This window comes from Oncorhynchus masou, chromosome 9 (assembly GCF_036934945.1).
Source record: "Oncorhynchus masou masou isolate Uvic2021 chromosome 9, UVic_Omas_1.1, whole genome shotgun sequence".
NCBI lineage: Eukaryota > Metazoa > Chordata > Actinopteri > Salmoniformes > Salmonidae > Oncorhynchus > Oncorhynchus masou.
The window spans coordinates 52,538,194-52,798,712 of NC_088220.1; the positions used below are offsets into that span (position 1 = coordinate 52,538,194).

Sequence of the window (260,519 nt, forward strand, 5' to 3'; positions counted from 1 at the left end):
CTTTCCATGTGTCTTGGTCCTAGGTATTGAGAGTTCAATAGAAAGCCCCTTCGTAATAATCAGGTCCAGAGTATGGCTGCAGTTATGGGTGGGCCCAAAAACATGTTGGATAATGTCCCTAGAGCCCAAAAGATGCATACATTCTCTTTGTCAACCATGAAAATTTAAGTCACCCAACATAATGAATTGATTATAGTTCTCAAGGACACTAGACAATAGTTCAGAGAAATCAGTAAAAAGTGTGGCAGTGCTTTAGTGGCCTATACAGGGGTTATGGCGGGCACTGGTGTCTGCCATTTAAACAGTATAGAGGCATGCTCAAAAGACCCAAAGTCGCCAAACTAAATGTTCTTACAGCTGAGAGCATTAGTAAAAATGGAGACACCCCCCCCCCCACACACACACACACGCACACTTTGAAAATATGTAGTTTGACACTGTCTTCTGCTGAAAGCCAATCTGTTTCCAGAGGCTTTGGCGTAATCTTGGTTAAGTCTTTAGTACCCTACATATGGAGAAATACTGTGCCAAAGCCCCATCTCTGTTTCTACATAGTTAACTTTACCATAAACACTTCACTCTGGAATGGCAGCTGTTCCCAAAGGGCACTTGGTACATTCCCCCCAAGCCATACCTTTGGGCACTAATGTTGGCACGTGGGGAGAAGTGTGGCTCTGGAGAGGCTATCATCACAGAGCAGAGCCAGTGTAAAGCTGTGTGCCTGTTGGGTCAGGAGTCAGCTGAGGGCCAGGGCTCTGCTCCGCCACACAGCCCAGCTCAGAGCTCCACCAGTGGAAAGGGCTGTAATGGGATCTGGGGGCTCAAAGATATACCGAGTAGACCCACGGGTAGTTCTAACTGAGCATCTGCTTCCTGTAAACTATGATGATGCACAATCTGGGGTCATACTAGGGTCAGGATTGGTTGTGGTCTAGGTCTATTATAGTCAACTATTGTTGTTGGTTACATATTTAGTCCCTCGGAAGGGCTCCATCGAATAACTTCCCTTCAGTAAATGTTCCCAGATGAGTTTTGGAGATACTACTTCATCAAAGGGATCGTAAAAAAAGAATGTAGGTGTAGCTAGTTTATTTGCAAAAATTATTAATGCCAATTGTTGACAAGCATGCACCTGTTAAGCAGTGGTACAAAAAGTACCCAATTGTATAGATTAGAGGTCGACCGATTGTATGATAAAAAAAATAAAAAAAAACATTCAACGCCAATACCGATTTAATCGTCCGATTTAAAATATATATATATTTGTAATGACAATTACAACAATACTGAATGAACAGTCATTTCAACTTAATATAATACATCAATAAAAATCAATTTAGCCTCATAAATAATGAAACATGTTCAATTTGGTTTAAATAATGCAAAAACAAAGTGTTGGAGAAGAAAGTAAAAGTGCAATATGTGCCATGTAAAAAGGCTAACATTGAAGTTCCTTGCTCCGAATGTCACGAATAGTACCGATGTTGACTCGGTTCAGGTGGCGGTCGCCGTCGCCTGTCTACTAGCTGCCACCGATCCTTTGTTCTGTGTTCGTTTGTTTTTGTCTAATTGGTTTCACCTTTTTCCTTGTTTGGGTGGGGTTATTTAAGTTGGTTTAGCCCGCTTCTGTTTGTGCGGGCTTGTTCTACTGTATTGTGAGAGGTGTTAGTATTTTGTGTTGGGGTTTTACCATCAGGGTCCTCTTTGTTTTATAGTTTCGCCTGTGTTGGGTAAATACTTTTTGATCTTTTGATTACGGACATTAAAGCATGTATTTTCCCGCATCCTTTGCTCTCTGCGCCTGACTCCACACACACTCACTCATTGAGCGTTACACCGAACATGAGAACATAAGAAAGCTGGTTGTTCCTTTTAACATGAGACTTCAATATTCTAAGGTAAGAGGTTTTAGTTTGTAGTTAGTATTTATAGGACTATTTTTCTCTACCATTTTGTATTTCATATATCTTTGACTATTGGATGTTCTTATAGGCACTTTAGTATTGCCAGTGTAACAGTATAGCTTCCGTCCCTCTCCTCGCACCTTCCTTGGCTCGAACCAGGAACACATAGACAACAGCCACCCTCAAAGCATCGTTCCCCATCGCTCCACAAAATCCACAGCCCTTGCAGAGCAAGGGGAACAACTACTCCAAGTCTTAGAGCGAGTGACGTTTGAAACGCTATTAGCGCGCAACCCGCTAACTATCTAGCCATTTCACATCGGTTACACCAGCCTAATCTCGGGAGTTGATAGGCTTGAAGTCATAAACGGCGCAATGCTTGAAGCACAGGGAAGAGCTGCTGGCAAAACGCACAAAAGTGCTGTTTGAATGAATGCTTACGAGCCTGCTGCTGCCTACCATCGCTCGGTCAGACTGCTCAATCAAATATCAAATCATAGACTTAATTAAAACATAACACACAGAAATACGAGCCTTTGGTCATTAATATGGTCGAATCCGGAAACTATCATTTCAAAAACAAAACGTTTATTTCAGTGAAATATGGAACCGTTCCGTATTTTGTCTAACGGGTGGCATCCCTAAGTCTAAATATTGCTGTTACATTGTACAACCTTCAATGTTAAGTCATAATAAAATTTAGGTAAAATTCTGGCAAATTAGTTCGCAACGAGCCAGGCGGCACAAACTGTTGCATATACCCTGACTCTGTTGCAAGAGTAGTGACACAATTTACCTAGTTAAAATAAATTCATGTTAGCAGGCAATATTAACTAAATATGCAGGTTTAAAAATATATACTTGGGTATTGATTTTAAGAAAGGTGTTGATGTTTATGGTTATTGGAGCAATGACAGTCCTTTATCGCGAATGTGCTTGTTAAATCACTCCTCGTAGATTATATGCAACGCAGGACAAGCTAGATAAACTAGTAATATCATCAACCATGTGTAGTTAACTAGTGATTTATGATTTGTTTTTTATAAGATAAGTTTAATGCTAGCTAGCAACTTACCTTGGCTTCTTACTGCATTTGCGTAACAGGCAGGCACCTCGTGGAGTGCAATGAGAGGCAGGTGGTTAGAGCGTGGACTAGTTAATTGTAAGGTTGCAAGATTTAATCCCAGAGTTGACAAGGTAAAAATCTATCATTCTGCCTCTGAACAAGGCAGTTAACCCACCGTTCCTAGGCCGTCATTGAAAATAAGAATGTGTTCTTCACTGACTCACCTAAATAAAGGTGTAAAAAAAAAGGCCAAATCGGTAACCAAAAATACCGATTTCAAATTTGTTATGAACTTGAAATCGCGCCCTAATTAATCGGCCATTCTGATTTAATTGGTCAACCTCTAGTATAAATACATTTTTAAAGAAAGTTACTCAAATAAAAGTGAAAGTCAGCCAGTGAAATACTACTTGAGTAAAAGTCTCAAGTATTTGGTTTTAAATATACCTATGAATCAAAAGTAATTGTAATTGCTAAAATATACTTAAGTATCAAAATTAAAATGTATGAATCATTTAAAATTCCTTATCAAGCAAAGCAGATGGCATTATTTTCTTGTTTTTAAAATGTATGGATAGCCAGGTGCACACTCCAACACTCAGACATTATTTACAAAAGATGCATTTGTGAATAGTGAGTCTGCCAGAGGCAGTAGGAATGACCCAGGTGTTCTTTTGATAAGTGCTTGAATTTGACCATTTTCATGTCCTGCTAAGCATTCTAAAATGTATCGAGTACTTTTGGGTGTCAGGGAAAATGTATGGAGTAAAAAGTACATTATTTTTGGGGGGAATGTAGTGAAGTAAAGTTGTCAAATATAAATAGTAAAGTACAGATGCCCCAAAAAACTGCTTAAGTAGTACTTTATAGTATTTTACATAAGTCCTTTACACCACTGCTGTTAAGAAACTAACTGTGAGAAGTGTTTGAGGCCCCTGGATTAATGAACTGAAAAATTGTATGGTTCAAAGAAATTATGCAAAAGAGGGGGCAAACAAGTCGGGCTGATTGGTTGACATTACTGTAAATTGAGAAATGTTGTCACTTAACAAAAAGAGAAATTATAGTATGGCATAAACCAAAATGGAAAAATACTTTGGAGTACCTTAAATTAATTGGGTTTTCTGCCCATGATATCATCTCCATCGTTTGAGGTTGAAGGGTATAACAAAATGTTTCGATATTGCCAATCATTTCGATTACTATTTCACTAGTGAAGTGGAAAAACTCTAAGTGAAATGACAACATAGAACAGCAAACCAATATTTTTGTATAAAAGATCTAATAATGAAATAGAAGGTTTTTGAATTGAGTCAAGTTAGTGTGAGAGGAGTGGGAAAAACGATGGTTATCCATCAATAATAAACCACCAGGTATAGACAACCTTAATGGTAAACTATTGAGAATGCTAGCAGACTGTATTGCCACCCCTATTTGCTAGATCTTTAACCAAAGCCTGAAGGTGTGTGTGTGTGTGTGTGGTGTGTGTGTGTCCACAGGCATGGAAGGACGCCAAAGTAATGCCACTGCCTAAAAATAGTAAAGTACCCTTTGGTGGCTCTATCAGCTGCCCAATCAGTTTGCTGCCTGTTCTTACTAAACTGATGGAGAGGATTGTTTGACCAAATACAATACTATCTTTCAGAAAACACGACTTTCAGCATGCATATAGAGAAGGGCACTCAACTTGTACTGCACTAACTTGGATGACTGATGATTGGTTAACCTCTTACACTTATGGTGGCGCTATTTCATTTTTGGAAGAAAAACGTTCCCGTTTTAAACAAGATATTGTCACAAAAAGATGCTCGACTATGCATATAATTGCTACTGTTCGAAAGAAAACACTCTGACGTGTCCAGAAATACAAATATCTTCTCTGTGCGTGCCCTTTAACGTGAGCTTCAGGCAAAACCAAGAAGACTTGGCATCCAGGAAATGACAAGGATTTTTGAGGCTCTGTCTTTCATGATCTCCTTATATGGCTGTGAACGCAAGAGGAATGAGTCTGCCCTTTCTGTCGTTTCCCCAAGGTGTCTGCAGCATTGTGACGTATTTGTAGGCAGATCGTTGGAAGATTGACCATAAGAGACCACATTTACCAGGTGTCCGCCCGGTGTCCTGCGCCGAAATTGGTGCGCAAAAGTCACCTGCCAGTATTTTTCCATGGGGCACAGAGAGAAGCAAGCTTCCACGAACTGCATGTCAATGAAGAGATATGTGAAAAAACACCTTGAGGATTGATTCCAAACAACGTTTGCCATGTTTCGGTCGATATTATGTAGTTAATCCGGAAAAAGTTTCACGTTGTAGGTGACTGCATTTTCGGTTCGTTTCGGTAGCCAGGCGCAATGTAGAAAACGGAACGATTTCTCCTACACACAGACGCTTTCAGGAAACACTGCGCATTTGGTATGTGGCTGGGAGTCTCCTCATTGAAAACATCAGAAGCTCTTCAAAGGTAAATGATTTTATTTATTTGGTTATCTGGCTTTTGTGAAAATGTTGCGTGCTACATGCTACACAAAATGCTATGCTAGCTTTGCATACTCTTACACAAATTAGTCAATTTCTATGGTTCAAAAGCATATTTTGAAAATCTGAGATGACAGTGTTGTTAAGAAAAGGCTAAGCTTGAGAGCAAACGCATTATTTTAATTTTATTTGCGATTTTCAGAAATCGTTAACGTTGCGTTATGCTAATGAGCCTGAGGCTTAGTCACAATCCCGGATCCGGGATGGGGAGTTTCAAGAGGTTAAAAGAGATGGATAAAAATATGATAGTTGGAGTAATATTGTTATATTTCAGTGCAGCCTTTTTTGTTATTGTTCATAAATTGCTCTGATTGAAAAGTAACTTGCTGTGGCTTTACATTACCTGCCATTACATGTTTGGAGAGTTCTTTATCCAATTGAACCCAGACAGTGTTCGCCAATGGACGCTTCTCTAACATATGTACAGTGTGGTGTCCCTCAGGGCAGTTGCCTTGGGCTGCTTCTCTTCTCCATTTTTACAAATCATTTGCCACAGGTCTTCCACATACATAGTAATTCTAGCTTTATGTATGATTCCACACTCTACATGTCAGCACCAAAATCCGGTGAGCGCACTGAAATTCTAAAAAGGAATTCAGTCAGTATCAGAATGGGTGATTTTTAAATAATAAACTGGTCTTGCTGTTCAAGCTCTGGTCTTGTCCCATCTTGATTACCGTCTGGTAATATGGTCATGTACAACAAAGAAAGACCTAGCAATGCTGCAGCTGGCTCAACAGAGCAGCACGCCTTGCCCATACAGAATTAACATCAACACCCTGCATGTCAGTCTCTCCTGGTTGAGGGTTGACGAGCGATTAACTGCTTCTCTCCTAGTTTTTATCAGAAATATTACTGTGATGAAAATTCCAGAATTGTCTGCATAATCAAATAACATTCATCTCAGACACCCATGCATACCCCACAAGACATGCCACCAGGGGTCCCTTCACAGTCCCCAAGTCCAAAACGAATTCACAGCAACGCACAGTTTTACAAAGAGCCATGATCGCATAGAACTCCCTTCCATCTCCAATTACTCAACTAAACAGCAAATTGACCTATTAAAAACAACTAATGGAACGGAGGGGACTGTGAGAGAGGACACATGCAAACACACACTCTAACTTGTCTTACTTGTCATGTTCTGTGTTTTGTGTGGACCCCAGGAAGAGTAGCTGCTGCTTCTGCAAAAGCTAATGGGGATCCTGATAAACAAATAAGTATACAGAAGACAACATGACCGGAGGAGTCAGTCTGTCAGGGATAAACATTTGCCTGAAGGATAAACAGAGTTTAGATGGGACCAGATGGAAGGGCTGTTGAGTTGCCCTCATCCCTGGTCCCCTGTCTACAAACAGTCTACCATAGGGCCTCTCTGCTGTTGCTGAAAGTGCGTGTGGTGTGGCCCCTGGCTTAATCACATATGTCAATGGAAAACAAACGGCACAAGATCTCACTGGGAGGTGGAAGAAGGTAGATGGAGGCTTGAAAATGAAAGCTAAGGCAGAAGAAACGGTGCTTTTGTTTTCCAGTGCAGTGCCAGACTTGGCTTTTCTCCAAAGCAGCCACCTGTGAACCTGCTGGTGGAGTGTAAAGCTTGTTCTGGGAGAACAACACTAAGGTAAATGATGGTAAATGTGCTGGTAGAGTAGCTTTACCGGAGGGTGAAATCAAGGTTCAACAACAGCAAACAGGACAATTGTAAGGGAACATAAACAGTAGGAGTTGTGCCAGTTGGCTAGGATTAAACTGCCTTCATTGAACATCACTTGGCCAGTTTTTGAGATAAGGGCAAGTCAGGTCTCGTTTAAGTCCACAGGCACAGTAGCAGTTTCGCTTGAGCTCAGTTATGCTGCTTGTGCAATCCCTTCGAATGCACAGATGTTGTTACACTAAATAAACAATTTGCTCAGGATAAGACCTTAGTGTTTATAAGAGACTGCAGACGTCATGTGTACAAAAAGCCACAGCATTTGACCTCCCCTTATAAAATGAACTTGCTTCTAGTATCCTTAACTGTTTTCATACGTCTGGCCTGGCCATAGCCTTTGTCTCATTTCTGTCCCCTTGTGCCTCGGTCTCTATGTTTCTGTGTGTCTGACAGACTGACCCTCCTCTCCCTACCCTTCCATTGTCTTTGTCTCATTTCATCAACTTGTGTATGTTTGAACATCATGTCACACACAAGGTGCGCGTCTGCCCTCTATGTGACAGGTAGTGACCCTGTCGCCATGTTGTCTCCCTGCAGACCTATGGAAAGCTAGAAGGGTGTAATGTCGAGGTGAAGACCAGGGAAAGTCCACTGAATGTCAGAACTTAAGAGACACCAGGAGTAGCTTACCAGGCCTTGTGACCAAATCGCAGTCCACACACTTTAACTGGCGCTAACTTAATCACCATCCATGCAGAGCAAGTGGAAAGATGTGTGTGTGCGCGTGTCCGTCGTCTCTGTCTGCCTGCGTTCATCTGTCTGTGGCTGTTCTCTTATAACCCAACACTCATTGCCCTCTCTCCCCACGAGTAATCCTGCGGTTTCCTATTCTCAACTCAACTTCCAGCCTGTGTCTGCTGGGACCATTTTCTACTCTTTACTGTATGTTCTAAATACAAAATAACATTGTGCTCTTATTATGCAGTCTATAGAAGATTGAGTGAACCTGGCTACCCTCAATGCCCCGACCTAATTCAGTTTTCAGACCTGTTGTGAAGTTTCAGGATAGCATTGTTGGCCAGATATTGTGTAACACATAGAGATTTGAACACAGTCCCAGTCAAAGGATCCTCCTGTCCCAGTGCTGCTCATCCACCCATCTCTGGGCTGGGTCATGTTGCCTGAACTGGCCTCACCCAGACCTGGGTTCAAATACTATTTGAAGTCTTTCCAACACTTAGCGTTTGCTTTAGCCTGCCTGAAGTGCCAGATGGGTGGTTTTCACAGTTTTGCTACTGTTCTATTGGTTTCATTGCACCAGGCAAGCTCAATCAAAGGCGGCTAAATTAATTTAAAATATATCAAATTTGAATTGAACCCAGGTCTAGCCAAGCGTGGAATAAAAGGTATAAATACAAGCAGTAGCTTGGAAGAGATGACATCATGTGAAAGACACATGTATCTGGGCACCTCCGCCAACAAGACACAACTTATCACCGTCTCCCAAACTACAAGCACCTTCCCCCTTCTCTTTCCTCTGTGTTTGTCTTTCCCTCCGTTGTCTTCTCTCTTCTCTCATTTAACAACTAAGTAAATCAGTGTAGAATCCTAGCACCACCAGGCCTGCGTTCCAGAGCTAGGCATGTCTAGTTGCGCTCTATCCCCTCTGTGCTCTGTTTAAACATCCGATCCTTACTCACTGCTAGTTGTTCAGCAGGATCAACTCTGAGTGTTCTGTAGATGTGGGAGTCCTTTACGGCCTGGAGTACCAGATGGGGCGGGTTTCACAGTTTTGTGACTGTTCTATTGGTTCCTTTTGCACCATGCAAACTCAATCAAAGGCAGCTAAAGTCATTTTAAAATATATCAAATGATATTTGAACCCAGGTCTGACCTCACCAAGTGTGTAACGAAAGGTATAATTGCAAGCAGCAGCTTGGAAGAGATGATGTCATGTGAAAGACACATGCATGGACTTTTTTTCCCTCATGTTGAAACATTGTGTAAGTGGCTATGGTATGATTCATACGGCTTTCAACAGCTAAACATGACGTTTGATCATAAAAACAAGCGTCAGAGCATCGTTATGTTCTGTGGGCCAATGTGAGTAAGAGTATGAACTCTCAGCAGCAAGTTAGACCATAAGAGGCTTCAGTTTCTAAAGAGTTTTTTTTACCGAGAAGTGAATGTGTTTTGTGCGGCTCTGAGGCCAGGCTGAGGAGTTAAACTCTTAAGTACACCATGATTGGGGCGGCAGGGTAGCCTAGTGGTTAGAGCGTTGGACTAGTAACCAGAAGGTTGCAAGTTCAAATCCCTGACAAGGTACAAATCTGTCGTTCTGCCCCTGAACAGGCAGTTAACCCACTGTTCCTAGGCTGTCATTGAAAATAAGAATTTGTTCTTAACTGACGTGCCTAGTTAAATAAAGGTAAAATTTTTAAAAAAAATGATGGGAAGTGGAGATGGTGAAGACAAGCGTTTCGAAAGTTCCAAGTTGTTTTGACTCCTGAGACTTGAGATGCACATTTCATGTTGAGTAACAATATAACTGTTTACATGTTTGTTTACATGGAAACTGAAAGGGATACACCGTATGTGTCTTATGGGACAGTCCCCCGAGATTGAGTGGTAATATAACTCCTGTGGGGGGTAGATGTTGGAGTCCTCATTAGTGGGCTATATTCATCCAGGATCCAGTGACAAAGGAGAGGTGTCCAGACAGACACCAGGGAGGAAGAGGGGCAAGCAGAGGGGTCACATTATAAACATTATCCTTGTAACCAGATCTTTGGTGCATGTTGTTGGCTTGGTTTATGTCTGAAATAACCCCCTATTCCCTATGCTCTGAGAGCACAAAATATTAGGAACACCTGCTATTTCCATGACATAGACTGACCAGGTGAAAGCTATGATCCCTTATTGATGTCACTTGTTAAATCCACTTCAATAAGTGTAGATGAAGGGGGGGGGACAGGTTAAAGAATGATTTTTAAGCCTTGGGACATTTGAGGCATGGATTGTGCATGTTCGCCATTCAGAGGGTGAATGGGCAAGACAAAAGATTGAAGTGCCTATGAAAGTGGTATGGTAGTTGGTGCCGGTTTGAATGTGTCAAGAACTGCAACGGTGCTGGGTTTTTCACGCTCAACAGTTTCCCATGTGTATCAAGAATGGTCCACCACCCAAATGGTCCACCATCCAGCCAATTTGACACAACTGTGGGACGCATTGGAGTCAACATGGGCCAGCATCCCTGTGGAACACTTTTGACACCTTGTAGAGTCCATGCGATGCCGAATTGAGGCCGTTCGGAGGGTAAAACAGGTGCTAAACAGGTAAGTATAGAGATTAAATAAGTATAACACAAACATGATAAATAGCTCCTACAGCCCACTATTCCCTATATAATGCACTGGTCAAAAGGAGTTCACTGTGAATAGGGTGCCATTTGGGATGCACCCTACGTGCTCAGTCATCTCGCTGAGTCTGGCCTTGGCCTCCTGGGTACCTCTGTCATCTTATCTGTTTGAAGAAGCCATTCGTAGTAATTACCGTCTGACCATTTTCATCAGTGCAGCTTTGCTGAGTACTGATGTGAAGTCATGGTCCATGTAGGAGTAGATTCTCCAAGGGCTTGCCAGGAAATGTGGCCAGGTTTTTCCTCACTCCTCGGCACATTGCATCGTTTTTAAAGGAGAAAGTTGTCCGCTGAAAATGTATCTTTTAAAACTAGCTTCACCCGCACAAGCTTGAGTAATGGGGTTTAGTTTCAAAAAGGCATTTCCCTACATAGCCATACTATAATTTAAAGGCAGACATCAACAGGCAAATTACTATTTAAGATGAATTCATATTGAAGGATGATTTAAGCAACAAGGGACAGAAGTTGGAAGTCTGTGATGACATCATTAAGTTATCGTCCTTAAAATCGCTGGAACTGTTATTGAGACAGAGTTGAGGTTCAGTTTTATAACTGGTATATAGATAGATGGAATGGAAAACATTATTAAAACCCCTCCAAATTGATTTAATTTGTTCGAGGGCCAATGTGGGGGTCACATGTCAGGATCAGACCACCTCCCCTAAAGCATGATATGGGAAAGGTCAGGGGGGCAGATTCCCAGCCAGTAAAACACCCCAAGTGGAAATGTGTGTGCGTGTGTGTGTGTCCTCCTCTCCTCCTCAGCGGGTTACTGTCTATCCATCCCCCCTCTGGCTGTAGCGACAGGAAGTGAGGTCATGCAGACAGGGTTTTATCAGGCCTTCAGGGAGCAAGTAAATCTGTGTGTGTGTGTTTGCACATGTCTAGTCAGGGCATGCGGTGCATGACCCCAAAGGGTACATTAAGCTCTATGTAAGTACTTTGTGTGTGTGAGAGTGTGGGCCTCTCTTAGTAGCAGTGAATTATCTTGGCACCTCATCAAACGACACAACTTATCATCGTCACCCAAACTGTGTTTGTCTTTCCCTCCGTTGTCTTCTCTCTTCTTTCATTTTTTTATTTATTTTTTTACTTTTATTTAACTATTTTACTTTTATTTAACCTTGTCAGCTCGGGGGTTTGAACTTGCAACCTTCTGGTTACTAGTCCAACGCTCTAACCACCAGGCTACCCTGCCGCCCCATGAAGAGCTAACTAAATCCGTGTAGAATCCTAGCACCACTAGTCCTGCGTTCCAGAGCTAGGCATGTCCAGTTGTGCTCTACCCCCTCTGTGTTCTGTTTAAACATCCTATCATTACTCACTGCTTAATCCACTAAAAAGTAGCCACATTTTAACAGCTTGGTCTGTGAGCTGGGTGGGCTGGGTTTGTTTTCTTGCATCCCATTTTTTTCAGGGGGTTTAAAAACAACCCAATCTGGCAACACTGAGCTCTACCTCCAGGACCACCAGTGGTAGTGAGGGTCTGGGGGAGGGGATAGTAGAGAGGGGCCAGAGGTGGACATGGAGGGGAGGAAGCAGAGGTCGTTGTGGTTACTGGTGCTTCTTCATTTGAACAGAGGTGTGGTCTCCTTGGTGGCTTTCTCACACTCCTCTCTCTGGACTGTTGAAGCACATTAGGCCCTGATCTCTCCCCTGCCTTTCTTTTCACTCCTCTCAGACCAACAGCCCTTCACCTCTGTGTTGGTCTTCAGCTCAGACACACCGGTAGGATTGCCAAACGTTTGCCTGTCGACAGTACTTAGCACCTCTGAACAGAATGTAGGCAGTCAATCTCTTATGTGTCCACACAGCAAAGACCTTGGAAGTTGTCAGCCACTCAGCCTTGTTAAAATACTCCCAACCAGAAGGTGGCAGTAGCGTTGTTTAGAAATGCATATATGTACGTATTGCTTATTGTCTAGATTCCAAGCTATCTGCGCTTAATGTTGCTATTTTGTAGAAAGCCCTTGTTGATAGTAGCCAGATGGCCACAACTAGATGACTACCAAGCAAGATGACGAAGAAACAATATAATTCACTCTCCATAATCCCATATTGCCAGTACCAGTGCCAGCCCATAGCCAAATGTTTAGCTAGCTAGTTAATGTTAGCATATTCACTAGCTAGCACAACATAGCTAGATAGCTATGGGCACTGCACTGCACAACTCGGCAGCTAACACAGGCAGCTGTTTCATGGAAACTGGCTAATCCATTGTGATTTAATTATAATGTCAATACTAACTACAGTGGTTAGCAGGCTTGAAGGAAGTATTTAGTGTTGTGTGCATTGCATCTGTCCACTTAGCTAGCTGCCATCCCTTAGCCTACATTGGATATGAAGTGTGACAGCCTCATCCGTGGATGTACGCAGAAAATGCTCTCTTTTGAAAAATACCAAATTAATTGTTAGCTCCCCCACATGGGGGTTCATGCTCTCCCACATGGGGGTTCGTGCTCTCCCACATGGGGGTTCGTGCTCTCCCACATGGGGGTTCGTGCTCCCCCACATGGGGGTTCGTGCTCCCCACATGGGGGTTCGTGCTCTCCCACATGGGGGTTGTGCTCTCCCACATGGGGGTTTGTGCTCTCCCACATGGGGGTTTGTGCTCTCCCACATGGGGGGTTTGTGCTCTCCCACATGGGGGGTTTGTGCTCTCCCACATGGGGGGTTTGTGCTCTCCCACATGGGGGGTTTGTGCTCTCCCACATGGGGGGTTTGTGCTCTCCCACATGGGGGGTTTGTGCTCTCCCACATGGGGGGTTTGTGCTCTCCCACATGGGGGTTTGTGCTCTCCCACATGGGGGTTTGTGCTCTCCCACATGGGGGGTTTGTGCTCTCAAGTTGTTGGCCACTGACAAGCGTTGCTATTCTACAAGTAGAAGTTCGTCGCTACTGGGTTGGCACGAAGCAGGTACCGTTTTTGTTCTAGCAAGAGAAGGAACGGCCTCCTACTGTCATGGCCCAGTCTAAATGTCTTTGTAGAGAGGTGTGATGAATCACACTTGGTCCTCAATACCAACAAGACCAAAGAGATGTGCATAGACAGACTTCAGGAAGCAAACAACACCCACCTCTGCAACAGCTATCAGATTTCAGAACAATGTAGAGGAATACAAATGTTGTAGAGGAATACAAATATCTGAGTGTCCTCTTGTATGTACAGACCAGATCTACAAAAATAGTCAGCAGGGACTGTACTTTCTCAAAAAGCTGGGACCTTTTGATGTTGACTGTACTATACTGACTCTGTTTTACTCTGTTTTCATTGAGAGTATTAAAACTTTTTGCGTTGTTTGTTGGTTTGGAAATGCCACTGTCAGCCAGAACAATATGCTGAGAAGGATTATCACCACAGCAAACAAGGTGATTAGATCTTTAAAGTCAGAGCCCTCAGCAAGACTCACAAAATAATTTTAGACCAAAGCCACCCCCTGTACCTGAACTTTGAACTACTCCCCTCTGGGTGCAGGTAGGAAAGCAGATAGGAAAGCTGCCGTTAGGAAAGCTGCCGTTACCGTCAATATTACTTGCCAACATGCAATCATTGGACAATAAACTAGACGAGGTAAGATCACAAACATCCTACCAACGGGACATCAAAAACTGTAAAATCCTATGCTTCACGGAATCGTGGCTGAATGACGACATGGATATTCAGCTAGCAGGATACACTCTGCACAGGCAGGATAGAACAGCACATTCCGGTAAGACGAGGGGGGGTGGTCTGTGCATATTTGTAAACAACAGCTGGACTAAGATTGAATCATACTACACCGGCTCCGACGCTCATCGGATGTGGCAGGGCTTGCAAACTATTACAGACTACAAAGGGAAGCACAGCCGCGAGCTGCCCAGTGACACGAGCCTACCAGACGAGCTAAATCCCTTCTATGCTCGCTTCGAGGCAAGCAATACTGAGGCATGCATGAGAGCATCAGCTGTTCCAGACAACTGTGTGATCACGCTCTCCATAGCCGACGTGAGTAAGACCTTTAAGGTCAACATACACAAGGCTGCGGGGCCAGACGGATTACCAGGACGTATGCTCCGGGCATGTGCTGACCAACTGGCAGGTGTCTTCACTGACATTTTCAACATGTCCCTGATTGAGTCTGTAATACCAACATGCTTCAAGCAGACCACCATAGGACAGTGCCCAAGAACACAAAGGCAACCTGCCTAAATGACTACAGACCCGTAGCACTCACGTCCGTAGCCATTAAGTGCTTTGAAAGGCTGGTAATGGCTCACTAACTAAACACCTCCTTCTGCAACTGGATCCTGGACTTCCCGACAGGCCGCCCACAGATGGTGAGGGTAGGTAGCAACACATCTGCCACGCCGATCCTCAACACTGGAGCTCCCCAGGGGTGCGTGCTCAGTCCCCTTCTGTACTCCCTGTTCACCCACGACTGCATGGCCAGGCACGACTCCAAAACTATCATTAAGTTTGCTGACGACACAACAGTGGTAGGCCTGATCACCGACAACGACGAGACAGCCTATAGGGAGGAGGTCAGAGACCTGGCCGGGTGGTGCCAGAATAACAACCTATCCCTCAATGTAACCAAGACTAAAGAGATGATTGTGGACTACAGGAAAAGGAGCACCAAGCACGTCCCCATTCTCATCGATGGGGCTATAGTGGAGCAGGTTGAGAGCTTCAAATTCCTTGGTGTCCACATCAACAACAAACTAGATTGGTCCAAACACACCAAGACAGTCGTAAAGAGGGCACGACAAAGCCTATTCCCCTTCAGGAAACTAAAAAGATTTGTCATGTGTCCTGAGATCCTCAAAAGGTTCTACAGCTGCAACATCGAGAGCATCCTGACCGGTTGCATCACTGCCTGGTACGCAATTGCTCGGCCTCCGACCGTAAGGCACTTCAGAGGGTAGTGTGTACGGCCCAGTACATCACTGGGGCAAAGCTGCCTGCTACCCAGGACCTCTATACCAGGCGGTGTCAGAGGAAGGCCATAAAAATTGCCATAAAAATTGCCATAAAAATTGTAAAAAATCCCAGCCACCCCAGTCATAGACTGTTCTCTCTGCTACCGCATGGCAAGCGGTACCGGACTGCCAAATCTGGGTCAAAAAGGCTTCTCAACAGTTTTTACTCCCAAGCCATAAGACTCCTGAACAGGTAACCAAATGGTTACCGGACTATTTGCATTGTGTGCCCCCCCAACCCCTCTTTTATGCTGCTGCTACTCTCTGTTTATCTTATGTGCATAGTTACTAACTATACATTCATGTACATACTACCTAAATTGGCCCGACCAACCAGTGCTCCTGCACATTGGCTAACCGGGCTATCTGCATTGTGTCCCACCACCCGCCAACCCCTCTTTTACGCTTCTGCTACTCACTGTTCATCATACATGCACAGTCACTTTAACCATACCTACATGTACATACTACCTCTATAAGCCTGACTAACAGGTGTCTGTATATAGCCTTGCTACTGTTATTTTCAAATGTCTTTCTACTGTTGTTTTATTTCTTTACTTACCTACACACACACATACCTTTCTTTTTGGCACCATTGGTTAGAGTCTGTAAATAAGCATTTCACTGTAAGGTTTACACCTAAACTTTGATTTGATTTGAGGTATAGAACACTCCCTGGCAGGTAAAACAGAATTAGATAATCATTTCTGCCAGGTGTGATATCCCTCCTAAACAGTTCGGGCTAATATTTCTATTCACCAGTAACGCCAGCAGGCTAGTCTCTTTCATTGGTATATACTGTATGTAACATTATGAATTTTGTATTGTCAATGTTTTTGTCTTTAAAATGTACGATGGGCCCCCCGAGAGGCGCAGCGGTCTAAGGCACTGCATCGTGGTGCTTGAGGCGTCACTACAGACCCGGGTTCGATCCCAGGCTGTGCCGCGACCAGGAGACCCGTAAGGCGGCACACAATTGGCCCAGCGTCATCCGGGTTAGGGGAGGGTTTGGCCGGCCGGGATGTACTTGTCCCATCTCGCTTTAGCGACTCCTTGTGGCGGGCCGGGCACATGCATGCTGACTTCGGGCGCCAGTTGTACGCTGTTTCCTCAGACACATTGGTAGGTTTAGGGCAAACAGTGTTTCAAGAAGCAGTGCGGCTTGGCATGGTCGTGTTTCGGAGGACGCACATACGGGAGTTGCAGCGATGGGACAAAGCTGTAACTACCAATTTGGATATCACGAAAGGGGTAAAAAGTACCAAAAAATGTAATGATAGTGGGGACAATAAAGGCTGTGAGATTCTCAGTGTGTTTCATGCTTAACAGACCAACCATAGACACAGTTTCAACACCGCTGTCTGACCACTCAGCTTTATCTTTGTAGAAACATCTCATTCAGACCTAAGACATGGGCTGTGTTCATATACTCATACTAACCGTACTATTTGTGATGTAAATTGAGTATATAGTATGCTTATTGGTCATAGTATGTATATATTTAGTGTGCCAACAGTTCCCGGATGTCTTCCCACATTCTACTAAATATGAAGTAGACAAACAGATTACATTATTTTCGTGGTTTTAGGGCCCATCATGCAATTCTTCAGAAAATTGCCGTGGCTTCACATTTTCAGATTTGAAGAAAATGGCGGAAAATATGCAGCCGAAGTCCAACGAGAGCGGATACAAATTCATTGCTTTAACTAATTACGACAAATGTTAAGAAAATGTTGAGCAATGTAATAAAGTAATTACTTTTCAAATAACTTGCCTTACACATTATGCTGGCTGACAATCTGTAAGCTACGCTATCCTTACAAACCACATAGCATATCATTACAGCAGTTTGTACAGGTTTGTTAGCTAACTATCTAACATTAGTTGGCTACTAATACATCAAACTTGCGAGTATATTAGCTATATACTATCTAACTAACCCCCCAACGTTTATTGACTTGATTATTCCTGTCATTCTTAGCTAAGTGGTATAGTTGTTGTCCGTTCTCAATGGGCATTGTTTATTCTGGCTATCTACTCCGATTTCAGAGCACTCTGGTCTCGTCTGTCTGCCGGAGCGCAGAATAACTGATAAATTTACGCTCAAAACCAACAAAAAATCTGCGTAATTAAATTGTTGCGCACTCCAGATTGAAATTATGAACCCACCCAAAATCGTAAGATGTCTAGCTAGTCATTTGTTATGCTAACAAACAAGTGAGAGGTTGCATATAGCAACAGCATCAACTGTAGACAGGTGAAGCGCTAATACGCTCAACTGAAACGTTCATTTACAGTATACTAAAATGAACTAATAGTATGTAGATTGTGGTATATACTCATTAAGTATGTAGTATACAGTATGTTAGTATGGGTATTCGAACAAACACAGCTATGTAGAAAGCTCAGTGATGTGGCAGTAACCAGTAAAAACACATTCCTGTATTTCATTACAAACTGTAGTTTATTGTACATTTTCAGCAGGAGCTCTCACCTGTGCCACAGACATATGTCATATGTTCACCATACCCCCTCCCCCACCACACACACACAAGCACACAGGTAGGCTGAGGCACATCTGTCTTACAGTAATCAATCTCCTCCTCAGCAACACTCATTAGGACTTGGCAGAGGCAGTCTGCCTCATGTGCGAACACACACACACACACACACACACACACACACACACACACACACAAACCGCTGGATTCACAGCAAATCAAAAGCCTTTTTTGGGGGTGTGAGTGAGGAGGGATCTTTGGGTTCTTTGCCTCTCCTAGCAGCCTGTCATTCATCACTCAAGCTGTTTCCTGACTCTGCTTCATGCATTGCCAAAAGAAGTAGCTCTGTTTGTGCTCAGACAATCCTACATTACACACACACACACACACACACACACACACACACACACACACACACACACACACACACACACACACACACACACACACACCATTCACCTGCACTGCAAAGGCCCCAGAAGCACTGAGAATACTGAGCCTCAATGGGCTCTGAGTCACTGCAGCAAATAGCTAACGCCATAATGAAAGGTTTTTAATTTGAGTAGCTGTTTCCCCCTGATGTAGCTTTGTCAAACTGTGGAAGTTTATTTAGTGGTGAAAGTCACGCTCAATCATTTTAAGATTCAACTGCCTCGGTAACGAACCAGCTTCTCTACGGTGAAGGGGTGTTTTGTAATGACGCCATCCGTTATATGGTGTGCAAGGACTGAACGCACGTTGGTGCACTTCAGAAATGGACCGAGATAAAAAAGAGATTGTGGGTGTCTTTATGCCAACAAGGGTGTGATTCCAGAGTTTCTACAGGGGTAAGTAGCCTTAGATGCGTTCTTTTAAGGACCTATCTTGTGCATCCTTGCCACAGCGCTACTGTGTCCTCAAGCAACTCCGAGAGAGGGAGAAGCCAAAGGGGTTTTAAAGTGGACAACTTCAACAAAAAAACATTCTCCTTTTTTTCCCCTGTGAATGCTCCAGTAGACAGACCTTCATTGCCAGGACAAATAGTGATGTTGTTTCCAAACCTCACTTCAGGGTCTTTAAGTGAAAAAACGTTAGTCTTTGACAGGCGGACAACCTTTTATTGTCCTGCTCATCTTCTCTCTATGTCCGTGTGTGTGTGTGTGTGTGTGTGTGTGTGTGTGTGTGTGTGTGTGTGTGTGTGTGTGTATATGTGTGTGTTCTTAAGGGCCCTGTGGGCACAGAAAGGAGAGGGTGATGTCATGCTGAATCAGGGCCTGTCTGGCTGCCAGAGAGAGGCCTGGGAGAAGGTTGTGAGGTTTCGATATAGGAGAGATTGTGGGGAACAATTGATGGATATGACAGAGATGTGTTTTGGCTCGGCCTGGGAGTATGACATCAGCACTGCTCACTTCCTTGACAATCCATCATCACTGAAGTATCCGTTTTTGTTGAAGCTGCACACAGACTGATAGCGTTTCAGCATGTGTGTTCCTGTGTGTGTGTTCCCTTGTGTGTATCATGGTCTTTCACATGCACTCCAGCTCTCACAATTGCATCCAGCCTCTTGGAGACAGACACTGTGTGTTGATAGTAGGGTTTAGTCTGTCTCCCCTTGTGCAGGCCCAAGGAGGTGACATTCATGATTTTCCACTGAGCCTGTGTGTCTGGTCATTGTCTTTTCCTGTCTCTGAGGATGTCTTAAACGTATGTATTTGTATTTATTGTGCGTATGACAGAGCGACGTGTGTGTGTTTTTGTATGTATGTGTGTGTGTGTGTGTGTGTGTGTGTGTGTGTGTAATGGACGTTGCGCTGACTGCTTAGCGAGTACCACTTCCTCCTGATTCAGCTCACATCAAGGCTTGAACTCCCAGACCTCTGCCTTGCACTCCCGAAGCATTTTACCAGTCAGCCCCACCGAAAACGTAACAATTCAGCTGTGCAAGTGGCGACACTTCAAGCTGAGGAGTACGTTTTACACATCCCCATGCGCTACACGTGCATGTGTGCAATCTTGTGTTTTTGCTAGCATGTCAAATCAAATGAAATTTGTATTTGTCACCTGTACAATTATCCAGAGTCAGTGATCTCTCCTCCACACCTCCTCCACTTCTCATAGCATTTCTCTATGCTCAAGTTCTCCCAGACCACCGGTATCTCTCTGCTAGCATATAAGACAGTACTAGCCCACTTATCTTTATGTATGGCGGATATGTGACAATATTTTCTATTTTAGATTAAGTTAAACTCCCCTATAGGGATCTGATTCTATTTGTCACCTTCTCATGCATTGCATACGAGGATGTTCAGTGTAGAGGTGTTTTACAAGGTTGAAGTTATGCATCCCCTGCCGTATAATGGTAATCAGCCAACCTCTCAATCCACCTCATCACGGGATGTCTCTGCACCTAGCTCAGAAACCGTGCAATAAACATTCAACGCTGGTAACATGAAATACATTTTATTAGCATACTTCTCTCTCGCTCTTTCTCACTCTTTCTAGCTCTTTCTCTCTTCTCTACACTCTTAGAAAAAAGTGTTCCAAATGTTTGTTTTTTTGCTGTCCCCATAGGAGAACCCTTTTTGGTTCCAGGTAGAACTACATGGTACCTAAAAGAGTTCTACCTGGAACCAAAAAGGGTTATTCAAAGGGTTATCCTATGGGAACAGCAAAATAACCCTTTAAGGTTCTAGATAGCACCTTTTTCTGAGTGCATCTTTCTCTCTCTTTCTCTCTCTCGCTCTCTGTCTTGGCTCCATGTGCACTTAATTACATTTACTTTGATGTGACGATGACATCATCAGCTGCCTGTTATTCTTTTTGGGCTGCAGGGTTCCCATGGAAACTCTGATGTCATCACATCCATGTAGGCTTGTTTTCGGGGAAACCACAGCACAGCCGACACGGTAAAGAGAGAGGGCTTTTGTTTTGGAAGGATCAGCAGGATCAACGGGCCTTCTCTGTGGTCAAAATGCCAGCAGGTATTTTATCTTTTCCCAGGAGACAGGAGAGGCAGCCGGGACATTCCTTCAGTCTCTTCCTCCCTAACTAGTGAGATTGCCCTGTCCATCCCTCAGTCAGACGTCTGGGGCACATTCAGTAGGCAAACGTTATGGAACATTGCCGATTTAGAAATATCATGAATAGAGCTGACGTGATCCCTTACATATCAGAGAGGCATGTTTGTTCATATACAGTATTTCGGTCCGAACGTTCCACAATGTTGTGCCGTGCTGAGTGCATGCACCTCTGGGCCTGTATTCGCAAAGCATCTCAGAGTAGGAATGCTGATCTAGCATCTGTTTTGCTTTGTAAATCATAGTGAATAAAGGCTCTTGAGTGGCGCAGTGGTCTAAGGCACTGCATCTCAGTGCTAGAGGTCACTACAGACACCCTGGTTCAAATCCAGGCTCTATCACAACTGGCTGTGATTGGGAGTCCCATAGGGAGGCGCACAATTGGCAGGGGTGGGCCGTCATTGTAGATAAGAATTTGTTCTTAACTGACTTGCATAGTTAAATAAAGGTTACATTTATTTTTTTTAAATAAGAGGGGGGACCTGATTTTAGATCAGCACTCCTACCCTGAGACACTTTGTAAATACATGAAGACAAAGGGGTGCTTGCATGGCATTTTCTCTGGCTGAGGAGGGCTTGTCTAGTTCAGGGACTAGTGCTCGCCTCCATGTGGGCACTGGGAGTTTTAACGGGAAGTTGAGTGGAGGAAGAAAGAGAGAGAGTGGACAGACATGTTTGTGTACAGTTTTAATAGCGTAGTGACGCAGCCCTGCTCTGTGGGCAAGCTTCAGCGGTCCTCGTTAATGTTTACAGCTCAAAACCATCACTTAGAGGGGTGGGGGGGAGGAGAAGGGAGGAGAAGTTACAGGGGACATAGGAATGGGGTTTAGCCTGGCACCCTCTGAAGAGATTAATAATGTTGACACTACACGCCAATTACTATACTTACTAACCTCATCTTAATGGGCAGACTACGTAATCATAAATGGTGCTGTAGATCTATCTTTATACTATGGCCACTGATAGCTAACGAGCAGCAATAGTTCCGGTGCTTGGGTTTTTCTGTCACTGGTTATTTGATTTTGCTGGTGCTAGTAGCATCTTTCGAATTTCAGAAGGGGAGGGAACAGTCGGCCCATAGACTTTCCCGCAAAGAGGAGGGTGGAGATCCTCGTTCCGGTTCCACTCCTCGTTCTAGCATCTCTTCCTCTCTTCTTTGAACACGAATGGATCCAGAACTTAATTGATCAGCTGCCGAATCACCTGAGACTTTAGTTATGGGTTAACCCGAGGTTATTACTAACTTAATGAATCGACCACTGTGATAATATGTTGACTGATACATTGACGTGGTGATGTCAAGAATAGAATAAGCAAAGGTACTGTAGAAACTGACCTGCTTCCAGTACTCTGAGGTCAGAGATCATCATACTTTACACCTCACAACTCACAACCTCTTTCCTCTGTCCTCTCTCACTGATCCCCAGACTGACATGGAAATCGGAATCTTGACTGTTTCCGCTCATGCTACTGAATCCATGTTACGTTTAACTATTGTTTCCCTAATAGTGTGGACTCGGTTAGGATTCCAAGGCTAACTGAAACTCTGTATAAGACAGGGTGCAGCACAGACAGTATCTCTGGATCCCACCGTCTGGATAGCATCACCAGGAGTTGGTCATGAATGACACACGTTATACAGCAAGTGTCATCATGTCACATGGGGCCCAACACGATTCCCTGAAATGAAGCCAGTGCAGACTGTAGGAACAGGCGTGTGACTATGCATGCGTCACATTTTTTTTTTTTGTCTCTCTGACTTCCTGCTTTTGTCTCACTACTACTGGATTGCGCAATACCTACATTGGTTATCGCTATCGGGGATCTCGGTTTTACATCAAAGAGCCCTTTCTTCAGCAGCCCGGTGAGGTCCAGAGCTGAACCACAAACATCCGTGAGTTCATTTCGTCAAGCTCCATGCACCACTCGCAATGACTTCATTGGGCCCCTCTCTCTCTCCATACTACACTGATACGACTGAAAGCAAGCAGAAGCACAGCAGACTCGAGGGTTAGGGGGATTCAGGTACGATAACAAACACTTGTCGTGGATAAGCAGAGCACACAAACTCACCTGGTTCGTCCCACTAGTCCCGCCTGACATTTACGACCTGAGCAGAGCCGAGCGGCGCTGCAACAGGGCTGACGTCCCCCCCAGGAGCTCAGTCATATTTAGTCATTATGAAAACACCGTAAGAAACAGTTGCTCTTGGCCCAGCGACTCAGGGAATGAGACACATTGTTTGGAGAATGGCAAGTGGATTTTGCTCATTAAATCAAATCAAATGTTACTTGTCAAATGCGTCGAATACAACAGGTGTGTACCTTAAAGTGAAACGCTTACTTACAAGTCCTTAACCAGCAGTGCTTTAAGAAGTTAAGAAAAATAATAATAAGTGTTAAGTTAAAAATAGATTAGAAGAAAATAGAAAATAAAAGTAACAAATAATTCAACAGCAGCAGTAAAATAATAAGTGAGGCTATATACAGGGGGTACCGGTACACAGTCAATGTGGGGGGGGGGCACTGGTTAGTCGAGGTAATTGAGGTAATATGTACATGTAGGTAGAGTTAAAGTGACTGCATAAATTATAAACAGAGAGTAGCAGCAGTGTAAAAGAGGGGTCTGGGTAGCCCTTTGATTAGCTGTTCAGGGATCTTATGGCTTGGGGGAGGAAGCTGTTAAGAAGCCTTTTTCGACCTCGACTTGGCGCTCTGGTAACGCTTGCCGTGCAAAGCAGCCCACTAATTCATTTTAAAGGATTGGCGAAGTAAATGTATTTGCCATGATTTATCCAGATATTCAATTAACACACATTGACAGAACAGAAGTAGTTGGGAGTTCTCTTCTTTCTCACCCCTGCAGATCTAGCCTGGTTAAAGCACCCTGAATGCAGCACTCAAATGAAACAATGGTGAGCCCCGCATTCAGTCTGGCTTAACCAGGTTACAGTAGACTGTGGTCCCTGTGGTGGCTGGCTGTTGTGTCTCAGCCAAGCAGACTTACATACGACTTTGGGTATGAAGGAGGGAGGGAATTAGGGGTGGAGGGATGTCCAGGGTGGACAGTCAGTCTGCCATCGTAAATCACCCCCCTCCCAAGCCACCTCTCCAAACCCCCTGTGTTTACAGTAAACAGTGGGGTGGAATGTGAAGTTATTTGTGTCTGTTCGTCTGCTCTCTTTGTGATGGTGGTGCAGGGCAGTGTTCGTCCCAGCCACCCGTCCAGCCAGACCCCCACTCACTCACTCACTCACTCACTCACTCACTCACTCACTCACTCACTCACTCTCCAATCTGATATGGAATGTTTGCTCTGCTCGGGTCCTGTTACGTGGGGGGAGGGGAAGAGAAGAGGGGTGCAGCCCTTCACCCTTCACTCACCAGGCTCAAACCCAGTTACCCACTTTGACAATACAATTTTAGCGATAATTGTTCTACACCACAATACAACTATAGAATGGAATACTGACAGAGACAGGCATTTTCCACTACTTGGATGTTCTGTTTCACAGATTACCTGAAGCCAATCATTATCTTGCCCGTCAATCTCTCTCTCATTAAAGGTAATCTCACAAGTTTACTTGTCCTGTCTTATCTCTCTTATCTTGTCCACCCACCTATAATGATACAATTAGAGAGAGAGAGGGAGGGAAGACAGAGGCATGGGGGGGGGGGGAAGCATCAGTTTCCCCCCTGATGTATGACAGCACTGCTAAAAGGGGGAGACAGCCGGCGTGATTGACAAGACTTGGAACCGAAAGAAATTAGGACAGAGAAAAAGATTGAGAGGGAGAGAGAATGCTGCTTGAACGTCCTGCTGTTAAAAGTTCACTCGGTGAGAGAATGACACAAATACACTAGGAGGAGGAGGAGGAGGAGGAGGAGGAGAGGTGGGAAAGGCAACATCAACACAGATGATTCCTTCCAACAGTTCACCGAGTGCTGGGAGGGATAAAGAGGAAATCTAGCCCGCCTCCGTCTCCCTCCCTCCCTCCCTCCCTCCCTCTCACTTTCCCTCCCTCCTCTCTCCTCTGTGTGCCTGCTCCCTCCCCCTGACCAGTGGAGAAGAGGGAGATTAACCTGAGTGAGTGTGTGAGAGAGAGGAGTGTTTAAAGCCGGGCAGCGCAGAGCAGACACTCATAGTTGGCCAGCGCTGAGGGGGAATACTATATTGAAGCTTGAGAGGTGAACTTACGTATGGGTTACTACTATCTCTCTCTGTCTCTGTCTCTCTCTCTGTCTCTGTTTCTCTGTCTCTGTCTGTCTCTCTCTCTGTCTCTTTTTCTCTGTCTGTCTGTCTGCCTGTCTGCCATCTGTCTGTCTGCCTGTCTGCTATCTGTCCGTCTGTCTGCTATCTGTCTGTCTGCTATCTGTCTGTCTGTCTGTTTGTCTGATATCTGTCTGCTATCTGTCTGTCTGTCTACTATCTGTCTGTCTACTGTCTGTCTGTCTGTCTGTCTGTCTGCTATCTGTCTGTCTGCTATCTGTCTGTCTGTCTACTGTCTGTCTGTCTGTCTGTCTGTCTGTCTATCTGTCTGACATCTGTCTGTCTGTCTGCTATCTGTCTGTCTGCTATCTGTCTATCTGTCTGTCTGTCTGTCTGCCTGCCTGTCTGTCTGTTTGTCTGATATCTGTCTGATATCTGTCTGCTATCTGTCTGTCTGTCTGTCTATTATCTGTCTGTCTGTCTGCTATATGTCTGTCTGCTATCTGTCTGTCTGCTATCTGTCTGTCTGATGTCTGTCTGATATCTGTCTGCCTGTCTGTCTGTCTGCTATCTGCCTGTCTGTCTGTCTGCTATCTGTCTGTCTGTCTGTCTGTCTGATATCTGTCTGTCTGTCTGTCTGCTATCTGTCTGTCTGTCTGTTTGTCTGATATCTGTCTGCTATCTGTCTGTCTGTCTACTATCTGTCTGTCTACTGTCTGTCTGTCTGTCTGCTATCTGTCTGTCTGCTATCTGTCTGTCTGTCTACTGTCTGTCTGTCTGTCTGTCTGTCTGTCTGTCTATCTGTCTGACATCTGTCTGTCTGTCTACTATCTGTCTGTCTGCTATCTGTCTGTCTGCTATCTGTCTGTCTGTCTGTCTGTCTTTCTGCTATCTGTCTGTCTGTCTGTGTTTACTATCTGTGTCTACTATCTCTCTCTGTCTCTGTCTCTCTGTCTGTCTGTCTGTCTGTCTGTCTGTCTGTCTGTCTGTCTGTCTGTCTGTCTGTCTGTCTGTCTGTCTGTCTGTCTGTCTGCTATCTGTCTGTCTGCTATCTGTCTGTCTGTCTGTCTGTCTGTCTGTCTGTCTGTCTGTCTGTCTTTCTGCTATCTGTCTGTCTGTCTGTGTTTACTATCTGTGTCTACTATCTCTCTCTGTCTCTGTCTCTCTGTCTCTCTCTCTCTGTGTCTCTCGCTCTCAGACACACACACACACACACACACACACACACACACACACACACACACACACACACACACACACACACTGTACACTCACGGAAACTAAGTTACAATTACCTCACTGGTTTAATTCTCAACAGCCTTGTCACATGCCTGGCTTCAACACAGATTGTGTCTTTTTACTTTTCTACTGATTCACTTCACGTCTTTCAGAGTCTGTCATGTTTGAGTAGTGTTTGCTTTTCGAGAGACCTCCGTATGGTCATCCAGTGTGTCGGAGCAGGCTGATAAATGTGAGCTTTGACTCGGCAGGATAGAGGACACCCTGAGGGACCTCCTGGTGCGCATGGGACCTGACGGTTCAACTGCAGCTCACAAGACTTACTCCTCCCCAATCGCCATTCAAAGTGTGTGTGTCTGGGGCACTCAGACAGGAGGAGAGAGCAGCCCCAGTGAGAGCAGAGAAGACCCAGTGAGAGCAGAGAAGACCCAGTAAGGAACACAGTAACTGGAAGCAGTGGAGCAGAGATGGACGCAGGTCCTCTGACAGCCGAGGGAGACGGCTCCTCTCCGGAGGGCGAGACGGTGTGCTCCGCGCTCGCCCGCTACGAGGCCACACTGAGGGATGCCGTGCGTGAGATCCATGTGGACGTAAGCGCCTTCAAGCAGGGCGTGGAGCGCCGTCTGGTGGAGGCGACGGCCCACGCAAGCGAGGGCCCCCTAGGCCTGGCTGTGGCCCAGCTGCAGCAGGAGAACCGGCAGCTACGGAGCCAGCTGGAGGCCCTTAAACATCAGGTGGAGCTCCTCACTGGGATAGTGTGCGACAGAAGCGCCCTGATGACCAACAACAACAAGCACCAGCCAGCGTCCTTCCAGGCCCAGACACACAGCAGCAGCAGCCAGGAGAGGGTGAGCCCCCAGGCCCCCTCCACATCCCCCACCTGCCCTGCTGGTGGCCCCAGTATGGGAGCCCTGACTGGGTCAGCCTTGGGCTCGGCCTCCAGCCCCACTGCCACCCGCTTCTCCAGCCGAGCTACCTTCGCTGTGTCCAGCAAGACTAATGTGAGTTTTTTCAAATTATTTTTTATTTCACCTTTATTTAACCAGGTAGGCCAGTTGAGAACAAGTTCTCATTTACAACTGTGACCTGGCCAAGATAAAGCAAAGCAGTGTGACAAATACAACACAGTTGCACATGGGCTCAACAAATGTACAGTCAATAACACAATATAAAAATCTGTATACAGTGTGGGCAAATGAAGTAAGGAGGTAAAGCAATAAATAGGCCAATAATGGTGAAGTAATTACAATTTAGCAATTTACACTGGAGTGATATATGTGCAGATGAGGATGTGCAAGTAGAAATACTGGTGTGCAAAAGAGCAGAAAAACAAAAACAAATATGGGGATGAGGTTGGTAGTTGGTTGGATGGGCTATTTACAGATGGGCTGTGTACAGCTGCAGCGATCAGTAAGCTGATCTGACAGCTGACGCTTAAAGTTAGTTCCAGTTCTCTTTCCTTCCAGAGAACTGGAAGGAAAGGCGGCCAAAGAGGTGTTGGCTTTGGGGATGACCAGTGAAATATACCTGCTGGATCGCATGCTACGGGTGGGTGTTGCAATGGTGAACAGTGAGGCGGAGCTTTACCTAGCAAAGGCTTATAGATGACCTGGAGCCAGTGGGTTTGGCGATGAATATGTAGCGAGGACGAGCCAACAAGAGCATACAGGTCGCAGTGTTGGGTAGTATATGGGGTAGTATATGGCACTGTGATAGACTGTATCCAATTTGCTGAGTAGTGTTGGAGGGTATTTTGTAAATGACATCGCCGAAGTCAAGGATCGGTAGGATAGTCAGTTTATGAGTGTATGTTTGGTAGCATGAGTGAAGGAGGCTTTGCTGCGAAATAGGAAGCTGATTCTAGATTTAACTTTTGGATTGGAGATGTTTAATATGAGTCTGGAAGGTGAGTTTACAGTCTAGCCAGACAGCTAGGTACTTATAGTTGTCCATATATTCTAAGTCAGAACCGTCCAGTGTAGTGATGCTATTCGGGCGGGCGGGTGCGGGCAGCGATCGGTTGAAGACCGTGAATTTAGTTTTACTATCATTTAAGAGCAGTTGCAGGCAACGGAAGGAGTGTTGTATGTTGTTGAAGCTCGTTTGGAGGTTTGCTAACACAGTGTCCAAAGAAGGGCCAGAAGTATACAGAATGGTGTCGTCTGTGTAGAGGTGGATCAGAGACTTGCCAGCAGCAAGAGCGACATCATTGATATATACAGAGAAGAGAGTCGGCCCGAGAATTGAACCCTGTGGCACCCCCATAGAGACTGCCAGAGGTCCGGGAAACAACAGGCCCTCCGATTTGACACACTGAACTCTCTCTGAACAGTGGTCATTCAGCTTTATACACTGGGGAGACTGGGTTGGGGTTATGGCGAACATAGAGATACATTAGAGCAGTAGATTATTTGTGAACCTCCAGAAATCTAGCATGGGCTGATAATGGCAGCCATTTTGGCAGGGATAAATGAAAGGGTTGTATTTAATTATGTGGTGGTGACAGTATGTGGTTCTGAGAGACTGTCAAGATTGTGCAATGATTCATCCAGACTCCAGAGTGTGTTTATACTAAATCATGATATTGGGGGGTTGAACAGACTTTCTTGGCCACTTCACTGAGATGATGTCAGAGTGGGGAAACTCGGGTCATATTCAACTTAATATTTAAACACGCAAGCGGAGTAGATACCAGATGAAAGCAATCAGGATCATTTCCCATCGCTGAACATTTTTGGTAGAAGTAATTGCTTATTTTAATGTTCGTCCAGCCTCTGCAGTCTGAGAAAGAAGCTGTTCTTGTAGCGTTAGATCTTCTCTTTCCTGGGAGTGATAGATCATCGGAAGAATCTCTGTCTCCCTTTCCCTTTCTCTCTCTCTCTCTCTCTCTCTCTCTCTCTGTCTCTCTGTCTCTCTGTGTGATGAATGGTTATTTTGCGCTCATATACTGCTATCATGCTGCTGACAACATGTCACTCGAGAATCTTCTCCGGCTATTCTCTTTGTTGAGCTTGCGCAACCTTTTTGAATGGACTCCATCGTGTCCTTCAGCTTTACGAGCAACAATAAACACAGTACATTGTTTCTCACTTACACGTATCCAGACATTCATTGGGACATTTGAGGGATTGAAAGACAAAACACATGTACTTTGTTACAGTTGATGAAAAGCTAACGCTGTGGTAGTTGGTCAGTTCTAAGGTCCAGTACGGTTTGACACTTGTTGATGAGGTTTTGGTGGGAACTCAGTGATAAGTCTGGAAAAGTTACCATCTTAGTCCTTGGTGTATTGTAAACCACAGTAGTGTCTGTTTGAAAAGTCTGAGGTTTCTGTTGACTGTATCCCAACACAAGGCCTTAAGGCTATGCTGCTTTGGAAACTACAACGGTAACATTCACCCTTTTATAAGGTCAATATTCAGATTTTCTCTTTTATTTGATTCCAAATCTTTCCTCTTGGCTCAGAGGTTCTTTGTTGTGTCTTGGTTGTAAACTCACAGCTGCTTTCTTCAAACTAACCCTTGACTGTCTGGCACGGATGTTGACTGTTAACTGTGACTGCTCACCCACGCAACAAACACACACAAGTACACAGCATGTATGCAAATGACTGATGTCATGCACCTCATCTTAACAAAGCATGTTGTAAAGCATCAGAGGATTCTTATCTGATGTAAATATGTCGGTTAGTATGAAACAGAGGTTCTTTGTTTCTCATAACAGATTGTTGGAGATCGCCCTTTTTGTGGCCAAAACCTTTTTCTTCAAATTTCCCAACAACCAGACAGAGATTGGATCATAACACTGTAGAAAACTAATGTGAGTTCCTCATCTATTGATCCCAATTCATTCATTCTAGTGAATATTTACATGTACCCGGAACTCAGCGGGGAAACACTATCCTGTTCAGATTTCCCCTACAGCCCCATCAACACCTTTCAGCCTTAATGTCCATGTCTACACTTGACACTTACATGCGACTTCTGCTAACAGAGTACGAAGATTGCATTGAAAAGACAGATCTCGGCGGAGAAAAGTCGCATTAGGTCTCCCTAACCACCTCAGGAGATGGTCAGGGAAGCATTGTGTGCGGATTTCTCCTCGGTCTGGACGCAATCATGCTACTGAAAGCGCATACAGTGGGCGATGTCATCAGCTCTCCACCCACAAGTCTCCAGAAAAGAGAACACTTTTTCATTAAACGTTGGAGGAAATACATTCCTAGCATGTGAGGAACGTGTTTGCTGACCTCATAAATGCTAGGCAGAAAAAGACGATGTTTTGTTTGCCATCTCTTTAGCTTTGCTAGTTAGCATGCTGGCTAGCTTGAGGTTAGCTGGCAAGTTGGCTTCAGTAGTTGGCTACTGCCATCCCAGTTGTTGTTGTTGTTGTTGTGTCATCAGATTTACCCTGTTCCGCCGTTTGCAGAATGCAAACTGCATTTGAATATAGTGTGGGAAAAGGAGTCCGGACACAATGTGGACACAGTAAACACAATGTAGGTGTAGACGTGTTTGGAATTCCATGACCAGATCTCCATGATCAGAATACAAAAGCTGCATGAACTGTCAAGTCGAGACACAGCCAATGAGAGTAGAGAAAGGCTGTACAGTATGTTGACTTCATAAAGTCCGATGGGGCTGTTTCAGCAAGTCTGAGGGAGGGAGCCGATTGCGCTGGGGACCTCCGGGCACACCTGAAGATGGTTTTGCAGCCCTGGAGTTAAGCGTCGCCCCACTGAGAGAGCACAGCCAATTGGGATGTGTGCGGGCATGCACTTTCACTATAGGATTGGTTACAGTACATCTCCCCCTGTGCTTGACTGTGCCTTGGACACCTGACACTCTGATGCAGATAGATATGAGTCTCTCTCTCTCTCTCTCTCTCTCTCTCTCTTTCTGTGTTTTTATGCAGTCGTACGTGGCTGAACACAGTTCATCAGAAGTTCCCCTCAGTCCCTTTGAGCACACACCAGCTCCCCCAGAGTCTGAGGAGGACAGGCAGTGGGTTTCACTGGGATCATTTGATACTCCTCTCAATAGAGAAACTATGAGCCTCTACCACTGTGCTGGTCAAGGCTGCTGCTCTGACAATACTAGACAGGAATCCTCTTCCTCCCTCCTCCTGCTCATCCTCCACGGCCTCAATGCTGCCTGTCGCCAATTACTCCACCATAGCTGCTGTCTGAAAGGGCTATTGTGTCGACATTCTGCCTCATTTGAAGTACATTGACCGAGGAGGGGATTTAGAGGAGAGGGTCACCCAGGACCCAGCCACCCCCAGACTCCACACTCTAGGCTTCAGGAATGAGTCAGTGCCCCCTCCAACACTCCCCCATTCCCTCCTCCCTTCCTCCCCTTCTCTCACAGACCTCTTCACCTCTGCTCCACTTGCAGCATGCATCAGAATTCACTCAAGTACTCAGACACAGGCATGCTTTCACAGACAGACCACACCTGCACACCTCCAACCTCACATTCGCTACATTCCTCAGTGTACTCCCTTTGAGGAGAGAGCTCCTGTTCCCTAATAGAAGATCTGGATAAATTCCGCCCAGGTCACAATGTTATCTTTGACAGTTAACGTAACTACATAACACAGGACCACAGTGTGAAACCTTAGGTCCTCGCTGGGCTGGGATGGGCTGGGCGTGTGTGTGTGTGTGTGTGTGTGTGTGCCTGGTTGCATGCATGTGTGTGTCTTCTCTCAGACTGAGGCATCTTCAGGGCATGTGAACCGACGTGGGGGGGGTTGTGAGACTTTATCAGTGGAAACTCCGTCAGAGCACGCTCACACTGTCACCGTGAGCAAACACAGACACACACCGGGCACGTACTGTACAAACAACCCCCACAGCGTCCTGCCCTCAACACACCTCCAACGGTAGAATCCCATTGCATACACTAAACACACTCATACTATTATACAGCACACATGGCGAGGACTTCTAAAGAGGAGCAGAGCACAGGTTGTATTATCAAAATGCCTCAAATCAGCTGAAAGCCAATGCTCCCTGTCACTGCATTCATCCTGCTCCATACCAAATGACTGTTTATGATGGTTGGCTCACGATGTGCACCTATGCACACAGCAGTGAAGACTGCTGAGGGGAAGGAAGGCTCATAATAATGGAATGGCATCAAACACATGGTAACCATGTGTTTCATGTATTTGATACCATTCCTCTCCATCTCACACTCCTCACATCGATTTGGTGCTTGTTGTTCTCCTGATGAAGATCTGTGGACAATCGCAGGAGGTCGGTGGCACCTTAATTGGGGAGGACGGGCCCGTGGTAATGGCTGGAGTGGAATGGTATCAAACACATGGTTTCCATGGTTTCTATGTGTTTGATGCCATTCCATTCGCTCCATTCCAGCCATTATTATGAGCCGTCCTCCCCTCAGCTACACTTCAACTATGATAGACAAAATGAGAGAAAAGAATCCAGAAAATCACATTGTAGGATTTTTTATGAATTTATTTGCAAATTATGGTGGAAAATAAGTATTTGGTCACCTACAAACAAGCAAGATTTCTGGCTCTCACAGAGCTGTAACTTCTTTTTTAAGAGGCACCTATGTCCTCCACTCGTTACCTGTATTAATGGCACCTGTTTGAACTTGTTATCAGTATAAAAGACACCTGTCCACAACCTCAAACAGTCACACTCCAAACTCCATTATGGCCAAGACCAAAGAGCTGTCAAAGGACACCAGAAACAGAATTGTAGACCTGCACCAGGCTGGGAAGACTGAATCTGCAATAGGTAAGCAGCTTGGTTTGAAGAAATCAACTGTGGGAGCAATTATTAGGAAATGGAAGACATACAAGACCACTGATAATCTCCCTCGATCTGGGGCTCCACGCAAGATCTCACCCCGTGGGGTCAAAATGATCACAAGAATGGTGAGCAAAAATCCCAGAACCACACGGGGGGACCTAGTGAATGACCTGCAGAGAGCCGGGACCAAAGTAACAAGCCTACCATCAGTAACACACTACGCTGCCAGGGACTCAAATCCTGCAGTGGCAGACGTGTCCCCCTGCTTAAGCCAGTACATGTCCAGGCCAGTCTGAAGTTTGCTAGAGAGCATTTGGATGATCCAGAAGAAGATTGGGAGAATGTCATATGGCCAGATGAAACCAAAATAAAACTTTTTAGTAAAAACTCAACTCGTCGTGTATGGAGGACGAAGAATGCTGAGTTGCATCCAAAGAACACCATACCTACTGTGAAGCATGGGGGTGGAAACATCATGCTTGGGGGCTGTTTTTCTGCAAAGGGACCAGGACGACTGATCCGTGTAAAGGAAATAATGAATGGGGCCATGTATCGTGAGATTTTGAGTGAAAACCTCCTTCCATCAGCAAGGGCATTGAAGATGAAACTAGGCTGAGTCTTTCAGCATGACAATGATCCCAAACACACCGCCCGGGCAATGAAGGACTGGCTTCGTAAGAAGCATTTCAAGGTCCTGGAGTGGCCTAGCCAGTCTCCAGATCTCAACCTCATAGAAAATCTTTGGAGGGAGTTGAAAGTCCGTGTTGCCCAACAACAGCCCCAAAACTTCATTGCTCAAAAGGAGATCTGCATGGAGGAATGGGCCAAAATACCAGCAACAGTGTGTGAAAACCTTGTGAAGACTTACAGAAAACGTTTGACCTCTGTCATTGCCAACAAAGGGTATATAACAAAGTATTGAGAAACTTTTGTTATTGACCAAATACTATTTTCCACCATAATATGCAAATAAATTCACTAAAAATCTGTCAATGTGATTTTCAGGATTTTTTTTCCTCGTTTTGTCTGTCATAGTTGAAGTGTACCTATGATGAAAATTACAGGCCTCTCTCATCTTTTTAAGTGGGAGAACTAGCACAATTGGTGGCTGACTAAATACTTTTTTGCCCCACTGTATATAGCAACAAATTGGCGAGGGAACTAGAACAGTCTGCAGCACTCAAACTATTCATACCTCGGCCTAAACATCAGCACCACAGGTCACTTCCACAAAGCTGTGAACGATCTGAGAGACAAGGCAAGAAGGGCCTTCTATGCCATCAAAAGGAACATAAAATTTGACATAACAATTCAGATCTGGCAAAAAAATACTTGAATCAGTTATAGAACCTATTGCCCTTTATGGTTGTGAGGTCTGGGGTCCGCTCACTAAACAAGAATTCCCAAAATGGGACAAACACCAAATTGAGACTGCATGCAGAATTCTGCAAAAATATAAAACGTAAAACACCAAATAATGCATGCAGAGCAGAATTAGGCCGATACCCGTTAATGATCAAAATCCAGAAAAGAGACCTAAAATTCTACAACCACATAAAAGGAAGCGATTCCCAAACCTTCCATAACCAAACCATCACCTACAGAGAGATGAACCTGTAGAAGAGTCCCCTAAGCAAGCTGGTCCTGGGGCTCTGTTCACAAACAGACCCCACACATCAACACCATTCGACCCAACCAAATCATGAGAAAACAAAAAGATAATTACTTGACACAATGGAAAGAATTAATAAAAGAACTGAGCAAACTAGAATGCTATTTGGCTCTAAACAGAGAGTACACAGTGGCAGAATACCTGACCACTGTGACTGACCCAAACTTAAGGAAAGCTTTGACTATGTACAGACTGAGAGCATAGCCTTGCTATTGTGAAAGGCCGCCGTTGGCAGACCTGGCTCTCAAGAGACGGCAGGCTATGTGGGGCGGCAGGGTAGCCTAGTGGTTAGAGCGTTGGGCTAGTAACCGGAAGGTTGCGAGTTCAAACCCCCGAGCTGACAAGGTACAAATCTGTCGTTCTGCCCTGAACAGGCAGTTAACCCACTGTTCCCAGGCTGTCATTGAAAATAGAATTTGTTCTTAACTGACTTGCCTGGTTAAATAAAGGTAAAATTTAAAAAAAAAAATTGAATGTGTGCACTGCCCACAAAATGAGGTGGAAACTGAGCTGCAGTTCCTGACCTCTTGCCAAATGTATGACCATATTAGAGACACATATTCCCTCCGATTACACAGATACGCAAAGAATTCGAAAACAAATTTTGATCAACTCGCATATATATATATATATATATATATTGGGGGAGGGAGGAGGAGAGAGAGAGAGACACACACAGAGAGAGAGAGGGAGAGGGAAAGAGACACACAGAGAGAGAAAGAGACACACAGAGAGAGAAAGAGACACACAAAGAGACACAGAGACAGAGAGAGAGAGAGGTCAGGGGTGAAGGGGGCTTGAGAGAGGCATGCGAACAGGGCTGGGCTGGCTTGACTGGACGGCCGCTCCCCTCCCAGGCTGCCCCTGGCTCTCCTAATTACTTCCAGACAATGCCCTGTATTTCCCATCGCCGTGGTTACAGGTTCAACCGCCCTCTACATTCATTGTTGGCCGTGGGTCCCGTGGGGAGAGGGAGGGAGGACTCTGAGGGAGAAAGAGGAAGGACTCGGAGGGGAGGGAGCGAGCGAGGGAGGGGGAGAACTCGGGAAGAGAAAGGGAGAGAGAGGGAGGGAGAGAGGGAGTACTCAGAGGGAGGGAGGACTCGGGGAGGGAGGACTCGGAGGCATGGAGAGGGAGGGAGGACTCAGCGAGAGGGAGGGAGGGAAAGGGAGGACTCAGAAAGAAGGAGGGAGGGAGAATGAGGTAGGATTCGGAGAGAGAGGAGGGAGGGAGGGAGGACTCGGAGGGAGGGAGGACTCGGAGGGAGGGAGGACTCGGAGGGAGAGAGGGAGCGAGGGAGAGGGATGGAGGACTCGGAGGGAGGGAGATGGAGGGAGGACTCGGAGGGAGGGAGATGGAGGGAGGACTCGGAGGGAGGGAGCGAGAGGGAGGACTCGGGGGGGAGGGAGAGAGAGGGAGGACTCAGAGAGAGAGGGAGGACTCGAAGAGAGAAAGGGAGGTAGGGAGGGAGAGAGAGAGAGCGAAATTGTGTTTGTTTGTTATTAATATTTATTATATATATATATATTATATTTTTACATTTTCAAACAGACAGACAACAACAGCAAAAGTTTAGTGGGAATTAGTGTTTGTATTAGACTTGTTTGCACTGGTTTGACTCAACACTTTTCATGCAGCCATACTGTACGGACTAGAGGGTGTGCTGTTTTTCGGAGCACGTGTCCTCGCACCTCCTAACTTAGCTGATTGAATCATCAGACAGTCATGTCATATCACCAGGTTTTATCGATTAGTTTTGGTGTCGGGAGGCTGGGACACCGATGTCTTGCACAGCTGGTGCCTTGTAACCCGAGAGCGGACTACTAAACCTCTTGGATCTTGGGGATGTCGAAGTTATTGGGTGCCAACTGCTGTCCTGTGGAGTCAGTCCCATCTCCCTTCCCTCCCCTTATGCTCTCTCAATCTTACATGACCTTCCGCATCACACACACACACACACATCCTACATGTCTTTCTGCGGCACGCACAATCGTACATTGCCCGCATGCGTCACACTCTCAACGGTACATGGTCTTCCGGGACATCCAGCCCCTGACCGGAACATAAGGTTATCTTATCTGTACGCCAGTGACATTGGGGTATATCTATTCTAAACCTTTGACAGTGTTTTATGGACCCTGCCTTGTGACTGAAATCCTGGAAAATCCCAGTGAAAGAGGAGAGATCATGAAGCAGGTTAAAAAGGGGATTAGAGGTGGGAGGCTCGCTGAAGCCCTTGAGAAGGGTATGCGTGCCCAGTTAGTTTAATACAAGGGCCTGTGTGTGTGTGTGTGTGTGTGTGTGTGTGTGTGTGTGTGTGTGTGTGTGTGTGTGTGTGTGTGTGTGTGTGTGTGTGTGTGTGTGCTCGGCCTAACAGCCTCGCTCCCACTAACACCCATCAGATAAGGCAGGGGCCCCTGTAGTCAGGTGATGGAAAGAAAGTGTTCAAAGGGCCCTCCTCGTTTCTGTAGGACCAAGGCGCCGACCAGGGTCTCCCTGTTAAATTGCAGGCTTTGTGGGTCTTTTGAAAGAACAGGTGGTTTTGTGTGTCTCTCCCTTCGTGAGGACTTCCCTGTTCTACAAGGAAATTACAGAGCAAAGACCCCTTTTATAGACCTGTGATGAGAGGCCCACGATAACTGTACTGTCTGCTTGCTCTGAACAGCTCTGGTGTGTGTGTGTGTGTGTGTGTGTGTGTGTGTGTGTGTGTGTGTGTGTGTGTGTGTGCCCCCCACATGCCCCCAATTGTCTTCATGGTCCATTCCGCACCCCTCATTGAAACTGCAAGACTCGCAATATAACAATACACTTAGATTATCTTGTGTTTGCACATCAACATTTCTATGGCATGTTGCCAGGAAGGACATGGGACAGCTGTGATATTTACACCCACAGGAATGTGCCATGTGTCTGGGAGAACCCACTGTCCCACTCTACTACCACCACCACCTGTTAACATCTGTATTCAGCCTCATACCCTTGAATGCTGTGTTAGCCCTGATGCTTTTTGTCCGTACGCTGCTGAACCAGGTTGGAGAGAGGGAGGGGGGAGGGGGCGTTTAGGAGTGGGGTTACAGTCCTGCTGAATGGGGAGATTCTAATGTAGTTATCCACTCTCAGGTCAGGTGTGCCTCCGTAGGGAGAAGAGAGAGTGGAGGCTCCTAGAAAGGCTACATTGTTGATCCAGTGTGCCCACTAGCTCTGCTTCCAATACAATAAGGATGTAGAGACTGAGAAACTGAACACACAGGACAGGGGGTTTCATCTTTGATCCAGCCCTGCAGGCTAAGACTGACCAACCCCCCCCCCCCCCCCGCTTTTCTCTCGTGAGTCAGTGTAGCAGACTGAGGGCTTTTCCACATTCCCTACATCATTTCACGATTTCCTCCAAATATTTTATAGTTCCCCACTGATAATACAAGGACGCACTCCCAGGGACCAGATTTGTTGTTCCAGTGTGGCGGAGAGAGGGGCTGTTGTGTGCTCCTGCCTGTGTTGTGTGGAGAATTGGTGTGCGTGTGTTGCTCTGTGGGGTGTCCCTTGATTCCTGGTCATCCTCTTAAATATAGATTTGAAAAGGGCCTTCCTACTATTTGACATTAACTTTGGTCCGAGATCAGATCAAACCGACGGTACCCTCTACGTTCGATCACTACTATCCTAAAAGATTTGCCTACTTTTATCTTCAGGCCCAGAGCACCACAGTCTCACACACACATGTCTGGTGGCCCATTCAGACAGGAGGAGAAGCGTGGCTTAGTACAGAACGTTTCCAGGGCTGGGACACACCAAGACAGGAGGAGCTTGGGTTTCAGCCAGAGCATCAGGGTTGATCAGGGCTCAGGGGCTTCCATGGTTGACTGGTGGAAATTTGTCCCCCCCCCCATCACCTTCTTCCAGTGGGACAGTCAGCTGTTCCCAGCTCCCTTCGGCCCTTCTTAATGCAGTCTCTCTCTCTCTCTCTCTCTCTCACTCTCACTCTCACTCTCACTCTCACACACACACAACCCAGCAGCAGCAGCATTCCTCTCTGCTGAGGTCACCTGGCTCCTTTCTCTCCTACAGCTCAATTACTGACTTTATTTTCACTGGGAGGAATGCACCCTTTCTTTGATAATAACTGAATACAATAACTTGTATTGTATGTGTGTGTGCGCATGTGCATACATGCATGTGTGAGAGCAAGAAAGAGCAAGTCGGAAACATTACACATCCTCCACAGACAAATCACACAGCCCTCAGTCACTTCCTGGTTGTCTTCCTGAAAGGCTCCTCTGTGGATTGGCTGGTTAGTCAGGCACACAGTGTACTGAGCCCCAGTCACGTACTAATGAAAGTAGTAGATGTGGTGCGGTAGTAACGTTGTGGGGGGGGGGGATTTAACAAGATAAAAATGGAACAATAATGTTCCTTGGCCATGGATGCCATGAATGGGAACTTGAAACATGTCAGCACTCTGAAATGACTTGATCTGACCATGTCTCGGATAACATGGTTATTTTGGCATCCAAAAGTTGTTCACATGTTTTAAAGGGCCTGTCATCAAAATAGAAGATACTGTGGCACCTGAGTAGTCTGGGGTGGGGTGTTCATGTGAATCTATCTCTGTGTCCTGTAGAGTATTGAACGTGAGGAGCCAATAGAGGTGGATCCAACCTCTGTATCCCCTGCACTGGAGAATGGACACTCTACTACCCCAGGTAATGACTGTTCTATTCTCTACAATCTCAGCTACAGTAGAAATACAGCCATACTTACCATCCCATGTACTGTATGAGGGGATGTACTGTATTTTCTCAATGCTTGTCAAATCAGAAAACTCGACTGTGTCACATGGAAAAAGCTCGCCAGCCAATAACAACGTCCCGTATGAAAGCACGGCCCCTGTTGCCATGCGGATGCCCCACCTACCAATCACCGCCACAACCAAAACGGCTGACCCCTCAGTTATGAAGAGCGAATCTCCCACCAGTCCCGTATGTTCTCTGCCCTCGCCTGTATCAGAGCCTACTGACAACAACCAGCCTCAAACCATCCCAGAATCTCCCATTCAACCAGGTAAGAGGCACCAGACATCAGCTAAAAGCTCTTGACTTCCATATCGTTCTATGGTTCTTCTGCTCCGTAAGCCATAATATCCTTTGAAACACCCTTTGTATTTTTGCTGTTTAGTGTCTTCTATGAAGACATGGACCCCCAGTCTCAACCGAGGTCTGGGCTCTCCTCGCCTGTCAGGTAAGAGGGATCTATCAACTCGGGCCTGTTACTAGAACTGGAACTAACCAGACTCACACAATGTTTTATTCACACAGTTTCCTTATCTGTTCTTTGATTTGTTATTTGCAGAAAAGTCCTTGTCCGCTCCCCCGAAGTCAGTGACTTACTCTGGCCTCATCCAACACAACACAGACGGGTGAGTGAACTATTCTTTACTCAGCCCTAGAGAAGTGAGATATTCCATGCTTTAACCCACATGCCATAACCCACTTGCCATTTCGAATGTCCTCATTGTGTGTGGCCCAAGTTGATGTGTGACACTCCTCTATCCTCCGACCCGCAGGGTGGAAGATGTGGGCGGGGTCCTGCCCTTTGGGAGGGGAGTTGAGCGGAGGCGGGAGCTAGTGAGGTCACAGACGTTGCCGCGCAACATTGGCGCTCAGGCCCGCTGGTCCATCTTTGAAAAGCTGGATTCTGAAGCCAGCAGGTACCACCCTCTCTCCTCCCACCATCATCTCTCTTTCTATGCCATCCGTCCCTAAACTGATAGGTCCTCTCCTTTCCTCTCTCCCTTTCTCCTGGGTAATTCTTAATTCATACTTCGGTTGCGTCTCAATTCTCTACACACTCTCATTCTCTCTCTCTCTCTCTCTCTCTCTCTTTCTCATTTAACAATGGTGAAAAAACACCACTCAACCACGGGAAGTGTGCAAGTGTACACTTCGGGGGAGAATAGGGACACGACCTCTGTCATGTTTGCCGGCTCATCGTGTTGACCCCTGTCCCCGTTCCTCTCAGTAGGTCCAAGCCCATGGACTCCAAGCCCAAGCTGAAGCGTTCTCAGAGCTTTGGTGTGTCCAGTGCCAGCAGCATCAAGCAGATTCTTCTGGAGTGGTGCCGCTCCAAAACCATAGGATACCAGGTGAGACCGTGGTGACAGAACACGGCTACACACCGGAACAGAGTCCTGGGCCGTATTCACAAAGCAAACTCAGAGTAGAGGCTGATCTAGGATCAGGTCCACCTGTTATGAATACACCTCTATAGTAGCCAGTAACAAAGATGATGAATATGGAACTGTCATCTGGTCACCTGAAATGGATTCACTACACAGGAGCAGTCTTTTGTCATTTTTGCTAGCTCCTGAAGAGGGCGTTAAAATAACTCTCCTGGTTTCTCCATGGGTTAAACCGTTAGCACATAGCAAAGCGTTGATGTGTTAATGAGAAGCAACTTGCCATGGTTATGCTGCATACTGAACTAAGCGTACTATTGTAGTATTGTGTGTGTGTGTGTGTGTGTGTGTGTGTGTGTGTGTGTGTGTGTGTGTGTGTGTGTGTGTGTGTGTGTGTGTGTGTGTGTGTGTGTGTGTGTGTGTGAGAACATGCATATCCGTGTGTGTTTGAGTTACGGCTCATTGCTTGGGCTGTTGGCTTCACTCTGCCATGCACTCTGCAGCAGCTGTGCCAGTCTGTCCATGTGGCTCTGGTTAAACAGCGAGCTGTCACGGGCCAAGGCCGGCCCCGCAGAGCAAACAGCACCGGCCGATTCCCGCAGGCAGCTCCTCCTCACACTCAAATTAGAGACCTAACTGGCGCTCAGCAAACATGACAAGTTGTATTTTCCCACCGACACGCTGAGGTTTTTATAGGCTAAAGGACACAAAAACCGTGAAATTACACAGTTCTGAAATCATGTCCAATTGGAGAGAAACTGAGCGAGACGCAGGTAGAGGAATTGAGGATAAAGAACCATTCAGGATTCCTCCTCTGTTTTCCACATTATGAAAGTGGGACCGACAGAGAAACCTGGGAGAGGTCATTTCATAAAGTTAGAATAGGTAGCCAATCATTTTTCTCGTTTTTTTTTGTCTATCTGGTTTATTCTTACGTCTCTTTTACGGTACCTCCGTATCCCCCCCCCCCGCTAAACACATGTGCAAATACACCACGCACACTCAGAGACATTTACAGTCCAGACACGCACACAACCACACATTCCTAACTCTGTCTCGCCGTCCCCAGAACATAGACATCCAGAACTTCTCGTCCAGTTGGAGTGACGGCATGGCCTTCTGTGCCCTGGTCCATTCCTTCTTCCCCACTGAGTTTGACTACAACGTGCTGACGCCTGCCGACCGCAAACACAACTTTGAGCTGGCCTTCGGGACAGCAGAGTACGTAACTTTTACATTGTAATACGCGTTATGTATACATTCTGTATTTCTGAGCATTGTACACACACCCATGCACCTCTGTCTTGAATCATGTTGGAACGATTAATCCATTCATTATGTCGGAACATTGTAAGATCATATCAGTGGGACAACGCTTCATGCATCGGGCCTATTCATGTGCATTTCCAATGTCGCTCTCCTCTTGGTTTGGTGAAGCTATGGACACTACAGTGCTATGAAGGCGATCCCAAGTTACCTGTGTAGATTCATTTAGAGTCCCAGTGTCCCTGGCCACCACACAAGGAGAAATAACATGAATGGAATCACCTTCAGATTCCATTAATAGCGTTGATACGTGGTATATTGTAGCACTGAGATGACCTCACAATGTTTCTGTTGCATCTTGGTAAATAGTGTCTCCAGCCCACACGTTAAGCCAGCGAGGCAGCCGCTGCCAGAGAATACCCTCTCCCCTCCCCGGGTCCCCGCAGTAACCTCCTTTTCCCTCTGCTCTGCTTCCATCCGCTCCTCTCACATTCCTCCAGCCTGACCTCCCCACTGAGAACACAGTTGCTGCAGCACAGCGTCTCGTAGTCCTGCTGACACATGGATGCATGCAGAACACTGACACAGTATAGATCAAAACCATGTGTGCCTCTAGCCACATACAGAGAGAGTTCTAACACATGAGCTTCTGTACAATACCACAAATTAGTCAACATTGTTCCATGTGATCTATTTGCCTGGTCTCAGGTCTGTTTGTCTTGTCTTACCAACCACTCCGAATTGTCATAAATATGAGTTGGGGAAAACAGTTGAAACAGATCTGGGACCAGGCTAATGAACGATCAGCCCCTTTAACTAAGGAATGACATAGATAGCCCTAGTCTCCTCCTTACTTGTGCCGTGCCCTCTGTCTGATTCAGGGAGAAGGCGAGCTGTGACCGGCTCATCGAGGTGGACGATATGATGGTGATGGGGCGCAAGCCGGACCCCATGTGTGTCTTTACCTACGTCCAGTCCATGTATAACCACCTGCGCAAGTTTGAGTGATGAACGATGACCTGGCAGCTACTCGACAACATCACTGCCCCACCACCACTACCACCACTCTCTTGCCTTCAGCGACAGCAGCAATGCACACTGAGAGATGACACTTCCCCCTGCTGTAACGGACAGAGTATTACATGTATTTCTCCAGTTTGAGACGTTTCACTCTGCCATGTTGAGTGCTCACGGCTATTCACAAGTACAAAAGGCTGTGTTATCTCTGTTTATGTATGAGTGGCTGGGTGATTATTCGCTGAAAGTTATGTGTTATGTTTCAGAGAGAGGGGAAGGATCTTTTCCCCCTATTTTTTTGGTGACCGACCATGTTTAAGGCTTATATTGGCACAGTTGCTGTTTGAGAGAATGGGACAGGTTGCGGAATCAACTCTTCGCTGGGGAGAAAACCTAGTCCCGTTGAAGGAGTTGCAAGAGGACATGAACAGTGGGCTTATAACACTGGACCAAGGACAAAGGACTGAGGATCCAGAGGATTGACCCTGTGGATCAGTCTACATCCGATGTTATCATCAGTTGGTTCCTTCTAGAGTTGTATTTGTTCAGGCCTCATTTACTTTATTGTCCCACTGTGGTTTCTCAGACCTGAATGTGTCTACAAAAGGCCTTGCATTGCAGCACAATAGAGAAGCTATACCAAAGTGTGCCTTTACATCAGCCGAACAGAGGAACCAAAGTACACTCACTATAAAGTTGAAGGGTATGCCATTTAACGAGCTAGAACTGCAAAGATTAACTGCACATATGTACCCACTAGATGCAAATGTAAAGCGGCCTATGTTCATAGTGTTATTGCTATGGTTGTGATTTTTATTTTATTTTCATAGACAAAAAAAAGGACAAAGAAATCCTGAATAAATTGTTACTTGTTTCACACACACCTTTGTTTGGGTTGTCAGTTCATTAATTAACTTGAGTTACATTTTTTTTGTGCACTAAAATTACAAAAAGTTATTGTGATTATTCGTCTGAAAACATCCAAAATACATAATCTATACAGGTTAAAGAAAGTGTGCTTTATCAATTTACCAGATTTTGAATACCATTACTTTGGACAAAATCAAGACCTTAAAATTGTCAGCTAACGTGAATTCAACTTGAACTCAACAAAACATTTCACCATTCGTTGGATTTAGGTTAAAAGTTAGGTGGAAAAAAATATGAAATGCCCTTACATTGATGACTTTTTGCAAATCCAGTCAGTTTTGCACAATATCACAGATTTTTTTTGGTTTGAAATGACTTGGTAACAACATTGGTTCAACCACTTTTTGCCCAGTAGGTTGTAATGCTTTTTGTATGAATACAAATCTTAAATTAGAGCTCCAATTAAGAAAATTAGACATTTGTGATTAATCTGATTAATCGACAAATCCTGCAATTAACTTGATTAAATGTTTTTTATTGTTTGACAGCCCTATTTAATATACATACATACATACATACATACATACATACATACATACATACATACATACATACATACATACAGATATACATACATACATAAAGATATATATATATATATATAAGGTTTTAGCAACACTTTAGCAATAAATGCACACATTTGAGGACCACAATCTGATTTGATTATTTTGCATGATCCCTTCACATAAAAGGGGAAAAAGGAATGGGGTGGGGCAAGTCAATTGAAATCATTAATAATTGGCTCATTAAAAAAATAAGATCTGGAGTTGGTTTTTGTACAATGTGTATTCCTCTAAACCCTTCCAGCTTCGTTCAGAAATTTACATTTTAGGATTTGTGTACGGCTGTTAATGGGAATGGAAAACGATCACTAGGCTAATTGACTTCAATACACAGGAAGAGAAGGTGTGAAACCAGCCTTTGAAGTTGCTAGGCTTTTTCCTGTATAAAAATAATAGTTAGGCTATAGTAAACTACTTACTTTTACTTTTCGTTCATCCTAACAGCAAATGGAGGGCTAAATAACAAATATGACTCTCGCAGTGAACATGGTAGAATACATTAGGCCTATGCAGATTGACTCTGCTTGGTGCGTCCAACAAGGTCTGCCTGCCCTGCGCTCTAACCTCCACGGGGTTCCTCTTTGCAGTCGATTGCCCTGGGATGAGATCTGACAGTCTGACACAGGGAGTGTCAGACAATAGCGACAGCGGAAACAGCGGGTTTTATACACCATTGCTGCTTTCATCTGTTTCTTGTCAATTCGTGGCAACGTCACCATCTGCAATTCAGGATTAGAGAGGTGGGCACTAGGCTCCACTATAGGCCTATAACACCTGAACGTGCCCAGATTAATTTGGAGTGGACCGTGGGCGGTTTGTGATTGAGATGGGAGTTCCCGCTATAAGAGGGCACCGCTACCCAGCAGTGAGCGCATCATTTACGTATCAACAGACCGAGCTGTAGAATTATGTCTCTCTTCATCAATCATGAATTCACTGCACACAGACTGACTGACCAGAAAGAGATGGATTTTACAGCACATTTTGGAGACCAAGGTCAGTGTAAAGGTAGGCTATGTAAATAGTTTTCAAATGTTCAGGCTGTAGGGCTATGCGTAAAAGCTTACCATCAACGTAAAGAAAACGTGTTACAATAGTGACAGTTATATTTGTTTATTGACTTTTATAGTGTACTTTAGGATTATTTTATTATGAATAGCATTTATTAATTAAATTGTCAATATTCTGTCTAGATTTTGCCTAAATTAAATAGAGCACAAAGAAACAAACAAAAACAAAGTCATAATATATAGAAAGATATCCATTGACATAAACAGGAATGCAGATGAAAACAAAAACATACGGTACATTTCTTTTAATAATTGTCTTGAATAATTTTACAACGCTGTAACGGTATTTTGGACTACTTAAATAATAATCTATGAACCATATGTTTGGCCAAATTTTAATTTTCAATTCTCACATTTTTTGTTTTTGTTGTTGTTAAGACGTGAGGAATGACAATGGACTTTCATCACCTGAACCTCAGAGAAGCGGGTGTACAGAGGGCCAAAGGAAGCGCAAAAGAACCATCTTCAGCCACGCACAATTGTCTGAGTTGGAACAAGCTTTCGCGCTAACGCCGTACCCAGACATCACTCTCCGTGAACGCTTGGCCGCACATACGCATCTACCTGAAAGCAAGATACAGGTTTGTGCAGTGATTATAACTAAAAGTTAGTTATTGAAACTTTCTGTATATATATATATGTATTTAGGCTAGAACAACATATTTACCTGACTCTACTCATTGTTCATAGGTGTGGTTCCAAAACAGACGGGCAAGAAGTATCAAGAGTGGAAGACTCACCAAATCAACTAAGCCTACTTCTGGAAGAGGAGGTGCAACATGCCAACCTCTCCCAGTGGTTCCCTCCCCTGGTCCCTCCTTCACTCCAACCACAATGGGGGAGATGTTCCGACCAGACCAGATTCAGTGTGACGATGGTCAGCAGTTCTACTCCGACTGGATCCGTCTCTACAGCAACCCTGTCTCTCATCAGCCTACACCCGTCTCCCCAAACCTGGCAGAATCCCTACTGTGGGAGGAAGACCACCGATCTCACCTGGGATCTCTTGCGACTACCACTGCACCCATTGGAAAGCCAGCACACTCCACACGGCCATACCGGGATGGGTTCAACCAGCCCTACGTGGGCACCTCAGGGTATAGGAACTTTAATCTACAGACTCTAGCTGTCTCACAGGAAAGATATAGTCATCAAACCTCAGTGGACCAGGTTGTTACCTCCCATCCACAGCAGATGTATTGGGATGTGACTCAAGGACAGGGTCATCATCCTCAGGTGGGCCCCCAGACCTCCATCGGATACATCTCAGACCTGATCTATAATGCTGCTATTGTCACCAACTTCCTGGAGTTCTGATGTCCTGTCCCTGCTTACCTATAGCCTGGTTGTCCCAGCTCTGGTGGTGCTGTCTTGCCATGAGGTGGCAAGACAACACAAACAGATGTGGGACCACTAGGCTATACCGCTTGCCCAATACAGTACCTTTTGAAAGTATTCACACCCCTTGACTTTTTTCCACATTTTGAGTTTCAGCCTGAATTAAAAATGGATTCAATATTATTTTTCTCATCCATCTACACACGATACCCCACAATGACAAAGTGAAAACATGTTTTTAGACATTTAAGCAATTTTATTGAAAATGAAATACAGAAATATAACATTTACATAAGTATTCACACCCCTGAGTCAAAATACTGTAAACTCACCTTTGGCAAGGATTACAGCTGTCTTTCTGGGTAAGTCTCTGAGTTTTGCACACCTGGATGGTACAATATTTGCACATTATTCTTTAAATTGGTTGTTGATCAATGCTAGACAGCCATTTTCAAGTCTTGCCATAGATTTTCAAGACAATTTAAGTCAAAACTGTAACTACGCCACTCAGGAACATTCAATGTCATCTTGATAAGCAACTTCAGTGTACATTTGGCCTTCTCCTGTGAATTTGTCTCCCGGGTCTGTTGGAAAGCAGACTGAACCAGGTTTCCCTTCAGGATTTTGCCTGTGCTTAACACTATTTTGTTTTTAAAAAATTCCAAAATAAAACTCCCTAGTCCTTGCTGATGACAAGCATACCCATAACATGATGAAGCCATCACCATGCTTCAAAATATGTGATGTGTTGTGTTGGATTTGACCCAAACATAACGCTTTGTAAGTACATTTCTTTGCCACATTATTTGCAGTTTTACTTTAGTTCCTTATTGCAAACAAATTCTCATGTTTTGAAATATTTTTATTATGTACTGGCTTCCTTCTCTTCACTGTCATTTAGGTTAGTATTGAAGAGTACCTACAATGTTGTTGAGCCATCATCAGTTTTCTCCTATCACAGCCATTAAACTCTGTAACTGTTTTAAAGTCACCATTGGCTTCATGGTGAAATCCCTGAGCAGTTTCTTTCCTCTCCAGTAACTCAGTTAGGAAAGACACCTGTATCTTTGTTGTGACTGGGTCTATTGATACACCATCCAAAGTGTAATTAATATTTTCACCATGCTCAAAGTGGCCGTTTTTTTTTAATACCCATCTACCAATAGGTGCCCTTCTTTTCGAGGCATTGGAAAACCTCCCTGGTCTTTGTGGTTGAATCTGTGTTTGAAATTCACTAGTCAACTGAGAGATGAGGTAGTCATTCAAAAATCATGTTAAACACTACTATTGCACACAGAGTGAGTCCATGCAACTTATTATGTGACTGTTAAGCACATTTTTACTCCTGAACTGGAGGCTTGCCATACATAACAAAGGGGTTAAATGACTCACCATTTCAGCTTTTCATTTTTAATGAATTTGTACAAATTTCTAAAAACAAAAATCCACTTTGACATTATGGGGTATTGTGTGTAGGCTGTAACGCAAACAACATGTGGAAAATATTAAGGGGTGTGAATGCTTTCTGAAGGCACTGTATGTGTGTTGTCTGTCTCTCCACATTGGCAGAATCTGTGACCAATTGACCAATTTTGTTTGTTTTTATTTTGTTGTTAAATGTGTGAATCTTATGTCTTTCATTAGCTTGTGAATAATCGTAATAATCGTTTAATTCATCCAAAGAGGAATATATTGATGTATTTCACCATAGTAATGATTTAATATGACCTTTTTTAAAACAGTTAAATAATATAATATATGGTTACAGAGATAGGGTTACCTATAGGATAGCCCTCTCGTAGTTTTATTTTGTAGGGTCTTTGATGGACAAGCAACTTTCTGTGGAGGACAAGAGGACCCATATGCATTACATACTGTAATGTTACATAGTTGTTTACGGAGGTATTTGTATTCTACGTGACATAGAATCAGGTCTCATAGATCCATTTGGTCTGTTATTCATTCCAGGCGGATTTGATTCGACATTTAATGTTTCCGGGAGTATTATCTTTCAAAATATCCTGATTAAAATGATTTCTTGTGTCAAGATACCATGACAGAAATAATTATTTTCCAAATAAAAACTTTTTTTCTCCAATAATATGGGTTGGACAGAGAAAAAATGAATAATAAGAAATAAATTAAAACTGAAGCTCAGCGTCTATCAGCTTACCAGCTCTTTAATTCTAGCTGGGTTTAAGGTCTCCAGTGAAGTATTACATGTGAGTAATACAGTCAAGATAGGACAAGAGCATGTTGACAGTTCACCCCGGCCTGCTGGACAGTGATCTCTCAATATCATAATCATCTTTAATACCAAATAATCTTTCAATAAACCCTTAATCTGGGTGTCAAATCTCAGATCTTTGAGATACTTTTTTGTATTCCAGATGTAGTTACATCCTTTAATCTTTCAACCAATAGGAAAGGAAATTGTCCAGAGATACAGTATAGGTGGGGGAAAAGTCCTAACACAAGCCAAAGTCAGATATCATAGGAAAATGGTTTTGAATCATGAAAAGAGATAAGTGTTGTCATGGAACAGATTTAAGTACTACACAGCTCCCAGGGTAACTATAATTGGTGTGTTTGTTTGTGGCCTGTAAAATCCATCTTGCTCTCTAATTCACCTCAAAACAGGTAAGTGCCGATCGGCAGTTGAAGACAATACTGTGCCACATCTGGAAGCAGGATGCTAGAGCAGGGTTTCCCAAACTCGGTCCTGAGGCCTCCCCCGGGGGCACGTTTTGGTTTTTGCCCTAGTACTACACAGCTGATTCAAATAACCAACTCATCAAGCTTTGATTATTTAAATCAGCTTTATAGTGCTAGGGCAAAAAACCCAAAATTCACCCAGGGGGGGCCCCGTGCTAGAGAGCTGGCTGGAATAATAACTTCACTAGTCATAAACAACCGTATTCTCCAAAGACACTGCCTGTGAGTTTTTCTAGCCCAATTATAGGCTACTACTGGCATGAATAGAAGTGATAAGCCTTTCATAGTGTGAATGTGTTAACTGTACTCAGTCTGATGTGAGACAATTGTTACTCAAAGTTTACCACTTGCCTCAATTTACTGTAAATGGCCAGGTACAATGGACAAAAACAACTATTTTATTTCTAATAGAACATGGAATATCCTTAATATTACCAGGGCTAATACGGTCAATGTAAGGGTAAAGTGGGACTTATCAAGAACTGTTATGAAGCAGCTCAAAACTTCAATCCTAACCATAGAGGGGGGTTTGTGTACACACACACACACACGTTTTTCAGTCAAAATAAAGAAAAACCTTTGAATGAGTAGGTGTGTCCAAACTTTGGACTGGTACTGAATGTATTTTTTTTTTTTACATTGAACCAAACTGATCTTAGAGGTAATTCCATGGCCGCTAACTTTATTGAGTAGACAAACAAACAATACTGACTTCACAGAAACACACCGAAGGAGTGTAAAGTACAGTATGAATAAACTATTGTATGAAAAAATCCCCGATACATCCTAGTAGGAAATGATCTTACATTTTCTTTTAAATTTGGTTATTTTAACAGGCACTATGAAAGCAAAATGGATGGAAATAAATAGCTAAATATCCCAACTTGTTTAGTGGACATTAATCAATAAACGAGTTGGGAAACGCGGAGTCAACGTCATCATGATAGAGAAGCGATGGTAAAACACAAGCAACTTTTACATCTGGGTCACATTCAAGATCTTCACACTGATCCGTTTTCAATTCATGAATAACGTGGGACAATTCTTATCACTAGTTTTGGGGTTAAGTTAAAGCTGTACATCGACTTCCACTCAGGTAGCCTAGCGGTTATGAGGTTGGGCCAGCATCCGAAAGGTTGCTGTTTTCAATTCCCCGAGCTGACGAGGTGAAACATTCGTTGATGTGCCCTTGAGCAAGGCACTTAACCCTATCTGCTCCTGTAAGTCACTCTGGATAAGAGTGTCTGCTAAATGACTAAAATGTCATGTAAATTTAACCCCTTTGATTTCCGTTTTTGAAGTCCACTGGTCGGTCAGGTAAGGGCATAGTTCTCCAGCAATGAGTTTTGTTGATAAGAACACTGACTGGTGCTATGGTTCTCCTAGCTCTCCCTCCATGGTCCGTACCAGAACATACAGCTCTGCCAGGCCGACAATGGACGCAGCAATCACTGCAGATATCACCCTCTGAAACACACATTCAACATGTCAACAAAGATACTGATTCTTAAATGGGGGGTTTGAAATGTACGTTTCTTCATGATTACATTTTCAAGCAAGATTTTTGGTCATTTACAACACAATGCAGTACTAGCTTAATCATCGCTTATCACACAATCGAAGTTTAAGTGACACTATTAATCTCGTCAGGCAATAGGGGTGAACGCTTGCCCAGCTTGTACGAGTGAGGGATCTTCGTATGAATTCTTACCGCCGTTGTCTCTGTGAAGAGGTATTGACTGCCGAGATAGGAGCAGGCGAACGTCGCCACCACTGTCACTAGGAAGTTTAAGACCGTCACAACAGCAGCTTTGGCTGAGCGTACTAGAGACAGACCACACACACACACACACACACACACACACACACACACACACACACACACACGTCAACATTAGAGGAGGGAGGGTTGAGGAAAAGGTAGATGGAGACTATAGTGACAATCTTAAGAGACTGATTGCATGCAAACGTTTGAAACCCATAGCAACCTTCTTTCCCAAAGTCCGCCAATGTCTCACGCCGATTCATTTGCTGGGGGGGGGAGAGGTACTCGCATGAATCAACAACAACCAAAACACTAAGCGCTATCATATATTTAAGCTGGTGGCCATATGTCAATCCAATACGTACAGTAGGCTACATGCAGAGTGTGGACTGTACAATTCACCTGAGTGTTTACATTCCGTGTCATCCTGTTGTATTCTTCATTGGCCAACTTGGCTCTGATTCGCTCCAGACGAGCCACGAGCACAGGGTTCTGTCACAAAGAGGGCGTAACGCTTTAGTGTAGTCCTCGTTGATGGGTGTCAAATTAAGGGGTCGAGATCTCACTTACTCTGGGGGGCGTTTCAACCTCAGGCAGGTGCAATGAGCTGTCCTCCAACAACTCATTAAGGTAGAAGGGTTGACCTGAGGGGAAGGTAAAGTACACATAGGCTAGTACTTCATTCGTGAAATGTAAGACCTGTGCCACTATGCTTCTAGAACTATGTTCGTGCATACCATTGTCGAGCAGACATTTATGAAATTTCCTTGCAGTTCTGAAAGACAGAGTTGATGGCTGTTCCCGTTGAAGAATATCTTCCAATTCTTTCTGTAGTTCTGTTGGAACTGAAGCTTCATCCTTCTCCAGCAAGTCTCTTACTCTCTCTCGAAATGTGTTTCCAATCACAAATGACGACGCCATTCTCTTTAGCTAACGTTAACTTTCAGACTTATGTAGTTAGTTACAATGAAATGAGCTAACAAGTGGCTGGATTAGCTAGCTGTTGTTCGCCCGTAGCTGGCCGGGCAGAGTTAGCCAGCTGATCTAGCTAGCTACAAGAAGAGAATGCTCTGGCTTCATGTATAGCTTACAACGTTAGCTAGCAAACCTACGACCAGGAGCAAACGTTGGCAGTTTATAAAGATGATCCATTCCCAATTCTTCCCAAATGGATACATTTAGTATTAATCTAATCATCGTATCAAGTACCCATTTTAAGTTGTTCTGATAACGATGAGAGTTTAGCTAATTTTACAAATCTAGAAATAAATACAACCGACAGAGAAAGCTGTATTTGAAGCGTCTATGTTCACCTTGTGACAGGATCTGACGTACGTAGCTACTTCCACTAAAACATAAAAAATACTGTGTTACTAAACCTTAATACATCCAAAATATTCACTATCAACAGAAGTGTACGGCCTTTTATTCATTTTCGTAATGAAACTTGTATCTCTAGATATTCTGAATAATGTAAATCCACATGGCTTATCAATTTTTAACAGAGAAATCAGAATGTCCCAACTGGCTGATGATTTTTTTAAAGACAAAAGACCAGGTCGTCCATGCCCTTAATGCTATAACTGCATTTTCTATTGCATCTGGATTAAAACGTTTCTAAATGTGAAATCATATGTTTATATGATTCTGATGATAAAGAAATAGCCAAATATTCCAGTACATGACTGTGTTAAATATTTAGGAATACATTTGTCAAAAAAACACTTGGTCAAACAACTTGTGAATTTTTCTCCTAAAATTAAGAAAACCAAAAATGTATTTAATACTTGGCTACAAAGAGATCTTTCTATACTTGGGAAAGTACTTCTGTCCAAGGCAGAGGGACTGTCTCGCTTTGTGTACCCCTCATTATCTTTATTTGTAAATCCCTCTACCTGTAAAGAGATCAACAAGACCTTTCTTGACTTCATCTGGAAAAATAAGTCAGTCCTCTCAAATAAAAGAGCTGAAGGAGGTCTGGAAGTGGTGGATTTTGTTGACAAGATCAATTGGTTGAAAAGATGTTTGATCAATACAAAATCAATTTGGTATTTCATTCCAAACAATGTTTTTAATAAGTTGGGAGGTCTTCAATTTTTACTGAAATGTAGTTATATTCCTGAACGATTACCCGCTAAATTGGCTAGGTTCCACCAACAAGCTTTAATGTCCTTGAAAATATGTTTCCTGCACATTTTTTCCCCACATAATTTTTTTGGGGTGTAATAATTCAGACATAACTGTAAGGAATAAGTCATTGTTCTACCCCAGCAGGCATGAGAGGAATATTGACTTTGTTCTTGATGTTTTTGACAACGGGTAATATTCTTGCATATAAACATTTTAGAACATTGAATGAGATTCCAATACCTTTCAGAGAGTTTATTTCTGTGATCAAAGCCATTCCCAGTCGTCTAACTACACTAATGAAAACTCATCTTAGCTTTGGTGATGATCATAGTTTGGAAGGTGTGGACTTATTTGAGAAATCTTGTTGTAATAAATACAAAAGACAAATTTTCCATTCACGGAACCATCTGACATTGTCTGGAAAAAAGCTTGCTTGATGCCTTACAAATATTGTATACCAAGCAAATTTAAGGAAGTGCACTTTAAGATTCTACATAAGATATATCCATGTAATTCTATGTTGTCCAAATTTGTGGCTACTGATGATATCTGCGTTTTCTGCGAAAAAGAAGGCGAAAATCTGACTCATTTGTTCTATGAATGTCAATCTGTGATATATTTTGGGGAAAACCTTGCAGAACACTACCCATGTTTTTGACATGAAGGATATAATATATGTTAATATTGCAATGATAACAAGACCATTGAAATGATTGTGATTTTTAAATTTTTTTTGTTGCCAAATACTTTATACACAAACATAAATTCCAGAATTCTATACCAAAATTACAAATATTTTTGATTGAATTTAATCTTCTTGTTAAGACAATATCCTTAATAATAATAATAATAATAATAACATCTTCATGAATCATTTTTTTCTGAGTGAATAAAATTGCACTAGAATTGTCGTTATTTTTTACACTTATTTCTTATATATATTTTTGGGGTTATTTATATATTTCACTTTTTATATGTATTTATTATTTTCTTGTTTACACCTGTGTTTTGTTTTGTTAGACATGTTTGATGTAGGAATGTCAGTTGTAGATCATTTCTAATTATAAACAATATATATATATATATATATATATATATATATATATATATATATATATATATATATATATTATATAACAAAAAATAATAATTATATATATATATATATATATATGTGTGTGTGTGTGTTTTTTGCTGATGTTTACTGAAACCGGTCATATTCAACAGGTGTTGCACGTTTGTAAATTCAAATCAAATCAAATCAAATTTATTTGTCACATACACATGGTTAGCAGATGTTAATGCGAGTGTAGCGAAATGCTTGTGCTTCTAGTTCCGACAATGCAGTAATAACCAACAAGTAATCTAACTAACAATTCCTAAACTACTGTCTTATACACAGTGTAAGGGGATAAAGAATATGTACATAAGGATATATGAATGAGTGATGGTACAGAGCAGCATAGGCAAGATACAGTAGATGGTATCGAGTACAGTATATACATATGAGATGAGTATGTAAACAAAGTGGCATAGTTAAAGTGGCTAGTGATACATGTATTACATAAGGATGCAGTCAATGATATAGAGTACAGTATATACGTATGCATATGAGATGAATAATGTAGGGTAAGTAACATTATATAAGGTAGCATTGTTTAAAGTGGCTAGTGATATATTTACATAATTTCCCATCATTTCCCATTATTAAAGTGGCTGGAGTTGAGTCAGCGTCAGTGTGTTGGCAGCAGCCACTCAATGTTAGTGGTGGCTGTTTAACAGTCTGATGGCCTTGAGATAGAAGCTGTTTTTCAGTCTCTCGGTCCCAGCTTTGATGCACCTGTACTGACCTCGCCTTCTGGATGATTAGCGGGGTGAACAGGCAGTGGCTCGTGTGGTTGATGTCCTTGATGATCTTTATGGCCTTCCTGTAACATCGGGTGGTGTAGGTGTCCTGGAGGGCAGATAGTTTGCCCCCGGTGATGCGTTGTGTAGACCTCACTACCCTCTGGAGAGCCTTACGGTTGAGGGCGGAGCAGTTGCCGTACCAGGTGGTGATACAGCCCGCCAGGATGCTCTCGATTGTGCATCTGTAGAAGTTTGTGAGTGCTTTTGGTGACAAGCCGAATTTCTTCAGCCTCCTGAGATTGAAGAGGCGCTGCTGCGCCTTCTTCACGATGCTGTCTGTGTGAGTGGACCAATTCAGTTTGTCTGTGATGTGTATGCCAAGGAACTTAAAACTTGCTACTCTCTCCACTACTGTTCCATCGATGTGGATAGGGGGGTGTTCCCTCTGCTGTTTCCTGAAGTCCACAATCATCTCCTTAGTTTTGTTGACGTTGAGTGTGAGGTTATTTTCCTGACACCACACTCCGAGGGCCCTCACCTCCTCCCTGTAGGCCGTCTCGTCGTTGTTGGTAATCAAGCCTACCACTGTTGTGTCGTCCGCAAACTTGATGATTGAGTTGGAGGCGTGCGTGGCCACGCAGTTGTGGGTGAACAGGGAGTACAGGAGAGGGCTCAGAACGCACCCTTGTGGGGCCCCAGTGTTGAGCATCAGCGGGGAGGAGATGTTGTTACCTACCCTCACCACCTGGGGGCGGCCCGTCAGGAAGTCCAGTACCCAGTTGCACAGGGCGGGGTCGAGACCCAGGGTCTCGAGCTTGATGACGAGCTTGGAGGGTACTATGGTGTTGAATGCCGAGCTGTAGTCGATGAACAGCATTCTCTCATAGGTATTCCTCTTGTCCAGATGGGTTAGGGCAGTGTGCAGTGTGGTTGAGATTGCATCGTCTGTGGACCTATTTGGGCGGTAATTGGAGTGGGTCTAGGGTGTCAGGTAGGGTGGAGGTGATATGGTCCTTGACTAGTCTCTCAAAGCACTTCATGATGACGGAAGTGAGTTCTACGGGGCGGTAGTCGTTTAGCTCAGTTAACTTAGCTTTCTTGGGAACAGGAACAATGGTGGCCCTCTTGAAGCATGTGGGAACAGCAGACTGGTATAGGGATTGATTGAATATGTCCGTAAACACACCAGCCAGCTGGTCTGCGCATGCTCTGAGGGCGCGGCTGGGGATGCCGTCTGGGCCTGCAGCCTTGCGAGGGTTAACACGTTTAAATGTTTTACTCACCTCGGCTGCAGTGAAGGAGAGACCGCATGTTTCCGTTGCAGGCCGTGTCAGTGGCACTGTACTGTCCTCAAAGCGGGCAAAAAAGTTATTTAGTCTGCCTGGGAGCAAGACATCCTGGTCCGTGACTGGGCTGGATTTCTTCCTGTAGTCCGTGATTGACTGTAGACCCTGCCACATGCCTCTTGTGTCTGAGCCGTTGAATTGAGATTCTACTTTGTCTCTGTACTGACGCTTAGCTTGTTTGATAGCCTTACGGAGGAAATAGCTGCACTGTTTGTATTCAGTCATGTTACCAGACACCTTGCCCTGATTGAAAGCAGTGGTTCGCGCTTTCAGTTTCACGCGAATGCTGCCATCAATCCACGGTTTCTGGTTAGGGAATGTTTTAATCGTTGCTATGGGAACAACATCTTCAACGCACGTTCTAATGAACTCGCACACCGAATCAGCGTATTCGTCAATGTTGTTATCTGACGCAATACGAAACATGTCCCAGTCCACGTGATGGAAGCAGTCTTGGAGTGTGGAGTCAGCTTGGTCGGACCAGCGTTGGACAGACCTCAGCGTGGGAGCTTCTTTTTTTAAATTTTTGTCTGTAGGCAGGTATCAGCAAAATGGAGTCGTGGTCAGCTTTTCCGAAAGGGGGGCGGGGCAGGGCCTTATATGCGTCGCGGAAGTTAGAGTAACAGTAATCCAAGGTTTTTCCACCCCTGGTTGCGCAATCGATATACTGATAAAATTTACGGAGTCTTGTTTTCAGATTAGCCTTGTTAAAATCTCCAGCAACAATGAATGCAGCCTCCGGATAAATGGTTTCCAGTTTGCAAAGAGTTAAATAAAGTTCGTTCAGAGCCATCGATGTGTCTGCTTGGGGGGGGATATATACGGCTGTGATTATAATCGAAGAGAATTCTCTTGGTAGATAATGCGGTCTACATTTGATTGTGAGGAATTCTAAATCAGGTGAACAGAAGGATTTGAGTTCCTGTATGTTTCTTTCATCGCACCATGTCTCGTTAGCCATAAGGCATACACCCCCACCCCTCTTACCAGAAAGGTGTTTGTTTATGTCGGCGCGATGCGTGGAGAAACCCGTTGGCTGCACCGCTTCGGATAGCGTCTCTCCAGTGAGCCATGTTTCCGTGAAGCACAGAACGTTACAGTCTCTGATGTCCCTCTGGAATGCTACCCTTGCTCGGATTTCATCAATCTTGTTGTCAAGAGACTGGACATTGGCAAGAAGAATGCTAGGAAGTGGGGCACGATGTGCCCGTCTCCGTAGTCTGACCAGAAGACCGCCTCGTTTCCCTCTTTTTCAAAGTCGTTTTTTGGGTCGCTGCATGCGATCCATTCCGTTGTCCTGTTTGTAAGGCAGAACACAGGATCCGCGTCACGAAAAACACATTCTTGGTCGTACTGATGGTGAGTTGACGCTGATCTTATATACAGTAGTTCTTCTCGACTGTATGTAATGAAACCTAAGATGACCTGGGGTACTAATGTAAGAAATAACACGTAAAAAAAACAAAAAACTGCATAGTTTCCTAGGAACGCGAAGCGAGGCGGCCATCTCTGTCGGCGCCGGAAGTTTGGGTTTCCTCAGTTATTCTGCGCTCTAGCACACTCAGACGTGATTGCTCTGAAATCGGAGTAGATAGCCAGAGTGAATTTATGAATGCACCCTTTACCAGGTAAGATGACTGAGAACACATTCTCATTTACAGCAACAACCTGTGGAATAGTTACAGGGGGATGAATGAGCCAATTGGAAGCTGGGGATGGTTAGGTGGCCATGATGGCTTGAGGGGCCAGATTTGGAATTTAGCCAAGACACCGTGGTTAACACCCCTAGAGTCCACAGAGACGAAGCTACTGTCCCCAATCACTGCCCTGGTGCATTGGGATATTTTTTATTTTAGACCAGAGGAAAGAGTGCCTCCTATTGGCCCTCCAACACCACTTCAAGTATCATCTGGTCTCCCATCCAGGGACTGACCAGGACCAATTTAGCTTCAAAGGCAAGCCAGCACTACTGGGGTGGTACATTCTGTTCTGACTGTTAAGAAAACTTTCTATTAATAAAAAAAACACAAGAAAACTTTGGTTAAGTTCAGAGAACATTCTAAATAATGTTATTTAAAAACATATAGATTTTATTCTCAGCATAAACAAAACTTTCTCAAGCCTCTTTCTTGTTAAGTGTTTTCAGGTGTGCTGGCACTCGCCACTAATTGGCTACACCTCATCTTAATAAGTTATTGTTTCCTTTGAAAAGAGGTCTGTTGGACAGACTAAAACGAACAGCTTTGAATGAGTAAAGAAACAAGGCATGCTAGCTCCATCTTGGTGCTGCAGTGGACTAATTCCCAGTGGTGTAAGTTATTTAAGTCAACATACTGAAGTAGTTTTGGGGGTATCTGTACTTGACTATTTATATTTTGGACAACTTTTACTTTACTACATTGCTAATGACAATAATGTACTTTTCACTCCATACATTATCCCTGACACCCAGAAGTACTCATTACATTTTGAATGCTAAGCAGGACAGGAAAATGGTCCAATTCACACACAGAACATCCCTGGTCATCCCTATTGCCTTTGATCTGGCGGACTCACTAAACACAAATGCTTAGTTTGTAAATTATGTCTGAGTGTTAGAGTGTGCCCCTGGCTATCAGTAAATAAAATGGTACTGTCTGGTTTTCTTAATATTGGGAATTTGAAATGATTTACACTTCTACCTTCAATACGAAGTATATTTTAGCAATAACATTTACTTTTCATACTTGAGTATATTTAAAACCAAATACTTTTACTCAAGCAATATTTTACTGGGTGACTCACTTTTACTTGAGTAAAATATACATACCTTAATTGAAAATTACTGGGTACTTTTTCCACAACTGCTAATTCCATGGATAGACAGAAGATTATCGGTTCAAATTTCACAGATGCTGTCAAAATAAACAAATGTATTTGTTTTCATGATTCATGTCTAAGGAAAATAATTTCCATGTGTCCTATCTGTGCTTGGAGAGAGGAAAAAAAGTTTGCTCAGAATAAGCTAGCAGTGTTATTAAAATAACTTTCACTAAATGTTTCAAAAAGTAAGGAAGTTATTCAAAAACAAATAACCTATAAATTTGTTCTCAGAGCGTTAATAAAACCTCCCAGGAAAACTTTAATAGAACCAGAGTAAAACATTTTCAGAACCTACCTGCAACCTAAAAATAAACGTTCCCAGAACAGGCAAAATGTTAACTTCCGTTCTTAGAACGTTCGGTTTTACTGGTACGGAAACTTCTGGCTTTGTTCCCAGAAACAATGGGAAACCAAAAACGTAACTTCCCACAACTTCCAAGGAATCAAATTTGTTTGCTAGCTGGGTATCTTTTCAAGTTATTATTTTAGAACTCAAGCTCTGGAAGGTAGAACTTCTTCACATTAAAAGGTAGTTCCATTCTTATCCTTACAAAATATGGACTGATGTGACTGATGGCACTTTAAAAAAATTCTATGACATTTTCCATGATCAGACACTTTATCCAGATAGTAAATTAAACACATCTGCACCAAAAACAATTATCAATTACATATGATAAGGACAGACATACACAAGTAATATAATATTCATAAACAATAACTTTATTCAAATAATAAGATTAGGGGAATATATTGTCTCATTCAAACCTGAAAACAAAGTGCATGTTAGGGCCTACATTACTATCATAACCATATCATACATAACCGCTTGCCCTCACATTCAGGTGACACACAAGCAAACCACGTCTTATTCTCCTTTCTATCTTGCAACAAAGCCAACAATTTCTAGAGTAGTCCTCAAGTACACTGAAGTTTCACTTTCGGTTCTGAAAATCAGCCAAATGTTAGTTTGGTCTATGATCTGTTTGTACTATATAGCCAACTCCTATGGAAACATGGCATGACAACTATCATACATTAGGAGTTAGCAAGACCAGGCTTGAGGGATCTGGGACCAGGCTAGAGCATTTTTACGACCTGCACCACCAGTTTAGCATGTGCAGCAGCCACCTCTGTCAGCATCAAACTAGAAGGGCTAGGAGGGAACCAGTTCAGCTGCTTCTCTGCCAGTCGATGTTCACCTGCCTGTCCTGTGTATGTGTGTGTGTCTCAATCGTATACTCTTCGTCCTCAAGTATCTCCTCCTTGTCATTTCGCAGGCCTTTCATCAGCGATGACCTTTTAGCACATAAGAAATGGGATCATGAATGTAAGGGAAATGTGTAACTACAAGTTATCAATCTGTTTGCAAGGTGACAAAGTTACTTCTTAACCCCCCACCCCGAAAAAAATGTTACATTTTAATATCTGACAGTCCATAACTGAAATATTTATGCTCATGTATGCCTGTAAGTAGTAAAGTCACAAACCAACCAGCTTGACCAGGCAGTCATGTGATCTATTATCATAGGATTAGGCAATACAAAGACAAAATACCTGAAGTGCTGCCTGATTCACTGGTGAAGAAAAGGCAGGATATTCTTATGCCGAAAGACAAATTCCTGGAAAATAGGTTAGAGTTAAATATGTATTCATTCATCTTCTGTAGCTAGTTATTGCCTGTTGACGGATGCAACAGTATTTCAATCGCGTATATGCTTTACTGAATGAACAACAGAATCAGAATACAATATGGACATGTCTTAATGGGGTATAGCCACGTCTCCGATGAATGCTGATGACAGATGCTGGTAACCCTTTGCTGGGACACAGAGTAAAACGCTTAAATTAAACGATTAAGTTAAATGAGCTTTCAGACCAGCCTTCCTGATTGAACTTTCGTAAACTACATTAAAATTCACCAGCTAAAAAAACAAGTCACAGAGGTTGCCTGCTCAAGACTTAACCTGCTTCCAGTCGAACTAAGCACTGGCAATGCAGACACAACAAGATAACTAGCTAGATGAAAATAAAATAAATACATATAACTTCATAATTACCAGTTAGCTGGATTTGAGTTGACTCACTGAGTATTGTACATTGTAAATACGGAGTTAGCGTAACTACGTTCAAACAGGGCTGCAACGAAAAAGAATGGGCATACAAGTAATTGTTAGCTTCAAGCTTTCAAGCAAGACATGGGAATGGACAAATAGTATCTGAGAAAAGCTGAACGAACTGACCCCTTCTGTCGAAAACTTTATTTTGTTCCGTGTTACAACATATCGTACGTAGTTTAATATAGAAAAACAGCTATACTTACTGTGTAGCCAATGTAACGTTGGCTAGTTAACGTTACAGTAATACTAGCCTGTTTGCAGTGGTAGAAAGGTACCCAATTGTAAAAGTAAAAAAAGTAAAAGTCTCCTAGCAAAATACTACTTGAGTAAAAGTCAAAAAGCACTTGGTTTTAAATATACTTAAGTTTCAAAAGTAAATGTAATTCTCAAAATGAGTACATTGAGGTCGAAATAACGCTGGAATTTTGTGTGAGCACTGGGCCTTTAAATGGAGATACTTTAAACACAACAGAGTACCTGATGCTAAGGTTAAACTTTTTAGACCCAGTGCAGCCAAAAACATTATATGTATTAATATTTCCACACTGAGGTTGGCATAATACTGTGAAATTGCGAAAATTATGATAGTGGTGGTATGGAGTTTTGGTTTGCCTGTTGACATCAATAGACCAATAAGAAAGATTTCCAAACCTCCGCCAAAAACAGCTAGTTTTCAAATTTCCCATCGCCACTCAGAACACTCCCAGACAATCCTAGCTAAATTTTTGCTTGAGAAATTTCTCTTTGCTAGGAATATTTTTTGACCAGTTTAATTGAAAATAATTACAGTAAGGTCCTTTTGTTACCGAGAAAGTATTTGATATTTAGATAAAAACGGCTACATTGGACCTTTAAATCAACTTTTTAATTCGCCCGCTTTTATACACGTCAGCCTCGGCGTGCTTGTGCAGAAGTAGAAAAGATGGCTGCTTGTGCAATACGACGAGGCTTTCTGACTACCGTCAGTAAATACAACAGGAAACACACACATAGAATATTTAGTATTATTGAAGGGAGTAGTGGACTTGAGGCGAAGAGACCCCGGTTGCCGTGTTTAGCATGTGGACTGCCCAACATTCAGCAGACGAGGTTTATGTCGTCACGGTAAGGGCTACTTTCTAAGCTAATGCGACCTAGCTAGCTAGCCAGTTCGCCCACTGTCTTGAATGCTGCCCAATGATGCATCAATAGCAGCCACGTTGTATTCCTTCTCGTTTCCATGCGTTCTCCTCTCACCTCTTTCCTTCGCTTGTGGAGTTCTATGCACAACACATCAGCTGTATGTGACCAGGCGGGGAAAAAAACAGCCTACATCGTTGTCACTATATTAGCTAAAGTAACGTCATAGTCAGCATAGTTAATATAACTAACGCGTTAGTAAACCCGGTACAATCATACAGTAACGTTAGTGTACATTCAGTAAGCATTTACACCGGTGGGCCCCGGTGGAAATACATTTGTAATACCAAAAGCTTACCTTGACTTGGAAGACTTCCAGTGTTGTGTTGGAAAGTCGCAGCCAGCTAGCTAACATAATGTCCCCCTGTTTCTGTAGGCTAAACCAGCTAGCTGCATTTGCTAAGTATGTGATGCTTCTCCATCATTTTGGAAGTAATGTATTTGTTAAACTATTGTCTTTCTCTCTGAGTCAACTACTCAACATTTTATGCAGTGCTAGCTAGCTGTAGCTTATGCGTTTAGTACTAGGTTCATTCTCTGATCCTTTGTTTTGACGGACAACATGTCAGTTCAGACAGCAAGAGTTCTGATGGGCTGTAGGATGTCCTCTGGAAGTTTTCATAATTATTGTGTAAGTCTATGGTCGGGGGTGAGAACCATGAGCCTCATATGTTTGGTATTGAAGTAAATGTACCCAGAGGAGGATGGAAGTAAGCTGTCCTCAGCCTACATACACCATGGCGCTACCTAACAGAGTGCTGTTGAAGCTACTGTAGACATTATAGACAGAATACCAGCTGACAGCTTCTTTCCTAAATAGTTATTGCATAGTTTGGAGCTGTGCTTTGGGTCATTTTCTTGTTTTAGGAGGAAATTGGCTCCAATTAAGCCGCGTCCACAAGGTATGGCGTGGCGTTGCAAAATTAAGTAATAGCCTTTCTTCTTCAAGATCCCTTTTACCCTGTAAACATCTACCACTTTACCACCACCAAAGTGCCCCCAGACCATCAGATTGCCTACGCCATACTTGACAGATGGCATCAAGCACTCCTCCAGCATCTTTTAATTTCTTCTGCGTCTAATGAATGTTGTTCTTTGTGATCCGAACACCTCAACTTAGATTTGTCTGTCCATAACACCTTTTTCCAATCTTCCTCTGTCCAGTGTCTGTGTTCTTTAGCCCATCTTAATCTTTTCTTTTTGTATTGGCTAGTCTGAGATGTGGCCTTTTCTTTTTCTAGAAGGCCAGCATCCCGGAGTCACCTCTTCACTGTTGACGTTGAGACTGGTGTTTTGCGGGCACTATTTAATGAAGCTGCCAGTTGAGGAATTGTGAAGCATCTGTTTCTCAAACTAGACACTAATGTACTTGTACTCTTGCTCAGTTGTGCACCGGGGACTCCCACTCTTTCTATTTTGGTTAGAGACAGTTTGCACTATTCTGTGAAGAGAGTAGTACACAGCGTTATACGAGATCTTCAGTTTTTTGGGCAATTTCTGGCATGGAATAGCCTTCATTTCTCAGAACAAGAATAGACTGACGAGTTTCAGAAGAAAGGTCTTTGTTTCTGGCCATTTTAAGCCTGTAATCAAATCCACAAATGCTGTTGCTCCAGATACTCAACTAGTCTAAGGAAGGCCAGTTGTATTGCTTCTTTAAATCAGAACAACATTTTTCAGCTGTGTTAACATAATTGTAAAAGGGTTTTCTAATGATCAATTAGACTTTAAAATGATTAACTTGGCTTGGCTAACATAATGTGCCATTGGAACACAGGAGTGCTGATTGCTGATAATGAGCGTATGTAGATATTATATTAAAAATCAGATGTTTCCAGCTGCAATAGGAATTTACAACATTAACAATGTCTACACTTTATTTCTGATCAATTTGATGTTATTTTAATGGACAAAATAAAGCTTTTCTTTCAAAAACAAGGACATTTCTAAGTGACCCCAAACTTTTGAATGGTACTGTATACATGTGGGCGTACGTACGTACAGTTGAAGTCGGAAGTTTACAGACACTTAGGTTGGAGTAATTGAAACTTGTTTTTCAACCACTCCACACATTTCTTGTAAACAAAATAGTTTTGGCAAGTCGATTAGGACATCTACTTTGCATGACACAAGTAATTTTTCCAACAATTGTTTAGACCTATTATTTCACTTATAATTAACTATCACAATTCTAGTGGGTCAGAAGTTTACGTACACTATCTTTTTAAACAGCTTGAAACATTCCAGAAAATGTCATGGCTTTAGAAGCTTCTGATAGGCTTGTTGACTTCATTTGCGTCAATTGGAGGTACGTGGATGTATTTCAAGGCCTACCATCAAACTCAGTGCCTCTTTGCTTGACATCATGGGAAAATTAAAAGAAATCAGCCAAGTCCTCAGAAAAAAATTGAGACCTCCACAAGTCTGGTTCATCCTTGGGAGCAATTTACAAATGCCTGTAGGTACCACGTTCATCTGTACAAACAATAGTATGCAAGTATAAACACCATGGGACCACGCAGTCGTTATACCGCTCAGGTAGGAGACGTGTTCTGTCTCCTAGAGATTAACGTACTTTGGTGCAAAAATTGCAAATCAATACCAGAACAACAGCAAAGGACCTTGGGAAGATGCTGGAGGAAACAGGTACAAATGTATCTATATCCACAGTAAAACGAGTCCTATATTGACATAACCTGAAAGGCCGCTCAGCAAGGAAGAAGCCACGGCTCCAAAACCGCCATTAAAAAAGCCAGACTGGGGGCCTCCCGGGTGGCGCAGTGGTCTAGGGCACTGCAACGCTAGATGTGCCACCAGAGATGCTGGGTTCGCGACCGGGAGGTCCGTGGGGCGACGCACAATTGGCCTAGCGTCGTCCGGGTTAGGGCCGGTTTGGCCGGTAGGGATATCCTTGTCTCATCACGCACCACGACTCCTGTGGCGGGCCGGGTGCAGTGCACGCTGTTTCCTCTGACACATTGGTGCGGCTGGCGTCCGGGTTGGATGCGCGCTGTGTTAAGAAGCAGTGCGGCTTGTTTAGGTTGTGTTTCGGAGGACGCATGGCTTTCGCCCTTCGTCTCTCCCGAGCCCGTATGGGAGTTGTAGCGATGAGGCAAGATACTAACACTTGGATCCCACGAAATTGGGGAGAAATTTATTTTTTATTTTTGGGGTTTGCAACTGCACATGGGGACAAAGATCGTTCTTTTTGGAGAAATGTCCCCTGTCTGATGAAACAAAATTAACTCTTTGGTCAATGACCATCGTTATGTTTGAAGGAAAAGGGGGGGGGTTGCAAGCCGACGAATACTATCCCAACCGTGAAGCACGGGGTGGCAGCATCATGTTGTGGGAGTGCTTTGCTGCAGGATGGTCTGGTGCACTTCACAAAATAGATGGCATCACAAGGAAGAGAGGTTGCTTCAATATATCCACAATTTCTCAAGACATCAGTTAAAGCTTGGTCACAAATGGGTCTTCAAAATGGACAATGACCCCAAGCATACTTCTAAAGTTGTGGCAAAATGGCTTAAGGACAACAAAATCAAGGTATTGGAGTGGGCTTCACAAAGCCCTGACCTCAATCCTATAGAATATTTGTGGGCAGAACTGAAAAAGCGTGTGCGAGCAAGGAGGCCTACAAACATGACTCAGTTACACCAGCTCTGTCAGGAGGAATGGGCCAAAATTCACCCAACTTATTGTGGGAATCTTGTGGAAGGCTACCTGAAATGTTTGACCCAAGTTAACCAATTTATAGGCAATGCTACCAAATACTAATTGAGTGTACGTAAACTTCTGACCCACTGGGAATCTGATTTTAAAGAAATAAAATCTGAAAAAGAATTCTCAACTATTATTCTGACATTTCACATTCTTAAAATTAAAGTGGTGATCCTTAAACAGGGAATTTTTACTTGGATTAAATGTCAGGAATTGTGAAACTGAGTTTAAATATATTTGGCTACGGTGTATGTACACTTCCGACTTTAACCATACACGCACATACAGTCCCAGTCAAAAGTTTGGGCACCTCATTCAAGGGTTTATCTTTATTTTTACTATTTGTCTACATTGTAGAATAATAGTGAAGACACACTGAAATAACACCATGTTGTAACCAAAAAATGTTAAACAAATAAATATATTTTAGATTCTTCAAAGTAGCCCACTCTTGCCTTGCCAAGAGTGTACAAAGCTGTCATTCTCTCAACCAGCTTCACCTGGAATGCTTTTCCAACATTCTTGAAGGAGTTCCCACACATGCTGAGCACTTGTTGGCTTCTTTTCCCTCACTGCTTTCCAACTCATCCCAAATCATCTCAATTGGTATGAGGTTGACTGATTTGTGGAGGCCAGTTCATCTGATGCAAATAGCTCTTACACAGCCTGAATCTCAACTTTGGACTCATCAAAGGACATTTCCGCCGGTCTAATTGCTTGTGTTTCTTGGCCCAAGCAAGTCTCCTTCTTGTTGGTGTCCTTTTTGGTAGTGGTTTCTTTACAGCAGTTTGACCATGAAGGCCTGGTTCACATAGTCTCCTCTGAACAAGAGGTCGACCGATCAATCGGACAGGCCGATATCAAGTTTTCATAACAATCTGTATTTTTGGACAGATTTGGCAGATTCATTTTATTTTTTTACACCTTTTATTTAACTAGGCAGGTCTGTTAAGAATGTGTTATTTTCAATGACAACCCACCGTTCCTAGGCCAACTGCCTTGTTCAGGGGCAGAACGACCGCTTTTCACCTTGTCAGCTCGGGGGATCCAATATTGCAACAGTACAATTAACTAGTCCAACGCAATAACGACCCCCTCTTTCTCGTTGCACTCCAAAAGGAGACTGCCTGTTACGCGAATGCAGTAAGCCAAGGTAAGTTGCAAGCTAGCATTAAACTTATCTTATAAAAAACAATCATAATCACTAGTTAACTACACATGGTTGATATTACTAGATATTATCTAGTGTGTCCTGCGTTGAATGTAATCTGACTTGAGCATACAAGTATCGAAGTATCTAACTGAGCGGTGGTAGGCAGAAGCAGGCGCGTATACATTCATTCAAACAGCATATTCGTGCGTTTTGCCACAGCAGCTCTTCGTTGTGCATCAAGCATTGCGCTGTTTATGACTTCAAGCCTATCAACTCCCGAGATTAGGCTGGTGTAACCGAAGTGAAATGGCTAGCTAGTTAGCGCGCGCTAATAGCGTTTCAAACGTCACTCGCTCTGAGCCTTCTCGTAGTTGTTCCCCTTGCTCTGCATGGGTAACGCTGCTTCGATGGTGGCTGTCGTTGTGTTGCTGGTTCCAGCCCAGGGAGGAGAGGGACGGTAGCTATACCGTTACACTGGCAATACTAAAGTGCCTATAAGAACGTCTAATAGTCAAAGGTTAATGAAATACAAATGGTATAGAGGGAAATAGTCCTATAATTCCTATAATAACTACAACCTAAAACTTCTTACCTGGGAATATTGAAGACTCATGTTAAAAGGAACCACCAGCTTTCATATGTTCTGAGCAAGGAACTGAAACGTTAGCTTTCTTACATAGCACATATTGCACTTTTACTTTCTTCAACACTTTGTTTTTTGCATTATTTTAAACCAAATTGAACATGTTTCATTATTTAATTGAGGCAAAATTGATTTTATTGATGTATTATATTAAGTTAAAATAACTTCATTCAGTATTGTTGTAATTGTCATTATTACAAATACATTTTAAAAAATCAGCCGTTTTTTAAATGTTTTTATTTTTTAATCTGTATCGGCTTTTTTGGTCCTCCAATTATCAGTATTGGCGTTGAAAAATCATAATCGGTCGATCTCTACTCTGAACAGTTTCTGTAAAGATGTTGGTTACTTGAACTTTATTTGAGCAGCAATTTCTGAGGTGCAGTTAACTCTCAGCAGCAGAGGTAATTCTGGGTCTTCCTTTCCTGTGGCGGTCCTCATGAGAGCCAGTTTCATCATAGCGCTTGATGGTTTTTGCGACTGCAGATGAAACTTTACAAGTTAAAATTTTCCGAATTGACTGACCTCCATTACTTAAAGTCATGATGTACTGTCGTTTCTCTTTGGTTATTTGAGCTGTTCTTGCCATAATATGGGCTTAGCCCTATTTGGTAAGATACCATCTTCTGTATACCACCCCTTCCTTGTCACAACACAACTGATTGGCTCAAACGCATAAAGAAGGAAAGATATTCCACAAATGAACTTTTAACAAGGCACACCTGTTCATTGAAATTCATTCCAGGTGACTACCTCATGAAGCTGGTTGAGAGAATGCCAGTCGTGTGCAAAGCTATCAAGGAAAAGGGTGGCTACTTTGAAAAATCTCAAATATTTGTATTAGTTTAACGCTCTTTTTGGGTTACTACATGATTCCATATGTCTTCACTATTATTCTACAATGTAGAAAATAGTAAAAAATAAAGACTGAGCAGGTGTCAACTTTTGACTGGTCCTGCAAATATCTAGCTAATGTAGGAAATTTAATTAGCAGAGCATTAATTTAACGTTGATTGCCCAACACGTGTCAAGAAGTCAGCTTGGATAGAAACTTGCTGAACTTGCAGAAACAGGAAGGTTCCTAGCTATTATCTATGATTGGCAGATATTTTGCGAAGAGCTACAATGATTGGCACATTGCACAAGCTCCTGTTGTCAGACAAGTCAAGTTGTTTTTAGTATATCCCAACTTACAAATCACAGTGCCATATGTTGGCACTTTGTTGCATTTTTGGTAACACACAGCTTATATATGGAACTTAACTTGCAGGCAAATCTGTGCGTGTTTTCTAGTTACAAGTCATCAGACTGCTGAACACTTGAACTGGACTGACCTGACCACCTGCTCTGACTCTGCATCTTAGCACACACAAACACATACTGTACATTTCATGCTACACTCACATTGTGACTGTTCCTACCAGACTCTTATTATACTGCTCAATTTATACACCCCCCCCCCTTCACCAATACAAGTGTAAATATTGGATTCAAAATTGTGCCTTCCTGTATTATACGTATGCAAAAATGTTTATTTTATTTCTCGTTGCATTGTCGAAGGACCCTGCAAGTAAGAATTTCGTTTTGACGACGTATCCCCTACATACAACTAATAAAACTTGAAACGAGTGTTTTCAATATCCAGGCAAGACATGGAAACTAGCCAAAGAAAATAACAAAGGTTGTGGAGTGTTACTATGTGCCGCAAGTAGGGCTGTCCCTGACAAAAAAAAATCTTAGTCGATCCGAGAGTCATCTGTAGATTGGTCTAAATCCTATGTGTGTAAATCAAACTATGTACTGAGCTTCTCTGGTGCTTTCTTAAGCACAGTTTGAAATTAAGACACAAATGACTAGAGGGAGTCCGACCGCAATTGATTTGATTGTGCCAGGCCGGGCTCGGACTGCGCTGTGTAAAATGACAGCAGTTGACTGCGTGACTATCGCCCGTTGGTCTCTCCTCCATGCTGCAGGGACCACCACAGAACAGTAACAGTGTCTGTTGCTGAAGCTGCAACATAATTACAGCCATTTCTGACTGAAAGGTGCTGTTACCGAAATCCCTCATCTGTTTAGGAAAAATATTCCCTCACAAGCAAAGATTAAATACTGCTGAATTTGTGAAATTGTTTATCCGACTTGTGAGGCTTGGTGCTCACGGAATCAGTAGGCTATTAAACAAACACTCACATGCAACAGAAGCAGGATCTCTTATTTCTGTAGATGTATATGGATGATTTATAAAGCCAGGCACATTTTAACATTAGACTATTGGTTATAGATCTAATTTAAGTTGCCGTTTCCTCTCCTCATCTTTCTTAGACAATGAAGGCAAGGGCTGTTTTCTTGTCTCTAACTCCGTTACTGCCTCCACCGCATTGTTCTCAACACCAATATGCTGGTTAACTTTGCTTCTATGGACTTGCAACATGGCCTAGGAAAAGGTGCCAATTCAACAGCGCACTGATGGGTTTCAGAACCACGGACAGCAACCGCTATCGAATGTGGGAGAAAGTGCATTTGTTAAATATTATTTGCACCATTTGTTCATATAACCATATACAATTTCACGAGCACGTCTTAGTTTAATGGACCGTGCCATCCTCACGGCCCCATCAATGGATCAGTCCACTCAGACCGATGTCTTGTATACCATGATTTATTTTTTGTTATTGCTCACCTAAAGAAATCTCGGTCAACCAACAGCCTATCGACCAGTTTACTAAATGGGGTCAGCTCTAGTTGCCAGCCTGGTTGTTTTCAGACCGGTCAAAGTGGGAGTTTAGTAGAGGTCTTCTCATGTCCAAAAAGTTGGCCCCGGGACCCGAGAGCAATCGCACCCAAACTTGAATGCACCCGACCCGTACCCTAATGGGTCAGAGTCTAGACCAGACCCAATTGGACCCGAGTGACAGTTACATTTATCAGCCCTGTTGCTTTTCTGGTTAACGAATATATATTTTATGTTGGCTAGGCTTTCTATAAGTCAATAAATTAACTTTTTATTAGTGTGAAATACATATGCTATAGACCCGACGACAGCGCTGTATAGCCTATCAGCTGTAGATCCATAGACCTAATGACAATCAAACAGGACCTGACCAGGACCCGAGGGAAAAATTAGACATTTTGACCCGGGTCTCCGATGTTCGGGGAACCTGTGAAGACCTCGAGTGTCGACTTATATAGACACTAAGCCACCTATCGAGGAAAAAGTGACATTGAAACACTAGCAGGAAGTTGGCAACATATTTGACCTATATTAGCTAGTTCACTTTTTGTCTGAGTGGAAGAACGTAGAGCGCTTTGGACCCATCTACAAAGCCTGATCTGCTGTTTGTTACATAGGAGTGCAGGTTGGCTTGAGCCAGCACAGAGTAATGAGTCCTATTTATTTGCCTCCCTCGTGCCAAGGGAATAAATGTAGAGGGGGTGGAGGGCTTGGGTTGACATGGACCCCACGATGTTAGCAATTGGAAGACCGATCCAGCACCAGCTTGTAATTCTGTCTATACTTTATGTAAATCTTGTAAGGTATTGCTGTCCTGTTCTTTCTCTCTCAATGATAATCTCCATGAAATGAGGAAACATTGTTACCGATCTGACTCTCCGTTTTTAACAATGTATTTGTTCTGGTATTTCACCAGCCTTGTTGTTTTCTTGTCAGCGACCGTATTATAATCCAAGGGTCAACCTCTGCCAGTAATCCCCAACATAGCTGATGAACACGCAAGCCTTTCGTCAGATCTCTTCCATATCATCTGCCAATAATATGGATATTTAGAGGAGCCACGCAAAACTAAATCCCCCATCAATATCACCCCCCAATGTTTTGAAAAATAGATCTGACCAAGTATGAGTGACTTGAACACAGCCAGCTGTTGTTCACAATACCTTGTTGATATAATACTGCAAAGGGAATGACAAAGATTAGATCTTGAATTTATGTTTGTTGAACTTTGATAAATCTAGGTGTTTTATTCAATTTGTCTGATTTTTGAGATTAAGCTTTAGTCAAGGGGGATGACTATGAGATGACATGTCATCTCAGTGCTCATGTTGCGTATTGTGTGCACTAGGTTCCATTTCCAAGCTGCAACAACAGTTGGCTAGGTGAGACTAATGTAGTTCTACAGTGTGATGTAGAGGTCTTCTTGGCTCCAAAAAGTTGGACCCGAAGACAATCCGACCCGAACGGACCCGTTCATAATAAAAAAATATTTAAAATAGGGGGACCTGAGAACGATCGGACCCGACTACAACCATACCTAGACCCAACCCATACACCAACGGGTCCACGTTTACACCAAACCCAATTGGGCCCGAGTGAGAAAATGATGTTTGTCAGCCAAGTTGCTGTTCTGGTTAACAAATAGGACCTGGGTCAGATTTCAGGTTCGGGTGGACCCGTGAAGACCTCTAGTGTGATGTGATTTTGTTCCTGGTTGTCATAGTGTGGCCTGTGTTTTGGCAGGAACAGGCCAGAGGGGAAGGTTCTGGAGACGGTGGGAGTGTTTGAGGCGCTGAAGCAGCATGGCAAATATGAAACAGGCCAGGTAAGATGGGCAGCCCCGTGCGGTTTACCCACCCAGCCCAGAACTATTGGTCCTGTCCCTTAGCCTATACTGTAGTTGCCCTTGTCACAAAGGGTGTTTCCAACCTCAAGTCTGTTTCTCCATGTTCTCTCCTCAGCTCTTCCTTCATAGTGTGTTTGGCTACAGAGGGATCGTGTTGTTCCCCTGGCACGCCCGTATCTATGACCGAGATGTCATTCCTCCCATGTCTGACAGGTGCATATTACATCTTAGTGTTTTTTTTATATGTATGTCTGTGTGTGTGTGTGTGTGTTTTAAATAAAAATGACACCCATGTCCCGTCCTCAGCAAGCCAGAGCCTCCTGGTTCACACGGGTCAAAAGAGGTGAAGGGGAAAACTCATACCTACTACCAGGTCCTCATCGACACGCGGGATTGCCCTCACATAGTACGTAACCTCTGAACACAACCAATGCTATGCCGTTGTTCTTACTGACTAGGCCTAAATGATGACATCTAGTTGTTTCTCCTGTTGTATTGACAGTCTCAGAGGTCTCAGACAGAAGCAGTGACGTTCCTGGCGAACCATGACGACAGCAGAGCCCTCTATGCCATCCCAGGTAAACGACACATGATCCGCTGCTCCCTGTGTAGTAAATGGCTACGTGCTTTGATTTCTTTTCAAACGGGGACAATTTGAATTTTCCCACCACCCACAAAAATGCATTGAGTTCTTATCAGGAAATGGTACTGTCCGTGAGTGAAAAATCTTGGCTGCCACGTGATTTTGTATAACTAACCTAGTTACTTCCTTGTACTATTTCTGTCCCTGTCAGCCTCCTTACTGACTGGGCATTTTGCCTGGCTGTCAATGTGTGTGTTTCAGGTCTGGACTATGTGAGTCATGAAGACATCCTGCCCTACAACTCCACAGAGCAGGTCCCCATCCAGCACGAGCTGTTTGAGCGCTTTCTCATGTTCAACCCTGACAAAAGTAAGCGCCAGCCACTCGCTGCTTTGCACTTTCCACGTGTCATTTCATTGTACAGCATTAGTACACACTGAGTGAACAAAACATTAAGGACACCTTCCTTATATTGAGTTGCACCCCCCTTTGCCCTCAGAACAGCCCCTGTTGTTCGTGGCATGGAGTCTACAAGGTGTTGAAAGCATTCCACATGGATGCTGGCCCATGTTGACTCCAATGATTCCCACAGTTGTCAAGTTGGCTGGATGTCCTTTGGGTGGTGCACCATTCTTGATACACACGGGAAACTGTTGAGCGTGAAATCCAGTAGCGTTGCAGTTCTTGACACACCGGTGCGCCTGGCACCTACTGCAATACCCTGTTGAAAGGCACTTAAATCTTTTGTCATGCTTATTCACCCTCTGAATGGCACACATACACAACAAAAATCATTCTTTAACCTGTCTCCTCCCCTTCATATACACTGCTTGATGTGGATTTAAGAAGTGACATCAATAAGGGATCATAGCTTTCACCTGGTCAGTCTGTAATGGATAAGAGCCGGTGTCCTTTGTTTTCTACACTCTGTACATTTCCAGTCATTTTATTTGGAACATTCACAAATTCCAACTTCTTCCAACTTAAACATTCAGTAGTACTATAAAGTGTTCAAAGATTTTTTTTAAATTCACAGGTACTGTAAAATATACCATATATCCAGTTACTTTGTGGGCATTCACGTGTGTGTGTTACAACTGAGTATCCTGTGTGTCCAGCCACCCAAGCTCCCCCGTTCAGTGCGAGGGACACTCTGAAGGCATGGCAGGAGAAGAACCATCCCTGGCTGGAGCTGTCCGACGTGCACAGAGAGACAACTGAGAACATCAGGGTCACCGTCATCCCCTTCTACATGGGCATGAGGGTAAGGATGATGTCGCTGTTTGGACTATGAGGCTCTCTCAAAAATCTGCCCTCCTTGTAGCTTCTTATTTGTTATTTTGTGATATCCAATTGGTAGTTAGTCTGGTCCCCATCGCTGCAAATCCCGTACGGACTCAGGAGAGGCGAAGGTCAAGATCCATGCGTCCTCCGAAATACGACCCCGCCAAGCCGCACTTGACCTTCACACACTGCCCCCTTAACCCGGAAGCCATCAGCACCAATGAGTTGGAGGAAACACCGTACAACTGGCGAGTGAGGTCAGCTTGCAGGCGCCCGGCCCACCACAAGGAGTCGCTAGAACGTGATGGGACAAGGACATCCCAGGCGGCCAAACCCTCCCCTAACCCGGATAACGCTGGGCCAATTGTACGCCACCTCATGGGTCTCCTGGTCGTGGCCGGCTGCGACACAGCCCGGGATTCAACCCGGGTCTGTAGTGACGCTTTTAGCACTGCAGTGCCTTAGACCGCTGTGCCACTCGGGAGCCCCCCTTGCAGCTTCTTTTTAGTGCTCTGATCTGAAAGAACTGACCAGGTTCTTCCACCATATTGTTTTCACCAAGTATTTTTCAATCAGTGCAGATGAAGGGGAGGACAGGTTAAGACATTGAAAGCGAGCCTCTGTTTTTAATTGTCAGTTGCTATCAAATAAATATTATACAAGGTACTATGAGCTCTTTCCACAACTCAACCCTTTCAATAATGTTCTGCTCGTCCCTGAGTCCTCCCACTCTGTCGTGTGATACTTATGATGATCTTGAATCTGCTCGAGCACAAAAATAAATACATTATTTTCTTTCTCAGGATGCTCAAAATTCTCATGTGTACTGGGTAAGTAGCATTTACTTTTTACAATTCCCTGAAAAAGGACAAATAATTAGAACTTTTACCAATATATGATGTAGGCCTCGTATATCCAGTCAAGGGTACGAATGTAGACTGTAAGAACGGCAACATAATGTGTACCTGATGCTTATATGGCGTGTGTGTCAGTGGCGGTACTGCATCCGCCTGGAGAACATGGGCAGTGAGGTGGTGCAACTGAGGGAGAGACACTGGAGGATCTTCAGCCTGTCAGGCACCCTGGAGACGGTCCGAGGCCGGGGGGTCGTAGGTCGGGTCAGTAGTACAACCGCCACCACACAACGGAATTTACAAACTCTCAATGGCTGTGTCTGAACCTTACTAAATGCCAAAACACTTGCTTCCTCTGTCCTTGTTTCCTCAATTCCTCTCCGAGCTCATTAGCTGAGAGGATCTATGGTCCGAGGAAGCATGTATTTGACACAGCCGCTCATACAGTATGTTACTTCCACGACTGAGTAGAGGCTATAACCAATGGTTTTTGTCTCCAGGAGCCAGTCTTGTCCAAAGAGCAGCCAGCCTTCCAGTACAGCAGCCATGTTTCCCTTCAAGCTCCCAGTGGACACATGTGGTAACTACTTCTACACAGAGTAACATGACGTTGGAGCTGCGTTATTAACATGAGTTAAGAGTATTGCAGCAGACACAGCAGTACCTGAAATGCAGGTTTATGGATGTTCTGGTCTGAGAATTACTAAATCTTTTTTTTTCTATTTGAACCTGGTCCTTGCCCGTAAACATAAGCTGGGGAAACATTAAAATATTAATTGACGTTTGAGTGAATCTTGCACAGATTTACAGGCAAGTAATCAAATGATCTAAAACAGACGGAAACGCAAGAGTAACTCAAGATTTCCAATATCAAAAAAATAACATCAACCTTTCTCCCATTTTAGTACAGAGGTGTGATGGTCAAGATTCTAATGATGCTCTCTCTGTACAGGGGGACGTTCCGCATTGAGAGGACGGACGGCTCCCACTTTGATGTTCGCATCCCCCCGTTCTCCCTGGAGAGCAACAAGGACGACAAGGCTCCCCCTGCTGGCTACACCTTCTGAAGCAACGCAGCAGCAGGGCCACGTCCCTCAGCGCAGTCGAACAGCCAAGCCATCCTTAGGAACGGATCAAAACCCTTCCTCTGCTACTTTTCCTCATTTGAGATTAAGAAACGTATTTAATCGAGCACATTGAAGTTAGATTTTCAATGAAAGGGGACAAAACATGTCCTCCCAACACTGTTGTAGCTCATGAAAACTTCAGCTTTTTAGTGGAAAGGAGAAGGACAAGCGATCCGTCAGAGGTTGTTGATTGAGATCGTTCTGCGTAGGCAGAATGGCTCTGTGAGCACTGATGGTATTAGCTTCTATTGGTATGAGTGGGAATAAAATATGCCAATTGTTTCTCTCAGCTGTCGTTGCTTGACCCAGAGGTAGACGTCTGAAGCCAGTCTCCCTTGTTGTATTTTATTGGTGTTTTTAAGTAGCTCAAATTAGCGGACCCGGTGGGAAACCATTTGGAAGGACTTTACTAAATCCAAATAGAACGTGTCCAATAGTAGCCCTACTCTTTAAGAGTCCTCAGTCAAGTCTAGACCTCATGTTGCTCTCTGATCTATATTGTTCTGCAAATTCCTCTGAGTGTTTGGCTTGTCTGTCACTTCTGTGAGCCTCCGTGATGGGGCCTGTGGTGAAACTTAGAAAAGGGAAAGAACCTGTGGTCATGTCTCAAATGGCACCCTATTCCCTGTAAAGTGCATGGGCCCTGGTCAAAGTGGTGCACTGTATAGGGAATAGGTTGCGGTTTGGGATGAAGCCTTTGAATGTAATAAGAAAGTGAATACAGGAGAAATAGTAACCCACGTTGATGTTACCAACTGTAGGTTTGGCTGATGTGAGGGCCGGGTTCAGAAGGGTGCAAATGTTCTGTTTCAGATAAATGTCATGCATAGAGCAGACATGGTTCCTCATTCGACATGAGAGAATCATGTCTGTTCCACACAATGCATTTATGGGAACATTTCATGTTGCGCCCTACTGAATTTCACCATGGTGAGGGAGGTGTCTGGGAGACTGACTGGCTGCAATGCTGTCCTAGTCTGTAGTATCCATCCCTTGAGTCAGTTCTGTGGGTTGAAGTCTCAAACTTAGATTTTGCCCTGTTAAAGGAGGAAACTAACTTTTGGATGGGTGTTGTGAAATTACTGTCTAATGATTGAATGATGATCTGTAAAATAAAGTTGTAAAGAAAAATAAACATCAATTTCAAAGAGGTTGTCCATTTGCTGATTGAGACCGTGACTGTTAGTCTACCCCGGGGTTTTTTTTTTTTAACTTGGTGCACGTCTTGTTTTTTGCCCTAGCACTACACAGCTGATTCAAATAATCAACTAATCATCATGCTTTGAAAAGTTGAATAAGCTGAATAGTGTGAAGGCAAAAACCAAAACGTGCACCCCTTTGGGACCCAAGGACAGAGTTTGGGAAATGCTGGTCTATCCTTGCAGGAGAGTGGGGCATTCGGCTGACGCTGCAGCTGAGACAGAGCTGTGCGCACTCAGCGTGTTTGGATAGCACAAGGTCATACGTCCCCCCCCCACCCCTCTTGCTGTTCATTTAGAAACCTCATGTCAGAAATCTAGTTCCATAGTAACCAGTGGCAATCACTCGGATTTGAGTTTGAAGTCATCATGGGTCGACACGATGAAAGTTAATTTAATAGTTTCTAATGCATTTGAGTAGGGCAACCAGCTCAGCTGACGTATCACACATACTGTTGCTATACTTGTAGTTGCTTTCAAGGGAAGGTTCGAGTATACAGCTGGTGAATATTATTAGATTATGCTGAACGGAGCGCACACTGCTAGACCAAACCCCTACACACATGCCCCTATCTTCCCTGTTGTATCTGACCTGTAATTTTGTTCTTGCGCATCTTGAAATCATTATTGTGAGATCCGTTTTAATGACTGAACATGAAATGACAATGTAATTTGATAGTATATCATTTTTACTCCCATTTCAAATCTAACTGATGACAGTGAGTATATTATTTTTAAATCTGAGAAATAGTCTACTTACATATTTACAGAAAAAATAGTATAGTTTAATATTACACTATAATGCTATAAAACAACACTGGCCCTAAAATAAAGTATGTCAATCCACGCCGCCAACACCAGAGGTCAATATAATGCAATTCAATGATTTTGCACTTCCCGTGAACAGTCCAATGCAGCAGATTTATGTCATTTGAAATACTGCAATTACGAGACTAAAAGTTGCTGTTGAACTCGTTTTTGCAATGTGGTTAACGTACAAGCCAAGGTCATATTATCTAAGTATTTGCATGTCATAGTACTGTGTTATTGAAGTGTTATTATAGGTTATTGTAGACTGCCTCTAAATTAGCCTACCCAATCCCCATTCACCGTTCAGAAGAAAAGGCAAAGGATCTTGACCTAGCTATAGTCCTTGCGATATCCTCTTAGCAGGACGCATATGTAGTGGGGAGCAGCCTGCCCAACCCATTCTCAGTGCGAGGACTTGAGGAGAGAAGCGCTGTACACACCGCGTCGGCTCCTCCGACAGTGCGCAGTCTATATTCAGTCCCAACAAGAGACACCTTCAACCAGGTCCCGGACTCTACCTCGGCTACCGTCGAGGCCGTTCTAACAGGACATGCCTCGAAGAGCGAATCATAGAATATAGGAACAACGAAGCCAATATCTTGCCAAGGAAAAGGTTGACATCACGTGTGAATGATTTGGAGAGGCAGAGGTGACTAAACAAACGGAGCAGATAAAGATGTAAACATTACCATGTCCTGTCTCCATCGCCATCACCACATACGTTTAGCTTCCCCTTCTTTTTCTGCACAGACGCAGAATGCGTGGAATTATTGATTAAAAGGGAAGAGGAATCCAATGTGGACGGGAGGAGAGGATGCACTCGCAACACTGACAGTCACGTCAATTTAGTAGCGGCCCTTCAGATGATAACTGTTTATATTTGAAGGACAGAAATGAAAGTCGTCTCCAGGATAGCGCTGTGAGCGAGTGCATCCGACCAGGAGTTTGCTGGCGATCTGCGGGACTGCTGCTCCCCGTATTTGCGGCCATGCTGCGGGAATCATCCTCCGAGCTCTTCCCGACTTGAGGGGCTTTTACCAGTCGATTGTTAAAACAGTGCAGTCGTTAAAATGATTTCGTTGTCTAGAAGACGGATAACCCCGAGGCTTTTTTGCAACGTTTGTTTCATATTTTGCTAAAAAAAAACCTGCGCAGAGAGAGCTGATCATATTTCACTTAGCTCTTTAGCTCTGACATTTTTATCCTAACAAAATTATGTGGAAAACATTTAATTATTTATAGGCTATGTTCCGCGAATTGCATAACAAAAGTTTTGGGTTGTGTCCCGGGTTGAGTGCGTGTCTGTTTGTGTTTATAGTAGCACACGTAGCAGCCAATTCGCTCAAGTTTATTGTGCGAGTTAGACATTTTATTCAAATCTGAACGCATGTGTTGGAGGTTGTTTCCCCAACTGGTATTGCACTCTTAACAGCTGGACAGTGCACCATTCACTAGAGGACAGGTGTGTTGTCCAACTGGTCAGGTGGGGAACGAACCCAGAGGTCCTACCCACTTTAAGGCCTCTTGACTTCGTGTACAAGGTTTTAATGTTTAGTTAAAAAGACAAATATTTTTATGCAAGTCAGCCTTGCATGACTGCCTGGGGGAGCAAGTCATTTCTTACAGCAGATTCTAACATCCAAACATGGGCACCAAACAGACCAAAGGTGTTGGGGGCCAAGAGGCTGGGCCCAGCCCACAGCACGGGTGGAAACGGACCCCTACCAAGGAGAGGGGTGACCTCTTCACCTCCTTCATGTTGAGGTCAGGGGACCGGCTGAGTCGTGGAGGGTCCCCTCCGCCCTACCAGCGCCGGATAGGCATGATCCAGGAGATGATGCTGATGGCCAAGCAAGGCAAACAGGACAAGGCCACAGAGATGCTGCAGACACTCCGGCAGGTGTGTGTGTGTGTGTGTGTGTGTGTGTGTGTGTGTGTGTGTGTGTGTGCGCGCGCGCTTATGTGCATGTTCTTGACTGTATGTGTCCATGTGCATGAACCTGTGTGCTCGTGTTCATGTGTGTGTTTGCCTGTGTGTGCGTGTATTTGTGTGTGTGCATGTGCATGCACAGGTGTGTTTAATCTACTATAACCCCAAATCCCATGTCAGTTTACTGCAAATCCTAGTCTGAGTCTAGATTACATCAACTCTGATAGAAGTCCTTCACTAGGCCAGGAAGACACAGCTGGGAGGGAGGTGAGCTTCAGAGGACAGGGGAGGGCAGACAGATGTGATACAAAGACAGACAGATGGACTGATGCAGAGACAGACAGGTGGACTGATGCAGAGACAGACAGGTGGACTGATGCAGAGACAGACAGGTGGACTGATGCAGAGACAGACAGGTGGACTGATGCAGAGACAGACAGGTGGACTGATGCAGAGACAGACAGGTGGACTGATGCAGAGACAGACAGGTGGACTGATGCAGAGACAGACAGACGGACTGATGCAGAGACAGACAGACGGACTGATGCAGAGACAGACAGACGGACTGATGCAGAGACAGACAGACGGACTGATGCAGAGACAGACAGACGGACTGATGCAGAGACAGACAGACGGACTGATGCAGAGACAGACAGGTGGACTGATGCAGAGACAGACAGATGGACTGATGCAGAGACAGACAGATGGACTGATGCAGAGACAGACAGATGGACTGCTGTTGCAGAGACAGACAGATGGACTGATGCAGAGACAGACAGATGGACTGATGTAGAGACAGACAGATGGACTGTTGCAGAGACAGACAGGTGGACTGATGCAGAGACAGAGATTGACTGATGCAGAGACAGACAGACGGACTGATGCAGAGACAGACAGGTGGACTGATGCAGAGACAGACAGGTGGACTGATGCAGAGACAGACAGGTGGACTGCTGTTGCAGAGACAGACAGATGGACTGCTGTTGCAGAGACAGACAGATGGACTGATGCAGAGACAGACAGATGGACTGATGCAGAGACAGACAGACGGACTGATGCAGAGACAGACAGGTGGACTGATGCAGAGACAGACAGGTGGACTGATGCAGAGACAGACAGGTGGACTGATGCAGAGACAGACAGGTGGACTGATGCAGAGACAGACAGGTGGACTGATGCAGAGACAGACAGATGGACTGATGCAGAGTCAGACAGATGGACTGCTGTTGCAGAGACAGACAGATGGACTGATGCAGAGACAGACAGATGGACTGATGCAGAGACGGGTAGAGAGGTGTGGTCATCAGAAAGCTGGTTGTGCTTTCTCTCAATTAGGTTGTGATTAGCTCGACCACGGACACACTGACACCGTCTGCCACAGCACACCTCACTTTAAGGGACATACATAACTCGAGGGACTGGCTGTCTGAGTGAGGAGAGGATGTGAATACTAAGGAAGACCAACTCAAACTACACCTCCATTCTATGTCACTCCAGGGTTGTGTTCACTAGGCATGAAAATGAAGAAAATAGGAAGAAACGGGGAGGTGCGACCTGAACTTGTCCAATATGAAACGGTCCAATGTGAAGTGCTTTTCTTCGGTGTGCCCTGATGAATAGGACCCAGCATTCGAATACAGTCAAATGACCAAAGGATGTTAGATCAACTTAGATAGATGTTGGTGTAAATGTATATCTGTCTATCTACAGTATCTGCTGTTGTTGTAATACCAAAACAAGCCGATGAGATGCATCCTGCAACTCTCCCATGTCCCTACCGTACCGCACCTCCTTTGCCCCTCTGTCCATGGTTTTTGTGAGAAAGTATAACTCATCCTGGGCTGTGTCATGTTGTTGAAACAGATGCCCAGAGGCTCGGCTTGCCTTCACTGCTGCTGTAATTAGAGGAGTGGCAACAATTTATTGCACCTCCGTGATGCCATTCAGCCTGGCTCGATCGGCCTGTGGGAGGATGGAGAGACAGGAGGAAAGAGAGGTGAGGAAAGGAGGGAGAGAGAGGAGGAAAGGAGGGAGAGAGAGGAGGAAAGGAGGGAGAGGATGAAACAAGGGAGGGAGTGGAGGAAATGAGGGGAGGAGAGGAGAAAGGAGAGAGATGAGGAAAGGAAGGTAAGAGAGAGAGGGAAATGGGGTAGAGTGGAGTAAAGAATAGATAGAGAGATGAGGAAAGGAAGGAAAGAGAGAGAGGGAAATGGGGTAGAGTGGAGTAAAGAATAGATAGAGAGGAGAAAGGAGAGAGATGAGGAAAGGAAGGAAAGAGAGAGAGGGAAATGGTGTAGAGTGGAGTAAAAAATAGATAGAGGAGAAAGGAGAGAGATGAGGAAAGGAAGAAAAGAGAGAGAGGGAAATGGGGTAGAGTGGAGTAAAGAATAGATAGAGAGGAGAAAAGAGGGAGGGAGATAGTTTGGAACAAGAGCTACTCCTACTAATGTACTTTTACCTCATAACATTTCTCTCCAGACTCAATTGAGAACGAGAACTTAACTATGCATGCAACTTTGCGATGTAGTTTAGGCCCGCATGAAACTATATCCTCCAGACCTATACACTTTATATTGAATATCGGACATGATTTAATTGATTGGTTCATTCCTTTTGTTGATATCACTCTCATTACTTCAACACTAGGTATAATTTGTTACGATCAAATTAGTCTGACATATTGTCACATTCCCTGTATACATTTTGAGCTTAGCCATAATAGAAGCCTGGACATAGAGGCTATGTTCCAATAAATCCATCCATGTAGTATCCAGTCTTAAAGGATGGAGATTCCAGGCGCCGGCTGGGAAGGTTAAATCTTAAGGGTTATCCTGTGGGTCATACAATCCTCACCCTTTAATTTTTCCAGGTAAGTTGACTGAGAACACATTCTCATTTACAGCAACAACCTGGGGACTAGTTACAGGAGGGGGATGAATGAGCCAATTGTAAACTGGGGATTATTAGGTGACTGTGATGGTTTGAGGGCCATATTGGGAATTTAGCCAGGACACTGGGGTTAACACCCTTACTCTTACAACAAGTACCATGGGATCTTTAATGATCTGAGAGTCAGGACACCCGTTTAGCGTCCCATCCGAAAGACGGCACCCTACACAGGGCAGTGTCCCCACTTATAAATATCTTGTCATCTGGATGGACAAAAAGCTATCTTTCAAAAAGCATGTTGATGAGTTAGAAATTAAGAATTTAAGAATTAAAATAGGCTTCCTCTTTAGGAACAGGTCTTTGATTAAATAGCAGAAAACATGTAATTCAGTCAACATTCATTCATCTTATTGACGATACCTTGACTAATTAAATAAAGGTTAAATCATAAATATAATGTTGACTATGGCAATACAGTCTATGTGAATGCAGCTGGCACTGTATTGAAGCCATTGGCTGCAGTTCATCATAGCGCCTTGTGCTTTATTACGGGCGATAGGTTCCGTACGCATCATTGCATTTTGTATCAGAAAGTAGCCCGGCCCTCTTTGAAGTCTCCTATATCGATGCATTGAGCTCTTTTTGTCTATAAAGCCCTCTTGCATAAACTTCCACCATACCTTACCCCATTGTTAACCTTCAGACTTATAAGTTACCAGACCCAGACTCAGGGATGGCTAATCCAGAGATCCCTTCCTTCTCTAACGAGTTAAGTAAATCTGCTTTGAGTTTTTTTTGCGCCTCATGTGGAATGATACCCACAATTCCTTAAATATGTATAGTGTAATTGATGTGTATATAGATATGTATAGTGTAATTGATGTGTATATAAATATGTTTAGTGTAATTGATGTGTTTATAGATATGTATATTGTAATTGTTGTTTATTGATGTGTTATGCGAAAGAGACTGGTCTCAGCATGACTCCCTGCTTAAATGTAAAAAATACCTGTTGGTTGTTGTTCTGAGATCAGAGCCTCTGTTTACAAAGCATCTCATAGTAGGAGTGCTGATCTAGAATCAGTTTTGTATTTTCGACCAGACTGAATTAGATTATATGGACAGGGGGGACCTGATTCTAGATCAGCACTGCTACTCTGATACACTTTGTAAGTTTAGGTACTGGCTGAGCTTAGCTGAGATGAGGCCAGGGAGGGACAAACAGTGTATTATCATGTCATTATCAATCTTCTAGCTCTGGCTCTGCACTCTCAGAATTTTCTTTCCAAAACGGTTCCTCGGCTGTCCCAATAGGAGATCCCTTTTTGGTTCTCGATAGAACTCTTTTGGGTGCCTTTTTTTCTCAGAGTGCAGAGGGTTCTCCTAAGGGGACAGCCGAAAAACCTATTCAGGTTCTAGATATCGCCTATTTTCTAAGAGTTTTGCCCTCAGTTTCAACACACACCTGCACCACTTAGGTGATAATTCCCTCGAAGCCGGAGTTTGGAGGATATATTGGCACGGGTGTTGTTAAGCCCGAGACGAAGTCCAACCGTGCCAATATATCCTCCAAACGCCGGATTCGAGGGCATTATCACTTTTACACAACGGGTTACCAACATATTCAAATAATGATTGACATATTTTTTTATAAAAAACACTTTTTATGAATATATTCATACTGTTTCATCCTTCGATGGGATATAGTCCCGACATAAATCTAGGGTTGCTACCCAAGCCGGCTAGTCGTTCGTTCTATTGGTTCGGTTGCCAGAGATGCGACCCTATCGTTAACTATTTTTGTTCTGTATCTATGGATGCGACCAAGTTGTTTGTTCTAAGTTGTCTACTGCCATACTGGCTGGCAACGTTCTTATCCCTTGCTTGCTAGCTAGCCAACTGCGGCTAACTTACAGTCACGTCAAACAGTGCAGACAGAATAACAGCAAAGTAGCTGCATTTGCATTTGTTTAAGCTGTTTTCTTGTGACATTTATTTGGATACATCCATAACAAGGAGCTCACGAGGGACGATTTCGCCCGGCATAGAAAATGTGCTCACTCATCAGGACACTGTTGTTCAGAGGAGCTAGCCAACAACACAGCTAACACAATCATTTCAAACTGAAGCTGGAAAGACTGCATCTAGCTACATTTAATTTAGTTTGACCTATACTCTATTGACATTCCTTGCTATATATATCCATAAACATTATGCCAGCTGAGCCATGATTTCGAATGGCTGAGAAAAGCTCTCTGCCTTTCTGTCTCTTTCCGACACGTTCATTACTAAGGGACAGCTGGAGATCTAATTTCTATATTGAAACAATGTTGCAAAATGTCGGTGAAAATGTCAGAAAGGGTTATACAAATCTCTTGAGTATACAAATCATTCCCTGAGTCCACACAGCAACAGGTTGATTAGAAACTAAACTTTTAGTTCTGATACTGTTTGTCCTGCTAGTTGATTTAGGGGTACAAGACGGAAAGAGAGAAAGAGATGTGGGGGGTAGACAGAGAGAGTGCCTGTTTTTCAAAAAAGACAGACAGACTGAGAGAAGCATCTCAGTTCTCTGGCAACCAGGTGCACCCCGTTGTTGCCCGGATACCATGAAAATTCCCATTAAATGGGAATTGATGAATGAAGGGGCAGCTCTATTAACACCTAATGTATCCGAAAAACTCTTAATTTCTCCTCCTGAGTCCATTTTTTTTTAACATGGAGTACACTGCTTTGATGTTGAATGTGGCTGATTTATATGGGAGGAATACTCCCAGATAAATTGAAAGACAATTTATAGTCCTCACAACCCTCCCACTCTCCGCCATCATCACCAGCACTTTACAGTTCAAATAATTTTGGGACTTTAGTTGTCATAGTCATTCATTTTTAATAACAGACTACTGACATAAAAAATATGCATGGCCTTTTCTTTACTAGAGGGCATTGCTCCTCAAGTCGTTTATTTTTTTTGTCCTTTCACTCTCTCCACCTCAAAGTGTCGTTCTGCCTTTACTATGTTGTTTTTACCTTGGCTAGAACCACCGCCCCTATCCCCCGCCAATTAGTGACCGATCTGGAACTGCTGTGCCGAAGATAACACACAGAGATGGCAGATACATTTCCATTGAGGGGTTATCTATTTGCATAGCGGCTTGATTTCTCAAAGCTCGCTCGCCGGGCACGGGGAGAATTGGATCCCTCATGTCCTGTGACTCATTCAGCTGTCACGGACGCACACACATGTTAGGGAACCTATAAGCAAATTCAAGGTCTTTGCATGAGTTGACAAAGACTTCCTGTGTCTGATGGAAAAGCTTCAGGCTTCTGACATACAGAAAGCACAGTCTCTTTCCAGGTGCCGAAATCTACTAGCTGTTAGTATTTGAGTAACGCTAATGGATAAGCCGATTTAAGTATTAAGTTTGCTTTAGCGGTGGTGCATTTGTGAGTGTTGACACTTCTGCTCATCCCACCTCTGAGTATAAGTCAATAAGGATGTGTGCGAGTGTCCTGTATGTCCGCCAGTCACTGTCACATAAACTAATGCAATGTTGATATATTATGCAGGAGATTAATTATGTGTATTATGTAGAGTTTGCCCTGACAACGTGGTATAACCTGGGAGAAACCCAGGGCCTGAGTTATAGGCGATAAGTAGGAGGCAGAGTTTTTCCTGGTCCGGGTCACATGGTTGGTGAAAACCGCTGGCTCTAATCATGTAACCCGGTTCCACATCTCTCCTCTCTCTCTCTCTCTCTCTCTCTCTGTCTCCCTCTGTCTCTCTCTGTCTCTCTCTCTCTCTCTCTCTCTCTCTCTCTCTCTGTGTGTGTGTAGGACTTGGGGATGGAGTCCACGTCTCTGGATGACGTGCTGTACCGCTACGCCAGCTTCAGGAACCTGGTGGACCCCATCACCCACGACCTCGTCATCAGCCTGGCCAGATACATCCAGTGCCCCCCCAAGACAGGCCCGGTAGGACACCGAAACACTCCATGCGCACCTCAACGTGTTAACACAACACGTGCAAGTACACATGTGCACACGCGGACGGACACACACGTACGTGGGCACACACACATATACGCACACGCGCATGTGAAGTGTGTTGAGACCCAGTAAAAAGCGCATGTAAACGCAATGTATTATTGATCCATTATTACATGCTACTCACAGATACGCTGCCCCATCACAATATTACCACCCTGCCTGATTTACTTCAGTGTATTGGTACAATGAGACCAGATCCTATCCTCCAGTCTTTGGCCGGGAAATGAGGTTATAAATGTGCTCGAAGTGTGGTTGTGTATGTAATGGTGTGCATCTCGGTGTGTGTATATCATATTCGTGTGTGTGTGTCTGAGAGAGAGAGATACACTATATATACAAAGTATGTGGACACCCCTTCAAATTAGTGGATTTGGGATCTTCATGAAATGGGTTTCCATGGCCGAGCAGCCCCACACAAGCCTAAGATCACCAATGCCAAGCGTTGGCTGGAGTAGTGTAAAGCTCACCTCCTTTGGACTCTGGAGCAGTAGAAATCTGGGTTTGGCAGATGCCAGGAGAACGCCACCTGCCCCAATGCATATAGTGCCATCTCTAAAGTTTGGTGGAGTAGGAATAATGGTCTGGTGATGTTTTTCGTGGTTCTTGGCCAATCTGTAACTGCAGGTACCTAAACCTGCTGTGTCCTGAAGATAACACACAGAGATGGCAGATACATTTCCATTGAGGGGTTATCTATTTGCATAGCTGCTTGAGTTCTGAAAGCTCGCTCACCGGGCACGGGGAGAATTGGATCCCTCATGTCCTGTGACTCATCCAGCTGTCACGAACACATACACATGTTATTCGATGATTAAATTTCTCCATAACAGGCTACATGTGCACCACCAAGTCAGAACAGTAGGTGAGATTAAGAGTTGAAAATAGACCAAATTATTAGTGTGAGGCACATGGGCTACTAACAGCTTACTATACAACATACACTTAGTATTACTTTCTTAGCTACAGTATACAGTGCCTTCGGAAACTATTCAGACCCCTTGACTTTTTCCACATTTTGTTACATTATAGCCTTATTCTAAAATGGATTAAATAAAATAAAAAATCCTATGTTTTTGCAAATTAAAACAGAAATAGGTGATTTACATAAGTATTCAGCCCCTTTGCTATGAGACTCGAAATTGAGCTCTGGTGCATCCTGTTTCCATTGATCATCCTTGAGATGTTTTCACAACTTGATTAGAGTCCATCTGTGGTAGATTCAATTGATTGGACATGATTTGGAAACCTGGCACCATACCTACGGTGAAGCATGGTGTTTGCAGCATCATGCTGTGGGGATGTTTTTCAGCGACAGGGACTGGGAGACTAGTCAGGATCGAGGCAAAGATGAACGGAGCAAAGTATAGAGAGATCCTTGATGAAAACCTGCTCCAGAGCGCTCAGGGCCTCAGACCGGGGCGAAGGTTCTCCTTCCAACAGGACCACGCCCCTAAGCACACAGCCAAGACAACGCAGGCATGGCTTCGGGACAAGTCTGTGAATGTCCTTGAATGGCCCAGCCAGAGCCCGGACTTGAACCCAAATCGAACATCTCAGGAGAGACCTGAAAATACCTGTGCAGCAACGCACCACATCCAACCTGACAGAGCTTGAGAGGAAGTGCACAGAAGAATGGGAGATATTCCCCAACTACAGGTGTGCCAAGCTTGTAACGTCATACCCAAGAAGACTCGATGCTGTAGTCGCTGCCAAAGGTGCTTCAACAAAGTACTGAGTAAAGGGTCTGAATACCTATGTAAATGTGATATTCCAGTTTCAACATTTTTATAAATTAGCAATAATTACTAAAAACCTCTTTTTGCTTTGTCATTATGAGGTATTGTGTGTAGGTTGATGAGGTAAAAACAATTTAACACATTTTTAGAAGGCTATAACGTTAACATAAAGTCAAGGGGTCTGAATGCTTTCTGAAGGCACTGTACATATTTCCCTGGCATATTAAATAATTTATGCAGAAGCATACAATTCATTTTTGGACTCACCTTGTTGTGTTGTTGTCACGGCCGTTGAGAGAACTGGACCAAGGTGCAGCGTGGTGAGCGTACATATTCCTTTTTATTTATGTGATGCCGACAAAAACAATAAACAATCCAAAAACCAACCGTGAACATAGAATGCCCACCCAAATCACACCCTGACCAAACCAAAATAGAGACATAAAAAGCTCTCTGCGGTCAGGGTGTGACAGTTGTGCTCTCTTGAACAGGAAGGTGGCGCGGTGGTCCTCCCTTGACATCAAACTTTGTCATCAAAGTCTGACATTCTCTGTATTTATGGTGCTTTCAAGACAACTGGGAACTCGTAAAAAAAAGGTTAAATCACAATGATGTCATTGATCTTCTGGTGGTAGTGTGTAGTGTTTATTTCCCGAGGCCCCAGTTATCTTGAACTCAAGTCAGATTTCCCAGTTCTGAGTTTCCAGTTGTTTTGAGCGAGGCAGAAATCATGCTGGATTGACAGCATGGCCAATGTTGAATGTTTATCATTTTAAGCTTGGAAAAGAGAACCTTAAACCCAGACTTGGACCACACACCCATTCCACTGAATAGCAGGCTAATGATTGCGTTGCAATGCTTGCAGTTAGCCACTGATTCCTTCCAAACCACTCATTGTTACATTTGTGATTTCCAACTTATCCTATAATGTTTATGTCCAATGGCCGATGAGCACCGATACATTTTATCTATAATTTCTCTTCAATGTTTCTCTCCATAGATTGTCGACTTGATTCATGACAATGACTGCTAGCTAAGATTTTAGAAATTGTGATCAGTCCAATCAAAGTTACTGTAGATATAATGTGACAGGCTACCCCTTTTTTTGCAAAAAATGTGAGCCTCAAAACAGGTGGGGCTCTGCCCCACCAGCCCTGACTGACGGGTCGCCACTCACATGAATGCCCGTTTTCAGCCCTGTAACAATTGACCAAATTCAATTCAATTCAAAGAACTGCGTTTGTACTGTGAGGGAACTGCTTGTGCTGAGTGGTTCATGCAAGAAAACACAGGCTTTGTGGTGAACAGTAAGGATGAGCGATGGAAGGTTGTTATTGATAACACCATGATGACGCGTAACACCATGGGGAAACTAGTAGTCCACCTGCACTACAAAGAGACCATTTTGTTTCTGGGTACAGATGAGAGAAGCACCAGCCCTGACTGACGGGTCGCCACTGAGTATTGATAATCAGCTGTGACTGAAATCTAAATGCACTCACATGAATGCCCGTAGGGATGTGAGGAGGGTCTCTCTCTCTCTCTCTCTCTCTCTCTCTCTCTCTCTCTCTCTCTCTCTCTCTCTCTCTCATCCACCTGTTCCTCAGTGAGTCTCATTAACAGCCTAAGTCAGAGATTGAATTAGACCGACTCAAAACTCCACATGGCATGAATAACATACCATCTCTGCATTTAGCCACATACTGTATGTGATTAATAACAACACACTCATGCCCAGAAGGATTAAAATGACCTACCATTGAAAAACAGCCTCCCATAAGGATTTCAATCTGTTTTAGTTGAATCTATATATTATTATATTGAGATAGTTATGATGGATAAAGAAGGATTATACCTTTTGATTACACCCATGCCTAATCCTAAGCTTTTTCTAACAATCATGCTTCGGTCTTGCTCACTGAGCGAGATGATGAAAGGAGTTAGCGGTGGAGAGATGGATGTGGCAACTAGGAAAGAGAAACAGATTTCACTAGTCATTATGGAAGGAGAGACACATGTCTTGCAGGGAGTGATAGAGAGAGATGGAGGGAAAGACGGTGGGAGGAACGACAGACAGACAGACAGACAGACAGACAGACAGACAGACAGACAGCAGGGGGAACGGCAGACAGACAGGCAGGCAGACAGACAGACAGCAGGGGGAACAGCAGACAGGCAGGCAGACAGACAAGACAGCAGGGGGAATGGCAGACAGACAGCGGGGGGAACGGCAGACAGGCAGGCAGACAGACAAGACAGCAGGGGGAATGGCAGACAGACAGCGGGGGGAACGACGGACAGACAGATAGACCGCGGGGGGAACGACAGACAGACCAGCGGTGCCTTGTTCTCCTGTATGAGTCACACACTGAAAATACTGGCAGCCTTCCAAGCCTCAGTGCTGCTGCTACTGCTCACAATGGAGCGAGTCCAGCATAATATTACCACACACACACACAGACGGTAAACATCTCTATTTGTGTTGTAACCAGTGGTCTTTATTTTTCTATATAGTACTACTGATATTGACTACTGCATTGTTGGGAAAGAGCTTGGAAGAAAGTCCTTTCACTGTAATTGTGCGCTTGATAATAAAACATGAAAGTTGTAGAAAACGTGTCTGAAAGACTGATTCAGCCCACATTCCTCCTCTTGCTGCTCTGCTTGGCCACAATTTGAACCCAAACTTTAAAAAAATAAAAAATAATAGCTTGGCAGATTGTGAACCCAGGTGTTTATTGTCGACTTCTCTTCTTCTTTCCCAGACTGCTGCCGTTTTCAGCCCTGTAACAATTGACCAAATTCAATTCAATTCAAAGAACTGCGTTTGTACTGTGAGGGAACTGCTTGTGCTGAGTGGTTCATGCAAGAAAACACAGTTAGGCTTTGTGGTGAACAGTAAGGATGAGCGATGGAAGGTTGTTATTGATAACACCATGATGACGCGTAACACCATGGGGAAACTAGTAGTCCACCTGCACTACAAAGAGACCATTTTGTTTCTGGGTACAGATGAGAGAAGCACATTTATGTGTTGGTGTAGTGGAGAGAGAGATAGAGAGGGAAGCAAGAAAGCACAGAAGGTCGGAAAAGGGAGGGAGAGTAGCTGAGAGATCAATCCTGTGGAGGGGTGGTTGGGGGGAGGGAGGGAGAAGAGGGAGGGAGAGTAGCTGAGAGATCAATCCTGTGGAGGGGTGGTTGGGGGGAGGGAGGGAGAGGGAGAAGAGGATCAATCCTGGGAGGGGTGGTTGGGGGAGGGAGGGAGAGGAGCTGAGAGATCAATCCTGTGGAGGGGTGGTTGGGGGGAGGGAGGGAGGGAGAAGAGGGAGGGAGAGTAGCTGAGAGATCAATCCTGTGGAGGGGTGGTTGGGGGAGGGAGGAGGGAGAAGAGGGAGGGAGAGTAGCTGAGAGATCAATCCTGTGGAGGGGTGGTTGGGGGGAGGGAAGGAGAAGGGGAGGGAGAGTAGCTGAGAGATCAATCCTTTGGAGGGGTGGTTGGGGGGAGGGAGGTAGAAGAGGGAGAGTAGCTGAGAGATCAACCCTGTGGAGGGGTGGTTGGGGGGAGGGAGGGAGAAGAGGGAGGGAGAGTAGCTGAGAGATCAATCCTGTGGAGGGGTGGTGCGGGGGAGGGAGGGAGAAGAGGGAGAGAGAGTGTGTCTTAGTGTACACTGTAAAAATATAACGTCTCAAAACGCCATGATTGTGTAATGAAACCATGACAAGTAGTGCACCTAAGCTGAGATCTGGTGTTTGGAGGGTGTTTGAATGTAAACCCAATGGAAGTGTTCTGATACACTGAATGGGTTTTAAAACAGAGCTGTCTCAATAAAGTGTCAAAATACCCCCAAATATCTTCTTTTTTTAATATTTTTTTTTAATGTGTGCAAGTCGTTTCAATGATTTGTTAATTTCATTTGACCAAAATAATATGTTTCTCAAAATGTAAGTATATTTCATGAGGATAACAAAAGAGAGAGACAAGGGAGTGATTGAAGTCACTGGAAAACGTTGGTTTTAATTAACATGCATTTCCTATCTTGCCACATCACTCTGTTTTTAGAGGATTGTGGCCCCCAATTTTTTGGAGGACTTTATGATTCTTTTACACAATGTTGTATTCATGTTTGAAGAAAGAAAAGTATATTTCTACATTCGTATTAAGCTTGTTGTGCCATGAGGTGTAATGGATCAGAGCTGTCAAAACTGTCAGGCAAAATGAGGTTCAGTGAGGACAGCACCCAGTCCCACATTCAAGATTGTCAATGGAAGAGGCAAGTGCAGAATCCTCAGTTCTTGCAGTTCAACCTCCAGTTACTGCTGGTGGTTTGAATACTGTGCTTGACAACACCTGCCGAAAGGTATGTAATGGCAAATGAACAAATATAAAAAACGATATTAAACATTAAAACACTTCAGAAAAAGTATGTCATTCTCCACTAAACAGGATTTAAAACATCATAATGATGTTGAGAAGCATTAGAGAAAGGAAACGGCACCGAAAGAGAAGGTATCTAATTCTGCACAAAACACGGAACACCAAAATAGTGTTTTCAACCTTTTCTGTTGGTGCTCCCAGTCCCTGGCAAGGTGTTGCACAATACTTGATTAAGTGGTCTATGTAATGTAATGTAATGTTTCAAAACATCTCAGGATAATGTGCTTCAATACTCCAGCAGAGTTGGTGGCAGCTCAGTTGCCACAGTGTAGAGAGGAGAAGAGTGTAGAGAGGAGAGGAGTGGAGAGAGGAGAGGAGAGGAGTGGAGAGTGCTGTGAGGCCCAACGGTGAGGTGCTGAGTTTCTGATGCCTCTGTCAGTAGGGGACTGCAGCCTGTCTGCAGGGACAGAGAGCAGAGCAGCTCTGCCCTGTGTCACAGTGACACACACACACACACACACACACACACACACACACACACACACACACACACACACACACACACACACACACACACACACACACACACACACACACACACACACACACAGCTATATATATATATACACTCACACACGCACACACACACACACACACACACACACACACACACACACACACACACACACACACACACACACACACACACACACACACACACAGCGCTATATATACACTCACACAGCCAGCCATACCACACAGGGGAATGCATACTGACCGTACTGCACTTCCTTTGAGATGGTTTTGATTGGGTCTTAGGAGAGGAGACAGTGGGGAGTCGGTAGGTATTGAATTCATTATCTATCCTTGTCATGTTTATTGTGAAGGTCAGGTAGTCAAATAGAACAGAACCGGGAGAGAGGTTTACAGTGCAGATTGCATCCCAAGGTGTGTGTGTGTGTGTGTGTGTGTGTGCTTATGTGTGTGCTTATGTGTGTGTGCGACGTTTCATTTTGATAGAGTGCTATACAGCTGATAGATAGCAACATGACTGAAGGAAAAGCAGAGCCCCATATATATGTAAATAGATGTCTCTGAGGAAAAGCATAGCCTCTCCCTTCCCTACTACCAGAACAGTGTTGTTCTACAGTACAGTGTCATCCTGTACATGTCTATCTGTATGTCCTGTCCTGTCTGTGTGCCAGTCTGAGACAGAGTTTGCTGGTTGCTGTAGACATATCTAGGCCAGTGGACACAGCATGGAGAGAAATCCCTCGGTAGCCCAGCATATGCTGCTAGCCTGCTGCTGCCTGTATCAGATCAGTGGGGAGAGGCCGCATCCCAAATGGCACGCGGTTCCCTAAGTAGTGCACTACTTTGGACCAGATCCCTATGGGCCCAGGTCAAAAGGAGTGCACTATGTAGGCAATAGGTTGCCATTTGGGACATGGTGAGTTAGTGCAGAGTATTGATGATCAGAAACAAACTGGTCGATACCTCCTGTTCCCCTTCTCCCACAGACTACTGTTCAGACAGAGAGACACCACAAACAGGTTTATCACACAGCCAAATTGAGATAGATACTTCGAACGGCTACTAACGAATGACTGTAAATATCTCATATTTGATCAATATGTGTAACCATATTGTTACAGCTCGCACTTGTGGGACCACATCTGCTCAAAGGAAATTGCAAGAGCTATAAAATCCTGTGTTACTGTACTACAGGCATCCACACACAATCATATAATCCACAAGATGCGTATTTGGCGGTACACCTGCTTGGTATAGTTACCACGTGAGTAGGGCTCGGTGAACTAGTGGAGGAGAAAGTGGAGACATCAATAATGGAATATGTCTTACCTCCAGAGGACACAGGCAGGGAGCTGGAAACAATAAACACACACACATGCACACACACACACACATAGAAACACACACACACACACACGCTGGGAACAAAGCAGCAACAGGGCAGACCCTTGAACCTCTTACCAATCTCTCCCTGAATAAGAAACTTAAGTGGCCTCATATAATGGCTTCGTTTTCATTCCTAGGGATCTTACCACCAACAGCACGTACTGGCTTTCTGGGACGATGACCTAGGTGCAGAATAGCAGAGATTAACCAATAGCGCGTCGATATGACCTCACAGACAATAATGACCTGTATAATATCTTTGCATACTCGTGCCACCCTTCACTTTCTTCCTCTGATGGCCATGGTAAGAGCATTCCATGTTCTCCGTAAAATGTGTTATATGTCCCTGTGGGTTGTGTTTACCTGTGTAGTTGTGAAAACCTGGCGTCGATACGTAGTGCTACTAAAGAGAGGGAGGGAGGGAGGGAGGGAGGGGGGGGGGGAGAGAACATGGTATAACCCAGGGCCTGAGCTATAAATCAAATCAAATGTATTTATAAAGCCCTTCTTACATCAGCTGATATCTCAAAGTGCTGTACAAAAACCCAGCTTAAAACCCCAAACAGCAAGCATTGCAGGTGTTGAAGCACGTTGGCTAGGAAAAACTCCCTAGAAAGGACAAAACCTAGGAAGAAACCTAGAGAGGAACCAGGCTATGAGGGGTGGCCAGTCTTCTTTTGGCTATGCCGGGTGGAGATTATAACAGAACATGACCAAGATGTTCAAATGTTCATAAATGACCAGCATGGTCAAATAATAGGTCTGGGACAGGTAGCACGTCCGGTGAACAGGGCAGGATTCCATAACCGCAGGCAGAACAGTTGAAACTGGAGCAGCAGCACGGCCAGGTGGACTGGGGACAGCAAGGAGTCATCATTCCAGGTCTCCGCCACGGCACAACCCAAGGGGGGACGCCAACCCAGACAGGAAGATCACATCAGTGACTCAACCCACTCAAGTGACGCACCCCTCCTAGGGACAGCATGAAAGATATAACCCAGTCCCTCAGCTCCTCTCCTGTCATCACAGACGAAGGAAGTGTTTGTGTGCTACAACTCAGCTTCTCTGCTCCCCTGTCAGCCAATATTAACTTACGCTGTCTGTTTTTCTCTCTTTCCCTCTTACGTTCTTTCTTTCCTTCTCTCTCTCTGTCAGGGGGAAGATTCTCTGGGTGCCATGGAGAAGGTGTGTCGCCAGCTGACCTATCACCTGAGCCCACACTCACAGTGGAGAAGGCAGGGCATACTGAAGAGGAAGCCGCAGGCATGGTGAGGAGACAGGGGACATGTTGTGCGTGCGCGCCTACGTGTGTGTGTGTGTATCACATGGGCATGTGGTACCCTCTGATGGGTCACTGGAGCTAGAGAGAAAGTTTGGTCAAAGGCAGCATGCACACACAGAAGAAGCTATGATTATTTATTTATATGTGCGAAGGTTTGTCAAATGTACGTTTCTCATTTCCTAATGTAATTCTGGGTCAGTGTGGACTGGCGCATTCTTTGGCCTACACGCAAAAACTGCAGGCTTGCACGGGGCAGGCCTTTTTTGTTGTTAATCAATGTGATTAGTTTGTGCAAATAAAAGGCTTGACGTGGCGTCTTGGGCCGACGGATCGGACTGAATCATCATTTCACCTGGCATCCTCCCTGATTTCCCAGTTCCTTCCTCAGTGGACAAATCAGAGGAAGTCACGAAAATGCCACATAATCTGGTGTATGTGTCTGACTTGGTCCAGTCTAACTCGACTAAAACAAGACATCCTATGTGTCTGGCTTGGTCCAGTCTAACTCGACTAAAACAAGACATCCTATGTGTCTGGCTTGGTCCAGTCTAACTCGACTAAAACAAGACATCCTGTGTGTGTGTGTGTGTGTGTGTGTGTGTGTGTGTGTGTGTGTGTTTCTGTATAAACCTAATCTAGAGCAAATCTGTGTACACGCGCGCCTTTTCATTCATCATCTACTCCCAGAAGCCTTCACTCTGCCCCTAGCTCTAACTGTTCTACCCGTGAGTACATTGATGAATGGGAGTCATATTTACTCAGCTAAGTGAGTCAGTGAATGACAGCGCCACAGATGGGGGTGTGTGTGTGCTGCACCCTCCCCATCAGTGCTGCAGATCTTCTAACTCTCATAGCTGTGCTGTATACGGCGCAGCTGCTGCACAGTATACAACTGATTATGTAGTGTGTGTGTGTGTGTGTGTGTGTGCATGTGTGTGCGTGTGTGTGTGTGTGTGCATGTGTGTGTGCGCGTGTGCGTGCATGTGTGTATATTCCTGTGTTACAACTTCCAAAGTGTGTTATGGTGTAACTGTTTCCATAAAGCGTGTAATGGGTCCGTTGACCCCGGAGGTGGTTATTACAGGGGCCCAGCGGTGGTGATTATATCCCCAGAGCTCTTGCCTGAGCCTGTTCTCTCAGTGCCACACCACACTCACCACACACACCACACTCACCACACACCACACACACTGGGGTACAGATGTTCCTCAGCTCTCTCTCAGTCCCCAGTCTCTCTTACCTTTACAGCTCTGAGCTCTACTATCGCCTGCTATTGTTCCACAGCGTAATCACCATAGAAATAGGATCCGTAGAAGGGACAATACTACGCCTACGCAGTAGCCCAGACACCAGGGTTCTAATCACGTTAGCACTGTACACGGCTCTGACCATAGAAATATAATTATATTTATATGGCTCTGACAGGACAGTGCAATTACCATATCATTAAAATGATGACTGTTCTGGTCATTGTACTTCTACGGTAATCACAATGGACTTTGGAGATTTATGTACAGTGCTGTGATTAACACCCCTGCTTCTGTGACCTACCTCGTGGGCGTCCTTCCTCTGTACGGTGTCTGTGTGTCTCTCTCTCTCAGGAGAGATGTGTTCTATTTGTCCGTTCTACTGTTTGTCAGATCGAGTCTGATGTCGTTGATTATGTACTGGGTTTTGGACTGGGTGCATAGACCACTAAGGCCAGTTTACTGTCACCCACCAGTATGTCATTTGAGAAGGTTATTGTGACACGGTTTGCTAGTGATGACAACTCCTTCTTGTCACGTAGTCTGAAGTGCCTGGGTCTTATTGTAGAGTAACACGGTGCATGTCAGTGCCTGGGTCCTATTGTAGAGTAACACTGTGCATGTCAGTGCCTGCCGGGTCCTATTGTAGAGTAACACTGTGCATGTCAGTGCCTGGGTTCTATTGTAGAGTAACACTGTGCATGTCAGTGCCTGGTTCCTATTGTAGAGTAACACTGTGCATGTCAGTGCCTGGGTTCTATTGTAGAGTAACACTGTGCATGTCAGTGCCTGGGTCCTATTGTAGAGTAACACTGTGCATGTCAGTGCCTGGGTTCTATTGTAGAGTAACACTGTGCATGTCAGTGCCTGGGTCCTATTGTAGAGTAACACTGTGCATGTCAGTGCATGGGTCCTATTGTAGAGTAACACTGTGCATGTCAGTGCCTGGGTCCTATTGTAGAGTAACACTGTGCATGTCAGTGCCTGGGTCCTATTGTAGAGTAACACTGTGCATGTCAGTGCCTGGGTCCTATTGTAGAGTAACACTGTGCATGTCAGTGCCTGGGTCCTATTGTAGAGTAACACTGTGCATGTCAGTGCCTGGGTCCTATTGTAGAGTAACACTGTGCATGTCAGTGCCTGGGTCCTATTGTAGAGTAACACTGTGCATGTCAGTGCCTGGGTCCTATTGTAGAGTAACACTGTGCATGTCAGTGCCTGGGTCCTATTGTAGAGTAACACTGTGCATGTCAGTGCCTGGGTTCTATTGTAGAGTAACACTGTGCATGTCAGTGCCTGGGTTCTATTGCAGAGTAACACTGTGCATGTCAGTGCCTGCCGGGTCCTAATTGACTCCACCATTCCATCCGTAATTACAGAGGTAACGAGAGGAAACCTCTTTCATATCTCCACCTCACTGCATATAATCAGACCTTGGCTTTAAATACTTTGACTGTTTTCTTTAGTCTTCCTGGACTAACAGGTGGCAGGCTTTTGGGACAATTGGGACTATTCCATTGGCTCTATTGCACAAGACAAACTCAAAGCGAGCCTAGCTAAAATATTTGAAATGATTGCAAATAGTATTTGAACCCAGGTCTGCATATAATGTGTTCTGTAGATCACTTTAGCTTTATCTGCGTGACCCTGTCTCTGTGACCCTGTCTCTGTGACCCTGTCTCCGTGACCCTGTCTCCGTGACCCTGTCTCCGTGACCCTGTCTCCGTGACCCTGTCTCTGTGACCCTGTCTCCGTGACCCTGTCTCCGTGACCCTGTCTCTGTGACCCTGTCTCCGTGACCCTGTCTCTGTGACCCTGTCTCTGTGGTGGAGGAGTCGGAGCCATTAATGCCTTTTGCCATGGGTTACATTAGCCGCTAGCTAATTAGCATGGGGGACAGGAGCACTGGAGGAGAGGGCTCATCTCCTCCTCCTTCTCCTCCTCTGCCGTTGCTGTCTCATACACTCCGCCTCAGCTCTGGACTGGTCATGACCTCGGCACCCACCGCGCACACACAAACACACGAAAGGACACACATACGTTTAGATGGACACACACGTATGGAGACACGCATGTACACACACACACTGCTTCTTGCAGGGGGAACTGCTTGACTGAGTTGTGCCAGCCCCTAAGCCCCATTTCCAGTTCAAATGGTTATTGGTTAAAAAAAGTACTAGGAAACCTAATGAGTGAACTTCCCCTAGTTAGATACTGAACCATAGTCTTGATGAATGTTGAGGATGACTTTGTAATTGGGCAGTGGCTAACTCAGGCTTACACCGGAAATATAATTTGTCCTAGGGGCCTCCCGAGTGGTGCAGCGGCCTAAGGCGTTACTACAGACCCGGGTTCATTCCAGGACTGTGCCAAAACCGGCCGTGGCCGGGAGTCCCATAGGACGGCACACAATTGGCCTCATCGTGCTCTAGAGACTCCTTGTGGCGGGCCGGGTGCCTGCAGGCTCAACCCGGTAGCCAGTTGAACGGTGTTTCCTCCGACGCATTGGTGCGGCTGGCTTCTGGATTAAGCTGGCGGGTGTTAAGGAGCGTGGTTAGGCAGGTCATGTTTCGGAGGACGCATGATTCTACCTTCGCCTCTCCCGAGCCTGTTGGGTGAGTTGCAGCAATGAGACAAGATCAAAAATTGAGGAGATTTAAAATATATATATATATATATATATTGGAATGGAAAAAGAATGTCAAGGTATGAAATGTTGAAAGAGGACTCTAATAAATAGAAACGAGATGTGGTTGTGCCTGTACATTACCATCCTTAAGGTCCTGTGTGGCTTAGTTGGTAGAGCATGGCACTTGCAACGCCAGGGTTGTGGGTTCAATTCCCACAGGGGACCAGTACGCAACTGGTACAATATGATATGCTCTCACTACTGTAAGTCCCTATAGTCCCTTACAGTAGTATGCTAATTGATAATGTTCTTATATGAAGAAAAAAGGATACTAGCTGTTGTTTTTAGAATTTAAAGGCTTTAAGCAGTCTATGCATTGGAGTGAGGATCAGCTAACTAGAAATAACAGCGCTGTTCCCTGCAGCAAGACTGTGTGAACTGACAGTGATGAGAGAACAGATGCTTAGCCACCAAGTAAGCAACTGTCAAATTAAGACTTGTGTGTGTGTGTCAGGCCTACACAAAACAATGAGAAGCCACTGTAATGATCTGAGAAGTAGAGTTGAATGTGGTGATAGAGATAATGAAGCAATAATGGGGGGCCAACCGTAGCTCTGCCCGTCTCCCATAGAGACAGATGACCAGGATAAGGTGAGACACACACACACACACACACAGGGGAAAAGTGATATCATCTTTGCTGCCAATGGACTAGCTGACACCTAAAGTGTAATTTAATACCACACTCATTATATTGCAATGGCACTGTGCTGTCACTAGGGTTGCGTTATGTCACTGAACAATGGTGTCACCAGGTCACCAAGGGTCAGAGATTTGTGTGAAGCTCACTCGACAGGGATTTTAGGGTGGATCTGCAGACTGGAGCTACTATACAAGGGATCATCTTTAATAATGAAACACTAGTCACTGAAATAATGTTTACATAATGTTTACATACTGCTTTACTCAACTCATATGTATATACTGTATTCTGCTCAATGTAATATTTATATCCTAATTCAATTTTTTTACTTCTAGATTTGTGAGTGTTGTTGTGAATCGTTTTTAGATACTACTACACTGTTAGATACTACTGCTCTGTTGGAGCTAGGAACACAAGCATTTCGATACGCCCGCAATAACATCCGCTAAATATGTCTATGTGACCAATAAAATGTGATTTGATTTGATTTGAGATATAAATCTATTGTCTCTCCTTGAGGGGTAAACAGTGATTTACTCTTATTATCATAAACACACATTCATGTGATATAGTTTGTTTGTTATTGGGGTTAAACAGATGAAGAGTGTTTTAATACATTTTGAAACTAGGTTCAAATGAAAAGAAAGGATAAAACTGTGAGCAAAATGTCTTGGTTGGCTCGATCGGTCCCCGTGTGGTATGTAGTATGTGGTACAAGCATTTCGCCACACCCGCAATAATACCTGCTACATATGTGTATGTGACCAATAACATTTGATTTGATCTAAGCCCTAAGGACTCCTGTGTCTGAGAGGAAGAGATCTCGACTCAGCGTTGCTCTAGCATAAAGCGTGGGATTTAATGTGTGTTGTTAGTCGGGGATCTTCTCGAGAAAGGTCCCCATTTGCGGTATGTAGTATCTGAGCCCTGAGGTCCTGACTCCCGTGTCTGAGAGGGAGAGAACGGGCTCAGCGTTGCTCCAGTCTAAAGCGTGGGATTCTGGTCGGGAGCCAGGCTGATAGTGTGGGATTGATGTCCTGTACACCGGTTTCATCTGTTTCTATTTACGTTCTGCTCTGCTTTTTTTTTTAAAGATTTGTTAGTTAAAACTATCAGGGGAGAAGTCACAGAATGCTGAAAGGGAGCCAGAGATTCATCATGAGGTCATAACCCAGGGACCATTGACTTCGACTCATAGACAAATAATAAATGGAACGGATATTTCAGTCAACGCTCCGTGTTGGGTGGGCCGTCAGCCATATTGAGTGTAGACATGACTGTACTGTCAATTGTACACTGTCTGAAAGATGTTCCCATTCCAGTAATTCCATTTGTTTGCTACGACCCAATTCCCATAAAAATCCATTAGCTTGAGAGAAGTTATAAAACTTTTAGTTTGAAGTAATTAATACCAAAACAAGATCTGGACTGATTTAGCAGCATAAGTGGGACTACACCATGTCTCAATGTTGTTGACGGATTTGAGCGGAGTGCTTGACCCCATAGAATTAGAATTATAATGGATATTCACGTTCAAGTCAATGTTCTGTGATTAGTCCCTTCTTGTAATTCTATGCCTGGACCAACTAATAAATGGGTTTCTTTGGCTCACATCCTAGCACTACACAGCCATTGGAAGGGAGATTTACAATTGTTACGGTTGAGTAATAATTGGGGTCCAGACCTAATTCTGCCTCACATGCATTGTATTGTTTTCATTTGTACCTGGAAGACGTTCAAGTCTGATCTCACTTTTGCCTTTTTATGGCATAAAATGCAGAGCAGGCCTTTGTTCAGTTTAGTTTATTCACTGCCAAGCACAAGACTTCTGCTGTGCTGTGAGTGTATTTTCACTTTGGAACATGTTGTTTTTCTTCTTCTGTCCCCCGAGGCCTGGATTATCTGGACTCACTTCTTTCTTTCTATTTACCTCCACTTTCTTTCTATTTACCTCCACTTTCTGTCTTTCTATTTTCCTCCACTTTCTTTCTAATTACCCTCCACTTTCTTTCTGTTTACCTCCACTTTCTTTCTATTTATCTCCACTTTCTTTCTATTTACCTCCACTTTCTTTCTATTTATCTCCACTTTCTTTCTATTTATCTCCATTTTCTTTCTATTTATCTCCACTTTCTTTCTATTTACCTCCACTTTCTTTCTATTTATCTCCACTTTCTTTCTATTTATCTCCACTTTTTTTCTATTTACCTCCACTTTCTTTCTATTTATCTCCACTTTCTTTCTATTTATCTCCACTTTTTTTCTATTTACCTCCACTTTCTTTCTATTTATCTCCACTTTCTTTCTATTTATCTCCACTTTCTTTCTAGTTTTCATTTCATTCAGTGGTGATTTTTAGGTTGAGAGTCTCCAAACTGAGCAAACAACATTGCCAATCAGCCTTTTACTTCTTGTTGTAAAGTAAGTCGTCTTGGCTTGTGCAAGCTGAAACAGCTCATAGGAGTGGCATCTCCTGTTTCTATAGCATGAGGCGGCTTGATGTACAAATACACCCCCCTGGGCAGCGAACTAGTCTATCGCAGGGCCTTACCCCCAATCTATTTCCCTAATGCTGAGTGCCAAGCAGAGACGCATCAGGTTCCATTTTTACAGTCTTTGGTATGACTTGGCATTGAACTCCCAAACGTCCAATCTCTGGGCAAATACTCTAACCACAAGGCCACTGCATTGTCTACTGCTTGTTGACTGGTGTCAAAAAAGACCCCTCTGTATCTCCTCCGAAATCATCCAAACTCACATCATAGTGACCAAATTGAAAGACACTCCACACCTGAGTGTCAACCACAGTATTAAGACACAAGCTTATGCCAAAACGCGTGAACACTCTAGCTGTGCCACAGAGAGCCACTTCTTTGTTTCGGTGAGGTTGGCAGAAAATCTCCCTCAGTTCACATCTCATCGCATTTGTTTGTTTGGATCATATGGACAGATTTACAAACTGAAACGCAACACGGACGGGCAGACTACTAATTATGCAGAAACTTAAACATCTCTCTCTCTCTCCCCAGCTCTCCTCCTCTTATCATCTCTCTGCTAACCTTCCCATGTAAGTGGGTGAACCCATTTCTCACCCCTCTGCCCCTCAGCACATGAAGTGTCAGGAAATGGTGAAAACAACCGTATTACAGATAGTAATGTAATTAATCTACCTACCTGTCGCTATGCCTGGGGCTCCATGCTCCTGCTGTCCTTGTCTCATCACAGGCTCTTCTAACGGTCTTGTAATGTAATATCCTTCCCGTCAGGGGGATGTTGCTCTCGGAGATAGCTCACCCTGATAGTTTTATTGACTGTATGATATATGGACCTTTACCATGTTTTGTGCTTGGGAAAATTACAATTTGCATACACATTTTGCATTGGAGATATTAAATAGATTTACCTACAGTTTGGTCAACACGCATCATGACATGTAACTGATTACTTCTCCCCCCCTTTCACTCCCAGTCTCAAGGTGATGCTGTCGACGCCTCCCTCTAACGGGGCGCTGGACCTTTCGGGGATCCCCTTGACGGTGCGTGACATGGAGCGCCTGTGTGCCTACCTGCAGCGCCACGCGCCCATCATCTGCAGCCTGGAGCTGGGCTTCACCGAGCTCACCGACGACGCCTTCCTCCTCCTCCTGCCCACGCTGGGTGCGCTGCCCCGGCTGGAGACCCTGGCCCTCAACGGCAACCGGCTGACCCGTGCCGTCCTCAAGGAGCTGACGGACAGCCTTAAGGACCCGGCCAGCTTCCCCAGTGTCACGTGGATCGACCTGGGCAACAACGTGGACATCTTCTCCCTGCCCCAGCCTTTCCTGGTGAGTCTGAGGAAGCGCTGCCCCAAGCAGGGCAACCTGCCCACCATCCTGGAGTTTGGTGAGAGCCAGGCCAGCGAGCCCGAGGGGAGGGTGGGGGATGATGACGATGACAGGGATGACATCAACAGGACAGAGAGCATGGATGAGCTGAGGTCGGAGGTGGAGATGGACGGAGAGACGGAGATTGAGGAGATGATGGAAGAGTTGTTGGACTTTGACCTGGAGGTGCAGGGGAAGGAGGACGAGATCGAGGACAGCATGTGGACAATGGAAGAGCAGAGGAGGGAGGAGACACGGGGACAGGGAATTAAGAAGATGGCGGAGCTAGAGGAGGAAGACACACAGAGTCAGTCTTCCCACTTGTCGTGCTCCAGCCAATCGCAGCATTCTTCTGGAGTGGTTGAACTGATGAAGGAGGAAGAAGGAGAGGAGGGGACTGATCACTTAGACCCCCTGACCTGAGCAAGAACCCCGGTCCACTCTGCTTGGAACTTCCCCTCCCACGTTTTGTCTAGAATGAGAAGAGAGCAGTACCAGCAAGCAGTGAACGTTCGTATAACGTTAGGTAACATTCTTGGAATGCATAGGTAACCGGAAATTGTTTCCTGGGTTGGACATCTGGGGGAGGGGCTCTGTCATCTCAACCGACTGGAATGGTTCCGGAATAACCAACCGATCTGGGTGGACTGTTCGTCCACGGATGCACAGTTTAGGGAGATGACAATCCAGGTTGAAAGCGGACTTTTGTGATAACTCTTATTGTTGTTTCATTATGAATTAGGATTATAATCCTCTGTAGTAAAGAGTAATAGATATATTATATATCAAATGTAGAAAACAAATAAACATTTTCTAATGTACATGTGGCTATGTCATATCTGGCACGTATGAGATATTTCGTTCAGGTTTTACTCCCTGCTCACCCTGTCCTATAGATGGATGAATGCCTATGTGCCTGTCACTTGTTCCCCTCTTGGTGGAGAGACTGTATGTCAGAGAGAGAGACAGACAGATGGCTGACGGATGGATGGATAGACAAACAGACTGGAATAAAGACAGAAGAAGAGTGGTAATTCCCTCTGATACTACAGTACGTCTGTCTCTCTATCTCTCTGACCAGCACTCTCTTCACCAATCCGACCTACCCAGTATTTTTTTTATGCATATGCATGCTCCAGTGTGTCGATTTCCGATGTGATCTGAGTGCAGCGAGAGTACCTTTTAAACAAGTGCTATTGGCGGAAAGAATTGATGGAAACCAAAAAAAAAGATTGGTTGTAAGGCGGGTTAAAAGATGCTGACTATAAGGCTCATGATTGTAAAGCATGTGAGGGAGGAGTCTGTTACTGTGACGAAAAGCACTGTTTAGGCTAAGGAAAAGGGCATAGGTGCTACGGTGACAGGCGCTACGGCGACAGGAGCTATAACAACCCATCTTCAGCAGCCTCACTTGTTCCCTTTATCCCTGCCAGTCATGTCGAGTGCACGTATCACTTATAACCGTTGTATCAACACGTTTAATGGGATTTTGTTGTGTGGTTACGACAATGCCATCTAACATGGACTGTCTCTAGGCTACGGCTATAGAACATTCCCTCATTCTCAGTAAATATGTAGCTCTCGCACAGCGTATGTTTCCCCATTTGTAACAACGGTCTAATAAAACGCTTTAAGAATTAGGATTATGCGCTTCATCTCCTTTGTTAATTGTGTATGTGAGGTACCTTATGCCTTTAAGGGTTATGTGTTTGGGTCCAGATATTCAATGTCAGTTCTCAGAAGTGTAATTCCTCAAAACTATTATCATCCCCCAAACAGATAGACATTTGTGCTGATAATGTGGTTACTATACTGTAAATGAGAAGAGTGTGTATTCTGTTCACCCGGGCTACTCCTATCTGAGACATGTCTTATTCATTCAAGTCTTTCTTATTTCAGGGAGAGTCCAGTTGAACACAACGTTGTGTGTATGTGGGCCTGTAGGAGAGGTCATAGACGAGTTCACTGTCTGTGTTCCACTGTGTCTCCGATGAATATCTCTGTGCGAGTGCTTTGTCTGTCGGGGTGCCGTCTCTTGTGTCTCGGTGGCTGGTTTTGGGAGTACAGACTCAACTGCTTCCTTAGGCCCCCCAGACGGTGTGTAACAGTCACCAGAGACACTGCTAACAGTGATTAGAATTGGAAGACGTTTCTCTGGAACTCAGTACATATTATCTGTCATACTGAGGAGATGTGATAATGCAGTTTCTTTGTATACTACCTGTAAAACCTTTTAGAACATCTACTCATTCAAGTTTATTTTGTGACTATTGTCTACATTGCAGAATAATAGTGAAGGCATCACACCTATGAAATAACACACATGGAATCATGTAGTAACCAAAAAAAGTGCTAAACAAATCCAAATATATTTTAGATTTGAGATTCTTTAAATAGCCACCCTTTGCCATGATTACATATTTGCACACTCTTGGCATTCTCTCAAACAGGTTCACTTGGAATGCTCTTCCAACAGTCTTGAAGGAGTTCCCACATATGCTGAGCACTTGTTGGCTGCTTTTCCTTCCCTCTGCGGTCCGACTCATCCCAAACCATCTCAATTTGGTTGAAATCGGGGGATTATGGAGGCCAGGTCATCTGATGCAGCACTCCAACACTCTCCTTCTTGGTAAAATATCCATTACACAGCCTGGAGGTGTGTTGGTTGTTGTCCTGTTGAAAAACAAATGATAGTCCCACTAAGCCCAAACCAGATGGGATGGCGTATCGCTGGAAAATGCTGTGGTAGCCATGCTGGTAAAGTGTGCCTTGAATTCTAAATAGATCACAGTGTTAACAGCAAAGCACCCCCACACCATAACACCTCCTCCTCCATGCTTTACGGGGGGGAAATACACATGTGGAGATCATCCATTCACCCACACCGTGTCTCACAAAGACACGGCATTTGGAACCAAAAAATCTCTATTTTGGACTCCAGACTAAAGGACACATTTCTACCAGTCTATTGTCCATTGCTCGTGTTTCTTGGCCCAAGCAAACCTCTTCTTATTATTGGTGTCCTTTAGTAGTGGTTTCTTTGCAGCCTTTTGACCATGAAGGCCAGATTCACACAGCCCCCTTTGAACAGTTGATGTTGAGATGTGTCTGTTACTTGAACTCTGTGAAGCATTTATTTGGGCTGCAATTTCTGAGGCTGGTAACTCAAATGAACTTATCCTCTGCAGCAGAGGTCACTCTGGGGCAAACTACCTGCCCTCCAGGACAACCAAAGGCACCCGATGTCAAAGGAAGGCCAAAAAGAGATCACCAAGGACAACAAACACCCGAGCCACTGCCTGTTCACCCTGCTATCATCCAGAAGGCGAGGTCAGTACAGGTGCATCAAAGCTAGGACCGAGAGACTGAAAAACAGCTTCTATCTCAAGGCCATCAGACTGTTAAACAGCCATCACTAACATATAGAGGCTGCTGCCAACATACACACTCAAATCTCTGGCCACTTTAACAAAGGTATAAAGGTATCACTAGTCACTTTAAATAACGGCACTTTAATAATGTCTACATACCCTACATTACTCATCTCATATGTATATACTGTATTCTGTACCATCTACGGTATCTTGCCTATGCCGCACGGCCATCGCGCATTCATATATGTATACATACATATTCTTGTTCATCCCTTTACACTTGTGTGTAAGGTAGTCGTTGTGAATTTGTTTGATTACTTGTTAAATATTACTGCACTGTCAACTAGAAGCACAAGCATTTCGCTACACTCACATTAACATCTGCTAACCATGTGTATGTGACCAATCAAATTTGATTTGATTTTGGGTCTTCCAATCCTGTGGCGGCCCTCATGAGAGCTAGTTTCATCATAGCACTTGACTGCATTTGAAGAAACCTCCAAATTTCTTGACATTTTCCGTATCGACTGACTTTCATGTCTTAAAGTAATGATGGACTGTAGTTTCTCTTTGCTTTTTTGAGCTGTTCTTGCCATAATATGGAATTGGTCAATTACCAAAAAGTCTATATTCTGTATGCCACCCCTACCTTGTCACAACACAACTGATAAGCTCAAATGCAATAAGAAGGAAAGGAAATTCCACAAAATAACTTTTAAGAAGGCACACCTGTTAATTGAAATGCATTCCAGGTGACTACCTCATGAAGCTGGTTGAGAGAATGCCAAAGCTGTCATCAGGGTGGCTATTTGAACAATCTCAAATTTAATATATATTTAGAGTTGTTTAACACTTTTTTTGGTTACTACATGATTCCATATGTGTTATTTCATATTTGTGATGTCTTCACTATTATTATACAATGTAGAAAATAGTAAAAACCCTTGAATGAGTAGGCGTTCTAAAACTTTTGACCGGTAGTGTATACTTGTTTGTTTGGGAATCTTTGTTTGTTTGTTTGGGAATCTCTGGCAACTCTCTCCTAACTGTCCACAGTTACTGCCCACAGGACTGCAATTTCCCCTCCCAAACCAGTGGATGATTATTAGTGGAATATTAAATCAAAACAAGCTAAATGTGCCTGGGTTTAAAAAAAATCAAAAATACAAATAACCAAAGGTGTGTACTGTAATTTCTAGACTTGCGTGTAATTGAATTTCGCTATTATCTCTCTCTCTGAAAGGAAAATGAGTTTTTTTCTCTGTCTCTCTGTCTCTCTCTCTCTGTTCCTTGCTCTCTCAGTTTAGGTGATGAATTGTAAAGGAAACTTCTGTGTATTTCCATTAAATGAAAACTAAATGACTTGCTGTCTTGCCAATGCGATGAAATAAAAACCTTAAATACTGTATTCTGGTAAACATATCTGTTTCTTCTTTTTCTGCATGTTTTCTCTATTATACTATCAGTCTTTCCCCTCTTCTTGGTCTCATTATATTGTAACAGATTATGAATAAAATGCCTGAGCAGTGAGTTGCAGTAAATAATCCCTAATTCTCTGCCTGAAAATATTTTGGAATGTTGCCTTGGACTTCAGCTCCAAATTTCCTCCCAAAGCACTTTCTTTTCCCAGAATAACTTTGCATTTTTCCCATATATGGAGTTCCAGTGCTATTTCTTGGATCAATAACTAGAGCAGTCTGTCTCTCCCACTAGCACAGACAATGAACAAACAAAGACTTAGACGCATTGAGTTGGTAACAGAGTTGGAGGTGGACACACAGATGGGGTGCGGGTGCTGCTCTGCTGACCCCCTAGCAGACCAGTTGTTCTGTGATTCTCTGCACGATCCATCCAGAGTCCAGAAGATGTAACACAGTGCTCCAGAGTCAGGGTTTTGCAGGCAATCTGGGTCGTCTCACACTAGGTGGCCACAATAAATGTAGCTAGTTTCCATCGCATCAGTCCAGATATGCAAATTCAGGAAAACCCCAGATGCCTAAGACATATATTCAGGAAAACCACAAATGCCTTCTTAATCTTTTTTTTAGTGAGGAATGAGGAAGAAAAGGTGGTTGGAAAGGATTTTTTTTACTTAAAGAAGGTACTTCAAGGGACATTTGTGAGTGCCACTTCCTAGGGAGCTATTGCTCCAACCGAACTACACCAGATCCAGTTTTGATTTTTCTAATGATACCATTGGAATGATGCCCAGAAAATTATATTGAAAACACATTTTTTTTTTGCACTCTTTTGGATCTCTGGTATTAGACTGACATCTGGTGGTCACTTTGGAAACATCATAAAAGTGAAAACAAAGAGCGACTGCCTCTGGAAAGCAGCATCTTGTTTTGAAAATGTCCTGTGTGGCATCGACATGAGCCAGAAACATGCGTTCTAGTGTAATTTATTATAGCTCTGCATGCGACCAAATCGTAATGCACATGGTCAACTTGGTTTGACATTTGATGACATCCCTATGGGACAAGTTAAGGATTATCAGTTAACACAAGAGACACGCACATTAAACCTCCCCCCAAGACAACTCTCGTTTCTTTACCATGACTGCTGCATTTCAGCTCCCTTTCAAGTGAATTAAAGTCAATTGAGACCAAGGGGCCAGAGTTCCGGTCTAGAAGCACAGTTTCGACTTCTCCTACAGACTTGCTTCGGTATTACAGTTAAACTGACGCCCGGCCCAGAAAGACCATTTCCATAGACGGCCACATAGGGAAGTCAGATTATAAAATTCCTTAAGACACAGGAGCTGGTTGAAACACATTGGTGGGAGTGGCGAGGTGTGGCTCCATGGCAGGAGCCGGTATAGTAGGCCCCACTACTAACTTGAGTACCATGGACTGAGCAGGCTGGATCTGGAGGGGTGCTCCATCAGCACAGTGGAGGGGTGCTCCATCAGCACAGTGGAGGGGTGCTCCATCACCGGTCCAAGTCATCAACTTCTTGGGCAGCTTGGTGGCACAGCTCCTCGTTCTCCCCCTCTGAGACATCTTTCAGTTGTAAGAGGAGACAACTGTTGAAGGACTGTCTGTGACAGTCAGGTGACAACTGGCAGTGTCCATCAATTAAGTACTGGCGATAGTTGTCAGGTGGTCTGTAGGAACCTTCCGTTTTCCTGACTGCTTCAATTAGCTCATCAGTCTCGTCATTCTGGTTGTGTAAACGCAGTGAGCCTTCCAGTCATCACTAGCGGTCCACGCTCAGGTCGATTCTGATCCCGGTGATCTCTGGTCGAGATTCGATGCTGATCTTGCCAATCTCTGGTTGAGGTTAGTCTAAGGTGGGAACCTGGTGAATTAGCCGCCGGTAAAAAGTCTGAGTCTCTGTCCTCTATTCTGCTGGTCAGCCTGGGTGATGACTCGGACCGGTGATGAGTCGTTGAAGGGGACTGCAGGATGTATTCCATCTCAAGTGCTCAAGAAAGCCCTCTAGCTGTTCCCCCTAGTAGGAGTGGTGTGCTGTTGTGTGTGGTGGTCTGTGCCTTGACTCATAGCCATCTTCGTAATTATCAAGATATTTTGGCAGGTGAGCTGGTCGCCGTGGACAGACCACATCTTGTGGAGGATTTTGTATGTTAACTGGCATCCTTGGGCTGTAAGGAGTTACTGGATTCGGCTCCAAGGACCATGAAAAATATGTGTAGGTTGTCAAATCTAAGTACCATTCAAATAGGAGGGAAACCGTAGGTGCTGGGTTTAGGCCGGTAGTAACCACTACTGTCAGGTTATATTAGAACAACAAGGAGGCAGTACTCCAGTTTAAGGGGTTTTAATGGACAGAAAATATCCACACACACACAGGTCTGAGCACTCGTGAAACTGACAGATTATGGATGTTTAGCTGCACATACAATAAAACATCAGAACAGCAAAGGTATGTGACGTCATGCAGGAGGATGAGTAGCAGGAGGGAAAATGCAGTACTTGTCAGGATAGGGAAAGAACATGTCTGACACCTGCCCTGTCAGTGCTGGGGTCTTGCACTGAATGTCCCGGGAATCTAGGTTGCTGATCGGCTAACATAATAATAATTGGCGTGACCTTGACCAATAAGAACTAAAATACATTTCGGACCTTCTGAAAGGGGGCTGAGCTGCGTGACAACAACAAAAAACACCAGTAGAATGTGCCAGAACAGATTACTGAAGCTGGCCGTTTGAACAAAACCCATCACTGTGATGTATTAATCCATTGACTGGCCATCCCTACATGTACGATGTCAAACCCACTGCCTCACAATCATATACAAATCCCCCCTCGGCAAGACCCCCCTTTATATCAGCTCACAACTAAGACTCCCCACCACCAACAGCAACCTGAAATCCAGCAATTATATAAACCTGGCAATCCTCAAGTCCCTCGTATCTTTGTTGAAACTGATTTTCAATTCTCCGCAGAGAGAGTCTGGACCATCCTTCAAAAAACACTGAAACTAAGCTCTTTTGTGTTCATTGGTACTTTTAAAAACAAACTGTCTGAGATTTTAAAGGTACACTATGCAGAAATCTCTCTGCCTTTTCCTGGTTGCTAAAATTCTAATAGTTTGCCAAATTTCAGTTAATGTGACAAAACAACCAAGTATAGTGTAGAGAATCATTGTACCATCTAAACCGCTGTGAAATATGTATTCTATAACCAAAAATATTGTATTTTCAGCTGTTTAAATCTGGTGTACAAAACCAAAAGTAAAAGATGCAAAAAATGAAACCTCAGATCATGAAGCATAGAAATAGCCACATAGAACATATCTACTGCTTCTTAGACTTGCTTTCAACTCGATTGCCAGATCTATAACTCGTATTTCTATGTGAATTTGGTTTGGTCGCCCAAAAAGTTACATATTGCAACTTTAACTGATAACTGCATGTGTTTCCCCCTGCCTCTTAAATGCTGCCTATTGCTGAATGTTTTACTGACTGTGCATTATGTGTATTTTGACTGTTGTTTGTACGATATTGTTTTACCTACTTGTGTTATATGTGCTGCGCCCGCTCCCTGACAGGTCGTCATTGTAAATAAGAATTTGTTCTTAATTGACAAACCTGTAAAAAATAAATGTAGTCGGGTATAGTTGCCGAAATCAGTGGCCTTCAGGCCTAAAGCACATCATATTTTGGATTTATGGGCCATCAAATAGACCACAAGTTAGATAATCCATGGGTTGTATTAATTAATACAATGTATACTGTTATTATTATTATCTCATATCCTATCAAAAATAAAGGAATGTTTGACCTTATCAACATGGACACCCTCATCTGACACGTTGCTACGTAATTTATATAAACGTCATATCCGGCTAATGGGGTCAGTTTTGTTTCCCCGGATCCGCCATTTCATTTTTTGAAGTTACTTGTGGCAAGTTACAAGGTTTTATTCAAAATTATACTGTTTTACAACTGGGTTGGGTAAGTTATAATCGACATATCATTTCAATCAGGCGATCAGACACGTTTTGTACGAGGACCGGCTTGTGGATTTTAAATTGATGCGCATAAGCAAGTTGCGAATGTCGCCTATTTTCCAAACGTGTTCTCCGCGCTAAAGTTTTTGTATGAGTTGAATGCTGTTTGAGGATAAGGGGAGGCAAAGGGAAGGCCCGTGAAGCCTCGACTTTGGAGTGGGAGTCATGGCCGGAAATTTTGACGCAGAGGACCGTGCAAGTTGGTACTGGGGTAGATTAAGTAGACAGGAGGCAGTTTCACTTTTACAAGGACAGAGACACGGAGTGTTTTTGGTGAGAGACTCAATTACAAGTCCAGGCGACTACGTGCTGTCAGTTTCAGAGAATTCCAAAGTCTCGCATTACATAATCAACAGCATCAGCAACAACCGGCAGTCTGGCGCAGGTAAGAGACATGTTTTGGGGCTGCAGAATAAAGCAGCCCTCAGGGTATCCGCATGCAACCCAATGATAAAAGTTGAATCCAGCAAGACACTCTACGTTGATTTGGCTTTATTTGGAACATAACTTTAGATTAACTTCCTACACCTAAACCTACACGTGAATCAACCGAACAGTGACGTTTGGATTAACCAGACGTCAAATATCTAGTCGACTGCCTTTTATGGGCCATAAATGTGGTAATTCAATGGCAATGAATAAGGCCTAATACCTTTGGCCAGTGAAATGGTTTCTGTTCTTTCCTTTTCGACTCATCCCTCTTTCCCCACCCTCCTCTCCCAGGCCAGGCGCCTCCACAGTTCCGCATAGGGGACCAGGAGTTTGACGCCCTCCACTCCCTGCTGGAGTTCTACAAGATCCACTACCTGGACACCACCACTCTGATAGAGCCCATCAACAAGGCCAAACACTCTGTCTTGGCCAGTGCAAGTGCTGGCGGCCCGCCGCAGCGGCTGGAGGACGAGTTTGTCCGTGCCGTCTTTGATTTCCCAGGCAACGACGATGAGGACCTTCCTTTCAGAAAGGGCGACATCCTGCGGGTTCTGGAGAAGCCTGAGGAGCAGTGGTGGAATGCTCAGAATTTAGAGGGGCGTGCCGGGATGATACCTGTGCCCTACGTGGAGAAGTACCGACCGGCCTCTCCCACCTCGGGGGGCCCTGGAGCAGGGGGTCCCGGTGGGGTGTGCTCTGTAGATGGCTCCGGTGTTCAGGGCCCTCCTCTGCTAGACCCGAGCCAGTACGCCCAGCCCACACCTCTGCCCAACCTGCAGAACGGACCCGTCTTTGCCAGGGCCATCCAGAAGAGGGTGCCCAATGCCTACGACAAGACCGCCCTTGCCTTAGAGGTACCTACCTAGCTGTGCTCTCGTCTCCTCTTTCCCTTTTTTCATCATCCCTCTGTCAGATTCTTTGATCCTCTTCATTTTGTCATGGATTTTCCTTTGTCCACAGCCTTCAGTGCAATGAGGCTAATCATTATTGGTATTGTAAAACAGATTTCCTTTGGCATTATGTCAAGATTGAGGCCAGGGAATCAAATCACTTTTTTTTATTATGCTTTCTGTAAAGTCATAATCTAGAGAAGTCCCTAGGTTCCCTCCCAGTAGGTCATTCCAAGTTATGTCTTCCATTTCCGTTCACTGCTGGAAGGAATGAAGGCGTTGGTATGTGGCCTCTGTGACTCGTTGCCTGTGACTTCCTCCTCAGCTTCTTAACCAGTTGCATGCCCCTCCGTTTCCCAGTTTCTAGGCTTGTTAAAACAAGCTAGTCTGGTTCATGTCCATTAGTCACCAAACAGAAGAAGACAGACTAAAACCGGGAGGGACTTTCAATGCTTGTTTTATTTTTCCATTGTAAAACGTTTTGCTACGGGCGTGCCCTAATGAATACGAACCAGTCTATGGGGAGTGGTGGTCAGTCAGTGAAATCAATAGCCAACTGCTCTGAAGTTCATTAGAGAAAGCTGCCAGAGGCTCCCTCCCTGGCTGTCTTAACTAACTGTCCGGAAGGGGAAAGAGGGCTTCCAAAGTGGAGATCGTTGTGGGAAGGAAATACTTTGTGTAGAGGAACATTTCCTTTAATTTCTCTAATGACATTACTCTGAGCCAGAGCGGCCTCTGGGCGACAAGCCAGCAGTCTCAGCTGCTCCCGTCTCTTCTCTTTTTTACCTGCTTGGAGTGAGGGAAGAAGGGACAGTGAAACAGATGCATGATGTTCACTTTCTGTCTTGACGGAATCAGCTACCGGGTGGAAGTAGTCTGACATTACCTTTTGTATTTCAAAAGACAGAGGCAAAGACTTTTTTGCCAAACTTTTATATACTTTTGGGTCCCAGAGAGTTTAGATTTTCTATTCACCCGAGAGTCCGTCAGCACTGCGCTCCGATAATCACCAACAGGATATTTACCCTCCATGAAGGTGTTTGCCAGTGGTATGACTCAGGAGGTATATAGGTTTAATGATTAGCCCCCCGCACACACTTCCTGGTCAGATCTTAGTCGATGAGAGTACTTCACTCTCTTTAGAAGAATGTAATGAAGAGGCCAACAGGGTGAACCAGCAAATGGACCTCTGCAGTACTGGTTTGTGTTTGCGAGGCAAAATGAACTGCTGCTATAGCCATTTGTGAAACTTTGTATCTTGCTGCAACTACTGCAACAAGGTCATTACAGGGTGAACACGGTGTTCGTTGGGCACCAAGCGGACTGAAACGGCGAGCGTCTCCCTGGACTCGTCTAGTCAGAAAGGCCCATTTTTGTGTTCCATTGAAAATAGTTTTGAAGTGTTTTCCCGTTGCGTGCCGTAATGAACATGACCCAGGTCTGTGTTTGACGAGTCCTTCTCCTCCAACAGGTGGGCGACATGGTGAAGGTGACAAAGATCAACGTGAACGGCCAGTGGGAGGGCGAATGCAAGGGCAAGCGCGGCCACTTCCCCTTCACCCACGTTAAGCTGCTGGACCATAATAACCCCGAGGACGAGGTGAGCTGAGAGTGGACACTGGGCTCCTTGGGCTCCTCCCATCCCTTACCCTGCCCTTAAATACACACACTTACTCCCTCTCCTGCCACCATCGCCCCTGTGCCAATCAGCAGCCTCCTCATGGCCACTTCCTGTTCCTCAGTTGGTCCCGTTAAGATAATCATTACGCTGTGTCATCTTCACTCACAATACCAGTATTTATACCACTTCAGCACCATGGCCAGCTCTATCAAAACACCCACATATACCCCTTCTAAAGAAAGACTCAGGCCTTGTCTGATGGGGATGAGGACAGTGACTATGTGTTACCAAGAGGAAGAGGGGGAGTGTGTGGACAGCTATTCAGGGAGAGGGAAAGCAAATGCTCTCTTGGACTGGAATCGTACACACAGAGACCCACAGAGAAACACTTTCTCTGACTGTCAAGGAGAGCCGTTAGGTTAACACTACATTGTACCCAAAACTATCATCCTCGCTACAAATCCACGACCAAGTAACTAGTAGTCTTATGTAAGAAAGAAAAAAGAACATATCATTATTAAATTGTTGATGACCATTACATGCTAAAATTGTGTTTGTTTTTTTTTTTCCTGCGTTTTTCTGAGAAGTAACATTGCCAGTCCACCACTATTGCAGAGATCTCATCAAATGTGTCAGCTATGTTGTCTGCTTATGGTATTGTCAGGCGCTAAATCTCTTGTTATTTGTTTCTGTCCTACATTGCTTTTTTTTCTTTTAAAGTCTTTGTCTGCTCCGAATCACTGAAACAACATTTTTTTTTAATGTATATATATTTTTTTACACTTTTCACCTTGTTCTTAACAGTGGAGATGCCTTTTTGTGTATGATCAGCCAGGGTCACGCATATGTTCTGCCATGCCATATAATACCATAACCAAAGATAGACTGTTAAAACAACATTTTCATATGAGTTAATGCTCAATATTAGTATGACTTGGCTTTCTCCTTGCAAGATTCAAACTGATTACAGTAGCATCTACTTGTCCTCCTGTACACGTTGGTTCTGAGGTCAAGGCAGGTCATTGACACGGACTGTTCTCACTTTTCTGTTCTAGATTCCAGTCATCCACTATATTTTGAGGATTGATGTCTGTCCGTATTGATTAGCGTAATAGAGCGAGCAAAAAAACACTTAATTTGCGTGTATCCACAAACCACCATACTATTGTTAAGATTGTCAACTTTTGAGTAGGTGTTCTCTGTTGATAAGAGATCACAGTTAATTCCACCTGTTGACACATGACAATCTTTCTGTCTCTATTATGTAGAAATAGGACAACGTTTGCACCCTGGCACAGCATCACAAATGTTAGATGTAAAGGAGTTTACTGTGCACGGCAGATGAGTATCTCTGGTCCACTATGAATTAAACCTATATCTGACCGTTCTTACACTTTGCACCCCACTGAATGTGCCCCTGACATTCACTTGGATAACTTCACCTCCTAGAGTGCTTTGAGAAGTGGATGACCTTGTCCTCTGTAGAACTGGCCACTAGGGTGCACTGCAACAGCATTAGGCAGAGAGGTTCTGGGAGAACCTAAGTGCTTGCCTGCCTCTTTGAGCCTTAGCCTGTGTTGATCAATACAGTAGTCTGTGTTGAGGTTGCTATAGGTGAAATGTGTTTTTTTTTTTCAGAATGCACTTCAAGCTATTTTTTAAAATATTTTTTTACAATTTCTTATCAAGTCTGACCCCTCCCTTTTCTTGCCTTTATTGTCCCAATATGTAATTTCTGCTGTGTTCATTGTCTGTGGCTTTAAAAAATATATAATGAAGGTAATTTAGCCCCCCAAAAAGCAGCTGTGAAAAATCTAAAAGCATTATCAGGGTGTGAAGTGTAGAGAAATGATTATGGTAATACGAGTTAAACTCCAATGATGTAGTACCTCGTCAAAAATACACTGGGTGCTGGCCTTAGATGCAGGTTCTGGGTAGTTGATGTTGCAAAGTTCAGATGAATAGAATATATAACCTTTTAACGATTGGATTGTCCGCAAACAAAAGGGGTTTTCCCATTGCCCACAAACTTGTACCATTTCTCTGTGTAATTGTTGTTTTGCCAATTAATGCCACAATCTATGTTTATGGGCAGGGTTGGGTAGGTTACTTTCAAGATGTTACTAGTTACCTGTCATCTATGTTTATGGGCAGGGTTGGGTAGGTTACTTTCTAGATGTTACTAGTTACCTGTCAAATTGTAGTCAGTAATATCTTTTGGATGACTCAAACTCAGTAACATGATCTGATTACTTTCAGTTACTTTTTGAGTACTTTTCCATTTATAAGCATTAGAAGCAGATAGAAAGGAACCATCGAATGCATTTGGTGTGTCGTCATAATGGTCTCTGACTTGTGGTCAAACTCACTCAGGTGGAACAACCGTAAACTTGCGCCTTTTTTCAATGCTGATTTTAATGTCATTGAGAAGACAAAGGTGTCATGTTTTTTTCGCCAACACCCTTTCTGAATTTCAAAGTAATCCAAGTTTTTCAAGACTATTTGTAAGATGGTTACAATATTTTTGCTGGTAATGTAAGTGATTACAGTTAGTTCCTTTTGTAATCAGCTACTCCAGTATTAACATTTGTTCAATCATGTCTGCGTTTTCCATTCATTTTCTCAGTGCATGCCTGTTGCTTATGTAATCTGCTCTTATTTTAATGCCTATAAATATTCTAAAGTATTGTATTTTTGTAACCCTGTGTAAGTCATTACCTTTCATAATGGGGCTTGGTTGGCAACCGCGAATGGAAATTGTAATATCAAAATGTGCCATTGTATTATAACACTATATTCTTTTAAGACAATTGAAATGACCTTTTTTATTTTCTGTAGCATGTAATGTGTTAAGATATACATAGTAAATAAAGTCAAAGGATTGGCAAATGAAAATACTGTACCCTAGCAATCTTGTTGATTTGTCATAAATTGATGAGATCAAACTGCACTGCCTTTTTCATAATTTGGCTCACTTGTCATGCATAACATACTTACAAGAAGCCAGTTGCCCTACTCGTGTGTTTTTGTATATAAATATCCAGACAGCTGATGATTATTATTATTATCATTACAGGCCTTTCTACTAAAACTTGGTCCCAGACTTGTTAAAGATGTCACAGCCAGCCTGTTTCACGTGTTTTTTTTATTTAACCTTTTATTTAACTAGGCAAGTCAGTTAAGAATAAAATCTTATTTACAATGACGTCCTACCAAAAGGCCTCCTGTGGGGACAGTGGCCTGGGATTAAGAAATATAGGACAAAACACATCACAACGAGTCAACAAACACTACATATAAAGAGAGACCTAAGGCGACAACAAAGCAAGGCAGCAACACATGACGACAAAGCATGGTAGCAACACAACAACATGGTAGCAGCACAAAGCACGGTACAAACATTATTGGGCACAACCAACAGCACAAAGGTCAAGAAGGTAGAGACAACAATACATCACACAAAGCAGCCACAACTGTCAGTAAGAGTGTCCATGATTGAGTCTTTGAAGAGATTGAGAAACTGTCCAGTTTGAGTGTTTTTGTTGCAGCGAACTGAAAAAAGGAGCGACCCAGGGATGTGTGTGCTTTGGGGACCTTTAACAGAATGGGACTGGCAGAACGGGTGTTTGTTGAGGATGAGGGCTGCAGTAGGCATCTCAGATAGGAGGGGAGTGAGGCCTAAGACAGTTGGATAAATAAGCATCAACCAGTGTGTCTTGCAACGGGTATACAGAGATGACCAGTTTACAGAGGAGAATAGAGTGCAGTGATGTATCCTATAAGGAGCAATGGTGGCAAATCTGATGACGGAATGGTAAAGAACATCTAGCCGCTCGAGAGCACCCTTACCTGCTGATCTATAAATTATGATTCTGTAATATAGCATGGGTAGGATGGTCATCTGAATCAGGGTTAGTTTGGCAGCTGGGGTGAAAGAGGAGAGATTACAATAGAGGAAACCAAGTCTAGATTTAACCTTAGCCTGCAGCTTTGATATGTGCTGAGAGAAGGACAGTGCACTGTCTAGCCATACTCCCAAGTACTTGTATGAGGTGACTACCTCAAGCTCTAAACCCTCAGAGGTAGTAAAGAGGGGCATTCTTCTTACCAAACCACATGACCTTTGTTTTGGAGGTGTTTAGAACCAGGTTAAATGGTAGAGAAAGCTTTTTGGACACTAAGAAAGGTTTGTAGAGCATTTAACTCAACATCCAGGGAAGGGTCAGCTGAGTATAAGACTATCATCTGCCTATAAATGGATGAGTGAGTTCCTGCTGCCTGAGCTATGTTGATATAAATTGAGAAGAACTTGGTTCTATGATTGAGCCTAGGTGTATTCCCTTGGTGACAGGCAGTGGCTGAGGCAGCAGATTTGCTGACTTTATTTATACACTGCACTCTTTGAGAGGTAGTTAGCAAACCTGGCCAAAGACCCCTCAGAGACACCAATACTCCTTCGCTGGCACACAAGAATGGAATGGTCTACCGTATCAAAAGCTTTGGCCAAGTCAATAAAAATAGCAGCACAATATTGCTTAGAATCCAGGGCAATTGTGACATCATTGAGGACCTTTAAGGTTGCAGTGACACATCCATAACCTGAGCAGAAACCAGATTGCATACCCGAGAGAATACTATAGACATCAAGAAAGTCAGTCAGTTGATTATTGACATGTTTTTCCAACACTTTTGATTAACGGGGCAAAATAGAAATAGCCATATAACAGTTAGGATCAGCTTGATCTCCCCATTTAAATAAAGGACGAACTGTGGCTGCCTCCCAAGCAATGGGAACCTCCCCAGAAAGGAGTGACAGGTTAAAAAGGTTGGAGATAAACTTGGCAATGATAGGGGCAGCAACCTTAAAGAAGCAATGGTCTAAACCATCTGACCCAGATGTTTTTTAAAGAAGTTTAAGGGGCTCCTTTAGCGCTTCGGACTCAGTGATTGCCTGCAGGGAGTAACTTTGTAGCGGGGCAGGGGAAAAAGAGGGAGAAGCATTGGGGATAGTCGCATTAGAAGGGGTGGAAGATGAGGAAATGTTGGACGGGCAAAGAGGCAGAGTCAAATAGGAATCCTGACTTAATGCAGTGGTGATTAAAGAGCTCAGCCATGTACTTCTTGTCAGTAACAACCACATCATCAACATTAATAGACATGGGCAGCTGTGAGGAGGAGAGTTTATTCTCCGGGTCTTTAACTGTTTTCCAGAACTTCTTGGGGTTAGACCCACAGAGAGAGAGAAAGACCTGCACCTTAAAGTAACTAACTTTGGCCTTCCGGATAGCCTGAGTGCACTTATTTCTCATTTGCCTGAACGATAGCCAGTCAGCTTGAGTATGCGTGTGCCGAGCCTTTCGCCAAATGCAATTCTTGAGGTGGAGTAACTCTTGTAAGATCACTGTCAAACCAGGGGCTGAACCTGTTTGTAATTCTAATTGTCTTCATGGGGGCGTGTTTGTTAACAATACCACTGTAAATACCAAATAAGAATCAAGCTGATTCCATACCATTTTACAGATGTTCTTGATAAGAATATTGAGAAAGCCTTATCAGCTTACATTTTGTGTGTGTGTGATAATGCTCACCATGATAATAATAATGTGGGTGTAAATGTTTGGAATCCCGAGACACTGGTTGCCATGCCGTGCAAGAATGGGAGGGGGTTTTATGAGGAAGGGGTGATCCTCAGTGGGGGGTGATAGGTTCCCGGATTGAGATTTTCGCCATTTTTTTTTACTCCAGTACAACCGGTGGGGTGGAAACGCCACTGATCTATCCGTTGATTTCACAGGACCCGCCGACAGATTGACCTAGTAGCAGCAACTGTCGAGCATTTTTATCAATTTGTCAGTTTAAACTAAACTTCGCCACTCGCAACAAAATGGGCGACCGGGACGATTTAGTATATCAGGCAAAACTCGCCGAGCAGGCGGAAAGATATGACGGTAAGAAATACAATTGTATTATTCGATGGAGGGATATGTTTGCCGTTGTCTCCCCCCAGCTAGCTAACGGTAGTAGCTTCCAACATAGCTAACACTTGCACTCACCCTCCTCCCTCTTGCAGGGGCGAGGATGGTGATGTCAGTGCGCTAACGTTAGCTAGCTAGTTAGCCTGAGCTAACTCATTGGCTTAACTAGGGAGCCGTGTTACTAGCATTAATTAGCCAATACGATAGCTACTCAACTGTCCAGATTTGTTCAAAGATATGGATAATTGAAAGAGAATACAAAATGGCGGATTATCGATGGTGCGAGAGCTAGGTAGCTAGTAAGCAAGTGGGGGGGGGGGGGTAGCTAGCTAACTAGCGCGTTAGCAAACTAACGTTAGCTGTGCTACAGGACCTATGTGGGGATTACTTTTCCCGAACAATTCAGCCAATTTAAGTTTATGCTACATTACTAGTTATAATATAACATGAGATCACTATGTACATCTGTTGGCCAGCCAAATTCCCACGTTTGCGAACATTCTCGTGGTCCAACGTTATAGCCTGCTATCTGGGTGTGACGTATCGACGGCTGACCTTAAATAAAACCGACGCCCCAATGATAAGCAATTTTGACGTAGTTCAGTTAGTGAGAGAACATGTCTGTCAATTGGCATGAAGCTGTTTTTAGATGTGTGATTACAAGGCATGATCGTGTCGGACAGATTACGGAACCCTGGCCACATGCAACTTTGATTTGCCCCGAAATAAAAACCAGCTTCATTTCACCCCCAAATCAAACGCGATTCTTCAGACGTGCGGCTTTCATTCTTGACATTGACGTAACTACCGGTTTCTTAAAGGTATGATTATGTACCTTGTCACTGGGTGTATGTTCATGCAAAATGTAAGCCTACATTTTGCAGCAGATGCTGCCTCCCAAGATTGTATTATCCAGAACCTGTGTTCATAAAGCACATCAGAGTAGGCATGCTGAGCTAGGATCAGGTCTCACCTGTCCTTATAATCATATTAATTATGGTCGATTAGGCAAAATTGATTAGCACACCTACTCTGAGATGCTTTGTGAATACAGAAATTATCATCTGTAACTTCAGCATAAGAAATGTCTGTAATGTGAAGTCATCAAATGTTGTCCCCTAGTTTTACATTGGATCTGATCTTTCAGCACCAATTACTTATGACTTTCTCTCTGCTCCCCACAGAAATGGTGGAGTCCATGAAGAGAGTGGCCGGGTTGGATGTGGAACTAACAGTCGAGGAGCGAAACCTACTATCAGTGGCCTACAAAAATGTCATTGGGGCGAGGAGAGCATCATGGAGGATAATCAGCAGTATTGAACAAAGGGAAGAAAACAAGGGCGGAGAAGACAAATTGAAAATGATCCGGGAATACAGGCAAACGGTGAGTAAGCCCAGAAGGATGAGTCATTCTGAGTGCATTAGTGTAGTGCGAGAGAGATCTGACATGATGAGAGAGGCATTTGAGCTGCAGCCCTCTTAAAGCAATATGGGAGCATTTCCACTGGAGAAAATGTTGAACATTATAAAATAATTTAGGCTAATTCACCTGAATGATACCATTTTGTGTATTGCTGCGTGTTGTGCCTAACATTGTGTCAGTGGCTGGTCATTTGTTTAGTTATTTTTTTCTCTCTCCTGCAGGTTGAGAACGAGCTGAAGTCGATCTGTAATGACATTCTTGATGTACTGGACAAGCACCTTATTCCAGCTGCTAACACGGGAGAGTCCAAGGTCTTCTACTACAAAATGTACGAGCCTCGGCTTTTTTTGTTTGGGAATAGATGCTTGATAGATGGTTATTGCAGTTTTTTAAACAACCAGATTAAAACAGTATTCCACAAATCTAATGGCTCAAGAATAAAGCATAGAACAGGGATTGTGGTTCTTCCTGCGAAATCAGGAATTCCTGCTTTTCTAACATTTACTCCATTCGTTGATCATTGAATCGGACCTATCCCCTAGATGCTTTAGGTTGTCACGGCCCTGAGTTGGGAACATAGTTGTTTTTCACATGGACCCATGTTTTCACGGAGCCTTTGTGTCTTTTACACTATGTTGGCCCACTGATTCTTCTCTGTCTTGCTCTTCCCTCAGGAAAGGTGATTACCACAGGTATCTGGCTGAGTTTGCCACCGGGAACGACCGGAAGGAGGCTGCGGAGAACAGTTTGGTCGCCTACAAAGCTGCTAGCGACATCGCCATGATCGAACTGCCACCGACACACCCCATTCGCCTAGGCCTCGCTCTTAACTTCTCCGTATTTTACTATGAAATCCTCAATTCACCCGACCGCGCGTGCAGGCAAGTACCTCGCACCACTCTCCTCGATAGACTTCTAATTTAAGTTTCTAATTAGGCTGTTGATCATGTGTGCTCAAACGATTCAGTAACGTGACTTATTTCCTTGACACGAGTGTGACATAAGACCAGTGTTTTGTACTGCAGGTTGGCGAAGGCTGCGTTCGATGACGCCATCGCAGAGCTGGACACGCTGAGCGAAGAAAGCTACAAGGACTCCACACTAATCATGCAGTTGTTACGTGACAACCTGACACTATGGACTTCAGACATGCAGGGAGATGGTAAGCGTGAGTGAGAGCTCACCCACCTGGATTTTTCCAATGCATGGAGGAAGTTGGTACTGTTATTAATGGGGAAATTGCTGTTTGAGGGGACATGCTCAATTCCTTCATTTCTTCCAGCCTGAGATATATTTACAATATTACATTAGTTTGCCTCTGCTATTTATTTTTTGTATGACCATTACAACGTTTGTGAACGGATGCTATCCTACCAGAAAAGAGTAGCACTGTGTTTCCTATAGGTGTATGCTGTTGGTAATTCGGCTCTTTTCAGAGCTGCTGACGTGGATCATTACACACACTCTTAACGTCTCCATCCGTCTCTAACCCAACCTTCTGCCTTTCAACCTTTCACTTCCTTCTGCATTGCTTAGTGGTCCCCTCTCTGCCCTCTAGAGCTGTAGCTTCTTTAACCTTCATCTTAACGTCCAACTCGTCTCTCCTCTCTCCTTCTATCTGTGTAGAGTCCTAAAGGATCAAAACAGCTGTTCATTTCCCATAATCTGTACTTTGTAAGTGTTTTCTGCCCTTCCCTTGGTTTGAATCGTTTGTTCTGTCCCCCTTCACTACTAACTCACTGCAATGCCGCTCACCCATTTGGTTTGTGTCACCGGGAAAGTTGTATGTTCACACTCTGCGTGTCTTATGAATCTGTCTTTCTACATAGTGATTTTTTTTTTTTAGCCCCGGTGTATCAGTAATGCATTTAGTTTGAAGGTAACCCGGAGCGAAGGTCTTTTTCTTATGATTTCCACATGTCTTGGACATCTGACCGATTTATTGTTTTGTTTTTTATAATGGTGAGCGAGTATCGTCTTTCAGCTGGAACCATTTTTAGGTCCAGTAAAGGACAGCTCTGTAGGTAACACGGTAACTATCTTTCTCTGTGGGGCTGCGAGGTGTCTCACCAAGTTAGAACATGGGTTTGTGTGTAGAGTCTGGCGCTCTGTAGTCGCCTGCCTGATCCGTTGACGTACAGTGCTTGATCTCTGTAGCTATTGTCAGAGCCGTGTATTGTGGAGACTGGAGGACTTAACAGCATGGCACCAATTGTTGAGGCTGTGTGGGATATCCTGTCTGTCTTTGACTGGGTGACACACATCTACATCCAGTCCCATAATCGCTCTGCTCTGTCATTCTGTCTGCCTGGCGTCCTGTAGCATGACACAACTAGACAACTGTCTCACTAACGACGGAATGCCAGTACAATAGAGTGGCTTGTGTTGGAATAGAATACCGGGGTGCAGGTGAGTCTTGGGCAGATCTGTCGAGGGATTTAAAGATTGGATGTCACGGTGTTCGCTAGATGGCTTATAAATCTTGGAATGAGTAGGCTATGGGGAAATTGACAAATCAAACGCTTCTCAATTGTAAACGGAAGTCATCTGTCAGGTTGTCGTCAAGTAGGGCCTATATAGGACGTTTCATTTTATAGCTATTTAATTACTATAAGAGTTGTGTTTATTTGATTGAAGCGCTGCAGTAGTTCTTTTGATATGGCCTACAAGGTTGTAAATGGTGGTTGACGTTTCACTGCATGTGCTAAGATGTTTGACACACTGAATGAAACCACTGCTGGGCTCACTTCGGCCTGTCCACCTGTAACTTTGGAGATTGTAGGTTAAAACTTGCACAGGAGTAATGCAATACTTCCACAGCATCTCAATATGTTTGATGTTTGGCCACTGAGTCTGATCACCGAGACTGAGGATTGTCTCTGGTGTACATAACCTGAAAGCCCAGCCCTCACCGTCCATTTCTCTTGTTTTCAAGCAGGTGAAGAACAGAACAAAGAGGCGCTGCAAGATGTGGAGGATGAGCCCCAGTGAGACATTACAGCCAACCTTAGACCCCACCCCACCCCCACACACAAAAAACTGTGGCCGCCACGCCCAAGTGACAGCGGCTCTCAGCAGCTCTCTGGCCACATGGTCTTAGAAATAATCAGTCATTGTTATTATTTTTGTTTTTGTTTTTTTGCCCTTTAATTCAATTCAAATATAAATACCACTTAATTGAGACAATAAATACAATTTTGGAAAGGCAAAGAGTCCCTGGTTTATTTTATTTTTCTTGGTACACGCGGTTCTGAAAAAAAATCTTTGTTTTCATTATTGTATTGTTTTAATTTTGTTTTGTTTATGCTCTTTCCTCAATATTTTATCAGTTGCTGGATGTATTTTGAGATTTTTTTTTCTTAATGTAATTACAGAAATTAGTTTTTATTACTGATATGTCTATTAGTTGTGGGAGCTGTAATATTTCTGTTAGTGAGAGATGCAAATCATGAATCCTTTTTACGGGCAAGTCTAAACAAAGTCCTCTTTCGTGAACCTAGTTTATCAGAGGAAGTTGGCAAAATTCTTGATATCCACGTGGAGCAAAATGCTTAACTTTTACACCATAGTGATTCTATTGTGATGTTTTGGATTGTATGTTGTGCTAAAATACTGTACTGCGAATACTTGCTGATTTCAGATGAGGGCTGGTAGCCGTAAAAATCCGAGGAAGCGTTGCGTTAAACAGACAGTTCTCGACTGGCTTCTGTTGCAAGATGACAGGTTTCTAAATAGATGATTTCAAGCCTGCATGAGTTCATTAATTTTCTGCCTCTCTCCCCTCCTTTTATATAGCTCAATGTTTTCCTTTTCTTTTAGTTTCATTATGTGTAACTTACAGCTAATTTGTACTACTGGATATCTGACTGGAGCCACAATCTGTATTGTTCTTACTGAAACACAGCATGGAATTAACATTAAACAATCTAAATTAAACATACCGAAATGTCTGGTGTTGATTACATCAAACGATGAATTCATGCTTCTTGAATTATTTGGGGGGGGCTTTTCAAAAAGCATCGGAGTAAACCCATGGTATTGAGTTTATTTTAAAGTTTTTTTAAACGTAGTTAGAAATGACTCACAAAATGGAAGCTTGCCTGTTGGCTGTATGCCCATTTATTTACGGTGGGCCATGTTAAGACCCTGTCATTTGAGAAACACTGGTGGAAGGTTGGAGATAAAGCCCTAGTCTACTCACCACTACAGGGCTCATGGTTGGTTGGCCCCCTACACCAAATCTTTCATCAGAGCTTTCTATTGAAAGGTAAAACGTTTTGTAATGATGGATTGCATTGATTTGCTAGCAGTTGTCATATACATTGTGTTATACTTGTATACCAGTTAAGCAGGTTAATGCAGTGCATTTGTATTTAGACCCCTTGATTCTTTTCCACATTTTGTTACCTTACAGCCTTATTCTGAAATGGATTAAATACATTGTTTTCCTCATCAATCTACACACAATACCCCATAATGACAAAGAAAACGGGTTTTAAGAAATTTTTGCAAATGTATAAAATATAAAATAAAATAAAAATGACCAGAAATAGCTTATTTACACCTGTGGTAAATTGAATTGATTGGACATAATTTGGAAAGGCACACACCTGTCTATATAAGGTCCCACAGTTGACAGTGCGTGTCGGAGAAAAAACCAAGCCACGAGGTCAAAGGAATTGTCTGTAGAGCACCGAGACAGGGTTGTGTTGAGGCCTTTATGGTAGAGTGGCCAGACGGAAGGCACCTAAAGACCATGAGAACAAGATTGAACCCATTGCCTAAAAACTTTTTACATTTAATTTTTCTACCTTTAGGTAGGCCAGTTGAGAACAATTCATTTACAACTGCGACCTGACCAAGATAAAGCAAAGCAGTGTGTCTGGAGGAAACCTTGCACCATCCCTACAGTGAAGCATGGTGGTGGCAGCATCATGATGTGGATCCCCACAGCAACAGGGATGAACGGAGCAAAGTGTAGACAGATCCTTAATGAAAACCTGCTCAGGACCTCCGACTGGGGCGAAGGTTCATCTTCCAACAGGACAACAACCCTAAGCACACAGCCAAGACAACACAGAAGTGGCTTCAGGACAGGTCTCTGAATGTCCTTGAGTGGCCCAGCCAGAGCCCGGACTTGAATCCGATCTAACATCTCTGGAGAGACCTGAAAATAGCTGTGTAGTGACGCACCCCATCCAACCTGACAGAGCTTGAGAGGATCTACAGTGAAGAATGGGAGAAACTCCCCAAATGCAGGTGTGCCAAGCTTGTAGCGTCATACCCAAGAAGACTCAAGGCTGTAGTCTCTGCCAAAGGTGCTTCAACAAAGTACTGAGTAAAGGGTTTGAATGCTTAAGTAAATGTGATATTTCAGTTTTGAATTTTTAATAAATGTGAAGAATTTCTTAAATTGTGTTTGCTTTGTTATTATGGGGTTTTGTGTGTAGATAGATTAAGGGGGGAAACTATTTAATCCATTTTAGAATAAGGCTGTAACGTAACAAAATGTGGAAAGTCAAGGGGTCTGAATACTTTCCCGAACACACTGTATGTGGGCCTACATTACAAGAATGTTGGCTTTGACACGTTTATTAAAATGAAAGGGGACAAATAAGCCTAAAAACACATGAATTGTCACCGTGACACCGATGACCGGTGACTGTAAGACCCTAACTGGGTTACAGGGCCCCCAGTATGAACAGCCACAGTGTCTATAAAGAAAGCCCTATCAAGTCTGGTACGTGAGATTGCTGGGCCTAGTACATCCCTTTGAGGTGCTGGTCTCGGTTTTGTTCGAACACACGTACGTCTTGAAATCATTACCAACAGTCTAGTCGTTGGAGGTGAAATGTCTGCCTCTTCTAAACGGTCCTTTTCACAATATTCCTCCATGTTATCTTTCCGAACAAACTTTCAGTTGTATTTCCAGTGTTGATAATTCAAGCGTTCATTTAAACATTGTTAATTGGAAGTGTTGATTTAAATCAGTTAATAGTGATAACTTTCAAAAATATAAGTACATTTGCTGGTCTTTTCTTGATTGTTTCTTTTATGTGAAAGTGTTTATTTTGTCATCTGACAGTTGGTTATCATGTGTCAAACACAAGACTGACTTAAACTAACGCAGAGTGAAATAGTCTTTCAGACAGGGGCACATGTTGCGCAGAATGACACACCGTCAATGTGTGATTTTGCATCTGCTTTCAATCAATACCATCAGCCGCTGGAGCTGCCCGGAGGTGACATCTGCCATGTACAGGTCACATATGCCACGTTCCATTTCCTGCAATACAGAGACACAGCCCATTGTACGTGGTCTGTAAATTGGGATTCAATATAGAATTGTCCACAACTATTTTGTAACAGGATTATACACTTCAAAGGGATTTAGATTCTCACATTTCATCCTTAAACTAGTCAGTCTAACAATTGTTTCTGCTGGGTCGGTGACTGCTGGCGAGGGCTCCTCTCAGGCCATCCACTGCGGTGGGGGGAGCCACGTTACATGATGCCATTTGATTTGGATTTACCTTGAGAGAAAGCAGTCCATCCGTGTCCTTATCAAACTTCTCAAAGAGTCTCCTGTTGAGGTTGCTTCTTCGCTTACACACTCGACAGAAACCTGCGGAGATAGCCCTGTGGAGAGAGGCTTGGCTGGGACACACAGAAAGGCACAAGAGAATGACCTCCAAAGTCCTCGCACTTCCACCAAATGAATGAAAGATAGATCTCACATTCTGAATTGATCTGGGGCACATCCATCCAACCTATTCTCCAGCTGTCTGAAGTCCATTGGCAGGTCAAAGCGACATATCTTCTTGGATGGACACACCCTTGCCTCCATTGGTTGGTGTTTACCTCTCTGTTATTGGATGAATATGACTGTCAGGATTGTTGAAGACAGTGCCAACCCTTCAGTTAGGATTCAACGCATAATAAAGCAGTCATACAGCATTCTCCAGCTCAGACAACTGTGTGCTTATGCTGTCCAGTCTCTTGTTCTCTCCTCACCGGTTATAGGGTGACGCAAGAGCAGCTCCTTTAGCACCCCCTGGAGGACAAGACGTGTGCATACAGAGGCTGAAACTCAGATGAAACTACATTAGATATTTGAGATAGGAGATCAAAGCTGATCCATTGACTGTATGTATATTGCATTGTGAGAAATAGAAAACAGGTAAGACAGTTGTATCATGATGATCCCAAACTGGGAATATGTCTGACCTCACCTGAGGGTCACATATTAATGGACTGACGGGCAGGAGTTCTGCTGGGAATATATCTGACCTCACCTGAGTGTCACATATTAATGGACTGACGGGCAGGAGTTCTGCTGGGAATATATCTGACCTCACCTGAGGGTCACATATTAATGGACTGACGGGCAGGAGTTCTGCTGGGAATATATCTGACCTCACCTGAGTGTCACATATTAATGGACTGACGGGCAGGAGTTCTGCTGGGAATATATCTGACCTCACCTGAGGGTCACATATTAATGGACTGACGGGCAGGAGTTCTGCTGGGAATATATCTGACCTCACCTGAGTGTCACATATTAATGGACTGACGGGCAGGAGTTCTGCTGGGAATATATCTGACCTCACCTGAGGGTCACATATTAATGGACTGACGGGCAGGAGTTCTGCTGGGAATACTTTCCTTCTCCTCACACTGTTTTCCTCTTCACTTTCCCCCTCTCCACCTGAGATCTGTTCATCAGACCTGGGACGGCTGTAGATCATAGTTGACATGTAAAACAGGAGACTGGTTTGATCATTAAGCATGTTGTAAACAGAGTGTACAAGACATTATGAACACCTGCTCTTTCCATGACATAGACTGACCAGGTGAAAGCTATGATCCCTTATTGATGTCACTTCTTAAATCCACTAGAATTGGTGTAAATGAAGGGGAGGAGACATTTTAAAGAAGGACTTTTAAGCCTTGAGACAATTGAGACATGGATTGTGTGTATGCCATTCAGAGGGTGAATGGGCAATACAAAAGGTTTAAGTGCCTTTGAACGGGGTATGGTAGTAGGTGCCAGGCACATCAAGAATTGTCCACCATCCAAAGGACATCCAGCCAACTTCACACATCTGTGGGAAGCATTGGAGTCAACATGGGCAAGCAGCCCTGTGGAACGCTTTCGATACCTTATAGAGTCCATGCCCGACTAATTGAGGCTGTTCTGAGAGCAAAGGGGGTTGCAACTCAGTATTAGGAAGGTGTGTCTAATGTTTTGTACACTCAGTCGATGTATCTGATGTGCACAGTCAATACCTGAGTGATTCCTCTAGTGTTCAGTCTATTTGGCTAACAGAAAACACATTTGAATGGAGCCTGATTAAAAGAGGCACTTCATTCAGCTTTTTGCACTTGTTCTCTTTAATCTGCCAGTCATAACGCAGAGGAACACTCAAAGACCAGGCTCATCAGTGCTGGCAACACTTCTGCATTGGGACAAAAAATATATGCTGTTCTTTCATACAATCATTATCTGGTATACTGCAGCACTAAAACATGCCTTTTCAAAAAGTTTGTTGAGTTTTAAAAAAATGATTTGACTATTCTTGATTTCTCAGCTTTTGTACTTCAGTCCTTCTCAAAACACTGTTTTTCCTTGTGTGTGTAATGTGTTGTTTTCCTAGTGTGTATGGAGACTACTCCCCTACAGTGGCTTGCGAAAGTATTCACCCCCCATGGCATTTTTACTATTTTGTTGCCTTACAATCTGGAATTAAAAGGTATTTTTGGGGGGCTTGTATCATTTGATTAACAGAACATGCCTACCACTTTGAAGAAGCAAAATATGTTTTATTGTGAAACAAACAAGAAATATGACAACAAAAACTGAAAACTTTGCGTGCATAACTATTCCCCCCCCCCCCCCAGTCAATACTTTGTAGAGCCACCTTTTGCAGCAATTACAGCCGCAAGTCTCTTGGGGTATGTCTTTATAAGCTTGGCACATCTTGCCACTGAGATTTTTCAAGGCAAAACTGCTCCATCTCCTTCAAGTTGGATGGGTTCTGCTGGTGTACAGCAATCTTTAAGTCATACCACAGATTCTCAATTGGATTGAGGTCTGGCCTTTAACTAGGCCATTCCAAGACATTTAAATGTTTCCCCTTAAACCACTCGAGTGGATTTAATGGCGCTCAGTGGGATGTTCAAAGTTTCTGATATTTTTTTATAACCCAACCCTGATCTGTACTTCTCTACAACTTTGTCCCTGACCTGTTTGGCACGCTAATTGGTCTTCATGGGGCCACTTGCTTGGTGGTGTTGCAGGGGCCTTCCAGAACAGGTGTATATATATACTGAGATCATGTGACAGATCATGTGACACTTAGGTTGCACACAGGTGGACTTTATTTAACTAATTATGTGACTTCTGAAGGCAATTGGTTGCACCAGATCTTATTTAGGGGCTACATGTGCACACACCACCTTTCCTTTTTTTTTTTTTAAGAAGTTATTTTTTTCATTTCACTTCACCAATTTGGACTATTTGTGTATGTCCATTACATTAAATCCCATTAAAAATCTATTTAAATTACAGGTTGTAATGCAACAAAATAGGAAAAACACCAAGGGGGATGAATACATTTGCACGGCACTGTAGCTACTACCTCTGTTTGGCTTAGGCCTATAGTTGCTTAGTTGCTTGTAGTCTTCTTGCGCTGTACATTGGTGGATTCTGGTTTTAACTGTTGGTGTGTGCTTTCAATCTCCTCAGTGGAGACTTTAGATGTGTGTGTACAGTAGATATACCATGACGACATCATTCATTTCCCATTCATTTTAAGACTCATTTGAGTGAATAAAGCTGTGTTTTTATCTGAAACCACCAGAGGGCAGCAATTGCTAGCGCAAGATAAAAAAAGATTAGCTCAAATTGGCACGAGTTTGGCCCCATTCAAAGTTAAGGCAAAAATAACCTACAGTAGGGGAAATATTTGTTTAAATACAGCACCAAAATACAGTGTCATCTAATTAAAATACAGATTTTATTAAGTAGGTTCTGAATATTTCTAGGGAAATGTAGTGTGAGGACAGTTCTTTGGGCTGGTGCTTGAGTGTTAGCCTATTTGGCGTCATGTGCTTTCCTGTGGAAACGGCGCTGCTGAATCCTGCGTTGTCAGAGGCTGATAACTGCTTTTGAACAGACTGAAGGAACAAACGGCATGGAAATATTAGGGATTTCCTTTTTAGTGTTAAAAATAGGAATGACTATTTCCAGTCACCCCTGGGAGATAGCGCTAGCTTATTCCTGTTAGTTACTTCAGTAACTAGGAGGGGTGCGTCACTTGAGTGGGTTGAGTCACTGATGTGATCTTCCTGTCTGGGTTGGCGCCCCCCCTTGGGTTGTGCCGTGGCGGAGATCTTTATGGGCTATACCCGGCCTTGTCTCAGGATGGTAAGTTGGTGGTTGAAGATATCCCTCTAGTGGTGTAGGGGCTGTGCTTTGGCAAAGTGGGTGGGGTAATATCCTTCCTGTTTGTCCCTGTCCGGGGGTGTCATCGATGGGGCGTACAGTGTTTCCAGACCCCTCCTGTCTCAGCCTCCAGTATTTATGCTGCAGTAGTTTATGTGTCGGGGGGCAAGGGTCAGTTTGTTATATCTGGAGTACTTCTCCTGTCCTATCCGGTGTCCTGTGTGAATTTAAGTATGCTCTCTCTAATTCTCTTTTTCTCTCTCTCTTTCTCTCTCTCTCGGAGGACCTGAGCCCTAGGACCATGCCCCAGGATTCCTTGCAGTCCCCAGTCCACCTGGCCGTACTGCTGCTCCAGTTTCAACTGTTCTGCCTGTGATTATTATTATTTGACCATGCTGGTCATTTATGAACATTTGAACATCTTGGCCATGTTCTGTTATAATCTCCACCCGGCACAGCCAGAAGAGGACTGGCCACCCCATATAGCCTGGTTTCTTCCTTAGTTTTGGCCTTTCTAGGGAGTTTTTCCTAGCCACCGTGCTTCTACACCTGCATTGCTTGCTGTTTGGGGTTTTAGGCTGGGTTTCTGTACAGCACTTTGAGATATCAGCTGATGTACGGAGGGCTATATGAATACATTTTATTTGATTCAGTACAGAGTATATTTTTTAACCTCTGCCATATCCCTCCTTGCCCTTTCTCGTTGCCATGCCCACGTGCCCTTTACTCACAGATTGGCCCCTGACTCTCACTCTCACACAAACAGGATGCGATTCCCTCTCTACTTCCTTTAAAGACTTCTCTGTCAGTGACAAGTTGTGTCCACGCCTAGTTCAGGAACACTGGCCCGTCGTGTAGGAGTTCTCCCACTGCGCCTGGCTCACCTTGACACACACTACTGTAACAGCTGCAGGTTCTGACACACACACACACCTCATATCACCCTGACAGTGTGAGCGGATAGGACATGAAAGATAGTTTAGACCAGCATAGAGAGAAAGAGAGAGAGAGAGAGTTGGGCCTCCTTCGCCTTGTGTGTTGAAGGATGGACTGCATTGAGAAAGAGGAAGTGTGTGTAGAAACCTTCAGCCAGGAAAGGACCTTGAGCCTGCCTGTCTTCTGTTAATTAATAACTATCTTCTGCATTGTTTTTGGAAACTCACAATATCTTATCCGTGATCAGTGTAAACAACAAACTATATCCTTGAGCTTGAAAAACGTCTCTATTAGCGATCTTACTTTCAACGAACCACAACACATAAAGGCTTTATAGGGCATTCAATAAGTCTTCATAAACAATATGTAAATGCATAAGCAAGACAATGCTACATAGAGGGTAATTCAAAAGGTCATTACTTTTGGTGTTTTGCCAAATGAATCTTTTTTCATGTCCATTTCTGGTTCTGGTTGCCTTCTGTTACAGTTCTTACTCTTCCCAGTATGTTTCAGGGACGTCAGTGTGTGTTCTCTTCTCTCTTCTCATCCACAACAGTCTGCTAGGCTGAGCCCGAGCTGAGGTCTTGCAGCGTCAAGGCCACTGTTTCCTGTTGATGCCCAGATATCAGGAATACCTTGGGCGTATGTCACAGGTCAAAGGATGTGTGTCACTGTCACTTCCCATCTCAGCAGCCCCCAGACACTGTAGGAAGACATACACCAAGGGCCCACTACCACCACATGTACAGTGCTGCGGAAAGTATTCAGATCCCTTGACTTTTTTCCACATTTTGTTACGTTACAGTCTTATTCTAAAATGTATTCAATCAATTCCCCCCTCTCATCAATCTAGCACACACAATACCCCATAAATGACAAGAAAAAAAATGTATTTTAGACATTTTGGCAAATGTATTAAAAATAAAAAAAACTGAAATATCACATTTACATAAGTATTCAGACCCTTTACTCGGGAACTTTGTTGAAGCACCTTTGGCAGAGATTACAGCCTTGAGTCTTCTTGGGTATGACGCTACAAGCTTGGCACACCTGTATTTGGGGAGTTTCTCCCATTCTTCTCTGCAGATCCTCTCAAGCCTAGTCAGGTTGGATGGGGAGCGTTGCTGCACAGCTATTTTCAGGTCTCTCCAAAGATGATCGGGTTGACGTCCGGGCTCTGGTTGGGCCACTCAAGGACATTCAGGGACTTGTCTCGAAGCCACTCCTGCGTTGTCTTGGCTGTGTGCTTAGCGCTGTTGTCCTGTTGGAACGTGAACCTTAGCCCCTCAGACTGAGGTCCTGAGAGCTTTGGAGCAGGTTTTCATCAAGGCTCTCTCTGTACTTTGCTCCGTTCATCTTTCCCTCGATCCTGACTAGTCTCCCAGTTCCGGCCACTGAAAAACTTCCCCGCATCATGATGCTACTACCACCATGCTTCACCAAAAGAATGGTGCCAGGTTTCCTCCAGACGTGACGCTTGGCATTCAGGCCAAAGAGTTCAATCTTGGTTTCATCAGACGAGAGAATCTTGTTTCTCGTGGTCTGAGAGTCCTTTAGTTGCCTTTACGCAAACTCCAAGTCGGCTGTCATGTGCCTTTTACTGAGGAGTGGCCTCTGTCTGGCAAATCTACCATAAGGCCTGATTTGTAGAGTGCTGCAGAGATGGTTGTCCTTCTGGAAGGTTCTCCCATCTCCACAGAGGAACTCTGGAGCTCTGTCAGAGTGACCACGGCCCTTATCCCCCGATTGCTCAGTTTGGGCCAGCTCTAGGAAGTGTATTGGTGGTTCCAAACTTCTTCTATTTAAGAATGATGGAGGCCACTGTGTTCCTGGGGACCTTCAATGCTGCAGAAATGTTTTGGTACCCTTCCCCAGTTCTGTGCCTCAACACAATCCTGTCTCGGAGATCTATGGACAATTCCTTCGACCTCATGGCTTGGTTTTTGCTCTGACATGTACTGCCAACTCTGAGACCTTATATAGACAGGTGTGTGTCTTTCCAAATCATATCCAATCAATTGAATTTACCACAGGTGGACTCCAATCAAGTTGTAGAAACATCTCAAGGATGATCAATGGAAACAGGATGCACCTGAGCTCAAATTCGAGTCTCATAGCAAATGGTCTGAATACTTATGTAAATAAGGTATTTCTGTTGTTTATGTTTAATAAATGTACAAAGATTTCAAAAAACCTGTTTTTGCTTTTAAATCCATTTTAGAATAAGGCTGTAACGCAACAACATGTGGAAAAGGGGAAGTGGTCTGTATGGTTTCCGAATGCACTGTACAAACAGCCATGCTCTCACACACATATGTGTATGTTCACAAGGCCGTACACAAATGGTGATGAACACACACATCTAGAGAACACTGTGATGGAGGGTAAGAAGGAACAGTAACACAGAAGTCACAGAAGAGACACAACCCACAGCCCACTACACCACACACACTTTCCCCAAAACACTATTCAACACAACCACAATCAGTTTCTAGACATATTCTCAGTCACCCTCACCACAAATCCCACCACTGACTGACCATATTGATGACCCAAAACATACAGTAATATAGAGCCACGTTTCCTTCACCACTCATACACCCAGACCCATGCTACAACTCCAGACTCAGCAAAACTCAATCTATCATTGATATTCAACGGTGCGGTCTTTTCGAAGGAACAAACAGGAACCTTGGGAGGGGTCACAGAGCACTGAGGGCAGTCAGTGTCACAGCAAAGATCAATGGGTTTTGTGTGTGTGTGTGTGTGTGTGTGTGTATATATATATATATATATATATATATATACACACACACATACATATATATATACACACACACACACACACACACACACACACACACACACACACACACACACACACATATATACTATTCTGTCACCCCAGACAGAGATATGGTCACAATGTCTCTGCTTCCAGCCTCTGTCTGATGACCCTCTTACCATCTGCCTGTCTACATTAATTTGTGTACCAGTTGGGAAGAGGAAACTGAAGACACTAGACACACAAGAGGCACAAGTCTCTTATTTTATTTTTGAGAGGTGGGGGGTGCATGTGGCGTTTACGCGTGTCTCCCAGTTGTACAAGTAGGCCGTCATTGTAGAGAATAATTTGTTATTCAATGACTTGCCTAGTTAAATATAAAGGTTAAATTTAAAAAAAAAAGGAATACAAATAGCCAGGGGAAACGTGAGGAGAGAGTGGGTTCCTCTGGTGTTTACCCTGTGAACGTTGGGAACGTCCGAGACAGGATGCATGGGTCCAGGAGGAAGCCCTGATACCCGGGCCAACCCAGAGTGCATTGCGCCACAGCGATCTGGTGTGCAGGGACATCAATTATACTGCGGGGCCGGCTGTGGAAAGAGAGCCTGACACTGTGACCATCAACACATATCCTTTGCCTGCTAAGGGGAAACTCGCACTAGAGCACTCTGCACAGACGCAGGAAACATCCTTGTGCTTCGACTGTCTTGGCCTCGTTAGATAACTGAGAAAAGAAGCATACATGTAAATCCCTGTATGTGCGGCCAGTAAAATCATATTTTTCTCCTTTAGTTTTAATTTGAATTCTTTCTCTTGACAGTGTAGCAGAAACCCTATTACTCTCACCGACGTTAAGGGGAGGAATTTTTACAAACGTGCGAGGGGGGGGGGGGGGGTTGAATTCATTGCTACGCCGTCAGAAGGACCCGAGTAAGTGGACGGAGGACAGAGAGAGGCAGAGGGATCGAGAAAGAGAGAAGGAAAGCGAGAGAGAGAGAGCGACCACGATGGAGCTGAGGATCCAGTTGATCCCTACAGGTGAGATCATCCTGTCCCCTGGGAAGAATGGAGAGAGCAACTGCCACAGCTGCACCAAGGTGAGTCCATCCATTCAACCTGCTCACTCCTCATACACTTGAAATAAATAGCTATCCTAGAGTGGGATTTCCCTAGCCTGGTCCTAGATCTGTTCGTGCTCTCTTGCTAACTTTGCCAACCTTGGCAAGACAGCACAAACATGTCTGGGACCAGGCTAGGATCTGCCTGTGTGGAAGTAGAGCTGATGTATCATTTTAGAGGTTAACTGTGCACGGGGAAAAAGTTGTTCACCTTGGCCGCTCACTCTGGTTTTCGCCTGGCACCTTAATTGGGGTGAACAGGCTTGTGGTAATGGTTTCCATGGTTTCCATGTGTTTGAAGCCATTCCATTTGCTCCTTTCCAACCATTATTATGAGCCGTCCTCCCCTCAGCTGCCTCCAAGCGGCTCGACTATGTACGGTAAATGTGTTTGTGCCAAATAGTTGGCTTGACAGAGTGCAATTGATATCATCCTCATTCGATTTTTCCACTCAGTGCCCGCAGTCAGAAAACACCTGCTAGGCCATTGATGTTGAGAGCCAAGTGAAAAATGTTACACAGGGCTCATAATGTGCTGTCTACTTCAGTGTGTTTGGAGAGGCGTGAAAACGTCATCCAATGTAAATACAGATTCGGAAAAGTATACAGCAGAAAATGAATGGCGGGAAAGTCAATTTCAATAAACAAATGCTAAACAATAGGAAAATCTAAACCAACTGAATGGTCGATTGCCACTTAAATAATGATATTAACATAGCACATTATCAATGTAAAGAAGGGTTACATGTTTCCCTATGGAATGGGGATTGCACAAGTTCCTGGTGAATGTGAGAGAGTGGTGATCGAGAGGGTGGGACTGAGTCTCCAGTTCACACAATCTAAGGAATGCAGGGTGTGGGGCTTTAAATCAGACAGCATATGGTGAAACAACAAGGCTGTGCCACAGAAAGCAGTGGAGGTTAAGGGAATGTTGGACTCGTACACAAACCAACTTTGACCAACTTGGATCTTATGAATAGATTGAGATCTATAGCGTCCAACCGGTGAGATGTTATTAACGTCATCTGATAAATCTTAGTTTTATCAAGTTCAGTTTGAGCCTCGTGTTCGTTCGGTGAGGAGGAATGGCTAATGACGGGAATGGTACAGAATGTAGGTGAGGAAAAGACAGAACGTGCATCCCAACATTCCACCATGGTCACATCACCCTCTTGTGCCTCTGATGTGTGTGTGTGTGTGTGTGTGTGTGTGTGTGTGTGTGTGTGAGATTGAACATGTGGACTTGTGAACTGAAGGCACAAGAGTAGTGTACGAGTTAATGAGTAGGCATATCATATACACCATTTTCTCATTCCTTATCGAGAAAGGAACAATGCCCTCTTCCAGTTTCACACAGATTCTGTGGCGAGAGACAGAGACACTCCCTGGAGTACAGTCTGTCTTTCCAATGAACAGGGCCTTGTCAACAGGATACAACCTTTCCTCCCAGCATAATTAAAGCAGAGTGAGGGCTAGCAAATCTGGGTGGTGTGTGTGTGAGAGAGAGAGAGAGTGAGAGAGGTGGGCTACAATACTGAATCATCACTACCCCTTCTGGCAGGGGTGCCATATTGCAGTCCATTATCACATAAAGGCAGGCAATTGAACTGCAAAGGTCACCTTCACATGGGAAGAGGTGGTGTAATATGGCACCAGTTAAAAATGCTGACAATAATAAAGCAATGCTGACAGTGGACTTTCGTTAAAGTGTATAGGCCTCAGACCTGTAGCATACTATGACAGTAGCCTACTATGGCAGTAGAATGTGCATAATATACTAGAATAACATTAACATATCAATAGCAAATTGTTGAACTTGCTGCCACAGATCTGATTAAAACGTAACATGGCGGCCACACCCTTTCCAAGAACCAACCACGCAATGCATGGTCGGACGCGGACAGAAGGTGTAGTGACACGTCTATTGACAGTAGAGGGGAGAAGAACACTACTACAAAGTCAGCGAAGGGAAAGTGAGTTGAATGCCGTCGGCGGTTTTTTTTTTTCGTTCAGGATTTAACGGCATATTCTCACCAGTACAACAATATTTACAGGCACTCTCAACCCATATGTTATTCTTAGGGTAGGAGCTATAGGCAAACATCCCTATAGGCATACAATCCATATAGTCAAACATTGAATTGGCTAATCAAAGCAAGGAAGTGTGCTCTCACAGTGCAACATTAGGTTCACACAGGGCTATCCAATGCAAACATTGCATAGACTACTTCCCATATAGCCTATTTAGTGTTAGGCCTGTTGAAAACAGTTTGATGTAAAACAAATGATATTACTCCTTAAGTCTGTGGGATGGGTCTCGAGAACTTCCTGGTATCTATGCTGCGTTCATAACCAAGTGTGAAGGTAGTATTTACCATATACGACTGGGGAAAATCCACTTGAATGCCCCTCCAAGTCATACTTGCAAGTGGGAAAGTGGTCTATTGCCCCGTTAATGTGCTAGTTGGAACTAGGAAACTCCGAAATGTCTGACTTGAACGCGGAACGTGCATAACTATAACCAGTTAGCATGTGATTGCCGCATATAACTTCTGCGTTCCAACTTCTCCCACTTGCTGACCTCTGTCGTCACCTACTAAAGGAAATTACCTTTTGAAAACAGAATTTGCAGCAGTTTACTGTAACAACAAAACAATATTTTTAAAAAGCAATCTATTATATGTTTTTGGAACACGATCATTTGTTTACAACCATGACTTTTATACGAATATAACGCAATATATCACATAAGAGAGACACACTTTATACACAGGGGTATACACATTTAAACTAAAATACATAGGCTAAGGTTTCACAGGCATTTATAGAATTCACGTTGCTTTTGCAAGCATGATAGCTGTTATTTTAGTTCATGGTTAATGCAGCTTGTTGATCATTAGCCACTCGGCGTTTTTTTCAACGAGTTCAAAGCACGTGAATGCATACAACTTATTATTTACGACTTCACAACTGGTAACTACCACGTTCCCAATAGGTTATGAACGCAGCATAAGGGCTGCTGCGTGTTTGAAAGAGGGAGAGGAAATTACTGACATGTTCCACGACTCAACAGGGGACTCAAATACTCAGAATAATATAATATGTTTTTATGGCTTAAAATTACTGCTGTTGTATACTTGAAGTGCACTTTCTAGACAACGTTACTCTTACAAAAATAAAGTGTAAAATCGTTTGAAATAGGTGAAAAGTGGTGGATAATCTAGGCTACTAAAGCGGTGGAGAAAAAACCTCAGTAGAATTAGAGCCGCCAGATTGTAGTTGGATCAGTAACTAGGAACCGCTGAAAGGACTGGTCACATCGAGACGGGAGTTGAATCTGGGTTCAACGAGAGACGGAACAGACGGCTGTCTTTTTGTAGCCTACCGGCGAAGAGACATCAGGGCGAAGGAACCCGCGACTTCGGCTAATTGAAGGTATGTATATCTTGAGGTACCTTGTTTCGCCCCCGTTTTCTAAACAGGCTGTTACGAAGTTATTTTGTAGCGGGAAGAAGTTTGCGTGCTTCATATTTGTGACAATGTAGCAATTCGTCGACGAGGCCATCTGGTTTTAACTACTACGACCAGTATTTTAATTCGCCAATGTATGTGATCATGAGGCTATTAGGAGTGGCTGGCAGTCATGTCATGCGTGATGTAACAACTGCCAATCCATGCCCTGTCCTGACTGCCAGCCAGCCAGCCACTCCTAATAGCCTCACGATCCCATACATTGGCGAATTAAAATACTTGTCGTAGTAGTTAAAACCAGATCGTTTGTGTAGTATCACTAAATGGGCTAACTAGACTAAGCTGCATGGTGGTTTGTGGGTAGCTGTGTGAGTGTCTTGGGTGACCTGGGGTTATGTCAACAGGACTGTGAGTGTCCACCTGTCCAACCACGACTGTATCCCGGCTTGAGATGTGGCATTGCTCTCCACTCACATCTTATGGCTGTGTATGTGTAGATCCAGTACTAAAAACTAATAAACCTGCAGCTTCATCATGGCGATTTTTTGTTTGTTTGTTCAATTGTTGAGTTAGGCAACCACTCAAACCAATCAGTGGTGTTGTCAGTACTTTTTTCCCACAACAGAACATCTTGGGGATATTTTGTCTGCTGTTTAACTGTACCCAAGACTTTCCATTCGACAAACTCAGAGGGATGCTGTGATTTCTTTTCTTTCTTCCCCCTCCCTAAAAAGAAGTCCTCCTACAAGGATTCCAGTTTTAGCCCAAGGCAGAATAATTCCGGGGTTGAGCTTTTTCCCAGCTGTCTGCACTCTACTGATATTTAGGCACCTCCCAGCTCTGTCTCACAGAGCTTGAGATTCTGACAGCGGCGTTCACAGAGCCAAATATAAACCCCTGCTTGACCCCACCACATTGTTTGCATAATATCCTTTTTGCATGTATCGCTTTGCCATTGGGCAATTCTGTTCCCCCCCCCACACACACACACACACACCACCACCACAACAGCAAATGCTTTTGTCATCAGCTGCTACATGTGACCAGCCAAAATGTGTTGTGTGTGAACTCAATGGTGGTGACATGGGCGGCTCTGCAGACCTCGTCTTGTTGTGACCCTCTCGTCACAGAACCAGCTGTCGGTGCTGCAGAGCCTTAACCCTGGAGACTTATTGGCTCCACCTGCCTCAGTGCCTCGGCCTCTTCCACCCCTAACGGGAAACCCTCAGGGCTTACTACTCGAACTTGGCCAACATGGCTGCCTGGCTGATGACCCTCACCACCAAAGTCACCAACACTGCAGTTTTTTGGATTACCTTGTTAGTTGGAACAGATGATGAACGGTTGGATTTGTACTAGAGCCTAACGAACAAAGATTGAGAGGGGATGGAGGAGGGAGATTATGTATTAGAATAGGAAAGCTCTTGGTCAAATGATAAAAGGTCTCGACAACATTCGTCCAGGCCTTGTGAATTAGTGGACCTAGGGACAGCTTGCAAAAGTACTGTACTTTCTCAGTGAGCTATGGTGTCACAGGTGTGGCGTGTCAACACACATTCTGCCCGGAGTTTGAAAACCAAGCAACCGAGAGATGGGGCATGTCTGGGACACGCTGCCCTGAAAACAGCCACGTCGATGTACTTCTGTCATGTTTCATGTTCTGTGTGCACCGCAGGAAGAGTAGCTGCTGCTTTCGCAACAGCTAACGGGGATCCTAATAAACCACCAAATACTGTGGTAGACAGCGAGGCCACACTGATGTTTCACACACCCTGGTAGGAGTGGATCTGCCAACGTTCATGAGTTCGTGGAGGAGGACATGGAGTCTGGGCCACGGCCTGTTTCTATTTAGATAGCAGAAGTATATGGTCGTCTAGGAAGGGGAGTGGGAAAGAACGACGGAGACAGACTGATGGGGGGGGAAATGGTGGGAGAAACACACTACTTATTGATTTGGGAGCTCCTATGACAAGTCTGAGAGAGCGAGGAGAGCAGTGAGTGAAAAGTGAGTCGCGTGGGAGAGAACGTGTTTTGTGTGCTTTTGCTTTTTAGTTTGTTTTTGAGTCTTGCCCGCGTCAACATGCTATTGGTCAGACGTCTGAGGTATGTGTATGAGAGCGGTTTTGGAGACCGCAGAAGAGGTGGAGGCCATGCTTGACGTGGGCAGGAGTTCACCGGAGCGTAGTACCAGCACCTCAAATGTTCTACTCCTCGTGCTCCTGTTCCTCTTCTAGAATATTAGCTCAAAAGTATCGTGGAGATTCTGCATCTAAATATAAACAGGACCGGAACCCAAAAATGAGTTCCGGCACCAATATCAGTCCATGTCTAGTGTTGGGTTGTTGAGTGTATTTATGGAATGAGTCAGTCTGGTAGAATGCGAGTCTGGTAGTGAGTCAATGTAGAGTGCTGCATTGAGTCATGAACTGTGCCGGTTGGACGATCTGGAGTTAGTCTACTCTTAGCTGTGGCTTTTCCACCAGAAATGTCCCGGCCGAAGAAGAGTAGAGGGCCCCGCCCTGCTACCAAGTCTCGCTTCCTATCAGGAGCAAACTACTATCATACTGGGGAACCCTTCTGGCTCAGTCAAACCTGGATTGTGTTCGTTGTGAGGCACACAGTAACACAGCTTTTCTAAATGATGTGTAACAGAAAAGGAAAATGGGCTTTTTGTTATTGGATGGTTTCAGGTCGTACCTCTCTGTTTTGTCCAGGTTTCTTTCCGCTTCGTGCCTCGTGAGCATGACTGGTCGAGTATGATGTGTCTCAGAATTCGAGACCTACACTAGCCCCCCCACACATACACACATTCACACTGATAAACCTGACGGACAGGGGTAGAGTGAAGGGCTGTGGGAAGAGAAAGGAAAGGGGGTGTGGCTTAGAGATCCGCTTTCCATCGCTAATCCTTCACTTTGTGGTACTTCTGCTCCGTTAAACTAAACATAGGAATTGGTACCAGTTGACCTAGTAAGCCTGTAACATCCCTGGGTATCATAACTACTTTTTCTATTAACTTTGTGGCTCGTTCTATTCCAGCCCTCCTGCTCCGCTCAGATGAACGAGGTATGTGCTCACTAAGAAAACGGCCCCTTTCTGTGGTGGATAACCTGTAGCCTTATGGACCTATCACTGTGCACCTGCACCTCGCTGTTGGGCTGTGACGATACCAGTATCGCAATATTTTGTCCATGGCAAAAATGAAAACACGATGCAGACCACTCTTGGGTCCTTTTAAAAACCTGCTGCAGGTATTATATTGCGTGCTTTAACTTAGAAAATACATGTGACTCTGGGTGACAGCAGAATGATGTTTGTTTCCAATATCAGGGCCGTTTTCCCAAAAGGAGTTAAATCCACTGTGTTTTGTTTCCTTGCCACGATACTGGTCTCCTCCCGGCTGTACTTCTTTACCCAATGACTGTACAACACTCATAGCCTGTAAATGGCCCGTGTGTTCCCTCTCTGCTGGCACACCTACCTGTTGTGTCCCACTGTGTTCGTTCCCACACTCTGTGTACCAGCTAGAGCCCTACCTGTCCACCTACCTGTTGTGTGTGTATTGTGGTCCTCTGCTCATGCTAACCAGGCATGGATATACCCTGGTCCCAGATCTGTTTTGTGTTGTTTTACCAACTCCTCAATGTCATTGCCACCTCTTTGTCGAGACGACACAAACGGATCGGGGACCACGCTAGCATGGAACGTTGGATACAGTGACTGTACATCAACTTAGTTCCTTACAGTGTGGTTGCCAACACTGGGACATTGGCCAGCATTGCCCCCCACCCCCCCACCCGCTCTTCCTGATTGGCCAGAAACCCCACCCCCCGCTCTTCCTGATTGGCCAGCCTGCACGTTAACCTTTGCCCAGGTACTCTCCATGACTGCCTGGGCCGTAAGCCGACGGCAAACCCAACCAGGTGTGTCCTTGTGTTGTCCCAACCCTGTACTGTCAATCACTCAATGTGGTGTAGGAGGGGGGGAGGGGTCATCGGGAAACAAGTATTCAGGCCAGATAGATTTGTACAGGGCTGCGTTCAGCAGGACACGATGTTGTGGAATGTTGCAGATAAAGGTCACGAGTAAAGATGATGTGATTCCATATGCCAGCTGTCAGAGAGGCATGGTTGTAGCCCGGTCAAGAGGACCGACCGATTTGCTGTGCTCTCGCGCGATCAGGCTCCTTCCACCAGTGTAGCATGTTTGTTCTACGTCATATATTTCTATCTGAACGCCAGCCACCCACCCACAGGTGGGGGGGGTAGTTAAACTAGTAGGAAGTGTCTCCTCTGTCTGTCATGGGAATGGATTGATGAATGTCAACGCAATTACAGTAGAGCCCCTGGATTGGCGAACCCATTAGTCAAACGAGCACAATGAGTTTACCACTGATAGGATCAATTAAATGTAGCGCTCTGAATTAGACAAGGATAATGCAAAGTTCCTCTGCCAGCACCAACAGGCCTCCTTTTATCTCTTCTGATCCATGTAAAATAGACTAGATGTATCACCTGTTCAAACGAGACTTTCCAAAACCTTCCAGTGTGCTGTCACATACTCTATGAAATAATAGTTTTTTTTGCTTTTCATTCAGCTGCGACTGCTGTGAGTCTTTCTGTTTCAAGCGGAGCAGGGCGTGATAAGCGCTTGGCCCGGCTGCGAGGGAGAGAGTGAGCGAATGCAAACACTGCCAAGGAGGTTGGGCTTGATAAGAGGAGGTGGAACAAACATGGAGTGACACCTGGCATCATCTCTTAAGGATCCCTCACCCCCATGGCCTATGTTTTGCTCCCACTACACACACACACACACACACACACACACCTACACACACACCTCTGTCCGTACAGAACTCCCACGCAAACACACACTATAGCCTCAGCTCACTCTATGGGACACGCGGCGGGACATTCATGTCACACCCAAGTCTACGTCCAGGTTGGGTTTAACTATGTGCTTGGGTGGATAGCCTGCTTAGTGCACGGGGTGGTTCCTTCAGTGTGATCCACCAGCACGCTGCTGCCTATAGGCCTGTCTCACAATAAGCTCCTGTCAGCAGTCATCTGATCCTCCAGCTCTGTCCTGACTGGCCCCTTAGGAGAGGAGCCAGCTAAGCCCTGTGTGTTCAGGCCCTGTGTGTGTGTGTGTGTGTGATGGCATCCAGTAATTGGGGGGATGCGTAGAATGAGACGGCGGGGAGGGCGCTCGTCTGTGTGTCATTGTGTTGTCATGATTACAGTGCTGCCTGCTCATTCATGGGTAGTAATAATACCCAATGACCTGCCACAGAGACGTGTGTGTGTGTGTGTGTGTGTGTGTGTGTGTGTGTGTGTGTGTGTGTGTGTGTGTGTGTGTGTGTGTGTGTGTGTGTGTGTGTGTGTGTGTGTGTGTGTGTGTGTGTGGAAATATATGTGTGTGTGTCATTGCCTCAGCTGTTGTCTGTGTATTGTCATCTAAGCAGCCTGACCCCTGACTCTGCTCTGTGGCTAGTTGGGGACAAGATTCCAGAGATGTTGCAATGTGAAGTGCATTTTTCCCCAGACTGTTGAGAGCTTCCGTTTGGGAAAGAGGCTGTGCTTGCTTATGCCTGCTCCGTGGGGGCCTCTGTTTAAGCCCAGTTCCAAGTCTGAAGTTTCATCAGTCCGAGATTGCTAAATTTATTGCAAAGTTAAACCACACACCAACTCACATCATATGGTGGGTTTAATTACAATTCTCCCTTCTGCAAAGCCTTTATTGTGTGTGTGTGTGTGTGTGGTGTCATTGCTTTAGACAATATGGCTACTCTCGTATTGAACCATATTCACAAAGCAGCTCTGAGTAGGAATGCTGATCTAAGATCAGTTTTGCCTTTCAAATCATATTGAATGAGAGGGGACCTGATCATAGATCAGGACTCTTACTCTGATACCCTGCATGAGTACGGGCCTTGCACTGTTAGGCTCCTGTCCCCTTGTCCGTAGGCTCCTGTCCCCTTGTCCGTAGGCTCCTGTCCTATATGTTCCTATGAGCAGCCTAGCGATAGTCGGAGCCTGTTTGTCTGGGTGTGGGCGTGTGCTGCATGTCTGGCACAGTCTGCAGCTGGGAGTCAATGCGGTATGTTGTAACAGTGTTTTGGTTAGAGAAGTGAGGAGAAATGGCAGATATATGTGCGGGGGGAATTGGTTCTGTCGTTTTGATATACTGTAGGATAGATCTAGTGCCGGAGAGGAGTAGAGGGAATTGGTTCTGTCGTTTTGATATGCTGTAGGATAGATCTAGTGCCGGAGAGGAGTAGAGGGAATTGGTTCTGTCGTTTTGATATGCTGTAGGATAGATCTAGTGCCGGAGAGGAGTAGAGGGAATTGGACAGAGGATTTTTGGCAGCGGTATGCCAAATCCGTTCTGTAGTCCTTTGTTCGGGCAGCAGTGCAGGTGTTACTGGTGTCAGATCGGCACGAGAAGCCACACCGAGGGAACAGGAAAGGCAGCATTAGACATTCTGACAACTCGCCCCAAGTGCTTCTGATTCCCTCCGTTTACAGTGGATCTGTGACATTAAGCATAAAGCATAAACATCTCTAAACACGACCTTTCACCCCGCGCTGCCGGAGAGGAAGGAAATGCCCTTGCTCCCTCGCATAGTTAGCTCGGGGAGGATGGATGGACAAGGAAAAGGGGACTGAGTGGAGGAGTTGAGGAAAGGGCGTGTTGCCAGTATTGGTATTCGATGGCTATAGATGAGAGGGAGCGTAGATGACCAGGGATGGAAGCGTGTATGTAAACTGCACTTCATACCCCTCAGCCTGCTGCCGGTAGCGGGTGCTGCCCATATAAGGCCGTGTGGGTATAAATAAGCCTGAGAGGGCCCCTCTAGCCTGGAGGAGGAGACCAGGGAGGGAGGGAGGAACGGGCTCATCTGCCCTATTTGTACTGTACTTTATGAGTTCCAGCTGGTGTGCACGGCAGTCTCCCAGATATTGAGACGGGGACAAAAGACATGGTGAAAGGCTGTTGGGAGGTCCTCCCACTGCGAGTTTCAGCTCGCCCCTGTTGACTCCAAAGGCTTGTTTGCTGTGTGTGTGCGTGAGAGAAATTGCCTTTGTTGGTTGATTTGCCATTGACCCGTGGTGCTGAGGCCAGGGTCAGACTCGCCTCAACTGAGATGATCGGTGGGGGAAAGGTGGTGGTTAATCACTTGTCCCCGAGGATCAGTTCAGCAGTCGAGCCTCTAAACCCGGAAGCGTAAGAAAAGCTGATCCCAGACCAGGGTGTGGCCTTATTGCGAGGTACACGGCTGCCCCCTTCACCTCGCCCGCACAGAGGAATCTCCACTGATTAGAGTTTAGAGACTGTGTGTGTGTGTGTGTGTGTGCGCGTGCGCTGAAACCACTTCCTCCTCCTCATTTCTGCTGTGGTGAGGGAGAGGAGGGCTAGTCCGGTTCAGCTGGTTGGCTCGGTTCACGTCTTTATGGAATACCGGAGACGCTTCAGGATGTGCCTGCACGGCCCAAAGTGCTGGCTCCGCAGAAAAGCAGTGTGTGTGTGGCAGGGTGTCTCTTGGCGAGAAGGATAGGCAATCAGATGTGCAGACTGTGTGCACGACAGCACTTTTTTGTGTCTTTTTTGTCCTGTTTGCTTCCCGTTACCTGAGCAAGCGAGCTGCCGTAACATTGCTTTGTCCAACTATCCTTGGTGATCGGATGAACGTCGTCAGCGGTGGTAGAATCCTCTGCAGAGAGGTACCTGGGGGCTGGAAATGGGCCCCCTGTGTACTGTAGGTGCAGTACATTTTGCTGATGTTCCCAGGTGATGGACAAGGCTTCTTTTTTATTCTGTCCTGCAGATGAGCAGCGTCACACTGCTGAACCAATAGTCACGCCCCTTCTGTCGCACAGTGGGGCCTGCCTCGTGAGCTTCGTTCCTGGTTTGTTTGTTTCCCGTGTTTTTATCTGCTCTGTCCAATACTTTCCGTGTGCAAAACGAGCTCCCTCAGAGGAGGCTGGTGGGGGACTGCGCTTGTGGGGACTTTCTTGCTCCGGGTCCCGCTGCCTCCGACAGCAGATGCTCTGAACTAAACGGTCACTCAGGCTTGTCAGGCCTGTTCACCGTGGAAACATCTTCTCTCTGCTGTGTATGGCAAAAGTAGACGGCAACAGCACACTCACACCCCGGTGCCCCCACAATGATTCACAAGACCCAGCGAGCCAGAGGGGCACAGTGAGTCAGAGGGAGAAACACGTCAGTTTGAGTGTATTTGTGGGTGAGCCTGGAAGCCACCCCTGTGTCAATATTACTGAGTCACCAGAGAGACGGCGTTATGTCACGGCAGAGCATGAGCTCATCAGCATCCTCTCTGACCACACTGAGGCTACAGAGCTCTGAGTTTCCCCTCTTGTTCAATGTCTTTTGTCTTTTTCTATCTCCTCTTCAATCTCTCTGCTGCTCTTCTCGCTCTCTTCTGCTCTCTCTGTGTTGCTCTCCCCTGTCTCTCTTGCTCTCTGTGTGGTTCTCCCCTGTCTCTCTCGCTCTCTGTGTTGCTCTTGCTCTCTGTGTTGCTCTTGCTCTCTCTCTCTGTGTGTTGCTCTCTCCCTTCTCTCTCTCTCTCTGTGTTGCTCTCCTCTCTCTGTCTCTGTCTCTCTCTGTCTGTTGCTTGCTCTCTCTCGCTCTCTCTCTCTCTCTCTCTCTCTCTCTCTCTGTGTTGCTCTCTCTCGCTCTCTCTCTGATGCTCTCTCTGTGTCTCTGTCTGTCTCTCTCTGTCTCTCTCTGTGTTGCTCTCTCTCGCTCTCCTCTCTCTGTGTTGCTCTCCTCTCTCTGTGTGTTGCTCTCTCTCTATGGGTTGCTCTCCTCTCTCTCTCTCTGTGTCTGTTGCTCCACCTCTCTCTCTCTCTCTCTCGCTCTCTCTCTCGCTCTCTCTCTCTCTCGCTCTCTCTCTCGCTCTCGCTCTCTGTGTTGCTCTCTCTCGCTCTCTCTCTGATGCTCTCTCTGTGTCTCTGTCTGTCCCTCTCTGTCTCTCTCTGTGTTGCTCTCTCTCTCTCGCTCTCCTCTCTCTGTGTTGCTCTCCTCTCTCTGTGTGTTGCTCTCTCTCTATGGGTTGCTCTCCTCTCTCTCTCTCTCTGTGTGTCTGTTGCTCCACCTCTCTCTCTCTCTGTGTCGCTCTCTCTCTCTCTCGCTCTCTCTCGCTCTCGCTCTCTGTGTCGCTCTCCTCTCTCAAATTCAAGCTGCTTTATTGGCATGAAAAACATTGTGTCAATATTGCCAAAGCAACAATGTATACAATATAAATGATAGCAAATATAAAAGTGAGAGAGCTCCTCGCTCTCTCTGTGTGTCGCTCTCCTCGCTCTCTCTGTGTGTCGCTCTCCTCGCTCTCTCTGTGTGTCGCTCTCCTCGCTCTCTCTGTGTGTCGCTCTCCTCGCTCGCTCTGTGTGTCGCTCTCCCCTCGCTCGCTCTGTGTGTCGCTCTCCCCTCGCTCGCTCTGTGTGTCGCTCTCCCCTCGCTCGCTCTGTGTGTCGCTCTCCCCTCGCTCGCTCTGTGTGTCGCTCTCCCCTCGCTCGCTCTGTGTGTCGCTCTCCCCTCGCTCGCTCTGTGTGTCGCTCTCTCCTCGCTCGCTCTGTGTGTCGCTCTCCCCTCGCTCGCTCTGTGTGTCGCTCTCTCCTCGCTCGCTCTGTGTGTCGCTCTCTCCTCGCTCGCTCTGTGTGTCGCTCTCTCCTCGCTCGCTCTGTGTGTCGCTCTCTCCTCGCTCGCTCTGTGTGTCGCTCTCTCCTCGCTCGCTCTGTGTGTCGCTCTCTCCTCGCTCGCTCTGTGTCGCTCTCCCCTCGCTCTCTTTGTGTGTCGCTCTCCCTCGCTCGCTCTGTGTGTCGCTCTCCCTCGCTCGCTCTGTGTGTCGCTCTCCCTCGCTCGCTCTGTGTGTCGCTCTCTCCTCGCTCTCTCTGTGTGTCGCTCTCTCCTCGCTCTCTCTGTGTGTCGCTCTCTCCTCGCTCTCTCTGTGTGTCGCTCTCTCCTCGCTCTCTCTGTGTGTCGCTCTCTCCTCGCTCTCTCTGTGTGTCGCTCTCTCCTCGCTCTCTCTGTGTGTCGCTCTCTCCTCGCTCTCTCTGTGTGTCGCTCTCTCCTCGCTCTCTCTGTGTGTCGCTCTCTCCTCGCTCTCTCTGTGTGTCGCTCTCTCCTCGCTCTCTGTGTGTCGCTCTCTCCTCGCTCTCTCTGTGTGTCGCTCTCTCCTCGCTCTCTCTGTGTGTCGCTCTCTCCTCGCTCTCTCTGTGTGTCGCTCTCTCCTCGCTCTCTCTGTGTGTCGCTCTCTCCTCGCTCTCTCTGTGTGTCGCTCTCTCCTCGCTCTCTCTGTGTGTCGCTCTCTCTTCGCTCTCTCTGTGTGTCGCTCTCTCTTCGCTCTCTCTGTGTGTCGCTCTCTCTTCGCTCTCTCTGTGTGTCGCTCTCTCTGTGTTTCGCTCTCTCTGTGTGTCGCTCTCTCCTCGCTCTCTCTGTGTGTCGCTCTCTCCTCGCTCTCTCTGTGTGTCGCTCTCTCCTCGCTCTCTCTGTGTGTCGCTCTCTCCTCGCTCTCTCTGTGTGTCGCTCTCTCCTCGCTCTCTCTCTGTGTCGCTCTCTCCTCGCTCTCTCTCTGTGTGTCGCTCTCTCCTCGCTCTCTCTGTGTGTCGCTCTCTCCTCGCTCTCTCTGTGTGTCGCTCTCTCCTCGCTCTCTCTGTGTGTCGCTCTCTCCTCGCTCTCTCTGTGTGTCGCTCTCTCCTCGCTCTCTCTGTGTGTCGCTCTCTCTTCGCTCTCTCTGTGTGTCGCTCTCTTCGCTCTCTGTGTGTCGCTCTCTCTTCGCTCTCTCTGTGTGTCGCTCTCTCTTCGCTCTCTCTGTGTGTCGCTCTCTGTGTGTCGCTCTCTCTGTGTTTCGCTCTCTCTGTGTGTCGCTCTCTCTGTGTTTCGCTCTCTCTGTGTGTCGCTCTCTCCTCGCTCTCTCTGTGTGTAGCTCTCTCCTCGCTCTCTCTGTGGGACGCTCTCTCCTCGCTCTCTCTGTGTGTCGCTCTCTCCTCGCTCTCTCTGTGTGTCGCTCTCTCCTCGCTCTCTCTGTGTGTCGCTCTCTCCTCGCTCTCTCTGTGTGTCGCTCTCTCCTCGCTCTCTCTGTGTGTCGCTCTCTCCTCGCTCTCTCTGTGTGTCGCTCTCTCCTCGCTCTCTCTGTGTGTCGCTCTCTCCTCGCTCTCTCTGTGTGTCGCTCTCTCTTCGCTCTCTCTGTGTGTCGCTCTCCTCTCTCTCTCTGTGTGTGTCGCTCTCCTCTCGCTCTCTCTCTGTGTTGCCCTCTCTCTCCTCTCGCTCTCCTCTCTCTCTCGCTCTCCTCTCTCTCGCTCTCCTCTCTTTCTGTGTTGCTCTCCTCTCTCTCGCTCTCCTCTCTCTCTCTGTGTTGCTCTCCTCTCTCTCTCTCTCTCGCTCTCCTCTCTCGCTCTCCTCTCTCGCTCTCCTCTCTCGCTCTCCTCTCTCGCTCTCCTCTCTTTCTGTGTTGCTCTCCTCTCTCTCGCTCTCCTCTCTCTCTCTCTGTGTTGCTCTTCTCTCGCTCTCCTCTCGCTCTCCTCTCGCTCTCGCTCTCCTCTCGCTCTCGCTCTCGCTCTCCTCTCGCTCTCGCTCTCGCTCTCCTCCCTCTCTCGCTCTCCTCCCTCTCTCGCTCTCCTCCCTCTCTCGCTCTCCTCCCTCTCTCGCTCTCCTCCCTCTCTCGCTCTCCTCCCTCTCTCGCTCTCCTCCCTCTCTCCTCTCGCTCTCCTCTCTCTCTCGCTCTCCTCTCTCTCGCTCTCCTCTCTCTCGCTCTCCTCTCTCTCTCGCTCTCCTCCCTCTCTCGCTCTCCTCTCGCTCTCCTCCCTCTCTCGCTCTCCTCTCGCTCTCCTCTCTCTCTCGCTCTCCTCTCTCTCTCGCTCTCCTCTCGCTCTCCTCTCTCTCTCGCTCTCCTCTCTCTCTCGCTCTCCTCCCTCTCTCGCTCTCCTCCCTCTCTCGCTCTCCTCCCTCTCTCGCTCTCCTCTCTCTCCTCTCTCTCTTGCTCTCCTCTCTCTCCGCTCTCCTCTCTCTCTCTCCGCTCTCCTCTCTCTCTCTCCGCTCTCTCTCTCCGCTCTCCTCTCTCTCGCTCTCCTCTCTCGCTCTCCTCTCTCTCGCTCTCCTTTCTCCCTCTCTCCTCTCTCTTGTTCCTCTCTCTCGCTCTCCTCTCTCTCTCTCTGTGTGTTGCTCTCCTCTCTCTCTGTCTTTCTGTTGCTCTCTCTCTCTCTCTGTTGCTCTCCTCTCTCTCTCCCTCTGTGTGTTGCTCTCCTCTCTCTGTGTTGCTTTCCTCTCCCTCTCTCTCTGTGTTGCTCTCCTCTCTCTCTCTCTCTGTGTGTGTCGCTCCCCTCTCTCTCTCTCTCTGTGTGTTGCTCTCCTCTCTCTCTCTCTCTCTCTGGGTTGCTCTTCTCTCTCTCTCTGTGTGGGTTGCTCTCTCTCTCTCGCTCTCCTCTCTCTCTCGCTCTCCTCTCTCTCTCGCTCTCCTCTCTCTCTCGCTCTCCTCTCTCTCTCGCTCTCCTCTCTCTCCCGCTCTCCTCTCTCTTGCTCTCCTCTCTTTCTCTGTGTTGCTCTCCTCTCTCTCGCTCTCCTCTCTCTCTGTGTTGCGCTCCTCTCTCTCTCTCTCTCCTCTCTCTCTCTGTGTGTTGCTCTCCTCTCTCTCTGTCTTTCTGTTGCTCTGTCTGTTGCTCTCTCTCTCTCTCTCTGTTGCTCTCCTCTCTCTCCCTCTGTGTTGCTCTCCTCTCTCTCTGTGTGTCACTCTCCTCTCTCTCTCTGTGTTGCTCTCCTCTCTCTCTCTGGGTTGCTCTTCTCTCTCTCTCTCTCTCTCTGTGGGTTGCTCTCCTCTCTCTCACTCTCCTCTCTCTCTGTGTGTTGCTCTCCTCTCTCTCTCGCTCTCCTCTCTCTCTCTCGCTCTCCTCTCTCTCTCGCTCTCCTCTCGCTCTCCTCTCGCTCTCCTCTCGCTCTTTCTCTCCTCTCTCTCGCTCTCTCGCTCTCCTTTCTCTTGCTCTCCTCTCTTTCTCTGTGTTGCTCTCCTCTCTCTCGCTCTCCTCTCTCTCTCTGTGTTGCTCTCCTCTCTCTCGCGCTCCTCTCTCTCCTCTCTCTCGCTCTCCACTCTCTCTTCTCTCTCTCACTCTCCTCTCTCTGTGTGTTGCTCTCCTCTCTCTCTGTCTTTCTGTTGCTCTGTCTGTTGCTCTCTCTCTCTGTTGCTCTCCTCTCTCTCCCTCTATGTTGCTCTCCTCTCTCTCTCTCTGTGTGTGTCACTCTCCTCTCTCTCTCTCTGTGTGTGTTGCTCTTCGCTCTCCTCTCGCTCTCCTCTCGCTCTCCTCTCGCTCTCGCTCTCCTCTCGCTCTCGCTCTCCTCTCGCTCTCCTCTCGCTCTCCTCTCGCTCTCCTCTCGCTCTCGCTCTCCTCTCTCGCTCTCCTCTCGCTCTCCTCTCTCTCTCGCTCTCTCTCTCTCTCTCGCTCTCCTCTCTCTCTCGCTCTCCTCTCTCTCTCTCTCTCGCTCTCCTCTCTCTCTCTCGCTCTCCTCTCTCCTCTCGCTCTCCTCTCTCCTCTCGCTCTCCTCTCTCTCTTGCTCTCCTCTCTTTCTCTTTGTTGCTCTCCTCTCTCTCGCTCTCCTCTCTCTCTCTGTGTTGCTCTCCTCTCTCTCGCTCTCCACTCTCTCTCCTCTCTCTCTCTGTCTTTCTGTTGCTCTGTCTGTTGCTCTCTCTCTCTCTGTTGCTCTCCTCTCTCTCTCTCTCTGTTGCTCTCCTCTCTCTCTCTCTGTTGCTCTTCTCTCGCTCTCTCTCTGTTGCTCTCCTCTCTCTCTGTCTTTCTGTTGCGCTGTCTGTTGCTCTCCTCTATCTCTCTGTTGCTCTCCTCTCTCTCTCTGTTGCTCTCCTCTCTCTCTCTGTTGCTCTCCTCTCTCTCTCTCTCTGTTGCTCTCCTCTCTCTCTCTCTCTGTTGCTCTCCCCTCTCTCTCTCTCTGTTGCTCTCCTCTCTCTCTCTCTCTCTGTTGCTCTCCTCTCTCTCAAATTCAAATTCAAATTCAAGCTGCTTTATTGGCATGAAAAACATTGTGTCAATATTGCCAAAGCAACAATGTATACAATATACATTGTAACAAAATTCTAAATGATAGCAAATATAAAATATAAAAGTGTAGTAAATAATAATACAAAATTAAATACAAAAATAATAATAATTACAGTAATAACAATAATAGCAATAACAATTAAGTTACTGCTTACTATGCAGATGTTATTATTCAGTGTCCCTCAGGCTATGGCAGGAAAATACATATTTTGCTGCAAGAGGAGCCATTGCTCCTTCGCCCATGAGTATTCTTAGTTTTTCCTCTGGGTTCAATTTGTAAAAATTTGGAATATGTTTAGTAATTTCTGTGAATAATGAATCTCTTTGTGAGGAATATTTATCACAGTAAAGGAGAAAGTGCATCTCTCTCTACCTCCCCTGTTATGCAGTGACCACATACACGCTCCTCTTTGGGTAGCCATGTCTTTTTATGTCTGCCGGTTTCTATTGCCAATCGGTGGTCACTCAGCCTGTACTTGGTAAGGATCTGTCTCTGCTTCGTATCTCTGACAGAGTAGAGATAATCAGCCAATTCATATTCTCTGTTTAGGGTCAGATAGCAATTTAGTCGGCTTTGGGATTTTGTTTCATTTTTCCAATGTTGTAAATATGATTCCTTTGATTGGTTCATGATTTTGCTTATTGGAATTCTTTCTTTTGAAGCAGTGCTGGTGTCAGCTTGGTTGGTGAGGTCCAACACCAGCTGACTAAGAGGGCTCGTTTCTGGGCTCAGCTCTTGGGTTTGAAGTGATTTAAATTGCAGACTTGAATTTGGACTTGAATTCAGATGTAGCCAAAATTTTAATGATCTTTTCTGTATTTTCATTATTACTGGAAAACGGCCCAATTCTGCCCTACATGCATTAGTTGGTGCATTTCTCTGGACTTGTAGGATTTTCCGACAGAATTCTGCATGTAGGGCTTCAATTGGATGTTTGTCCCACATTTTAAAGTCCAGTTTATTGAGTGGCCCCCAAACCTCACTTCCATAAAGAGCTATTGGTAGGATTACACTGTCAAATATTTTAGTCCAAATTCTAATTGGGATGTTGATTTTGAATAATTTCATTTTTATTGCATACATTGCTCTGCGGGCTTTTTCTTTGAGTGCATTCACTGCCATATTAAAGTTTCCCGATGCAGATATGGTCAGACCAAGATAGGTGTAATTTTTTGTGTGTTCAATTAAGGTGTTGTTCAGGGTGAATTTATATTTGTGTTTCTGACATCTGGGTTTTTTTTGGAAAATCATGATTTTAGTTTTTTGGAAATTTACTGCCAGGGCCCAATTATGGCAATATTGCTCCAGAATATTAATTTTCTGTTGAAGACCTTCTTTGGTTGGTGATAGAAGTACCAAGTCATCAGCATATAGCAGGTATTTCACCTCTGTGTCAAATAGTGTGAGTCCTGGGGCTGGAGATTGGTCCAACATGTCTGCTAATTCATTGATATAAATGTTGAAAAGATTTGGACTCAAACTGCAGCCTTGTCTCACACCTCGACATTGTGAAAAAAATTCTGTTCTTTGGTTTTTGATTTTTATTGCACACTTGTTTTCTGTGTACATACTTTTTATTAAGTCATATACCTTACCACCAAGCCCACTTTGTAGAATTTTGTAGAATAGCCCTTCGTGCCAAATCGAATCAAATGCTTTTTTAAAGTCAATAAAGCAAGCAAAGATTTTGCCCTCTTTTTTTTGGTGGACGTGTTTATTAATTAGTGTGTGTAAGGTGTATATATGGTCAGTAGTGCGATGGTTAGGGAGAAAGCCAATTTGACATTTACTTATTACATTTTTTTCTTGAAGAAAGGTTTGAATTCTTGAATTCAAAATGCTACAGAAAATCTTTCCCAAGTTACTGTTTACACAAATTCCCCTGTAATTATTGGGGTCTGATTTGTCTCCACTTTTGTGGATAGGGGAGATGAGCCCCTGGTTCCAGACATCAGGGAAGCAGCCAGAAGTTAAAACCATGTTGAACAATTTAAGCACAGCATTTTGCAACTCAGGTGTGCTGTTTTTCAGCATTTCATTTCTGATGTTGTCTAGACCACAAGCCTTCTTTGATTTAATAGATTTTAGCTTTTCATTTAGTTCTTGTTGGGTTATTGGGTAATCTAATGGATTTTGGTTGTTTTTAATGACTGATTCAAGGATGTTCAATTTTTCTTTAATTTCTAATTGGTTCTGTTGCAAGTCTTTTTGTGGGATGTTTTTGTATAGATTATCAAAATAAGTTTTCCAAATTCCTACATCTTGTATTGCTAATTCTTGTGGCTTTGTTGTGCTTAAATTGTTCCACATGTCCCAGAACTGATTTTGGTCAATTGCGTTTTCAATTTCATCAAGTGTCCTGTTGGTATAATTAAATTTCTTGCGTTTCAGTGTTTGTTTATACTGTTTCAGAGTTTCAAAGTATTCATATCGTAGCTCTGGGTTGTTTTGCTGCTTATGTTTTTTGTTTGACATTTGTCTCAAGTGTTTTCTAATTGTTTTACATTCATTATCAAACCATTTGTCAGAAACATTTTGATTTTTGCTTCTGATGTTGCATTTCTTTGGTTTTCTCAAATTTGCTTTCGATGCTGCTTTTTGGAATATGCAGTTGATGTTTTGAGTAGCTGAATTGACACCATCTTTATTGTTTTGGTACCGTGAGTTATTGAAAAACTGTATAGAGTTCATTATTTCATTTGAGTTCAATGCTTCAGTGAATCTCTCTGCACTGTTTGGAGCCCATCTGTATGATTGGTTTATGTTGTAGAGTTTATTGGGCTGTTTTTTTGAATGAATATTGCCGGTTAATTTCTTCAGAAACACGTTGATCTGACTGTGATCTGACAAGGGTGTCTGTGGTCTGACAGTGAATGCACTAATGGAAGAGGGGTCAATGTCAGTGATGGCATAATCGACTACACTTGTCCCAAGAGCTGAGCAGTAAGTAAACTGACCTAAAGAGTCCCCTCTGATTCTACCATTAAGCATGTACAGGCCTAAGGCTCGACAGAGATGTACTAACTCCTTTCCATTTTTGTTCAGTATTTGGTCAGGACTGTTTCTATTATTTATAATAGGGCTACTGTATAAGGACGGGTGTCCAAATATGTGATGGTTACCTCCCGCATCTCTCTCTCTCTCTGTTGCTCTCCTCTCTCTCTCTCTCTCTCTCTGTTGCTCTCCTCTCTCTCTCTCTCTCTCTGTTGCTCTCCTCTCTCTCTCTGTTGCTCTCCTCTCTCTCTCTGTTGCTCTCCTCTCTCTCTCTCTCTCTCTCTCTGGGTTCCTCTTCTCTCTCTCTCTCTGGGTTGCTCTTCTCTCTCTCTCTCTCCTCTCTCTCTCTCTCTGGGTTGCTCCTCTCTCTCGCTCTCCTCTCGCTCTCCTCTCTCTCTCGCTCTCCTCTCTCTCTCGCTCTCCTCTCTCTCTCGCTCTCCTCTCTCTCTCGCTCTCCTCTCTCTCTCGCTCTCCTCTCTCTCTCGCTCTCCTCTCGCTCTCCTCTCGCTCTCCTCTCGCTCTCTCTCTCTCTCTCTCTGGGTTCCTCTTCTCTCTCTCTCTCTGGGTTGCTCTTCTCTCTCTCTCTCTCCTCTCTCTCTCTCTGGGTTGCTCTTCTCTCTCGCTCTCCTCTCGCTCTCCTCTCTCTCTCGCTCTCCTCTCTCTCTCGCTCTCCTCTCTCTCTCGCTCTCCTCTCTCTCTCGCTCTCCTCTCTCTCTCGCTCTCCTCTCGCTCTCGCTCTCCTCTCGCTCTCCTCTCGCTCTCCTCTCGCTCTCCTCTCGCTCTCCTCTCGCTCTCCTCTCGCTCTCCTCTCGCTCTCCTCTCGCTCTCCTCTCTCTGTGTTGCTCTCCTCTCTCGCTCTCCTCTCTCTCTCGCTCTCCTCTCTCTGTGTGTTGCTCTCCTCTCTCTCTCTGTCTTTCTGTTGCTCTGTCTGTTGCTCTCTCTCTCTCTGTTGCTCTCTCTCTCTCTGGGTTGCTCTTCTCTCTCTCTCTCTCTCTCTCTCTGGGTTGCTCTCCTCTCTCTCTCCTCTCTCTCTCCTCTCGCTCTCCTCTCGCTCTCCTCTCGCTCTCCTCTCGCTCTCCTCTCTCTCTCGCCTCGCTCTCCTCTCTCTCTCGCCTCACTCTCCTCTCTCTCGCCTCACTCTCTCTCTCTCGCTCTCCTCTCTCTCTCGCTCTCCTCTCTCTCTCGCGCTCCTCTCTCTCTCGCGCTCCTCTCTCTCTCTCGCTCCTCTCTCTCTCTCGCTCCTCTCTCTCTCGCGCTCCTCTCTCTCTCGCTCCTCTCTCTCTCGCGCTCCTCTCTCTCTCGCGCTCCTCTCTCTCTCGCGCTCCTCTCTCTCTCGCGCTCCTCTCTCTCTCGCGCTCCTCTCTCTCTCGCGCTCCTCTCTCTCGCGCTCCTCTCTCTCTCGCGCTCCTCTCTCTCTCGCGCTCCTCTCTCTCTCGCGCTCCTCTCTCTCTCGCGCTCTCTCCTCTCTCGCTCTCCTCTCGCTCTCTCGCTCTCTTCTCTCGCTCTCTCGCTCTCTTCTCTCGCTCTCTTGCTCTCCTCTTGCTCTCTTCTCTCGCTCTCTCGCTCTCTTCTCTCTCTTCTCTCTCTCTCTGTGTTGCTCTCCTCTCTCTCGCTCTCTTCTCTCTCTCTCGCTCTCCTCTCTCTCTCGCTCTCCTCTCTCTCTCTCGCTCTCCTCTCTCTCTCTGTGTTGCTCTCCTCTCTCTCGCTCTCCTCTCTCTCTCTGTGTTGCTCTCCTCTCTCTCGCTCTCCTCTCTCTCTCTGTGTTGCTCTCCTCTCTCTCGCTCTCCTCTCTCTCTCTGTGTTGCTCTCCTCTCTCTCTCCTCTCTCTCTCTGTGTGTTGCTCTCCTCTCTCTCTCTGTCTTTCTGTTGCTCTGTCTGTTGCTCTCTTTCTCTCTGTTGCTCTCTCTCTGTTGCTCTCGCTCTTGCTCTCCTCTCTCTCTCTGTCTTTCAGTTGCTCTGTCTGTTGCTCTCTCTCTCTGTTGCTCTCTCTCTCTCTGTTGCTCTCTCTCTCTCTGTTGCTCTCCCCTCTTCCTCTCTCTGTTGCTCTCCCCTCTTCCTCTCTCTGTTGCTCTCTCTCGCTCTCCCCCGTTGCTCTCGCTCGCTCGCTCTCTCTCTCTGTTCTTCCCTCTTATTAAAAAAAACAACTCTTTTTTTTAACTGGCTCTTTCCTGCCCACATGACTTGCATTCTTCTGACCTGACATCAGTGGTCTTTCATCTTCTCCTCCCCCCTTTCTCTTTCAGTCAAGCCTCCTCACATTTGGTTCTTTAGCAAACTGAAGGTTACCGTCCCTCAAAATATAGATTATTGACCTCCCTCCACCTTTCCCTGTTCTTTCAACTGATAGACAGACAAGCAAAAAGAATCACACACACACAAGCATACCGCACACCAATGTATGCATGTGTGCACAAACACGCATACGCACAGGCATTTCGCCACACCCGCCATAACATCTGCTAAACAAGTGTATGTGACACATTTTGATTTGACACAAACACACTCGCACACCCGTGAGACGGAGTGTACGGTTGAGGGAATAGGAGGCTTGACAGTCAGACGCTCTGGTAAGTCATGGTGGGTGGCTGCAGGTTCCAGGACAGTTTCACTGCAGTCTGGAGCCAATGGGAACCGTCGTAGCATTGCAGAGGGCTGTGTTTGCAATCGCATGGATTTAGATAGCAGTTCTATTTCACTAGACACACTGTGGCAATGTCAACAGTTGTCCATCACTAGAAAGATAGCAGAGAGTGGCTGTGATGCGTTTCTGGCCAGGAGGGTTCGGGGTCTATTTCCCCCAGTAGCAGAGCTGCATAACGACACAGCAGACACTAATAGTCTGATCACGCTGCCGGAGAATGGAAAATAACCATAGCGACCATCAATACGGACAGGAGGGAGGAAGGAGGAGACTGGGAGGAGAGAAACAGCTAGATGGGGAGATGATACTGCTTGAGTGCGTAAATATTCGCCTAGTGCTACAATTGTTCAAACGTGACTATTAGAATGTTTAATGAGGCCTGTCTTCCTGTTTTTCATTCCAAGGCTCCAGGAGACACGGGTTGAGTTCCAGGAAGGCGAAACAATGCTGTCGCCTGCCAGATGTCATGTCATATAGCTCCGTTTGTTGCTGCATGCAGCGCAACTACAATTAAGTCGTTCTGGAACGTGGCCGCTGTCTCCATCTCCCGAGTGGCGCAGCGGTCTAAGGCACTGCATCTCAGCGCTCGAGGTGTCACTACGGACCCTGGTTCGTTTCCCAGGCTGTGTTACTCGGCCGGCCGTGATTGGGAGTCCCAATTGTGCGGCGCCGTCATTGTAAATAAGTGTGTGTCCTTAACTGACTCGCCGAGTTAAATGAAATGTAGAATCTATTATGGCCGGTCTGCCGGGCTATAAAATGTTTGAAATGGAGGGTTGAAATAGGAGTGTGCTTCTCTCTCAGAGAGAGAGAGAGAGAGAGAGAGAGAGAGAGAGAGAGAGAGAGAGAGAGAGAGAGAGAGAGAGAGAGAGAGAGAGAGAGAGAGAGAGAGAGAGAGAGAGAGAGAGAGAGAGAGAGAGAGAGAGAGAGAGAGAGAGAGAGAGAGAGAGAGAGAGAGAGAGAGAGAGAGAGAGAGAGAGAGAGAGAGAGAGAGAGAGAGAGAGAGAGAGAGAGAGAGAGAGAGAGAGAGAGAGAGAGAGAGAGAGAGAGAGAGAGAGAGAGAGAGAGAGAGAGAGAGAGAGAGAGAGAGAGAGAGAGAGAGAGAGAGAGAGAGAGAGAGAGAGAGAGAGAGAGAGAGAGAGAGAGAGAGAGAGAGAGAGAGAGAGAGAGAGAGAGAGAGAGAGAGAGAGAGAGAGAGAGTCAGCGGTGCGTTTGGGCAACAGGCCCTGCTGAATAGAACATGGTGGACGGATGAAGCCAAGCAAGGCTGCCTGACTCCCTCTGTAAACTCAGCTGCTCGGCGGAGGGGCGGGGTAGTATTTACTGTGCACACGGTGCCGGATCTCATCCTTATCATATTAGACTTCAGCCAGATGTTGCTTCAAGCTGATGAGTCACCGGCAATAGTTGAGGGTCGTGTCGCACATTTGTCGTGCACTGAGCGATCTCGCCTGCCAGCGATATGGGTTTGCCGCCTACAACGGGGGGAGAGAGAGGAGGGGAATCGTGAGTTTATGAGAGTGAGACAGAGAGAGACTAGATGAGAGAGATATGGTGGGCCAAGATGAGGGAGAGAGAGAGAGAGAGAGAGATGGTGGGCCAAGATGAGGGAGAGAGAGAGAGATGGTGGGCCAAGATGAGGGAGAGAGCGAGAGATGGTGGGCCAAGGAGAGGGAGAGAGAGAGAGATGGTGGGCCAAGATGAGGGAGAGAGGGAGAGAGAGAGAGATGGTGGGCCAAGATGAGGGAGGGAGGGAGAGAGAGAGAGAGATGGTGGGCCAAGATGAGGGAGGGAGGGAGAGAGAGAGATGGTGGGCCAAGATGAGGGAGGGAGGGAGAGAGAGAGAGATATGGTGGGCCAAGATGAGGGAGGGAGAGAGAGAGATGGTGGGCCAAGATGAGGGGGAGAGAGAGAGAGAGATGGTGGGCCTCGATGAGGAAGAGAGAGAGATATGGTGGGTCTAGATGAGGAAGAGAGAGAGATATGGTGGGCCAAGATGAGGGAGAGAGAGATATGGTGGGCCAAGATGAGGGAGAGAGAGAGAGATATGGTGGGCCAAGATGAGGGAGAGAGAGAGAGATATGGTGGGCCAAGATGAGTGAGAGAGAGAGAGATATGGTGGGCCAAGATGAGGGAGAGAGAGAGAGATATGGTGGGCCAAGATGAGTGAGAGAGATATGGTGGGCCAAGATGAGGGAGAGAGATATGGTGGGCCAAGATGAGGGAGAGAGAGAGATATGGTGGGCCAAGATGAGGGAGAGAGAGATATGGTGGGCCAAGATGAGGGAGAGAGAGAGATATGGTGGGCCTAGATGAGGGGGAGAGAGAGATGGTGGGCCAAGATGAGGGAGAGAGAGAGAGATGGTGGGCCAAGATGAGGGAGAGAGAGAGAGATGGTGGGCCAAGATGAGGGAGAGAGAGAGAGATGGTGGGCCTAGATGAGGGAGAGAGAGAGAGATGGTGGGCCAAGATGAGGGAGAGAGAGAGAGATGGTGGGCCTAGATGAGGGAGAGAGAGAGATGGTGGGCCAAGATGAGGGAGAGAGAGAGATGGTGGGCCTAGATGAGGGAGAAGAAGTGATAGAGGAATAAAGAAATAGGGGAGGGGAAGAGAATGAAACTAGATGAAGGTTCCTCAGAGTAAGAGTGAAAATAAGTTCTCATTGCTTATTTCCCACGGATGCTGGGTCCCATGACTTGGGGGTTGTGTGTTTTCCCCTTAGCATTGTTTGGTCAGTTTTCCCTGAAGTGGTGTGATTGGAGACCAGAAGTGTTTCCACTCTGGGAACCAATGAGAGAGCAGCTGAACCATAGTCACCATGTGCATCTACTGTCCTCCTCTCTCCCAGATGTGTCTGTACAGTATGTTCTGCAGTGTGTGTGTGTGTGTGTGTCTGTACAGTATCTCCTGCAGTGTATGTGTGTGTGTGTGTGTGTGTGTGTGTCTGTACAGTATGTCCTGCAGTGGGTCTGTACAGTATGTCCTGCAGTGGGTCTGTACAGTATGTCCTGCAGTGTGTGGGTCTGTACAGTATGTCCTGCAGTGTGTGGGTCTGTACAGTATGTCCTGCAGTGTGTGGGTCTGTACAGTATGTCCTGCAGTGTGTGGGTCTGTACAGTATGTCCTGCAGTGTGTGGGTCTGTACAGTATGTCCTGCAGTGTGTGGGTCTGTACAGTATGTCCTGCAGTGTGTGGGTCTGTACAGTATGTCCTGCAGTGTGTGGGTCTGTACAGTATGTCCTGCAGTGTGTGGGTCTGTACAGTATGTCCTGCAGTGTGTGGGTCTGTACAGTATGTCCTGCAGTGTGTGGGTCTGTACAGTATGTCCTGCAGTGTGTGGGTCTGTACAGTATGTCCTGCAGTGTGTGGGTCTGTACAGTATGTCCTGCAGTGTGTGGGTCTGTACAGTATGTCCTGCAGTGTGTGTGTCTGTACAGTATGTCCTGCAGTGTGTGTGAGAGCTCTGCTGTGTTAGCTCCTACCCAGGTTCTGGCAACACTGCTGAACTGAGACAGTCTGGCACAGTGCTTGGCTGCCGTTGTTTAAACTTCATAATGACCCAGGTTGTCCTCACTTCAGACACACTTGGTGCACAAAGTCGATCTTTGAAAATGAGTCTCTTCAATTCATCAAACTCATATTTTTTTTTTTTAAATGTCCAATTTGATCCAGCAGGAATGTGAGGGAGGAGTATTGAGCGACAAAATAGAAGGTGGAGTAATGAAAGGAAGACGAGAGGACACTACATAAGTCTGCATATCAGACAGATGTGAAGAAAGAGTTGCCTGACTCTTGATAAGGTTTTTTTTGTTGTGTTTTTCTTTGCGTTGCCAAGGTTACGTCCCCTTTCCAGTCCCTTGACAACAGCGCGAATTACAGCCGGGCTTTCAAGGCTGAATTTGAATTGGTCCTCGGCAGCAGACCTGGGTTCAAATACTATTTGACATCTTTCAAATACTTGGGAGTGTTTGCTTTCACCTGCCTGGAGTGGCAGATGGTTGGGGTTTGGGACCTCTATTGGTTCCGTTGTGCCAGACAAGCTCAATCAGGCACAGATAAAGTATTAGAGATGATTTCTCGAGAGGCCTTGAGGTCCTGAAAGTTATGGGAGAGGAACACATTAACAACCAGGACAGATGGATACCCCCCCCCCCCTCCTCTCTGTTCTGCACAGATGTGCTACATCAGCATTACCGTGCACAATGTACAGACACAATGTATGTCAATGAAGCATTGAGCAAGTCTGTGATGGTTTCTTTTTCCTTCTCTCTGTCCATTTCTTTGTTTTGTTTTTTCCTTCATTCTCTGTTCATTCTCATGCCCAGCGGTGTGGGGGGGTGGGGGGTGAGAGCGACAGACGGACAAAGAGGGAAACTCACACCGTCTGGAAAACATTTATCCGATTCCTGCAGGCGGGGTCTCTGATTGTGTTGGCAGTGCCCAGACAGGGAGAGAGAAACTGGTATAGGCTACAATTCCTGAGCGTCGTTCTGTAGCATATATTGGCGAGTACAGACGACTGTAGAAAGAGTGCGTTTTGAAAAGTGAAGGTGAAGTTCTCGTTTCTGACTGGCTCCTCTATCACATGCTACTACTGCCAGCTGAGCAGTGGGCTTGTCCAGTAGAGGGGGCTGTGGAGCTCAGCGTCAGCAGCAGGCAGGGCTTCAAGGATTCGGACGAGAGGGTGAATATGGCCAGGGCTTTACCTGAGCTGTGTTAGGGGCTGGCCTGGGGAACGCTGGGACTTGTCTGCAGGGTGGGGGCAGAAAAGGGAGAGCCACCAACCCCCAACATCCTCACCTGGGTCCTGTTCATTAGGCATGAAACGGAGAAAAACAGACTGAAACCGAGAGGGAATTACCTGGCTTTTCACATGACTGAGCCGAACTGAACAGAGCGAAACCAAGCTGTGGTGCGCTGGCCTGGTTACGCGTCCGCTAGAGCCGCGCTGAAAAGTATCATGTCCAAAATAAAATATCTGAGCCAGATATCACATTTAGGTTCAGAACGAATGTGTGAAAAGGCTACATGTGGCTTGGCTGTCTGCTGAAGCCACCAGGCACCTCCAACAGACAGAAAACACTGACACCTGCTAATGATTCTCATAAAGTAGGGATTTCCTGGGCCTTGCCAGTACACCGCCATCCCACCCCTTAACTCCATCCCACCCCTTAACTCCATCCCACCCCTTAACTCCATCCCACCCCTTAACTCCATCCCACCCCTTAACTCCATCCCACCCCTTAACTCCATCCCACCCCTTAACTCCATCCCACCCCTTAAGTCCATCCCACCCCTTAAGTCCATCCCACCCCTTAAGTCCATCCCACCCCTTAACTCTGGAGCTCACCGCCGCTGTCACGATTCAGCTTTTACTGAACGTTTCATTTTATTTGCCTCATTTCCGCTTTTGAGGCCAGATGTCTGGACACAGATTAAGCCTGCTAGTGGACTATCAACCCTTTCAATGGAGGTTCTCTACGGAGCATCGTTTTTAATCCATGACCAGGCTTGATCTATGTCAATCCTCCGTTTTGTGTTTAATCGGAGCTTGTTAAAGGGATATTGCAAATCTAGTGTTTCCTTACCTTAAAAGCAGTATATGGACAAGAGACTGCAATCCACACTGATCTTGTTATTCCACACTGATCTTTTATTTATATATATATAGATTAGGAAACCTATGTAATGTTGCTGAACTATCACTTTTTAAGCTGCAATATGTCACTTTTTGGGGGACCGGACCAAATTCACATAGACGTGTGTGATAGAGCTGCCATTCTCATTGAAAGCAAGCCTACGAAGCGGTTGATCTGTTCTATGTGCGCTACTTCTACGGCTTCCCGGTTGTAAGTTTCGTTCTTGCGTCTTTTACTTTTAGGTTTCGTACACCAGCTTCAAACAATCAAAAATCCAATATTGCTAGTTATAGGACATTGTATTGTACAGCGGTCTAGATGGTACCATGATTCTCTACACCAGGGTTTCACAAACTCGGTCCTGCCCCCCCCCCCCCCCACCCACCCACCTGGTGCATGCTTTGGTTTTTGCCCTAGCACCACACAGCGAATTAAAATAATCAAAGCTTGATGATGAGTTTGTTGTTTAAATCAGCTGTGTAGTACTTGGGCAAAAAAGGAAATGTGCCCCCAGATGGGGCCCCAGGACCGAGTTTGAGAAACCCCGCTCTAAACTATACATGCTGTTTTTTCACACAAACTGAAAATAAGTGAACAATCTTAGCATTTTAGCAACCAGGAAACGGCGGAGCGATTCCAGCATAGAACATCTTAATGTTTAAGCTAATATTACTATGCGCTTACTTATTTGATTCACGGTGAAGTGGCTCGTGTTGTGTTCAGTCTCAGACCGCTGGACTGCTCTCAACTAACTATGGACGGTGTCCCCAATGGCACCCTATTCCCTACACAGTGCACTACTTTTGACCAGAGACTTATGGAATAGGATGGCGTTTGGGTCGCAAGCCCACGGTCATAATAACAGATCTATCAGAGTAACGTTAACGATGGAATCCTACTTAGTCCCTTGTCAGCGTGGGGGTGGGAAAGAAACTGTGAGCTGCTCGGCAACATTAATCATGGCAGTAGTGGAATGTTCTACTCCTGTTAAATCACCGTCTTCTAAAAGGAGGGAGGGGAAGGAAGGAGGAAGAGAAGCTGTACTTCATAAAACAATTAGTCAAGTACCGTTTTTGGCTTTCTGTGTGAGTCCTCCTGTATTCTCCCGTAGCCCCTCACAGGCCCCCTTCTCCTTGTACAGAGGGACACGTTTCTCTCTCCAGGGGTGGTTAAGTCCAGATGTGTGTGTGTGCTTGAAGATGTTTTTGTGGAATTTCTTTGAAAGAGAGAGAGAGACTACTTCACCACCTTCCACGGTTGGGCCCTGTGCTGAGGGAGAGAGAAAAGGAGGGTGGAGTGTCACTCTACACAGACTGCTTCCTCTACAAAGAGGGAGGGAGAGTGCAAGAAGAAGGTATAGAGAGAGTGAGTGACTGAGAGGGAGAAAATAAGTAAGAGGGGAGAGGTGGTGGCAGCTGGGTCACTCCTACACATGGCTCCAGAGAAGTTGTAAAAACAAAACGTTGCACGGTCGCTCTGAAGTGGACCACTCACGTTCTGGGAGCATTAAACAATTGCTAAAGCCGACCAATAAACAGGAAGGAGAGAGATGAAGTACAGAGCCACGGTAAGAGAAGAACTGCTCACTCATTCTGCTCAAAGGCATTTGGAACTTGGAAGCAGCACTCTGCATCACAACGGTACACATTTCATGCTGAGTCGTGTGTGTGTGTGTGTGTGTGTGTGTGTGTGTGTGTGTGTGTGTGTGCTTGTGTGTGCGCACGCTTCTGTTTAAATTGTGTACATGTGGCGGTGCTGAAGGACATGCATCTAAGGGCAGTAAATATATATGGTTGTTCCCTTCTAGGGGAGAGGGAGCCGGTCATTGGAGGTTTCGGTCGAGTGAGTATTCTGTAACAGCTTTGTCAATCAGTACTCTCCAACTCCAAGGACACAGGAGAGGGGGGAGCGTTGCTGGGTTTTTGACCACAAAGCACCACTTTCTCCTGGTACCAACCTAGCTATCCAGCTATGAAATGATCTAGTCTTCATATCTAGCTCTCCATCCATCACTTGTAACTGGGTGGGTGGTTGGGTGGGGGGGGGGGGGTTGCCAGTTTCTGACACTGAGTCGCCTGTGATCCATCTATGAATTCCTCTCCCAAGTTCTCTTCCTATCCATGGTCGTATTCATTAGGCACCAAAACGGACTGAAACCGGATGGGACTACCCGAACTTGTCCAATGAGAAATTCTCGTTCTACTTTTCCATTGCAAAACATTTCACAAAAGTGTTCTGTATTGAATACGGCCCAGTTCGAATTTCAACGCGGTATCTATGTGGCGTTATCTGTTGGTGTGTTTGCACCGCTACAGTGTTGTGATGGCAGGCCTGTGTTGTGACGCCAGGCCTGTGTTGTGACGCTGGGCCTGGATTCTTTGACGCTGACTGGGAGTGCGAGGGAGGATATTAATGAAACTACTGTCAGTCTGTCACAGCACCGAGGCAGCGCTCCAATTATTCCCCAACCCCACTGCATACCTTCTGGTCACTGTCACCTCCTCAGCCTGGGGACTCCATAGAGAGAGATGGATGACTCATCTTGGATTTAACCCGTTTTTTGTTTTTCTTTTAGCATGGGCATTGCCATTGAGGACTTCTGCCCTGCTTCGGACATTTTTAAAGTAGTCAACTTGGTGGGGATTCCTATTAGTTGTAGCCTCAACCCATGCTGCCACAGACACTATAATGATACAGATCGAATCATCTTTGTGTGTGACCGAGTCTCTGGGGGAGGGGACTGGGAGGGAAGACTGTGGTAGTGTCCCAATAATCTGGTTCTTCCCAAAGTGTTCCCTACTCCTATACAACTGTAAAACCATTGGATTGGTCAAGGCATAGGCTCGGAAGTCTCCACCATTTACTTAAACCTGTCATTTCATTTCAAATCATTTCTGTCTCATCTTTTTTTTCTTTTCTCCCTCAGCCTGCTTTAAAATCCCTTTTGACGGGTGTGGTCACATGAAACACTTCCCATGGAAAAACTGTCAATTTTGAGTGATATTTCCACCACCTCAGTCAAAATCCCAATTCAACCCCTGGTTGTATGTCATAGCGTTTTGATAGACCAGTTAACTTCAAGGGCACCGCATGTTATCGAAAGAGTGCTAGTGTGTGTGTGTCTGAACCAATGCTGCCGTGAACCTCCAGCTGCCGTGAAACCTCCAGCATTTAATAAGGAAGATGTGGACGAGCCCCTTTTTGAACAGGGTTGTATTCACTAGTTCCCAAACGGAAGAAAACTGACCGGAGCTACGAGGGCCGAGTCCACGTCTTTTCTTATTTGTTGTAAAAAACAGGTGCCCCCTTCCCAGGGTCTCACATCCTGTAAGGAGTGCATTAGAAGTTGTCCAGACTAGTTAAGGTGGAATTAATCAAATATTTAGATTTTTGAGTTGCAATATGACCGATCATTCCTGTGTCCTGCTAGTCTCTCCTTGAAAGCAGCACTCTTTGAGACTGCAATGAAAGCTACTCATGCTATATGACCCTCATTGTATACAATACTTTAGCCTGCAATAGATGACCTTGCTATCGCCTCCATCTCTCACCCTGTCAGTTGCTCCTGATATTTATTTTTTATTTTTTATTATCTCATTGAGAGGAAATGCTGGTAATTTTAGGGTCTGGTGCACAGAGACCCACTGATTACAGAATACACTGAGTGTCCCCCTGAGAGACTGAATCAGTCACCGCTGCCTCTTATTGGCTGTACGGTTGCTTTTGTTTTTAATTGGCTGATCTGCTGTGGTGGGGAAAGGACTAGTTTGCGTTACAGGAAACGTCGAGCAGAGAGAAAGTTCGAGAACGGAGCCATTGATTTGAACCTGTTGACTGGTGTTCTTGAAATGCCCTCCAACCATTCGGTTGGGTCTGTGTTTTGGGCTGGACATGAATCTTAGAACTTGTTCTTTTTTTTTTTTTGAAGGGGAATATTATTATTATTTTTTGAGTGGGAGATGGAGAATGTTGTCACCTGCCAACGTTGAGCTATTGTCACACCTGTCCTTTCCCCCTATACACACACGCCCCTCTTTTCCAAGCCTTAAGGGGTGGGGGGGGTGGTGTGTATTTGTCATAGCAAATACTGGTCTCCTTAGACCTCTTTAAAACCGCTCTTCCCAAGTCTGTCATCATAAACCCATTATTGATTTCACTTCAGTAGGTTCTCAGTCTGTGTTTCCGTGTGAAAGATTTCTACAGTATCACTTCCTATGAATACCTGCTTTGTAATGTATTCTAAGCGTTTATAACAAGCCATGCATTAGAACACACGATATAGGCACTAATAGCAGTTCAAATATACAATACATCTGAAAGTTATGCTTTAAAAGTGAAAGTGCGCAGGACACCGTGTTGTGGTTTGATACGTATCTTTTTAACTGTTTAAAAAACAAATCATTTTGCGTCCATGCTAACTTGCTAAATGGCCAGATTTGACCTCACATGCTGTCATGGAAAACCCAGAAGCTTCAGTCAGCCGACAACCTTGAGGAAGACCATGACTGCTGTCCCCTGTCAGTTCTGTAGTGAGTCACAATATGTAGACGGGTGTGTGATCCCATGTCTGTGAAAACAACTAAAGTATCCATCTGTGCTCGCTCTCTTTCCCTCTCCGCATTCCTCCGTTTTTGATAAGACGAAAGAGCGGAGGAGGGTCAGACAACTGATTCATAGTGGAAGTGTTCAAAGGGGTGAGACACTGAGTGGCTAACCATGCTCTCGGTAGGATCAGATTACACGCATATGTGTTATTTGTTATGCTGGTTGAATCAGAACAGGGGGGGGGAATATTCTCCACTTTCCAACAGACATAAATCCCTCCCTGTTCTTACTCAATGCTGCGGTTCGGTGGCACGAGGTAGACTGCAAACCGGATGTAATTGTTTTCAATGAGAGACCGACGGTGAATGTCGTTGAGGCTGGCGGTGAATGCCGTCAAAAAATATTTCAACTTTTGTGGTCTTCCGTATGTTGTTTTCTCCCGGATGTTGATTCGCAGTGTTGCCTGAAATCACCATCGCAACGGATAAAGTCGTGCTGGCTTGCTATTGCCATCACCGGCTTTCTTGTGCTGCTATGCCGACTGGTATGATGTTTTTGCTTCCCTCGTCTAAAATAAACGCAGCATTAGTCTTACTCTTCCACTGAGCTCATTTACCCGAGGAAATATGATCAAGAAGTGACCTTTTTATAAAGAATCCTTTATTCATGGGTTTACTCTTCAACCCCCCCCCCCCACTACAATCTAAAAAGGTTTATAACATGAAACTCTATTATGTGATAATATAACAGGATACCATGGCTAAGGACCACTTACAGTTGATTCAAAATAGAAACATAACCACTTACAAGTCACTCACTGTAATGGATGGTATGTTCATTTGTCATAGCTGTTATGCCTCAGACTTTAAAGATGCTGAAAATGCAAATGAACCCATTTAGCTGCTTGGTCCATATCCCTTACATCGGGCTTATATAAACTCAGCAAAAAAAGAAATGTCCCTTTTTCAGGACCCTGCCTTCCAAAGATAATTCATTAAAATCCAGGTAACTTCACTGATCTTCATTGTAGAGGGTTTAAACACTGTTTATTCAATGAATCATAAACAATTAATGAACATGCACCTGTGGAACGGTCGTTAAGACTAACAGCTTACAGACGGTAGGCAATTCAGGTCACAGTTATGAAAATGTAGGACACTAAAGAGGCCTTTCTACTGACTCTGAAAAACTTGTAGGCCTGTTGCAAGGCTGGTCCTCACCAGACAACACCGGCAACAAGGTCACCTATGGGCACAAACCCACCGTCGTTGGACCAGACAGATCTGGCAAAAAGTGCTCTTCACTGACGAGTCGCGGTTTTGTCTCACCAGGGGTGATGGTCGGATTTGCGTTTATCGTCGAAGGAATGAGCGTTACACCGAGGCCTGTACTCTGGAGCAGGATCAATTTGGAGGTGGAGGGTCCGTCGAGGTCTGGGGCGGTGAGTCACAGCATCATCGGACTGAGCTTGTCTTTGCATGCAATCTCAACGCTGTGCGTTACAGGGAAGACATCCTCCTCTCTCATGTGGTACCCTTCCTGCAGGCTCATCCTGACATGACCCTCCAGCATGACAATGCCACCAGCCATACTGCTCATTCTGTGTGTGATTTCCTGCAAGACAGGAATGTCAGTGTTCTTCCATGGCCAGCGACGAGCCCGGATCTCAATCCCATTGACCACGTCTGGGACCTGTTGGATCGGAGGGTGAGGGCTAGAGTCAATCCCCCCCAGAAATGTCCAGGAACTTGCAGGTGCCTTGGTGGAAGAGCGGGTTAACATCTCACCACAAGAACTGGCACGTCTGGTGCAGTCCATGAGGAGGAGATGCACTGCAGTACTTAATGCGGCTGGTGGCCACACCAGATACTGACTGTTACTTTTGACCCCCCCCTTTGTTCAGGGACACATTATTACATTTCTGTTCATCACATGTCTGTGGAACTTGTTCAGTTTATGTCTGTTGTTGAATCTTACGTTCATACAAATATTTACACACGTTAAGTTTGCCGAAAATGAACGCAGTGAGAGGACGTTTCTTTTTTTGCTGAGTTTATATTACAATTTCAACCTTTTTTTAAGCAACCAAAGGACACTGCAAAGGTCAGGCAAAGGGCACAGCATTGTTTTCTGGTTATGCAGCAGACCCATTCATTCCCCTGAGCTGCACCCGGTCGTTCACTGCTCTGTGCAGATGACTGAGTCAGTGAGTGAGTGAGTGTGTAAGGGAGAGGGAACACAGCAGTGGGCCTAGTCGGGCTCCCGGCTCTTTTGTTTTCCTCACAGGATTTGGAAAAGGTGACCGCATGCTGTTAGCGGCAAGTACTGTAACGAGCGCAGGGGTGTTGGTGTGTTCAACAAAGACGTGTGGTGGGAAGGGGCAGAGGGTGGGGAGGCAGGAAAACACAACTGCAAAAAGCCCCATTTTGAGGAACAATGAAGTAATGGAGAGAGAGGTGGTGTTGGGAGAACTCTGCGAGAATGGGAAACCAAAAGCGGGAGAAAAGGGGTTCCTCTCCCTGTCAGAGAGAACTCCCTCCCTGTGTTAAGAAGAATGTTGGCACTGTGCCATCGTTTCTTGAAATGCTTTCCCCATAGAAATGGAATTAATAGTACGGTCCACCCACCCATCATGTGATTATTAACTTAGATGGGGAAGTCCATTCTAGTAATTCCATTTCTATGGCTTTCCCCTTGCTGTCTTCTGGGTCTTCTGCGTTTAACTCAACCCCTCTGAATCCGAGAGGTGCGGGGAGCTGCCTTAATCAACAGCCACATCTTCAGCGCCTGGGGAGCAGTGGGTTAACTGCCTTGCTCCGGGTCAGAACGACCTTGTCAGCTCGGGGATTCGATCCAGCAACCTATCGGTTACTGGCCCAAGGCTCTAACCACTATGCTAACTGCTAACCCATAATTATATTGCTATGGCTTTCCCCTGGCTGTTGGAGCGATTCAGATGCCCAGATAACAGGCTTCTTGCTAACGAGCCCAACGAACCCTGGGAGAGAGACTTCTCTCAGCGCAGCACCACCCTGAGACGGACCACTTTTTTTACTCAGGAACTGCAGGTTCTTTGTTCCTCCGGCTGTGTGAAACGATAGCCCACCAAGACTCGGGGCCCGTATTCCAAAAGCCTCTGAGTCGGACGTGCTGATCTAGAACCGGGTCACCCCTCTCCATACCATTCGTTATGATCTGAAAAGGCAGAAAGTATCCCAGATCGGCCGCCCACTCTGGGGCTGTGAATACGGGCCTACGACTTGAAGGGGGGGGTGAAGGAGAGAAAGGAGATGGAGGGGTGGTGGGGACCACAAACTACCTGAAGACCCTCGGAGGGATACAGTGTGAATGAAGTGAGAGTTAGAGGCTGGTGTGAAAGCTTGAGTCATCACCCTGTAAAGATTACAGATGTTGCATCTTAATTTGAGCCCGTTTGCTACGGCAGGAAAATAAACCTGCAGCAACAGGAAATGTGGATTATAATTAATGGACATTTTTACAAAGGTTGATACATCTTTCGTACGGGAAAATCAAGTCTGAAATTTCAAAGTGGAAATTCCGAACTTCAGAAGTCTTTTTAATCTTCAAATGTACTGCTGTTTTCCTGCAACAGGATGATCACATGAGTGATTGTAGCTGGAACAACTCGCCCGCCATTAAGTCATAACGCAAAACGACATGAGATGCTGTAATTAAGTGTTGGTGTGCGGAGTCTCCTCAAGCCCAGGCAATTCCTTAGGATTTAAGTCTGACAGGCTCTACGAAGTCTATGCGAATGGAGCCGACAGAGGTCCTTTTGCCTCGCTCCTTATGAAGTTCTACGTGTATTTGTGCGGCTGCATTTGTGGAAGGCAAACGGACCTCCGTCTGCTCCGTTTTGCATAGACTGTGTAGAGCCCTTCACGGCCAGGGTTTGCGCCACAATTGGCACCGTATTCCCTGCATAGTGCACTACTTTTAACCAGAGCCCTATGGGGACCTAGTCAAAAGTAGTGCACTATATAGGGAGCAGGGTGCCATTTGGGACAACTATTGGGACTACTTCACTTCACCATCTCTCGTTATAGCTCCCTGTTGCATAAAGGAGGGAGAGGGAGGATGGAAGGAGGGATGGGGAGCAGGGTAGGGTACCGTGTGAAGCAGGGAGTTGTTTTTGGAACATGGGGGGGGGGGGGGAGTACAGTGATGGCGATGGATAAAGAATGGAATCGTTTCCTGGCACCACACGTTCCTCTCCAGTCTCCTCCCCTCCTTCGATACACTTGCGTGTTCTGTCCGTTTCATCCCTCCTCTCTCTCTCTGTTTTTCTCCTCTGTGCTACAGGCCTTCTTGTCCACAGCTGCCTCACCTAGCCCTTAATTAGGAGGAGGAGCATCCCTCTCCATCCCCTGAGCTGAGGCCCTACTGTGTCAATAACGCAACAACAACACATGCAGCTGCTCTGTAGCGCGCGCGTGTGTGTGTGTGTGTGTGTGTGTGTGTGGTAATGAACATGGACAATGAACAATTGCGTGTGGACCCGTGTGTGTGTGTGTGTGTTGGCATAATCATCGGTGCGTTCCCTGCCTCGTTGATGCGTCCAGAGCGTGGTGACAGATCAGTGTGGTACTGTATAGTGATAGTGACTATACTGTATAGTGAGCCATGGATCTAGGTAACATTCGCGATCTGGTGCGTAAAACTCAAGTCTCCATTGTAGAAAACCGGTTTCTGGGCGAACGCATTGACAAGCTGAAGGATGTAAGTTGAAGTGTTTTGAATGCGCGTTTTATTTTTAGACTGGGGATTGTAGATTGGGTGGGGCCTTTTTAAGACTTTGGTCGGAGTGTTAACTTTTTTCTTTCCGGTTGGGTTTTCCTCCGCTTCGTAGGCTTACAAAATGAGTTGCTTTCTGAGGAGAGATCTTTGGTGTGGAACGCTGCAGAACTCCAGTTTCTACAATCACTTTCTGTCTGTATGTTATTGTGTGTGTGTGTGTGTGTGTGTGTGTGTGTGTGTGGGGGGGTCGTCTCGAGCCAACTATTCTTTGTCATAGTTTTGAACGGAAATGGGTACCTTTTTTTGTGAAGCGTAAAGTGTCATAGTGTGTGTCTTGAGGTACGTAAGCTAGATTCCCGGGGCTGTTCTGAGCGCTTACTTGTCGAGGCATAAATGAACACACTGGGAGATGCTCGTGCCCAACGTTGATTTCAACTTAACCAGGTCTGCTTAGAATGTCTCTTTGCCTCACCAATTTATAGAATAGCTTCCTTTTGCTAACCACCTCCTCCCTCCAGGCGTTGGGGAGTGACGGGGCGCGGATCAGCATGGAGAGTGCCCTGACGGCCAGGGACCGGGTGGGTGTACAGGACTTTGTCCTGCTGGAGAACCACACCAGCGAGGCGGCCTTCATCGAGAACCTCCGCAAGCGCTTCAAGGAGAACCTCATCTATGTAAGACGCCTACCCCAATTACTCTCACCTTCTGGTTCAACGCTTGTTTCTTTTGTGTTCCGTTGCATAAAGTGTTGCTGACCTAATGAATTTGTGCCTGCTGGAAAAATATTTCTAAATTGTGTAGATGCATCCCAGCGTTTCCCCCACTGTGTTGTCACCTCAGACACCCTGAAGTCTCTCTGTCTCTCTCTGTCTCTCTCAGACATACATCGGCTCAGTCCTGGTGTCGGTGAACCCCTACAAGGATCTGGAGATCTACACCAAGAACCACATGGAGCGCTACCGAGGTGTTAACTTCTACGAGGTCTCTCCCCACATGTGAGTAACCTGAACCTGGGTACCCCAACCCACCACCTCTCCCCCCTTCTCCTCCACCTCCTCCCATCCCAGTTGACTCAGTCGTGGACTAACAGTTATGTAACGGAGAGGTTTTCAGAGTGTCTGCTCGGCATACGCTACGTTGAGCCTGTTTTGTTTTGAGTTGCTAGGCGAAGAGGTTAATTCCTGGCCGGTTCCTCTGACTCTCTGACCACGGGCGAACAATGGACTGTATTATTGGAGAGTCCTCCATGCGCTCAATGTTCCCGGCTTCGCTGCTCCTCGACTCTTGTGTTTTTTCCCCGTTCTACTCAACCATGTAGCGAAATGTTTTCTGTCTGTCTGGGGGGGGGGGGTAATAATGGAGGAGGGACAGAGATGAATTGGCGACGGGTTGAAGGCTGGGTTGATGGTGCAAGGTGGTACCAGAGGGGTGTTCCTCAGAGGAGGAGATTTCCCTGCCCCCCCCCCCCCCACTCCCAACCACCCTCTCCCGGGGCTTTCGGGTGGTGACTGATAGGGGTCTTTCTCGAGGGGTTGATGTTGGCGCTAAGGTTATGTTTCAAGGGAAGGGGAAAGGGGGGGATACCTAGTCAGTTGCACAACTGAATGCACTCAGCTGAAATGTGTCTTCCACGTTTAACCCCACCCCTCTGAATCCCACACCCCTGTCGTGTGGGCAAAACGGGCGTAATAAACATGGCGCCCCTCTGATATTACATGGAGCCTGTTGTAACAGGACTGTCGTAGCTCATCTTACTGTGTGACCACCACACCTACCAAATGGGATCTTATTTAAAAGGGTAGAATCATCTCTATTCACCAAGTACATTTACATGGACCAGGAATTTGACCCAGTGAAATGGCGAGGACAATAAAAACAATATATAGGGAAAATAATTTCAAACGAATCTAAACTTTTTGTATCTGCACAGTTCTTCCTCCTCCACAGGACTTGACTGACTCATTCTCTCTCTCTCTCTCTCTCTCTCTCTCTCTCTCTTCTCTTCTCTTCTCTTCTCTCTCTCTCTCTCTTCTCTCTCTCTCTCTATTTCTATTTCCCCTCCCTCTCCTCCCTCCCTCTCCTCCCTTCCTCCAGCTACGCGGTGTCTGACAACTCGTACCGGTCCATGCGGACGGAGCGTAAGGACCAGTGCATCCTCATCTCGGGGGAGAGCGGTGCCGGCAAGACGGAGGCCTCAAAGAAGATCCTGCAATACTACGCCGTGACCTGTCCCGCCAGCGACCAGGTGGAGACGGTCAAGGACCGCCTGCTGCAGTCCAACCCTGTCCTAGAGGTGAACGCTGCATGTGTTTGGCTTGGTCCAGTGTAAAACCGGACGTTATATTTGTGTGTGTATATGCGGTCTCTCCTGGAGGGTGAGCGGGGGTCTCGACTCATGTAGTGTACTGTGTTGAGGTGTGTTGGCTGGGCTAGTGGAGTACAGATGGGGAGAAGATGTGTTAGGATCACAGCAGAGCAGTACAGACAGACTGACTGACTGCCTGCCCTGTAATCTAGCCCCGTGTCTCAGCCATAGCACAACACACCTGACTGTCTGACCTCACTTTAACACATCTGTCTACCTCCTCCCCTCTCCCATCTCCCCCTCTTTGTTCTCTCTCCTGTCTTCCACTCTTTTCTCTCTTCTTTCTTTGTGGACCTCCCCTCTTTTATCCTCTCTGTCTCCCTCCTCTCTCTCTCTGTCTCCCTCCTCTCTCTCTCTGTCTCCCTCCTCTCTCTCTCTGTCTCCCTCCTCTCTCTCTCTGTCTCCCTCCTCTCTCTCTCTGTCTCCCTCCTCTCTCTCTCTGTCTCCCTCCTCTCTCTCTCTGTCTCCCTCCTCTCTCTCTCTGTCTCTCTCTCTGTCTCTCTCTCTGTCTCCCTCCTCTCTCTCTCTGTCTCCCTCCTCTCTGTCTCCCTCCTCTCTCTCTCTGTCTCCATCCTCTCTGTCTGTCTCCTCTCTCTCTCTGTCTCCCTCCTCTCTCTCTCTCTGTCTCCCTCCTCTCTCTCTCTCTCTGTCTCCCTCCTCTCTCTCTCTCTCTGTCTCCCTCCTCTCTCTCTCTCTGTCTCCCTCTCTCTCTCTCTCTGTCTCCCTCCTCTCTCTCTCTCTGTCTCCCTCTCTCTCTCTCTCTGTCTCCCTCCTCTCTCTCTCTGTCTCCCTCCTCTCTCTCTCTGTCTCCATCCTCTCTCTCTCTGTCTCCCTCCTCTCTCTCTCTGTCTCCCTCCTCTCTGTCTCTCTCTGTCTCCCTCCTCTCTGTCTCTCTCTCTGTCTGCCTCCCTCCTCTCTGTCTCTCTCTCTGTCTGCCTCCCTCCTCTCTGTCTCCCTATGTGTGTGATCCCAGGCTTTTGGAAACGCCAAAACGTTGCGAAACGACAACTCCAGCCGCTTCGGCAAATACATGGACATCCAGTTTGACTTCAAGGTGAGTGGTCACAAACACAGACGCGCGCGCACACACAATGACCGAGTATGTTCCGGTAAGGGGTTACCAGTACATATCCACTGCCAGTCCTTCCATATTAACTTGTACAATATGTTTTTATTTTTCCACTCCTACGTTACTGTACTGTCTGTCCACGGGGCTCGTTCGTTTCCTGGGGCCGTGTTCACCTGCATGTGGCTCTGTGTCAGTATCCCTGCCTCACCTCTCCTCCTCCCCCGTTCCCCGGTTCCCTTTCTCCCGGCGGCAGGGTGCACCGGTGGGGGGACACATCCTCAACTACCTGCTGGAGAAGTCACGGGTGGTGCACCAGAACCACGGCGAGAGGAACTTCCACATCTTCTACCAGCTGATTGAGGGGGGTGAGGAGGACCTGCTACGGCGCCTGGGCCTGGAGAGGAACCCCCAGCAGTACCAGTACCTCGTCAAGGTGGGGGGACACCAGAGCTTCGCTCTATGGTTGGGTCTGGAATGGGACACGGTTCACTTTTGGACCAGTGTTTGTCCAGCTGTTTGGGGCTCAGGTCAAAAGTCATGCAATCGTGTGGGATTTGAGATTTATCCCCGAGTCTCTCCTTTAGGGCAGGAAGAGGTGTGTCTGTAGCTGCAGTTATCCCTGCCTTCTCTCTCTCTCTCTCTCGTCCATCCATCTCTCTCTCACTGACGTTCTCTCTACCGTGTGCTGTCTCTAGCCCAGTGGGAGCCTGTTTAATGCACCCAGTGTGTTGTTAGTGCTGCTATAGAGACGCTCTCAGGTGAAGGAGTTGTCTATCCCTCCCCCACTGAGACCTACAAGACTTCTGCACCGCGCGCGTCCGCACCGATTTAGTCAGCCAATGAACGTGTGTATGAGTGAGTGTTCAGTATGTGGTGTGTGTGTGCGCTGAATCTACAATTTAGTATGCATACATGTACAGCCTGTGGAGAGAAACCATGCAAAACATCAAACTGCCCGTCTCTCAAAAAAACATGTTTATCTCTTCACCTTGGTGGATGTTTTTGATTGAACTCGCACCTTTCTTTTGCACTCGCCTGACGAACACGAGCGCCTGACGAACACGAGCGCCTGACGAACACGAGCGCCTGACGAACACGAGCGCCTGACGAACACGAGCGCCTGACGAACACGACCGCCTGACGAACACGACCGCCTGACGAACACGACCGCCTGACGAACACGAGCGCCTGACGAACACGAGCGCCTGACGAACACGAGCGCCTGACGAACACGGCGCCTGACTGAACTCACACCTTTCGTCAGGCGCTCGTGTTCGTCAGGCGCTCGTGTTCGTCAGGCGCCGTGTTCCCAGGCGTCGTATTCGTCAGGCGCTCGTGTTCGTCAGGCGAGTGCAAAAGAAAGGTGTGAGTTCAATCAAAAACATCCACCAAGGTGAAGAGATAAGACTTGAGCGGTCGGCTGCTTTTGTCGAGGGATGTTTTTGAGTTGCGATCTAACCATGTGGTGTTTTTGGGTCTCTCAGGGGAACTGTCCCAAGGTGAGCTCCATCAACGACCGCAGCGACTGGAAGGTGGTGAGGAAGGCTCTGTCTGTCATCGGCTTCAGCGAGGACGAGGTGGAGGTAAGAACCTGTTTGTTGCCACACTCAGACGCGACGTCAGCCACTGAGGTGTGTTACCTCGAATACTACTACTGAGTACGGGTTCCCTTTCACTGTCTGACCAATCACGTCTGTGCTTTGGGTTCCGCCCTCTGTTTTGTTTCTGTCGTTGTGCAGCGGCATGCTGTACGCACCTTTTGTGCTGCGGTTGTGTGACTGTCTGTATTGACCAATGAAGGCATCTTATCTTACAGGGGATAAAGGGAGGGCGTGGTCGTGGTCAAAGAGTTGATTTGTGCTTTGTGCGAGTGTCTCTTGCACTTTCATGACTGTAGTCTGGGCTTGTGGCCAGAGCTCGGTGTTTATCAGTTCAGAAAGGGAAAGGGGGAGAGCAGGTGGTTATCTATCGTATGCAGTACTGATACACACACACACACACACACACACACACACACACACACACGATGCCAACTTCACTAAATGCTTGCATGTGGGGGGAGGATGGTTGGCCCCCTTTTCGTTAGATTAGGCTTTATCAAATATAGTTTAATACTGTCAGCCATCAAGATAGCATTGTCTTTTAGTACATTGCAATAAAATGTGTCATCTTATCATGTCTAATCTTCGCATGGCTTCTCTCTTTCTCTCTCTTTGTCTCTCTCTCTTTCTCTCTCTCCCTAGGAGCTGTTAAACATTATTGCCAGTGTTCTTCACTTGGGCAACATTCAGTATGGAGGAGAAGACAGCGGCAATGCCTACATCACTACAGACACACAGATCAAATACCTTGCGAGGGTATGACCCTCCCTCCCCCCCTTTACTACAGTGTACCCGTGGAAACACTACTCATACTACACTCAGTCAATCATGTGTCGTTACTCTCTTCCCCTAGCTCTGTACTTCCACTGCTCATTGTCTCAGTAGGATGGAAAACATTGACGCTGGTGTCGTGTTGATGTTTTTGCTGTTGACGTTTTGCAGTTACTCGGTGTGGATGGCTTGGTCCTGAAAGAAGCGCTCACACACAAGACGATCATCGCCAAAGGGGAAGAGGTAGGCTGGAACCTTCTCTACGTCAGGGTTCTTTTATATGACGCCCGGTGAGACACGTTCTATAGTCAACATGTATAACGGCATACAAAGGACTGTTTCCATTGTTCTCTGTGTGTGTGTCCATGTCTGATCTGTGTGTGTGTGTCCATGTCTGATCTGTGTGTCCATGTCTGATCTGTGTGTGTGTGTCCATGTCTGATCTGTGTGTGTGTGTGTCCATGTCTGATCTGTGTGTGTGTGTCCATGTCTGATCTGTGTGTGTCCATGTCTGATCTGTGTGTGTGTGTGTGTCCATGTCTGATCTGTGTGTGTGTGTCCTCCAGCTGAAGAGCCCTCTGAACCTGGAGCAGGCGTCATCGGCCCGGGACGCCCTGTCTAAGGCCGTATACGGCCGCACCTTTACCTGGCTCGTCAACAAGATCAACGTCTCCCTGGCTTACAAGGTAACACACACACACACTAACTAACGTCCCATTCACCGCTCCCCCCCCCCCGTTAACCCTAAATCTACCCTAGTCTTCTCACCCTCCTGTCAGCCTGCACTTTTGACCTATTAGCTGGCCATTTCATAGACCGTGGCAGTAGGACTCCCCCTTGTGGATGTGTTCTACTACTACGTGTACTGCGTTTCTGTACAGGCTGTTGTCTGATGGGGATAAGGTCAGTGCATATTTGAGCTGTGAAGTACTCTCTAACCGTAACGCGTCTAGTCCATGTCTGCTGTGAGTTCGTCATTTCCGTGTTTGGGTATGCACGTTAACCAATGACGAGCTACTCGTTTTATTCTGAGTCTGTTGGCTTACTCTGTCGCTGAGAAGTTTACGAATTGCTCCTTCATGAAAGCTGTCATTTCTTCTTCTAGGATGAGACCAATAAGAACGCTTCAGTCATTGGCCTGCTGGATATCTATGGCTTTGAAGTCTTCCAGCACAACAGGTACCAGAGGAATATAGAACTCATTTTCCCATCATCCGTTGTATTTTCGACAGCGTTTTACCATTTACCGTCGTCTAACGGTTCACCTGTAATCGTGTGTGTGTGTGTGTGTCGCAGTTTTGAGCAGTTCTGCATTAACTACTGCAACGAGAAGCTGCAGCAGCTCTTCATCGAGCTCACCCTCAAGTCCGAGCAGGATGAGTACGAAGCCGAGGGAATCACGGTGAGACTGCTCTCTCTTTCTCCTACCAGGCCGTCTCGTTCTCCCTCTCAGCCCTCCGCCTCTATCCGTCTCGTTCTCCCTCTCAGCCCTCCGCCTCTATCCGTCTCGTTCTCCCTCTCAGCCCTCCGCCTCTATCCGTCTCGTTCTCCCTCTCAGCCCTCTGCCTCTATCCGTCTCGTTCTCCCTCTCAGCCCTCTGCCTCTATCCGTCTCGTTCTCCCTCTCAGCCCTCCGCCTCTATCCGTCTCGTTCTCCCTCTCAGCCCTCCGTCTCGTTCTCCCTCCCCTCTCAGCCCTCCGCCTCTATCCGTCTCGTTCTCCCTCTCAGCCCTCCGCCTCTATCCGTCTCGTTCTCCCTCTCAGCCCTCCGCCTCTATCCGTCTCGTTCTCCCTCTCAGCCCTCCGCCTCTATCCGTCTCGTTCTCCCTCTCAGCCCTCCGCCTCTATCCGTCTCGTTCTCCCTCTCAGCCCTCCGCCTCTATCCGTCTCGTTCTCCCTCTCAGCCCTCCGCCTCTATCCGTCTCGTTCTCCCTCTCAGCCCTCCGTCTCGTTCTCCCTCCCCTCTCAGCCCTCCGCCTCTATCCGTCTCGTTCTCCCTCTCAGCCCTCCGCCTTTATCCGTCTCGTTCTCCCTCTCAGCCCTCCGCCTCTATCCGTCTCGTTCTCCCTCTCAGCCCTCCGCCTCTATCCGTCTCGTTCTCCCTCTCAGCCCTCCGCCTCTATCCGTCTCGTTCTCCCTCTCAGCCCTCCGCCTCTATCCGTCTCGTTCTCCCTCTCAGCCCTCCGCCTCTATCCGTCTCGTTCTCCCTCTCAGCCCTCAGCCTCTATCCGTCTCGTTCTCCTTCTCAGCCCTCCGCCTCTATCCGTCTCGTTCTCCCTCTCAGCCCTCCGCCTCTATCCGTCTCGTTCTCCCTCTCAGCCCTCCGCCTCTATCCGTCTCGTTCTCCCTCTCAGCCCTCCGCCTCTATCCGTCTCGTTCTCCCTCTCAGCCCTCCGCCTCTATCCGTCTCGTTCTCCCTCTCAGCCCTCCGCCTCTATCCGTCTCGTTCTCCCTCTCAGCCCTCCGCCTCTATCCGTCTCGTTCTCCCTCTCAGCCCTCCGCCTCTATCCGTCTCGTTCTCCCTCTCAGCCCTCCGCCTCTATCCGTCTCGTTCTCCCTCTCAGCCCTCCGCCTCTATCCGTCTCGTTCTCCCTCTCAGCCCTCCGCCTCTATCCGTCTCGTTCTCCCTCTCAGCCCTCCGTCTCGTTCTCCCTCCCCTCTCAGCCCTCCGTCTCGTTCTCCCTCTCAGCCCTCCGCCTCTATCCGTCTCGTTCTCCCTCTCAGCCCTCCGCCTCTATCCGTCTCGTTCTCCCTCTCAGCCCTCCGTCTCGTTCTCCCTCCCCTCTCAGCCCTCTGCCTCTATCCGTCTCGTTCTCCCTCTCAGCCCTCCGCCTCTATCCGTCTCGTTCTCCCTCTCAGCCCTCCGTCTCGTTCTCCCTCTCAGCCCTCCGTCTCGTTCTCCCTCTCAGCCCTCTGCCTCTATCCGTCTCGTTCTCCCTCTCAGCCCTCCGCCTCTATCCGTCTCGTTCTCCCTCTCAGCCCTCTGTCTCGTTCTCCCTCCCCTCTCAGCCCTCCGCCTCTATCCGTCTCGTTCTCCCTCTCAGCCCTCTGCCTCTATCCGTCTCGTTCTCCCTCTCAGCCCTCCGCCTCTATCCGTCTCGTTCTCCCTCTCAGCCCTCCGCCTCTATCCGTCTCGTTCTCCCTCTCAGCCCTCCGCCTCTATCCGTCTCGTTCTCCCTCTCAGCCCTCCGCCTCTATCCGTCTCGTTCTCCCTCTCAGCCCTCCGCCTCTATCCGTCTCGTTCTCCCTCTCAGCCCTCCGCCTCTATCCGTCTCGTTCTCCCTCTCAGCCCTCCGCCTCTATCCGTCTCGTTCTCCCTCTCAGCCCTCCGCCTCTATCCGTCTCGTTCTCCCTCTCAGCCCTCCGCCTCTATCCGTCTCGTTCTCCCTCTCAGCCCTCCGCCTCTATCCGTCTCGTTCTCCCTCTCAGCCCTCCGCCTCTATCCGTCTCGTTCTCCCTCTCAGCCCTCCGCCTCTATCCGTCTCGTTCTCCCTCTCAGCCCTCCGCCTCTATCCGTCTCGTTCTCCCTCTCAGCCCTCCGCCTCTATCCGTCTCGTTCTCCCTCTCAGCCCTCCGTCTCGTTCTCCCTCCCCTCTCAGCCCTCTGCCTCTATCCGTCTCGTTCTCCCTCTCAGCCCTCCGCCTCTATCCGTCTCGTTCTCCCTCTCAGCCCTCCGTCTCGTTCTCCCTCCCCTCTCAGCCCTCTGCCTCTATCCGTCTCGTTCTCCCTCTCAGCCCTCCGCCTCTATCCGTCTCGTTCTCCCTCTCAGCCCTCCGCCTCTATCCGTCTCGTTCTCCCTCTCAGCCCTCCGTCTCGTTCTCCCTCTCAGCCCTCTGCCTCTATCCGTCTCGTTCTCCCTCTCAGCCCTCTGCCTCTATCCGTCTCGTTCTCCCTCTCAGCCCTCTGCCTCTATCCGTCTCGTTCTCCCTCTCAGCCCTCCGCCTCTATCCGTCTCGTTCTCCCTCTCAGCCCTCCGTCTCGTTCTCCCTCCCCTCTCAGCCCTCTGCCTCTATCCGTCTCGTTCTCCCTCTCAGCCCTCCGCCTCTATCCGTCTCGTTCTCCCTCTCAGCCCTCCGCCTCTATCCGTCTCGTTCTCCCTCTCAGCCCTCCGCCTCTATCCGTCTCGTTCTCCCTCTCAGCCCTCCGCCTCTATCCGTCTCGTTCTCCCTCTCAGCCCTCCGTCTCGTTCTCCCTCCCCTCTCAGCCCTCTGCCTCTATCCGTCTCGTTCTCCCTCTCAGCCCTCCGCCTCTATCCGTCTCGTTCTCCCTCTCAGCCCTCCGTCTCGTTCTCCCTCCCCTCTCAGCCCTCCGCCTCTATCCGTCTCGTTCTCCCTCTCAGCCCTCCGCCTCTATCCGTCTCGTTCTCCCTCTCAGCCCTCCGCCTCTATCCGTCTCGTTCTCCCTCTCAGCCCTCCGCCTCTATCCGTCTCGTTCTCCCTCTCAGCCCTCCGCCTCTATCCGTCTCGTTCTCCCTCTCAGCCCTCCGCCTCTATCCGTCTCGTTCTCCCTCTCAGCCCTCCGCCTCTATCCGTCTCGTTCTCCCTCTCAGCCCTCCGCCTCTATCCGTCTCGTTCTCCCTCTCAGCCCTCCGTCTCGTTCTCCCTCCCCTCTCAGCCCTCTGCCTCTATCCGTCTCGTTCTCCCTCTCAGCCCTCCGCCTCTATCCGTCTCGTTCTCCCTCTCAGCCCTCCGTCTCGTTCTCCCTCCCCTCTCAGCCCTCTGCCTCTATCCGTCTCGTTCTCCCTCTCAGCCCTCCGCCTCTATCCGTCTCGTTCTCCCTCTCAGCCCTCCGCCTCTATCCGTCTCGTTCTCCCTCTCAGCCCTCCGCCCTATCCGTCTCGTTCTCCCTCTCAGCCCTCCGCCTCTATCCGTCTCGTTCTCCCTCTCAGCCCTCCGCCTCTATCCGTCTCGTTCTCCCTCTCAGCCCTCCGTCTCGTTCTCCCTCCCCTCTCAGCCCTCTGCCTCTATCCGTCTCGTTCTCCTTCTCAGCCCTCCGCCTCTATCCGTCTCGTTCTCCCTCTCAGCCCTCCGCCTCTATCCGTCTCGTTCTCCCTCTCAGCCCTCCGCCTCTATCCGTCTCGTTCTCCCTCTCAGCCCTCCGCCTCTATCCGTCTCGTTCTCCCTCTCAGCCCTCCGCCTCTATCCGTCTCGTTCTCCTCAGCCCTCCGCCTCTATCCGTCTCGTTCTCCCTCTCAGCCCTCCGCCTCTATCCGTCTCGTTCTCCCTCTCAGCCCTCCGCCTCTATCCGTCTCGTTCTCCCTCTCAGCCCTCCGCCTCTATCCGTCTCGTTCTCCCTCTCAGCCCTCCGTCTCGTTCTCCCTCCCCTCTCAGCCCTCCGTCTCGTTCTCCCTCTCAGCCCTCCGCCTCTATCCGTCTCGTTCTCCCTCAGCCCTCCGCCTCTATCCGTCTCGTTCTCCCTCTCAGCCCTCCGTCTCGTTCTCCCTCCCCTCTCAGCCCTCTGCCTCTATCCGTCTCGTTCTCCCTCTCAGCCCTCCGCCTCTATCCGTCTCGTTCTCCCTCTCAGCCCTCCGTCTCGTTCTCCCTCCCCTCTCAGCCCTCCGCCTCTATCCGTCTCGTTCTCCCTCTCAGCCCTCCGCCTCTATCCGTCTCGTTCTCCCTCTCAGCCCTCCGTCTCGTTCTCCCTCTCAGCCCTCCGCCTCTATCCGTCTCGTTCTCCCTCTCAGCCCTCCGCCTCTATCCGTCTCGTTCTCCCTCTCAGCCCTCCGCCTCTATCCGTCTCGTTCTCCCTCTCAGCCCTCCGCCTCTATCCGTCTCGTTCTCCCTCTCAGCCCTCCGCCTCTATCCGTCTCGTTCTCCCTCTCAGCCCTCCGCCTCTATCCGTCTCGTTCTCCCTCTCAGCCCTCCGCCTCTATCCGTCTCGTTCTCCCTCTCAGCCCTCCGCCTCTATCCGTCTCGTTCTCCATCTTTTCCTTCTCCCTGTCAGCTCTGTATGACTGTCTACACGGGGATTAATTGGCCGTTCCACGTCTCAGAACAGGAGTGCTGCTGATCTAGGATCATACCCAGTTAGTCATTCGTCAAAAGGGGACGTTATTGTACAACGTGTAATGTGGGCTGTGTTTGATGATGATGATGTGGTGGTAAACCTGTTAATAAAGTGGCAGTGAACTGTGTTTCTGCGGCAGCAAACAGCCATGAAGGTTTGTTTGACCGTATGCATAGCGTGTGGGTTCAGAATGTCCTCCTTGTCCCGGATTCTCAGCATTCTGTAAATGTTTTGTTTCCCAACCGTTAACATGTAGGACAGTTCCGTCTCCTAAACAAGCAATTTTTAGATGCCGTTGTGTTCCTCGCTGTCTCACAGTGGGAGCCCGTGCAGTACTTCAACAACAAGATCATCTGTGATCTGGTGGAGGAGAAGTTCAAAGGCATCATCTCCATTCTGGTGAGAATCCGTTTCAAGCTTTAACGTAACCCTTTTCAAGTTCACCTTTCACCTTTCTCTCGCCTCTTGCCCCCTCTGCGTCTGGTATGACCTGCTGTCACAGTCAACTGTCCATCGACTGTATTTCTCTCTTTCATTCTCCCTCTTTCATTCTCTCTCTCTCTCTCTTTCATTCTCTCTTTCATTCTCTTTCATTCTCTCTTTCATTCTCTTTCTCTCTCTCTCTCTCTCTTTCATTTTCTCCCTCATTCTCTTTCTCTCTCTCTCTCTCTCTCTCTCTTTCATTCTCTCCCTCATTCTCTTTCTCTCTCTCTCTCAGGATGAGGAGTGCCTGAGGCCAGGGGACGCCAGTGACATCACCTTCCTGGAGAAGTTGGAGAATACTGTGGGAGGCCATGCCCACTTGACAACGTGAGTCTACGCCCATACGAGCGCACGTGTCCAAACCTCCCTCTGCTAACAGAGCAACAGGAAACACTACATGAATCAACAAAGTTGTAATGCTTGGTCTACAGTAGTGCATAACTATTAAAAACAAAATGCACACGAGTTAAAGGAGAACTCCTCCCATTAGTCCGTTGTAAACATAAGTCGTGTTCATTAGGTACCAAATGGAAGAAAACAGGTTGAAACTGGGAGGGATTACCTGAAAGTGTTTTAATAAGAAAAGCTTGTTGTCTTTTTCCGTTGCAAAATGTTTTGCTACAGTGTCTATGGTGTGCCCTGACAAATGGTCACTTGTTGTTGGTGTGTTCCTCGTAGTCACAAGCTGGCCGATGGAAAGACCCGGAAGGTGATGGGCCGAGAGGAGTTCAGACTGCTGCACTACGCTGGAGAGGTCAACTACAACGTCAACGGTGTGTGTGTGTGGCGCAGCAGCAGTGTCAATTGTTAGGTGGAAGCGAGAGGGAGAAGACCAGAGGGAAAGGAAGGATGTTCTGTAGTGGTCTGTCACTGTGTGTAATCATTCTTTCCCACAACCTTACTCGGGGTGCATGTGCTCTTCCTCTCTCTCTTCCCTCTCTAGGCTTCCTGGACAAGAACAATGACCTCCTCTTCAGGAACTTGAAAGAGGTGAGAGCGAGAATTCAGGCCAAATAGGGGAAAGGATTAAGATAGTAGATGGATGACATGATAGGAGAATAGACCAGACTCCGAGTTTGTGTTCTTTCCCGTGTGTGTGTGTGGAACAGTGTTGTAGTTCTAGTCGTAGTGAGCTGTTCTCATTCTCTGTGCTTGTCCATCCACAGGTCATGTGTATGTCTGATAATAAGATTCTGACCAAGTGCTTTGACCGGGCGGAGCTGAAGGACAGCAAGAGACCTGAGACGGTGAGAACAGCCATTACCCTGTAGTACCACTCAGGGGGGCAAAGGTCATAGGTACGCCTATGGGTACGCACCAATACATGCGTATCTGCAATGTACCCCAAAGCATACATTGATGCACAATCGCAGACTCATATATATATATATACACACACACACACACACACACACACACACACACACACACACACACACACACACACACACACACACACACACGTCCTGTCTCATACACACTTACACACAGCCTCTTGTTTATGCTCTGTGGATCTTCCTCCCTCCACACTGAAGGGTCGAGTGAGTGACAGGGGAATCTCTGCTCCCCGCTCACACACTGAGGAATGCCCTGACACTCGGTTGCCCTCCACACACACACACACAGTGGAGGCCCATTGGTCGTGGGTCGCTGGTGTCGAGTCCGTTGACTGATTGTGTTCATTGTTGACGAGACGCCCTCTCTCACTCTCTCTCTCTCTCTCTCCATCCCTACCCCCAACCCTGTCACTTCACACTGGGACCTGTGTTCTGTCCTGCCTCGGTCCAGCCAGCAGCCGTCCTTTCTGCTCCTCTCCTCTTCCTGCACCTCTCCTCTTTTCTACACCCCTCGCTCGGTGCTCACTCACTCTTTCTCTCTCTTTGTTTGTGTCTGTCTCTGCCTCTAGGCAGCGACCCAGTTCAAGACCAGCCTGGCCAAGTTAATGGAGATCCTGATGTCCAAGGAGCCGTCGTACGTGCGCTGCATCAAGCCCAACGATGCCAAGCAAGCAGGTAGGAAGGAAACCGATACGTTGCTCGCACCGTGCTGTCAACAGGGTCATATTCATTCGGGCACACCTGAGCAAAATGTTTCAAAACGTTCAACGGAAAACTAAAATGAGCTTTTCTGATTTGGTCATGGTAGTCCCTTCTTGTTCCAGTACATTTGCTTCCATTTGGTGCCTAATGAATACAGTGTTTCACCTATATGCATTTAGCGGTGGCGCACCTCTGCATGTATACATGTTCATTTATTTTTCGGGATGGTAAAAACTCTTTCAGTGTAAACTTAAACCAGATATAAAATATGTATAAAAGATGTCTTAATATATATTTTTAAATAAGATCATCTCTGAGAACTAACAGTCACCAAAATAAAAACTAGACAGAATCAAAAATTCTAAAAATAGCTCGGGGCCCCCGTTTGATTTTGTTACATTTAAGTAATTCCGATCGCATAAGAACACGGCATAAGCCATTGCTTGAAATGAGCTTTGAAACTGCAGTTTTTCTCTCAGCCCCTTGACAAAATATGTAGAATTGCCGGGAACTAGCTTTAAAACTGTGAAATGGTCTCTGCCATTAACTATGCCATCTGCTAACACACGTAGGTTTTCTGTGCCAGCTCAATATAACTTTTTAAAATAATATCTTGTCTGTTTTTGTGTCTACGTTTCTTAAATCTGACCTTGCGTTTTGATTGTTTTCAGTGACATCAATGGCACCACTGTGCTTCAGACTGCGTTGCTCAGTATATCGAGCTGGCCTTTGTCAATAGATGGCCTTCTGTGTCTTTCCTGCTGTTGCTCTTTCTCTCCTCACGCCTACCCTCCTTATTGTCCATTGTCTGCTTTTCTGCGACTAAGTCGGATCAATTGTGTTTTTATATGTTTTGCTTGAATAAGCGTCACGCGTTACTGCTAACAACTGTAACAACAAACCATTCAACAGAAGCAAAAATGGAAAATGTCAATAACAATGTATTGCAATCTCACCAGTTATGTACTACTGTAACTCGGGCTAATGTGGTTTCTCTCTCTCTCACCTCTCTCTCTCACCTCTCACCTCTCCCTCACCTCTCTCTCTCAGGGCGGTTCGACGATGTTCTCATCAGGCATCAGGTGAAGTACCTGGGTCTGATGGAGAACCTCCGTGTGAGGAGAGCTGGCTTCGCCTACCGCCGCCACTATGAAACCTTCCTCCAGAGGTGACTATGTCTCTGAGCTAGTCCTGCCTGGCCCGGAGCTAGTCCTGCCTCTATCAGGCTTCAATGTAGTTCACTGGCATTATTTACATTTACATTTAAGTCATTTAGCAGACACTCTTATCCAGAGCGACTTACAAATTGGTGAATTCACCTTCTGACATCCAGTGGAACAGCCACTTTACAATAGTGCATCTAAATCATTTAAGGGGGGGGGGGGGGGGGTGAGAATGGCAGATTAAATAATTATGTTAGCAAATTAATACACCTGCAAGGGATTGACCGATCTCCACAACTATTCAAAGTTAGTGATATAACCTAAATGTAATATTTTGCATATAATATACCAGTGTGTGTTGTTTTTGTCCGTACCTGGCAGGTATAAGTCCCTGTGCCCGGAGACCTGGCCTAGCTGGCAGGGCAAGCTGGCAGATGGAGTCTCCACACTGGTCAAACACCTGGGTTACAAACCTGAGGAGTACAAACTGGGCAGGTGAGACCCTTATCCAGTTAAAACAGTCATGGCGTTACACACACACACACACACGTGCTAATTCTAGTGACATGCATGTATCTCCCATTAGTTTATCTACATCCCATCTCCCCAACGAGTTCAGTGGTCCACTTTGTGTTGATCTAATCCTGCAACTCCTCTCAGGGAAAGTCTAAAGTCCATTATCTCGTCAGGGCTGAACTAAATCCCTCCCCGTGCTGAACACGCTCTGAATGCCTCTGTGTGTTGTATAAAGGCACACTGCCAGCTTAGTGGCACTCCGTTTGCTTTTACAGATCCAAAATCTTCATCCGTTTTCCAAAGACCCTGTTCGCCACAGAGGACGCGCTGGAAACGAGGAAACACAGCCTCGGTGAGAGAGTCACGTATCACATGGTCTTAGTTGACTGTCTCTCCGGACTGTAGTATCCGAACCCTCTGAACATCTCTCTCTCTCTCTCTCTTTCTCTCTTCAGCCAGTAAACTGCAGTCATCCTGGAAGGGCTACAGCCAGAAGACCAAATACCGCAAACTCAGATCATCAGGTAGGAGGGCGACCCTTAACCTCTACGTCTGTGTCAGCAAGCATTTAGCTCTTCTGTAGTCACTGTGCATGTCTATTCGATCACTCTTGTCTTGGTCAGTTGGATGTTGCACTAAGCCTCTCAGAGTAGGAGTGCAGGCTTCGGATCAGTTTTTATCACAATGAATAAGATTGCATGGACAGAAGGGACCTGATCCTAGATCAGCACTGCTACTCTGAGACGCTTGATACAGACGGGTCTTGATTCTCTCGCCCGCTGGATCTCCATGAACTCGGGTGAAATAATAAGTCAATTGGTAAATTGTGTGTCCCTCTCCAGCGGTTGCGGTGCAGGCGTGGTGGAGGGGCATCCTGGCCTGTAGGAGGGCACAGCGCAAGAGGCAGGCCGCCGACACCATCCGCAGGTGGGGCTCTACTGGGCACGAGTTTAACTTAACTAGGAGGGTGAAAGAAAGTTCATGAGTATTCATTAGCTTGTGACACTGCTCTCGGCTCAATGGGCTCCCTTGGATTACTTTTCCGAGTTCTATTCATATGAAGAAACTTGTGGCAAGTATTTACCAACATCCACGCGTGTTCTGGGCCACTGTGATGTTTGTTGTGTTGATGTGTGGAAGTTCTTTTATCAATTTGTTGCTGAAGGAGTGTTTTACAAAGCTCCCTGTCTGTGTCTTCTCAGGTTCATCAAGGGCTTCATCTACCGCCACAATGAGCGTTGTCCTGAGAATGAGTACTTCCTGGATTATGTGCGCTACTCCTTCCTGATGAAGCTGCGCAGGAACCTCCCCAAGTCGGTCCTGGACAAGAGCTGGCCCACGGCGCCGACCGCCCTCATCGAGGTAACGCAACATCACACGAGACACAGAATTAGTCAGTAAACCGTCTCAATCACATTTGAACAGTGTTATGATGTAGGTCAGGGGTTCCCAGACTTTTTCCACTCAGGCCCCCCCCCCCCCCCGTCCAACGTTGAGGAACATTGCGCACCCACCACGTCTGTTTCTCTGGGCACAAGCACGGTTTGTGACAAACTGTTCACACCCCTCTTGTTGGCAGAGATAACTTGTTTCAGGTTTAATGCTTATTTCCTTCAATTCTACACATTTTGTCATGCGTTGCAGAGAACAAGTTGCAGTTTTAAAGCAAATTTTCTTGCAATTCTATACGTTTTGCAATGTCTAATGTGTATTCATGTGATATGTACACAGTAGAAAAGTTTGAACTCACATACTCATTCCAGGGGTTTTCTTTATTTTTTACTATTTTCTACATTGTACAATAATAGTGAAGAAATCAAAACTATGAAATAACACATGGAATCATTTCGTAACATTTTGCAACCACTGATGTCGGCGACATTGAAACGGCTCTGTCTGAATTGAGGCATTTTTCTTGATGACACGTTTTGAGTTGTTAAAATGGCACGTGACGGGTCATTCTACATCCAATAGGCATCGGAACAGCTCCGTAAACTGTACATGCAGAACATGGTGTGGGGCTACTGCAAGAGGATCGACCCAGAGTGGAAACACCAGGTATATAGCGTATTATTGAGTATAGTGGTACATTTTGTATGTCCTTACAAATAAATGTGTATTCATAGTTCTTCACCAATACGAGTTCAGAACTTCAGATGTTGGCCTTCTACTTCACCAATATAACTTCTCTCCAAACTGTTTGTCCGTTCGCTCTGTCTGTCACAATGAAGTTGGAGCAGAAAATGGTGGCCAGTGAGATCTTCAAAAACAAGAAGGACAACTACCCCCAAAGTGTCCCAAAGCTCTTTATGGGCACAAGACTCAGTAAGTGCCTTGATAAACACGCATGCGTTCATGTGTATATACACACACACACACACACACACACACCTAACGTTCTTCCTGTGTCTCTCTCTCCTCAGATGGAGAGGAGATTAACCCCAAGGTGTTGCAGTCACTTGGCAGTGAGAAGATGAAGGTCAGTACAGTACTAGTGTGTTTATATGCCCATTTGATTCTCTACTTTGGATTTATGTAGGGTTGCATACTTGTCTTTTTAATATATACTCGGTACAGTATATTCATATGTTACTGTTTCTTAACCCTGATCGTGTCTGTGGCATGGCTGGTGCAGCCTAGTGGTTAATGCTGCTCCCTGCAGCTCAAACGTTTGAAACCAGCCCGCTGCCTTTGTGACACACCCTCGATCTTTCCCACGGTCTCTCCTCTTGTCCAATGAAATACAAAATCCCCCCCACCAATAATGTCCCCCTCCCACTCCTCAGTATGCAGTCCCAGTGACCAAGTACGACAGGAAGGGCTACAAGGCTAATAATGTCCCCCTCCCACTCCTCAGTATGCAGTCCCAGTGACCAAGTATGACAGGAAGGGCTACAAGGCTAATAATGTCCCCCTCCCACTCCTCAGTATGCAGTCCCAGTGACCAAGTACGACAGGAAGGGCTACAAGGCTAATAATGTCCCCCTCCCACTCCTCAGTATGCAGTCCCAGTGACCAAGTACGACAGGAAGGGCTACAAGGCTAATAATGTCCCCCTCCCACTCCCCAGTATGCAGTCCCAGTGACCAAGTACGACAGGAAGGGCTACAAGGCTAATAATGTCCCCCTCCCACTCCCCAGTATGCAGTCCCAGTGACCAAGTACGACAGGAAGGGCTACAAGGCTAATAATGTCCCCCTCCCACTCCCCAGTATGCAGTCCCAGTGACCAAGTACGACAGGAAGGGCTACAAGGCTAATAATGTCCCCCTCCCACTCCCCAGTATGCAGTCCCAGTGACCAAGTATGACAGGAAGGGCTACAAGGCTAATAATGTCCCCCTCCCACTCCTCAGTATGCAGTCCCAGTGACCAAGTACGACAGGAAGGGCTACAAGGCTAATAATGTCCCCCTCCCACTCCTCAGTATGCAGTCCCAGTGACCAAGTACGACAGGAAGGGCTACAAGGCTAATAATGTCCCCCTCCCACTCCCCAGTATGCAGTCCCAGTGACCAAGTACGACAGGAAGGGCTACAAGGCTAATAATGTCCCCCTCCCACTCCCCAGTATGCAGTCCCAGTGTGAGTACGACAGGAAGGGCTACAAGGCTAATAATGTCCCCCTCCCACTCCTCAGTATGCAGTCCCAGTGACCAAGTACGACAGGAAGGGCTACAAGGCTAATAATGTCCCCCTCCCACTCCCCAGTATGCAGTCCCAGTGACCAAGTACGACAGGAAGGGCTACAAGGCTAATAATGTCCCCCTCCCACTCCTCAGTATGCAGTCCCAGTGACCAAGTACGACAGGAAGGGCTACAAGGCTAATAATGTCCCCCTCCCACTCCCCAGTATGCAGTCCCAGTGACCAAGTACGACAGGAAGGGCTACAAGGCGCGACCAAGGCAGCTGCTGCTCACCTCCAACTGTGCCGTCATCGTGGAGGAGGCCAAGCTCAAGCAGCGCATCGACTATGCCGCCCTCAAAGGTCAGCGGTCACATGGTTCGGGGTCGAGGATGGGTTGGTGGTCAAATACCGTTTCAATTGAAATTTCTGTTTACTTCCTAAATTGATTGAATGGAAACGGAATGGACCCAAGCCCCTGGTTACTGTTGTCTGGGGTCCTTACAGAGGCCACGCTGAATTGGTCTGAGTGATGCTCATAGTTCTCCCAATGACCATTTCTCTCTGTCTGTCCGGCCTCAGGTATCTCAGTCAGCTCTCTCAGTGACGGTGTCTTCGTACTGCACGTGCCCACTGAAGACAAAAAACAGAAGGTGAGGCTGACCTCAGCGCTGTCTCACACAGTCATAACGTGGCCCTAACGCCATGGCCATAACCCCATGGCCATAACCCCATGGCCATAACCCCATGACACACCGGCTATTACATACTTAACCGGTGCCTCTGTTAGGTGTAGCAGAGAAGTAGCCTGATCCCAGGTCAGTTTGTGCTGTCTTGCCAACACCTAATGTCATTGTCACGCCAAACGCAAACAGATCTGGGACGGGCTAGTAGTGAAGATGTAACTCCTCTCCGGTCTCCTCTGGTCTGTAGGGAGATGTGGTGCTTCAGAGTGACCACATCATCGAGACCCTGACCAAGGTGGCCATTTGTGCCGACAAGGTCAACAGCATCAACATCAACCAGGGAAGGTGAGTTGTTGCACTGAAGCGGGCCGTGGTCGGTTGGCGGATTTGATGGCGTGTCATTCTGTTTGTGGTGTAGGTATCACTTTATTTGGATAGTCTATTTGTAGATACCGAGACCCGGAACTAGATAAGCCATGTACTGTGTTATTCAGCGGCATGTCAGCTTTCATCGAAAAACAGGTCGACGTTAATATTAATATAAACTATGGACAATTGACATTCTGGGGTTAAATTGCTTGCATGGAATTCTACCACCAGCTGACAGGACTTGAATTCATAGACACCATCACCATCTACAATCCGATTAGTTTAATTTGTTAGAAACAAATGTTTTGCCTGTAAATGAACTGCATCTCTTCTTTCTCTCTCTCTCTCTCTATCTCTCTCTCTCTCTCTCTCTCTCTCTCTCTCTCTCTCTCTCTCTCTCTCCCAGTATAACTTTCACGATGGGCCAAGGTAAGGAAGGGATCATAGACTTCACCTCTGGCTCTGAGCTGCTGGTTGCCAAGGCGAAGAATGGCCACCTCTCAGTGGTGAGTCGGAATAACGGAGGGATATAAAGCATCAGTCCTCCCCTACAGGACTAATACAGTAGGTTGGAACATCAATACTGCATGATTGGAGTCAGAATTGATTGATTATTGGAGTCCTGCACTCGTATTTATATCAGCTGACTGTACTTGACTTACAGGACACAATTGTTTTGTTAACGCATTGATTTTCATTGTAGGTGTGTCTCTGGTAGACACCATTTTGTTCTGCACGTTTACATTGTAAAGAGAACCAATCAATTATTGCGTTAAAGTTAAGGAAACTTCTTTGTAATGGTTACCTCTGTCTTCCCTGAACTATTTCAGACTGCCCCTCGACTGAACTCAAGATGATAGACATGGCTGATCATCTGACCACGCCAAGGAAGTCCTTCCTGGAATACGCTCCTATTCACCAATCACAACCGCAGACCCTTCTCTGCCTAAGCCAATCAAATGCCAGCTCTCGCTACAGGAACGGGCATGTGCTTCCAATTAAGAAAAAGTCAAGCGATTTTTAATTAATTGATATTTATGTTTTATATATTTTGGGGATTAATGCTTGTTATTTGAATATTACGATTGTATTATATGAAGCCAAGGAATAACAATGTTTTGGTGCATTTTTCCTGCACTACTTCTGCTTAATTTGGGAACATGAACAAGCAGTCAATGAGGGTGTATCGGGTCTCCTTTTGCTTTTTCTTTCAGTCATTCTTTTTTCACAATATTTTCTCTGTTCAGTAATGTAGACGCTGCACCCTCTCTGATACTACTCTTAACTGTTTGGGGGCAGAGGCTTTTGTTATAGTGGAAGTGATGTACATGGCTGATGGTATGTAGAGGCTAGGTTTGTTTTGAGCTATCGAGGAGCAACGAGTTTGGTAGAGAAGGTCATTAAGGAAGAGTTGTTTTTGTTTTTCAAACTTGTGTCGACTCGGACACAATGCTCTTGAGGTTTACCATCCGAGGGGATATTAGCAGAAAAGTCATGTGCGTGTGTGACCTTTTGACCCAGAGCATACTGGCCAGAATGTGGGGTACATTTGGTCTGTGCAGTGCCATAGATCTCTAAATCATTGTTTGATGTAAATATCATGGAGGAGCCCAAATGGAAGCGTAAACCAAAGCATTTCGGTGAGGAGAAATGTGTTTTTATAATTGATTCATAATGGAAACGCCATAGTGTATGTGGTCTTTGTATAACAATGTATAATAGAGATACAGAGGGGAACAAAGGTGAGAAAGGAAAAGGCAAGAGAAAGAAAATGGGGGGGGGGGGGGTAGTAAAGAATAGAAAACCGTTTAGTCTTTGCGTTTTATCTCTTGTTTTCCACCCAACAATTGTGCCTTTCTCCTTTACTAAGTTATTGTTAATGGATCATTTATATGTTGATACACCAATTAAACAGTGACACTTTGGGGATGACCTTGACTCCTCCGTCAGAGCCAGATGTCTCGTATACCCTCAGGATGGCCTGGAAGAAGACGATTCAGAGAGAAAGACATGCATACTGTGTACACACACACACACACACTTACACTTTACTCCAAGTTAGACTTCTAGAGTTGAAGCTTTTTGGAAAACACCCTTTGATCCATTTGCTTTCCTTTTGTGTCGCGTTTCCAGGCTGCTGTTTCCGTACTCTGGGTAAGTGTAGCAGCTCTCGTCAGGCTACAGTACTAGTCGGGACAACGTTCACTGCTTCTTTTAACACATTACTTTCCTGACGCCGATTTTTGTGCTATCCTTTGTGACGGGGACGATGGTACAGACGAATGCACTACATATTGATATAGAATCTGTCCACAGTGTTACCGCTACAATATAGCCTCACTGTTTCTGGCGTATCGACAACCGACAGCACAGCCCTCTCAACAATGTTTTTAATGTTTTGATTGGCACTTCTGAACACAGGCCTTCAAAAGAGAAGAGGCCCCATGCACTGCAGTAAATGCAATCGAGACTCTTCCTGGTGGTGTTTTAATACCTACGTCATAGCATATACATCATAGCCACGGGTGTTCATCACAGAAAGCACACGGCTCAACGGTAACATCCTCAGGAACACTTGGCTATCTTTGTAACAAACCAGAGATGTGTTGGTATAACCCACGTGACACTACAGTTCATAGATGTGAGTTTTAATCTACACACTTCTCCCCAGCAGAGTTTCTGAGCAACGTTTCACTCTTCAGGTTTCTGTGCTGCTTCTTCCCTTGCTTTGCCTCTTGAGTGCCCCCCCCCTCCTGTGACCAAGCCTCTGAGCTGTGTACACCTGGCAACCCAGTGAAAGAACGGTATGACAGGTGCAATATGCCTAATGAAAGGTGTGCCACTGCACTGACGCTAGCCAAAGATGCAATAGTTGATGAAATGTCTGTTAGTTGTCTGTTGTATGATTATATGTCAATTGAAGTGTTATTATTTTCCTGGTGGAAGATTTGTGCTTGGTTAGTCTGGTCCCAGATCGGTCTGTGCTCTCTTGCCAATGCCAGACAGCACAAACAGATCTGGGACCGGCCTATTGTGTTCTGTGCTCTAATAAGAGATTTGAGCCAAGTGAGGATTTGTAAGTGTAACATTCATTTAGACTTGTTCAAAAATTGTGTGTTGCTAATGTGCCTTGAGTTTAATAGAAATTACAACCCATTTTGTATGGAATTCTGTGACAAATACCTCCTTGACAATGTCACTTATTCCAGAGTAAAAACTACATATACCAAAAAAATTGGATTCCTCCTTTTTAGAATGTCATAGAAGTTTCTCTATAAAGCCTGTCTTCAAACCAAATCCTATTTTTTAATCATTTACAATACACAAGTTATCAGTCCTGAGTGTATGTATGCACCATCATGTAGAATTAGACCAACACGCTAAAGATAAATGTAAAAAATAAACTTTAAATTATATTATTCTGTCTGGGTCCTTCATTACAAACGTCCTTCCTTGATAATTTGATGCATTTTAACAGTAAAACTAGATTATGCAAGTAATCTTTACTCTGAATTTTACTGTGTGGTCTTTTAAGTCCCAAGCCAGAACAGCTAAAACCTACCATCTTGCAACATGTTGAAATGACGTGATGAGGAATTTGACATTATCTCTAGTCTTGAGTTTGAATAGTCTCTCTGCTCTATAGCTGTATAAAACCAACACACCAGGCTTTAGTAATAGTTTTGAACTGTTATTTAAAAACATGGCATTGGCGGTTAATCAATGTTCACTTATAGACTAGACGAGGTATATCAGTGGTTCATCATTTGGGAAAGTTTAGATAGTTTCACTTTCAAAAGGGGTATGTTTATTTTTAGCAATCATTCTACCTTTTTATGTTCTGACTCTTTTTTTTTTGGACACATTTGACACTGATGCCATAACTTTTATTGTAATAATCATGTTATAATGTGTAATACATTAAATTGTAATCTTCGTGGCAAGAGGTTATTATGGAATCTTGCAAACTCAGCGGATTAAAGTCTGTTTTGGGAAGTCCGATACACCATTAAAAATAAATATTTATTTATTTTCTAGTTATCTTGACTTAATAATTACAATTCAATAACACAACATTTATAGTTGACAAGTTGGTTTTATAGCTTAAGCTACAATGTCACACTAATATTATCATGCCATATGATTCTTTTTAGGCCTACATCAGCTTTTGAAGTCATAATAAAATGTATTAATGTTATTTTCTGTTTTTAGCTGAAATGACAACTGCGACTATGTGGACCTGTATTTCTCCACGTTATGCTGTAAACGACGCCTCGATTTACAGAACCACTTCCATATTCAAACCACTTCTCCTACGAGTCTTGTATGTTGTTGAATAAGTGGGCAATAGACAAATATGTTCTGGTAAACCAGTCACCGCAAGAGTGAGTCTCCCCAGTCCCCATAATGGCGGTGGGGCCACGCAGTATAGAACTACAGGAGCGTCGTGTGCAACTGGTGGAGAGCTGGAGCCAAAATGTCACCCTCCTCCAGGAGCTTCTTTATCAGGTAGGGGCTCTTACTGAGGAGGACCTCAGCCTGGTGAGAGGGGGAGGTCGCCCGGGGGAGAGGGACTGCATGAGGACTCTGCTGGATGTGCTACACGGGTGTGGAGAGGAAGCCTGTCCAGCCTTCTTTCATGTACTACAATCACAGAGAGCCAACACACAGTCAGGGTCTATGCTAGCTGCTATCCCACCCGAGGGCACTGGAACCAGCAGCAGTGACTCTGGTCCAACCAACATGCAGGAGCACTTGAGGAAACACAAGGACATATTAGGCAGGCAGCACGGTCCCGTTGATTACCTTAGGATCGGGACTAGTAGCTCAGAGAGCGTTAATGAGCCTGGTTCCTTTACAGATATTACGTTGTCCAGGTGCGTGGGCTACACTGTTCCCCTGCAGTACCACCAGCACGAGGCAGCCATGGTGGGTGATGCCTTCCAGAGTCTGCTGTCTGTTCCAGGAGACAATATGACTCTGCTCTCGGGGTGGCTGGCAGTGGGAAGACCACCGTGGTTATACGGCTGGTTTATGAGTGGGCCAGGGACTCTGACTCCCAGAAGATAGTCCTGTCCCTATCCTTCAGAGATCTCAATCTGCTCAGTGAGCCGCAGAGCTTGCAGGAGCTTCTTCTGGTGCACTACAGCCACCTTAAACCTGTTCTGGCCCGGGTCGTTGACTCCCAACCCAGCCGGATCCTGCTCATCTTGAACGGGCTCGATGAGTTCCGCTTCCCTCTGGACTTTGAACGGAGTCCCAAGTGCTCGGATCCGGAGCGGATGCTGGGCATGGGGGAGATGGTGGTGAACCTGATCAAGGGTCACCTCCTCCCCGGTATCTCCATCCTGGTCACATCACGGCCCCACACTGTCTCCAAGGTCCCTCCACTGCTGGTGACCCAGCTCTACAGCGTCCTGGGCTTCTCCACAGACCAGCAGAGGCACTACTTTGAGCAGAGCTGCAGCTCTTCCCTGGTGGCCTCTGCCGTGTGGGGCTACGTTTCCTCCTACCAGCCCCTCCTGCTCATGTGTCGTATACCGGCCTTCTGCTGGATTGTCTCCACTGCCCTCTGTGACGGAGCCCCCAGCTACTTTAGCCAAGTCACCACCACCACCACTCTGCCCAGTACAACTAAAACAACGCCAGCAGGCTCCAGTGATACCACCAACAACAGCTCTGAAAAAGCCACTCCAACCCCTTCCATCTTCTCCTTCACTGTTCCCAGTGTGACGTTAATGAGCGGCGATGTCAAGCCCATCACCATCACAGAGATCTACTGCTGCTTCCTTAAGTCCGTCCTTGTGTTCCACGGAGAGGGCCGCAGTCAGGAAGGCTGCAGCCCGCAGCGTCTCCAGGAGGCCCCGCGGGTCCTACAGGAGATGCGGCCCATGCTGAGAGACCTGGGGGCCCTGGACTTCCAGGGCCTACTGGAGCGGCGCTTCCTCTTCGACCAGGCTGATCTGAGCTCTTTCTCCCTGGACTGCAGCGGGCTGTCCAAGGCCTTCCTGGTGGAGATCCTCCGAGAGGACCGGGCCTCGCTCACCTACCAGAGGAGCTTCCACTTCCTCCACACTAGTGTACAGGAGTTCCTGGCTGCTCTGTACTACGTCCTGCAGGCCCTCTCCGGCTCAGACCCGTTCTTAGGCCTCAAGTCAGCCGTCGTTGTAGCCATGTTTCCAGTCGCCCTGCACAAAGTGTTAACCTCCACTGCTAATAAGCTGCTGAGGCCCAGACGCCTCCTGCGCAGATACATCAAGAAGGCTTTCTTCTGGGGTGGACACCATCCGTCTGGTCACATGGACCTCTTCTGCAGGTCAAATAATATGTGCATAAAAAAACATAGACAAAAGTAGTGTTGTGTTTTGTAATTCACTTCATCTCATATTAACGTTCAGAAAATGTCTCTGTTAACTTATTTTTCTCTCCATTAATTGTAGATTATTTTGTATTTTTCTCTTTAGATTTGTATCTGGCTTATTGGTACCTCAAAGCCATGTCATCCTGGATGGACTATTCCCAGGCAGATCACATATATTCCCATCTCTCTCTTCCTCCTCTCTATCCCTGCCCTCTCCTTCTCCTCCTCCTTTTACCCCTCCCTTTCTACTGAGCCTGCTCCACTCCCAGCTCCAATGTGGCAGACTGAGTCCAGAGAGGCAGGTCAACGTGTGCCACTGCCTGTACGAGGCCCAGGACCCAGGCCTGGCGCAGCGTCTACAAGCCTGGCTGCAGGTCCTGGCCCAGCAACAGGTCCCAGACCAGTCTGGCCCAGCCAAGAGGAACTGGAGCGAGCTGGCCTTCCTGCTGCAGCTTATCCCAGACCTGCAGGATCTGAATCTGGAGGCCCAGGGGCTGGACGCAGAGGGCCTGCGCAGACTGTTGCCTGTACTCCCTCTCTTCAGCATCCTCAGGTGGGCTAAGTCATGTGTAAAACCTTAAATCAGGCTTCATCCAAACACAAAAATTAAGTTATTTATATTTTTCTCCAAACAGTATTTGTTTCTTGATACGTGAGAATGAAAACCCTGTGTATTTATCTTCTGTATTCGTTCCTCATAAAGGCTAGGGCAGAATCCACTGGGTCCAGAGGGGGCCAAGTAAAACAATATTAGCAACAGACTTGTTTTTGTGTTCCTCAGGTTCCGTGACAACCAGATTACTGATAAGGGAGCAGAACTCCTCATGGAAGCACTGACTGAGAAAACCACTCTGGAATATCTCTGGTTCGCAGTATACACACACACATACTCTGTTATACCATGTATATACCATGTCTTACCATGCGGTCATCCCCCTCTTCAAAGGGGGTGACACGCTAAACCCAAACTGTTATAGACCTATATACTGTACATCCTGCCCTGTCTCTCCAAAGTCTTCGAAAACCAAGTTAATAAACAGATCACTGACCATTTTGAATCCCACTGTACCTTCTCCGCTGTGCAATCCGGTTTCCGAGCTGGTTACGGGTGCACCTCAGCCACGCCCAAGGTACTAAACGATATCATAACCGCCATCGATAAAAGACAGTACTGTGCAGCCATCTTCATCGACCTGGCCAAGGCTTTCGACTCTGTCAATCACCGTATTCTAATCTGTAGACTCAACAGCCTTGGTTTCACAAATGACTGCCTTGCCTGGTTCACCAACTACTTCTCAGACAGAGTTCAGTGTGTCAAATCGGAGGGCCTGTTGTCCGGACCTCTGGCAGTCTCTTTTGGGGTTCCACAGGGTTCCACCTCTACACAGACGACACCATTCTGTATACATCTGGCCCTTCTTTGTACAGTGTTAACTAACCTCCAAACGAGCTTTAATGCCATACAACACTCCTTCTGTGGCCTCCAACTGCACTTAAACAATAGTAAAACCAAATGCATGCTTTTCAACCGTTCGCTGCCCGCACCCGCCCGCCCGACTAGCATCTACTCTGGACGGTTCTGACTCAGAATATGTGGACAACTACAAATACCTAGGTGTCTGGCTAGACTGTAAACTCCTTCCAGACAACCCTGCCAATGACTGGAACGAATTGCAAAAATCGCTGAAGCTGGAGACTTATATTTCCCTCACTAACTTTAAACAACTGCTATCTGAGCAGCTAACCGATCGCTGCAGCTGTACATAGCCCATCTGTAAATTGCCCACCCAATCTACCTACCTCATCCCCATATTGTTTTTATTTACTTTTCTGCTCTTTTGCACACCGGTATTTCTACTTGCACATCATTATCTGCTCATCTATCGCTCCAGTGTTAATTTGCTAAATATGATTACTTCGCTACTATGGCCTATTTATTGCCTTACCTCCTCACGCCATTTGCACACATTGTATATAGACTTTTTTTGTTGTTCTATTGTGTTATTGACTGTACGCTTGTTTACTCCATGTGTAACCCTGAGTTGTTGTTTGCGTCACACTGCTTTGCTTTATCTTGGCCAGATCGCCGTTGTAAATGAGAAGTTGTTCTCAACTAGCCTACCTGGTTAAATAAAGGTGAAAAAAAATATATATGCTCCAATTAAAACATTTGAATTCCAATTTGGAGGTATGTATTGTTTTTAAATGATGTTTTACCTTTATTTAACTAGACAAGTCGGCTAAAAACGTATTCTTATTTTCAATGACGGCCTAGGAACAGTGGGTTAACTGACTTGTTCAGGGGCAGAACGACAGATTTTTACCTTGTCAGCTCGGGGATTTGATCTTGCAACCTTTCGGTTACCGGCCCAACACTCTAACCGCTAGGCTACCTGCCACCCCATCTGTAACCTTAACATCTTAGCATCTGTAACCTTAATATCTTAGCATCTGTAACCTTAACATCTTAGCATCTGTAACCTTAACATCTTAGCATCTGTAACTTTACCATCTTTCATTTAGTTGACTTAGCATTGATACTGTTATCTGCTCAGTTTCCTACTATTTGAACAAGATAATATTTTACATATGTTGATATTTCATTGTGACTTTGTCTCTTTGCTCAGGATGTTTGACAAGTTATCAAAGGAGGGAGTCAGGAAGCTGAAGGAGTTCGCCAGGAGCACATCTCATCTGGACATCAAAGTGTGTATCTGATTTCATCTGCCTTTCCTGTTGCTGATGATAAACTCCAAGTACTTTATCATTGGTGGATGATGTGGTTGTTTATCATTTGTGTGATATGGTACTTTTGCACATATACATGGTATGAAAGATGTTATTAGTATTTAATTCTTATTTTTGTTCAAACAACTAAAAGTTTATATTTGGTTGTCAGGTTGTAATAGGTCAATGAATGGAGACATAGGTCAATGAAATCGTCTGCAATAGGTCTACACGTTTTTCCAACAGGTTGCATTCTTGTGTTGTCAGAAATGCCTCCAAGTAACGAGTTTAAACGTTTAAACAGCACTTTCATGGATGGCCAGCAGAGGGCAATAGACCTGCATACACATGACCAACTGGAAGGCTCGGGTCATATTTGCAAATTTTAGATGATCATGTTCACTCTAACAACGTTGGGCATTAATGTGTTAACAATAATTTGTTGGTAGCCAACTAAATTTCACTACTTAGGATTAATATAGAAATGTATTAAGTTGAGGGTGACAAAATTAAGTTGAGAGTATTTCTTTATTCTACCACAAGATGTCACCATCAATTTAAACTTTTCTGCGGTGTTTTTGTTTGCGTCCTTCCTAGTCTGGTCCATGGGGATATGTCATTATCCTTTGTTTCCCATTTCCATAGAAAAATGAAAATATGTAAAGTACCTGAATCATAAGGTGATTTTTGTGATGCCCAGGGACAGTGCTACTATTACTACAAATCGAATTCTATACTTTGTCACCTGTGAAGGTAGAAACTCATATTCCCTTTATGCACGTTGGAAAAAGTTTGTCTGGAAATATTTTTTAAAAACATCGGGGAAATGCTTCCCATTTAACTCAACCATAAACAAGTTTGCTATTTTTGTTTTATCTATAATTAGACTAGGCAATGTACAAACCTCGACATGTAATTGAAAATAAAACAATGCGTGCAATTCCTTATTTAAATTCATATTATTTGCCACAACACCCACGTCTTCTGTGCCAAAACATTAGCTGGCTGTTTGTACCAATTATTTATTTAATAATTTAAGCGCTCTCTGATTGGTTTGAGCTCTTCTCTAGCTCGGGGCCTGGCCAATGGAGACGCAGGCTTGTTTGTGCAGCTTTCGGTGCGAAAATAAAAGCAGGAATCGGCGTTGAAAAGAGAAATGTTGATGCAAAGAAACAAAAGATTGAGTCAAGTCTACAATCTACAATATATAGATGTTATTTGTTGTTTTGAGAATAACAACAATAGACTTTAATACAAAGACAGAGTCCGGTCAGTGGAGAGGCAGGCGACCCTGTTCTTGGTTCCAGACACTCAGGTATGGTAACGCACTTTAGGGATGCTCTACTGTTATTCTAAGGGTAGGAATCTGTAAATTCTCTACTTTGCTTTTATTGAAAATTGATCACTGGAAAAACTATATATATATATATATATATAAACACTGAGTGCAGAAATGCAATATTGTTTCTATTTTGTCATATCTTCGTAGCCGGGCCTGAAATGATGTAGACTGGTTATCCGAGACAAAACATGCAACAATGTTCCAATTGAAAGTTCTCTTAAAATTACTGTGTATAGGCCTATCAAGGACAGCATGTATAGGCCTATCAAGGACAGTATGTATATGCCTATCGAGGACAGGATGAGTCAATTATACTATGAATGTGATGTTGTTACATGAGGTGTTTATTGTTGCTTGCAGTGCTGCTAGTTTTCAATATAGCAACTTTACTGTTACATATTGTCTAGTGCACGTGATTTAAGAGGGTGATCGTCCCCGTTGTTTTTGTTTATGGTGTTTTGCTTGAGTCGCCTATACACCGTTTGCAACGCTTTATTTTCAATTATTTTAGGGAAATAACAGCATGCAGTTGACTTTTTCACAGTGTCATTTTAGCATGATTTTATTTTGCATTTCTACAGATTGAGTTTAAGAGTTTATATTTTTAATGTCCATAGGGATATTTGCTTTGCAACGAAGTACAGCCCTATTAGATAACTGTCCTTACCTGTGTGTCCATGTATTACTAGTTTTAGTAATAACAATAACATTGTGCTCCATAATAATAGTGAAACCATACAATGTCGTTGCTGCCAAAACAGCAGCAACAAAGGACATTGAGATTTGTGAAACTGCATGGAAGCTGCAGGCTAATTGCAGTTTTGTTGCGAACGGTGAGACTATTCCTATGCACTGCGTGCTGTGTTTCCGATACTGAACAGCTGATCTTGGTGCGAAAGAGATGGGGTGGGGGTGCAGGAGGCGCATTGAGAGGGCTGATATATTTCAGTCCAGCTCAGACCAGTTTACAGGGCTGCTCACTTCCCGCACCATGCTGCTATTGTTTAAGAACCTCACAAGGACACGGCGAATCCAAATATAGGCTTAATACACAGTGTCAATAGTGCTGAGGACCTGACCGTCACACATATCAATAAAATAACCAACATTAATTGTCTAATATGTAGTAAAAAATAAAATAACTATGAAATCACGAGAAAACGAATACCGCCTCATAGACTAATATAGTATGCAATTCATGTCTAATGGTTAGTTGGCCAGTGGGTCTGTTGTTCACCGCTGGTCATACAATTATTTGGGAATTAATTTGACAAAATATGAATGTATCACAAAATGTAGCCTGAAACATAGGCTTAGTACGGGCAACGTATCCTCGTCATTATATATTACGTAACACTGTTAGCCCATAGGCATGTATTGATGTCGGGTGAAGATGGGAACAAAACGTTCTCATTGCTGAGAATCTCGCGCCGCACTGGTTCGAACCGGCGGGATCTTGGCCTCACGTGGAGCCATCTTTGGTAACGTTATTAATATGCAGCCAATGGTAGAGGTCCAGGAAACTATCTGCCAATCAGAGGGAGCTGGTGCGGTGTTTAGGGACATGAGTAGGAGGGGTTTTGTAGTCCAGGCACTCTCATTGAAGAGCTCAGCTGTTTTGTAATAGTGACAAATTATTAACCTACAAGGATAAAGACAAGGGAAACCCAGTGACTTAAAGGCTGATAGCTTCGTCTTCTACTGTACACATACCATAATTAGTGTAAGTAGGTATATCCCCCTTATGTATTGGCTACCTCTGATGTATCCCTCACTAACTCATATACAGTTTCTTATAGTATGAATGTCAAACAACTACCAAATGTGTCTCTTCACACTCTTAGACCTGACCCTTAATATGTATCGACCTTATCTTCCAGGCCACCAGCCCTCCTTCGTTCTACGAGCCTTGTTGTGCCCCTCGTCTCCTCGTGAAGATGGCACCCTCCCTGGCCACAGCCTTCTCCAGGCGCTGGTGGATGGCTGTGACAGCGGTCATAGAGAACCTGCTGTTCTCTGCTGTGCTGCTGGGCTGGGGCTCCCTGCTCATCATGCTCAAGTCTGAAGGCTTCTACTCCTACCTCTGCAGAGAACCTGGTAAGGCTGTGTATCATGATGAGCACTACAATACCCATAATGCGCTGTGTTGTATATCCTGTTTTGTCACTATCGGTGGTTGGGAAGTTGAGACAATTGGTCTGATTTATACAGTATTACACTATTCCAGGTGCTCAATGTTATTTTACGTTGTAGGCCATTTTTATTACAATGAATAGGAAACCCCAAAAAGGGAATACCGTTATTACATGGGTTATACCGGTGTTATTATATAATTATTGTAGATGTGAGAATGATGGAAGGCTTTTGTTGCTTCAGTGAATGCGTAGTTTTTGTTGCTTTAAATACTTGTTTTCATTGTGACGTTTAGCAACCTTTTATTTTCATAGCATTTCCCCCTATATCTAGTATTGGGGGGAAGGGAAAGGGAGATACCTAGTCAGTCAGAATGTATTCAACTGAAACGCCTCTTCAGCATGTGAGATAGGTGAATGTGTATCACTTGGGCTTGGAAGGTCTGACAAAGATTGAGTGTGTTTTAAGCTATCCTACTTATCATGCTTATTTCATTCAGCAACAAAATGTGTTTCTATTTCACTACTGTGAGAAGAAGAGGACTTTATGTGTCTCTGTAGTTTTAATTCAATCGCGTTTGTTGGAATGGTACAACACTTCAATGGGGCTCTTTAGAACAATGCCGTCAGTTATTTCATTGGGGGTTACAATAGAAGGATGCGATAGAATGTTCAGATCAAATGGATGCTCTGTGGGTGAGGATAGGATGATGGGGTGAGGGGTTTCTAATCCAATCACATTGAGCAGAGGAATTGAATGTGTTTCCACTTACATTTGACATGATCAGTTCTTCCTGAGGTGCTTTGTCTTCTTCAATGCAAATGTCACCAGTAACATATTCACAAAGAGTCACAGAGTAGGAGTGCTGATATAGGATCAGTTTCTCCTTTTAGATCATGACTAAGATTACATAGACAGGGAGACCTGATCCTAGATCAGCACTTCTACTCTGAAATGCTTTATGAATACAGGCCCAGAGCAACTAGTGCACATGACATAATTTTTTAGGTTTTTTTTTAACTGTTTTTTGATGATGTTGTCATAAAGATCAGCAAGTGGCCCTTTAAAAAACACACCTATACAGCCTGGCTAGTGTTGAAAGGGTGTGAGAGTGATTTATTATATCATTTTCCAAGACACTTGCATTGTTTCCAGCCCAGCCAAAGTTGAGCTTTGAGACAAACACATCAATAGCAGTCAGCCTGTTTAATAAGCCTCTAATGCAGCTATGATTCAGAGCTCTCTCTCTCTCTGTGGGGATTTGATGGTTCCACTAAATCACCCACATCACAGAGATGATGGATGAAACCAGGGGGTGGTGGGATGAAAGTACCAGGTACATTTCCAGGTGCTCATAAGGGCATCTTTTGTTTTATTGGTTTATTTGCATCTAAATGCTACAGCAAACTGGTGACTTGGATCTTTCTCCTCTCTCTCTCTCTTTCTCTCTCTCTCTCTCTCTCTCTTTCTCTCTCTCTCGCTCTTTCTCCCTGTTCCCATAGTCTATGACTCGTCTGTCCTCCTTTCATCTTTCAAATACACAGACACTTAGGGAGGCAGTGGGCCGAAAATATGCATCATCACTGAGATCTTTAGATGACAGGACAAATAAAGCACAGCATCATGGCCTGTGATGGACTAGAACATAATAATATCATTAGAACATGGCCTGTGATGGACAAGAACATATAATAATATCATTAGAACATGGCCTGTGATGGACAAGAACATATAATAATATCATTAGAACATGGCCTGTGATGGACAAGAACATATAATAATATCATTAGAACATGGCCCGTGATGGACTAGAACATAATAATATCATTAGAACATGGTCTGTGATGGACAAGCACATATAATAATATCATTAGAACATGGCCTGTGATGGACAAGAACATATAATATAATTAGAACATGGCCTGTGATGGACAAGAACATATAATAATATCATTAGAACATGGCCTGTGATGGACAAGAACATATAATAATATCATTAGAACATGGCCTGTGATGGACAAGAACATATAATAATATCATTAGAACATGGCCCGTGATGGACTAGAACATATAATAATATCATTAGAACATGGCCTGTGATGGACTAGAACATAATAATATCATTAGAACATGGCCTGTGATGGACAAGAACATATAATAATATCATTAGAACATGGCCTGTGATGGACTAGAACATAATAATATCATTAGAACATGGCCTGTGATGGACTAGAACATAATAATATCATTAGAACATGGCCCGTGATGGACTAGAACATATAATAATATCATTAGAACATGGCCCGTGATGGACTAGAACATATAATAATATCATTAGAACATGGCCCGTGATGGACTAGAACATATAATAATATCATTAGAACATGGCCCGTGATGGACTAGAACATATAATAATATCATTAGAACATGGCCCGTGATGGACTAGAACATATAATAATATCATTAGAACATGGCCCGTGATGGACTAGAACATATAATAATATCATTAGAACATGGCCCGTGATGGACTAGAACATATAATAATATCATTAGAACATGGCCTGTGATGGACTAGAACATATAATAATATCATTAGAACATGGCCTGTGATGGACAAGAACATATAATAATATCATTAGAACATGGCCTGTGATGGACTAGAACATAACAATATCATTAGAACATGGCCTGTGATGGACTAGAACATAATAATATCATTAGAACATGGCCTGTGATGGACTAGAACATAATACTATCATTAGAACATGGCCTGTGATGGACTAGAACATATAATAATATCATTAGAACATGGCCTGTGATGGACTAGAACATATAATAATATCATTAGAACATGGCCCGTGATGGACTAGAACATAATAATATCATTAGAACATGGCCTGTGATGGACTAGAACATAATAATATCATTAGAACATGGCCTGTGATGGACTAGAACATAATAATATCATTAGAACATGGCCTGTGATGGACTAGAACATAATCATATCATTAGAACATGGCCTGTGATGGACTAGAACATAATAATATCATTAGAACATGGCCTGTGATGGACTAGAACATAATAATATCATTAGAACATGGCCTGTGATGGACTAGAACATAATAATATCATTAGAACATGGCCTGTGATGGACTAGAACATAATAATATCATTAGAACATGGCCTGTGATGGACTAGAACATAATAATATCATTAGAACATGGCCTGTGATGGACTAGAACATAATAATATCATTAGAACATGGCCTGTGAAGGACTAGAACATAATCATATCATTAGAACATGGCCTGTGAAGGACTAGAACATAATCATATCATTAGAACATGGCCTGTGATGGACTAGAACATAATCATATCATTAGAACATGGCCTGTGATGGACTAGAACATAATAATATCATTAGAACATGGCCTGTGAAGGACTAGAACATAATAATATCATTAGAACATGGCCTGTGATGGACTAGAACATAATAATATCATTAGAACATGGCCTGTGATGGACTAGAACATAATAATATCATTAGAACATGGCCTGTGATGGACTAGAACATAATAATATCATTAGAACATGGACCGTGATGGACTAGAACATAATAATATCATTAGAACATGGACCGTGATGGACTAGAACATATAATAATATCATTAGAACATGGCCTGTGATGGACTCAGGAGTCCTCTGATCATCTGCCACAGTGTTTTCTATTTTCCAGGCAGCATTTACCATGTGAATAAGCCTTTTCATTTATGCAGATCAGGTCAGTCTTGACGCTCTTCCATCCTTGCCTTCTCGTTTGTTTAAAAAAAATGAATGCATTCAAAGGGTATCTGTCAAACAGATTGCTGAGAGTCCTTAATGTAAGTGTTTGGTGTCATGGTGACCTTGGTCCCCATATCATTGGTTCCATTGAAAGGATCTGACATTGGACCGTGGGCTGCTTCTGTTTTGGTTCCTCCCCTATCTGCTACTGGAAAAGTTTGTGGTGAGGCTGACATTGTGAAGTGTGAGGCTCGCATTCCTCCCATATGCAACACCGTTGACTCCCAGTCCCTTCACCTCTCTCTCTCAGGCAGCTCTTGTGTTTCGTCACATAAACTGAGTTGTCATCATTCCCCCGTGGCATTTTTTTATATATTACATTTTTTCACCTTTATTTAACCAGGTAGGCTTGTTGAGAAGTTCTCATTTACAACTGCGACCTGGCCAAGATAAAGCAAAGCAGTACGACACAAACAACAACACAGAGTTACACATGGAATAAACAAGCGTACAGTCAATAACACAATAGAAAAAAATAAAGTTTATATACAGTGTGGCATGAGGAGGTAAGGCAATAAATAGGCCATAGTAGCAAAATAATTACAGTTTAGCAGATTAACACTGGAGTGATATATGAGCAGATGATGATTTACAAGTAGTGATACTGGTGTGCAAAAGAGCAGAAAAGTAAATAAAAACAATATGGGGATGAGGTAGGTAGATTGGGTGGGCTATTTACAGATGGACTATGTACAGCTGCAGCGATCGGTTAGCGTCTGTTGGTTTAACACTAAGGTGTGTGCTGTTGACATAGTTGGGTTTACACTTAGTTTTGCTAAGGCATGGTTCACTGACAATGTGGACAGAACATATTGTACAGGAAATATCAAGCCTCTTGTTTTTATTTTTAGTATGAAGCATCCAGTGCCAGTACTATTAAAACTGAATTGACACTTTTTTATTTTTATTTAACCTTTATTTAACGATGCTGCCAACAAACAGAATAGAGTCACTTTTTTTCCTGTCATGGAACCTGGAAAAGCACGTTTCATAACTCACGTGTGGTGTCTCTGTCTTTGACCCCCTTCCCCGTCCCCTCCTGTGATTTAAGGTCAGGTCTATGACAGGAGTGTCTGTGTCAATGCATAAGGCCCTATGAGCCTTGTGGCATCTCATGTCGCTAGCTACTGGCAGGAAACACGAGACCCTAGGGCCAGTGTGGAATGAGTGTTATTTCAGCCGAGACTTGAGAGAGCAGAGGGTTCTCCCCGCTCCCCACTCACCCCTCACCTTCACCCACCCTGTGACCGCAACCACCTCCCTGACAGAACCCAGCCTTACCGGCTTCCTTAAACTAGTCTGGTCACAGATCTGTTTGTGCTGTCAACCTTTGTTTGGCTTGATCATAGGAGTTGCCAAGACAGCACAAACAGACCTTGAGCAAGGTACTTAACCCTCATTTGCTCCAGGGCCACTGTACTGCTATGGTTGACCATGTAAAAATCACATTTTGTATGTGACAATAAAATCATATATTTTTATATATATATTCTTTTATCTGGCACCAAGCTAGCTTTTCCAGCTATTTTAATCAGCGTTGTGTCAGTGTTATTAGCGCTCAGTAACAGTGGGATGTTAGTGGTGTTCGGAAGGACAGGGATGACATTATCTGGAGCTGATGAATCTACTGTCTGCTCACTGCTTTGAAATAGTGCTTGAAAGACTTATGATGCTGGAAAAATACTGTCAGCTGGTTATCTCTGGTTCTCCCTCTTCCTCTGATGAGTTAACGCGAGGAAATGCAGACGTTCTACGCCCACGGCAACCATTTTCTGGCAACAAAGCTCGTCCGTCGGATTCTGTCAGTCGTTTACATTTATCACTGGTAAGTGATCGGGTCAGACGCGTTGAGATTGACACGGCATCTATGGACATGTGTAAGAAACACATCCATTTCCCATTGATGGATGATCAGGTTAAAGAAGACAAGTGTTACATTGTGTTCTTATTATGTTGGTGATGTAATAATCTTGTTAGAGCATGGCCTGAGAGTCTGAATGTTGTTATTCAGACTCTAAATTACAAGGAAGAAAGCTGCAGGCACATAGTAGCTGGAAGCAGGGCCCGGGATAGATAAATGAGGAAAAACGCTGAGAAAATCCATTTTTCTTTGAATATTGTACGTTCGGTGAACTGTAGTATCATAGTAGTAACGTTACAATCATTTTTTTTGTTTCATATGATTTCATTGGTTCTGGATGTTCTGCGAGTCATTAGAATCATGTTGTAAACCCTCAAAACAGAGAAGTGAACAGTGTTTTGTTTGAAGGCGTTATAAGCTCTTTGTTGCGTTAACACAGTGTTTGTGCTTAGCCTCACTCAGGGCGCTTCCCTTATTGGATCGCCAGCTGCAGCACAGGCACACGTTGTCTGGATTGCTCAGCAGTAAGAGCCCGCCAGCCAGGCAGGCCCAGCTGCCGTTGCCCTTCTGCTAACCTATGTGTCAACTACCATCTACCATGACCTATAACCTACATATTATATAATACAGCCATGTCTACTCACAGCCTCACTTTCAAGAAAACAACAACCTGCTTTTCAAGACTGCTTGAAAAACACCTTGTGTTACCAAAAGGTTTTTGGAGAGGTTGTCCAAAGTCACGTGACGTCACCTGAGAATAGCACTGAAAAAATAACCGTTTGTCTTGCAGCCTGTCCTCCTCCCAGGCCCTTACGCAATGCCTTACAGCTCCCGTAGGCCACAACAAGAATGTTTTATGAGACTTTTCAATGTCAATGTCAATGTCATAGTCTTCTGTTTGGTCTGAGTTAAACCCATGGAGACTGGGGTGTTGGCTACAGTTATTTTTCTCTCCATAACAACGACAGTAACCTGCCTCATAACCAAGGCACTGGTCTCCAGTCCTTATAACAAACAGTGCTATTAAGTATGATAGGCGGAAATAACTAACAGATGATATGATTACTGTCTCTATCCTCTTAGGAATTCACTTTGGGAACATCTGGGGGTGCTAAGGGGGTTGGGTTGCCATGGACTTGTCTTGCTTTGGGAGTTCAGAGTAGCTTGTTGATCCCAGCAGTTTGGTTGCAGTATCTTTCACTGAGCTTTTTCTGTTTACCTGACCTGTCCATGGCTCACACTGTCTCGGGAAAGAGACACAAGAGAAACAGAAATAGACACGTGCTATTGAGATGGATTACTTTTCAAGATGTTTCCCCTGAAATCGGTGGCCTCCGGTGAGGCAGGACATTTCTTAGAACACTTGCGCAAGAAATGCTGCAATCCAAACCCAAACAACCCTCAGAAGCATTTCATCATTCAGATGGTCCATGACGTTCTCCCAATAGGCACATTCTATCTAATCAAACTAGAATGTAAAGTTTCGGGAAGAAACTTTAGTGTGATTGTTTCATCTATGGGTCTTCTGATGAAATTAGCATTACTGTCTTTTCCAATCGGATCATGCTTAATTTCTCGACCGAAGCACCAGGAATGTAAGTTTTTAATGTCTTCTATGCATGATGTTAAATCTATTTCCCTCCGGGACCATAACGTTGAATTTGAAGGTTCAATTCAGTTCCCTTGTGCCTCCAGGTAACAGCACCAGTCAGAACCAGTCTGAGCCAGTCCAGGTTGGGGATGCGGAGGGGATCACCCAGAGCCCCGTGGTGGAGGAGGAGTACCTCCAGATGAACGGCTGGCCCATCTGTAAGGACCAGGATGAGATGCTGAACTTAGCCTTCACTGTGGGCTCCTTCCTCCTCAGTGCCATCACCTTGCCCCTGGGCATTGTCATGGACAAGTATGGCCCACGCAAGCTCCGGCTGCTCGGCAGGTAATAGAACAAGGTAGTATGTACAGTTGCGGCCATCATTTAAGCAAAGGTGTTGGGGTGACAGTCTCTGTCCTCGGGTTCGAGTCCCGGCAGGGGCTATACCCAAAATGAGCTATATTGGTGTCAGAAGTGGGATGGCGCCCGGTGTTGTCAGAATAATTGCAGCATTGCACATTCAAACACGGCACTCTGTTTTATTGCGATTGTCACAAAACTTATGACTCGGTACAGGGTTGAATAATTTTTAGTGGCCGCAACTTCCTGCTGCAGTTTTTATGTTCTGTTTCTGACTTGGCTTTGGTGTGTCATCGTATGAATAAACCTTCCTCATATTCAACCTGTTCTGTTATTTCAGTACCTGCTTTGCTTTCTCCTGTATCCTGATCGCTTATGGATCGAGCGACCCCAAAAGTATGCATATTTCTTCGTTCTTTCTTTTTATTTACTCACGTTCTACTCTAGTACAGTATGTGTGTCTGTTCCATCCCGTCTCCTTAACACATGTGTTCTCCCTATCCAGATCTGTCCGTCCTCATATTCTTTGCTCTGGCACTGAACGGGTTCGGAGGAATGTGCATGACCTTTACTTCCCTCACGGTAAGTGGCGTCATCTCCTGTACCGCAGGGAGAGGCTGGGCAGGGGACAGAGGGGAGTGAGCGAGGATGCATGTCTATGGCGGGAGCAGAGAGAGGTGGGGATGGGGACAGTGGTGAGGAGGGGGGAGTGCGCTAGGGTGGAGTAGGGAGACAGGGGAGCGGGAAGAGGAGTGGAGATGGAGAGGGGAGCGACAAGAGCGGGGTGGGCGGGTGGGACAAGGTGATGTCGTCAGCACGGAGAAAGTGCTGCGTCACAGGGAGGCCACATGAAGAGGGATGGAGAGAGAGAGTGAGAAAATAAAGAAAGCAAGACAGACCCTGCGTTACAAATCTATTATTCAACCGTGCTCTGGTCCAACTGAGAGCCAAAAAAAGACACCTCCTCCTTACTTATTCATCATCCTGACAGAGCCCTTTGATTGGCCGGCCCAAGACTGCCAGGGTTCACTGGCAGCTAGACTAAATGTTCGGACAGGTTTCACTGACACAATGGTGTTTACAGATAACGTGATTTCATTGTTTCATTGTTTATCTGCCCCTAAACACAGACAAAGTAACTCACAACAAGCACTTTGAGAGAAAAGAGACACACTGTATGCTGAGCTGACAAACAGGAAGTAGGAAGTCAGTCACACTTAGCGCTGCTGGGGTTCCTTCAACCCCTTCCTGACAGTTTCCTGCCCCCTGGCCTCCTCACCACCCCCCACTGCAGGGGCTCAGAGGGGCTCTGTCTGTTTGTCTGGCTGGCGCACACACACACACACACACACACACACACACACACACACACACACACACACACACTACCACGACACCCAGAAGCTGCCCAACTGGTTTCTTCTGCCCCCCCACTCCCACTCCCAGACTGTTCGTGTTTTAATTTTCTCTGGTTTCATTCATTCCCCACGCAAGCATGCCTGAGCCTGTTGTGCTATAGCCGTTTAGTTCCCTCACGTGTGTATGTGGTGTGTGTGTGTCAAGGAACTGGTCTGGTGTGGAACTGGTGTTGTTTCAGCTGTTCTGTTGCAGTAACCTCACGGTGGTAATTCCTTGCTCCGACTAACAGTGTGTTTTACACTGCTGGTCCGGGTTCCGGGTGTTTTTGTACAGCCGGACCTTTTTCTTCCAAACTTTCTTCTTCGCCACTCTCCTCCCGGGTGTGGGGGTCAAAGGTTGTCACAGAGGAAAATAATTGTAAAAAAAAAAAATCAAACGTAGCCTTTTTTGCACAAAAGCCAAATTGATACATTGTATCTCATTCAATCAGTCTGAATTCATTGAGTTGGTCCCCTACAGACAGTTGTGTTAAGGTTTATTCTCGTCTGGATTGTAGATTTACACAAAAAGAAAGGTATGCAACACGATACCCCTTTTCTTTGTTTCTATGTGTTCTCTTCTTCCTGACTCTTCTAATTTGCTGAAAAGGGGTGGTTTGGCAGCTTGCCCCCTCACTCCTTCCCTCTCTCTATGATTGCACACTCAGCACTCTGTGTCCCAGGTGGCACAGCTGCAGAAAAATAAGTGGAGGAGAACCCAAGGCGTTAAAGGAGAGCTCTCATTTACACACTTCTGTTTTATATCAGTAAACTGCCTAGCCTACCTTTGTCTGCCCCCTTCTCCAGTTACCAGCAGCATGCTGTCTGTCTCTCCCTCTCTCTTCTCCATCCCTCCCTCCCACTTCCCTTTAATAGCTTTGACCTCAATCTCTCCTTCAGTCCACTATAGTATTAGTAATCACCACTGCGGATATCTCCTAACCATCCTCTATCCATCTCTCTCTCAACCAGACCCCCCCCCAACCCCTCTCTCTGCACTCCTCCCACACATACATACACACACACACACATGCATACACACACACAACGCTCCTCCTCTTGTACATTGCGACACTTGTTATGATGATTCTATTATCTCTGAGTCATGTTTTGCATGAAACACTAATCCTTTCTATCTTAGGACTTCTTCATTGGTCCCAATCCCGCTCTGGGTTCTGTGTCACTAGGTCCTCGGGGGGAATTAAGTTTCAGTCTGGCTCGATGTTTATTTACTGCTTCCTGGCACTTGGAAAGAGAACGACGGAGAGAGATGAATGTCAAAGGTGAAGTGAAACTGGTGCTAGTCCCAGATCTGCATATGATGTTCTCTTGCCAGGAAAGCACAAACAGATCTTGGTCCAGGCTAGACTAATGATAGCTCCTCTGTCCTCAGACAGGGTCACCACCACATACACCGACCCCCCCCCCCCTGCTTGTAAAATGTCCTGCCATCAGATGTTTACTTGCTAACTGGTGCTTGATGACACTAATAGACTGTGGAGGCACTGATCTTAGGGTCATGTTGATTGACTTATTAAAAGGCCGTCAACTGCTGCACATGATGTTGTTTTCACCATGCACTTAGCTTTAGGTTTCGATAGGGGTGGATAGAGATTCACAGTAAGGCCAGAAATGCAAAACATGCATGCAAAACAAGTGTTGATGAGAGAGTGGTAGAGTGATGGCACAGAGATGGAGATGTTCAGGCTGGTGTTGTCTGCGTGTGGTCGTCAGGGACACAGCATGTTGACTCATTTTATGATGGCGTTCCGTCCTGTCAGGATTGGACCGGTTTGTACTGGTTTTCTTTGGCTGTCCAGTAAGCAGTCCAGTAAGCAGTGAAGCTTTTAACACAACAGCAGCCCCTCTTCTCTCTTTCACTTCTCTGTTTTCCCCCTTCTGTCAATATCCTCCTTGTCTGTTCTCTCTGGCCTTTGTGCCTCAGGGGCTTTTAGTTATTCCACTCTTTCACTCTCCTCGTTTCTCTCCCACTTTTGTCTCCCTCTGTCTCCGCCTGCTGCACTCGAGATAACGATCATTGCTGCCGTCACACAGAAGAATCAGATGAACCCAGTCTAGGGTTTGTTTTTCAAGTAGAACTGCACACATTTGAGACACACATGCAATCAATCAGTAGAATATATTTATAAATCCCTTTTTACATCAGTAGATGTCACAAAGTGCTGATACAGAAACCCAGCCTCAAACCCCAAACAGCACTTCTCCTTGTTAGCAACATTTTGATATGGAAAGTGTAGAATGTGTAGTATTTACTTAGATGCGAATAGGATAAGACTGCTTCCCTTAATGGCTTTAGAGCAGGTATTCCCAAACTGGGGTATGCACACTCCCAGGGGTACGTACAGTGCCGCCGGGGGTACGCCAAATCATTAAAATTATAATTTTTTCTTCGCATTTTCAAAACGTTTATATTCACATTCACAATTATATTCACATTTATATTCTCCAACGGGGCTATACATTTGAGTGAGGTTTTTTTACGCGCCTGAGTAGCCTCATTTAACTGCCAAAAATAAAATTAAACTAGTGTCCAGTGAAATAACAACACAATGTCCAATACAGGTAGTCTAGTCAAATAATGAACATCCAATCACATTAACCATTACTCTCTCGTGGCAATTCCACTAATGGTCCCTATGTAGCCAAACATAGCTGCTTGTCATGTTGGTTTCTGTACTGATGGCGCAAAAGCCATGACAGGGAGACATAGTGGAGTGGTAACATGCGTGCAAGCATTTGCCCCCTGACACCACTTGGGTACACTGCAGCATCCACCAAGAGGCTCTTGCTGCCAAGGGAATACCTGACAGCTTGAAAGACGTTTTGGACACTACAGTGAAAATGGTTAACTTTGTTTAAGCAAGGCCCCTGAACTCTCGTGTATTTTCTGCACTATGTAATGATATGGGCAGCGACCATGTAACGCTTTTACAACATACAGAAGTGCGCTGGTTATCAAGGGGCAAAGTATTGACACGAGCTTAAAGTTTTCTTTACTGACCATAATTTTCACTTGTCTGACCGCTTGCATGATGACGAGTTTTTCACACGACTTGCCTGTCTGGGTGATGTTTTTTCTCCCTGAATGATCAGAATCTAGGATGACAGGGACTCTCCGCAACTATATTCAATGTGCGGGACAAAATTGAGGCTATGATTAAGAAGTTGGAGGTCTTCTCTGCATTAACAAGGACAACACACTGGTCTTTCCATCATTGTATGATTTTTTTGTGTGCAAATGAACTGAAGCTTACGGACAATGTCAAATGTGATATAGCAAAGCACCAGAGTGCGTTGGGTGCGCAATTATGCAGGTACTTTCCCAACGCGGATGACACAAACAACTGGACCCGTTATCCCTTTCATGCTCTGCCTCCAGTCCACTGACTGATATCTGAACAAGAGAGCCTCATCTGAATTGCAACAAGCGGTTCTGTGAAAATTGAATTGAATCAGAAGCCACTGCCAGATTTCTGGATTGGGCTGCACTCAGAGTATCCTGCCTTGGCAATTCACGCTGTTAAAACACTGATGCCCTTTGCAACCACGTACCTATGTGAGAGTGGATTCTCGGCCCTCACTAGCATGAAAACTAAATACAGGCACAGACTGTGTGTGGAAAAGTATTTTTGACTGAGACTCTCTCCAATACAACCCAACATTGCAGAGTTATGTGCATCCTTTCAAGCACACCCTCATTAACCTGTGGTGAGTTATTCACTATTTACGATGACCAAATAAGGTTCTATATGTAAGATGGTTAAATAAAGAGCAAAATGATTGATTATTTATTATATTATTATTTGTGCCCTGGTCCGATAAGAGCTCTTTGTCACTTCCCACAAGCCGGGTTGTGACAAAAACTCACACTCATTCTTATTTTTACAATGATGGCAAAAAAACAACATTTGAGAGTGCGCTGACCCTGGTGCTAGAGGGGGTACGCAGCTGGGGGTTGAATGTTTGAAGGGGTACGGGACTATGAAAAGTTTGGGAACCACTGCTTTAGAGGATCACTGCTTACCACAGGCATTCTTTACTGACTGCAAACATCACTCAGCATTTCTCAATCGTCTCAAGTGATAACTACGAGCACCTAGCCTAGTGAGTGTATGAAAGTGTATTGTAGAGGTTTTCTTATCTGTTCAGGGCACAGACACGGCACTGGCTGCAGTTTATAGATCCGGAGTGATCAGCCTGTATTGATTAAATGATTGCCCATCAAGTTGTTGCTCCCCCACAACAACATAGCAACATGGTTTAGCTTCCAGTACATCCTATGGAGTTAGATGCTACTCATAGTCCAACACTCTTTTATCTTTTATCTCCATGACTGTTCTATCTCCATGACTGTTCCAGATCCCAAATAGAGCTTGGTAGGTGAATGCAGTCACATTTGTATTGACCTTGCCTTTTCGGCTTGGCTCTAGCAGAGCTAACAGAGACGTCTGTGCCCCAAATGGCACCCTATTCCCTGTATTGTGCACTACTTTGGACAGGGTCCCATAGGGACTTGGTCAAATGTAGTACACTAGGCAGGGAGTAGGGTGCCATTTGGGATGCGGGCAGAGACAGTATTCATGAAACAGGAACAGGTAATGTCTCAGGTGAAGAGTTGGCCAATCATTAACCAGCCCTGGGTTGTTGTTTCTCTCTCTAGAAGACACTGTATTTAGTCATGCCTGATGGTGCCCAATTCAGGAAGTGCTCCGATATCGGAACAGTGCGCGGTGGCCAGGCAGATTAGGAAGACAAACTCAAGGCTGCACTCCTATCAGGGCCAGGTTCATTAGGCAAGCATTGTTCAACGTTGCAGAGAGAAATGTCATTATTAGTGCTGACGTCCTTATTCTACATCACATAAAGTATTTCTATCGAAATGTTCTACAACGTAGCCTCCGCAAGGCTTCTTTTTTCTAGGTGTACACAGATCCTGTTTCCCAACATGAGCCTCTCCTCACAGGCGGTACGTCTACCTCCTTCATTACAGCGGACAGCTGGATATCCTTCTTATTATGTCATAGCTATAAGACATAATTATGTGGTTTGTTTCTGCACGTGAACAAGATGGAGGAATCTTGTTTGTGGCGGTTTGTTTTGGAACCACCACAGCAACTCCCAGTCAAACTGACTTCAGACCACTAAAACTAATGAGGCACCTACTGTAAATGCAGCATTTTAGGCTGTGAGCTGGTTTGGACCTTCCGATGCTGTTGATGTTTTAGGTTCTACCTTCTGTTGACAATTCATTATATTTCCTTTTTCCCCACATGTCATTAATTTGATCAAAGGCAGGTGAACTCGTTCCATTACATCCAAACCTGGTAAACAACAATATTAGCAGAGCAGACAGACAAAGGGTGACTGGGATATAGGTTAGCATCTTTTTGGGGCTGTGCTTGTCGTCTGTCTGTCTGTCTGTCTGTCTGTCTGTCTGTCTGTCTGTCTGTCTGTCTCTGACTCAGTGAGGTCATTGTGGTCATGTTATAGTCAGGTGACACACTGACAGTCTGGTGGTGACAGAGAAATAGGTGAACTGAGGAGAGCAGAGCAATGGAAAGCACATCATATAGCCTCTTTATTGTTATGTCATTTTTTTGTATTTTTTGTAAAGATTTTTTTCTCCTTTAGTTTATTTAGTCAATATTTTCTTAACTCTATTTCTTGAACTGCTTTGTTGGTTAAGGGCTTGTAAAGTAAGCATTTCACGGTAAGGTCTTGTGAAAAATCAAATTGGATTTGAAATCCCTGGCGACACTCAAGCACATTATTCAGCCTATTCCGTATGAGTTTAGTCCAGAGTAATTCCACAGCCAACACTGCTGATTGAAGCTGTGCTCGGTGGAGGTAGGTAGTGTGCTAGGAGAGATGGTGGAGCGGTAGCCTTGCATAAGACCAGTGTTTCTCTCCTCTGTCTGCCAGCCTGATAATACAGGCACACACACACACATGTTTGTTTTACTATCCTTGTGGGGACCAAACAATTGATTCCCATTCAAAATCCTATTTTTCCTAACCCTTAACCTAACCATAAAACCCCTAAACCTAATCCTAATTGTAACCATAACCCAGACGCCTAAAATACCCTTTTTCCTTGTGGGGACTGGTGAAATCTCCCCACTTCTGGTCCCCACAAGGATAGTAAAACCAAACACACATGAACACACACACACACGAACACACACACCTCTTCTTATCCTGCTAACTAGGCACCAGTGCTGAGTTGCAGTAGAGCTTTACTCACTCCTACTGTAAATGTCACAATAGAGATGTTTCCAGCTCGTTTCACTTCTCCAGGAGGACTGGAATGTGATTTTTAGTGTAGATGTTTTGATTCTGCCGTTAACCTTTGCTCCAATTAGTGGTGGAGGGTAATGAGGTCTGGGGAGGCCACGGCACGGGGGTGAGAGATTTCCTCCGCGGCTCTAACAAGCAGGGAACCTGTGGTGAGGGTGGATGGATGGATGTGCCATCAAACAGTTATGTTCAGGAGTTGTTGCGCTGGTGAATGGCTCAGTCAGTACATTTGTGGTGTGTTTCTGTCAGTGGCGTTTTTGTTGTTGTTGTTGTTCTCCCTCCATTTCCCTTCCCCGACTCTGTCACGGGAGATTCAAGCGCACACACAGTGGAGATATGGAGGGCTGCCTAGTTTGCCAGACAGATGTTGCTCTCCCCTTTTTAATTGTTTCTTTCTCGGTCTCTCTCCCTCTCTCCTTCCCTTCCCCCCTCGCTCCCTACTTCTCTGCTCAAGGACAGTTGTTTACAGTTAGCAGTTGAGTTGAGAACAACCTGTGCTCTAACCTCAAGTAGAGGACTAAATATGCAGGCTGCTCTGGACTTTCTCTCACTGCCATAAATAGTGTGGGGAAAGCATCACCAAGACTCCGCCCACATTACTCATTCCATGTCAACAACCTCCAAAAAACACAGTCAGGATTTCCTAATATGATGTCATGCCTTACATTTTGGGAAAAAACTGTTTTTGTTTAATGCGTGCGTGTCTCTATGGCTATGCGTGTGTTTTTACACAAGTGAATGCATTGATCTGATTTAAGCGTGGCCTAATCGTATATCTTGTCGCTTTCTTGTGTTTTCCTCTTCAGCTTCCCAATATGTTTGGTGATCTTCGTTCCACCTTCATCGCTCTCATGATTGGATCGTATGCATCCTCCGCTGTCACCTTCCCTGGGATCAAGGTAGCTTACACACACGCACATCTACTTAGCTCGTCTACACATGCATGTATACCATGCACACCATTATGGAGGTTAGCTATCAAGGCTAACTATACTTTCTACAATCAGGGCTACCAATTTGACTCTACTTTCATATTCCCGCATGTCAATGTGAAGGTCAGACATAGAGCTAATGTTGTGGTTGTTGGTCCCTGCTTCCTCTCTCATCAGGTGATCTATGATCTAGGAGCCACCTTCATTATTATCCTGCTGGTGTGGGCTGCCTGCGCTGGCCTCGTCTTCATCAACTGCTTCTTCAACTGGCCCCTGGAGCCCTTCCCTGGACCTGAGGATATGGACTACACGTAAGACACTCCGTAACATCACAGTCCATAATATCACACTCCTCAACATCACACTCCATAACATCACACTCCTCAACATCACACTCCTCAACATCACACTCCTCAACATCACACTCCTCAACATCACACTCCTCAACATCACACTCCTCAACATCACACTCCATAACATCACACTCCTCAACATCACACTCCTCAACATCACACTCCTCAAAATCACACTCCATAACATCACACTCCATAACATCACACTCCATAACATCACACTCCTCAACATCACACTCCTCAACATCACACTCCATAACATCACACTCCTCAACATCACACTCCATAACACCACGCTCCATAACATCACACTCCTAAACATCACACTCCTAAACATCACACTCCTAAACATCACACTCCTCAACATCACACTCCTCAACATCACACTCCTCAACATCACACTCCATAACATCACACTCCATAACACCACGCTCCATAACATCACGCTCCTAAACATCACACTCCATAACATCACACTCCATAACATCACACTCCATAACATCACACTCCTCAACATCACACTCCATAACATCACACTCCTCAACATCACACTCCTCAACATCACACTCCATAACATCACACTCCATAACATCACACTCCTCAACATCACACTCCATAACATCACACTCCTCAACATCACACTCCTCAACATCACACTCCATAACATCACACTCCTCAACATTACACTCCTCAACATTAAACTCCATAACATTACACTCCATAACATCACACTCCTCAACATCACACTCCATAACATCACACTCCTCAACATCACACTCCTCAACATCACACTCCTCAACATCACACTCCTCAACATCACACTCCTCAACATCACACTCCTCAACATCACACTCCATAACATCACACTCCTCAACATCACACTCCTCAACATCACACTCCTCAACATCACACTCCTCAACATCACACTCCATAACATCACACTCCTCAACATCACACTCCTCAACATCACACTCCATAACATCACACTCCATAACATCACACTCCATAACATCACACTCCTCAACATCACACTCCATAACATCACACTCCTCAACATCACACTCCATAACATCACACTCCTCAACATTACACTCCTCAACATTAAACTCCATAACATTACACTCCATAACATCACACTCCTCAACATCACACTCCATAACATCACACTCCTCAACATCACACTCCTCAACATCACACTCCTCAACATCACACTCCATAACATCACACTCCTCAACATCACACTCCTCAACATCACACTCCTCAACATCACACTCCTCAACATCACACTCCATAACATCACACTCCATAACATCACACTCCTCAACATCACACTCCTCAACATCACACTCCTCAACATCACACTCCATAACATCACACTCCTCAACATCACACTCTGTAACATCACACTCTGTAACATCACACTCTGTAACATCACACTCGGTAACATCACACTCGGTAACATCACACTCGGTAACATCACACTCCATAACATCACACTCCATAACATCACACTCCATAACATCACACTCCATAACATCACACTCCATAACATCACACTCCATAACATCACACTCCATAACATCACACTCCATAACATCACACTCCTCAACATCACACTCCTCAACATCACACTCCATAACATCACACTCCATAACATCACACTCCTCAACATCACACTCCTCAACATCACACTCCATAACATCACACTCCTCAACATCACACTCCATAACATCACACTCCTCAACATCACACTCTGTAACATCACACTCTGTAACATCACACTCGGTAACATCACACTCCATAACATCACACTCATAACATCACACTCATAACATCACACTCCTCAACATCACACTCCTCAACATGACACTCCATAACATCACACTCCTCAACATCACACTCCTCAACATCACACTCCTCAACATCACACTCCTCAACATCACACTCCTCAACATCACACTCCATAACATCACACTCCATAACATCACACTCCATAACATCACACTCCATAACATCACACTCCATAACATCACACTCCATAACATCACACTCCTCAACATCACACTCCTCAACATCACACTCCTCAACATCACACTCATAACATCACACTCCTCAACATCACACTCCTCAACATCACACTCCATAACATCACACTCCTCAACATCACACTCCTCAACATCACACTCCATAACATCACACTCCTCAACATCACACTCCTCAACATCACACTCCGTAACATCACACTCCGTAACATCACACTCCTCAACATCACACTCCTCAACATCACACTCCTCAACATCACACTCCGTAACATCACACTCCGTAACATCACGCTCCGTAACATCACGCTCCGTAACATCACGCTCCGTAACATCACGCTCCGTAACATCACGCTCCGTAACATCACACTCCGTAACATCACACTCCGTAACATCACACCCCGTAACATCACGCCCCATAACACCACGCTCCTAAACACCACGCTCCTAAACACCACGCTCCATAACACCACGCTCCTCAACACCACGCTCCTCAACACCACGCTCCTCAACACCACGCTCCTCAACATCACGCTCCTCAACATCACGCTCCTCAACATCACACTCCTCAACATCACACTCCTCAACATCACACTCCTCAACATCACACTCCTCAACATCACACTCCTCAACATCACACTCCTCAACATCACACTCCTCAACATCACACTCCTCAACATCACACTCCTCAACATCACACTCCTCAACATCACACTCCATAACATCACACTCCATAACATCACACTCCTCAACATCACACTCCTCAACATCACACTCCATAACATCACACTCCTCAACATCACACTCCATAACATCACACTCCATAACATCACACTCCATAACATCACACTCCATAACATCACACTCCATAACATCACACTCCATAACATCACACTCATAACATCACACTCCATAACAACACACTCCTCAACATCACACTCCTCAACATCACACTCCTCAACATCACACTCCTCAACATCACACTCCTCAACATCACACTCCTCAACATCACACTCCTCAACATCACACTCCTCAACATCACACTCCGTAACATCACACTCCGTAACATCACACTCCTCAACATCACACTCCTCAACATCACACTCCTCAACATCACACTCCTCAACATCACACTCCGTAACATCACACTCCGTAACATCACACTCCGTAACATCACACTCCGTAACATCACACTCCGTAACATCACACCCCGTAACATCACACCCCGTAACATCACACTCCTCAACATCACGCTCCATAACACCACGCTCCTAAACACCACGCTCCATAACACCACGCTCCATAACACCACGCTCCTAAACACCACGCTCCTCAACACCACGCTCCTCAACATCACGCTCCTCAACATCACGCTCCTCAACATCACACTCCTCAACATCACACTCCATAACATCACACTCCTCAACATCACACTCCTCAACATCACACTCCTCAACATCACACTCCTCAACATCACACTCCATAACATCACACTCCTCAACATCACACTCCATAACATCACACTCCGTAACATCACACCCCGTAACATCACACTCCTCAACACCACACTCCTAAACACCACGCTCCATAACACCACGCTCCTCAACATCACGCTCCTCAACATCACACTCCGTAACATCACACTCCGTAACATCACACTCCGTAACATCACACTCCGTAGCATCACACTCCGTAGCATCACACTCCGTAACATCACACTCCGTAACATCACACTCCGTAACATCACACCCCGTAACATCACACCCCGTAACATCACACCCCGTAACATCACACTCCTCAACATCACACTCCATAACACCACGCTCCCAAACACCACGCTCCATAACACCACGCTCCTCAACATCACGCTCCTCAACATCACGCTCCTCAACATCACGCTCCTCAACATCACGCTCCTCAACATCACGCTCCATAACACCACGCTCCTCAACATCACGCTCCTCAACATCACGCTCCTCAACATCACGCTCCTCAACATCACTCCTCAACATCACACTCCTCAACATCACGCTCCTCAACATCACGCTCCTCAACATCACGCTCCTCAACATCACGCTCCATAACATCACGCTCCTTAACATCACACTCCAATAACATCACGCTCCTCAACATCACGCTCCTCAACATCACGCTCCTCAACATCACGCTCCTCAACATCACGCTCCTCAACATCACGCTCCTCAACATCACGCTCCTCAACATCACGCTCCTCAACATCACGCTCCTTAACATCACGCTCCGTAACATCACGCTCCGTAACATCACACTCCAATAACATCACGCTCCTCAACATCACGCTCCTCAACATCACGCTCCTAAACATCACGCCCCTAAACATCACGCCCCTAAACATCACGCTCCTAAACATCCCCTTAACCTGATATTAGTTTAGTATTACTAGTATTTGTTCCTTATATAATTGGTTATAACCTAATAGACAGACAGTTCCTAATATTAGCCAGCAATAACAGGTTTAGGGGATAATATTAGGACTTGAGGTTAAACAACTTAAGCTGGAGTAGGAATATTAAGGCCTTCCTTAATATTAAGGCCTTCCTTAATAGAGTCTCCATTCTCCTTGGAGCTCAGAACACTACATCCCCCAGCCCACGTTCCTCTGCAGCATGGCGAAGGCTTGAGGCCCTGTAAAAAAGGAAATCTAATGAGATGAGGAGCTCAGCTGGCTTTGCTCTCATTCACCTGGATGTAGTCTCATTCTTTGCTCTGTTTTTTTCATCCTCCCCCACTCCCTTTCTCCCTCCCTCTCGCTCGCTCCCTCTCTCTCTCTCTCTCTCTCGCTGTTTCTTTCCCTCCCTCTCCCTGCCTTTCTCCCTTTCTCTCTATCTCTCTCCCTATCTCCCTCAGTGTGAAGATCAAGTTCAGCTGGCTGGGCTTTGACCATAAGATCACTGGAAAGCAGTTCTACCGCCAGGTGACCACGGTGGGGAGACGACTCAGCGTGGGGAACAGCATGAAGCAAAACCCCAAGGAGCTGGCCCAACAGGAGGGCAACAAGCTGTGTCTCTCCACCGTTGACCTGGAGGTCCAGTGCAAGTCTCAGGAGGAATGTAAGTGTCTGGCCAGGCCACATCTGTTCATCCCAGACCAGAGAATATGATGCTTTTGATGTCTTTCAGATCGAGAGTAGGAAAATAAATCATGCATTTTCTGTGCACACCGAGTGTGATGGGGTTCATTGTCTAAATGGATTTGCCATAATGGGTTTCAAGCACTGAACCTCCACAAATCCATACTTCATGAGGCCAAAAGCCAGTTTGCCAGTTTCCTTATTACACCATTTTGAATAATTTGGACACAACAAAGGACATGTCTGCCAGAAACCTGTCTGATGTTAAGCTGTCCAACCACTTCACCAACACAATATCCTGCTCCAGCCATGGTGTAGAATTTAGATAGGAGCAGACTGACAGACAAAAATAGATCCAACACAACAATGCAATGGATCATTGTAGCCTTGCCTTATGGGTAAACAGAGGTAAACAATCGACCATATGCACGATCTGGGCCTGTATCTTGTACTGATCTAGGATAAGGTCCCCCCTTTTTCATATAATCATATTTTTAATGTTATAATAGGCTAAACTGATCCTGGATACAGGCCTAGATCTAGCATATGGTCGACTGTTCCTCTATGATGGATTGCTATTCCATGAAGCGGATTGCTATTCCATACTCTACAACTTTTGTAAAGAAGAGCTCTGACTTCATCAGTGCAATTTTGATGTTTCAGAGTGGGCTCGCCCACCAGCCAGTGTTTTGGTCCCAGCCGCCAGCTTGTCTGAGGGAGCGCTGTCATTGGCGCTGAGGTCATCAAGGCCATCCTCCCTCTCCCAAATTAAATCCTGCAAACGCACAACTGGCTATGCACTTTGCCTTCACTAACCCAGATCTGTACACTGCAATTAGCCACAAACCTCCAAAACACTCTCAAATCAGCCACGTGACCCCTCCTCACCTCCGCTGTGCTCCCTCCACACTCCCTCGGGCTCGGAAACCTGTGGTTCTCTGCAGGCTCTCTTTGGTACCGAACGGACCGTGCAATCGATTCGGACCGCATTCCAAGAAGTGCTGCTCAGGTGGCGGTGGTGGGGCCGGGCCAGAGGGCAGATAGCAGTCAGTAAGGTCCGAAGGGGGTCATTATACACACAGGATGGATGCCTGCGGTTCTGTAACCCTGTTGGACAAGTTCCATGTGTCAGGAGGTTTTCAAGGGGCCCCTTGCTAAGGGCCAACTCCCCAAGCCTCTCTCTTTCTCTTTTCTCTCTCTCTCTCTCTTATATAAATATATATATATCTGTGTTTGTCCACTCATCAATCTGATGCATGTGATGGTGGGGATTTATTTGGTTGTTAGGAGTTTATTCCCTTTCAAAGAAGGCTCACTCAAAGATACTTTGGTGCCTGGGACCTCTTTTGTGGATCGGTTGTGAGAGCAAAGTTGAAAGATTATGTTATAATGTTGTAATTGCATCAAATGGTTGTTTTGTGCAACAGAATAGAGGGTTCGTATAACTCTATTGTGTCCGTGTGAGCTGAAAGTGGGCCTCTGGGGACACGGACAGGAAATGCACAATGTTTTGGGGTGATACCACATTCCAGAGCATGAGTTAATGTTTCTGTACTGGGGTACCTGGGGGAGATGGCTCTTGTGACCCATTCCATACATCTGTTGTGTGTCATGTAGACTGAAGGAGGATGGACTTTGCTATAAAATGCTGTGGTTCAAACCAGCTGGTTGAGTTCTCGGTGGTCACCTCCAGGGGTGGTTACCGACCAGCTCCCGTGCTGCAGTAATGAAATGATACAGTTTGATTGTTTTGAAGAAATCTAAAAGTCTCCCTTTTTGATTACAATAATTCCACCACACGGTTCTTATATCAGCCAAACCATTATGGGACTGTTTTGTATCTAAGTCAACACTGGCCATGGCGACAGTTGCCAGTGTAGGCTAAGTATTTTGAAAATGATCACGGTGTGTCCTTACAAGTGTGGTCACATAGTGTGCCAGTCAAGAATGTAAACCCGAGTGATGATCTAGGATCAGATCCCCCCCCCTCCCTTAATTCATGGTGATCTAAAAGACAAAACTGATCCCAGATCCTACTGAGACGCTTTGTGAATAATATTCTAACTCATACTATGGGTCCAGGACACAGGGGAGACCCAGTGTTATAGACTGAGACAGACTGTTAGAACCACCTGCTCTAATGTAATGTACCAGCCTGTAAGCCCCTTGTCCAGCCAGCATGTCAACGATGGTCCAGTCTCCAGAGCATTGGAGAGATACCTGCATCGCTGGGCAATAAACGCTGGACACATCTGTGGCGTGACCATTAAGACTTTTCAACTGCCCTGCCGCAGCTTTTACAGCTTTGAGACCAGTAGATGATTAACGGACCATGGCCCCAGGCCCCTTGCTTACAGCACGGGCCCCCACATGTTATCTTGCCATTGTGTTACCAGGCTTCCCTGTTTCCCTACCTCCATGTTGTTTCTGAGGTGAAGCAGCTATGCCCTGGTAGTTTTCCATCACGGCATGTGGAGGAAATGAAAGAAGGCATATCCTGTACAGTACACACAGGATAAACCTCAATCTGATTTAAAAAAAAAATATATATAATCCTGTGTATCGTCCTCCATTAATAAATCGAGTTATTCTGCATTCTGAGATTGAACGCAGCATCACTGTTTAAACTTCAGTTTTATTGGAGTAAATAGTCAGGTAGTGTTGTAGACGTTAATCTGTCTCTCCTCCTGTGTGTCCACAGCCCAGTCCTTCATGAAGAGTATCCTGAGTCCTATCTTCATGCTCAGCCTGATCACCATGTGTGTCACCCAGCTGAGACTCATCTTCTACATGGGAGCCATGAACAACATCCTCGAGTCGCTGTCCGACAGAGACTTGAACACAGGTGTGTGTGTGTGTGTGTGTGTGTGTGTGTGTGTGTGTGTCTGTCTTGAAAATGTGTGAGTGTAAGCTCTGGAGGCAATAACATGTCTCTGTCTCTCCTGCTGTTCACAGTGAGTGTGTACACCTCCATTTTCGGAGTGCTGCAGCTGCTCTGTCTGATGACCGCCCCAGTGATCGGGTACATCATGGACTGGAAACTCAAAGAGTGTGAGGATGAGAACGCGAAGCCGGGCAAAAGGTGAGTTTCACACGCACGAACGCACCCGAGCTCGCACGCACACACTCACTCATGCGCAGGCACACACACATACACACACACACACTCCAACAGAGCAATCCTCTGCCTCCCAGATACTCCCCTAGCATCCACAGGACACTACTATGTTATTTGTATAACCAGGGAGTATGTGTGTAACATGTGATATCCCCTCTGATAGAGATCTTACCCAGCCCAAGCGTCGTGACAGACAGATTCAGAAAATCACCAACGCCACACGGGCCTTCATCTTCACCAACCTGCTACTGATGGGCTTCGGGGTCACCTGCCTCGTCCCCAACCTCCCTCTCCAGGTAAGTCGTCCCACTGTTTCCTCTCCTCCATCTCGCTCTCTCTTTCCTCTCCTCTAGGAGCTGTGGAGAAGCACACATTTCACTGCGTGCTTTCCCAGTGTTTTGTAAAGCCCTCCTATAGCCAAAGGGAGAGATCTTGGTGCAGAGAAAGAAAGAGGAGAGTGACTCACATGTTATTGCAGCTGATCCATTGTTTAATGCAACAGTGTCCCCTGGTGGACAGTTGTCATTACAAGTTATGCAAGTTATTTACAACCCAGCTCTGGGAACATCTCTGTCAAGCCATTATTTATTAAACATGGACTCCATTTTAGAATGGAGGGACAGGGCACCATGCATGCCCTGGGTCTGTAGATTCTGGAACACATCATGTTGAACTATTTCTCTTTTCTTCTCTGCCTTCAGATTCTATCGTTTATTCTACACACCATTGTGAGAGGATTCATCCACTCTGCAGTTGGAGGGCTCTATGCTGCTGTGTAAGTGTCTCGTGTGTGTGCGTGTGTGTGTGTGTGTGTGTGTGTGCACGCACAGTCCCTTCCACACAAGCGCCTCATGTTGGTTGTCCTCCTTAGGTACCCGTCGTCTCAGTTTGGCAGTCTGACAGGCATGCAGTCCCTCATCAGCGCCCTGTTTGCCCTGCTGCAGCAGCCCCTCTTCATGGCCATGATGGGCCCCCTGAAGGGAGACCCCCTATGGGTAAGAGAGCAACGACCTTTCACCCTTTCCAGTATACTAATGTGCTATGAGCATAATGCTGCAAAGGCTCCTGGATACGACTGATGTGTAGCAGCCACCTTGTTCTAAAGCAATCTGCCCCGAGTACATGTCATAGCACACACTGCTGTCCCGATGTGAAAACAACACCGCTGTTGCCTCCATTCTTCTCACTGTTGATGTCACTTCCTGTGTGTGGTTGTGCGCAGGTCAACGTGGGCCTGCTGGGGCTGACGGTGCTGGGCTTCTGCCTGCCTCTCTACCTGCTCTGCTACAGCCGCCAGCTCCAACGCCAGAAGCAGGAGCGCGAGGAGGACCCCAAGATCTACGTCCAGATCAACAACGGCAGCACGCCCGAGGCCTTCATCTAGAGAGACAGACTGACGGAGATTTGTTTCAACAATGAGAAGGAGGAACGGAGAGTGTGGGGAGGGAAGAGGTCACAGGTGTGACTGAACTGTATGATGAAATCGCAATCTCACCCACCAACTCCGGTCCCTCTACCGTCTGCACTTGCACTCAGACGATTCTCTCTCTCTCTCACCCCCCCCCCCCCCCACACACACACACACAACTCCCTTACATTCCCCCTCAGACACAGACATATATACAAACACATACACACAAGCGCTCGACACACACACCCCACGCCCACTGCCAAACACACTCTGTCAAACCTACAGTATATGTTCACCAATCTCAGAGAACTACTATGATAAACGCGCACACTTTTACACTCCCCAGAACATCATTGACTACATACACTGTGAAAGACACGCAACAACACACACGTTGTGAAACCTCTTCAACACACGCGCGGTTCCTTTTCCATGGACACACCACCAAATGGACATTGTTCATCTTTTCACCACTGAAATGAGAAAGGACAACCGCGGGTCTGTGAACTGAGGAGAAAGGAGAGAAGAAGAGGCAGGAGGATCTCCACGACTTTCTCCTCCCTTCCAGTCTCCTCTTTGTTTCAGTGCTCTTATCATTTTTTTGTCAATGATGCCATGCTCACTCCTGCCTGTCAGTGCAAAAAGAGGACACTGATTCTCCGGTCACCCTGCCGAAAAGAACTAGAGAGGAAGCAAGCGTTCAACGCCATGTCAAAGACCCCCAGTGCTGGATGTGGTGACTTGAACCAGATAAGCAGATGACGTCCTCCTCGCCACCACAATACCCCGCCACCAGTGTTTTTACATGTGTTTTCAATGATGCCAGTAACGACGACGAGTATCGCCTCACTTTCTAATTCTGATCCAAGTTAGTCTCGCACCGTCTCGTGCTGCACTTGGGGTCTTCTACTTCACGCCCTGAAAACTGGTTTAATGATTAGGATGTTATTGAAACATTATCGAAACGTTTATTGGCGATAGGCCTGTATTTTTCTCTGTGGTTGTTACATGTCAATGCCTCTCTGTTGTCGCAAGTAGTTCGGACTCGAGGTAGGAATGAAACAGGTGGTATAAAAGTTCCAGTACTCCAAATGGTGCTAAGAGTTCATCCTGCTATAACGTTCCCATTTGGTTCTGTAATGTTCCCATAACGTTCTGCAGTGTTGGGGATAGTCATCAATGTAAATGGTAAATTGGTAAGAATGGAACCTCATGCAACCTTTAGAAGCTAGTTGATGTAACCCTCTCATCTAGCGAGTGTTCCTTCCAGTGTCTCAAAGACCAAATCTTGTGACTCTTGTCTTTTTAGTTCTGCCGTTGAGGATAACAGAGGCGTGGAGTGTTAAAGCCACAGAGGAGCTGTCGTTTTAAGACTGTTCAAACGGCTCTAGGAGAGTAGAAAGCGAAGGCATGTTCTTTGTAACACTCAGCACTCTAGGTAAAAGCCCGAGGCAATAGCTTTGCTTTGAGTCACTCTGAGCTAAGAGCAAGTGATTCGGCCAATGGGTTTCCAGTGAGCAGTGTGCAGGCCAGCGTTTTACTTCTGAGGAATACTATGTGACTGTGCAAAGTGGCTGTGCTTCAAACAAAAGTATGGCACAGGTTGAAACAAGCCTCTTACCGGTAATAATGGTACAGCACAGCTGTAGAATAAAAGGGTTCCTAAAGGGTTCTTTGGCTGTCCCCATAAGAGAAACGTTTTTGGTTCCAGGTAGAACCCTTTTGGACATCCGAGTAACTGTTTTAGGTTCTAGATAACACATTTTTTCCCCTAAGAGTGTAGGCTAGGTTATCAAGCACCAATGCATGGTCCTACATCACTCTCACTGGATACACTGACAGGACCACTGACTGGTCTTGTCTTGGCAGTCGGTTTTGTCGTGCAAAATGAATTTCTTATTGACTTGGTGTGTTTTCTTTTTATTTGTGATGACCAGATGTTGTTTTTGTCAGGAGATCTGGTTTTTAAAAAGTAATAGTTTTGTCAACTGTGTTTTACCTGCAAAATGATACTGACATGCTGTTCAAGCTTTTGTTCTGTTTCAAGACAAATGTGATTTAGTACAAATGGTTTTACGAGAAATGGTTTAAGATAGGAGATGTGTAGCTTACGGTGAACTGTGGTTGCTATGGGCCTATACCTGCCACTGTTCTACAGTACCTGAATTACATTGATGAATTTCAATTCTGATTCGCTGTAGCAATAAGTACTTATGTGAGTTGCTGAGCAATCCTCTACTCATCCCGGCAACACATAACTCTGAACACCACTGTTGTCCAACCACACACACATACACACACACAATGCAAGAATGTGGATTGATATAATGTAATGTTTATTACAAAGGTGCTTCTCAATGACAGGAACATGGACTCATATTTTTCTTGATGTACTGGTCAGGTAGTGACCATCCTGCATCTATCAATGGTCTCACTTACAAAGCCTGACTTTGTAGCGAAAAATTACTTGAATTATCGAATTCCAACTTCAACTTTGATTCACTTTTCAAATCAAAAAAGGGAGACGGAGAGATGCTTGAATATGATATCTGATTCTAAATCCACACTCTTGCAGCTGTTGTGAATGTTGTGATCTTGGGACCCAGGTGGGCGGGCAGGCAGGTCATGATAGGACATTATGTTCTTGAATGATCTGTTGCGGGTAACAGACACCGGAGAGAGAGCGTGACAACTTGATTGATGTAGCTCTACGTCCACAGACGCAGTATTTAGACTGGACGGGACACCTGCTCTTCCTCAGTCACTCACAGAAGCACTTCCAAAGACAGCCATGTAACCAGCAGATTGCCTCTATGTTCAGATGATTTGAGACGCGGATACGATACTGCAAGTCGGTGCCCCGCCCTCTCTCATCATGACCCGTCACATTGATCCATCCATATCCAAACCACTATCCTGAACTGTTGCAATGACACACCTGGTTCTCCACTGCAGTCTCACCCAAACACAAACCACCCACCCAAAGGATCCTTCACATACTGGCGATGGAACTGAGAGACAATGCTAGAGTCCCCAAAAGCTTCAGGAATGAAATACGTGAGAACTGAATGGCACATGTGCACCTTAGTCCTCATATCAGGATTTCAATGCTATTTTTCTGAATGGCATGCACTGAAATATAACATAGACAGTGCACCTCTTGCTGGTTCTGCATGTTAGCATAGAATGTATTCCCAGTAGTTTTTAAAAAATTAATAAGAGTAATGACATCGGAACTGCAAGAAACTGTTATTTTTGTTACTTACCGCAGGTGGTCTTAGTCTCTCCTCTTGTATGCACCATCCAGTAGGTCCCTGTCCCTCAATATAGAATGGCTCCTTGCTACTGACTGCTGTTTGGGCCTGTCTGTTTGGGTTTCTCGATTTCAAGGATCTACACACACACACACACACACTGATAGAGAAACAGGTCTAGACATCCTCACTTTGAACATCACTCTACTTGTCGTTTACATGAATGTTTTTAGCGAAAAGAGAAAAAGCATGTATAGCCCCATAGACTGGTTCTCGTGGCTTGAACATGTGTCTAGAGATTGCAGGTGGATTCTGATAATGATGCTATACTGTACTCCAGCACAGTGAATGTGGGGTTGGGATGATCTGCATTCCCTCAGTATGGGAGAATCAGCACTATTTACACTGCCATACCTTAAAACTGTCATTCTACTCAAAATGCCATCACCGTAGTTATTTTCTAGATGTGACATACTTTTACTACTATCCCCTTCCCTGGGATATAAAGTGTGATTGATTGACTGGCTATTCTCTGATGATGAAAAACAAGCAGTGTTTTTTTTGGATAGAGTGTTTTAATGGTTTGTGTGTCACTTTTAGACATTGAACGGGAGCTTCAGCTGAAACACCAATGCTTTTCCCTGACTTGTACCTTGTATTTTTTTCTCAAATGTTTATTTTGTTGTTTTACATTCTCTTTTTTTGTGTTTGTTTCAATATTCCATGTCTATATACTGTATATTGGATCTCAGTTTTTGTTTTATATCACATTATAGCCATTGTTATTGACATTTTGAGTCATTTTCTAAATGAGAAGAAAAACAATCTATATATGAAAAACATAAACAGATTAATTTGTAAAATATAGTGTCCGTTTGTAATTGTTTGACGTTTTTGCACGTTTCCTCAAAGTGTGGTGGATTTTCAATCACTCTTAATGCAAGATGTGTTAAACAACATGACATATCCCATGTTACAGCTGTATGCAATATAATGGACAGAAGAAAGCATGGATGGTCTGCTTTAAGTGGAGGAAGCCTGCCAATGCCACCTCGCAACTGCAGTCATTACAAAAAGAGAAATTGCCTTTACTGTGTTTCATTATAAAGTCATGTTGTTTTAAGAGTCTCGAGTCTCCACCAGAGGACAAGCTATTACAGTTCACTACTACACCACAACTCAGCTGCCCAATTCACTACTATTTTTCTTGGGTATTGTTAACACACCAATTAAGAGAGTTGGAGTGAAGTCATACTTGAAGAACAACATGGTGCCAAAAAACATGTAGGTATTTTAGATGATTGCTTGATCACTGGGGATTAATTGTTGTGGGGTAATTAAAGTAAACATTAACGTTCAAGTGAAAAGCACAATACAGTAACAATGCATGTTTTCAACTCTCACCTAAAATCATAATGGTAATAGGAGTGTTTCACACATGTGGAGGCTGGTGGGAGGACCTATAGGAGGACAGGCTCATTGTAATGGAATACATGGAATGGATTCAAACATGGTTTCCATATGTTTGATACCATTCCATTTATTCCATTCCAGTCTTTACAATTATTATTTGTGTTGCTCTAGTCTTGCTCAAGCTTATTGAAGGCGAAACCACTGGTTTGACTTGCTGAGGTTGCTACTAACCTGTTCCAAAGACGACACAAGAAAACACCGGGGGGTTACTGAGTTCACCCTCCACCAACTGTCACAGCCAAGAAGCCTGAATGAGGAGTGAAACTGGGAGGACTGGAATAACATTTAGGCTCAGTGAAACTGAACCACTGTGTCCGGTGAAACAACTTACAAACCAATGCACTCCACTTAAAACCCCCACAACATTTGACCTAGGTAGACTTCAATGGTTTCCATAAGTAAACTATGTACATGACTCTGTGCATGCGGTCCAGGCATAACAAAAAATAACGTCACCAGTAAAATAAGAATTTGCATGTGGTTAAATAACATACGGGTTTTCATGTGTGATCAGCGCAAACCATGGTGTAGTGTGTTTGTTTCAGGTCTGTATGTTTTGCATCGAATAAGGATGAGGTTACTGAATTGAGGTGACTGACTTGAGGTGATGCCGCGCCCCTTTCGGCATCTGTCAGGAAGTGAATTCAAGAAAAATAGGAGCGCAAAACCGCGGAGACCGTGGGTCGTAGACGGACAAACATACCTCCGCCGATTTTGAGTTTTAAACCAGTAAGCTAGACATCTGAATGCTGCATATACACGGACAACACTACCAAAATGCTCATTAAAGAATTGTAAGTAAAAATGTTTGGGAAAATATGGTGTTTAGTTAAAACGTGTCACGCAGGAGAACGATGTCATACACAGGCAAACCATTGGGAAAATGTCTTGTGTGACAATTATCCTCTTCGTTTATAGTATTTTCTCTGTTAGTCTAGTATAGCCTACTTACCATTTGGGAATTTAAAAAAAACACGTGCAAGTTGGTATTCGCTGTGTTTTATCTTTGCGTAAAATGTCAAGTTTGTCAATGCTATTGACTGCTTGTTGCCTGTCTTCACTGTATGGATAGACTCATTGAATGAATGCATTAAGTAAAAAATAATCATTAACTTGCCAAAATGGAAATGTATTGTCAGTTACCAAAATGTATCTCAACTGACAAAGTGCCACTAACTTTGTAACCATAACTTTAATTATAATCATCCCATGCATCGTCAGGCCTACTAAAAAAAATACAAGGGTGTGCCTTTTATCTCAAACTAATCCAGAGTATACACTTGCATGACATGTCATCTAACTCATTGGTTACGAGAGTCAACAACCGCCATATCAACGTGTCCTCCTGATGCCCCAAACCTGCCTGTATCAATACCATAGAATTAGTATGGTGCCTTTCTTGGCTCTCATTACGCCCAGATCTGTTTATAATGAAATATTCAGTGCTGCTTAGACTAAGGACAGGTGGTGATTATTGCCTATTGTAGACTGGCAGAGGATGGGGCCAAAGCGAATTGTTTTCTGATAGTAGAAATCTACACCGGGTTTAAATTTCCTCTGACAATATTACAGCTAGAATCAGTAGCACGTTCAGGCTTGCAATGTTCATATTTGATAGGTAGAGCAGGACAGTATGGCCAATAATCCATGACGCGATAAATTGCCCGACTTGACGGTAAATAGAACATTAATGTGCACCACTTTTTCTTAATCCATGAAACTACTACTCGTTTGATGGTTGTCGCCATCAGTTGTCCCATTAACAATCCCTCTTATTAGCTAGCTTATTTTCTTTCAAACTTAACATTTCTCTAGTATAGGCTACTTATCGTCATGAACGATGTAAGCGAAATGCCTGCGATAAGTGGTCGGTGTCGATTTATTTCAAATTTATCGTCCCCAGGTTTTAGGGTAAACGTGTTTTGATTAGCATACTCTTAGCAGTTGCTGCTATCAGAGAATTGTCAGTCGAACTATAATCAAGTGATAAATTAGATGAGCAATAACATTAGTCATGAGCTGCAGGTGTTGTAATGTGTTGTAATGTGATGTTGCGCGCTCTCTCTCTCTTCTAGTCGAGTCATCCTCCCCATATCTGTGGAAGAGGTAAGTAGCGACCGAGTGTCATTTATTTGTCTTGAACTCTCGCTTCATGTCACCTATCAAGCTGGTCACGCAACATTCTTGTTTTCTGACTCAACGGTCAAATTGAGGTCAACCATTACCTAGCCCCATGAACGTACCGTACGCAAAAGCGGAACGTTCACGGGGCCAACCCGTTACCAAACGTGCCTGTGCTCTTGAGGAATCAGGGCCGTCTGTAAGTCAAACAGTTGGTCTGCATTATGTTCCTCTAACCTTCAAGTTCCTGTTTGTACACACACCTTTTATGATGGTGTGTGTGCACAGGATTTTAGCATGGTTTCCATTATGTTCACGATTGCAGTGGTTTGCTGGCCACACACAGTCAGGTCGGACATTGGCAGAAAATATTAGCCATATTAATTAAAACGGAGCACCGTATTCCTGACTGAAGCTTTGCAGTTGAAGGCAGTGGTTGTGGGTTGTTCCATGTCATTTCAGCAAGCCATGTCACCCACCATCTCAGATTGTTCTGAAATAATTTCTGTAATTAGAAACAAATAAGATTAGCATTCCTGCAACATTATTTTGTTGAAATCAAATTTGATCTCTGAGAAATTAAGCTTATTGATTGCACCCAAATTGGCCAATTTAGTTTATAGGATTCATATAATGTTTGATAAATATAGTACCTGACATCTGATTTCGACCTAACTTTTTTAGGTTTATGGCCCATCCTACATCCTTATATTACCAGGTTATGACTACTAGATGCTGCTGTTCCTGTATTAGGTGAAAAAAGTTTGAAGAACTTAAAGGGATAGTTCACCCAAATTACAAAATGACATGGGTTTCCTTACCCTGTAACCATTTTATTGTCAAGGTATGACAGCAAGGAATGCTAATCTTTAGTGCTGAGCGATTAACTTGGTTATTTTGTTCGTTATTTTTTGCTTTTTAAACAACTAATTGATGTTGGTTCAATTATCCGTAAGAGACTGAAGAATGTGCAATCAAGAGGGGACACATAGAGAGCAGGTTCTTTGAGGTATCTCTACCTGAAAATACATGATCTTAGTGGTTGATAGTTGTTAATCAGCAGTCATTAAAGTATGCCTTATTTACTTTGAAAAACTACTAAAATAGTGATTTTTGTCATAGGAGTTGGAATGACATAAAGTAATCAAATAAAACTAATGTAATATACACAATTAAATAATTGTATTAGTGTGAATAACTGATGATTAGTAAGTGATAAGCAGTCATGGGCAGTCCCTACCATCATTGGTATTTCTGTGTCATTCTATGTTACAGCTTTCAACTCACATAATGCATTTAAAATATCAAAACCAAAAATATATATTTTTTTTGAATCTAACCAAAACCAACCGACCTCAAAAATCACTAATCTCTCAGCACTACTAATCTTATCTGTTTCTAACAACACAAGTGATTTCAGAACAATCTGAGACGATGGGTGTCAATCCTATTTCTTGTGCTTTTTGAGGTGGAATGACCCTTGTATGTTCCGACCAGATTTATTTTCATCAGACATAATCTCGCATTCCATCTTGGCAACAACTTATCAGCAACAGTGCTGATTCCACCGTTCTCTCTCCTTCCTTCTCAGTCTCCCTCTCTTTCTCCATTTGTTCCCAGAGTTCGAGTCACCAGCATCATTCCCCCGCTTTGTTCTCTTTTTTTTTTTTTTTTAAGCTGACTTAGATTTCAGTCTCAATCGTTTCCCCCAAAATAAGATTCCAGATCAAGGATCATAACCCTAAATTCCATTCATAGCCTTACATAAGGGTGATTCCTCATTGGAACAAAAACATACCATAGGAACTTTTGGAGGACATTTTCTTTCTATCTTTATATTTAAAAAATAAGCATAAACCATTTTAGATTTGGCAAATGTTTCAATATATTGTTGAACATAATATACTCTACATGCATATCGAAGTTCCAGAATGAGGTCTCTGCTACCTTGAGTTACAGTATAAAAGTGGAATCAAAATAGTTGCCTTCTTTTGGTGATTTGCAGGATGTGCAATGATACAAGTGAAAGGAGGGCTGTGATTGGTTAAATTGCCTGCTATGCCAATTTCTCTGTACAAACTTCCACAGCCTGAGGAAGATGGACATAGGAGTCACACGCACGCAGGGGAACAATAAGTGAAATGCTGGTTTTACACGTGTTGTCACATTCCTAACCACCTACTGGCGCATGAGATGGAACCACCAAAATAACACTGTTCGGTAGAGGATGTGATTGTACCCCATCTTCCTCCAAACAGAGCTGTTTCACCTGTTGAATGCATCTCATTTTGGGATGACTTATCTAATCAGCCCGGCACAAACTATTCTGTGTTTTTAAATGTCAGTTGGCTGTGGGTTATTGAGTAGTGTCAATGTGCAGCAAGCGAGTCACCAGTTCCCTGTGGGTCACTAGCTCCCTGACGCACAGTGGCCGCGTTCCAGGACAACTTTATTGCAGTCACGCTACACACAGCAACCTGTGGTTGCATGCCACATCATGGACTGCTGCTGGGTGACTCAAGGCCTGTGGTGGTGGATGGATGGGGTGTGCTGCCTAGGCTGGTACAGCAGAGTTGGAGACAGTAATCCACCTGCCAAAGGTCTTTGACAGAGCTCTACATCCTGAAATCACTGGCGAGCATTTAACAAGGGAAGTTTTGGCAGAGTCTCATCCAAAAAATAAAAACTGCCACAGATGGCTATTACAGTATTTTCCTTATGCTTGCTGACAATACTGTTATCCTGTTGAGCTGTTATGCTGAAGTCTGTGTCTATCTGGGCTAAATGCACAAGGAACTGCCAGTGGTGAATACGGAAAACTGTCCCTGTCCAGGTGCTCTGAGGAGTGAATGGTTAGGGATGTGCCCACTGAAGTGGTTGCAGCTGTCTGTTAATGCAACTTGTGAACAATGGGGATTATGTAGTCTGTGTGTAACTGTAGGTCACTCCTCTTTCTTCCTCTCCACAGTACCAAGTGGGGCAGCTGTACTCTGTGGCTGAGACCAGTAAGAATGAGACGGGTGGAGGAGAAGGGGTGGAGGTGCTGAAGAATGAACCCTATGAGAAGGATGGAGAGAAGGGCCAGTACACCCACAAGATATATCACCTGCACAGGTACGATTGGTCCATCTACCCAGTGACTCCCATCCATCCACCCACGCACAATCACCCAATGGTACAGTATATACCCATTGTTTCTTGAAGAATGTAACTCATAAATTCGTCATGAGCTCAGTTCAACTGAAACCAAAATATACGCTTGTTTTACTCAATTGTAAACAATATCATTTTAAACAAATACTGTATAGCCTCAAAACATGGCAAAAACTATAATGGTCAGTCCTTGCATCCATAGGTTATGTCTATCCCTCAGCTATTTCACGAGAAATTGGTGGGGTGTTCATGTTCTTATTATTTGAACTGCAGATTTCCACTTTTTATAAATAAAAAAGATCTTTAAGAAATTATAAAATAGTTTGACAACCTTGTTTATATGCTTTCAAATTGTACTGAGAAAAATATATAAATATAAAAAATAAAATATATATATATATATATTTTAAAAAATATATATATATATATATATATTTTTAAAAAATATATAAATGCAACATGCAGCAATTTCAAAGATTTTACTGAGTTACAGTTCATATTAAGAAATCAGTCAATTTAAATAAATGAGGCCCTAATCTATGGATTTCACATGACTGGGCAGGGGTGCAGCCTTGGTGGGCCTGGGAGGGCATAGGGCCACCCACTTGGCAGCCCAGCCAATCAGAATGAGTTTTTCCCCGCAAAAGGGCTTTATTACAGACATAAATACTCCTCAGCTCCCCTCACTACCCCACCCTCAGACGATCCCACAGGTGAAGAAGCCGGATGTGGAGGTCCTGGGCTGACGTGGTTTCACGTGGTCTGCGGTTGTGAGGCCGGTTGGACGTACTGCCAAATTCTCTAAAACGACGTTGGAGGCAGCTTATGGTAGAGAAATGAACATTCAATTAGCTGGTAACAGCTCTGGTTTACATTCCTGCAGTCAGCTTGCCAACTGCACGCTCCCTCAACTTGAGACATCTGTGGCATTGTGTTGTGACACAACTGCACATTTTAGTGTCATTTTATTTTCCCCAGCACAAGGTGCACTTGTGTAATGATCATGCTGTTTAATCAGCGTCTTGATATGCAACACCTGTCAGGTGGCTGGATTGTCTTGGCAAAAAAGAAATGCTCACTGACAGGGATATTAACTAATTTGTGCAAAAAATTTGAGATACAATTTTTTGCATGTGGAACGTTTCTGGGATTTTTTTTTAGCTCATGAAGCATGGGACCAACACTACATGTCTGTTTCTATTTTTGTTCAGTGTATATCAAATTCAACCGTTTTGTCTTTTTCAGTGATGAAGATACGGATCTCTCATGGTAGGGTGGGCTATATTTAAATAGGGTGAACTTTGAGCACCTCCTATCTCCTGACTCTTGGCATTTAGGGCCAAAAAGGCACTTTCTCACCACTTCTACCATTGGCAAACATGTGTGGGAAAGTTTTGTTCAATTGGGTGCGTTCAATTGGGTGCGGTGGTTGAGGTCAAAGGGATGTGGTCAAAAAGTGATTGAATTCATATGGATTTGACCCTAAAATAATAATATCTTACTTTTTCTCTGCAGTAAAGTGCCAAACTATGTGCGCATTCTGGCACCATCAACTGCTCTTAACATCCACGAGAAGGCCTGGAATGCTTACCCCTACTGTCGGACTGGTAAGTCCCCTGCTCTTTGTTACCTAGCCCTTCTGTAGTGAGAGAATATGTTGAATAATTAATTTGGGTATACACGCTAGCAGCCAGCACTGTGAGGACATGCTATTGGAATCTATGTGATGTCTGGACCAATAGCCAGGCATTGGGTATTAATGGTGTATATAGACAACTTCTCCGTTTGATTGACAAGGAGTTAGCCAATTTCTAACATGTGCAACTATTGAGATATTATTTTGAACGTCTGTTCCCCTAAACATTGTTTTCTCTCTTTGTCTCCTCATGTCCATCTCTTCCCCGTTGCAGTTATTACAGTAAGTACTGTTTTCTTCTATACATTTACAAATCCAGTATGTTACTGTTTACTTGCACACTATTCAGCTGTAAACATGGTGAAAGAGGAGCTGGTAACCTTGCCTGTCAAAAGGAAAGGAGAGAAGCGGATGGGGCTGACTTAACACAGAGAAAGACAGACACTCGTTTTGCCAGGGTGAACGTGTGTGTGCGCACATGCATGTGCATGTTTTTTTTGTGTGATATTGACTGTACATTTGTTTATCCGATGTGTAATTCTGTTGTTTTTGTCGCACTGCTTTGCGTTTATCTTGGCCAGGTCACACTGGTATTTAACCAGGTAGGCCAGTTGAAAACCTGTTCTCAACTGGCCTACCTGGTTAAATAAAATATATATATATATTTTTTAAATGACCACTGCTCATAGCTGATGTATGCCTCAAGATGTAATCACTTATAGTCCATATATAAAGGTTAAATAAATATATTACTTTGTTTCAGACCTGGGTTCAACTACTATTTGAAATCTTTCAAATGCTTTGGATTTTTGCTCTAGCCCAGGATGGGGTTTACTGGTTAAGGACTATTCTATGGATTGATTAAGCCAGCATGCTCAATCAAGCACATATATTATTTGACATGATTTCAAATAGTCTTTGAATCCAGTATGTGTTGGACACTTGATTGATCTCGTTTATGTTATTACTTGCTCTTCCTTCTGCAGAATGAATACATGAAGGACAATTTTCTGATTAAAATTGAGACGTGGCACAAGCCCGACATGGGGGTTCAGGACAATGTGAGTGAGCAGCTAATGTAACGAGTCTGAATGTACACCATGTCAAGCATGGACCACCGGCACATTTAATTCAGTTGGCGGACGTCGCTAGTCCTTTAATTTAACGATTTCCCCTTTTTTATTTTATCGATCAGACTCCAATCAGTCACTTCCATTGACGTCATTTCATGCCATGTCATTTCCGCGTCCATCCTCTGACTTGGTGAAAGGATACGGAAACCCTTCTCGTGTTTGCATTTTTAGTTCTCAGACCTGCTCTTGTTGGTGATGACACTGAAACAACATGTACACATAATGTATCAAAGTGCTATGTAATCAGGGTTGGGGCCAATTTCAATTCAATTTCCCTCAAAATTGGATTTAGAATTTTGCTTTTCAGTTTATTTCCTGAATTGAGTGGATTGAAATGTAATTGGCCCCAAGGCCAACCCTGCATGTTATACCTAGTCTATGTAGTGACTAATACTGAGGCATTCTTAGCTCTTGAAGTGGGTAACTTACTATAAATGATTCCCTGCATAGGTACACGGACTAGACCCAGATCAGTGGAAGAAGACTGAAGTAGTCTACATTGACATCGCTGACAAAAGCCAAGTGGATGTCAAGGTGATGGCAGCGATTGATCAGTGTGAATGTACTAACAATTTATTAGTAATAAGCATTCTTTGAAACTATTTTACTGTTCTAAACCCAGACACATCAGGGTTGTATTCATAAGGCAGCAAATGGTAAAAAATTGACTGAAACAGGGAGGGATTGCCTGAACTTGTCCAATAGAAATTCCCTTACTGAGAAAGCAGGGCTTCTGGCAAATAGTTGTGGCAAATCTTTGGCCAGCTCATATTTTAAAATGAAATGACATTCGTGGCAAACTGTTGCGACAAATTTGCAGCGACTTGTGAAATTCTGGAAAACAATACTGGGAAACTTGTGGCGAACATTCTGTTTGCTGCAAATTTGCTTCAAAATGATTATGAAAATGCAAATTGAAACAGGTTTTTGATTACTTTGTGTATTAACAACATTGAAATGTATATGCGATTTGGTTTGTGTCAATACATTTAAATGAACTTCCTTCTCACAGGGAACTAAACATACTAAATGTACTACAGGGCCTTCAGAAAGTGTTCCCACCCCTTGACCTTTTACACATTTTGTTGTTACAAAGTGGGATTAAATTTGATTTAATTCTTTTTTTCAATCTACACAAAATACTTTAATGTCGAAGTGGAAGAAAGAGTCACATTTAAAAAAACAACAACAAAAAAAACAAAGTAAAACCCTAATACTGCATATCTTGATTAGATAAGTATTCAACCCCCTGAGTCCATACATGCTAGAATTACCTTCAGCAGCAATTATAGCTGTGAGTCTTTCTGGGTAAACTAGCCAGTCAGTGGTGCTGACAGATTGAAACTGATCTAGCTAGCAACAAAATGTGTTTCACACTATCCCATAAAACATGACATGCTTACCAGGCATCAATTAGCTTACACAATTAGGAAGTTTTCAGTTAAAACACTCACTTGACAACTTCGGTAGCGAGTTAGCATTTTCCACCCGGTTTGAGCTCAGTGTGTTTACCAGTAGGGATAAAACGGTTACCGGTTTCACGATAAACCACGGTAAAATTCGACGGTTAGTATTACCGTTTCAAATTTTAATTATCATTAAAACCGTGTTTGATTACCACCATTTGAAAAACTCATATGTTAAATACTGTCCAGCATCAACCAAAGTTAGCAACAGTCTGGCGCACCATGCAGCGTGGGTTTTGTTTTGTGTGAAAACATGCCGGAAGGCAGTAACAGCGTTCGGGAGATTTTTCAGCCTTCAAAGAGGACCAAATCTGAAGTGTGGTCGTATTTTGGGTTTTACAAGAGTGCTGAGGGAAACCTAATCGAAGATGGTCACCCTGTCTGCAGAACATGCAGCAAAAAGAAATAGCTGCAAAAGGGGGCAACACTTCAAATCTCTTGAGTCATCTTCGTGATCACCACCCGCTACTTTATAGCGAATGCAAGGTCAGTTAACTTTTAGCTCAATGCATGATGTGGGGGAAATGTCATGGTTTGTCTGTCAAACATGCTAATAGCTTGTCAATCATTTTAACGGAAGCGTTCAGTGTTACCTACTCTTGTAAAAACACTGCACGTTGTCCTGCTGCTGTACCCGTCGTGTGTCTGCAGACTCTATTCACCCATTGCACACGATAACACCTTATGTAGTTTAGTCACCCAACCAACATATATTTTGTTCATTTAAAATCCGTCAGACGTCGATTTGGTTGTAAAAGTGTTTCAACAGGAGAAACACTATAGACTCCTATACAAGACTCTTAGTATTTATGTCAATTGTGCATGGGCTCATTGCATGTACTCAAATGCAACACAGAAGATTGTGTGAGTGAATAATAATTATAATGTATTAATAAAAGTAATACATTTTCTTTTCCCTTGTTTACAGAGTGGACGTGCAGCAGGCAAACCCAGCGATGCTACTGGTCCCTCATCTACAGTTGTGAACTTGTGACACAGACACTGAGCAAGCGTTTAAAAGGCAGGCTGCTCATGCACCCACGTCAACAAATGCTCAATACCTCACTGCAGCCCTTTTCATATTACATTGCAAAGGTCAAGATGCCATTTCAAATTGTTGAGAGGCCTGGCTTTCTGAGGCTGATTAAGGTTGCCGTCCCTACTACAAAGTGCCATCACAAACATTTTCCAAGACTGAAATCCCAAACCTGTACAACCAGGTTAAAGCTGATGTTGGAAAAGTTTGGCTCAAGGTACATGTTTTGCTGCAACTACTGACCTCTGGACCAGTGAAAGCAGGGGGTGGTTCAACCATACATAAGCTTCACTATCCATTACCTCACCCCAGACTGGCAACTGGAATCAAACTGCCTGGAAACACGGTTCTTCCCACTCGGCTCACAAAATAGTTTTTGAGAATATGCTGGGAGAGTGGGGAGGGTCAACAACAAAGACCTGGTCTTCATAACTACAGGCAATGCATCAAACATGATCAAGACTTTTGAAGAGTTCCCAGATCTGTGGCTTGGGTGCTTTGAACCTGGCCACCTCTGAAAATTCAGAGCGTTGACACAGCAGCCAAGGCCTGCCGTCATCTGGTCCAAGGCTTCTCACGGAGCTGGAAGAGAAGGAGAGAACTGAGAGAAAAGCAAGCTGCCCTCAACATGCCACAGAAGGCTCTGATCCATGATGTGGTGACCCGATGGGGGATCTACACACAAGATGCGTGAGCGTTTCCTCAGCCAACAGCAGCCAGTCTGTGTGACACTGGCTAGAGAACGAAGAACGTGGAATCTGATGCCCAAGGATGCTGACGTAAGTGTCATGGACCATCTGTTCCAGCTGCTTAAACCTCTGAGAAAGTTTTTATAGATGCACTTGCCTCAGACACAAGTGACACTGTCAGCCATCAAACCTGTCCTGGACCACGTCACCTGTGATGTTCTGGTGGATAAGGATACGGAGCCATCCCTGACCAAGGAGATGAAAAGGGTAATGAGAGAAGACCTTAACAACAGACACACAGAGAAGGCAAAGAGTCATGCACATGGCTTGTTTCATTGACCCCAACTTCAATAGGAGCTTTTTAGATAAACCGAAGGCAGCAGAGCGGGGAAGAGGGTCAGATTCTGACCACCCCAGAAGACAGAGTGAAAGAATAGATCAAGGTCTACCTGTCTCTGCCACCCATTCCAGCAGAAGAGGATCCACTGGTGTGGTGGAGGGGCTATGCATCAGAGCTGCCTCACCTTGCCAGGAAGCTTTTCTGCATCTCAGTAACCAGCGTGCCATCAGTGTTCAGTGCCAGCGGGCACATTGTCTCCCCTCGCAGATCACTACTTAAACCGGACCAAGTAAATATGCTGACATTTTTACATTTCAATCTCAAGTAAGCAAAGGATGTCCAGGATGTTAGGCCAATCACTGCTGTTCATTTGATTTGTTTATATATTTTGTGTTATTTTAATGTCAACACATGCACATTAGATTTGTTTACATATGGTTGTATTGTTCTTACATGCACATTGGATTTGTTTACATATGGTTGTATTGTTCTTACATGCACGTTGGATTTGTTTTCATATGGTTGTATTGTTCTTACATGCACGTTGGATTTGTTTTCATATGGTTGTATTCTTACATGCACATTGGATTTGTTTACATGTGGTGTATTGTTCTTAACTGCACATTGCTTTACTTGTGTTGCTTTTATATGCACATTTGATTTACTTAAGGTTGTGTTCATTTAAACCTGCTCTAGGGGAAACTTGTACCTCTCATGGCCACATGGTGCTATATTTAATGTTATTATTTTAATGTTTATGCACTCAAAGTGCATAGTCCTGCTAATTTTGTTTGTTAGGTTCACCAAGTTTTATATTGAAAACTATTTCAGTGTTTGTATAAGTACTTTTTGAACCTTTTCCAGCACATTTGAACAATACTGCGATAATACTGATAACCGTGATAATTTTGCTCACTATAATCGTGATATGAAATTTCCATACGGTTTCATCTCTATTTACCAGAAACTGCTTCTGTCTGGTAAACTGTTGCCACTAGTGGCAATAAATATTGTTGCCACCGGTTTTCCCTTAATGTCTATGGGTTTGCCACAGATACTTCTACAAATACTTCTTGTTTGCCAGAAAAAAAACTCTAGTGAACGATTTGCCACTATTTGCAATAAATATTGTTGTTGCCAAAGGTTTTCCGCTGATTCAGCACTAGTGGCAAATGTTGCCAGAAGTTTACAAACTTGCCACAAATCTGCAGGAACTTTCCCAAAACCAATTATTTTTAAGGCATAACACTTCATTTTAACTTGATAAATGTTCTACTACATTTTGCTACGGTGTTCCCTAATGAGTACGACCCAGTTTTCTGAACAGAATTAAATAGAACACTGGTATCTTTGCATCCTACTCATCTGCTCACTCTGCTCCACACAGGACTATAAGCCAGAAGAAGATCCTGCCATATTCAAGTCAGAGAAGACAGGCAGGGGCCCCCTGGGACCTAACTGGAAGGTACTACCCAAACCAATATTCCTCCATTGTTATCATATTTTTCACATCAGCTAATTTCACACGTAGCTGTTTCCAGAGTCCTACAGTATATTTAGACGGTTGGGCCAGTGTGGTTTCTGTCTGAACGTTCTGAGAGCGCCAATTTCACCTCCATAGTCGTTGCTAAGTGATGTTTCCGCATCGCGCTGTTTATTTCTGGTAGTTTTTTTCCAAACCTATGAAGATGTCCAGTGAAAGCGGATATGCAATTTGTTGACACCACCACAACACCGTACCAACTTGGATACACATTATCCCGAATGCTAATAAGTAAAAACATAAATGTTCCGACATGGCGTCCGTTCTAAAAACCTGGCCGAAACTCTCTTGGTATATGACTATGGCTGTATCTATTCTGGTTCGGAAGCTCTATGTGTTGTCAACTGTTCTGCCTCTGCTTGAGGGTGTAATAACTTGTCTTTACCTCTGCAGAAAGAGCTTCCCAGCAACACAAACTCTCCTCACATGTGTGCCTATAAGTTAGTCACAGTCAACTTCAAATGGTGGGGAGTCCAGAACAAAATTGAGAACTTCATTCAGAAGGTGCGGTAGGAGACTTGTCAATTATTCCAGTATTTGCATAAAATTCCGCTATGGTGCCTACATCTTTGAGTGTTCCAGTTCAAACCTAGTGCTAGTACAGAGGCAAAGTCCAGTATTTTCATATCGCCCAATGTTCATGCAAAAAAATGACTCTGTCCTGGAACCCTTGAAGAAGAAACTAGTAGACAGAGTTGTCTGAGAAATAAGATATCCAAGCTGTGCAGTCTCTGGGTGTGACAGACTAGTTTACAATAAAGACTAGTGTTTTCTGTCCTCTAGTGGACAGACAGTCATTTGCCAGAGACCTTCTACTCCAAGTTGCACATAATAAATGCTGATATTACTAATATTTTTTTGAAGTAAATGTTTTGTCTTTAATTTCTTTCCCTTTCTGATTTCCAGCAAGAGAAGCGATTGTTTACAAAGTTCCACAGACAGCTGTTCTGTTTGATTGACAAATGGATCGGACTGACAATGGAGGACATTCGCCGTATTGAAGAGGAGACCCAAAAAGAGCTGGATGAGGTAATTTACTGTACATTTGTTTGTTCTTTGGCATCAATTAACTGTTTTGTCATTAGGCAACGGAAATGTGTTGTTCTGGATATCCTACTTATTGAGTGTCTGTGTTTATCTGTGTGTTTGTGTCAGATGAGGGAGAAGGATCCAGTCAAAGGGAGTTCTGCTTCAGAGGACTGAGGCTGTGCAGCTGTGATTGTGAGTACCGCTCTGTCTGGTGGTCAGTGGGAATTGAGACTGAGTTCAGGGAGGTGTTCATTCGTGCGCGTAATGGAAAATGCTTTAAAGCAATTTGCAACAGAAAACAATGATGAGCGTTTCTTATAGGACAAGTCCAGGTATGTCATTTCCTGTATTTACAGTAAGTTCATTTTCTTCCGCTTGGTACCAAACGAACACGACACACATGAGGAGCTCAGGACGTGCACCTTACCCCATATGAATCAGCTACCGTGTTATCAGTGTCATAGTGTAATCGCTCCGATCTCATACTCTATCACGTTTCCCCAACTAGTGCCCCCCGCGGGCCAATTTTGTCCCACATTTGATTTTATTTGGCCCACAAGTTTTCTGAGCAAGGAAAACTTTCTCGCCAATAAGGGAAAAAAAGTTTGACATAAGACTGTAAAAAACAGCAAATCATCTCCAAGTCATTTTAATTCCCATGCGTAATAGCAAGATGCACTGTATGTGATCTTATACAAATGTAAGCAAGGTTTGAAATTATTGTTTTAGTCAGTATATTATTTTTGGGCTTCTTGCGGTATATTTTTAGTCTACAAATGTATTTGTAATTATGTTTCGGCCCTCTGACAATCTGCTCAAGAAAATAATCAGCCCTTGACTGAATCTAGTTGATGGTCCCTGCTCTAAATCTTCAAGCAATAAGTCCTCTTATAATTGTGCACAAGGAAACAAGCCTTGTCTATCTTGCAGATTTGCTTTTTATAGATTATAATCAAGGTGGTCACACATCGTTCTCCCATTCCATTTCAGACCTGTTACTGAAACACCAGCATCTCTGCCCTGCCCTTGTACTTGGAAATGATATGGCTGCATGCAGACCCCTATACTGTCCAGGCAAGCCATGGAGAGGTCCCAGCAGCCCAGAGGTCCACAGCAACCTCCTAACTAATTATGTCACTTGTCGATTTTTTTTTTGTTTGTTTTTTAAATGGGAATTTTGTTTTTGAGTTGTCGTGATAGTATTTTCTATTGTCTTTAATTCCTCATGTGTTTTGTGGACAAACCTGAATTTGTGGGTCACTCCTGTCTTTCAAAGTACTACGATGTCTCTGTATTTCCCTCTTGGTTACAGTGCATTGTTCTTCCCCGGGGACAATCTGCATCAGCAGGCCAACCTGAATCAGCAGGCTGAAAACCAGTTGTCGTGTTATGGCTTTGGGTGTACGTCTTTTTGGGGCAGGAAATATGGAACAATATACCTGGTCTCTGAGTAATAAATCATGTCCTGTACTGTATTTTTCTGTATTAATTCACAGGGTCCTTTTCTCTGATTTAATTGATTGAGCAACATTTATTGTTCTATACAACCTATGTTATTCAATATAAAAAATAGTATATTTATACTCTTTGCGTTCTGTGATTGCTTTCATTGGTGCAAGAGCTGTGTTCCCATTTTTCCTGACTTGCTTGATTTTCTTTACGTCCTTTTAAGTCAAAGAATTTCACAGAAATGGTTTAAAAGATCATGGTAAGTAAATATCTTAACAACCCGTTGTTCATATGGTTTTTCAAAATGGAACTCACGTCAGTGGGGTTTCCTAACCGTAACGCATTTTGATCCCACTTATTTCACCCCGTCACCCTTTTCACTTGCACAAATCCCACACCTTTTTCTGTAGATATTTAGACTACAGTCAGACTGACTGAACAGAAGCAGGTTGCTTGAGGAGAAGGCTCAATCCTATCATCTTGTGTAAGTCAAGGACCGCCACAGAAGGTATGTTGAAGGGGGAAAATATTGCTATGTTGATGATAAATGGGAGAGTGTAGTGATTCAACTTTTAAAGTAGCTTGGGACAGAAGAATACATCTGATTTTGATGCATAGTTGCTGTCTTTATATGATGCCGCTTTTATGGAGCCAGCTAGCTGCCAAAAGGTTGAATGTACGAGAATCCATACATTAAATTGCTAGGATTGTAAGAAAAGCCATGCATGAAACGTTAATGTGAAATTTAATCTGTGAACATACAAACACCGTGTTACGATTACGGACTATCATACCTTTTAGAGTTTTGGCACTTCTCGCCAACAAAAAATCATACACCAAACGCCCTTTGAAGGAGTGCTTATGCGAACAAGAAAAACACAGTATTTAAAATTAAAAACTGTAGTCAGGGAAACCAGAAAGAGGAATCCTGCACGTTTTCAAGTAAAGTCTCTATTACTCAGCTGAGTTAACTTCACATTTATGGAGGTAATGGATTTGTTTGCCAGGGCAAGTCTAGATAGCACTATCTGTATTATGCCTACAACAGGGAAGTTTCAGTCCGCTTGGTGCATCTCCACAGCATAGGCATATCTCTGGGTGACGTTAACATCCCCATGCATACGCCTTATCAACATATGACTAATACAATATTGCACCATCCCATTCTCTTGGCTCTGTCTGCAATCCTAACCAGTAGTATATACCAGGAATGATGAAATAATAATAGATGTTTGGTGAATTTGTGAATTATGCATGACCACTGGAGTCTGACACTCATTTTTTAAATGTACACTACCGGTCAAAAGTTTGGACACACCTACTCATTCAAGGGTTTTTCTTTATTTTTTACTATTTTCTACATTGTAGACTAATAGTGACGACATCAAAACTATGAAATAGCACTTATGAAATAGCACTTATGAAATCATGTAGTAACCAAAAAAGTGTTAAATCAAAATATCTTGTATTTGAGATTTTTCAAATCGCATCCCTTTGCCTTGATGACCGCTTTGCACATGCTTGGCATTCTCTCAACCAACTTCGTGAGGTAGTCACTTGGAATACATTTCAATTAACAGGTGTGCCTTAAGTTAATTTGTGGAATTTCTTTCCTTTGAGCCAATTTGTTGTGATAAGGTAGGGGGGTATACAGAAGATAGCCCTATTTGGTACAAGACCAAGTCCATATTATAGCACAAACAGCTCAAATAAGCAAAGAGAAACGACAGTCCATCATTACTTTGACTGACCTTTCATGTCTTAATCTATAAAAATTCTAGAACTTTGGAGTTTTTTCTAAGTGCAGTCACAAGAACCATCAAGTGCTATGATGAAACTGTCTCTCATGAGGACTGCCACAGGAAAGGAAGACCCACAGTTACCTCTGCTGCAGAGCACAAGTTCATTAGAGTAAACTGCACCTCAGATTGCATCCCAAATAAATTCTTCAGAGTTCAAGTAATAGACACATCTCAACATCAGCTATTTAGAAGAGACTGTGTGAATTAGGCCTTCATGGTCAAAAGGCTGCAAAGAAACTCCTACTAAAAGACGGCAATAAGAAGAGACTTGCTTGGGCCAAGAAACACGAGAAATGGACATTCGGTGGAGATCTGTCCTTTGGTCT

At 45.0% G+C, this 260,519-nt stretch overlaps 11 protein-coding genes, 1 long non-coding RNA gene and 1 pseudogene across 23 annotated transcripts in view; 11 read left to right on the forward strand and 2 right to left on the reverse strand.

The window, feature by feature from the left end:
- The window catches only part of LOC135546176 (tapasin-related protein-like), a 10,264-nt gene extending 8,480 nt beyond the window's left edge, over positions 1–1,784 (forward strand). For both annotated transcript variants that reach the window (XM_064974383.1, XM_064974382.1), the window contains exon 8: positions 1–1,784. This exon is cut by the window's left edge and continues 691 nt beyond it. The gene's annotated coding sequence lies outside the window, so the exon portion shown is untranslated.
- Positions 1,785–25,161: 23,377 nt separating this feature from the next.
- Positions 25,162–44,336, forward strand: LOC135546177 (smoothelin-like protein 2). Of its 4 annotated transcripts, none has more exons than XM_064974385.1 (10): positions 25,162–25,293; positions 26,796–27,545; positions 39,619–39,700; positions 39,816–40,058; positions 40,173–40,235; positions 40,347–40,413; positions 40,561–40,704; positions 41,016–41,139; positions 42,242–42,393; positions 43,320–44,336. In XM_064974385.1, exons 2-10 carry the CDS (start codon positions 27,012–27,014, stop codon positions 43,444–43,446), a joined length of 1,536 nt encoding a protein of 511 aa, XP_064830457.1. In that variant the 5' UTR covers positions 25,162–25,293; positions 26,796–27,011; the 3' UTR covers positions 43,447–44,336. The 4 variants fall into 4 exon arrangements, with proteins under 4 accessions (XP_064830457.1, XP_064830456.1, XP_064830459.1 ...); XM_064974384.1 differs by having other exon boundaries at positions 25,162–25,283; XM_064974387.1 differs by having other exon boundaries at positions 25,162–25,283; positions 41,019–41,139.
- Positions 44,337–45,856: 1,520 nt separating this feature from the next.
- LOC135545248 (homeobox protein SEBOX-like) lies at positions 45,857–47,335 on the forward strand. The gene is made up of 3 exons (XM_064972877.1): positions 45,857–45,956; positions 46,397–46,599; positions 46,709–47,335. The coding sequence occupies exons 1-3, from the start codon at positions 45,857–45,859 to the stop codon at positions 47,333–47,335; spliced, it is 930 nt and encodes a 309-aa protein (XP_064828949.1).
- A 1,415-nt stretch (positions 47,336–48,750) lies between these two features.
- On the reverse strand, positions 48,751–53,158 carry LOC135546179 (transmembrane protein 199-like). The gene is made up of 6 exons (XM_064974388.1): positions 52,574–53,158; positions 52,407–52,480; positions 52,239–52,328; positions 52,060–52,102; positions 51,783–51,895; positions 48,751–51,538 (listed from the first exon to the last, which is right to left on the reverse strand). The coding sequence occupies exons 1-6, from the start codon at positions 52,755–52,757 to the stop codon at positions 51,443–51,445; spliced, it is 600 nt and encodes a 199-aa protein (XP_064830460.1). The 5' UTR covers positions 52,758–53,158; the 3' UTR covers positions 48,751–51,442.
- A 7,599-nt stretch (positions 53,159–60,757) lies between these two features.
- Positions 60,758–62,376, reverse strand: LOC135546181 (uncharacterized). The gene is made up of 3 exons (XR_010456550.1): positions 62,083–62,376; positions 61,580–61,644; positions 60,758–61,321 (listed from the first exon to the last, which is right to left on the reverse strand). It is a non-coding gene; the product is annotated as an uncharacterized LOC135546181 (long non-coding RNA).
- Positions 61,564–78,414, forward strand: LOC135546180 (polymerase delta-interacting protein 2-like). Of its 3 annotated transcripts, none has more exons than XM_064974391.1 (11): positions 61,564–61,655; positions 73,315–73,396; positions 73,533–73,630; positions 73,724–73,823; positions 73,920–73,995; positions 74,262–74,369; positions 75,119–75,264; positions 76,088–76,114; positions 76,277–76,402; positions 76,639–76,718; positions 77,091–78,414. In XM_064974391.1, the coding sequence occupies exons 1-11, from the start codon at positions 61,627–61,629 to the stop codon at positions 77,203–77,205; spliced, it is 987 nt and encodes a 328-aa protein (XP_064830463.1). In that variant the 5' UTR covers positions 61,564–61,626; the 3' UTR covers positions 77,206–78,414. The 3 variants fall into 3 exon arrangements, with proteins under 3 accessions (XP_064830463.1, XP_064830461.1, XP_064830462.1); XM_064974389.1 differs by lacking the exon at positions 61,564–61,655 and adding an exon at positions 63,019–63,246; XM_064974390.1 differs by lacking the exon at positions 61,564–61,655 and adding an exon at positions 63,021–63,246 and having other exon boundaries at positions 73,321–73,396.
- Positions 78,415–79,603: 1,189 nt separating this feature from the next.
- On the forward strand, positions 79,604–108,186 carry LOC135546182 (leucine-rich repeat-containing protein 75A-like). The gene is made up of 4 exons (XM_064974394.1): positions 79,604–81,174; positions 87,931–88,068; positions 97,330–97,442; positions 105,504–108,186. The coding sequence occupies exons 1-4, from the start codon at positions 80,920–80,922 to the stop codon at positions 106,318–106,320; spliced, it is 1,323 nt and encodes a 440-aa protein (XP_064830466.1). The 5' UTR covers positions 79,604–80,919; the 3' UTR covers positions 106,321–108,186.
- A 6,418-nt stretch (positions 108,187–114,604) lies between these two features.
- Positions 114,605–120,592, forward strand: LOC135546183 (adapter molecule crk-like). The gene is made up of 3 exons (XM_064974395.1): positions 114,605–115,134; positions 115,473–116,035; positions 117,543–120,592. The coding sequence occupies exons 1-3, from the start codon at positions 114,915–114,917 to the stop codon at positions 117,678–117,680; spliced, it is 921 nt and encodes a 306-aa protein (XP_064830467.1). The 5' UTR covers positions 114,605–114,914; the 3' UTR covers positions 117,681–120,592.
- Positions 120,593–123,419: 2,827 nt separating this feature from the next.
- LOC135546184 (14-3-3 protein epsilon-like) lies at positions 123,420–129,030 on the forward strand. 2 transcript variants are annotated; one of them, XM_064974396.1, is made up of 6 exons: positions 123,420–123,640; positions 124,852–125,051; positions 125,312–125,418; positions 125,765–125,971; positions 126,116–126,252; positions 128,026–129,030. In XM_064974396.1, the coding sequence occupies exons 1-6, from the start codon at positions 123,577–123,579 to the stop codon at positions 128,079–128,081; spliced, it is 771 nt and encodes a 256-aa protein (XP_064830468.1). In that variant the 5' UTR covers positions 123,420–123,576; the 3' UTR covers positions 128,082–129,030. The 2 variants fall into 2 exon arrangements, with proteins under 2 accessions (XP_064830468.1, XP_064830469.1); XM_064974397.1 differs by having other exon boundaries at positions 128,029–129,030.
- Positions 129,031–139,870: 10,840 nt separating this feature from the next.
- Positions 139,871–202,592, forward strand: LOC135546185 (unconventional myosin-Ic-like). 5 transcript variants are annotated; one of them, XM_064974399.1, is made up of 32 exons: positions 139,871–140,355; positions 179,006–179,161; positions 179,367–179,482; positions 180,582–180,780; positions 181,826–181,906; positions 182,175–182,354; positions 183,406–183,504; positions 184,165–184,278; positions 184,465–184,536; positions 184,860–184,979; positions 185,399–185,472; positions 185,590–185,695; positions 190,617–190,697; positions 191,017–191,108; positions 191,460–191,554; positions 191,725–191,771; positions 191,948–192,028; positions 192,688–192,793; positions 193,871–193,988; positions 194,365–194,478; positions 194,775–194,851; positions 194,955–195,023; positions 195,342–195,426; positions 195,702–195,861; positions 196,474–196,557; positions 196,731–196,824; positions 196,923–196,978; positions 198,349–198,484; positions 198,704–198,774; positions 199,055–199,152; positions 199,583–199,682; positions 200,007–202,592. In XM_064974399.1, exons 1-32 carry the CDS (start codon positions 140,266–140,268, stop codon positions 200,031–200,033), a joined length of 3,198 nt encoding a protein of 1,065 aa, XP_064830471.1. In that variant the 5' UTR covers positions 139,871–140,265; the 3' UTR covers positions 200,034–202,592. The 5 variants fall into 5 exon arrangements, with proteins under 5 accessions (XP_064830471.1, XP_064830470.1, XP_064830474.1 ...); XM_064974398.1 differs by having other exon boundaries at positions 139,872–140,355; positions 199,583–199,740; XM_064974402.1 differs by lacking the exon at positions 139,871–140,355 and adding an exon at positions 143,378–143,810 and having other exon boundaries at positions 199,583–199,740.
- A 991-nt stretch (positions 202,593–203,583) lies between these two features.
- Positions 203,584–208,279, forward strand: LOC135545249 (NLR family CARD domain-containing protein 3-like; annotated as a pseudogene).
- A 1,101-nt stretch (positions 208,280–209,380) lies between these two features.
- LOC135546187 (large neutral amino acids transporter small subunit 4-like) lies at positions 209,381–239,695 on the forward strand. The gene is made up of 14 exons (XM_064974403.1): positions 209,381–209,579; positions 211,487–211,703; positions 219,137–219,377; positions 219,733–219,788; positions 219,898–219,974; positions 227,914–228,006; positions 228,217–228,350; positions 233,318–233,520; positions 236,242–236,385; positions 236,496–236,622; positions 236,822–236,954; positions 237,360–237,433; positions 237,530–237,653; positions 237,881–239,695. The coding sequence occupies exons 2-14, from the start codon at positions 211,544–211,546 to the stop codon at positions 238,040–238,042; spliced, it is 1,728 nt and encodes a 575-aa protein (XP_064830475.1). The 5' UTR covers positions 209,381–209,579; positions 211,487–211,543; the 3' UTR covers positions 238,043–239,695.
- A 3,724-nt stretch (positions 239,696–243,419) lies between these two features.
- Positions 243,420–258,525, forward strand: LOC135546188 (phosphatidylinositol transfer protein alpha isoform-like). The gene is made up of 12 exons (XM_064974404.1): positions 243,420–243,590; positions 244,872–244,902; positions 247,886–248,031; positions 249,586–249,677; positions 249,981–249,988; positions 250,693–250,767; positions 251,290–251,373; positions 255,758–255,835; positions 256,307–256,417; positions 256,820–256,942; positions 257,069–257,134; positions 257,933–258,525. Exons 1-11 carry the CDS (start codon positions 243,574–243,576, stop codon positions 257,114–257,116), a joined length of 813 nt encoding a protein of 270 aa, XP_064830476.1. The 5' UTR covers positions 243,420–243,573; the 3' UTR covers positions 257,117–257,134; positions 257,933–258,525.
- The last annotated feature ends 1,994 nt before the right edge of the window (positions 258,526–260,519 follow it).

Bases quoted from the DNA above. Each gene is read 5' to 3' on its own strand.
- LOC135546185 (XM_064974399.1), top strand. From the start codon at position 140,266: ATGGAGCTGAGGATCCAGTTGATCCCTACAGGTGAGATCATCCTGTCC. The intron at 179,162-179,366 runs GTAAGACGCCTA...TGTCTCTCTCAG, and splicing joins TCAAGGAGAACCTCATCTAT to ACATACATCGGCTCAGTCCT. The intron at 182,355-183,405 runs GTGGGGGGACAC...TGGGTCTCTCAG, and splicing joins AGTACCAGTACCTCGTCAAG to GGGAACTGTCCCAAGGTGAG.
- LOC135546179 (XM_064974388.1), bottom strand. From the start codon at position 52,757: ATGGCGTCGTCATTTGTGATTGGAAACACATTTCGAGAGAGAGTAAGA. The intron at 52,481-52,573 runs GTATGCACGAAC...CCTTCCCCTCAG, and splicing joins TAAATGTCTGCTCGACAATG to GTCAACCCTTCTACCTTAAT. The intron at 51,539-51,782 runs GTAAGAATTCAT...TGTGTGTTTCAG, and splicing joins TCTTCACAGAGACAACGGCG to AGGGTGATATCTGCAGTGAT.
- LOC135546183 (XM_064974395.1), top strand. From the start codon at position 114,915: ATGGCCGGAAATTTTGACGCAGAGGACCGTGCAAGTTGGTACTGGGGT. The intron at 115,135-115,472 runs GTAAGAGACATG...CTCCTCTCCCAG, and splicing joins CAACCGGCAGTCTGGCGCAG to GCCAGGCGCCTCCACAGTTC. The intron at 116,036-117,542 runs GTACCTACCTAG...CTCCTCCAACAG, and splicing joins AGACCGCCCTTGCCTTAGAG to GTGGGCGACATGGTGAAGGT.
- LOC135546182 (XM_064974394.1), top strand. From the start codon at position 80,920: ATGGGCACCAAACAGACCAAAGGTGTTGGGGGCCAAGAGGCTGGGCCC. The intron at 81,175-87,930 runs GTGTGTGTGTGT...GTGTGTGTGTAG, and splicing joins TGCTGCAGACACTCCGGCAG to GACTTGGGGATGGAGTCCAC. The intron at 88,069-97,329 runs GTAGGACACCGA...TCTCTCTGTCAG, and splicing joins GCCCCCCCAAGACAGGCCCG to GGGGAAGATTCTCTGGGTGC.
- LOC135546188 (XM_064974404.1), top strand. The intron at 255,836-256,306 runs GTACTACCCAAA...TTACCTCTGCAG, and splicing joins CCCTGGGACCTAACTGGAAG to AAAGAGCTTCCCAGCAACAC. The intron at 256,418-256,819 runs GTGCGGTAGGAG...TCTGATTTCCAG, and splicing joins TTGAGAACTTCATTCAGAAG to CAAGAGAAGCGATTGTTTAC.
- LOC135546187 (XM_064974403.1), top strand. From the start codon at position 211,544: ATGGCACCCTCCCTGGCCACAGCCTTCTCCAGGCGCTGGTGGATGGCT. The intron at 219,789-219,897 runs GTATGCATATTT...CTCCCTATCCAG, and splicing joins TGGATCGAGCGACCCCAAAA to ATCTGTCCGTCCTCATATTC. The intron at 237,654-237,880 runs GTAAGAGAGCAA...GGTTGTGCGCAG, and splicing joins TGAAGGGAGACCCCCTATGG to GTCAACGTGGGCCTGCTGGG.
- LOC135546184 (XM_064974396.1), top strand. From the start codon at position 123,577: ATGGGCGACCGGGACGATTTAGTATATCAGGCAAAACTCGCCGAGCAG. The intron at 123,641-124,851 runs GTAAGAAATACA...TGCTCCCCACAG, and splicing joins GCAGGCGGAAAGATATGACG to AAATGGTGGAGTCCATGAAG. The intron at 125,419-125,764 runs GTACGAGCCTCG...CTCTTCCCTCAG, and splicing joins AAGGTCTTCTACTACAAAAT to GAAAGGTGATTACCACAGGT.
- LOC135545248 (XM_064972877.1), top strand. From the start codon at position 45,857: ATGTCTCTCTTCATCAATCATGAATTCACTGCACACAGACTGACTGAC. The intron at 45,957-46,396 runs GTAGGCTATGTA...GTTGTTGTTAAG, and splicing joins AGACCAAGGTCAGTGTAAAG to ACGTGAGGAATGACAATGGA. The intron at 46,600-46,708 runs GTTTGTGCAGTG...CATTGTTCATAG, and splicing joins TACCTGAAAGCAAGATACAG to GTGTGGTTCCAAAACAGACG.
- LOC135546177 (XM_064974385.1), top strand. From the start codon at position 27,012: ATGGACGCAGGTCCTCTGACAGCCGAGGGAGACGGCTCCTCTCCGGAG. The intron at 27,546-39,618 runs GTGAGTTTTTTC...TGTGTCCTGTAG, and splicing joins CTGTGTCCAGCAAGACTAAT to AGTATTGAACGTGAGGAGCC. The intron at 42,394-43,319 runs GTACGTAACTTT...TGTCTGATTCAG, and splicing joins CTGGCCTTCGGGACAGCAGA to GGAGAAGGCGAGCTGTGACC.
- LOC135546180 (XM_064974389.1), top strand. From the start codon at position 63,065: ATGGCTGCTTGTGCAATACGACGAGGCTTTCTGACTACCGTCAGTAAA. The intron at 73,397-73,532 runs GTAAGATGGGCA...TTCTCTCCTCAG, and splicing joins GCAAATATGAAACAGGCCAG to CTCTTCCTTCATAGTGTGTT. The intron at 76,115-76,276 runs GTAAGTAGCATT...CGTGTGTGTCAG, and splicing joins AAAATTCTCATGTGTACTGG to TGGCGGTACTGCATCCGCCT.